The 288,358-nt window shown below is 41.0% G+C and overlaps 1 long non-coding RNA gene and 1 pseudogene across 2 annotated transcripts; one reads left to right on the top strand and one right to left on the bottom strand.

Annotated features, from left to right (window-relative positions):
- Positions 1-68,432: 68,432 nt before the first annotated feature.
- On the bottom strand, positions 68,433-244,449 carry LOC117361475. 2 transcript variants are annotated; one of them, XR_004539665.1, is made up of 4 exons: positions 244,332-244,449; positions 194,269-194,428; positions 154,396-154,475; positions 68,433-68,934 (listed from the first exon to the last, which is right to left on the bottom strand). It is a non-coding gene; the product is annotated as an uncharacterized LOC117361475 (long non-coding RNA). The 2 variants fall into 2 exon arrangements; XR_004539666.1 differs by lacking the exon at positions 68,433-68,934 and adding an exon at positions 134,921-136,659.
- LOC117361474 lies at positions 243,212-243,388 on the top strand (annotated as a pseudogene).
- Positions 244,450-288,358: the final 43,909 nt, after the last annotated feature.

Genomic DNA, 288,358 nt, shown 5'->3' with positions numbered 1-288,358 from the left:
ACATTGCCTTTGAATCTACTATCCCTCAACCTCAAATTATGTCCTCTGGTTTTACCATTTTCCTTTCTCTGGAAAAGATTTTGTTCTATGCTAATACCCTTCAAGTATCTGAACGTCTGAATCATATCTCCCCTGTCTCTCCTTTCCTCTAGGTGCAGGCATTTAGTCCCTTAAAAAAACCTGGCATACATACAGTATGCCTAAAACTTAGGCTGCCTAGCAATGCCTAAGGCTGCTTAGGTGGCATCAAACGTAATTGTATACAGTGTGTCTAATTTTTATAGAAACAATCCAACAGTAAACCTGGCCATAGGTGGTTGCTCTTCTTCCTATAAATGCTTCCAGTCCACTGCAATCCCTCCGGGTTTAACTTCCAGCCTGTTTTTTTTTTTAAAGTGAGGAAGGTGTTAGGAGTTCTGGCCAAATCCAAATGGGGTTACAGGGCACCACCAGCTATACCCTAGAATAGTTACCCAGGAAGCCTAATCTTGTTCAACTGAAGTAGCATAGACAAACCAGGAGCTTAGAATATAAATCGATCCAAATATAAACCGTGATAACATTTTTTCCTTAAAAGTGTGTGTGTGTGTGTGTGTGTGGGGGGGGGGGGTGAATGTTAACTCAAATATAAACCAAGGGTTTATATTCAAATGCCGCCCAGCTGTGCACCTACAATTACCACACTGTTGATAATTAAATCAATTTACTTAGGTGCCGGTAAAATATCTTCCATCTAATATAGTACGGGCTGGATTAACTCTAATCCCCCTCTAATCGCAGCTTATCTTCAAGGACGCCTCAGCCCCACCACTCCACCACTGTAATGACTTGCAATCGCAGGAAGAATTATGTGGTGCTTCATCATTGGCTGCCCATTTAGATATTGTTATTTAATTTTACTACTATTATTTTAAGTGATACATTGATTCATTGATTCATACTGCCTTTATAGAACATCTAAAGCTAGAAACAGTTTATAGAAGAGCACGTACGCCCGGGAGGAATAACCATTTCCACCAAAGGAAACATGGGGAAAATTCTCATGGCTAAAGTTGGTGATACCCCTTATTCTATAATTATGGGGTCCTTTTACTAAAGTGCGTTAACCCAGTGCCGGTCCACAGAAATGTCCTGCCGGTCCACAGGGCCAGCACGTGCATCAGGCCCAAAACAGTGTTCTTTAACGGCCGGTCCACGGTGTGATCGATGCGGTGTTATCTTCAAGCCAGCTTCCTCTTCCTAACTGATTCAGTGCACAAAGCCACGGGCAGTGGCTCCTACGGGCATCCTGCGCCTGAACCGGAAGCCTTCCCTCTGACGTTGCAACGTCAGAGAGGCTTCCAGATGAGGCACAAGACGTGCAAGGTGCAATTAGTACTATTATGGGGCAGGGTCTGGGGTGGAGATTGGGTAGAGATGGGCGGGGTCTGGCCCACGACTTAGCCCAGTGTTCTTCAACCACCGGTCCACAGAATAATTATTTTATTTCTGCCGGTCCATAGGTGTAAAAAGATTGAAAAACACTGCGCTAACCGATTAGCATGAGCTAATAAATTAACACATGCTAAACGCTAATGTGTACATGTTATTCTATGGACGCGTTAGTGTTTAGTGCACGCTAATTCAATTAGCACACCTTAGTAAAAAAGGGGGTAAATATTAGTGCGCGCTAAACGCTAACGCATCCATAGGAAATAATGGACACAGTGTTTATCGTGTGCTAATATTTAGCATGCGCTAAAACGGCTAGCGCGTCTTAGTAAAAGGACCCCTATGAGCATAATGGTGAGGAACTCCACTGATCCTCCTATGACCCTCCCATTTCCATACCTTCTTTTAGGCACATGCATAAATTTAAATACAATTAACATTGATAATTGCTTGTTAAGAACGTCAATTATAAACACTTGTAGAGATATTCTATAAACAGTGCCAAAACGTAGGTGCCGATAGGTGCCCTATCAGTGCCTAAGTTAATTGAAAAAAATCTGCGAAAAATGGTAAAAATAAAGTGCCTACCAGTGCCTAAATAAAAGGTGTTGGAATTGCCCCTACATAGGTGCTTTATGGTGCTTAACACCATTATTGGCATGGCTAATGCCAGAAGTGACTCGCTGTCTTGCCACATGTATCTCTGAATGCAAAGAACTATACAATGATATGTGAATACTGGGGATGACTCAGAACGCTACTCTGAAAGTTATCAGCGTAGCAGCACTCTTCACTGAATTCACCCTGTGTATATCAAAGTTAGTTTTTTTCTTTTCTTTTTTCTTTATCTTTTAATTTAACCCTCGGCTTTTCATGAAAGCTTAATTCAATTTTATTTCTTCAATGATGTTGACAAATTTCATGTCCTTATTAAAACTTCTTATAAACCTTCATCTTATCTTTTGAATTTGCTCATATAGGCATTCCATTCTCTAGCAATCAAGAATGAATAATACACTTAACTTAGTGTTAAAGCTGTTCCCCACCAACGCGTTTCGCCTTCTTCGTCAGGACGGGGCTAGTGCTGCAACTCTTGGTTTACACCAGGGGTGCCCACACTTTTTTGACTCACGAGCTACTTTTAAAATGACCAAGTCAAAATGATCTACCAATAATAAAATTAAAAAAAAAAACCACAACGCACATTGTATGCATAGAATTGTTAATTATCATTCCTATTCCGGGGTTTTTTCAAAGAGGTCAAAGTAGATGACTCTATGCACTGTCACCTCAGTAACAACCATACAAAAATAGACAAATACCCACCCCCTCCCTTTTTACTAAACCACAATAGCATTTTTAAGCGCAGGGAGCTGCGCTGAATGCCCAGCGCTGCTCTCGACGCTCATAGGCTCCCTGTGCTAAAAACCACTATTGCGGTTTAGTAAAAGGGGACCATATTGTAAAATATAGACAGCAGATATAAATTCAGACACATTTTGATCACTAAATTTAAAATAAAATCATTTTTCCTACCTTGTCTGGTGATTTCATCAGTCTCTGGTTGCACTTTCTTCTTCTGACTTCTTTCTCCTCCACACCTCATTCCCTCCCCCAACTTTTTCTTCCTCTGTCCCTGACCTTTCTTTCTTTCTCTCTTCATGCTCCCTTTCTTTTTTTCTGTTTCTCTTTTTTCCTTCTGTCTCCCTGCCTGCCCCCTTTCTTTCTTTCTCCCTGCCCTTCCCCAAGCCACTGCCACTGCCGCTGCCATCGGGGAACAGGACCCAAAACGCCATCAATGGATAACAGGCCCCAAAGCCGCCGCCGCCGCCCCATGCTCTCCCTGCTTCGGGCCGACCAGCATTCCTCTCCCCGACGTCAACTCTGCCGTCGGAGAGGAAGTTCCACCCAGTCAGGCAGCGATTGGCTGGCCCGAACTTCCTCTCCGACGGCAGAGTTGACGTCGGGGAGAGGAAGACTGATCGGCCCGATAGATCGCCAAGGCAAAGTGAGTCCTGGGTGATCGACTCACTTTGCTTTGGCGAGCTACCGTTCGATCGTGATCGACCTATTGGGCACCCCTGGTTTACACCATACCATTTCATTCATCCCGCTACCATTTTTGACATTCAGAGATACATGTGGCAAGACAGCGAGTCTGTTTTGGAGTGTAATTGATTACTTGCCATACAGCCATTGTCTCACAGTAATGCCAGAAGTGGCAAGCACCATAAAACACCTATGTAGGTGTGATTCATGGCACAGATAGGTGCCAGAAATGTAGGCCTGGAAAACCCTAGCCTACATTTCCAGACACATTTTCCTTCATTATTTTGTAAGTCAAAAGTAATTTAACTTTGAAAGCTAAAGTCGATATTTGTCTGGTCTTTCTAGCTTTGCTGTCAACATCTTCTTCTCAAGCATGCTCTTTTAATAAACCCCCACTGGACAAGGTACCATTTCAGATAAGCACATTTATCATAAATGACCTATAATTAGAAGCAGAGGTTTAATGGATTAATTATTGAGTCAGTGACATTTACTTGAGTGGTGTTCATAAAATATTGCAATAAATTAATAATACTAAAAAATTAGATTTGTTCTAATAAATGTGGAATTTTCCATTACTTACACCTGTATTGTTTTTAGTTCTCATCAATTTGTTATGATAATATAGGAGCAGAAGATAGCTACTTTCTTTTGATGGTTTTCAGAACTGAATTGCCAATCATTTATAATGCATGGATTCCTGGTTATAATGTCAAGATTTGCTATGAATTGTCAAGAGAAATTTGCAGCAACTTTGCAATTCTAAGTACTCAGTATGCTAGAATAGCTATTTCTAGTATTTTAAAGCTAGAGACATAACTGGCTATGGTATGGAAAATTCTTAGAAAATTAGTCATCTTAGTTGGATTTTCAAAAGATATTTATTATAATCCTATGGAAAGATTAATGTATCTATCTGTTATTTAATCATAACGGATTTTGTACACATTGAAAAGTCAGCCATTTCCATGAGATTATAAAATATTATTTTTGGGAAATTCTATTAACTGGCCCACCTTTTTTTGTGCTTTATTCATGGTGAATCATAAGATCATTTCTTAAGAATGCATGTATCCTTAACTTCCCCTCAGCATTTTGATCTTTTCACTAATCAGATGATCATATACAAGAATGCAACCAGGCCAAAGATGTTCCTGCTGCTCACCTATAATCATTTTTTCAGTTTTTTTCAACATTTAGCTGCATAAGTTAGAATAATTGCAAATGTTAATTGCATTTTAATAAAAGATCCCCCAAGTTAGCATACTTTTGGATTTGAGATCCCTGTTATACAGAAGATGACCTCTAGTGGTAGTATTGCAAAACTACCACTAGAGGTACAATTCTCTTTGAAAGAACAAGAAAGAAAAGGGGAGTCTGGGGATTGCTCCTACCAGGGGATCCACTGTACCAGCAGAGACTGTCTGATAAGACACAGGGGTCAGATGGAGTTCTTTTGGGAGGTGGGGATTGGATGATTGGAGGGGTAGAGATAATGATCAAGATTGGAGGGGTTGAGATAATGATCAAGAGCATGGCTTTTTAGATCAGGGGAATTTGGATGATGATTGGGTAGTGGGATGAACAGCAGCACCATGGCTCCTTTAAGATGCAGCTGAGGCAGTCAGACCATGGCTTTGAGGGTTGATGCTCCTGAGTTGCTAGAATAAAGCTGCTTATGAGGTGGTTTGAAGGAGCCAGCAATTTGTTGTATTGAGATACTTTAGGCTGTTGACTACTGTGGAAAATCAAAGTGTGGTAAAAGCTCACCTTTTACCACATCTTGATAAATTCCCCCTTCTCCACTTAGTTCACAAATTAAATAAAAGCAATGATATGAATGGCTGACTTTTATTGTTTTTAGATTTTAATCACCCTTTTCCCTTTAGTTTTCAATTAAACTTAACTTCACTACTTCAAATAGTAAGGCATTTTAGGTCTTGCTTGACTGTATCACACAATAAAATTATATAGTGCTTTTCTCCACACCCCACACATTCTAAACTCAAATTATTTTATAATCTGTACTTTGTATTCATAAATCTTTCTGATTGTCAGAAAAACAATCAACATTTTGGCGAGTGTCCCTTAATCAAGATTACAGATGTGTTTATACTAGTGAAAATGTAGATGGTTTTAATAAAAACTCCCATGCATTTATGACAGGAAAACAAAGATAATAAAGGGGCTTGAGTTTATTATCATGAGTTTCAAATGCATAGGGCCACTATAAAAATTTTGATTCCCGATATTCATAGCATAACAGACATCCATTGCCAGTAACTTTTATTTTCTAAATCTCAGTATTTTAGTATATTAATATTTACTGTTTAATGGTATTTAACATGCATATAACTTTCAGGAAAGGAAAGGTACATTGGCAAATCCTCTTAGTGCCATAGCATGGCAGCTGATGCTAGCATCTACAAAACAGTGAACGTGTTGAAAGAGTGGGTGGAAAAGAGAACATAAAGGAGACCTTAGAGATTTTCTATTTGATGATTTCAAGGTAGGAAGACAGTATGCCAAGGCAAGGCCAAAGCCATAGGGTGCTGGGGTTTATAGGATTACTACTACTATTGATCACTTACAATAAAGTATAGAAATTGAAGGTTCATTCCCCCCAAAAAATACTTGTTAGATTTTTTTTTGCATAAAATGTATTTTTATTAATAATAATTAAAAGTTATAGCTATAATAGCAAGAAAATTGTTCAATTAAGCAAAAATAATAGTACATTTTAAGAAAAATGGAGCTCTATGTAATCAGTGGCTTTGAGCAACCCCAGGATTGGCTTTAAATTATTTTCTTTTTACTTATTTTCTGATCAAGCACAATCAAATCCATGGGATAAAAACTTCAATTTGCATAGTTTTTCCAACTTTAGGTTTTTCTGGACAACCCTACTGTGAGGGGCTAAGAGAACTATAATATGAGCATAATGTTATGGAACCAGCAGAATCATTTCATTACATATTACCTATCTCACATAAAAGCTAAATAAGCCAAGGCAGTGCCTTTAAGTTTGCTTTCTGCTATTCCAGATGGCTCTGCTAATATCTAGTGAGTACCCATCTGCTCAGCCTCCTGTTTTGCTATGTTTACTCTAGTATTGGAATTCTGAGACACAACAGAAAATAAGTTTAAGGCACTGTCGGAACCTAAGAAAATAAGAATTGACAAATCAAGTTAATTGACAAATCAAGAATTGACAAATGAAGTTGGATCAGACCAATATTCTTTCTAATCCTGTATCCTTGTCCCTGACAGTGGCAACGAATGTCTATAAAAATAGGTCATGTGCAGACATGTTCATTCACCGTCATACCCTTTTTGTGTCTAGGAGTTATGGTTTAGTGATTCTCAGAGCCGGGGATGATCTCTGAATGTTGTGTTAAATTATTTTTGACAGATCTTTCATGTCTAACTCTTTTTAAAGTCCAGTTAAATTACTGTATATGCCTATACAATCTTTCAAAGACAAGTTTCGGAAGTTAATTGTGGATTGTGAATTAAAAAATTGTGTTTGGTGGAACGCTGTTTGCTTGGTAAGGAAATATGAAGAGGTGGCTTCTGTTAAAATGTGCATGTTACCATGTTTTAAAAAGGTTTGGACAGTTTTAGATGATTATTGTCAAACATCAGTCTAATTTAGAGGTACCTTTGCCATTGTAGTAAATATTATATTATGTGTTGTTAATTTGGTTCACATCTGTTTATATCAATTCAATAAAAAAAATAAAACACAAAAAATTACAGTTTATTTTAAATCTTTCACCTCATAGTTTAATTAGACGACCCTTAGTTCATTTTTTATAAAACACATAGACTAACACTATTTTCTCCACATCTTTCATACATTTACGTTACTCTCTATCTCTCTTTAATCATCTTTCTATTTCAACGCTCAACATATGTTGAGTTCTCCTTAAAAATATAAACCTGCTACCTTTTGTTTTTACTATCCTTTTTGTAGGCATACAATTACAGATCCAGGTATTATGTTCAGCTATGCTGTCAACAGCTGTGACAACAAGCCATGGCATCATCCCGCTGGCTAGCAGTCAGTACCCTGCTACTGCCCATGTCCTGCACAGATCCTGCCCCTACTCATGCCAAGAAGATAGCACAGGATTTTTACAGCGTTGAGTTGTTTTCATTTGTGTTAATGATCCCCATGCATTCGGCAGCTATGTTGATTCAGCACCGTTCTTACACACACAGTATTTTGCTTATTTCATAGCATACTTAATTTTGTGGACTATAACATATCGGACCCCAGAGGAAGGCCTTCTGTGACTGAAACATGGACCGTGTCAAGTCCACACCACGGAAACTTTTACTGTATATTATTACTTTGGATGACTGAACTGTAACTTTTATGTGAAGAACTTTGAATAACACTTTGTATCAAGATCATTGATTCCACAGTTTCCGTCCTTTGCCATGGCTTGTTGTCACAGCTTTTGACAGCACAGCTACTTCAAGGCTCATCCTGCCATTTAAGGAGTGATTGTCCTAATATGACTGATTAACTCCCTAGAATTAGTACTGCAGGACTATTGCCAGGGGTCATAGGCCTAGATGCACCAAATGCTCCGATCGTGTGCCGATGGTCGCTAAACCAGTTTGACTGGTTTAGCAATTGACCAAATTTGCTGATCCGATGTTCAAACAGCTCACTGCAAGGGTTTCCATGTGTTTATATATTTTCTGAGTCTGGCATGTAAACAACCTCATTATTATTAAAATGAGGTCATTAATATTAAAACAAACCATCCGATCAATGGCCTAAAATTTCAAATTAATAGAAAAAGAGGCACTGGAAATGTCAAATCCAACCTGTAGTGACAGATGCTTTATTGACAGTTTCTACCATGGTTAGTCCATTTAAATGATAAAACATACAAAGTCCCGGTTTGCCACCTTCTTCCCTTTCCCTAAAATTTCAAAGACATAAGTGGACTGCTAATACTGACCTGAAAAAAACAACAGGTCTACTAGACCTGTCGATAACTAAGTCTGCCTTCCTTTCCCTTCCCCACGCCCCATACTTTACAAAAAAATAAGCAGGAGAGATGTCTACTCCCTCCTGCCACCGAATGCCCCTGACCCTCCCCCCAACTACCCCTGTACCTCTGCATGAAGAAGACAGCAGGTGGGCATTCCCCTTCTGAGTGCATCCTGGGATAGATGAAGAGGAGCCTAAGGCCCTGCTAGGCTCAGATGCCTAAGGCCTCTCCAGGGGATGAACTTTAGGCATCTGAGCCCACCTAAAGCCCCTTCCAGGGGAAGGCACTTAGGCATCCAAGCCAATCAGGGCCTTAGGCTCCTACCTGTGCATCTTCTGCATTATTATTGATTGAATTTCAGTGCTTATTTTGTTGATTAATGTCTGTTTAATTCCTGGCCCTTTGTATTAGTTTTGAAAATTAATAAAGATTAAAAAAAAAAAGAGAGAAAGAAAAGAAATCCTATGAGCATTGGAGTTTTTACCACCGTGATTGGTGATAAAAACGCTAGTGTGGCTTTATAAAGGAGGGCCTATATGAATCTATAAATGTTTACAGTGAACCGTTGATTCCTGAGGCAGGTGTTTATCTAGCCAAACTAGATTCGTGTCAGGAATTTTTTAAATATAATCCTTGTGCTGGAATTTGTCTGGTACGCCTGTTTTTCTGTGGTTATCATACATAGAGAATTGTCTTCTTTTTCTCCTACTTTAAAAAAAAAAAAAATCTACAGCTCTCTATGGAGGCAAATTTATTGCTGATGTAATATTTATCACCCACAAGATAAAGACTGATTTATGTGTCCCATAGCTTAGTACTGCCATCCTGTCCACTTCCTACCCTACCCCCAAGTTATTTTAGTCTTGCAGTTGCTAAAAATTATAGATGTAAATTAAACTTTAAAAAAAGGACAATATATATTGTATGGAACACAATCATATGTGAGAAGTGATATACTAGAATAGCCTTTTCAATTACTGTACATCACAGTGTTATCCTAGATGAGTACTTTTTCTCTTCATGAAACTTTTTTTTTTCATAGAAATTACAAAGTGATTTATAGATATGTAATTAAAAACATGGAGGATCATATTATTGCTTGGAGTACTCTGTGATTTACTTTACACTAGTCCTTCCTCACATATAAGCATTATAATATAATTTACATTTTTATTGTTCAACAATGACTGAGCTGAAAGAAAAAAAAATACTAATCTCGTAATTGTGCGTATCTTCTTCATTGCTTTTCTTTGGCTGACATTGTCTAAAAATCAGTAGGCCTGGCAAAGCATGCACTTACAGAATCAAAAGGGATCATGGAGAGAAGATATGATTAATTCGCTGGTAAATGTAAGGTTTTATGAAATATATTGCTTCACATTTTTAACTAATCCTTCATCTTTAAATTATTATACTATACTGCCTTATCTTTACATTTTTATACTATACCCAACATAACATTATGCTGAATAACATTTCAGGAAAAGAGGAAAAAAGAGAGAGAGGGAGAGAGAAAAAGAGAACGAACGAGAGAAATGACTCTAATGGGGGTATTCCTTCCTAACATCAGACACCACATCAATCAACATAAACATGGCACTACAATCCATTTGCTGATTTTAACTATTAGATTGTTATAGCTGCCTTGGAAAATTCTCAGGCCACCACTTTTTGAACAGAACAGCACAAATTATCATGATAAATATTTTTAAGGCAATGCTGCAAGGGTCCATGCTATACACTGCCACAAAATGTGGTGCTAGAAACAACACTTGTGAATAGTGTGAAGCACGTTTCAAAAGCAATTCATTTTGCAATCCACTTGAATGCTTGCTTAATAAGGATCAGGAGGGCTTGCATAGAAACATACTTTAGTAAAAATGAGTATCCGATTTTAATAAAATATGAACATATTCAGGTTCTCCTGCAAAGGTGATCTGCCCTCAGAAAAGTGGATGATATGTATAAAAAATATTTCAAATAAATAAATCCTTTCTGTCAGGTTACAGTTAGATTTATAAATAGGGCCAGATTCTTCAAAAAGTCACTGAAAGATAGGCACGGGCAGACGCCTAGATGATGCCTAACTTAAGTGTTTTAATTGGTTTTAAGTGGAGTGATAATTGGTTGCACCATTACAAATCAATTAAAATGGTTTTAAAACAAATTAGGCACTGCTAGGTACCCTCTGGGACTGGCACCTGGATCCACGGTGCCTAGCGGTGCCTAGTGATGCCAAAGCCCGGATGTGGGCATGTGTAGGGGTGCAGTGCCAGTCTTCGGCACCGCTGACTACAATTCTGCAAGGACCCTAGGCACCAGAAATGTAGATCTGTAAAACCCTGGCTGACATTTCTGGTGCCTAGGATCTTTCCTAGCCGTGATTCTGTAAGTGGTGCCTGTCTGTGATTGACACGTGACAGGCACCCGTTTCCACAGCAGGCGCGGCTTAGTAGTCAAATCATCTATTTTCCTTTGGTTTTGCCTTCCTTTTTGGACTTTCTTTATTTTCTTCCCAGGCAGATTGCAATAAAACAAACAAAAACATTCATAAAAACAGCCATACCTTAAAAGTGCAGCAAACACACTTGAAAAAGACAAAGACCCTCTTTTACAAAGGCGTTCTAAGTGTTTTAGCGTGGATGTAGCGTGCGCTGAATCAACGTGTGCGCTAACCACTAATGTATCCATAGGATAGCATGCACCCGTTAGCGTTTAGCGCACAATAATATTTAGCACACGCTAAAAAGCTTAGCGCACCTTTGTAAAAGAGGGGAAACTGTGCTAATGTAGTTGAGTCACTGCCCAAACAATCTGCTTCATGCAAGAAGATATGCCAAAAAAACAAACAAACAAGGTGGTCTTTAGAAAATTGCTAAATTGTACTGGGTTTATACACAGAGGTAAATGTGAATTATTTTTGGCTTCCAGAAGATACATTTTTGGCAATAAACTAACATTTGTAACCTTGTATTAAATAGAACGTAAAACTCAGACTTGATACATCCAAGTAGAGACATATCCCATTCAGTAGTACAGTGGTGCCTCACACAACGAACTTAATTCGTTCCAGGAGCAAGTTTGTTATGCGAAAAGTTCGTTATGTGAAACGCGTTTTCCCATAACAATACATGTAAAAAAAAATAATTCGTTCTGTAGCATAAAATATGCTAAGATGACATAAAAAAAGATAAATTTATCTTGTTAGAGCTGTTAGCATGATATAGAGGGGATATATGTGAAGGGGAGGGGAGACAGGGGTTTTGTTGATCCTTGCTGTGTATTATAATCACCCCCCACATACTCCCCAGTACCTTTTTTAATTCCTCCCATCTTTCCCAGCCAGTGGCGTACAGGCCAGAAGCGCAGAGATCAGGAGCAATTCCTCTGCACGCCTGTGTGGGCCCATGCCGATCTCCGAATGGCTGCAGTTAGTTCTTGTGAGTCCCGCGAGAGCTGGCTGCAGTTAGTTCTTGTGAGTCCCGCGAGAGCTGACTGCAGCCATTCAGAGATCAGCGCAGGCCCAGGCAGTAGCACAGAAGGCTTGCTCTTGATCTCTGCACTTCTGGCTGGGAAATTTGCTAGACCCCCACGAGTGAGCGGGTGAGATTAAAATTGCAGCAGTGGTGGCTTTTTAAAAAAAATATGTGGCGGCGGGGGGAGGTTTAAAAATATGCGGTGGCGGCGGGGGGAGGTTTAAAAATATGCGGTGGCGGCAGGGGGAGGTTTAAAAATATGCAGTGGCGGCGGGGGGAGGTTTAAAAATATGCGGTGGCGGCGGCAGGGGGGTTTAAAATATGTAGCGCCGAGAGAGGGCAGTTAAGGATGCAGCTCGGGCGACTTCGTTGTGTGAAACGAAGTTCGTTGTGGGAAGCAAGACCTGAAGTTCGTTGTGCGCAGCGTTCGCTGTGCGAGGCGTCCGTTATGCGAGGCACCACTGTACTTTAAAAAGGACCTGCTGTCTTTAGAGCATAGGTGGCTGCTACAGTTCTAAATGTGGAAAATAAAAGGATGCAACTTAGTAATTACAAGTGCCATTGACAACATGCGTAACACATATTTCAGAATATACAGTACATACTTTCACATATATATCTACCATTTTAGAAACCAACACAGGTAGAGGCTCTTAAATAAGTACAGAGACCACAATCTTTCTGCACTTTATGAAGGGAAAGAACAAGGAGGGGTTAAGAAGGATATGTACCTCTTTTAAACCCTCCTGTAAAGGGATGCTCAAATTCACACTTTTAGAAAGCCTACCCATGCCCAGGAGGAGCTATAAATCCTGATTATGTGCATTGCTCAAGCCCCGCCCCTTTGATGCCTGTATTGCAGATTTATATGTGTAAACAGACTAAGGGCTCCTTTTACTAAGGTGCGCTAGTGGTTTTAGCGCACGCACAAGATTAGCATGCGTTATAGCGCGTGCTAGCTGACAAATTACCGCCTGCTTAAAAGGAGGCGGTAGCGGCTAGTGCACGCGGCAATTTTGTGCGCGCTATTCCGTGCATTAAGGCCCTAACGCACCTTTGTAAAAGGAGCCCTAAGGCATGTGAATAAACAATAAATCCCACATGTTTCCCTTATGTATCTGAGATACAGTTCATGTGTAAATATTGGTATAAAATAAGGCTTTTAAAATAACCGCAGTTTGCCTGTCACTGAGCTTTCATGTCTTTTGTTTTGTTTTTTCCTCTCTGAAATTCCTTTTTAATTTTTCTATGCATATTTCAATTCTGGTACTGTGCCGGGTGGTATAGAGGGGCAATTTTATTAGGACATTTAAATCTGAGTTTAGATGTTTTACGGAACACGCACACAATTTAATACCAAACATACCCATTTTCAAATCTACAAAAAGTCTATCTTGCTTTTTTTTTTTTTTTTTTTTTAATGGATGTGTTTAGTGCATCTATCTTTTTGAACCATTTTCAAAAAACAAAATGTCCAAAAAATGCACAGCACAAACCATTGGGATGTGGGAGGGGGTCAACATATTTAGTAGACTGGTCATACAGACATCCCAATAGAGTAGTGTAATACTCTAGGGGGCACTGCAGTGAACCTCATCCCACCATAGCCATAGCCATGGTGAGCCCTCCAAATCCTACCCAAAACCCACTGTACCCAACTGTGGACCACACCAATAGCCCTTATGCCTCCAGGTGTCACCTATATGTGGGTACAGTTGGATTAAAATGAAGTTTGGAATATATCTTTCAATTCCTCTGCATTTTCATCCTTAAAAACCATTTCCAATTCCGGAAGTGAAGCAGCCCCTAAAGTCAAGGTGATTTGGCTTTTGGATGCTTCTTATAGCAATTCTGGATTCTGGTTTCTCCAGTTTCTGCTTTAAACATTGCAGCACCATGGGTTATTGTGTGTGGTCATCCATCCTTTGGCACTGGCCAAGTCACATCCTAGAACTGCTCCTGGCATGCCTCTTTTGGGACATCCATTCAGCGACATTGATGTCACAAACATGTTTACTGCTGCCCTTTCCTAAAATAAGTTTGAACATTTGGATGGGCATATAGAAAATTTGGTTTCTAAAATGAGGGCCATAGTGTGCTATTTCCAATATCAAACCAAAACAAAAAATGCCAGCATGGTTTCAAAAATTCCATATAAAAAAACAAACAACAAAACATTAATATAAATTATTCATTGCTATTTCCCTGAACATTTATGAATGCAACTATAACTACGAATGAGAGAGTGGCATCAGGAGCCAAAAAAATGAAAGTCAGCTGTAAAAGGTCACATGTTTTCATACAGGGAAACATTTTTCCCTTTCACTGTGTCCAGACCAAACATTAATGTGCCAACATCATATGCCAGTCCCTCCAAGGCATAATACTTTGTTGTGAATTTTAAACATTAAAGTTAAAATATCAAAATCCCAATGCATTAAAAAGTAAAAATAAAACTGAGCAAAGATAACTTATCTAAATTGGGCCAGGATTCACTAACCTGCCCAATCAGGCCCGATCGGGGCCCAATTTGGGCAGGTCCGACGAATTCAGGAAACAAAAATATGCAGATGGGGGTGATCGGAGGAATGCCCCCATCTGCCTGCACGGCTCATGCATGCGTGATCGGTGCACAAGCGCAGACCGCGCAGACCCGTCCCAGTCGCAACTTTTTTTTTTTAACTTTAAACTTTTGCAGCACGCTTCGGGTTAAATCCATGGGCTTGCACAGGCAGTCGGGGCAGACGTGTTCAGGGCAGGCAGGCATGTTTGGGCCCGACTCTCCTGCTTCCATGTGGCAGGGGCAGCCTCTTTCCTCCTTCCCTTCAGTGTGAGCCTGTGGGTTTAAAGTGGGGCTGCACTGCAGCATGCAGCCCTGCTTTAAACCCGCGGGCTCGCACTGGAGGGAATGCGGCAGAGCCAGGGGGAGCAGAGAGGACATGTCAGGCAGGCATTCGGGGCAGGCAAGCCCAGGGGTGCAGGACAGTGAGAGCCAGGGCAGGCAGATCGGGGCAGGCAGATTGAAACAGGCAGATCAGGGCTGCAGGAGGCGTTCGGGGCTGCAGGAGATTGGGGCTGACAGAGCAGAGAGCAGGGCTTCAATAGAACAGCAGAGTCAGAAGGACGTTTTTGACTGCTCCCCAGCAATCGCTTCTTCCGTTGATCGGCCAGCCCTGTCAGATGTGAAATTTTGTGTAGTGAATTGCGTTGCTGTCCAATTTGCATGCATTTCTCCTCATTTGCACGCACGGATTCGAAGCGTATCGCAGGAGAGGTAAGTGAATCAGGCCGGAGGGAAATATGCTCGTTAAGGGGTTGCAAACCGATCGGTACACGATTGGTTTGCTTTGTGAATCTAGCCCTTGGTCCTAAAGTCCAAATGTAGAGCAAGGAGACATACCAGACAAATCTGGTGTGTTAATAACATTAGCTGAGCAGACACCTGCAGTTGAGATTTTTGTAAATGGGTTGAGGGTGGGGGAGGGATAAAGGGAAATAACTCAGGCAGGGAAGGCTATGTAGGACAATGCATATGGAATAGATAGCAAGGGGGGTGGAAGTATAAAAGTTGGCCAGTGCTAAAATACATGAATTGCTTGCAGCCAATAACAAAAATTATCATGTGCAGTAAGTTCTTACAAAATGCATATTCTCCACCATCTGACATTCCCCCTTCACAGAAAAAAAAAAAGTTTGAGCATGATTTGTGCACAAAAATGTCAAACAAACCGCAAGATACTTGAGTGCATCCCATGGTAAGCCCTGTTTAGCTGCGTTAGGTACAAGTTATTGCCCAGCACAGCTTAGTAAAAGAGCCCCCCAGCAGTCAGAATCTCTGTTAATCACTGACCTTCATGGGATCAATATTGGCACAAATTTTAATAGAATTTTTACAATAATATATTAAATTAAATAATTAATTTGGTGTCTCATTGCTATCCCCCCCCCCCCGCATTTTACTAATGCGTAGTGCAGGTTTTAGTATCGGAGTTAATGCCGGTAGCTGATCTGACGCTCATATAATTCCTATGAGCGTTGGAGCGGTTACCGCCACTTGCTGGTGCTAAAACCCGCGCTATGCGTTAGTAAAGGAGGGGGTATATTTTTAATGCAAATGAGTGCTTAAAATGATAAACAATTGCAAAATGCAGTATTAGTTGAATTAACAACATGTCAAGATACTGTTTATATTCTGAAGTCAGTATATTATGGAATGATTGCTTCTCTTGCTGTATGACAGATTTAGTTTCTTCTAGTTTTACTGCTGTCATGGCTGTCACTTTACAACATTTCCCCTTTTTTGTTCTAACATACTTACTTATATATTGCTATTGTTTATGACAGTGCAGGAAAATATCCTTTCTGTGGTAATGAATTTGATGACCTTTATAGCTCAGCACCCAGCCTTTCTTTCCTCTTTTACATCACAAACAACAATAAAAACACTTGGAACAGTTCATCCAGTAAAGTAAAACGAGCCTTGCCATAAGAAAAATTTGCCTTACTGCAATGCTATTCATTTCATTAATTAAGAACACAAGAACATAAGAAATGCCTGCACCGGATCAGATCTGGGGTCCATCCAGTCCCCACGCGGAGACTCAGCCAGGCGTATCCTGACGAATACCTTAGTCACTCATATCCCTCAATATGTCCTAAAAGAAGATGTGCGTCCAATTTTCCCTTAAATCCTAGAATGGTGGTATCCATGTCACCCAAAACACAGACATCAGCATTGATGAAAGAGTTAAAAACATATTAGCACACGCCAAAAAGGAAAAAATAATAATGCTAAATAGCATGGATTATCACAGGTGCATATTTTATTCTGTATTATTTGGTGCTTCAGTGAGAGATATGCGCAATTTTATTAAAATTTGTAAACCTATTTGCAAACTGTATACAGAATTATTAATGAGCTGAAAAATCATGCAAATCATATAATTTATAATTTAGCATAAATAAAAAATTTGGCCCTCTTTTACTAAGCCACGGTAGAGGTTTCTACTGTGGCCCGGGGCGCTAAATGCTCTGATGCTGCTCCGGCTTTGGACAGCATTAGATGGGCAGTATTGTAAGCAGAGGATCATGTTTGATGCGATAATGGTGACAACATCAAAATTCTACTGCGTACAGGAAAGGCCAAGCAATCTACTTCTGTATTCTGCCACAAAAACTTGATGATGTTCATCAAGTTGCTAGGACTCGAACACAAGTCAGTGGCACCTAACAAGTACAGCTTAGTGCTTACTGCTGCTTAGTAAGAGCCCTTTACAATATATTTATTTATTTGTTCATTTTTATAGCCCGTGCTCCCCAGGAGCCCAGAATGGGTTGCAAGGATATATACAGAAAACTTTCAGATACATACAATATAAATAATAATATCAAGAGCACACCCCCAAAAAAACAAAACAAAACAAAAAACCCCGAAGAAAGCAGGTGGAGGGGCATAATCAAAAAAAAAGTCTAAGTCCCCTTTTGGCCTTAAATGTTGAAAGTAGAAGCAGTGAAAATGTCCATTATAAAAAAAAAAAAAAACACCCAAAAGGAGTTTTTTTTTTATAATGGCCTGCCTCTACGTTCAGCTGTTTAAATGCCCAGACCACCACTACGTCTGCACTAACACCATATAATCAACCTAAAAAAAGCCTAACTCCCAAACGCCAAAAACAAGAGCTTTTAGGCGAAGGAGGAGCCAATGCTTAGCCTAAAAGCTGGATTCTGTAACCAGTGTCTGTCAAAAACAACACCGGTTACAGAATCCCCCCCACACACACACACAATGATCCGGGCAGGAAGGAGCCCAAGCCCTCCTGTCCCGCGGCACCCCCAAATCCCCCAACATGATCAGGGCAGGAGGGAGCCCAAGCCCTCCTGCACTGACAAACCGCAACCCCCCTCTCCCTGCTGACATCGGGGAAGGAGGGAGCCCAAGCACTCCTGGCCCGGCGGCAGTGCGACCCCCCAACCGCCCAACACGATCGGGGCCAGGAGGGAGCCCAAGCCCTCCTGGCCTGGCAATCCCCAACCCCCTTCACCCCCATTTCCGATAGGGCCAGGAGGGAGGGGCAATCCCCAACGCCCCTCCCCCCACAGATTCCAATGGGGCCAGGAGGGAGTCCAAACCCTCCTGGCCTGGTGACACCCCCTCCCCCCCACCCCCACTAAAATACAAACCCCACTGCCGATCCCACAACCCCCCCAATCCTCCCTACCTTTAAATCATTGGTCGGATGGACGGGTGCGAAGCCCGTCCGTCCAACAGGCCAGCCATCCGTTGAATGGCTGGCCTTAGGGCCTGATTGGCCCAGGAGGCTCAAATCCTGGCCTCAGGCGGGCCCTGCCCTGATGCTCACCCCGAAGTGCCACGGTTCGGAGGGGGGTGGGCGATCATCTTTGCGGCAGGAGAGTTGAGCCATCTCTCCTGCAGCAAAAGGCATGTTACTGGGGCCGCTGAGCTGCAGCGATCAGCTCAGCGGCCCCTTTTTCGGCACTTATACCTGTTTTGACTAGGCAACCTGTCAAAATCTTTGGTTATACCTGTTGTACGCCTAGGTCTAGGTCGGCGCACCTCCCGCCCACCCCCCGCCTCTAAAAACGCCTCTTTTCTCTCTGTGCGTTTAAAGGCAGGGGAAAGGTCTAAGCTGGTTTTAGATATGTTTAAAACCAGCTTTGATTATGGGTACTTGGACGATCAGGCTTTTTGATCATCCAAGTACCCATTTAGGCCACTTTTTAGACGTTTTTATTATTATTATTATTATGAGCCCCTTAGTGTTCAAAACAAATGTAAGAAGAAGAAAAAATAAATAAACGGAGAAAAATTAAATGAGTCATTAAGGAAGTTCAGCCATCCCAGCAGGACAACCTCTGCAGACAGGATGGCAGATCTCTGCAAGGAAGATCATTGAAGGAAAAGTTGGCTCCATCGGCAATATCAAAAGTTCATAGAGGCAGAAGGAGGTGGGACAGCTGAGGAAGGTTCAGCCATATACAAGGGATGAGGCCAATCTCTGGGACCCATGGCATCCGAAGGCAGGCACCTCCCAAAGCTGAAAGAGTGCAAGTCCACTGAGGAGAGAGGAGGGAAGGCAGGTCACAGGAGATCCTCCCAGATGCTGGCATCAGTCCATCAGCTACCATCATCCCAGCTCAGTGTTCACCCTCACCACCCAGCTGAGCTGCAGTGAAGGAGCCGCTCCGCAGCCTCCCACCAGGCACTGACATCCCCGACACAGGACCACAAGGATCACACATTAGGCTTCGCCAACCGAACTGCGTCACTGGGGAGATGAAGGAGGCAACCGAGGGCACATCTAGCCAACAGCATCCGGCCGCACAATACCCAATTAAACACATGCCATCAAAAAGTAGTAGAGTACTTTCCTCAATTGAATTTTTTTTATTTGTGTATGTTTAAGATCAATAAGCTGTCAGATCAAAGATCAAGAGAAACATTAAAAGAGTAATTAAAAACACATTATTTCATGTGATCAAAAAAAAAAAGTGTAGAAAAGAGTATCTTTTTTTAAAATTAATATATCAATCTTTTTTACTGTCTGTCAATTTTAGAGCAAAACAGGGAAGAAATAAGAGACTGAAGAAAATGAATCTATATTTCTTTGTACTCTGGGCTATAACTTTTCATATATGGTACGTTCATTTATTGAATTTGTACAGACTTCAATCTGGTCTTATCTTCTGACAGTTCCTCAGATTGGAATGCTCAAGTTCAGCATGGTTTTATTTTTCCCCCCCAGCTCTTTAGACACTATTAGTAAGTTATTTTCTTGTAATCACTGGATCTAATTTGCTTTCTTTCTGGGAGCTCAGAAGAAGAAAGAGAAATGGAAAATGGTGTAACATTGATATCAGCATTGTTTTTCTCTGATATACCAACACACACATACACACAAAATTGTATTCCTTTTAAAATATGATACCATCTTGTATTGTGTTTCTTTTCACATGTGATAAGCATAAATAATCATGTTCCCCTTCTACTTCTACACTAGAAAGTAGAGGCTCCCACTGTACCATAAGAAATACAAAGCTTAGCAGTACAAATTATGCTATTCAAAAATAACCTATATTGGAGGTGAAGAGTCAATTTCTGTTGCTATGTAATGGAGATATCATGACTGAACAATTCAGCACTTTTTTAAATAAAATACAGTACAGAATGCCACAGGAAACCAGTTAATTACTATGATAAAACTGGTGAAATATGAAAACATAGAGGACCAGAATGGAAAAAAAAGAATCATGAAATTTTGCACATGAGTACATGACTCCTTTTAGGTGCCTTGATACAGTATTGGAAAAACTTATTCTATATCAGCACCTGTGTATCCAGATGCATTTATACGAGTATAATACTACGGTAAACAATCAGGGCACCTAAACTCTAGGTACATACAACTATATTAGCCATAGGCTTGGTGTAACTACAGGCACCTAACTGTGGCAAAGGCACACATAACTTACAGTATTCTGCAAATGATGTATGTAAGTGGAAGCACTGCCTATGCACTTCCCATTTTCTGCCCATCTGAATGCCCCCTGTGTTATTAGGGCCTGATTCTCTTTAGGACACCAATCTCAGAGGACGTCTAAGAGGTGTCCACTGATAACATGTCAATCACATATCGGCATCCTAAAGAGAACTGTGTCTACATCACTGAACAGACTATTACTCCTGTAACTATTTATTATTTCTATAGCACTGAAAGGTATATGCAGCGCTGTACATTTTAACATACAATAGACAGTCCCTGCTCAGAAGAGCTTACAATCTAATTTAGACAGGACATTTGAGGGTTAGGGAGGTTATAGTGGGTATAGGCCTCTGAGAGCAGCAGGGTTTGGGAGATTATAACGGGTATAGGTATCTGACAGCAGCGAGGGGGAGTTAAGAGTTGAAAGCAGTTTCAAAAAAGTGGGCCTTTAGCTTGGATTTGAACACTGCCAGGGACGGAGCATGATGTATTGATTCAGGCATACGGCATCGCAAGAAAGAAGGGACAGAGTCTGGAGTTGGCTGTGGAAGAGAAGGTTATAGATAAAAGGGGCTTACCCGATGAGCGGAGATCATTGGGGGGGGGGAGCATAGAGGGAGATAAGTAAGGAGAGATATCTGAGGGCTTTAGAGCGAATGCACTTGTAGGTTAGCAAGAGGAGTTTAAACTGTATTCAGAAATAGATGGGGAGCCAATGAAGTGACTTGATGAGAGGGGTAATGTAAGAATAGCGGCTTTCACGGAATATGAGTCGTGCAGCAGCATTTTGAATGGATTGAAGAGGTGAGAGACAGGTGCGTGGCCTTAAATGTAGGCCAGCATTTTGCATACCTATATTTAAGGTATCTTTCTCGTGCCTACAAATATGTATAAGGATGCTTAAGCACATCCAAGGCTACTTCCAGACAAAGCCACGCCTACATCCTACCTTGGGCATGCTTAAGCATCCCTATGCATCCCTCTAGATATGCTACAGATGCCTACAATGTAGGCGTCCTTCCTCGAAACATTTTTTTTTAATGCGTGTCCCGATTGGTTGCCAGATGGCAGTTGGATGCCTACCACTTCCTGCAATCGGGACGCATGTTTCAAGACTCAGGACCTTACTCTTTAGACCACTTATGTGCATCCTTACAGAATGAAGGAATGGAGGCCGATGACATACAGGCCTGCACGGTGTGTGTCCCACTCATGGACAAATCCAGCATGGGGAAACAGAGGCTAGACAGATGCTAGACAGACTTGTATGATCTGTGTCCTGCACGTGGAAAGAAGCAGGTGAAGGTTCGACAACACCAGTATTTCGATCATTTTATTGTCACATATTGTGAGTGGGAGGGGATTGGCAAGGCATCTTGATTGATAAGTTGAATATTGTCAGCACTATACCATGTATCATCCCCATCATGTTTGGCTTCCTATATGGTTGGCATGGTGACTTCACAACCAGCATTTAAACATAGGAGGCCTGGGCATCTACGGAGTGGAGGGTGGGACTCTGGTCACCTTGTTGGTTTTTATCTGTAATAATTTACTGAGTTACTGTGTTCAGAATAGTGTTTAACTGTTCTGTTGCCACTTATACATATAAGTGTACACTTATCTCTGATCTTGCAGGTATTCTGTACATTGATTCATGTACCATACAAATGGAACTGAAATGTAAGTGTTCAGTTATAGAATTGTCTCATCTATTTCCACATCTACAAATATGGACACATAGCTTTTATTGCTAACATAGGTTACCGTCAGGGCCGGATTAATGAATATGCCCAGTAGGCACTTGCCTAGGGCCAGAAGTTGTCAAGGGGGCCCGATGAAACAGAGGACTTAGGTGTTTGGGGTTTTTTTCCTTGCAATATGGGCCCCCGGGAAAGATCGGCAGCACTGGCTCTCCCCCCCCCGGGATAGATCAGTAGCGCCCCCCCCCACCCCGGGAGATGGACAATGCCACCCTCCCCCGGCATCAACATCAACAAACCAGAATAAGTGAATTTGGAGGGGGTGGACTGGCAAATACAAGAAGTTGCTGCAAGGTCCTGTGATGACTGTGTCTGCCGGTCCAACCCCTCTGATGCCACTTCTTCCCTGAGCAGAGCCGGCAGACGCAGTCATCGCAGGACCTTACAGCAACTCCTTGTATCTGCCGGACCACCCCATCCGATGTCACTTATTATGGTTCATTGATGTCAATGCCGAGGGAGGGTGGTGTTGTCGATCTCCCAGGGGGGGGGCCCAGTGCTGCCAATCTTTCATAGGGTGCCCGCATTGCCAAAGAAAAAAACAAACACCTGAGTCCTCTGTTTCTTCAGTGGGCTCCCTCTGACCTAGAAGGGTGGTGGAAGGAGAGAAAGGGACAGATGCTGATGGAATTGGTGTGCAGGGAAAGGGGAGAGATTCAAGGGGTAGGATACTGGATGGAATTGGGTTGAAGGGAAAGAAAGGGGGAAGATGATGGAGTTCGGGTGCAGGGAAAGGGGAGAGAGAGATAAGGGGGAAGGATACTGAATGGAATTGGGTTGAAGGGAAAGAAAGGGGGCAGATGTTGATAGAATTGGGGTGCAGGGAAAGGGTAGAGAGATATAAGGGGGAAGGATACTGGATGGAATTGGGTTGGAGGGAAAGAAAGGGGGCAGATGCTGATGGAAGTGGGGGAAGGGAGAGAGTGAAATGCCAGACCATGGGGGTGTGGTAGAGGGAAGGGAAGGAGAGGAGAATGATGCCTGACTATTGGAGAAAGGAAGGGAAGAAGATGGATGCCACACCAATGGGGGGGAGGAAGAGATGGGAGAGGCATACAGTTTCTGGAAGAGACATAGAAAGAGAGCAGATGCCATATGGAAGAAGCAGAGAGAGAGGGCAGACAGTGGATGGAAGTAAGAGAATGATGAGAAGATGAGGAAAGCAGAAACCAGATAACAAAGGTAGAAAAAAAATTATATTTGTTTTATTTCTTTTTGCTTTAGGATAAAGTATTATTGTAGATGTGTTGATAATCATTTATTAATAGAAAATGGAAAAAAAGGTGATCCTGTTTATTGGACTAATTTTAATATATTTTTTTTACTAATTCAGAGACCATAACTCCTTTCCTCAAGTCAGGACAGGGATACTATAACAGCAGTATAGTTTTCTGACCTGAAGAAAGAGGTTTTAACCTCTGAAAGCTAAGTGAGAAATATATTAGTCCAATAAAATGACAGGCACTAAATTTTATTTCCCCATGCCTCCTACACATATGCAAAATATAAATTGGTGGACTTCCCAAAGCCCTGCTAGCTGAAGATCTCTTCCTCTAGGAGATTGTTCAGAGATGCTTGGAGTTTGCATAGAAGAAAAACTGTACACTGGCATTAGTATGGTAATCTTTGTTTTGAATTAAAATAAATAAATAATGTGGTAATAAAGAAGTAAATAAGAAAATGGGTAAATAAATGGGGGTGGGGCATGGTGGGGTAGGGCGGGGCAGATTGAGGCAAGGGGGCCCAGTGTTACCATTCTTCTCTTTTGGTTGTGTCATTACAATATAGCATGTCTTTCATCTTGGTCTCACAGACATTAATTATAGCCAATTCCATCTTCTCTGTTCTCTTGTCTCACTCTTTGTAATTGGTCACATGTTTATATTCACTGGTATTTCTCTACATCAGATCTGTTTCACTATTGATTGCATATTTCCTTTCATTATCACTTGGGACACATGCTTGATTTTTATTTCATTTTTCATGTCTCATATATGTTCAATTTTTATGTCTCATATCAGTTTATAAACACCATTGTCTGTAGGACCCCTGAGGAAGGAGTGGGTCCGGTCCACAGGAACATTGGGACCAGCTATTTTCGATATACATTTTTATGCAATTTGTTTTTAGATTTTTAAATTCTGTTATTTTAATAAATTCCTGTACCCTGTACATTTTCTTGCAGTTTTGTTCTTGTTTGCTCCGTCGTTGTTTTACTGCAAGTCCTGTTGGTTTTTTGTTTGTTTTGCAGCATGGTTCTCTCTTCCAAGCCCACACAATCATAAGCTAAGCAGTTAAGATTAAGGACATGAGAAGTTGTCTGGTGGTTCTGGGGAACAGTTCATCATCCCAAATCCATAGTAGGCACATCAAAGATATAAACTCCACACAGACACCAAGCAAATGCTCTAATTTTGCTACAATGCACCCTTAAGAATTTAGCCATAAAACAGCATGTCTACCACATGTGGAAAACGTCACCCCTCTTACCACAGTTCTGCTAGCTAGATTGGGTCAAACATTGAAAAAAAAAAAAAAAAAGGTGCATCTATGGTGCAGTGCAGCATTTCAATTCACATCTCAATTCTTTTACAGCAAATAAAGATAAGTTTGAGACCAGATAACATGACAATTGGCTTCAGAACCCAATGCAGACTGTCATTCCACTGCTCTTTGAGATGGTAGATGTGGTACACGGTCCTTCCCATTCAACATACATTGATCTAGGAAGGTCAGGAGCTTCTGGACCCATTTATGATCTGTTAACATGAATTCTGTTTGCTGGCCTTACAAAATTCTGCAATTAGAATTCTGACTAAAACATAACAATATGGATAAGTTATACCTCTGTTCTTACAATTTCACTGGTTACCTATAGAATACAGAATTTGGTTTCAAATCCTTCCGACTCATAAAATATTAACTACAGGCAGTCTTGTTTATTTGACCTCCTTGATCATTAACAATGCACCTTTTTGAGCTCTATAGCTACAAGATTGGGCAAGAGGGAGCCTAACCCCTCCTGCCCAGGTAAACCCCCTACCCCCACCACCATTAAAATACGGGCAGGAGGGATCCCAGGCCCTCCTACCCTCAACGCACCACCCCCTCACACTCACCCCTGAACCCCCGATCAGTCCCCCACCAACCTACGAGACCCCCTCTGCTGACCCTTTGATTCCCCCCCCAAATTCCCCCATACCTTGAAATCATTGACCTGATGGATGGGTGCCAAGCCCGCCCGTCCAGCAGGCCAGCCATCCCAGGAATGGGGCCGGATTGGCCTAGGCGGCTCAAACCCCGCCCACAGGTGGGGCCTGAGGCACCTGGGTGAACCGGAATAGGCCCAGGAGCTTTAGGCCCCTCCTGTGAGCGGGGCCTTAGGCACATAGGCCGGGTTGGGTCCATGTACCTAAAGCCCTGTCCACAAGAGGGGCCCCACCTGTTTTGGCTTGGTCTAAGTCAAAACATATAAGTGTCGACTAGGCAACCTGCCAAAACATTTGGTTATACCTGTTGTACGCCTAGGACTAGGTTGGCCCACCACCCGCCCACTCCTTTTCCCTGCCTCTAAAAATGCCTCTTTTCTCTCTGTGCATTTAGAAGCAGGGGAAAACCCTAAGCTGGTTTTAGATACGTCTAAAACCAGCTTTGATTATGGGTACTTGGATGATCAGGCTTTTTGATCGTCCAAGTACCCATTTAGGCCATTTTTTAGATATTTATTTGTTTTTTTAATTATGAGCCCCTTAGTGCATTGGCTGGCACTAAAAACCTCCTGCTTTCCCTTTCTTTCTAATTGTTTTCAAAGTATATTTTTTTAATGCATGTATATTTTAAATGTGATTTAAAAAAACCTTAAGTCAAAGAGAATTTAGATCAATACCATCCTCTGTGATTATTAATGAGGTAAATATTGCACTGCAAACTGATGTGAAATGTTTGGGGCACTTTGGATGCTATGTTATCTTTCTGTACATACATTAAGGTGGTGGTTCTTAAGAAGAACAGAACTTGGGTAGGAGTCATTGTATATGATGATCTTAAGGTGGCCAAACAGGTTGAAAAGGTGACGGTGAAAGCTAGAAGGATGCTAGGGTATATAGGAAAAGGTAAGGCTAGTAGGATGCCCCTGTATAAGACTCTGGTGAGACCTCATTTAGAATATTGTATACAATTCTGGAGACCACACCTTCAAAAAGATATAAAATGGATGGAGTTGTTCCAAAGGAAGGCTACTAAAATGGTGTGTGGTTTTCGTCATAAGGCGTATGGAGACAGACTTAAAGATCTCAATATGTATACTTTGGAGGAAAGGCAGAAAAGGGGAGATATGATAGATATGTTTAAATACTGTACCTACGTGTCATAAATGCACATGAGTCGAGGCTTTTTCATTTAAAAGGAAGCTCTGGAATGAGAAGGCATAGGATGAAATTAAGAGGTGATAGGTTCAGGGGTAATATAAGGAAATAATTTTTTACAGAAAGGGTGGTAGATGCATGGAACAGTCTTCTGGAAGAAGTGGTGGAGACAGAGACTCTGGAGGTTTTGGCCTCCAAGGTCAGGTATGCTCTTACATGAGTACAGCACTTAAGTGATGAGGATTTAGCAATGTTACCTGATGCTCAGTCTTATCATCTGGTTCATACATTAAAGCATGCCTTTTCATTTGTGGATTCTATGCTATATAATTATCTTCAGATATTCCCCACATACACTCATGAGTCTACCTTAGTCAAAATTCCTGGTCTAGTGGTACAGATTAGAATGATCTGCAATGGCACCAGCAACAGCTAGTGGTAGTCTTGCAGTACTATCACTAGGTGTTATGTTTCTATATAAAGGATCATTCCTGCTCGCACCATCAGAAACCAGGGATTTTGTTTAATGAAGGATCATGGGTAGGGCACTATGAGTGAATGAGAAGGTCCTGAAGGAAGGTTATTGCCTTGGGAGGGGGGGGGTCTTCAGTTGGCAGTTGAGTAACTTCTAGGGAGTGGAGTTGGACACTAGGAGGTACTTCAAGTTGGAGGATCTGGTTAGGGAATAACTAGGGGGGGGGGGGCTTGATTTGAAGGAGCTAGCGAAGAGATTTTGGCCATTATATGCAACTTTCTTTCATGCATATTCATTGTGGATATCTTGAACACCTGACTGGCAAGGGGGTACTCCAGGACCGAGTTGAGAAATACTGCTCCACATCCCCAAAACCCTCCATTCTAAATTGACAAAGGGCTCCTATTTGGCTTAAAGGGAGTTAGTGATTCTCTTTTCAGACATTTTCCTCTAAATGTGAACACTTTTATTCATATTATATCAGCAATCCTTAGCAAGAAGAAAGGATAGGTTATTTATTTCTCCCAAAAGAATATTCCCTCCTTTTTGAAAGTTAGTTTTCTACATTACTTTTTTTTTTCCACAAGCATACTGAACTGCAGTATTCTGATTTTCTTCACTCAACACCGACCCATAGATTTTCATCCTTTTAACATCTTTATCTTGTCAAGAAAAGTGCTTTGCCCTTAAAGACCAAAATGTTTTTAGCACTAGCAATGTTTCCAGGTAATTTCTATCTAATGTTGGTATCCGTGTTAACCCAGAGACTGTGGCAACCACTTTGAGATTTTCTTCAGTGTAAAAAATAATGTTAGCTGTTTCTGTATTTCTGATTAATGTCTTCTACTTCCATTATTCTTTAGCAGGAGAACTACTACATTTTGAACTTTCTCCATTTCATAAAATTGAATGCTTTTAGATTTCACTGAGAGAATTTCAAACAGCTCATCTTTTCAGGCATGCTTCATCCTTTTTTTTTTTTGCATCCTACCATGTTCAGATAATTCAGATTTCAAATTATGTTGTTTTCCAGAGAAAGAGACTGAAATATCAGGTCAAAGCATCACCAGTCATTAAGTTTTCAACCCTATCTATTGTCTACTTTTCATAAACATTCATCTTACAATTGTTTTAAGAAGCATAAAAAATTCTGTCAAAAAGAAAAGAAAAATAAGTGGGTATGCCAAAAGGGTGCTGTCTTTTCTTCTGTTGTTTTTACTTTGCTGGGAAAAAGGAAGTCCAAAATCAGGCAGTATGGGGTTCAGAGGATGATCAACTTGTGATGATGCTATGCTGGAGGATATTTCCCCTGGGGAGAAAATGAATATTTTCTTGAGCTCTAGTGGTCGATCATGTTTCCATCATACAATGATAAGAAATGAAAGAAATGCAGTATTCCATCTGTATCCAGAAAATCTTGATGAAACCTTTTGCTACCATTACCCAACTTGTGGGAAAATAATCAAACTTTACAGTAGCCCACATTGATAACTTCCCCCTTTATGCAATGAGATCCTATGCTGAAATAATCCAATTTATGGTTAATAACACTGGCATTCACACTGCCACACTTCCTCATTCTCTATTCCTTATTCCCCAGTAGATAACACCAAACACTTTTATCTTAAATGTGGAAATACATCGGCCGCAGTTTTATTAACTCAGAAACCAAATTCACACTGATGTCAAATTATCATAACATATTTGCTTAGAATGTAACACACATCAAATTGCCCAGAATGATCCTCTTCTCTCCAAAAACTAGCTTCTAACATAGGGCCAAATAATTAAGTAAAACATTAGGTATAGCATGACCCACCAACTCTTTGCCTGACTCATAGTGTCGCCGAGCTACCCCGTCCTTTGTGGCGATGTTGCCCATGAGCGTTTCAACCCCCATTTACAATATTCTTTGAACATTAATTTTGATCTTCAATAATGCCTCTGGGCCGCCAAATAACTATTCCTACTGTTCCACAAAGCAGAAACAGAACAGTCTCAATCCACAAAGCTGAAGCAGAACAACCTCAATCCACAAACAACCCTCGCACTAAACCCCACCTCCACAAAACAGACCCTATTCCCAAAATGGAGGGTGATTTAAACATTTTTAGAACCCATTCCCCACCTAACCAAGCTCCCACTCTACTCCCCACATACCCTCAATCCTGACTGCCTGCCAAGTTCCTCACAAAACTGCTTGATCTCACACACTTAAACCTCCTTATCAAATCCAGCAATCCCTGAGCTTCTCTTATTGTATCCATCCACCCATCCCCCTGTTGGTAATCCATTCTCCCCATCTCACAATTCTTCTACTCTCTTACTATTTATTTAAATATGTTCTGTACTATCCCATCCAAGAAACCCCCATCCTACTTCCCATACACACCTACTATATTGTCATGTACAGTCTCAACTGATGTTATCAAACTTATAGCTTTACTGCAAGCTTCTATAACCTTTCTTAACAATAACTCACATTCATAACTTCACCCCAAAATAATTCCTTTTTTTTTGGTGAGAGAGTGTCCCTATTCCTAGATATAAACAAACACATAAAGTTTCAAAAGGAGCTATTACTTTTGCTTAAATATGGTGTGGTAAGGGCAAGATGCATGGGTTTTTTCTTTATGTCTTGTTTGCCATTCTGGGAATAGATTCACTCTCTATTATCCAAATTTGTTGGAACTGTAGCTTCATTATAAGAATATGTATTGATTCGGATCATTCTTCAGTTGAATAGCACAGTCTCAGACCAGTTTTCCTTCTGATTCAGGTTCTAAGGACCTACACATTATGGATAAAGGCCTTAATTCTATTTTAAAATATGCCTAAGTTTAGGCATTAAGATTGACTTGCCTAGCTGATCTAGGTGCCTACGTTAATTATTTAAAAAGCATAATTGATACCAATAACAAGCCCTAGAAGTGGAAGACATGAAAGCATCCCAAGGAGAAGGACCATAGCTTGAAATCCCCAAATTAGCTGGGTCGGTGACCACTAAGAGGTGAAAGGTAGTAGTGGTTGGGGTACAGAGGTGTCCATCTGTAGACTAGACATGATGTGGTAAAATCCCATCAAATTATAGAATCTCTGTTTCTTAGTGTGTTCTAATCTTGCATTCTACACATGATGAGAAGTTATGTATCAGTAGGTCTGTATTGCCTAGAGCACAGGTGTCAAAGTCGGTCCTCGAGGGCCAGAATCCAGTCGGGTTTTCAGGATTTCCCCAATGAATCTGCATGAGATCTATGTGCATGCACTGCTTTCAATGCATATTCATTGGGGAAATCCAGAAAACCCGATTGGATTCCGGCCCTCGAGGAGGGACTTTGACACCCCTGGCCTAGAGGGATCCAACAAGAAAGCTGTTTCACAACTATGTTGTATTAGCAAAATATTGTATAATATGTAATTTCCGTGTAAATTTAAATAAGTCAACTCTAGTTTGAAAGGAGTTGTATCTGGCTATTGGGGGGCAAAAGACCTTTCTTTAAAACTTCTGTTTTGACAGGTGTCAAAATATGTTTGGAAATATTAATAATCAATCTATCTGATATAGATGTATAATCATGAGGTGAGGATCTAAAGTCATCTAGCATTTGAATGGATCATAAACAAATGACTTTTAATCAAATGCCATTACCCTTACTCTTTATATGAAATAGCTTTGATCTAATCCAAAAGCTAATTTTAATTAGAGAGTAATTTATAACAACATGTGTAGACTGTGTAGTCACAAAGACATATCTATTGGGCCTGTTTTATAAAAATAAATATCATATGTCCAAAAAAAAAAATAATAAAAAAAATTAAACCATGAATAATTAATCACCATACAATTTTACTTCCATTGCAACCCCCTTCTATAATTCTTTATATACCGCCTTAATCTTAACAACCCAAGAAATGTCAAAAGATCTACTTTTACTACTCTAGTAAATCAATTGTTCTCCCATTGTAACCCCATTTTATAAATCTATTGTAAGCCGCCTTGAACCACAAGGTAATGGCGGAATAGAAATCCCTAATGTAATGTAATACATTTTTATATACAACATATCCAACTATCACAACTAAAATGGATATGAAGAGGCATCAACAAATGTACATGTTGCCAGTATATACTTCACTGGCAAACCAGATAGAGTTCTTATCATCATTTGCTTATATGAAATAAACCTCACAACCATTTTGCAACTCTAGAAAAAAAGGTCAAACTCTCACTGGTTAAAGCACAAACTTCTTAAAATTTGCCTTATTGCTGATGATTCCAAAATTTGCAATAGAGACCTAACCTGGATGGTTTCAATTATATGAAGAGTATCTAGTAAAGAATGGTCTAGAACAGTGGTTCCCAACCCTGTCCTGGAGGAACACCAGGCCAATTGGGTTTTCAGGCTAGCCCTAATGAATATGCATGAAGAAAATTTGCATGCCTATCACTTCCATCATATGCAAATCTCTCTCATGCATATTCATTAGGGCTAGCCTGAAAACCCGATTGGCCTGGTGTTCCTCCAGGACAGGGTTGGGAATCACTGGTCTAGAATTTGGCAGCTGAAATTTAAGGGAGGGTGGAGTTATAAAAACATGGATTATTATTAAATTGAGGTAAGAAGTTAACTTTTAAGATGAAATATCATCACTTACAAATTGCCTTTCTTGACTTCATTATCAAAAAAGATATGCATCAGTTCACGACTTCTCTCTATAGCAGGGGATGTCAAAGTCCCTCCTCGAGGGCCAGAATCCAGTCGGGTTTTCCCCAATGAATATGCATGAGATCTATTTGTTTGCACTGTTTTCATTGTATGCTAATAGATCTCATGCATATTCATTGTGGAAATCCTGAAAACCCAACTGGATTGCGGCCCTCGAGGAGGGACTTTGATACCCATGCTCTATAGGAAACCAACTAATAAAAACACTTTAGTTTCCATAATCATTCACTTGAGAGAAATGTGCTTAATGCCAATTTTCAAAGGGGGAGTAGGGAAGGAATGGCCTAGTCAGTGGTTCGAGCTGCTGCGAGTTCAATCCCAGCCTGCTCTCTGTGACTCTGGACAAGTCATTTAACCCTCCATTGCCCCAGGTACCACAGTTAGATTGTGAGTCTGCTGGGGAAATACTTGAATACCTTTAGATCAGTGGTCTCAAACTCAAACCCTTTGCAGAGCTACATTTTGGATTTGTAGGTACTTGGAGGGCTGCAGAAAAAAATACTTAATGTCTTATTAAAGAAATTACAATTTTGCATGAGGTAAAACTCTTTATAGTTTATAAATATTCCCCTCCCTGAAGGCCTGCATGTTCCCCCCTTCTTTGTAGCATCCTCTAGCTTCCCCCCTGTCCTCCTATTCTTAGTTTCAGCTAATTACCGCAGCCTGCAGAGAGGATCACCAGTGCTGTAGCATTCCTTGCAGGCTTCCATCGGCTTCTGCAGCACGTTCCCTCTGCCACAGTCCCACCCTTCCTCTGACATCAGGGACAGGATTGTGGCAGAGGGAACGTGCTGCTGAGGACGATGGCAGCCCGAAAGGATCGCTATAGCACCGACAATCCTCTCTTCAGGCTGCAGTAATTATCTGAACGAAAGAGCAGGAGGCTAGGGGGGAAGCCAGAGGACAGTGCAAAGAGCAGGCAGCACTAGTACAGACAGCACTAGTATAGACCGCGGGCCGCAAAATAGTACCTGGCGGGCCACCAGTTTGAGACCATTGCTTTAGATGAATCGCTTCATGAAAAATCAGTTAAAAAATAAAGTAGAGGAAGATTTGTTCTAATGAGACCAAGATGAGTCCTTAGTGATGTCTAAAAGATTTAGTAACAGATGTACATCACAGAGGGTTGTACAAAAGCACTTCCTAAACTCAAAAGCAAATTGCTAGTACAGCAGAAGGCAAAGGATCCACCTAATATTGTATGCAGTTTGAAGTACCTTCACCTGGCAGGCAATATTCAGAAATTTATTAGAAAACACTGGCATGTACTAGAAGGCCACTGATGTTTTAAGAATAAAAAATTTAATAGTTGCTTATTCTAGAATGCCTTCGTCTTTACTAGTTTTTTTTAAACAGTACATCATTTTTGGAGGGACACAAAAAAATGTGATGTGTTCAGTCTGTGCACACTGTCTTGAAATTGCTGAGTTTGTTCATCCCAAAACAAATAAAATATTCCAACTGAGACTTACCTCTGATTGTAACACTGTACAGGTCATATATGTCATACAATGTCCCTGTTATCTTTTCTATGTAGGTATAATAAAATGCTTGATAAAACCCCCGCATAATAAAGCACCGCAGCAGAATGAGATGTAACATTTTATCGGCTCCATTGGTCAAACATTGGGACCATGCTAGCCACTGCATTAATGATATAACAATTTTGTCCTTGAAGAAGAACAAAAATTTATGTTTCAACTCAACACAGTAACCCCCCATGGTTTGAATTAAGAATTGGATTTCAAACCATTTTTAAGAGTAATCAGTTCCATTCTCTAAAGTTTTTATTTGTAGCATACCTACATTTTCAAGTATGTTGTCTACATATATCACATACTACCCCTTTCCTTTATTTTTTCTTTCTTTTTGTACTCCCCCTCTCCTCTCCCTGTGTCCTTTTTCTTTTCCTTCTTCCTTCCTCCTCTCCCCATTTTTCCATTATTTCTATTTCTTCCCCTTCACTCTTCTTCTCTTTCCCTCCTCCTTTCCCACATTTCCCCTTTCCCTATCCCTTCTTACCCTTTCCCTTTCTCCTTCCCCCCTCTTCTTTCATCTTTCCCCTTCCTCTTCCCCTCCCTTTCACCCTCTCTCCTTTCTCCTTTCTCCCTTTTCCTTCTTTCCATTCATTTCTTCTCTCCTCGCCCTCTACTTCCCCTCTCCTTGCCACTTCTCTCTCCCTCTTATTTTTCCTTCCTCTCCCTTTTTACTTTTCCTTTCCCTTATCTTCTATCCCATAGAAACATAGAAACATAGAAATAGACGGCAGATAAGGGCCCACAGCCCATCTAGTCTGCCCACCTTAATGTCCCTCCCCTACCTTTGCCCTGTGAATAGATCCCATGTGCCGATCCCATTTGGCCTTAAAATCAGGCACGCTGCTGGCCTCAATCACCTGTAGTGGAAGACTATTCCAGCGATCAACCACTCTTTCAGTGAAAAAGAATTTCCTGGTGTCACCTCGTAGTTTCCCGCCCCTGATTTTCAACGGATGCCCTCTTGTTGTCGTGGGACCCTTAAAAAAGAAGATATCTTCCTCCACCTCGATGCGGCCCGTAAGATACTTGAACGTCTCGATCATGTCCCCCCTCTCTCTGCGCTCCTCGAGCAAGTATAGCTGTAATTTGTCAAGCCGTTTTTCGTATGGTAGATCCTTGAGTCCCGAGACCATCCGGGTGGCCATTCTTTGCACCGACTCCAGTCTCAGCACATCCTTGCGATAATGCGGCCTCCAGAATTGCACACAGTATTCCAGGTGGGGCCTCACCATGGATCTATACAATGGCATAATGACTTCCGCCTTACGACTGACGAAACCCCTTCGTATTCAGCCCATGATTTGTCTTGCCTTGGACGAAGCCTGCTCCACTTGATTGGCAGACTTCATGTCCTCACTGACGATTACCCCCAAGTCTCGTTCTGCTACCGTTTTTGCTAGGATCCCTTTCCTCATTTCCTGTTCTTCCCCCCTTCCTTTTACTTTTCACCTTTACCACTCTCCCTTCCCTTCTCCATCTCCACTCCCTTTCTCTTTTTTCTTCCCCTCCCTTTTTTAAATCCTTCCCCTCTCCCCTATTCCCATTCCCTGCCACCTCCTCTCTTCCTGTTTCCCCTTTTCTTTTCTCCTCTTTCCTCCTCTTGTGACATTTTGATATATTCCACATATATTTTACATCCATCCCCTTATTTTTATTTTTGTTGTCATTTCTCACATATATACATATTTACAGCACATGAATTTTGCCCCGTGTATGTGCCTTTTTCTTTATCTATCCATGGCATGTTCATTGTTTACAATATAATATGTTCTATTTGATATTTTATTCTTTATCTGAAGATCAATTACTCATTTTCCAGTGATAATTTCATATGGGCTACCCTCATAACAAATTTCTTGTAAAAAAACCCAGCAGCCCTCTGTTTCTCTATAAACAGAACATTTATGTAAGCATTCTATTTTTCTCTACTGATTAGCTTTATGGCTAGTACTCTGAAGGTCAGTGCCCATATCTGTCCCTGCATTTATTAGTTCAGCAACCTCATGTTTTAGGATTATAAATTTATTCTTTTACAAGTCATATTTTTTCTATGTAATTTTGTGAAGTAGTAATGCTCTTTTGCTTTTTTTTAATTTCATTATTTCCTTTTTTTTAACTGCGGAAGTTAACTTTTATTTGTGCATCATTTACATAAATAGGGTAGTTGACATTGCACATTCCCCTCGGAAGTTTTTTGCAAATGATGTGGGTGGAGGAGGTTGAAGCATCTTCATGCTCTGCCATAATATTACCTGAGGCTTTTCCTGCCGTTGGGGATAGTGCTTCTACATTGTATAAGCGGAATAGCTTTATTTATTGATATTCATTTGTCAGTGTTTGCATTTTACATATTTTTCAATAAATGGTGCATTCTTTATTCATACCTTTGAAATAAGTAGGCACATAAGTAGTTTCTGATGTTTTTCATTATTAAACTTTTTTTTTTAACTGGATTTCTGCTAGCACTCATCTCATCTGTGTTTAGTACTTTGGAATTCAACATACTGATTTAATGATGTTTGTTCTATTGAGTCCCTTGTACAATAGAAATGTCCCTGTCCCCTTTACAAAACCATAATAGCAGCTGCCACGTGACAACTCTGAAGCGCTTTAAATCCCTATGGGCTTCAGAGCATTTACCACAAGAAAGGGGGCAGATGCTGATGGAAGTGGGGGAAGGGAGAGAGTGAAATGGCCCACGCTAAATGGATTTGTAAAAGAGGTCCTTTGCTAAAATAGCTCAATGTATTGCCTAACCTAATTGATTTAATTGTTTTTAAAGCGGTGTGATAATTGACCACATCGTTTAAAAACATTCAAAAAGTAATTATCCCAAAAATTATAGGCACCTCCAAAAATGGAACCTAAGGGCACCTACGATCAAAGAAGGCATGGTTAAATAACCTTAGGTGCTTTTAGGCATCTCCGTGGTTGTGATTTGCATCAAACATAGATGCTTGAAATGTAGGCCTTCAAAACCCTGCCTACGTTTGAGGGTGGCCATGATTTTACAAATGGTGCCGCTGCACGACCGATATGTGACAAGCGCTGTTTTGGGAGGTGCTGGCTGATAATGGCACTTTTTGTAGAATCCAGCCCTGAATGGTCTTTGGCGCATTTACTGCAGCACCATTCCTCTTGCAGTTTTTGTCAAAGGGGCCCTTAGAATGTGAAAACCAATCATTCTTTGCTTCCCCAACAAAAAGGAACACTCTCAAATTTTCCTCCAAAGAAAACTAGCATCTACATATTTTTGTATATGTATGTGTGCAATATGGAGTATATAAGTCAAAGCTCATATATTAATTGCATATGCCCTTCAGCAAAAACAATATTTTTAGATTTATATAATAGGGAAGCTTACTAAATCTTAACAGCAACTTTTTATTATAGACAGAACATTGTCCATAAAAAATTATCACATTGCTTTGCTGTGAGATTAACACTTGGAGCAATGAAGAGAGGCAATTTAATTATCTAGACTTGAAGATTAATAAAAGTTTGTGCAAAACTGGCAGCATTCCATCAGAACATTAAAAGTTATTAATCCAGATCGGATCTCAGTATGCATGACAATGTAATACTTTAGAAACACACATGCAGACCTTTCTGTGACAGATGTCCATGAATCAGATTTCTATTTACTTGGGTCAAATTAATACTTCTATATATTCAGGTCAGAATGAAAACTACTGATAAAATAAGCAGAGCTAGGAGAAGCTCAATGTCTAACCTGAAGGAACCTAAGAGGTTCAATATATGTGTAGGTGTAATTTATAAGCTGCCATTGTAAACAAACCCTCCCCTTTACTAAACCGCGGTAGATGTGTTTACCAAGGCTCTGACGCTGCTCCAATGCTCATAGGAATTATATGAGTGTCAGAGCAGCGGCAACCAGCAGGAATGTGCTTTGGCGCTGCCCGCTCAGCACTCAGCAGCTTCTTTGACTGACTCCGGCGAATTCTCGCATCACAAGAATTTGGGGGAGCCAGTCAAAGAAGCTGCTGAGCACTGAGCAGGCAGTGCCAAAGCACACTCCTGCTGGTTGCCGCTCAGCAGCAGAAGAAATCAGCTGCCACCAACCAGGTTAGCAGTGGGCAGGAGCGCGGAAAGCTCGCTCCTGCCCACTGCTCCCCTGGAACACCAGGGATCAAATTTTTGGGGAGGCCACAGCCCCTGTAGGCCCCTCCCCTCGCACCTATATAGCCATATACTTTATTTAATATCTATCTCAGGCTAAACTGATTTGTTGTTGGATACTCAATTTACTACTACTTATAACCATCAAACCAGACTTACCTACAGCACTTAAAGGGTAAGGGCCGTGGATTTTCTATACTGCCTTTCTGCAGTACAATCAAAGCGGCTTACATCTGTTATATGCAGATACTTTCTCTGTATCTAATTGACTTACAATCTAAGTTTTTGTACTTGGGCCAATTAAGTGACTTACCTAGGGTCACAAGAATCCACAGTGAGAACTGAACCCAGTTCCCCAGGTTCTCAGCTGACTGTGTTAGTTATTTTTCTCCTCTACTACCTGTTTACCAACATTTCAAGAATGAACTAAAAAAAAAAAAAAAAAAAGGAAAGTTTGCCTGAATCACATACAACTCATCTCCTGTGGGACCCTAAGGTAAGATTCTTTGCTACGGTCTTTATGGAAGAAGATGTAAGAAATCTACCTGAATTGGAAATGTTTTTCATGGGTGATTATGCGGAGGAGCTGAAATAAATCTTGATGAACCTGGAAGTTGAAATTTAATGTGCTATTTAATTTATTTATAAATGATCTGGAAATTGGAACTACGTGTGAGGTGATTAAATTTGCAGATGACACTAAACTGTTCAAAGTTGTTAAAATGCATGCAGGCTATGAAAAACTGCAGGAAGACCTTAGGAAATTGGAAGATTGAGAAGGGCATAATCAAAAACAACATCTAAGTCCCCTTTTAGCCTAAGTCCCTATATGCATAAAGTAGGGCAGCAGGGAAATGTCCATTCTCGAAAAAAACGTCCAAAATGTGTTTGTTTGGTTTTCGAGAATGGCTTACCTGTTGGCTCAGCAGTTTAATTGCACAGATCACCACTGCGTTTATGTTTAGAACACATTCCCAACCAAAAAAATCACCCATGTCCCAAATGCCCAAAACAAGACCTTTTAGCAAAGGAGAGGCCAGTCCTTCACCTAAAAGCATGATTCCTTAACTGGTGCCTGTCATAAGCAATGCCAGTTAGAGAATCCTGGAACCCCCCCTCACCCACCAGCAACAATTGCAGCAGGAGGGAAGCCCAGTCCCTCCTGCCAAAAGCTACTGTGACTCCCTCCCAAATGTTCCCCAGAAGGAGAGATACCCAATCTCTCCTGCTGCGATCCCCGGACCCTGGAGTGGGATTAGGGGGATCCTGGTGGGGGTTCAGGTGGGGGTGGAGGGGGGCCTGGGGAGTGGACTGGGTGGTCCAGCAGGGGTTTTTTGGGGGGTTGTCAAGTAGGAGGATTTGGGCATCCTTCCTGCCGATGAAGAGGGTAGTCAATCATGCGGGGGATTCGGGGGGTGTCCAGCAGGAGAGATTGGCATCTCTCCTACCGGGGAACATTCAGAGAGGGTTTGGGGGATCACAGCAGGACAGATTGGGCATATCTCATGCTGTGATTGTCATGGGTGTGGGGGGATAGGTTGCCTGGGCTGCTGAGCTGATCGCTGCACCGTGATTAACTGAACAGCTTGATTTGGAACTGATACCTGTTTGACTCGGTCTAAGTCAAAACGTATAAGTTCCATCTGGCAACCTATCAAACTTTTTTGATTATGGCTGCCAGATAACTAAGTCTAGGTCAGCCCACCTCTTGCCCTATCCACTCCTCCAAAAATGCTCCTTTTCACTCTGCATATACAGAAGCAGTGAAAAAGCCTAAGCTGGTTTTAGATATGTCTAAAACCAGTTTTGATTATTGGTACTTGGACAACCTTTTTTGATCATTCAAGTACTGACTTAGGCTGGTTTTGGGACTTAAAAAAAAATTATTATTATGAGCCCCTGAGCGCCCAAATGGCAGATTAAATTTAATATGGATAAATGCAAAGTGATGCACATTGGGAAGAATAATCCAAAACATAGTTACTGGCTGTTAAGGTCCACCTTAGGGGTAAGCACTCAAGAAAAAGATATGGGTGTCATCTTAGACAATATGCTGAAACCTTCTGCCCAATGTGTGGTAGCGGCCAAAAAACTAGTTATATGTGTTTTTTGGCTTGTTTGTGTTTTTTTTTAATAGGATGATATTCTGAAATTTGGAATGAGGCTTTTGATATTTCAAATACTAGGGGCCCAATGTGTGGTGGTGGACAAAAAAGCAAGATGATACAAACTTTTAGAAAAGGGATGGTAAACAAGAATGTTATAATGCCTCTGTATTGCTCAATGGTGTGACCTCACCTTGAGTATTGCATTCAGTTCTGGTATCCTATCTTTTTAGTCCACATTATTGAGGGTGTCTTGTTTCTAAATGGGCTAAAGAAATTTTTTTTCTAGAAACCTGTTAATCTAATGCTCAGATTTTTTAACAGGTGGACTACAGAGTTCTAGATAAGTTGTAGTCTCTTAATGGTCTTCATTGGCAGCCCTGTGAACTGGGCATTGCAATAGTCCCTTCAAAGTTAGGCCTCCTGAATTATTCTCCTTTCAAAGCCCCACCCCTTAATTGGCTCCTCCACCTACCCTCCATGACTTAACTTACAGATTCCCTAGGGTGTAGTACTGGTGATCCATAGCAGTAATCTTGTAGTACTAATAATAGGGTTAGGTTTCCAGAGAGAGAAGAACCATCAGCTCAGTTGTGATGTGTGTATACTATATGTACTTGTATTGCAAGACATTGCTTGTATATCAAATTAAAATTTAATAAAATGTTTTGCTTGTCTTGCAAAACACTTGCAAACCAAGTTACTTACAATCCAAGGTTTTACTGTATATTTGTAATGATTGTGAAATAAAAAGTTTTACACCTAAAAAAAAAAAGAACCTTACCATGGGCAAGTATATACTTTCCCCTCTACCCCCTCTACAAATTACCCCAATCCCAAAATAATGACTGTGTGGCATAAACTTGCTTCAGTCATATATATTAAGCAATGGTCAGTAATAAAAACGGTCATCTCCATATTGATCAACATAACACACATGTTTCCATAACCTTCAGCTATAGTATAGTTGGTATAAATCTAGCCGAAGTTGAAAAAAGAAATAAAAAATTTAAAATATAAACTCCCCTTATACAAAGCCGTGTTAGGCTTTTTTATCGCCAGCCATAGTGGTAAAAGTTCTGATGTTCTCAGATTTCCTATGAGCATCGGAGCTAATACTGCGACAGCCAGAGATTTAAAAAAGCCTAACGCAGCTTCATAAAAAGGAGGGATAAATATTTGAGCAAGATGGGATTTGTGGTAACACCAAACCAAGCCTACTGTTACCCAACGCCCATATAGGTGATACTCATGGGCCCACATTTTCCCATCATACTGTGTTACTCTTTTTAACCTTTGTCATCTTTACGAATCACAATATGGAAATGGCTACTCCCATCTCCTCCACCCCTAAAAAATCTTTACCTAACAAACCATCAGCCACCAACATGGAGAAAGGGCAGAGTTGCATTGTAACATAACTCAGGCTTCCACAGAAAATTTGATGCATGGAACAGTCTCCTGGAAGAAGTGGTGGAGAGAGAGAGTGTGGGTGTCTGAATTCAAGAAGGCATGGGATAGGTACATAGTATCTCTTAGAGAGAGGAAGAGATAATGGTTTCTGGGGATGGGCAGACTAGATGGACCATTTGGCCTTTATCTGCCATCATGTTTCTATGTTTCTTCCAATCAGCTCCAAGACCTCTCAACCCAATCTGATTGGATGGCCAGCAATTGTGGGTTGTCAAAAAGATTAATTTCAATTAATTCCACAAACCCTGTTGCTGCACCACCCACCATTCCAAACCCTTCCTCTCCCCGGTCCCCAAGTTATAATTAAAACAGGGTCAGTAATGGGGTGAGAATAACTAACTGCTTGTAGGGTAGATCATAAGCAATGCTTTTCATTCAACATGGTAGTCAGTAAACTACAATACTGAACTAAGGGCTCATTTTACGAAGCCGCGTTAGCGGCTTTATCGCACGCACATTTTTAGCACGCGCTAATCCCCCGCTAGCTGAAAAACTACCGCCTGCTCGAGGAGGTGGTAGCGGCTAGCACAGCCAGCAAATTAGCGCACGCTATTACACGCGTTAAACCGCTAACATGGCTTCATGAAAGGAGCCCTAAGACTGGTTTGCCGACTCCTACCGTAAATCAAGGTGTGGAAAAATCCCAACTTTTACTGCACCTTAATAACAACCCCCTGCCCCTAAAAATGGTTAATACAAAAGTTACATGTTTCATTGGCCAGATGTGAATTGTTTGTATTAGTTCATAATTCATCCAGATAGCTGGTACAATAGAACATACATGCTATTTGTGTGCTTCTTTGACAAAATATTAAACATAATTTTAGGTGAAAGACTAAATTCAGTTTATCCCAGTTGCTCCAATTTGTCACTCCATTGTTTAGTTGCCTTTCGTCCACATCAAGGATACATTCACTGCATCCATCTTTCGAAACAGCCTCCTGACGCCTGTATTTATTACCTTCATTATTAAGTCAAGGGAAAGTTTCTAACTTGCTATCTTCTAAATCACTATGAAAAGAAGATACAGTACCACAAAGCTTGCCAAGCAGGTTTCAGATTTGTGCTGGAATTTCTATCGGGATCCTTTAAAATCAATTTTTGTTGGTATATTTGACAACCAATAAAGTAATCTATTTTTAAGCAGATTTAGTTATAAGCTACTCAGTATAAAAAAAACTGAACTTTTATAGCATGACCGTTATTATCTGCTCAATTTCTTTTAAGTAGTGACTCGTTTCATTCAAAGTATTGTATCTGTTCATCATTCTGTACCATCTTGAACCCAGCTTTGTCCCTTTTAATTGCTCTGCCCTTTTCTTTAGTCTACTGATAGCTTTTCTGCTGTCTATGCTATTCTCTACCTTTGTGCATGTAATTGTTCTGTTTGATTTAGACTTTAGATGACCTCTCTTTCTCTCTTTTAATTTGCTTTTTTGTTGTTGCTTCTGCTCTCTGCAATTTTATTGACTCTTTTCACTTTTACTTGTTAATGTTTCATGTCAGGTTAATGTCATCTTGTTCTTAAAGTGCTGTGACCTTTACGTTGCTATTGCAATCTGTAACTTTGTATGAGTTATTTTTTTCCCCCATTTGTCTTTCTCAGTTGGTCAGCGCTGGCTCAGTTCACATGCATCAAAAACTTTCCATCAGAATGATATTCATTGATGTTGGCGAGCAACAATAAAGAATGGAATACAATAAAACCCTTTTTACATGAGATTCCATCTCTGAATTGTATAGTGCATCACTATCTTTTTTACAATATTCTTAAATCTCATTCTCCCTTTTCAGATATGCAGGCTCATTCTCCTGACAATAGTAACATCTGGAATGGTGCAGAGGAAATGTCGCAAACATGCCTATACTATAATACCAGCTTAAACTATGGGCACAACGTTAAAGCAACAATATCAACAACACTTTTCTAGTTAAAAAGAGAATAGGTCATAGATGCTGAATTTAGAGAAGAACATTTCCTCAGCAGAGGAAAGGCTAAAATGAATTTCACACAATGAATGTGGTTTTCTGAAGGCTAAACAAATGCTCTCAGCCTTACTGATGGGCATTGATGAACTAGTAGACAAGGGCAGGAGAAAAGTTTGCATTATGGACAGTGAAATATATCCATTATCATCTGCAAGCATGCCGAGTCCCCTGTCTGCTAATGATTTATGTGCTGTTGAGCTTTATCTTTCAGGAATTGCATTGCATAAAATTTTCTGAAGATAACCTAATATTTATGTTTAGAATACTTGTATACATTTGCCAATATTCAACTTAAACACCATTCTGTAACTGCATACCTATCCTATATCACATGTATTTAGAAGGAGAATATACATATGGGGTGAGCATTGAGGGGAAACTGGCAGGCACCAACTTATGTGTATGATATGCCACTGCCACATTTAGACATTGACACATACCAGCTCTTTGACAGGCATAAGTGAAGGTGGCCGGATACCAGGCTTTCTGATATTGGATCACGCAATCACAGGTGCCTATTCATATAATTTATACATAGATTAGGAGTAGTTGGGTGGGCCACAAAAGTGGTAAATTTTAGTCACTCTTTATATACCGTAGCTTGCATGCATAAGTTAAGCTAAATAAGTATGCCTAAAATATGCATATGAATGGTGATACATTGATAGTTTATGTGTAGTGGGGCACTTTAAACAGCCAGCAGCACTCAATATAAACAAAATTAAACACTAGTGTTGATGAAAAGCTACAATGAATATCAACCCTGATGCCTCCATTTAAAGAGTCTTTTGTTAAAGATTAGCATATGAGGTCTGTCTGCCACAGAACCTATTGTGTTCCTATGGACAATAACATGCACCAATATGTTTAGTCATGCAAAGTATACAACAATTTTAACATTGGCATTCACACTGATACTCAAATATCTACAACAAATCTGACAAATGATTTTCAATACACTTTAATACGTGTATAATATTTGGCCACAGCTTTATTTGTATATATAACCCACAATCATCATAATAATAACAATCATATTTTAAAATCCAGGTAGTAAATGTTGAACCCATCTCCAGCAATCATCACCCCACCCGAGCTACTCGGCGTCAAACTAGCTTGTAACATCATATCTTAAAATTTTAATTCAGTTAACCCTCCAGCATGGGCCGCAGTGTCGCAGGGCCACGCCTTGACTCAGAGCAGTGGTGCACTTGAGTCCTGAAATCTTTTTAGTATCAATCTCTTAGTCCTTACAGCAGTTCTCCATTGGGTCCAACAATGCCTCTTCCAGCACCCCAAACCAAAACTGTGACCGTCCCTCCCCAACCCCCTTTGCAATCCCTAAACCCCAAGAAACAGGAATATAAAAAAAAGAACAAAACCAACAGCAAAGCACAAACCAAACAACCAACAACCCTTTCAAATACTAGAGGGAAGAGGGGGAGGGATTTTTTCTTCTGTTCCTACCCGACTGCACCCGACTGCTGCAGAAATTCCATACGCCCTGCCCCCCCCTCCCCCCGATTCAATCCCTAACACTGACTTTGACCAATCCCAAACACTCTCCTGATAATTAAGCAATCCCCATTAGAATCCATACAGTTTTCTTTGCTCTGTCGCACCAATAGATCTTTGTGCTATCTCCACCTGACCATTTACTTCTCCTACCTATTCCCATCCCCTTCTTCCCATCTGTCCAAATTAACCCTTTCCCAGACTGTCAGTCTCAACCTCTGTTAACAGCCCTTCCGCTGAATCTGAGGGCTTCCTAATACCAATTGGACATGGGAGGGGCTTGTATTGTAATGGACTGGCTACACAGACATATCAACAGAACAGTGGGGCAGCTTAGTGGGCACTGCTATGAACTTCACATAAAGGGAGCCAGAAGTACATCTCACCATAACCTCCTTATAATGTATGGTGAGCCCTCCAAAACCTACTATACCAACCTGTCTACCACCCCAATAGCCCTTATGGCTGCAGGTGCTATCTAAATGGCAGTATAGTAGGATTTGGTGGGCTCACAGTTTCCACAATAAATGTAGTAGTTAAGAGTAGCTTATGGGCCTGGGTCCTCCTCTCTTTGGCTCACTAGCCCACCCACCAGGCTACTTAAGACACCTGTGTGATGGTCAACTAGGATTTTTCATACTAGGTGTTGCTTTTCTAAAGACAGGTATACACTGTTTCATTCAGATTTTTGTGGGTCAGTGACTACTGGGGGAATATGCAGGGGTGGGGAGGGTCATAACTTAATCCCTCCACTAGTCATCTTGTCAGTTTGGGTACTTTTTTGGCACTTAGACATTTTAAACAGGTCTAGCTTAGTGGGACAGGTTTGATTATTACCTAAAGCCTGCCCAGAACATGTCTCCAACATACACCCCCCATCCTCCTCTTTAGTTTTGTATGCACAGTGGCTGGGATACCTTACAAGACGTCCAGAAAAACGTTTTTGAAAATTGGCACTGGGACGTACTAGCAATTATGATTTATGGTTTTTATTTATATCCTGCTTTATACAAAATGGGTTCCAAAAACACATAAATAGTTAAAAAAAAAACCAACACATTACAAAAACACATACATGCAAGCATAGATTTGTCTTAACTGCCTAGTCCTACATAAAATACACATCAAAAACAAACCACCCCACCCTCACATACAATACTCACTCACATACAACACATACATGCCACATACTCACTCACATACAATACTCACTCACATACACCCTCACATACAGTACTCACTCACATACAACACATACATGCCACATACTCACTCACATACAATATTCACTCACATACACCCTCACATACAATACTCACTTACATACAACACATACATGCCACATACTCACATACAATACTCACTCACATACACCCTCACATACAGTACTCACTCACATACAACACATACATGCCAAACTCACTCACATACAATACTCACTCACATACACCCTCACATACAATACTCACTCACATACAACACATACATGCCACATACTCACTCACATATACCCTCACATACAGTACTCACTCACATACAACACATACATGCCACATACTCACTCACATACAATATTCACTCACATACACCCTCACATACAATACTCACTCACATACAACACATACATGCCACATACTCACATACAATACTCACTCACATACACCCTCACATACAGTACTCACTCACATACAACACATACATGCCAAACACTCACTCACATACAATACTCACTCAAATACACCCTCACATACAATACTCACTCACATACAACACATACATGCCACATACTCACTCACATACAATACTCACTCACATACTCACTCACATACAGTACTCACTCACATACAACACATACATGCCATATACTCACATACAATACTCACTCACATACACCCTCACAGTACTCACTCACATACAACACATACATGCCATATACTCACATACAATACTCACTCACATACACCCTCACATACAGTACTCACTCACATACAACACATACATGCCACATACTCACATACAATACTCACTCACATACACCCTCATATACAGTACTCACTCACATACAACACATACATACCACACACTCACTCACATACAATACTCACTCACATACACCCTCACATACAACACAAACATGTCACATACTCACTCACATACAATACTCACTCACATACACCCTCACATACAATACTCACTCACATATAACACATACATGCCACATACTCACTCACATACACCCTCACATACAATACTCACTCACATATAACACATACTCACTCACATACTCACTCACATACAACACATACATGCCACAAATACCCACCCCTGTCTCTTTGTATCATTTATCCATTCAAGTTGTAAAACTACATTGGCAATTAAGATGTCCAACTGCCGATTTTGCGTTGTCGTCGTTTTATTGTTTTGTCTCAATGTTTTGAAAATGTCCCTAATAGCTTTTAATATACTTTCCATTGTCTAACTTAATTCAAAATGTATGGATTGCCTTTATAGCACCTCTGACCAATGTGATGTTTAATTTATTAATCTGTACTGTATCACTGTTTATTCCTGTTTTATTTCTGTAAAGTCATTTTGTATTAGTGCCTTATCGCTTTAAGAAACAGACATTTCTTATTCATTATGATGTTCTAATAACATAGGGCGCAGTAAATATGTTCCTTGTTTAGAAAAAGAAAATATATTTTAAGAGTCAGCCTTTGAATATGAATGTCCCAGACTCAATCTCTACAATTTTAGCAAAGCATGACTATACATATAACATATGATGAAAACCTTGTATCATGGATAGATTTCTGATAAGACCTGGAAGAAAACTAAAATCAAAGCTGACCTACCTGGAAAAGCAATTTCATTTTATGTGAAACACAATGGCTTAGATTATAACCTTTAGTATGACTTAGGAAAAGTAATGCATGCATATAAACTACATCATTTTCTTAGCATATTTTCGCAATCAATACAACTGTATGCTTTAAGTAGGAACCTTGGGTCAATCTTCTATGCCGTGAATGGGTAGCATAATTTTATCAGAAGAAAACGACATTATGCAAACAGTATCTGACATGAATATTTAACAGACAACACAGTGGAAATGAGGACACTAGTTAAGTAAGACCTAACACATGAAAGAATAACCAATATTAATGTATAGATGTATTAATAAAAAAAACAAAAAAAACCCCACTTGAATTAAGAATATTTGAGAGAAGGGCAGATATTCATATAACATATACAAGCAATAAAAAGACTATATTTCATGAAGTGCAGGCCTCTGGAATTAAACACAAGATGAGCAGGTTGATTGCCTCCATATACAAGCCTGGCAGTATGTATAATAGACCAAAAGCTCTACAGAACACGTCTTGATTGTTCCACCCAAGCAGTTAAGCAAGCAAGATTAAATTCAAATAAATAGCCTCAACAGTCCAAAGGACCAATAAACGTCCCCAGGGGCAGCAGCTCCTATAATGGGAACTATGTTTAATCATAGGCCAGATCCGAATAACTAGCCCATGGAAAAAAAACTCCCCTCAAAAAAGGGGGAGAATAACCCTGGGTTTAATCCGGGCTACAAAAGCTTCAAACATTTAACTGCTTGGAATGGACAAGTATGAAACACTTGTGAGAATATTAGAGCTTTTGGTGTATACATTTCACGTCTTACCCCTATATCATTTTCAATAGTATATATAATAGTATAAGCAGTATACAGTATATGATAAGTACATTGTAGTATAAACATATGGGGAGTATATACTTAGGGCTCCTTTTACTAAGCTGCGATAGTGTTTTTAGTGCATGCAGAATTTTAGCGTGCGCTACACCTGCGCTATGCGGTTAGAACTAATGCCAGCTCAATGCTGGCACTAGGGTCTAGCGCACACAGCAATTCAGCGCGCGCTAAGCACAGATATTGTAACTCCTTTCAGAAGCTCATGTATTGCACCATCATTACAGAAGCTCCTGTAAACTGCTCTGAATTGACTCCCCAGTCATTAGCAGTGGTATAGAAGTTTTCAATATACAATACAAGCAATTAAGAACACAATAGATATTCTTACTCGACAACTGGTAAGTCGTTGGGTACTTCCATTTTCGCAAATAGTAGTGCAGTACTAAATAACAACAAACTTATACATTCAGGTCATTCAGGTATTACATTACCATGGGTAGTAAGCCTATTATTTAAGAACACTTATGCTCTTGTAAAATACTAGTGTAAACCCATTATGCGTGAGTGTGGTTACACCCTGAAGTGGCCTTAGGTAAGCTTTGATGGCCCTAGGTGGCTCCCTAGGGCCGCGATAGGTGCCTGAAATATAGGTCAGCAAAATGCTGGCCTACATTTCAAATAGACGTGGCTGCTGAACTGATCGCAGCAAGGGAATCTCCCTGCAGCGTTCAGTTTAGCAGCCGCTGCAGGGAACCTGTCACCCCAGCGAACTTGGCCTTAAACCCCTCCCTAGTGCATCCGAGGATGCACCGGAAAGGGGAAGGCCCACAGTTCTATGGAGGTGGGCCTGCCAGTTGGAGGGAGTAAGCATCCCTCCAGACGGCCTACAAGAAAAAGGTATGGGGGGATGCGGGTGGACTTGGGGGGTATCGGGGTGAGGGCGTTTTCAGGGAGGTTCCAGCAGGAGGGAGTATCCATCCACCCCTGATGGTGATCTTCAGGTGGAGGGGGCCCGGCAGGAGGGACTTGGCATCCCTCCTGCTGTTGATCTTTGGGAGGGAGGTTCTGGCAGGAGAGATGGGGCATCCCTCCTATCATTGATCTTCGGGTGGGGTAGGGTTTCCAGAAGGAGGGACTGGGCATCCCTCCTGCTGTTTATCTTTGGGAGAGATTCTGGCAGGAGGGATTGGGCATCTCTCCTGCCGGTGATCTTCAGGGATGACGGCAGGAGGCACTGGGCACTCTTCCTGCCGCAGACATTCAGGGGGGGCTTTGCGGGTTCAGACAGGATGGACTGTGTATCCTTTCTGCCGGCTGACTTCCCTTGCAACGATCAGCTCAGCAAAAACATGATTCTCTAACCGGCATCTGTGACATGGACACTGGTTAGAGAATTGAGGTGGTTAAGCAAGGTTAGACATCTGTCTGTCAGGATAGATGTGATTCTATATAGGACACCCATGTGTAATTCTCATACGCTGCTTAGGCATCCTATTCAGAATCTGGCCCATACTGTCTCCAGTCATGGTACATGGGCTTTTCATGCCACTGGAGCTTGCATGCATCTGATAAGCTGAAAGCTATGCTGTTGGTAGTTTCACTACCAGCAGGGCCTTCCAAGGTGGACAGGATTCAGCGGAGATGTCAGACTAAGCATGTACCATTCACATGGGTAGCAACAGATAGGCAGTGTTGAAGGTGAAGGATCATATTTGGTGTACAATGGTGACTACATCAAATTTATACTGTGCAGAAGAAAAGCCCAGCAATCTACTCCTGTATTTTGCCATGAAAACTTAATGATGTTAATCAAGTCACTAGGACTCAAACAAGAATGACTCTCTCTGTCCCTAGTGGGCTCACAATTTAAGATGATTTTTATACCTCTAGCAATGGAGGGTGAGTCGTGGCGCATGGCGCGTGGCGCGTGGCTCGTGGTGGCTAGCGTGCTGTTTATGGTACGATGCAATGGATGTCAGAAGCATGATAGTGCAGTATTTTTGTAGCGCCAGTTTTTCATATGGTTCTGGGTAATTCTAGTTAGACAAACATCTGTGTTAGTTAAGGACTACGCCCAAATAGAAGCGTACGAAAAACAGGTGAATAAAACATTTAAATATAATGTAGCTAAGGCCAGAAGAAAAAACACACTAAAGATTAATATAAGGAAAAGAATGGTGTTTTTTTTGTGTATTTTGCTGTTGAGCTAAATCATAGTGGAAATCATGACTACATGAGACATGGAGTCCAGTTTAGGTTCTTTACTATAACTGTCCTGTCTTAGGCCAGCATCTTGTGCCAGTGAATAGTTTCTGTTCTTTGTTCAGCTTCCCGCCTTTAGCCTCGTGGTTCTAATTGAAAACAGATGTGCTCAGGCTAGTTAGGAAAACTCCATATTCCAAACTGAGATATAAAATGTATGAAGTATGAATGGCCAAGATATGAATGAAATTATGAATGTTTGGGGCCCCTGAATGTGATATGTGGTGACATGAATGTAAAATATAAATGGTTTATATAAATGGTTTTTATAAGCAGAAACATTAAGAAAAACTCTTGAGTACAACATCTGGAAGTGATTAGAGTCAGTCTCAAGAATAGGGAAAAGGGGGGCATTGAAAGCCCACGCTTCAGGGAGAGGAGAGGGGGATTTAACCCCCCCTTTTTTCTCCTGAGTAAGATTTCTGTGTAAGGCCATGCAATTTGAATCTGTCAGCTTAGGAGTTTTTTTCTTTAAGGCTCAGAACTTGTCAGCATGGAAGGACTGAGAATTTACCATGTTAATAATTGTGAATTCTTTTGAATGTTAATGTTAATTCAGAAATCATCTGAAACTTTGACTAACTTTTAAACATGGAGAAATGTTTCTTTGTCTAAACTTTGAGACCACCCATAGAAATGTTATTGGTCGTCAAACTTGATGATGTCACTAAACCAAAAGTTATATAATAGACTGTAATGAGATAGAAAAACGAGACCATTGTGAGAAGGCCAGTCTTTGGCCACGATGATGATCTCCCATGAGCGCAACGTAAGCAATTATGCTATTCTTTTGATCTAATAATGGGAAAATAGAACCAATAATTCAATAAATCCTGGTTATAATTTTAAAACCTTGCGCTGGTGTCATTTTGCATGTAGAATTATTTTCAAACCTGAAGCTTTCACAAATGGCGTCAATGCCCCATGCTCAAGGGTTAAGAGACTTGCCAACAGTTACAGGGAGCTGCAATGGGAACTGAACCCAGTTCCCCTGGATCTTAATGCATTGCACTTAGCATTAGACTATTCCTTCACTCCTACAAAGACTCACACATTTACCCTTGAATTCTTCGAGGGAGTAAACAGGCAGATAGATAAAGGTGACCCAGTCGACATTGTATATCTGGACTTTCAGAAGGCGTTCGACAAGGTTCCGCATGAACAATTACTTCAGAAAATTGCGAGCCATGAAATCGAGGGTGAAGTACTCAAGTGGATTAAAAACTGGCTGGAGCATAGGAAACAGAGAGTGGGGATAAATGGACAATACTCGGACTGGAAGAGCGTCACCAGTGGGGTGCTGCAGGGCTCGGTGCTTGGACCCGTGTTCTTCAACATTTTTATAAACGATCTGGACATAGGTAAGAAAAGTGAGGTGATTAAATTTGCGGACAATACGAAGTTATTCAGAGTAGTGAAGATGCAGGGGGATTGCGAAGATCTGCAACGTGACATAATCAGGCTCAAGGAATGGGCATCAACATGGCAGATGAGGTTCAACGTGGATAAGTGTAACGTGATGCATGTCAGCAACAAAAATCTCATGCTTGAATACAGGATATCCGGGGCAGTACTTGGAGAGACCTCTCAAGAAAGGGACTTGGGAGTTCTGATCGACAAGTCAATGAAGCCTACCACACAATGTGCAGTGGCGGCGAAAAGGGCGAACAGAATGCTAGGAATGATAAAGAAGGGGATCACGAACAGATCAGAGAAGGTTATCATGCCGCTGTACTGGGCCATGGTGCGCCCGCACATGGAGTACTGCATCCAGCACTGGTTGCCATACATGAAGAAGGACATGGTACTACTCAAACGGGACAGAGAAGAGCGATTAAGATGGTTAAGGGGATGGAGGAGCTGCCGTACAGCGTAAGATTAGAGAAACTGGGCCTCTTCTCCCTCAAACAGAGGAGATTGAGAGGGGACATGATCGAAACATTCAAGGTACTGAAAGGGGATAGACTTAGTAGATAAAGACAGGTTGTTCACCCTCTCCAAGGTAGGGAGAATGAGAGGACACTCTCTAAAGTTCAAAGGGGATAGATTCCGCACAAACGTAAGGAAGTTCTTCTTCACCCAGAGAGTGATAGAAAACTGGGACGCTTTTCCGGAATCTGTCATAGGGGAAAGGATTCAAGACAAAGTTAGACAAGTTCCTGCTGGTATGGCTGGTCTCAGTTAGGGCGCTGGCCTTTGATCAGAGGGCTGCCGCGTGAGCAGACTGCTGGGCATGATGGACCACTGGACTGACCCAGCAGTGGCAATTCTTATGTTCTCATGGTAAAAAATCCACATGCAAATTTGGGAATGCAACAATTTGCATGCGCAATTTAATTAACTAACAAGCCAATTCACACCAATAATTGAGCTCTTAATGAGCAATTATTGGTGTTAATTGGTATTAATTAAGATTTACATGCATACATTTAAGTATAGGCTCCTCAACTAAATTTTAAATGTGAATTTAAAAAGGGGGCACAGAAATTGGAGGGTCATGGGCAGATTATGGGTGTTGCTCCAAGTTATGTGCATAATTATAGAATAAGGAAGGATACAAGTCTAATTTAGGCACAAATATTTATACCATGTTTCCATCGATGTAAAGTTAGGAAAAGTACTGTGCGCTAAGTGCTATTATATAAATAGAATAATATCTAAATGGTGTAGATTAAATCACCATCCCTAAGGACCCAATCTCTAATGTTAGGTACCGGATCCTCAGAGACAACACACTAGGGTCAAATCAATCATCTACCTAGGGCTCCTTTTACTAAGGTGCGCTAGTGTTTTTAGCACATGCAGGATATTACCGCACACTACCCTGTGCACTACACAGCTAGAACTAACGCCAGCTCAATGCTGGCGTTAAGGTCTAGCACGAGCAACAATTCAGCGCTATTCCGTGTGTTAATGCCCTAACGCAGCTTAGTAAAAGGAGACCCTAGTGATTGACATGTCGCTTCATCACAAGATCCTATATTATATTTTAAATAATTTAAATTAATTCTTTCACATGGGTTCAGTACCCTTAAATTCTAATTGTTTCACAATTAGTTAATATAATATTTTATAAAGTAATACTTGTACTTAGCTTTTGTGGTCAGTTATGGGATAAGCACTATGTCAACATGTTTCACTGTTACGTTTTTTTCAAGATAGCAATTCCCCTTTGTTTAATGACGATCAAGCACTCTGTTCGATTATATAAATAGAAACACAACTACAGATAAAAGCCAAACAGTCCATCCAGTCCCAATCAAGATCATCCACTATCTCCTCCTCTCTCTAAGAGATCCCATGTGCCTGTCCCACACTTTCTTAAATTCAGACACAGTGTTTGTCTCCAACACCTTTACCAGGAGACTATTCCAATCATCTAGCACCCTATCTGTAATACAAAATAATTTCCTTAGATTACTCCTAAGCCTATCACCTCTTAATTTCATCCTATGCCCTCTCATTCTGGAGTTTTCCTTCACTCGAACAAGCCTAACTTCTTGTACATTGATACCACAGAGATATTTAAATGTATCTATCATCCCCCTCTCTCCCACCTTTCGTCCAGAATATCCATATTGAGGTCTACAGTATAACATACACTTTCCCCCTCTTTTACTAAGGCGTGCGAGCCGATTTAGCGTACGCTAATTGATTTAGCACATGCTAACGATTAGTGTATGCTAAATGCTAATGCACCCATTATATTCTATGGACACGTTAGCATTTAGCACATGCTAAATCGATTAGCACGCACTAAATCGGTTAGCGTGCCTTAGTAAATGGACCCCTTTATGACAAAGACCACTAACCAATTTTGTAGCAGCCCTCTAGACTGAATCCATCCTATTTATATTTTTTTTAAGGTGCATTCTCTAGAATTGTACACAGTATTCTAAAAGAAGATTCACCAAAGGCTTATACAATGGCACTAACACCTCCTTTTTCCTACTGGCCATTCCTCTCCCTATACCCACGTGCATCTTCCTGGCTTTGACCAACACCTTTTTTTTTTTACCTGTTTTGCCACCTTAAGATCATCAGACACAATCACCCCCAAGTCCTGCTGGGTTTTTTTTTTTTTTGTTATCACAGAAGTACTTTGCCCCCCATACTATACTGTTCTCATGGATTTTTGCAGTCCAAGTTCATGACCCTGCATTTTTAGCAGTAAGTCTTAGTTGCCAATTACTGGACCATTCTTCAAGCTTTGCAAGATCCAGCCTCATGCAATCCATTGCTTGGGGTATCTACCCTATTACAGAGTTTGGCATCAACCACAAAAAAGACAAACATTACCACAATATCACTCACAAAGATGTTAAAAATAGCCAGCCCAAGGACAGATTCCTGTGGCACTCCACTAACAATATCCTTTTCCTCTGAGCAAACTCAATTTACCATTACCTTTTGTCTTCTTCCACTTAACTAGTTTTTAATACAGTCCATCACTTTAGGGCACTCGGTTTATTTATCAACGGCCTATCTCAAGTTTCAAGTTTATTTAAAATGTTTGATTTGATCGCAAAATCCAAATCCAATGTGATTTACATTTAGTTAAAAATTAGGTTAAGATAAAAATAAAAAAAACAAGACAATTAGTACTAATTGTAATAAAATAATACATTTGAAAAAGGGAAGAGAAAAAAAGTGGCTTAAATACAATTCAAAAACAAATAAAAAGGGATGGGTAATGAAACAAGAGGTTAGGGAATGTTACCCACTTAATTTTCACTTGGCGGTGTTCCTAGTCCAATGTAAAATCTTAAAACTTAAATGAATCTGTTAAAAGCATCCTTAAAAAGCCAACTTTTTAGGAGACTTTTAAACTTGCTGAGTAATTTTTCTTCTCTTATATTGATTGGGAGCGAATTCCAAATTTGAGGGGCTGTAACAGAAAAAAAATCACATCCCTCTTTGAATAAATAAATTTTAACGAGTGGACTACTAGCAAGGATTTATCTTCAGATCTTAAAGATTTAGTGGGGATATATGGTATTAGAAATCTTTCTAAGAATGCAGGAGCTTTGTTTACTAATATTTTATGTGTGAGTAATGCTATTTTATATGTGATTCTCTGATTTACAGATAACCAATGCTTTTCCTTTAAAAGGGGAGTTACATAATCAACTTTTTTTTTTTTCATAATTATTTTTATTGCGGTACTTTGGAGAATTTGCAGTTTACGCATTTCTTTTAAGGTAGATCCCTTGTACAGGGCATTGCAATAGTCAATTTTTAATATGACTAGTGAATGTATTAAAAAATATTCAGCAATGATTCATCAAGAAAAGCGGCTCGTGATCTAATCAACCTTAATTTATAGAAGCAGGTTCTTACAAGTGAATTTATTTGATCGTGGTAACTAAGCTTTTGGTCCTATGTTTCATCATGTCAGAGGCTTTGCTAAAAATCCAAGTACACCATATCTAGCACCCCTCCCATATCCAACCCAGGGTGTCAGGTCAAAAGCACACCGGGACAAAGGCGCGTGCAGACAATTGAGCGCAGTGCGGAGGCGCGCGCCGCAGAAAATTACTGTTTTTAGGGCTCCGATGGGGGGTGTGTGTATTGACGCCTTTAATAACTGATCTTTCTTTTTTTCTCTCCGCATCCATAATTCAAAAGGTCAATTGTCTTTGTCCCCCTTCCTATTGTTTTTCCCCTGAATTTAATTAAATATTTTAAATTTGAATTAGTGATTGTATTATCGAATGTAACCATTAAATATTTTTCCTTTTGTTTCACTATAACCTATTTAAATTACCTTTAAATGTAACGTTATTTGTGTTATGTGTATTTTAGATAATTGTATGTTTAATTTAATAATTGCAAGTGTGTCACCAACGATTTTATTTGTACATCGCCTTGAATTTTGAATTGGCGATAAATCAAAAATACCTAATAAACTTGGATAAAACTTGGGGGAGAACCCCCCCTTTACTTAATAGAGATCACGCCGCGTTGTGGGGGCGTTGAGGGGGGTTTGGGTGATGGTAACCCCCCACATTTTACTGAAAACTTCACTTTTTCCCTGTTTTTAGGAAAAAAGTGAAGTTTACAGTAAAATGTGGAGGGTTACAACCCCCCAAACCCCCCATAACACTGGCGCAATCTCTATTAAGTAAACTGGGGGGGCTCCCTAACAAAAAACCCTGTCGGAGCCCCTAAAAACAGTAATTTTCTTTGGCGCGCGCCTCCGTCTTGCGCTCAGTTGTCGACGCGCACCTTTGTCTTTCATGGGGTTATCTATGAGCCCCAACTCAGTCACTCAGTCAGTGAAATCAATCAGATTGGTCTGACAAGACCTGCTTCTGGTAAAACCATGCTACCTCAGGTCCTGCAGTTCTTTTGATTCTAGAAATCTCATTATCCTATATTTAAGAAGTGCCTTCATTAGTTTTCTCACTACCAAGCTCAAACCAACTGGCCTGTAATTCCCAACTAACTCTTAGAGCCATTTATAGACTAGCACTCATCAGTTTCTTTCTGCACCTGTTTTTCTAGGCAGCGGCGTAATGGGGGTGAGCAGCACCCGGGGCGGTGGCGCTCTTTTCCTGCCCTCTTCCCCACCCCTCCTGTCGTGCGCACACTCCCTTTCCTGTACCTTTTGATCTTCAGCGTGAGCAACCACGAACTTGCTGCTCACGTCGGCTTTGGTCCTTTCTCTGATGTCATTTCCTAGGTGCGGGTCCCGGAAGTAAGAGAAAACACCAAAGCTGATGCAAGCAACAAGTTTGTGGCTGTTCACGCTGAAGATAAAAAGGTACGGGAAAGGGAGCATGTGCACGGTAGGAGGGGTGGGGAAGAGGGCAGAAGATATTGATATGATTGATGTGTTGGTGATGGGTGAGTAGTTTTACAATATAATAATAATAATAATAACTTTATTTTTTCTATACTGTCACAATCTTACGACTTCTAGGCAGTTCACAGTGAAGAGAGCTGTACAATCAGCGAATTACAATGTACAAATAGGGAAGATGTCATTGAGCAGTCAGTGATTGTAGAGTACAGAATAGTAAGAATTATAATATTAATATGTTACAATATAATATTAACATGTTACAGTGAAGGGGGCTGGATAGCCAGCAAATTTCAGGATACAGATTATATTTACTTTACTGTCCACCTGGTGTTTTATTAGGAGATTGTTCTATGCTTTTAATTTTTTTTTAATTTCTCTTCAATTAGACAATTGGTTGAGAGTCCTATACATCAGGCTGGTCATATCCTTGATTTGGTCTTCGTTCCAGTTAACTTTACTGTTATAAGTTAAAAATCGTTCTGCAGGTATGGACTGATTACTCGTTGGTTATTGTTGTTGGTATGAAAGTGAATAATGTTGTGGAGAAGAACAGTATTGGCAAAGAAATAAAAAAATTAAAATCTTCCATTACTGCATCTTCCATTAAAGCAATGAATAAGGTAGCCCTGTTATAAGAGAAATTTGTGAGAACAGTAAATGATGATAGACAGTGGTTTGGGGAGAGTTTAGTAAAACTACAACAAGAGTTCAGACGCTGTAAACAGTTTTGGCGTAAAAAGCAAGATTTGGATTTGAAAGAATCCTTTTTGATAAAGCTGAATGAGTATAGAATTATGATAGAGAAAGATCTGAATAGTATTAAAAGAAATTGAAAAATTCATTAAATCAGCCTTGAGAATTGTTTACAATTATGAAAAATTTGACAAGTAATAAGAGCAAATCGTCACTTTTCATTCCAATTTCTGCTGAAGAATTTGGTTTATTTTTTGAGCCTAAAGTGAATAATATTCTTGATATTATTCCAGTGGTTGTAAAAGAGAAAAGTCTGTTATTTGAAAATGTCATTCAATGGGGGGAAGAGTTTGATGAGGTAGGGCAAAATGAAATATAAATGTTATTGCAATCATGCCATCCGACAATTTCCTCTGGTGATTTATGCAGCCCTGATTTATTAAGAGGTATGGGGAAGGAAATAGTTTCAATGATGCCACAGAGAGCAAACTTGATTTTGAAAGAGGGTGTGTTCCCCAAAAAGTTAAAAATTGCAACAGTTCAATCAGTACTGTATTTTCACTCATATACCGCGCACCCGTGTAAAACGCGCACACGGGTATAGCACGCGGGAAACTGTAATTTATGTAAAGAAATTTTTATATACCGCACACACCCGTATACCCCGCATGCCGCCCCGACTCTTCCGTCACCGCCCGACTCTCCTTTCGCCCGCCCCGACTCTCCTCTCCCCCTTGAAGTCCTGTCCCCACCCTGAAAGCCTGATGCCCCCCCCGACATCCGATTCACCCCGCAGGACCGCTCTCAACCCCCCCCCCGACGTCCGATTCACCCCGCAGGACCGCTCGCACCTCCCCCCCGATGTCCGATTCACCCCGCAGGACCGCTCGCACCCCCCTGACATCCAATTCACCCCCCCCCCCGCAGGACCGCTCGCACCCCCACAGCCTCCCCACCCCCCCATCATGGAGAAGCTCCTACCGTTCTCCTGCTGCTTCCTCTGCCGGCGGTCCCGGGCCTTCTGTGAGCCCTGCTCTGAAATGCTTCCTCTTCCAGCGGTCCCGGCCCTTCTGTGAGCCCTGTGTCTGCGCTGCTTCCTCTTCCGGCGGTCCCGCCCTTTCCCTGACATCAGAGAAAGGGCGGGACCGCCAGAAGAGGAAGCAGCACAGACACAGGGCTCACAGAAGGGCCGGGACCGCCGGAAGAGGAAGCATTTCAGAGCAGGGCTCACAGAAGGCCCGGGACCGCTGGCAGAGGAAGCAGCAGGAGAACGGTAGGAGCTTCTCCATGATGGGGTGGGGTGGGGTGGGGTGGGGAGGCTGTGGGGGTGCGAGCGGTCCTGCGGGGGGGGGGGTGAATCAGACGTCGGGGGGTGGTGTGAGCGGTCCTGCGGGGTGAATTGGACGTCGGGGGGGGAGAGAACTATGTAAAAAAAAAAACATTGTAAAACGCGCTCACGCCTATAACGCACAAGGTTATGCACGGTTTGTAAAAATCGTGTATAACGCACGTGTTATATGCGTGAAAATACGGTAATTAAGAATTATAAATAGGGGGTTGCTCAGATTGCCAATTTTAGTCCTTTATCAACTTTGCCGACTTTATTGAAGATAGTGGAAAAGGCTGTTTATTCTCAATTGGAAAATCATTTACAACAGAATGATATTTTAGATATGCATCAGTATGCTTTTCGAAGGGATCATAGTACTGAGACATTATTAGTGACAACACTGGATGAGTTGTGCTGTGGTTTTGATTGAGGAAAGACATTTTTGATGGTATTTGTTGACATCACAGCTGCTTTTGATACATTAGATCAGTGGTTCCCAACTCTGTCCTGGAGGACCCCCAGGCCAATCTGGTTTTCAGGCTAGCCCTAATGAATTAGCATTAGAGAGATTTGCATATAATGGAAGTGATAGGCATACAAATTTGCTCCATGCATATTCATTAGGGTTAGCCTGAAAACCAGATTGGCCTGGGGGTCCTCCAGGACAGGGTTGTGAACTACTGCATTAGATCATATTGCTGGATCAGCTTTTTGATTATGGACTTTGTGGGAATATCTTTCACTGGTTTTGACATATAGAAAACAGGAGGTCTGTGTAAGACAGGGGTGTCCAATGTCGGTCCTCGAGGGCCGCAGTCCAGTCGGGTTTTCAGGATTTCCCCAATGAATATACATGAGGTCTATTTGCATGCACTGCTTTCATTGTATGCTAATAGATCTCATGCATATTAATTGGGGAAATCCTGAAAACCCGACTGGATTGCGGCCCTCGAGGACCGACATTGGACACCCCTGGTGTAAGCGGTAGTGTCTCAAAATGTAGGAATGTTAAGATGGGGGAGCCACAGGGCTCTGCTCTTTCGACAGTCTTGTTTACATACAGTAGTTGAGGTATGTGGATATTTCTGTCATAGCCCCTGTCCTTTTCTCTGCTATAGTCTCAACTCAGTCTTTGAACTCACCCAGCCTGGTAAGTTTTCAGAATATCCACAAAGAATATGTACAGTATACCTGAAAACCAGCCTGTCTGGATGTGTCACGAGGATTTGATTGAGAATCATTAATCTACCATATACATATTTTGGTCCTCTCGGCTTTTTCAAGATACCTTTCTAAGAAACAGTTACAAACCTGTACAGATATGCATCTGGGTGTGTATTGCTTGGATCTGTGCTGTCATCGTGCAATTTGTTTCTGCTATGTCGCCATGCAATGCAGTTGCGTCACAGCTATGATCTTAAGTTATAGGTCTAGCAATATGTGGAACCACAAACAGTGTTGGAAAGCATTGTTGAATGCATTTTCAGAGAAAGCTGTATTTTTAGAATGCTGAACATGTGCAATTTTGAATCTATTGCCTGCCACCAAAATCCCTCAGATTAGATAAATTATATTCCACAGTTGGGTAGTGCAAAGGTAATTTGGTTGCCATATGCTATGCCAAGGAGCTCATGCTGTGACAGGAAACATTACTAGTGATACTTGTCTATATGATGCCCATTTCCTCCTCATTTAGAACCTTATCATAGGAACTGTGCCCCTATAAAGCACATATCGAAGATACAATAAAATGAAATAAAAGAGTTTCTTTCTAAATTGGAAAAGATTTTTAAATGTACTTTAATGTGTTCAGCTTGAAGGTATGCATAGAAGACTATCCAATAAAGGTTTTTCAGAAATCAAAATATGTTTATTAGGTGATCAAATACAATCTGTGCATGTGCTAGACAGAAAACAATTTCAGCTTTGGTTTTGTTTAGCATTGTTTTACCATAATAACAGCACTGGAGAATCCCATTTGAAAGAAGTCTTCTTGTCTTTGCAACAAATAGACTTGTGAGACAGTGTCTTAGCCGAAAGGAAAATTATCATCTTACCTGTATATACTATGATATGTAAACCTCTTTAGTTGTAATACAGAAATGCAGTATCTCAAATGCATTACTTTTAACCTATATCATTTTGTTTATGTTTATTTAAGATTTGATATACCGCTCCTGCATTTTACTGACCTAAGCAGTTTACAAGGTACTTGAGAAAAACTACTCTATCTGTCCCGAAGGCTCATAATTTAGTTAATCTTATCCAAGGCATCTATAAAGAACACATGGAGGACCATTTTCAAAAAGGATGTCTAAGTCCGATTTGGACGTTTTTCGCTAAACATCCAAAGTCAGAAGCAGAGAAAGATGCATTTTTGAAAGCTGTACCACTAGATTTGTATATATATATCTATATAAATCTAGTGGTACAGCTTTCAAAAATATATATATATTTAATCATCTACTTGGACATTTAGGCCAATAGAACGTTCAACTCTTAGGACACTAAATTTTATATCCCATTTTCAATGAAAGAAATGTTCAAGTTGAAAATGTCCAAATCCAGACCATTTGGATGCGAGAGGGGCAAGCATTGTAATGGACTGGCTACATAGATATGCCAACAGAGCAGTGAGACACCTTAAAGGGCATTGCTGTGAAGTTCACATAAAAGAGTGTCAGAAATACATCTCATCTTATACCCCGTATAATTTATGTTGAGCCCTCCCAAACTCCTCCCAAACCTATTAGAACCACCTACCTTCCACCCCAATAGCCCTCATGGCTATGGATGGCACCTATATGGCAGTAGAGGAGGGTTTTGGTGAGTTTTAATGGGCTCATACTTTCTACCATAAGTGTAGAGGTTAGAGTAGCTTATGGGCCTGTGTTCTCCTCTCTATGGTTCACTAACCCATCCACCAGGTTACTTAAGACACCTGTGTGGTAAGGCTTTCCCATACCAAGTACTGCTGTTCTAGTTACATGTATATATTCTTTCATTCAGAATTTTGGGGGTGGGAGGGGGTTAGTAAACAGTGGGGGAGAGTGTAGGGTCATGCTTTAATATATCTAGTGGTCATCTCATCAGTTTGGGTCGCTTTGTGGCACTTAGATGCTTATAAAACAGGTCTAGCACCAAACATTTAAGCTCTGTCCAGGTCATCTTGGAAAAGGTTGAATTATTGCTGTAAGGCATTCAAGTTAAGCATACCCAAAGTCCACCCAAAAAACACCCATAACATGCCCCCCAGCTCGTCCCCTGGAACTCTGCATGTACAGCAGAAGAAACTTTACACTAGACATCCAGTAAGAGGGTTTTGATTAGCGGCACTTGGACTTCTTGGCAATTAGGACATCCAAGTGCCGACTTAAACATTTTAGTTTTTTTATTATGAACCCATAATTTTTCAATAATGCATGCATTTGTAGTTGTTCAAAAAAAAGCTGTTTCAGGTGGTTGTTTCAATTGAGGGAATGATGCAACATTGCACTTAGCATGTTTGAAACTACACATCATATTTTGATTATACTTTCATTGCATATTCTGTTCAAGTAGTAGATGTGAATTAGACTGGAACTAATTATCTGTATGGAAAGAAGACTGCCAAGGTAGTAGAGAAATTTGCTTAATATTTTTAAAGCATATAAATTTGGGTATGTGTCCACAAGGGACCTGAGATGGCATTAGTTGCCACAGTATTTGGGCTTGGCTAGGACCCTGCCCTATGAGGAGTATTGACTGGCACTACAGTATATTGAGGGAGTGAGAGAGATAAAAAAACATTTTGACTCTACTTAGAAAGACTAACGGCCTCTTTAACAAAGCCGCGCAGCAACAGCCCCGAAGCCCTTTAAATCTCTATGGGCTTCAGGGCCGTTAGCGCAACGCAGCCGCTAGCGCGGCTTTGTAAAAGAGGCCGCAAGCCTCTGAAGGAAGAGATAACTTCAACCTCTTCTGTGTACATAAAGTACTTTAGACTTTTAACTGCAAATTGTGTGAGGTTCTGGAGCCAGCCATGAGTCACACTGTCACACACTAGTACCTGAGTAACAGCAATTGTGCAAGTAAATTTAACTGGTCGGTACTAAAAATCTGAGTCAAATGTCTTCATTCTTAAGTCATTTCAGAATACCTCCCAAGCCACTGCTGTTCTAACCAGTTAAATTACGAGGGTGATCAATAATTTATCTACCTCAGTAGGAAAGAAAAGAGTTTTCAAAAAATTATTTTATTTTTCAACATAGTTCCCTGATAGTTATATACAGTATACTTCATCTATTCTTCCTGCAATGACTTTAATCACTTTGAAAAGAATTATTGTTTGACCTTCAAATAGGATGTCACAGCATCCTTGACATCTTCATCACTTGAAAACCACTGTCTAAGGAGAAATTTATACAAAACTGGAAACAGGAAATAATCTGAGGGAGACAGGTCAATTCTCTAGGGTGGATGGCTTAGCTGCTGAAACCCACATTCTCAGATGGGGATCTATGATTGTCAAGATATGTGCACCAGCACATTGTCGTGAAGAGCAGAACATCTGCTGTGAGTTTTCCTCATCTTTTCTCCCTGATTGACTCCTGCAAAGTCATCATTGTGTTGGTTAAACTCTCCCCAGTCTTGAGTGACATGAACTCCAGAAGCAAAGTCCTTCATCATTCCAGAAGACAGTTGCTATGACTTTGCCTGCAGATTTTTCTGTCTTAAACGTTTTTGGGGTAAAGGATAATTTGTGTTTTTACTGCATTGACTCCATTTTGGACTCAGAATCTCTTTGATAGACATAAATTTCATATCCAGTCACCAAATGATGAGAAAAATTCACATGGAGGGGCAATAATGGTGGATATTAAATTTTTCTATATTTTTTACCAGTTCGTCATTCACTAAACCTTCCATAATTTTTGTAAACAACGGAATACTAGCTACTGGTCTGTAGTTTGATTCACATGTAATAGGTTCTTTGAGTTTTTTTTATAATAGCAGTGATTACCTATCTCTGTCTCAAACAGTCCCTCTTTCAGTAAAAAAAAAGTAATCCATTTAAATAGGTGCTCTGAAAGAAAAAGAAGCATTACATAGTACGTTAAAAGGACAATTGTCCAAATGACAATTAGCCTTCGTGTATTTGGAAAATAATCTACCAAAAAATTGCCAGTCTGGGATAGCAAATTGATTCCAAATCATATCCACCCTTGCATTATCCATCATTTAAATTATCTCTAACTTTTGATCTTCATTAGTCTGTACTCCAAAATTGGCCCTCAAATTATTAACCTTATTAAAAAAAAAAAAAAAAAAAAAACTCAGCTAGAGCATCAGGCGTTTTTTTAGATTCTACTTCAAATAAACTATTAACCAACTTAAACAACCCTCTACTGTTAACTTTTGTTGTTCCAATTTTATGTGCATAATATTTACTTCATTTACCAATAATCATTGCTTTATATTCTTTCAGATTTCCTCTCCAGCTAACCTTGTCCTCAATTTTGCCTAACCAATTTTTTTCCTATTTTCATAAACTCATTTTAAATTCTAATAAAGCTTCATCATTCCATACATTAGAAAACCTTTCTTTCTTTAAATAAGACTTTAAAGATACAATATTCTATAAAATTTGATTACTAAGATTTTTCCAATCAGTTAAAAAATTATCTTCCGATTTAGCTTTTAATTTGAATGATGAAGAGAAGGGGGTGCTACATATTTAACCAGAAACATTTATTGAGAAAGTTCCAAAATTAATCAGATGAACCTTATAAAAATCTACTCGTACCATCTAAAGACTTAGGGATCAATATTCAAAGTGATTTAATTGGGCTGACTGGGCCCTGACAGGATATTCAGTGACACAATCACAGCACTATCGAAAAGTGCTGTCTACAGAGAGAATTGGGATGGAACAGCAAATTAACCAGGAAGAATTAATATTCAGTGGCAGGAACCAGAAAGCTATCTGGTTAATTTAGGATGGCAAAAAAGGCTATGGGGCTCATAATAATAATAATAATAAAAAAAACAACGTCTAAAAAGTGGCCTAAATGGGTACTTGAACGATCATAAAGCCTGAACGTCCAAGTACCCATAACAAAAGCTGGTTGTAGACATATCTAAAACCAGCTTAGGCCTTTCCCCTGCCTCTAAATGCATACAGTGAAAAGAGGTGTTTTTAGAGGAGGGGAAAGGGCGGGAGGTGGACCGACCTAGACATAGGCGTACAGCAGGTATAACCAAAAGTTTAGGCAGGTTGCCTAGTTGGCACTTATACATAGTGACTTAGACCAAGTCAAAACAGGTATAAGTGCCGAAAAAGGGGACCCTGAGCTGATTGCGGCTGCCACAATGAGCTCAGCAACCCCGGCAACCTGCCCACCCCCTACCACAACCATTGCAGCAGGAGAGATGGCTGAACTCTCCTTCCGCAATGGTGATCGCCCACCCTCCGAACCGTGGCACTTCAGGGTGAGGATCGCGGCAGGGCATCTCCCATGCCACGATCCTCACCCCGAACTGCTGTGATTCGGGGGGGTGGGCGATCATTATCATGGAAGGAGAGATGAGCCATCTCTCCTGCCACAATCCACCCCTCTCCCGATCGGATCAGGTAGGAAGTAGCCCAAGCCCTCCTGCCCCAGCGACCCCACGATCGGATTGGGCAGCAGGGAGCCCAGCCCTCCTTCCCTGCCAAAACCCCACCCCCACTAAGATACGGGTAGGAAGGATCCCAGACCCTCCTGCCCTCGATGCACCCCCCACAATTGCCCCTCCAGAACCCTGATCAGCCCATTGAACGCCCCCCCTCCGATCCCATGACACCTCCCACTGATCCCGCAACTCCACCCCCTCTGACACTCCTCCTTTACCTTAAAAACAATTGGATGGACAGATGGGTCACAAGCCTGTCCATCTGATGGGCCCGCAATCCTCAGAATGGCAGGCCTTAGGGTCTGATTGGCCCAGGCACCTCAAGCCCTGCCCACAGGTGGGGGCCATAGGCGCTTGGACCATCCAAAATTGGCCCAGTTGCCTTATGCTCCTTTTGTGGGCGGGGTTGGGTTGGGGCGGGGCTGGGTTGGGCCCATGTGCCTAAGGCTCCACCCACAGGAGGGGCCTAAGGCAACTGGGCCAATTCCGGTTGTAGTAGCTAAGGCCCCACCTGTGGGCACAGCTTTGAGGTGCCTGGGCCAATCAAGCCCTAAGGCCCACCATTATGAAGATGGCGGGCTCGCCGGATGGATGGACTTGAGACTGTCCGTCCATCCAACTGTTTTTAAGGCTAAGGGGGGGTGTCGGGGGTGGGGGGTAAAGTTGCGGGGTCGTTGGGGCTTATCGTGGGGTTCGCAGGTGAGGGGAGTTCGGCTGGCCGATCGGGGGTTTGGGGGGGGACGATCCTGTTGGGCAGGTGGGGTTTGGCGAGGCAGGAAGGCTTGGGCTCCCTCTTGCCCGACCCGATGCTATGGCCTGGCTTTGGGCGTTTGGGACTTGGGCTTTTTTTTGTTTTTTATATGTCTTAAGTGTAGACGTAGTGGTGGTCTGGGCATTTAAACAGCTGAACATAGAGGCAGGCCATTATTTTTTTTTTAAAAACTCCTTTTGGACTTTTTTTTTTTTTTTAGAATGGACATTTTTCCTGCTTCTATTTTCAACGTTTAGGGCCTTAGGCCAAAAGGGGACTTAGGCATTTTTTTTTATTATGCCCCTCCACCTGTATATTGCCTTTAAATATTGGCAATATTAGCATAACTGTTGGCAAGCCACCAAGTACCTAGTTATTCAGAACTGATAATCAGGTATGGTTCAGCACTGGATACTGATGCATAATTTAGGACAGATATTTAAATTTGGGGCTATCTAGGGCTGACACCAAAGTAGGGGAGGACAAAACAGTTTGCAAGTCCTCTCCATGCCCCTTCCCCTATCCTCTAATACCTGAGCTGGCAGGGATCCCCATGCCCCTTCAGCAAAGGAAGTCCTCTTTGAGTGGCAGGCCAGAAAGACTCCAAAGCTGACAGTTGGTGGCACTGTCTATAGGAAACTACCACACACACACACCCCACCCCACACATGTATGACAATTGAGTATTTGTTCATGTGTGGTTGGGTGTGTGTGTGGGGTGGGGGTTGACTGATTTTCAGTGTTGGAGAGGACCTCTTCTGCTAACAGGATTTTAGCATCCCCGCCACCCACAGTAATGAATGATACCACAATTTTGGGAAGACTGTGCCCAAAGTAAAGGGAGGTCTTGTCCCCCCTGTGGTTATGTCACTCTGTGTAAATGCCAAAATACTACCTTACATGTGTCAGTGTCGACAGATAAGTGTGTAAGTTATTGAGTTTCCTCTGTTGATTCTTCCCATGCGTAGATTTGTAAAATAGATGCTCCCAGTGCACGTACTGACATTCCTGCACGTACTGATATTCCTGAATATATTTAGAAAAAGGCTCTACATCGGTAGGTTTTTTTCTAAACTAGCACCAGAACTGAGGTAGGTCCCAGCCTGGACGTCCAAATTCTGATCTCTATGTTCTATGTAAAATGGAGTTCCACAGGTATTCAGTGAGTGTAAATGCACTAACCTCCTCCTAGGAGCACATTAAATCATGTGAATTTTGTGTACAATGTCAAGCCAGCTCAGCAATGATTAATGCACTTCTGAGCTAACAGTGTATGCATTAATTTAGCTAACTGCTTAGTTAAATGGCTCTTTAGTTATGATTATCTATTGTAGAATAAGTTAAAGTATTTGTATACAGTTTTGAATGTATTTCTATTGTAAACCTTATAACCTATCTGGTGACATTATAAAATATCGCACAAGTTGTTAACTAATGATGCAGCTTCATTTGTAAGTCTGTACGCAGAAGCAGAGACACACATGTGCCTCTCCTGTATCCCAAATATTATTACAAGTTTTACAACAATGATGCAGTCATACTTTCTTGGCCTTAATATCTTATTAATTTCCTCATCTATAAATCCATTCCTATGCTCTATGAAGTAGACAAGACACCCTGTTAAATTTCCAATTTAATGACCTTAGCAGAAACTCTTAAAATTACAGCTCAGCTATGCCAAACTCATTCCAATCAGACTGCAGTGCAATCTAGAAAATGATCATCGCGTACTCCATAAGCAATCAAAACTGAGTTGCTCCAGTGAAGAAAGAAAAGAGCAGTACATTTCCAGTGAAAAGAGAACATGCTAGATAAGGCCATGCTAGATAAGGAGTAGTTTCTCATTTGCCCAGCAGCTGCATGCTAAATAGTGTCATTACCATTGAAGGTTTAGTATGAAAGTTAAACTTTAGTATATGTGCACACATCAATGGACAAAATGATATGCAAATGAATGCATAATTAACTTGCTAGAAGCTATCACCATACTCATTAAATTCATTGCTATTTATCAATTATGTGTTAATATTAAGAATGTATCACCTTTTCGAACTCAGATGTTAACAACTGTTTACACATGTTATAAAAGGGATCAGCTGCCAGGAAACAGGATGGAAGTAACTGAAACAGCTGTATTCTGCAACAGGAAATGATGAATCAAGGATGGAGAAGTAAAGAGCAAACCTGTAAAGGAAAGAAGAAAGAGGAGGGTAAGGCCCTGATGCTCAAAAGCTTCCCGTGTCTATTTTGTTAAATATAATCCTGCTTAGCGCCGTACTAGTTGACACTGATATTTTAGGCAACATATATAGAATTTGGGCCTTTGTGTTTAAAGGATGTTAAACCCTAATGCTGCTTGATGAATCTCCCCTCAGGTGCCAGTTATGTAATGGTAATTGTGCATGAAATTGCCATGATAGAATAGAGATTAAATTGGCATGCATGCACTTTTTTTTTTTTTTATTCTTTATTTATCATTTTAAAAATTTAACAAAATCAAAACATTTTGTACAGAAAGATTGTCAGATCGAACACAAAATAATAAGTAGATCATTAACATATTAAGAACAAAATTCTAATCGGACAATCTCAAGTCCTCAATAATTATGTGATCCAAGATATATATAAGAGTGAACTTTTAAGGAAATCAATTATAAATTCTATATAATAAAGAACAGTATCATGTGTCTGACTTGAGGAATTATTCTATTACCAAGTCCAACAATTACTTAGTTGTTATTGTGGTAGTTGTTGTTATACCCTCTTTTTCCAAACGTTTCAGTGTCAGAAAAGCTGTAAGTTGAGATGGCTCAAAAAACACATACTTATTATCTCGATATCTTACTATACATTTACATGGGAAACGTAAAAAGAAAATGCCACCCAGCTGTGTAACTCCTGCCTTCAACAAAAGAAACTGACGTCTACGATTCTGAGTTTCTCTACTAACATCTGGAAACATTTGAATTTTCAAACCCAGGAACTCCTTACTCTTGTTCCTAAAAAACAATTTCAAAATCCAATCTTTATCCGGCAACAAAGCCACAGATAGTACAAGAGTTGCTGGTTTAACCAAATCTTTATCTGATGTTTCCAAAATTGCTGTCAAATTTTGTTGAAGGTCTTGTATGTCTTGTATTTCCTGTCTCTTATCCTCCAAATGTTGGCCCCTTACGTTCATAGGCAAATAATATACTCGAGTGAGAGGAGGCAATGATTCCTCAGGAATATTAAATATCTCCATAAAGTACCTTTTTATCATCTCTCTCGGGGCATGCATGCACTTTATGCACAACTTTATGCACAAGCACCACCTTTAGGCTGGTGTGAATGTTACACTAAACTAAACTAAAACTTAAGGCCCTCTTTTACAAAGGCACACTAAGCGTTTTAGCGCGGATTTAGTGCGCGCTAAATCAACGCGTGCGCTAACTGCTAATGCATCCATTGGATAACATGCCCGCATTAGCGTTTAGCACGTGGTTAGCGCGCACTAAAAAGCTTAGCGCACTTTTGTAAAAGAGGGAGTTAATTTTATAGACCGGGTCATCAACCACAAGGAGCTCGTCTCGGTTAACAATAATGTAATGCATAATACATAATGTTCATGCCTAACTTTGGCATCTGAATGTGTAAGTCAAAGTATTCTATCATTTATATGCAATGCCTGTAAGCACACCCCTGACCTGCCTGTTGTGCATACACCCTTAGCTGTAGTTGTGCGTGATAGCATTTAGGTGCTAAGGTGAAAATTCTATAGTTGATGCTTAAACTTAGGCGCTTTCAGGCACCCTACCAGCGCTTAAGTTAATTGAAGAATGCCATTAGACATGGCAAAAAAAAAAAAAAAAAAATTGACAGGGTTTAAGAGCCTATCAGCGCCTAAGTAAAAGGCACAGGAATTGTGCCTATGCAGGCATTTTAGGCTGCCGAATACCAAAGTAGACATGGCCAATGTCGGAAATGGCATTAGGTGGCCCAAAGCGCCTACACCTAGGTGCGATTTATGCAAAGATAGGTGCCAGAAATTTAGGTCCAGAAAACACAGGCCTACATTTCTGGTGTCTATCTTTGCCAGGGCATCCCAACTATACTCTGCAGCCTGCCATCAGGTGATCTCAGCAGAAGAATCCCCGATCGGCTGAGCCAGCGGGACTCACCAAAACCAGAGCTTCAGGGAGTCCTGCCTGATCAGCTGATTGAGGATTCCCCTGCCATGATTAGCTGAACTGGTAGGGAGATCCCCATTCCTCTCTCTGTCCCTCCTTCTCACCTACCAACCAATTTCCCCAGGAGAGACACCACCCCCCTATGCCCAGAATCCCCACACACCCCTTTTGTACCTTTGATAGACAATCAGCAGGAGAAATGCCCACTACCTCCTGCTGGCAGGCTCACCTGGTGAAAATTGCAGGCCTTCCCCTTCCCGGTGCACCCTGGGATTCACTGAGAAGGGACCTAAGGCCATGATTGACACTAGCATTTAAGGCTCCTAATTGGATGTCCACTCCTTCCTGCTGGCAGGCCCACCTACTGAAAATGGCAGGCTTTCCCCTTCTTGATGCACCCAGGGATGCTCTGAGAGGCACCTAAGACCCTGATTGGCCTAGGTATCTAAGGCTTTTGATTGGTCCAGGTGCCTAAGGCCCATAGGGAGGGCTTTAGGCACCTGGAACAATCAGGTCCTTAGGTTCCTCCCAGTGCATCCCAGGGTGCACCAAGAATGGGAAGACCTGCCATTTTGATCAGGTAGGTCTACCGGCAGGAGGGAGTGCCAGTTGTCTATCAAAGGTACAAAGAGGGTGTGGGGATGTCAGGCATGGGGGAGGGATTGCTCCTTAGAAGGGTACTGTAGGGGATGAGTCAGTGGGTAGGTGGGATGGAGGGAGGGAGAGAGGGAGAGAGGAATGGGGAATCTCCCTGCTGGTTCAGCTAATTGCAGCAGGAGAATCTCTGATCAGTTGAACCAGCAGGACTCTCCGAAGCCGCGGTGTTGGGGAGTCCTGCTGGCTCAGCTGATCAAGGATTCCTCTGCCACAATCATCTGATGCCAGGCTGTGGAGGGGATAAACTAAACCTAAACTAAACTAAACCTTAAGTTTGTATACCGCATCATCTCCACAAAAATAGAGCTCGACACGGTTTACAGGAATTGATATAGAAAGAAACTCCAATGAAGAGGGGAAGGACTTAGTAAAGAGGAAGATAGAGGGATCTCCTAGCAAAGATAGGTGCCAGAAATGTAGGCCAAGATTTTCCTGGCCTACATTTCTAGCACCTGTCTTTGCAAGAATCATGCCTACTTAGGCACTTGAGGCACAATTCTCTAACCAGCGCTGTTGCATGATTGACATGTGATCAGTGGCTGCTTTTAAGGCAGCCACTGACATGGGCGCCAGTTAGAGAATCCGGGGGCAAGTTTATAGAATATTGTCTTAGGGCTAGATTAGTGGTCTCAAACTAAAACCCTTTGCAGGGCCACATTTTGGATTTGTAGGTACTTGGAGGGCCTCAGAAAAAATAGTTAATGTCTTATTAAAGAAATGACAATTTTGCATGAGGTCAAACTCTATAATTTATAAATCTTTCCTTTTGGCTAAGTCTTAATAATAATATTGTAATTTATAGCTAAAGAGACATATGATCAAGAAACTGTTTTATTTTACTTTTGTGATTATGATAAACATACCGAGGGTCTCAAAATAGTACCTGGTGGGCCGCGGGTTTGAGACCATTGGGCTAGATTCACTAAAGATAGTAACTCAATCGCTGTTGGCCAATTCCCTGGCCAATTTTCCAACAGCGATTGATTCACTATCAAATTTGCATGCAAATGATTTGCATGGAGGTGTAAATCATTTGCATGCAAATCCACCGACTCAATCGCTCAGTGAGCAATTGACACATGGCAGAGGCCTAACAGTAGTGACAGGGGAAGCAGCCTCCTGTCATTGCTGTCAGGGCTTTTGCTTTTTTTAATGGAACAGATGTTCTGCTTGACTTAAACACGCACATATATCCCATTAAAAAAGCCCCCTCCCCGCACTAGCACCCCCGAGCCACTGTCCCACCCCCTACTCCCTCCTGCCAGGAAAGACTTCCCCCTACCCTTCCTCCTGAACAAAAAGGCATGCTCATTCCCTCCTGACACAAAAGCGCCCGCCTGCTCACTCCCCCCTCCCTGAAAAAAAATGGCATGAAAGATGCCGATTCCTTCCTGCATGGAAAGACTTCCCCCTCCCCTGTTCATGCTCCTCCTCCTCTGCACAGGGAAGAGCCTAAGGCCCTGGTTTGCTCAGATGCCTCAGATCTCATTTGATTTGGCCAATCAAGGACTTCCTTAGGTTCCTTCCTAAGGAAGTCCCTGATTGGCTCAGATGCCTCAGGCCCCTCCTAAGAGAGGATCCTGAGGTGTTTGTGCCAATCAGGGCCTTAGGCCCCTCCCCATGCATTATATGATGCACCGTGGAAGGGCCTAAGGCTCAGTGTTATCGCAAAGAGGAGGAGCAGGAGGTGTTTTTAGTACCTCCTGCTCCCAAATTTAAGGTACGGGCCTGGGGCCTGGAAGGGGAGGAGGCCTCTAGTGGCAGGAGGGAGAGGGCATCCTTCCTGCCTTTTTCTTCAGGGAGAGGGGGTAGGTCTTTCCGGGCAGGAGGGAGTGGGCATCCCTCCTGTCATTTGATTTAAGGTTGCCGCATTTTTTAGGGGGTGCACAATTGTTGGGGGTCATTGGGAGAGGGCCGTTGGCAGCAGTGGGGGATTTTTTTCTTTTTTTATGGGCAAATATTTTGTTTGTGTAATACAAGCAAAATATACAGTATGTGCCATTGAAAAAAAAAACAACCCCCCCCCCCCATAAAACAGGCAGACCTGTCGGTACCACAGTTACCTCACCAAAAAAGGTATTTTTTTGGGGGGATAGTAAATAAATTATTCAAGCCACTCTTTTTGCATGTCTACAGTAATCGGGTTTTAGGATCGGTAAAACCTGATGCTAAATAGCCAAGCAATGTAAGTGAATCAATTGCTTGGCTATGTTGCATGGACTTTTACTAATTTGCATGGCCAGATCTGAAAATGGCAAATCGAGGGGAAAAACACGCGGAGTATCGTTTAGTGAACTGGGTCGCTTAGTAGCAATCGTCGCTAAATCTGTAAAAACAGGTTTAGCGACAATCGCTAACTTTAGTGAATCTAGCCTCTTCGGGCTCCTTTTAGTACGCGACGATAGCAGTTTTAGCGCACGCTGAATTGCCGCACACGCTAGACCTTAACGCCAGCCTTGAGCTGGCATTAGTTCTAGCCACGTAGCATGGGTTTAGCGTGCACCAAAATCCTGTGTGCGCTAAAAACGCTATTGCATCTTAGTAAAAGGAGCCCTTAGTGTTGTTACATGCTTAACTTCATATTAGTACCACTTAAGGTCCACTGTTGGTACTTAAAGCCAATTGGCACTGAATTAAACAATTAAGTGAGGCACGCAACTGGCTAGTCAGAAATTCAGGCGCACAACTTTAGAATCCAGGGGATAGTGGCTACCACCATATGAATATCAGCCACTATTATCCATATTTTGAATTATATGCAGAACAAACAAAACTGCATCATATACTGTACCGTGCAGAAGTGAATTGTACTGTGACCTTTTCAAGTTATTGCATTTTTAAACCGACTTTGAGCTCCTTCATTTGCTATCCCTTCCCTAAAGGTTAGTAGAGCACTTATCTAGGGAGGAGTAAAATGACCAAATACAGAATACTAAAAAGGTCAAAACTGCAATATATTTAGGAAACATTATAACCCTGACATCCCATTCACATGGCAGAGATTATAACAAGCACACGAGAGGTGAAAAACTTTAGTTTAGGCTTCTGATGGGAGAATGACAAATGACAGGCATTTAAAATTTAACTCCTTGTGTTCTCAAACTGGATACGCTTTCCTCCATGGACACTGTATTGTCAGGTTTGATTTTGTTATTCCGCACTACGAGTAGTTATAATATTGTACCACTTCCTGAAGTTGAAAAATAAGATAGAATTCACAAGACAAGATTATATTTATTTGACAGGCTGTCATGTACTGGATGCACTGGAGACCTCAGGGAGTTTTGAAAGATAATTTTAATTCCAGGTCAGCAGGTAGAGTTGAAGACACTTATAGCTTGCCTATATTTTTTTTCCTAAACAGTGCAAATATGATTCCTCATGGCATGGAGGTAACATTAAAAATTCAAGTTGAATGTCTAAGATTTTAAATTACATGTAAATTGCAAATCTCTCCTGATATTTCATCACTGACATGTTTTCCAAGTTTGGCTTAATTGGCCCTTCTTTGAATGTCTAGCTTGCTTTGGGAGCACAAATGCCCTAAATCAGTGGCTCTTAAACCTGTCCTGGGGGACCCCCAGCCAGTTGGATTTTCAAGATATCCCAAATGAATATGCATGAGAAAACATTGCATACTCACTACCTACCTTATAGGCAAATCTCACTCATGCATATTCATTTGGGATATCTTGAAAACCCAACGGGCTGGGGTTCCCCTAGGACAGGTTTAAGAACTACTGGCCTATATTCAAAGCAGTCATTTAATAGATCACAATTTTTTTTCTAAATTCATGTCATCTTGAGTTTTTTTGCACCACGTTTATCATATTTTAATTTTCTTTATTTTTTTTCCAGCATTAGACAGTTATTGAATTTCTGTGCATACATTTTAGTATACAGTATTTTTTTTTTTTTTTTTACTGTCTTTGACTTGCCATCAAACTTATATAAAAGTTAGTAGTTTAATATTTTCTCTATGAAATGTTCAGAAACATTGTGTTCCCTGTGGAATCCTCCTGGCTCGAGTTGGAAAACACGATGAAAAGGGCGATAAGGGCTGAATTGCATAATAGTACTCTAGTGCAATATTAAAAAAGGCGATGATCCCTAGAGGATTATGTATACTTAAGGAACCTAAAATGATTTCTTCGGATAAATCATTTGGTGAAAGATGGACTGCAATTCTTAATAGATGTTCGAGGGACCTGATGATTCTCCTGGTGGAGACAACTGAAGGAACGGAAAGAGAACTTTGTGTAAGGGCGAGCACGCTAGAAAGTGAATTACAACAACGTCAGGACACTAATGAGTTTGATAGGAAATTGCAAGAATTGAGTTCCATCAAACAATTTAGGGAAGATATAAAACAAACTAAAATTAAGAAATGGACGAGAGATGAGAGGGATTACCAGAATGATCGAGTATACTCATGGCAACGTAGAAATTTGATTACACCACAACACAAGAAAGTGGCGTTTGATAGCACATCTGGTGATTCGGATGTTACCAGTGAGGGATCTATTGAGGGTACCAGTGAAAAATCGGGGGAGTCCACCAACAAAGATGGACGAGGGCGAGGACAAACTCGACAACAATGTGGAAGGGGCGCAATACAACAACTAACATCCAAGACCCGGACAGGGACGAATCAACAGTGATAAATCTTTCTTCTTCTCCATTGACTCCCCACCAGACAGCGATTTTGGAACTGGGTCTGGGGTTTGTTGCCACCAACTCCCCGGACTTTTTTAAACTTATTGTGGCCTTGCAGACATTTATTAGGAAAATGCAATTGAAGTTTTTTTCCACAAAGAGGAGGATCCAACTATTATACAGCTAATAGACGATACTCTAGATGAACAGGAGATAGACATTAGGAAGTCCATCGAAATTTGTAAGACAAAATCAAACTGGGTCCCTCCAGGTCCTATGGACCCCTTAATCTTTACCTTTCGAGAAATAATGAGTAAAGAATTGAGAGGACTTCAAGAACAGTGGGAAAATACAGGACCTTACAATATTACCAGATTACAACTAAAGGGTTTGCATAAGCTATTGAATAATGACAGCATTATTATAACAAAGGCTGACAAGGGAGGAGCCACGGTTGTAATGAATAGACAGGAGTATGATATGGAGGCCAAACGGCATCTTGACAATACACAGGCATATTTACAACTGGTTGGGGAACGCCTTGCGGGGGAGATATTGGACTTTTTGAATAAACATTTGGTGGGAGGTATGATTACACAAAAAGAGTACACGTTTTTGTTTGAGAGAGACCCGAAGATCCCGAGGATTTCATTTGTTCCTAAGATACATAAAACATTAAAAAGCCCACCGGGTCGCCCTATAGTTAACACTCGCCATTCTATCCTGGAACCCTTTTCAAAAGTTGTTGATTATTTCTTAAGGGATGACATCCCCAAGATCAGATCATCAGGAATTCTTCGCATTTTTTAAGGAAATTAACACAATTAGAGATGGGACATGAATGATAAATGGATGATGACCTTAGACGTCACTTCTTTATATATGCAGATTCCCCAGTGCGAAGCATTTCAGATAATATGTGAGACACTTCAAGGGAGAATACCCCCCCCCCCCCCCAGGGTATTTCCACGGAGTTTTTGATGCAACTGACCCATTGGGTTATTGAGAACAATTATTTTCAGTACCATCAACAATTTTTTCAACAAATTCAAGGGGTTGCAATGAGAGCCACATTGGCCCCCCTCGGTTGCTTCCCTATACATGGCAAAATTTGAGGATAGACTAGTATATGATACTTTGTGGCAATCTCAAATTGTGTTTTTGGGGCCGGTTCTTAGACAATATTTTTTTTAATCTGGCAGGATACTAGGGAACTGCTAGACCAATTTTTTCAATATTTGAATTCTGTGGATCCAAATATAAAATTTACCATGACATGCCACCAGACATTGATTGAATTTTTGGATATTACGATTCAAATACAGGAAGGTAAAATCCATACTTCACTTTATAGGAAGCCAGTTATATGTAACACAATACTCCATTTTGATAGTTTCCATCCTTTTAAGTTACGGTTTAATCTACCCATAGGACAATTTTTGCGTATCCTTAGGATTTGTTCTTCCTTGGAGGAATATAAGACTCAGGCTACCCTTCTGGCAGATAGACTAAGGAGGAGAGGTTACCCGGAGAGATCTATTAAGCAGGCCTATCTGAGGGCAAGATTTGCCCAAAGGGAACTTCTTCTGAAGGAGTCAGGGAAATCCCAAAAGACAGAAAAGGACTGTTTGACATGCATTTTACTGTTTTCTAGGGCAACAAAGCTGATGGTGGGACTTTTGAGAAAATATTGGTATATTGTTCAGATACATAAACCCCTACAAAATTTCCCGAGGATAGCGTACTCAAGGGGCGTGACACTGGGCCAAAAATGTAACTTTCAGAAATATGGAGTAAGATCAAGGGAGAGGGGGGCTACAATGAAGAATGTGGCAAGTGCCAATGGTGTTCCTCCACCATTCAAGGTAATTCATGGAGGGTTCCGGGTAGAGAGATAGTTCTACAGTCCAGAATAATCACGGACTGCAATTTGCAGGATGTCATTTATGCGATTGCCCCTGTGATTTAGTGTACATAGGGCGGACAAACAGGAAGATACATGTTAGATTAACAGAACACAAATCACGCATTGTTAACAAGGTAGTTCAAGCCCCCCTAGTACAGCACTGGCTTACACATAATCATACAGTGCGAAACATGTCAGGTCAGACTCCAAGGTTTTGGCTGAGACTAAGCTAAGTACTTTTGCACTTTATATTTATATTTACAATATTTAAAATAATTATGAAATGGAAATTCATTTATAAATAAGAGAGACTTAAAAAATGAGTGAAACTGAAAGATATCACAATGGACAGCCAATGATGAAGCACCACGTAATTCTTCCTGCGGTTGTGAGATAATACAGCGGTGGAGTGGTGGGGCTGAGGCTTCCTTTGAGGATAACAAAAAGCAGGGAAGAACTATAGTGAATCCTGATCCTATTTTATCTTAACAGTGTGTCCTGGAATAATAGCAGCTCTCTGTTGAATTCCTAGACCTTGAAACATCTGAAAGTTTCAATGAACACATGAATCTTCACATACATGTATAAATGCCTTCTACAAGTATGATCATTGTCCTACCTGTTTTGTGGTTTTATTAGTGAAGGATTATGTTACTCTTTTGGATAAACAAGAATATGCCCTATGACTTTCTACTACTTGTGTGATAAAACCTATGTTGAGCAAACAATTAGAACCTTCTGCTCTTATACTGTAGAACATAAGAGTTGCCTCAATAAACTGTGAATGGAGGTTCCCTTCCACTTTTAGAATATCAACAATATTTTGCAGTACATTGGAAACTGACTACCACATGCTTTAAAATGTGTTTTAAAAGTGTACTATCTGTTAAACCTATTAAACAAAACCCTTCAAAGGTAGCTAAAGAATACCAATAAATAAGCAAAGGAAAAAAACCCTTTATAGAACAACAAACAAACCGACATGTAACTTAAATCAAAATCTTGATCAAGAAAACTTGCTGAAAATACTCAACTAAGGCTCTGCATGCTCAGATGACGTATTTTGTAGGAAACATGCTTGCATTAAGAAACCCAGTCCTAGGAGGCAAGATAATAGGTTTATAATGACCTAATTAATTTTGCACTGCATGCCTTTTTACAAACATACTAAATTAGACATTAAATTGCTATCTCTACACATTTGTAAGAAACAGTTGTCTCCAAACAAATCTTTGAAGCCAGTGGATAGTAATTCATACTGACAGTTCAGTCTAATTACAGTTGAAGACAAACACTTCACCTGAGGTTCTGTAAGAGTAACTAGCTTCTCCTAAGTAAAAAAAGAGCCACCATTCACAATTACTTTGTTAAATATGACATTTCCTGCACTGACTACCAGTTTTGTATCTATTGAAAGTCACATTTCCAATGGATTAACTTGCCCCCCTCTTTTACTAAGGAGCGGTAGCCAATTTATCGCACGCTAACTGATTTAGCGTGTGATAAAGATTGTGCTAGTGTATTTGGCGCACGCATAAAATTACCGCGTGCTAAACTGCACGGTACACTTCTAGAATAATGCCAGCTCAATGCTGGCGTTAAGGTCTAGCGTGCGGCAATTTAGCGTGCGCTATTCCGCACATTAAGGCCCTAAAGCACCTTAGTAAAAGGAGCCCTTAGCGTGTGCTAAATGCTAACGCTTCCATAGTCTATAATGGGTGTGTTAGCATTTAGCGCGTGCTAAATCAATTAGTGCAAACTAAATCAGTTAGCGCATTCTAAATTGGCTAGCGCGCCTTAGTAAAAGAGGGGGTTGGTTAGGTGGGACTATTTTAAAACTGTCTACCTCAATATGGGTAAAACATGTGATTCATTTAGGCCCACTTTTATCAAACCGCAGTAGGATTTTCTATTGCCCGCAGCTGCGGTAAAAGCTCCAACGCTCATAGAATTCCTATGAGCGCTGGAGCTTTTACTTCTGTGGGCGACGATATAAAACCCTAACATGGCTTGATAAAAAGCGGGGGGGGGGGGGGGGGGGGAGGGGAGGGGGCTTAATCTACGCATATTTGCCCATCAGTGAAATGGATAGGACAAGGTCAGGGTAAAATCAGCCTCACAGAGAGATACAGTTGATAAAAATTCTGTACAATTAACCCTTTAATTAGCAGATGGTGAAACGGCTGCTTCACGTAACTTGATGCTGAACGAGAACGACAATGCCAAGTGCAGGCATTTGGAGATGCAGATCTCCCATAAGAGCCATAGAAGACACATGTTGCTTCTGAGCAACAATGTCAAATAAAGGATTAAATAAAAGAGCAATGTCTTATCCAAACTGCTGCAAATTTTGTCAACTTTTTCTCAAATATGTTTTTTTAAAGTGATACTGAAAAGATCGGGTTTCTATTAACTAATGACCGACGCATCCCACAGTGACAAGAGGACATCTGCTAAAACTTAGGGGAGGAAGATTTCATGGGGACACGAGGAAATACTTCTTTACTGAGAGGCTGATTGGTAGATGGAATGGTCTTCCACGTCAGGTAGTCGAGGCTAGTAGCACGCTCGACTTCAAGAGACGATGGGACAAACGTGGGGTCGCTACAGAGGTATGATAGAGGATAGTTTCTCGAGGGTGGAAGGGATCATGATTGGGCAGACTTGTTGGGCCGTCGGCCCTTTTCTGCCATCATATTCTATGTTTCTATGTTTCTATAACACCTCTTGTGACAACTGCTTTAAACTAGTTAGCACAGAATCCAATCAGGCTCTTGCATATGCTAGAAGTTTTTATTTACCCTTTTAACAAACTACATCCTGCCCTATTGGCTTTCACATTATTATTTTTTTTTTTTTCTATGTACTGTATGTAGATAGAGAAGGATGAAACTCATTCACCATCTTTATTTTCCAAGGTCCTCTTTTACTAAGTCGTGGTAGAGGTTTCTACCATGGTGCAGAGTGATAATTTCTCTGATGCTCATAGGAATTTGATGAGCATCAGAGCATTTAGCGCTCTAGGCTATAGTAGAAACCCCTACTACCATGTCTATGTTTAAGGAGGGGGTGGCTAAGTTAAAAAGCCGATATGATATTTTCATTATTAATTTATGTTATCAATAAGATAGGAGAGAGTTACTTATTATATATTTAAACAATTACGTATAAAGCAGATTTTCTTTTTAGTTGTGGTTATTCTTTTTTTGTTTTTTTTTTAACTTCATTTTGTATTTTGTTTAAATCTAGGTACCCAGCATCTAGCATTTACTCCTCATCCAACTATCTGGTCAAACAGTCAAATAAATTGATCAGATTCATCTGATGACCTAACTCTGGTAAAACCATGCACTCTTGGATCCTTAGTCCAGTGAATATCAGAAGCAGCACTATCATCTATTTTAGCAACAATTCCATTAAATTACTCACCTCTGAGGTTAGACTAAACTGGTCTTTAGTTCAAAGCAGGGGCAGACAGAGCATTGAAGCAATATAGTAACATAGAAACATAGCAGATAACAGCAGATATGAGGGCCGTTCAATCATTTATCTACCTCAGTAGGAAAGAAGAGGTTACAAAATATTTTTCTTTAATTTTTCAATATAGTCCCTTGATAGCTCCATTCACTTCATCCACGTTTCCTGCAATGACTTTGACCCCTTAGAAAATAATTATTCTGTTTGACCTTCAAACCAGGACGTCACAGCTTCCTTGATGTTTTCATCACTTGAAAACTGCTATCCACTGAGATATTTCTTTAAAACTCAGAACAGGAAATAATCCAAGAGAGCCAGGTCAGGATTGTAGGGTGGATGGCTCAGCTGTTGAAACCCACATTCTCAGATGGCAGCCTGTGATTGTCATGACATGTGCACCAATGCATTGTCATGAAAAAGCAGCATGCCTGCTGTGAGTTTTTCTTATCTTTTCTTTTTGATTGACTCCTGCAAAAAGCGATCATTGTGTTGGTGTAACTCTCCCCAATTATGGTTGTCTTGTGTGGCATGAACTCTAGAAGCAAAAGTCCTTCATCATCCAAAGAGACAGTTGCCATGGCTTTGCCTGCATATTTTTCTGTCTTGAACTTTTTTTGGGGTGGGGGATGATTTGTGCTTCTACTGCATTGACTCCATTTTGGACTCAGGATCTCTGTCATAGGTAAAAACACCCTCCAGGAATTCAAGGCAAAGTTAGACAAGTTCCTGCTGAACCAGAACGTACACAGGTAGGGCTAGTCTCAGTTAGGGCGCTGGTCTTTGATCAGAGGGCCGCCGCGTGAGCGGACTGCTGGGCATGATGGATCACTACTCTGACTCAGCAGCGGCAATTCTTATGTTCTTAAGTCTCATCTCCAGTCACCAATTGATAAAAAAGATTACTTGGTCTTCACAGAGCATCTCCAAGTTCTCCTGAAAGCACTGGAGCCTCTGGCCTTCTGACATGGCATCAGTATTCTTGGAACCCATCTTGCACTAACCATGGACATGCCCAACTTTTCATGAATTATTTTCCAAACTATATCTGCTGAGATGCCCATTTCTTCAGTTATTTGGGAAAACTTAATTCATCTGTCTGACAAAACTAAATCCCTGACTTTCTTGCACATTTCTATGGAAGTTGCTTCCACAGACCATCCAGTGTGAGGGTCATCTTAAAAGGACTCTCTACCCTACTTAAACTGCTTGCTCCAAAATCTTACTTTGTAGGATAATGGAGCAGACTCACCATAAACTGGAGTCATGCATTCATGTATCTCCTTTGGCTTTTTCACTTCTTTCCTGAGAAATTTTAACACTGAATGGTGCTCCATATCTAGCAGAGTCTTTCTTGATTTGCATGAGGACTTTCCTGACACCCTGTCTCTTGGAATGTTAGACTCGCACTGAGCTGCAACTGTGCATGAGTAACCTTGAGACATGTCACAACATGCACAGACTTGTTTCAACATACTATTTTCTTTTATATACAGGTAGATAAATTATTGAACACCCCTCGTAAAGACCAGTACAGTCCATTCAGTCTGCCAAACAAGATAAAGTTGCAGCATAAGGTATGTTGTATCATTATATATACATACTTAATCTTTATTTGTCCAAGACAATTTTGGAACACAGACTGTGGAAGTCTGCTCAGCATTGGCCTTGTTCACCAAACTACTGAAGCTATATTGAAGTCCCCTTCTAAGCCATCCAAATCTGTACAGCTGTGATCATGGCCCAGACTATAGAAGTCTGCCTGCCACTGGCTTTGCTTCCCAATTATTGGAGTTTCTATCTAAGCATGACTAAGTTTGCTTAGTTCCATTCCCTTTCCATAGACAATTCATCTATGTGTATCCCATGCATTTTAAAATGTCATTACCCTTTTCTTTCCACAACCTCCCAGGGGAGGAATTTCCAGGTATCTACTACTCTCTCTGTGAAAAAGTTCTTCCTGATGTTATTTTTGAATCACCTCCCTGAAACCTGAATTAATGCGTTCTAGTTCTATTACCTTCTAGTCTTCACACCAGTCTTGTTCGATATTTTGTTTGTTCTATTTAATCTGGTTTCTTGACACTCTATAGGGCTCATAATAATAATTTTTTAAAAGTCTAAAAAGTGGCCTAAAAGGGTACTTGGAGGATCAAAAAGCCTGTTCGTCCAAGTACTTATAACCAAAGTTGGTTTTAGACATATCTAAAACCAGCTTAAACCCTTCCCCTGCCTCTAAATGCATAGAGCAAAAAGAGGCATTTTTAGAAGCAGGGAAAGGGTGGGAGGTAGGCCGACCTAGACATAGTTGTACAGCAGGTATAACTAAAAGTTTAGAAAGGTTGCCTAGTCAGCATTTATACGTTTTGACTTAGACCAAGTCAAAACAGGTATAAGTGCTGAAAAAGGGGCCGCTGAGCTGATCGCGGCTGCCGCGATGAGCTCAGCGGCCCCGGCAACCTGCCTACCCACCACCGCAAAGATCGCGGCAGGAGAGATTGGCTATCTCTCCTGCCGCGATAGCCGATCACTCCTCTACCCGAACTGCCACTACCCGAGGCAGGAGAGATGCCCAATCTCTCCTGCCGCGTTTTGTGGCAGTTCAGGTACAGGGGTGATCGGCTATCACGGCAGGAGAGATAGACAATCTCTCCTGTCATGATCCATCCTCCACCCCCACCCCAATCGGATCGGGCAGGAGGGATCACAACCCCTCCTGCCTGAAGACCCCCCCACCATCCCCCCCTGACACGATCCAGGCAGGAGGGAGCCCAACCCCTCCTGCCCGAAGACCCCCCACCCCCCACTAAGATACATAGAGGTCCTTTTACTAAGGCGCGCTAGCCGTTTTAGCTCATGCTAAATATTAGTATGCGTTAAATGCTAATGCGTCCATTATAATCTATGGATGTGTTAGCGTTTAGCTTGCGCTAAAACGGCTAGCGCGTGCTATAATGGCTAGCACACCTTAGTAAAAGGTTTTCAGTTTCATTATTATTGAGAAGCAGCTACCTATGGGTAAAAGTGGCAAGACATGTTTCCCATTTTTTGCCTTTGGGAAAAATGATTAGTAATTTCACCGTATATATTTTCTGATCCTTTAATCCAAATAGCTCACTGAAAATGAAAAGGAAGAGATCAATTGAATATTTTGCGACATTAGTCAAATTGCACATTGCAATTTTAATAGGTGTCTGATCTATTTTGCATATTCAATTTAACAAGTTTGAAGGTCTTCAGTCAAAAAATGGCAAATTCTCTGACATACCCAAAATCAATTACTTTGCCTTGCTTTGTAAATATTAAATTAATTTTTGATATCCTGTGCATAGAATTTTAAAAAAGAAAGTCTTCATTAATATTATCAAACTTTATCTTGCAGACTTTTTAAAATGTATCACTCTTCATCGGCTCCTGTCTATTAACATGATTTAAATGTTGTTAATATATTTTTAATGACTACTATACCTACATCATATCATAATATAACAGACCTCAATAACCTTCTGAATTTCTTGCTGCTGCCACCAATTCAATTACTCTCGGTGTAGCAAAAAAAAAAAAAAAGGAAAATAAAAATACAACCCAAACAATACCACCTGAAATGAAGATGAACACATTTGAGGCAGCAATAGGTTTAAGCACTCCCCCACCCCCTTCTGCTGTTTCTGGTGGAAACTCCTATCAGCATGCAAACCAATAATAATGTTGAAGGGTCTCTATTCCCCAGCGTTTTAGATAAAAATGACATAGAAGCCAGGGAAATACCCAGCACATTAAATGGCATCTTCCACAATTTAGCATGTACAATAAACTAAAACATCTGTTTTTGAGCAATAGAATTCCCTGACCTAAAGTAGCCCTTGCTAAATGTGCTCAGTGTGTTTCTATGTGCTGGCTAATGAAGATCTTCTCATCAGCCCTTCAAGTTCTCTGGCAACAAGATGTATATTTATTTATAGACCACTTATAGCCTAAGTGGTTTACATTCAGGTACTCAAGCATTTCTCCCTATCTGTCCCAGTAGGCTCCCAATCTGACTAATGTACCTGGGGCAGTGGAATGCTAAGTGAATTGCCCAGGGTCACAAGGAGAAGTGCTGAACTTGAACCTGAAACCTTAGAGTGTAGAGGCTGCAGCCCTAACCACTAGGTCACTCCACTCTACGCTATACTTGCTCTGGCACCGGTGCTGAAATCTCTTGTGAATATAGCACCAAGTCTTTAAATCAGACCCCCTAGAATTGAGACAGAGAATCAGCATATTCTTTTCTAACTCTTGTTATATTATCAGAACACAAAGAGCTCCTTTTACAAAGGTGCGCTAGCGTTTTAAGAGCGCGCTAGCCCCCAAATTATCGCTTGCTTAAAAGGAAGCGGTAGTGGCTAGCGCGCATGGCATTTTAGCACACGTTAAGCGCGCGCTAAAAACGCTAGTGCACCATTGTAAAAGGAGCCCAGAATCACTATTCAATGCTCATTTATTTATTTTCTATTTTTTTAAATTTATTTATATATCGCCTATCGATGGAGGTTGTCTAAGTGGTTTATATTCATGTAATCAAACATTTTTCCCTATCTGGCCCAGCGGGCAATGTATCTAATAGGTCACAGGCATATAAAATAATTCTAGGAATGCAATGCTCCTGTACCAACCCAATTCTTTTAACTTTGCAGGTCATATTTCAACACACCAGGCTCCTTTAAAATGGATTCCGTACCTGCAATCTCCTGAAGCGCCTGCAAACAATTCCATATCCTGATTCGATAACACATTCAGCATGATTCCATCTGCATAGAGTCCTACTCAGTTCCTAAAAATGTCAGTCATACAAGAACCTTCACTTTTTTCCTTTGCCAGTGGAAAACTGAAAAATTGTAACCAACTGCTCACGTATGCTTAATCTTATCAGACCAACTGAAAGAAAATTATGTATCACCCAATAAAAAAATGTTTCTAATGCATCAAAATGGGCATTAATATTGGCATTCACACTACTTTTACGCTCAAACCAACACAACTTAGAAATTAATACTCCACAGACTTCTTAGTTTTGGATAAATAAATTCTGTCCACAGTTTTATTTATCAAACAATGCAATAACATTAACCATGAATATACATCAATGAAATGTTCCAAAGCGGTCTTCCCAAGACCCCAACCCATGTCAGCTAGTCAGTAACGACCTAGCTGATAGCCCCCCCACACACAAATTCAAACTGTGTTCCCTCTTAACATTGATCCAACCCTTGCTCCTCCCCACCCCATGAGACCTGCGGTGCCGCCTGGCCTCACCAATACCTGTGGCAGTGTCACACACAAGTATCAGCCCTTCCATCTATCCCTTGTATCAATCCCATAACAAATCATTGACCGCCTAAAAACCATTTTTCTGCCAAAAACTGCGGCATACCTCACCCCCCAAAATCTATACCCACATCACACTGGACACAAATGCACAAAAATGACTATACCGTCTCATGCAAGCACTCATCCCTTTTCGGGACAAGGTGGGTGGGCAAATTCCTCAATTTTCTTCACTCCCGTTCACCAACACCCAACCACCCTCTCCTCCCTTCAATCCCTAAATACTAAATTCCATTCCCTCACAGCCTCAAATTCCCGCCCAATCCCAGACAATCCCGATTCACCAACATTCCACCAATAATCCACTACTTTTCCTTAGCAACCATCCATTCCCTCACAATCCAACCATAACACCTCTCCACCCGCCCTTCTCTTCTTCAAACCCCCCCCTTCAAACCCCCCCTGTCCATATGGACAGACAGCCTTCAACCAAGCTTCGCTCTTCAGCAGTGCAGCCAATGTTACTGGCCCACTGCTCAATCCGTGGGCTCTTAAACTATTCAATGGATAACATAGGGGTCCTTTTACTAAGGCGCGCTAACTGATTTAGCGTGCGCTAATTGATTTAGCCTATGCTAAAGATTAGCATGCGCTAAATGCTAAGGCATCCATTATACTCTATGGGGGCCTTAGCATTTAACGTGTGCTAATCTTTAGCACATGCTAAATGGGTTAGCGTGCTTTAGTAAAAGGATCCCATAGTTAACATCTCTGGAAAGTTTAAGAATCTTTCTCATAACATTCTCCTTCTGTTCATGCTTCCAGTGCAATGACACACAGTCATAGATAATCTTATTTTGTATCTCTTCTACATCTTTCAAACTTTTCTCAACATCCAATCTCTGCATCCAGTCTCAATTACTTCAGTTACTGTGACACTATCATAGGTACAACACACATGCAATTCACACCAAAGGAAGTAGTTTCCTATTCCTGTTCCTCCAGCATACCAAAAATTGTCCCTCACCAGTATGCTGGCTAACCTCATATGTGACAAAAAGTCACCACAACAGTTGCTTCAGTATCCTTTTTTTATGGCATACCATTAGTCATGGACATTATAGATGGTCCCTAGATTCTACCAAACAGACCCTAACCATTGCAGTAGCTGCACTGGTATGCAGGCCAGGTTGCAACTAGCAGCCCTGTAGTGTTGATGTAGTGTTGATGCGCCTGAACCGGAAGCCTTCTCTCTGACGTTGCAACATCAGAGGGAAGGCTTCCAGATGAGGCATGGGACGTGCAAGGTGCAATTAGTACTATTATGGGGGCGGGGTCTGGGGTGGAGATTGGGTAGGGATGGGCAGGGTCTGGCCCATGACTTAGCCCAGTGTTCTTCAACTGCCAGTCCACGGACCGATGCCGGTCCACAGAATAATTATTTTATTTCTGCCGGTCCACAGGTGTAAAAAGGTTGAAAAACACTGATGTAAAGTATGAATGTAAATCATGCTTCCACATACACTCTGACTTATAACCTAAAAAAAATGAGTGGAGTGGAATCACTTCTTTCTAAAAAATACTAGGACTAGGGGACATGCAATGAAGCTACGAAGTAGCAGATTTAAAACAGACCAGAAAAAATATTTCTTCACACAACATGTAATTAAACTCTGGAATTCATTGTCAGAAAATGTGGTGAAATCAGTTAGCTTTGCAGGATTTAAAAAATGTTTACATAATTTCCTAAAAGAGTAGTCCATAGACCATTATTAAGATGGCTAGGGAAAATATACTGCTTATTCCTAGGATAAGCAGCATAAAATCTGTTTACTACTTGGGATCTAGCTAGGTAATTGGGACCTGGGTTGGCCTCTGTTGGAAACAGGATACCTGAATAAGGCTTAAAACCACAAATACCTTCTTTCTTACCATCCTCTCCTTAACCCCTGATCTTACCTGACCCACTCTTGGAAATGATCTTTGATCTAACTTTGTAACCATCCTTCTATAACTCTTTTTGTAATCCGCATTGAACCGCAAGGTAATGGCGGAATAGAAATCTGTAATGTAATGTAATGTACCTTCAGTCTGTCCCAGTATAGCAGCTCTTATGTTCTTATGTGAGCCAAATAGAGGATAATCAAACAATTGTGACATCACTGATGAGGTTGGCTCTTAGGCATTGGTGGAATGAGGCATTATGACATCACAATTTCAGCTCTGGAATGTTGCTACTATTTGAGTTTCTGCCAGGTACTTGGGACCTGGATTGGCCACTATTGGAAACAGGATACTGGGCTTGATGGTACCTTCAGACTGTTCCAGTATGTCAAATTTTATGTTCTTATGTATCTAAAGATGGGCACGTAAACATACATACCTTATTGGTACTATGAGTACTTTTATTGGAAAACTCTCTGGTGTAATTTTTATAAAAGCCCTTATAAGTCCAAAGCACAGCATTTTACAAGCAATGTTTGTAAAATTACTTCTTAAATATGCAAAAGCTGAATTTATTGTTTCACTAGACATACAACTGGGGAAATGCCATGACCTAATTTATTATGTTTCTGGGTCTCATCTCATCCCACTCTGCCCTCCATACACGCACACAAGAAAAAGCACTATTCTCTAGAAAGATTAATTTCAAATATTCAGGTTTTCTAAATGGAAGCTTTCATGAAAAATATATTTGGGAGATCTTCTGGATGGTTAGAAAGATGTTATCGGTAAGCAGGAAGTAGATAAAACATAGATGATTATTCAACAAAGGATTGTTTACATATATACTGTGTCCATGAAATTGATTTGCCTCCCTGATCTTTCTGAATCAGCAGTATTTCTTACAGTTAAGGGCTAGGATGTGTCTGGAAAAGCTCTTGTCTCTGCTAGAGTGCATATATTATTCCACTATTTTCTTCTGATTTTATCTTATGACAAGCATGAGAAACTTAACAAGTCATGTCAAGTTACATTATTAGTATTATACAATCCGTATCATGAGACAAATTCACTAACTGCAATTTTATTTCAAAAGAAAAATAGGATGTCAATATTATACACATATCTGTCTCTCACACTTCTGTTTTAATCCATATACAATTATCATATATCCATATTTTCCACTTATGCACTATCATCTCTAACACAATTTTATTAATTTGGCTTAATAGAAAACTGGATTTAGTATCAAATTTAATATTAAAAAAAAAATGACTAGCCTAATTTTTAAATCTATATATGCAGTTGAATCTGATGCAGATACCTTTATTTTTTTAAAAAATTCCCTAGTTATACACATAAAAATTATGCAATAACTAGGAGGTGGGGTTAGGAGTAAACCAAAGGCCTATTGAAAAGTTAAATGAAAAACAGCAACATTCAGATTTTTTCCGTATAACTTCAATAGTACAATGATTTAGCCAGATCTCAAATTTTGATCACAGAGACAGAGGTAAAGAAACTCTGGGCTCCTTTAATAAAGCCGAGGTAGCAAGTATCCTATGGCAAATTCATCGAAGCTCATATAAATTGAATGGGCTTCGGTGAATTCTCCATGGGAGAATCACTACTAGAGCTTTGCCAAATGGGCTCTGAGCTTGTTTGTTGTACTTATTGACTGCATTCAATATTCTAATTCAATGGTTCTTAAACCTGTCCTGGGGGACCCCCAACCAGTCAGGTTTTTGAGATATCCCTAATGAATATGCCAATCACTAATCCCAGATTAGTGATTGGCACTTATCTGAGTGGAAGTCACTCCTACTCAGATAAATGCCAGTGACTATCAACCTCCAAATAAACTGCTAAGATGTGGACCGTTTCTTAAGATAGGAAACAGTATACAAAATTGGCAGCAATACTGTGATGGTTCTTTATTTCCTACCTAACAAAAATAACTATGGCATTGGGTTTTAAATTTGGCATGTGGGACCTGAGCCAATTGACAGGAAGACAGGATATCAACAAAATGACTATTGTATTCTCACCATCATCCATATGGACAGACAGCCGAATGTCATCTGCAAACCGATGATATTCTACATTATGGCAGTAGATGTTATCAATCATGTATACATTAAAGAGTACCAGGGGCTATATCAGCTCCTGAGGTATTCAGTATGAAAAAGGTCTGAGTGTTGAACAGGTGTTACTTCATCTAATACAGTAAAACAAGTTTGTAAGAAAGGATTCATCACTCAATACAACTTTCTCAGTGTCAATAGATTTGAAATGCTGGAATTGCAAACTATCATTTAGAACAGTTGTTCTTAAACCTGTCCTGGGGGGGACCCACAATCAGTCAGGTTTTCAAGATATCCCTAATGAATATGCATGAGGCAGATTTGCATGCCTGTCACCTCTATTATATGGTAGGGTTTATTATGATCTCGTCTAGGAGGGTTGGTGAGTTGTTGAAGGAGGCTCTAATATTGGCGATCTTGTTCTTGAAATGGTCCGCTAGTTGGGTGGCTGTTGGAGGGTGGATTCCTTGAGTGGTTAGGAATGGTTAAGTGTCGGTGAGGTTCTTCACAAGTTGGAAGAGTTTCTTTGTGTCTAAGGATTCTGTGCCTATTAGTTTGGAGTAATAAGCTCTTCGTTTTTCCTTAAGTTTGATCTTGTATTGTTTTATTAGGTTTCTCCAAGCTACTTTGGTTGGTTCTTGGTTCTTTTTTTGCCATGCTCTTTCGAGTTGTCTGCAGTGTCTTTTTAGTTGAAGAAGTTCTGTGTCGAACCATTTGTCTGAAGATCTGCAGAGTTTGTGTTTTGTCTTTTCTGGGGCTAGTCCGTTCAAGGTTGTTTCGCTCAGGGAGCGCCACTGGTGAATGAATACATTGTGGTCTATGGAGGCGATTGAGGGGTCTACTGTGGTCCAGAATGTAGAAGGGTCGATTTTTGGTCGGGTTTTGAATGAGGTTTTGTGGGTTTCGTGCTTGTTTGTGCTTTGAGTCCAGTTGATGTTGAAGGTGAATTTGAAGTGGTCTGACCAGAGGGAGGGGTGCCAGGCCCCATTGGAGATATGAATGTTTGGTGCGTGGGGGTGTTGGGACATGTAAGCTGCAATATCAAGTTGGTGGCCTTTTTCATGAGTGGGTTGAGGATACAGAATTTGGTAGGAGAGTGCATTGAGGTATGAGATTATGCCAGCAGCTTGTTTGGAGGAGGTGTCTTCTAGGTGGAGATTTATGTCTCCGAGGAGCAGGTTGAGGTTAATGAATTCCGGAAGATGAAATCTTCAAGATCGTGTTTTGTGGTGTTCCATTTTCCTGGAGCTATGTAGCAGAGGATGCAGGTTAGGGTGTCTTTGAGTGAGTTACTGGAAAGTTGGACGGCAAGCAGGTCTGATTGTGGGGTGGAGTGTTTGTCTAGGACAGTGATGGTAAGGTTGTTTTTTACTAGGATGGCCAGACCGCCCCCTCGCTTTTTTTCTCGGCAGACTAATTCAAGTTTGTATCCCTTGGGGCAAAATTCTGTAATGCTTGGGTCCGAGTAGGAGGATAGCCAGGTAGTCAGTAATTTTGGTGCCCTTTAATTAAGGTGCGCTAACTAATTTAGCGCACTCTAAATGCTAAGACATTTATATTCCTATGGGCATCCATTATATTCCTATGGGCATCTTAGAATTTAATGTGCACTAATCTTTAGTGCATGCTAAATTGGTTAGCATACTTTAGTAAAAGAACCACTTTGTTATTTATCATAGTTTCGACCATTTTGCTCAGACTTATTGATCTATAATTTCCTGGATCATCCCGAAACCCTTTTTAAAAATTAAGTTAGTTTGGTTACAATTCGAACTAGATGATTTTAATGACAGTTATTTCAGTAATCTGAGGTATAAAACATCCAGCCCAGGTGAATTGATGTTCCTTAACTTGTTATGGCTTATTACATCTTCCAGGTTTACTGAAATTTGTTTTTATTTCCTCTATAATGCCACCTTTGAATACCATTTCTGACCTAGGTTGCTCCCATACATCCTCCTCAGCAAAGAGCAAAGCAAAAAGTTCATTTAGAGGGGAATTCTAAAACTGGTGCCCAAGTTAATTGAAGAATGATGTTAGAAATGGCAAAAAACAGTGAGGTTGAAGTGCCTACCAGTATCTAAATAAAAGGCATCAGCATTGCGCCTACGTAGGGATGGCCAATTCTGGAAGTGGCGTTTGGTATCCTAAAGCATCAATGTAGGCACTATTCATGCAAAGATAGGTACTGGAAACATAGGCCTGGAAAACCCTGGCCTACATTTCTGGTGCTTATCTTTCCCATAGGTGCAATTCTGAAACTGGCGCCGATGCGTGATAGACATGTGATTTGGCGATCGCTTTTAAGAGGAAGAGATGAGATGCTGGATGAAAGGAGAGCAAAAAAAAAAAAAAAAAAGGAGGTGCTGAATGGAAAAGGAGTGGATATAATTAATGAGAGACTAGACAATTAGAATAAGGGGAATATGATGATCAAGATGAGGGAGATAGAAGAAGATGCAGATAAAAAGAGGAACACTGAAGACTATGCACTAAGAATGAATGAAATATGAGTGGCTAGAGAGGCAGAATAATAAATAGAATAAGTATTAGACTAATTAGAGTATATATAGTAGAGGAAGTAAAAGACAGGAGGAGAGAAAAAAAATGACAAATAGGAAATCCTGACAAGAGAAATAAGAGAAAACAGAAACCAGAGTGGACCAACATGAATAGGAAACTTTTTAATGGTCAGTCAACAAAAAAAAAAATTCTTATTTTTCATTTAGGATAAAATAGTGAGGTAGCCAGGTTAATATATTGAAAAAAGTAGCTCCCAACATTGTTATCAAAATAATAGGTTGATGTAGCAAGATCATAGAACCATTAAACAAAATTCATTTCTGTATATCCAGCTCATAATTTCACTTAACCCCTCATTAAAGGGCTCTTTTCTAAGGAGTGACTAGTTTTTCTATTTATTTATTTAAATATTTATATACTGCATATAGCCTAAGCGGTTTCCATTCAGGTACACAATAATTTCTCCCTATCTGTCCTAGTAGATTTACAATCTGACTAACATACCTGGGGCAATGGAGTGTTAAGTGACTTGCCCAGGGCCACAAGGAGCAGTATTGGGCTTGAACATGCAAACTCAGGGAGGCTGCAGCCCTAACCAGTAGGCCACTCCTCAACTCCACAGGCACAAATTAACATGTGGTAAATGTAAAGGTGCTATACTAACTGTTAAGGCCTAGGCACTAGCATGCTGCCTGGAGTTTCCACACAGAAAAGTAATTTACTGCATGTTATATTTAGGTGAAATTAGTGAAGATGTAGTTATAACTCCTATTGTCTAACCCCCTGTTTTACTAAGGTGTGCTATGGGGCTCATATTTAAAAAAAAAAGTCTAAAAAGTGGCCTAAATGGCTACTTGGACGATCAAAAAAGCCTGATCGTCCAAGTACCCATAATCAAAGCTGGTTTTAGATGTTTTAAAAACCCTAACCTGGCTTGATAAGAGGGCAAAAATTATATACATTTTTACATGAACCACTTGTAGTCATACTCAAGGGCATAGTTTTATGTGCAAGAAATTATAGTGAAGCTCATATTTAGAGGTAAAAAAAAGCCACCAAAAAACAAAAACAAGTGCTGATGTGTGCTGGCATTCTTTCCCCTCCCTATTTGCTACAAGTTTCCTGTGCATATAATTTGAATATATTTAATTTGAATATGTGATGAAATGAAATGTCTGCAGTGATGATGTGTTCTGTGATGAAGTGAGTCAGTGATGAACTATTAGTGACATGTTGTCACATGATGAAATGTCATCAAACCTCATCATGTAGCGTAATAAAATAATTTTTGTTATCTCAACCAATATAATAGATTTGCGATCCTCAAAAGAAAGAAGATGAAGGAATACCACAGAAAGAACCCTTGGACGTTTCCACTTTGTTAGAGCAATCAGATAGAGAACTGGCTACTCCAGCCACTCTCTTATTGACTGTGGCTTTGGCCCCAGACAAGGATTGGATTCTTAAACTTTTCTTTAAAAATAGGGCCAAGGACTTTCTGGGTTTCCATATCCAGATATTTCCTGATGTCTCGAGAGAGACTCAGAAGAGAAGAAGGGAATTCTTAATGTTAAAACCAGGAGTGACTCAAATAGGGGGTTTATTCTTTCTTAGGTACCCTTGTAAATGTGTCATAAGATATTGTTCCTTGAAATATGTATTTTTAGAACCAGCTCACTTGACTGCTTTCCTTTCTGCGAAACGTCTTGAGTCTGTAGAACCATCTGTACCATTGTAATAATAATTAGCTCACTTCTCAGTAGTAGTTTAAGCAATTTTCCTTGTTAAAAAATGTTTTTCTTTAATTTAATTTCTACTCTTATCGTTAATCTTGGATCCTAATTTGAGGACTAGTGTGTGATTAAGTTATGATGTATATTTTCTTTTATTATTTTGAATTACTTTCAGGTTTGAGAGTAAATAATACTATTATGTTTTCTTGATTTCACTTTCTGTACAAGATGATATGCTTGATAATAAATGTGTAAATTTCATAAATAAATAAATAAAAATATATATATATAATAGATTTGCTTTTCTCTTAGGCAGGAGAAGATGGCACATTGATTTGCTATATAATATTATCATATAAATCTTGAATCTGTACAAGAAAGACACAACTATTCCTATAGATAGATAGTTGAGACAGATAGATAGATAGACATTTGCATAAAGTTAAGATATTCCTTGAATCAATTTTTAATGTTTTATCAGATGTGAGAGAAAAAAAGTTGTTAAAGCATAGGTAACACTTTGCTGCTCTGGTGATTTTTTTTTTTTTTTTTCTTTTTTTTGCCAAAGCCTCGTTTGTCACTGTGTCCAATACAACTCTAATTTAAAAAACTGTTCTGGAAACAAAAACAATTATAAATGAAATCTACCACCTGCTTCAGCTATATACAATTTAATCGCCTTGCAATACAAAGTTTCAAAAGAAACAAGATTTCTTGATTTAATGTTCATTTATAAAACAAAGGGAAAAATCAATTCAAGACCTCTAAAAGAAGGACCTGAATGGAGTCTTAAGGATTTTTAAGAAATTAAAACTAACATATGTACTGTATAGTGTAAGTCGGTCAATAATTTTTTATATATTTACAAAACCTCTCCTATATAAAGCCGCGCTAGTGTTTTTAGCGCTAGTCACGGTGGTGACAGCTCAGACACTCATAGGAATTCTATGAGCATCAGAGCTATTACCGCAGTGGCCGGCGCTAAAAATGCTAGCGTGGCTTTGTAAAGGAGGGGGGAAATGAACTGGGCAAAATTTTCAGTTAGAGTCCATTTTACAAAGCCATGGTCGCACCGAAGCCCAAAGCAACTGAATAGGTTTTAGTGCATTTGTGGTGGGAGAAGCACTACCGTGGCATTGTAAAAGGGATCCTTCATTTAACTCTTTACTCCAATTTTTGGAGATTTTCAATACATTTTACCCATTAATTTTAATGGTTTTTTTGTTTTTTTTTTAAACCAAGTTAAAACTCTTAAACTACGCAAATCAATAGAATGTTTTAATTTGTAGTTTAATATGCCTTAAGGGACTCATTTTCAAAACAGAAATTTTTTAAGTACCTTCTTACTTCTCATTTATAATCTTAATGTATATTTTCTACAAACCGCTTAGAACCTAACGGATGTAGCGGTATATAAGAAATAAATTACATTACATTACATTACATTACAAATAGATAATTTTCTTGCTGAACCTTTCTGTTTCGTTATTTTTTAAATCCTGTTTCCTAGATGGATTCCTTTGCTGTTCATCTGCAGTATGTCTAAATCTCAAGGGAACATATTAGAGGCATGATTTGGGCAAAACAAGGATGGGCTTATGATCTGGACAGTTTTCTGCAATAATCAAACATTTTAGAATATGTCCAGTGCACAGTTTGGGGCTAAACCAGATTTAACAACAAATACGTGCCAAAAAAGTTCCCAAACTAACCAATAACCACTTCCATTGGAGGGATGCAAGCATGACCCCACATACTCCCTTAGTAGCCAGTGATCTTCCCCCCCCTCCCCAAAGATGAGAATGAAACACTACATGCCTGCCTGTATGACAGCTTCAGATGTTATGGACAGTCTTATTGGAGTAGCAAGCAGGTTCATAGAGTAGCCTAGTTTGAGATGTAGTAAATAATTGAGATGGGGTCTCAGCCTCATACACCACTTTAACTACTACACTTATGGTGGAATATGTGAACCTTTCAAACCCCACCCTAATCCTACTATACCTACATATACTGTAAGTGACACCTGTAGGCGTAAGAGCTATTGCTGTGATGTACAGTTGGGTCCAGTATATTTCTAGTGGGTTTTGGACCATTTCTCCAAGTGTGAGAGGAGAAAAATTAAGCAGAAGGTTAATGGAGTTAGAGGTGTGGGTGGAGGGGAGGGAAATGGAACAGAAGATGGATGGCGCTAGAGGATGTGGGTGGAAGGGAGGGGAATGGAGCAGAAAATGGAGGGTTGGGAATGGAACAAAAAGTTGATGGGGCTAGGAGTGTGTATGGGTGGGTGAAGGATCAGAAGATGTATGGAGCTAGGACAGGGGTGGGCAACTCAGGTTTGCAAGGGCCGGAATCCAGTCGGGTTTTCAGGATTTCCCTAATGAACATGCATTGAAAGCAGTGCATGCAAATAGATCTCATGTGTATTCATTGGAGAAATCCTGAAAACCCGACTGGATTCCGGCCCTCAAGGACTGGAGTTGCCTACCCCTAGGGCTAGTTGAGGGAAAGAACAAAAGATGGAGGTGGGGTAGGGGTAATAATAATAACTTTATTTTCATATACCGCCATACCACAAACAGTTCAAAGCTGTTTACAGGGGAAGAGACTGTATACAAACAGCAACATAACAGAGAACTTTCAAAATTACATTGGCGTGTTAAGGTTAGTCAATTTTATCTATAAGTGTTTTTGAAGTACATCAAGATTGAAGTGGGGTCAGAGAAATTTGTCAAAGAGATAAGTTTTGAATGACTTTCTAAAAGTTTGGTACAGAAGTATGTTTGAGATGTAGTTGGTTAAACATTTGTCCCATTTGCCTACTTGGAATGATAATGTTCTGTCGAGGTACCTCTTGTAGGTTTAGCCCTTTAGGGGTGGAAAAGTGAACAAGTAGGCACTGCGTATATTAGTCGTGCCTGGGAATTCAAATTGATGAGACAGGTTGGGGATGAACCTGTCATGGTTTTGAAGCAAAGGCAAGCAAACTTAAAGTTAGTCAGGTGAAGCAGGCAAAACTCGATGGGATTAGAGATGAGGGGGAAAAGTGGAATACAGCAGCTTACTAAGAGGGGTTTCAGAAGATGGATATGACTGGAGTATAGGGTAGGGTGGGGTGGATGAAAAGGGAAATAGAGCAGATGATTGGGCTTGGTGATTGTTTGTGGTTCAATAATATCCAGCCTAAAGGTGAAATGCTGACTATTGTTAAGAAAGGACCACATAGAGTTATTTCAGTGCAACAATAATGATAAGTTTGCCTGTCTCAACACTTTCAATATTATTTAGAAGATCAATAGTAAAAAAAAAATCAATAACTAAGAGTTTGAGAATTCACAGTTTACTGACTGGCATAGTAATATTGATGTTAAAGTTTCGGAAAAACAATTAGCACAACTAGAGGGGTTTCTTCCCAATGGGGTTCTGAGGCCTTTTTTCTCCATTTTCTCCAATATCTTCAGATATCCAGCTTTAATTTGGATAAATCAAACCCAGTGACAGCCTGTATTAATCATTGCCAGTGGCGTAGTAAGTGGGGGCAGTCCACCCCTGGCGCGGTCTTCCACGGGGTGCTGCACCCCCTCCTTCTCTCTGCTCCCCTTCCCACTCCTCCTCCTGTCACATGTGTGCCCCTTTCCCCATACCTTTTAAACTTCAGCGTGAGCAGCCACAAACTGGCTGCTCCCGTTAACTTCGGCACTCTCTCTGACATCACTTCCGGCACCTGTGCCTAGAAAGTGATGTCAGAGAGAGCGGTGAAGCCAACGCGAGCAGCTAGTTCGTGGATGACTGCCCCAGGCACCGCTAGCCGCCCCCCCCCCCACCCCTCCCCGATCATTGCCCACCACAGCCACAGCATCTGAGCTACAACATTGGCACTGCTGCCTAGCTGACACCAACTGGTGCCTATTTTACAAACGTCTCCTCCCCCCTGACATCCAAACCTGGATATGCCCCTGGACTGAAGTCTTTTCAAAAGAGAAGAATTAGGGCTATCATAACTAATGTTGCAATAATTCATCAACTAGAACTATCCTTATGGAACTCTTGCTTTACGTAACTTCATTTAGTCCTGCAGTGCAACGTTGAGTGGGACTACAAAACGTTGCTTCTCGGCAACCAGACCCTGCTGGAAGAGCAAGGCCTCACTGTACCTCAGCAGCGCTTCATCTACTTGGACTTTCTTGACGGTTTAACGCACAAATCTTCCAATATTGGACTCAGGAAGGGTCTATTCCCTTGGACAGTTGGATCACTCAGATGATTGAGCTGCACGTTTCGATCTCTGCTATCATAAACGCTCCACCAACCCTGAGGTGTTGGCCTACTTGGTCCTCTGGAGGGTGTTTCTGCAGCTACCTCTGTTCTCCTGGCTTGGAGGGGTAGGGAGGGGGGAAATTGACTGGGGAGTATGAGTGGGGTATGTCTGATTGTTTGGCTGATTTGTGTTGCCTGGTTTGCATGCTATCCCTTGCGAGGGGATTCTTGGGGATGGGCGTACCATATTGCAAAATTTATGGAGCCAATGAGGGCAACGGGCTGTTTTTGCTCTTGGACAGACCTGTGTCTTCCTGGCATACTATGTATTCTTGTTGATGGCTATTGTGTTCTTGTACTGGATGCCTTTGTTTGCATATATCCTATTTCATCATTGTACCCTGCTTGTTTCTCTTGTTGAGTCTTTAATAAAAATGATATTAAAAAAAAAGAAACTAGAGCATAAAGATACACAAGAAGTGTGATTAATAGCATAGGCGTCAGAACGGTGGAGGCCACAGGGGCCATGGCCTCCCCCCAAATTGGCAGTTGACGGTTGGTGCCTACCCTGCCACTCGTTTCCCAATGTTGTACTTTATATCTTCAGGGCGGCCGCCACACAGCGTCAATGAGCAGGCCTGCCCCGGAACCCTTCATTCTACTTCCGGGGTCAGGCCTGCCCATTGATGCTGCTTGGCGGCTGCCTGAAGATATAAAGTACAACACCAGGAGGAGGTAGGAGCTGGTGATAGGCTGTGCCGCATGATCCTGCTGGGGCTAGGGCGGAGCTCCTGTGTCCCCGAAACCAAATAGCATTTCACTGCTTATGATTAATGCAACATAATAGCGTGAATCTTGTGCAAAGAGAAGAATCAAGATTTCACCACAGCTGAAATGTGACATTGAATGTAAATTGATAACTTAAGTGGAGTTGTTGTAAGTGTGCACACCTAAGTATGGCAGGAATGCATGAAACTTGTAGTTTTCTATAAGCTATCTTAGTAAATGGAAGCCTTCTCTATGTCCTTCCCATGTTCTACTCCTGTTTATATTCTTTTTGTAAATACACACTACGTAAGTTTATCAGCTATAGCACTCACAACCAGTGTTCCCGCTAAGCTGCGCTGGGGTGCCCTGGCGCACAAAATATTACCTCGCAGCGCACATGTTTCTCGTCACAGCGCACACAGTGTAGAGCACAGTTCTTCAACCGCCGGTCCGCAAACAAAATCTTGCCGGTCCGCGAAGGATTCGGTCCCCGCCGCAACGAAAGGCCGGCGTCAGCTGACTTGCAACTTCCTGTTGCAGTCGCTGTGCCGGGACTCCTGCCTTCGCCGGGACTCCTGCCTTCCACCGCGTTTGCCTCCTGCCTTGTCTCCGCACCTCCAGACCAGCAGCGGCAGCTCTGTATGCTTTTAACTTCGGCACAGAGCTGCCCCTAATCAATAGTTTAGCGCGGTTTCATAAGGCAGCCTCGGGGCCTTTGCTAGGCCGGCCCACATCGCATCATCGAAGCGGGCCGGCTATCAAAGGCCCCGAGGCTGCCTCATGAAACCGCGCTAAACTATTGATTAGGGGCAGCTCTGTGCCGAAGTTAAAAGCATACAGAGCTGCCGCTGCTGGTCTGAACTCTTGGGCCGCTGAAGGAGGGCAAAAAGCAGCTGTCCTGGAGGTTTCCCTTCCTCTCGCCTTTACAGGTTCCTTTTTTCCACCTTTTTTTTTTTCCTTCAAACGGCAACGGGCCCCAGCATCGACATCAATCAAGTAAGTTCCACTGTCAATCAAGCGGTTCTGCTCGGCCAAAGCTTCCCCTGTGACATGAGCCACCCTCAGGGGAAAGAAAGTGACCCACAAAGGTGAGGGGAAGGGGGGCAGATGATGGAAGTTGGGGGGGGGGAGAGAGAGAGAGAGAAGGGGCAGATGATGGAATGGAGGAGGTGAGAGAGAGAGAGAAGGGGACAGATGATGGAAGTGAGAAGAAGGGAGAGAGAGCAGAAGGCAGATGGATGTCAGTTGAGAAGGGAGAGCAGATGCTGAATGGAAGTGGGGAAAGAACACATACTGGATGGAAGGAGGAGATAAATAAAGGGGGAAGAAAATAGTAAGATAATGGAGGGGTGAGGGAAAGGGGTGACAAGCTGTGTGTAGACACAGTGAAAAGAGGGAAACGGGACTAAATAGTAAGAAAGAATTTAATTTAGATGGAGGCAGAAAATAGAGAAGGAAGACCAGAGAAGAAAAGGGAAGAGAGAGCAGAGAATGATCAGATCTGAGTGGAGGAAATGAGAAGAGAGATATGCTAAAAACCACAGGGGGGAGGGAAGGATAGAGATGCCAGACCATGAGGGGAACAGAAGGAAGATGATGGATGCTAGACCAAATTGGGGGGTGGGGGGGGGCAGGAGGAGAGATGGCAGGGAAAGACAGACAGTGAATGGAAGGGGCAGATGCTGGACTGAAGAGACAGAGAAGGTTATCATGCTGCTGTACCGGGCCATGGTACGCCCTCACCTGGAGTACTGCGTCCAGCACTGGTACTTTAAGAAGGACACGGTACTACTCGAAAGGATCCAGAGAAGAGCAACTAAAATGGTTAAGGGGCTGGAGGAGTTGCCGTACAGCGAAAGATTAGAGAAACTGGGCCTCTTCTCCCTTGAGCAGAGGAGATTGAGAGGGGACATGATAGAAACATTCAAGGTACTGAAGGGAATAGACTTAGTAGCTAAGGCAGGGAGAACGAGAGGGCACTCTCTAAAGTTGAAAGGGGATAGATTCCATACAAACGTAAGGAAGTTCTGTGGTAGAAAGCAACATATTTATTTGGCTCATAACTTGCTGGCGCCCGATATTTTTAGCTCACAGTGAAAAAAGTTTGCTCACAACACCCGCCCGCTTAGAGGGAACACTGCTCACAACCCATACTATCATGTGTGAGCACATACACACATGCATGCAAGTCATCTTTATGCACATAATACAGACATAAAAGTGATTGTTTAGTTTATAGAACTGCCCTTTTAATGTTCTACTCTTTTGTTTTATACTTCTTGCACTGATCAAATATACATTTCCAAAATAAGCCATCATTTCATGCTGTAAAAATGAGAAGAAAAGTAGAAAATGCTACAGTTGTCAACTTTAGAGTTAGTTGAGGAGGAGAAGCTGACCTTCACAGCCATTCATTAGAAGTCAAGGTAAAAGAGGAAATTGCAGCATCATTAGTGATAGAATTGAGAGGATGTAATTTGGCACATCTTTCAGAAACACTTTGCAATAGTACATTAACTACGCTGAAGTTGCAGTGTTATTACGTACATTATAAATGTCCTATTGAGCACTTAACTACACTATAATTTATAATTTCACTCTATAGCAGTAAACTATGGTGGAATAAATACAATTAGAGATACAAACTGCATACTTTATCATGGTACTATATTTACTATATGCAATCACACGTATATATAATATCTGATGCTTAAGACAGAAATTGAGGGACAAAAAAAAAAAGTTAAAAGTTACAGAGATGTGTGAGCAATGGAATTGCTTTAGTATCTCTACAAAAACTAATTGCGGAGGGTGGGGTAAATTTTCCCAACTTTTATAGGTATCATCAAGCCTATATAATGCGTCAAGGTATATATTGGATCCTCCCTGAGCTTTTGGAACATCAACCAGATTGGTTATATCTGGAGTGGAAAATCATGTCCCTGATGCGACTTTCTCATATATTAAATATCAGAATACCTAGTTATGCTAAGGAAAATGTGATTTTATTGGACACCGTGGAAAACAATCAAATTTATTGATAAATTAACAGATGTTCCTATAATGAAATCTACTTTGTAGTCCTTATGGTTAAACTCCAAGATTCAAATAGGCGGTGCTGGGATCACTTGGAAGAACTGGATGCAGGCGGGTATTCGGACATTATATGATGTTATATCTAATGGAAAAATGCTTGATTTTTCACAGCTGCAACAATCATTTGGTATTTTAAAGTCTCAACAATACAGATGGTTGCAGTTGAAGCAGGCTATTCAGAGTGGGTTCCCTGAATGGAAACATTTAAAAACTTATTTTAGCTTGCAGATCCTTTGCTACCAAACTGATCTAGTAGGACATCAGGCTGCCCAGTGGTACAAATTGATTTCTGGATTTTTGAATAAAAAGCCTAAAAACAGTCTTAGAGACATCTGGAGCATCGAGCTAAAACGGTATATTTCTGTGTCTCGTTGGCCACAAATTTGGAGATTGAAGTGGACAGCGTCAGCATCTATGAGACAAACATGGTTATTTTTGTTACATAGGATTTTCTGGACCCCAGTTCGATTAAATAAAATAGATAGTTCTAAGTCTAATAGATGCTAGCATTGTCATATTGATATAGGGACTTTGGATCATCTGCTATATTTTTGTCTGTTTATAAATATATTTTGGAAATCAATTTGGGGACAAATAAATCTAGTTTTGGATTCAAATGTTCCATTATCATATGAGGCTATAATTTGTGGAACGATTTTACATGTGAAACCCACTCTAGATAAATATAAGAGTTGTCTATTTATGATCCTAACAGGAATAGCCATTCAATTGATTACCAGTAATTGGAAAACCCATGATAGAATAAATTATACTTTTTGGTGGATGAATGTGTACACTATGTACAGATATGAATGAATTAACGCAGAGTGTAAGGGATTTAGTGAGGTTTTTAATAAAGTTTGGAGCCCATTGACTAAATTTGTAAAAATATTATAATATATATTTATCATATCTTTCCTTTGGTTCATTTATTTTTACACATTCAGGGTGGGGTGGGGGGTTGGAAGGGAGGGAGTAAATATTGATAGCGACATTTGGGTAATTTTATTTTTCATTTGTATAATATACTAGCGGATGCCCCGGCGTTGCACGGGTATTTAATTATAGCAATAACACTGTAAATGGATTCAAATAAAGATACTTTATAGTGGTGAATGAAATTATTTTTTCACAGCTTAATAAAAAGTACAATATTCAAATTATAATGTGAAATATTTGACAAAATGAATACAATACAACTAACGCAAAACGTGATTGTAAACAACATTTTTAGTTTCACCTCCTGGAGCAAGAACATATAAATTCTTGGGTTAACCCACCCTTGAGCAAGCAACATAGAGTTGTGGGCCGCGAGACCCCAGAACATATCACCCCAGGTAGTGAGGGATCTGCATACTAAGTTTCGGTCAAATCGGTCAAGCCGTTTTTGAATTACTGTGAGAATGGCAGCTCTTTACATTTTTTCCATTGACATGAATGGGTGAAATCTGATTTTCTGTTTGTAGCTCCGCCCATGTGTGCAGGTGGGCCGCGAGACCCCCAGAACATATCACCCCAGGTAGTGAGGGATCTGCATATCAAGTTTCGTTCAAATCGGTCCCACAGCTTTTTACATTTTTCCCATTGACTTGAATGGGTGAAATCAGATTTTCTGTTTGTAGCTCCACCCATGTGTGCAGGTGGGCCGCGAGACCCCCAGAACATATCACCCCAGGTAGTGAGGGATCTGCATACCAAGTTTCGTTCAAATCGGTCCCACAGCTTTTTACATTTTTTCCATTGACTTGAATGGGTGAAATCAGATTTTCTGTTTGTAGCTCCGCCCATGTGTGCAGGTGGGCCGCGAGACCCCCAGAACATATCACCCCAGGTAGTATGGGATCTGCATATCAAGTTTCGTTCAAATCGGTCTCACAGCTTTTTACATTTTTTCCATTGACTTGAATGGGTGAAATCAGATTTTCTGTTTGTAGCTCCGCCCACATGTGCAGGTGGGCCGCAAGACCCACAGAACATATCACCCCAGGTAGTGAGGGATCAGCATAGCAAGTTTCGTTCAAATCGGGCAAGCCGTTTTTGCGTTGGCAGCTTTTTACATTTTTTCCATTGACATGAATGGGTGAAATCTGATTTTCTGTTTGTAGCTCCGCCCACGTGTGCAGGTGGGCCGTGAGACCCCCAGAACATATCACCCCAGGTAGTGAGGTATCAGCATAGCAAGTTTCGTTCAAATCGGGCAAGCCGTTTTTGCGTTGGCAGCTTTTTACATTTTTTCCATTGACATGAATGGGTGAAATCTGATTTTCTGTTTGTAGCTCCGCCCATGTGTGCAGGTGGGCCGCGAGACCCCCAGAACATATCATCCCAGGTAGTGAGGGATCTGCATACCAAGTTTCGTTCAAATCGGTCAAGCTGTTTTTGCGTGATCGCGGCACATACACACATACACACATACATACCTCCGATTTTATATATATAGATAAAGAGTTTTACTTCATGCAAAATTGTCATTTCTTTAATAAGACATTAACTATTTTTTCTGAGGCCCTCCAACTACCTACAAATCCAAAATGTGGCCCTGAAAATGGTTTGATTTTGAGACCACTGATATAAACCATCTCCCTCCCCTTCAATCTGTTCAAAATTCTGCGGCATGATTTACTCTATATTCTGCTAGTGTCACTATGCTCATGTCACCCTTCTCCTCAAGTCACTTCATTAGCTCCCTATCCATTTCTGCATATAGTACAAATTCCTCTTATCGACTTACAAGTGCATTCACTCTGCAGCCCCTCAGTATCTCTCCTCTTTTATCCCTCCTGGTAACTCTATTCATCGGGCAAGTCTCTCTTACCTGTACCCTTCTCTTCTACTTGCCAACTCCAGTCTCCGTCCCTTCTATCTTGCAGCATCGTATGCCTGGAAAAGATTGCCTGAGTCAGTATCCCAAGCCCTGTCTTTGACTGTATTCTAATCAAGGCTGCCTTCAACTCCTAACTGCTACTCAGTTGTAAAGTTCCCATGTCTGTTTTATCATTCCCTCTGTGAGAAATTCCCTAAATCCTGTTTCTTTGTTTTAATTAGATTGTAGGTTCTTTTGAGTACATGTTAATGTACAATGCTGTTTATGTCTAGCAATACTATACTGTAGAAATGATAAGTAGTAGCATTAGTAGTAGTAAAAGACACCCATTATAGAATCATGCTTAGAACCGCCTAGGCATGTTTAGGTAGCGCTAAGCATTCTAGCATTTATGTGCACCCTATTTTTATGCCAGGGTTTTTCTTGGTCTAAAAGCCTGCTTCTAAGTTAGATGCCCAATGGCTCATAACTCATAAACACGTCCACAATCTGACCCAAAACACAACCACGTTTAAGTTAGGCTGATGTAGGTGCCTAACTTTAGGTGCACTTTATAGAAATCGGGGTGCTTATCATGCACTGCAAATTGAGACATGATTTGGCTTTTATAGAATGCAGTAGTGGAATGTTTCAAGTTCAGGATTCTGAATAGCAAATATCTTTATGCTATTGCTACGTGAATAATTCAATTTGTTTATAATGTTCTTATTTTAAACATTAAAACTTAATTTTCTATAAAATAGTTAGAATGCATTTAATTAACATAGTGCTGAACAGACAGAGAGAACAGATATCTTTAGGAATCCAGCATGACAGCAAGCTGATCTTGCAAGTTACATGTTTTTTAGTCCACCGTTTACTGTCTATATTATAGTGGAAGGAGAATCATAGCACAAATGTTAAGAGAGCACACAAAAAGGAATTCAACAGCTCTCCGTTAGATAAAGTAGATTTGACTTTGATAAAAACTTGCAGCATGTCTAAATTCGAAAACTTTGTTGTTGTTCTTCTTTTTACTAAACTGCATTAGTTAATAATGTGGAAGTTAACACACAGAGACAATTAGGACTCCTTTTACAAAGGTGGAATAGCGCGTACTAAAATGCTGTGTGCATTAGCCGCTACCGCCTCCTCTTGAGCTGGTGGTAGTTTTTCAGCTAGCGCGCGCTAATCCGGTGCTTGCACTAAAAACACTAGTGCACCTTCGTAAAAGGAGCCCTTAATATGGAACCTTAACAATGCAGTGATAATTTTCCATATCAAAGGGTAATTCTATAAAGAGCTTTCTACAGTAGTTTAAGATAGCAGGTACACATGTACTGTACATGGCAATATTCTAGTCAGTTATGTGAATAAGTGGCCATTTACCCAAGTAAATGGCCTCTTACAAAATATTGACTATCGATTCCAGTAATTAAGTCAATATAGGGATATTAGCTATTGGGTGATAACTTGTGAAGAGGCCTGAGTTGGTGCATACTACGCAGAAGCGTTAACAGGGCGTGACAGAGACCTTCCTAGTCCTGATCAGAGGGTCTTATATACATGCAAACACATTTAAAACTTTGAAAAAGTCAGGATGATAAACAAAAGACCAGGAAATCGATATAAAGCATAGGAAAAGGGGAATTCACTATTTGTGTAAGGTGTTAGGTGGGCAAGAATCATAGAGGAAATCAGGTAATGGGTAACATACTTCTAGAGGGATTAAGAACTCCATCTTGTATTAATAACTCCATTTTGGGTTCTGTCTTTCTGTCTTCTTTGTTCTCTCTGCTTTTCTTTGTGCAGGTTTCCCGCTTCTAGCATCGTGGTTCTAATTGATACCAGATGTGCCTTAGGCTGGTTAAGAAGAGCATATTAGATTACGTATCCCAAACGGAGATATAACATGTATTAAATATGAATGACATATAATGTGTGCAGCTATGAATGTTTGGGGCCCCTGAATGAGTGATTATGTGTATGGATGTGTATTGAAAAAATAATTGGTTTTGAATAAACATATTATATATATTTGTGACCTAAAGAAATTTAAAGGCAGCCTGAACACAACATCTGGAAATAATTAGTCAGAGGCTGCTGTTCTAGCCTCAAACATAGGAGAAGCCCACACTCAGGACTGTGTAGGTGTAACATGAAGCTGTTAGGTTTCAGGGAGGGAGGAAACAGCCCCTCCTTCTCCTTCACTGCCTTTTTCTCTGAGGGCTGAGAATATCTCAGCACCCTTTTAACAAATGCAGATTCTCTTAATATACCTTTGTGAAAAGGATAAAAGGAATATTGGATATATTATAAAATGTTAATGTATATTCAGAAATGAATGTAAACAAAACAAATATGATTTCTGAAACTTTTAAACATGTAGAGGAATTTTCATTGTCTAACTTTCAAGACCACCTCTGTTTTTGATTGGCTGACAAGCCAATGATGTCAAACTGAACTGAAGGTATATATTGGGGAGCTTCGAAGTATTGAGTTGAGTTAGTTATCAGAAGGCCAGCATTTTGGCAACTATAACGACCTCCTGCTAATGCAACTAGCCTTTTGATGTCCATGATAGAAAAAAATGGAAATAATAAAATTGAATATTTTGGTGAACCTTGCATTATGTGTCATTTCCATGTTTTTGTTATTTTTCACACCTTGAGTGAAAGCTAGCAGCGTAATTGGCAATTGCAGCTTTATGAGTGCGCTGGCGTCCAATACCCATGCTCACTTGCTGGTACTAAAGTATCCGATGTAGTAGATTTAATTAATGTACTGAGCACAGTCTGACCCATAAAGAAGAAAAAAAATCCAATATCAAAAACTGATTCATTAAATATGTTAATCAATGTGCAGCTTTTATAGGTAAATTCTGAAAACAGTGGCAGGATATGGTTCAAAGAACAAGAAGAATGGTTCAATCTATTTGTAATATTAAAACAATTTGATCTTCGGTAACATGAGAAAAAAAGTCCAATATCTATCTACTGAAACAAAATCTTTATTGACTAAAGACCAAATAGGATTAATTTTTTCCAAAATGTAATTGGCTAGATTATCGGTAATAGGGGCTTGAGAATGTTGTTCATTTTTTTAAAGGGGCTGATAAAGCTTTCTAAATTTTGAACAAAGTGCCACAATTATCCTTAGTTCTGCTAGTTATTATCATAAAACTGCTTGATTATATAATTTCAGATTTGTATGACATAATTTTAATTCTCCAAGATGATTGTCTTGTACAGATTTATCCCCCTACCCCCCGCCACTTGAAAATGGCTTCAAAGTCCTTTAAATCCATATTTGCTTTGGGGCCACTATCACAGCAGCCCACACTAAACAGCTTCATAAAAGAGGCCCTTAGTTTTCTTCCATCTTTGCTCCAGTTTTCTACACTCTTGTTTTAAAATGTGATGACATTCAGTGAACCAATGAGCTTTACGAGAATAGGAGCTAGGTTATCTAAGACATTCACTGATTGAACCTTCTAAACATTAAATAAATCATTAGGAACTGAAGATTATGTAATATTAGGTAACCATGATAAAGCAGTAGTCCTAAAAGATTTTATATCAACTTTTGATCTAGTAAGTAAAGTTTTCCCTTTAACAGAATGCTGTACTTCAGACATAAAAAATGAAATTACATTAAAAAAATGATCAGACCACAGAATAGATTCCCAGATGCAGTCAGAAACTTGGAAACAAATATTTACTGAATCCAGGTAGCTAATCAAGTCTACAAATGCCCCTTTTCATGAGTCAGCTAAATAGGAATCGATTTAAATTGTAGCAATTGCATACAAGATTTTAAAGCTGAAACATTGCTATCTGAGTCATCTTCTAAATCAGGAGTATCAAAGTCCCTCTTCGAGGGCCGCAATCCAGTCAGGTTTTCAGGATTTCCCCAATGAATATGCATGAGATCTATTAGCATACACTAAAAGAAAGCATTGCATGCAAATAGATCTCATGCATTGAGGAAATCCTGAAAACCCGACTGGATTGCGGCCCTCGAGGAGGGACTTTGACACCCCTGTTCTAAATGCAAGTTTAGGTCCCTAATAATTAGTAGTCTAGAGTGATGCTTCTCAGCTCGGTCCTGGAGTACCCTCTTGCCAGTCAGGGTTTCAGGATATCCACAATATCCACAATATCCACAATATTGTCACCCGCACTCTCAGGGCAATGTGTCCAGGACTACAGGGACAAGGTTTGTACCCTTGTGAGCCGCGGAAGGCTCCACAAGGAATGGAAAAGACACCGGTTTAGAGCAAGGATTTTGCCAAAAAGCCAGGTAAGTTTTCTTGAAAATCAGGACTGGATTTTATTTTTGCTGCATATCATTAAACAAAAATAAAAACCAACTTTTTGTCAGGATTTCAAACAAATAATGCAGACTTCAAAAACAAACTCAACTTCAATATCATATGCTTTAAAGTTCAAAATTCACACAGCAAAAAAAGGAAGAAGGGCTCTGTATTTATGAGCCTCAGCTTTATAGTTCTTTCAAAAAAAGAAAAAAAAACTAATCAAGACAAACAGTCTCTTTACTTTGATAGAAACTTGTACCAAGATCAGTGACACCGCACTGCACTTCTTCAGCAAATGGAAATGCTGGCCAGGTGGGTGCTCCACGTGTTGTAATTTTGCTACACAATTGAGCCCTCTATCCCACCTCAAAACGTGGGGCTAAATCCCCCACCACACTGGCTGGAAAAAAAGGATTATTTTCTCCAGAACAGGAACAAGCTCAGAAACAAATGCACATAGGTTCTTTCAGTCCTAAGACCCTGTGCTTCCCTGCACCAACTTAATAGGGTGGATTAAAGCACAGCTTCACAAAAAAGAAAAACAAAACAGTTCAGCTAACTCCTTAGTTTTGGAAATCTCCATTAGGCAGTTTCCTTACTTAGCTTGAAGCAACATATTTCCATGGGTTGACTTTCTAGCGGTACCTCTGCACACGGTTCCAGCCCCAACTCCATGGCTTGTGGAATTTCAGAGTTATCAGGAGTCTGGTCAGTATCAGCTTCAGTAATCTCCATACATTCTGGGCTTTGTAGGTCCTGCAGAGCTCTTAGTCCTGAGCTAGGCTGCCAGTACTGTTCCTGTGACCGTTCTCCTTCTCTCCAGTTCTCCCTCTCTCTTTCCAACTGTCCAGACCTGAGGTTAAGGGACTTACAGCCCCGCCCAACCTTCCCAGGTGCAAAGCATTTCCGGTCACAAACCTTGGGAAGGTGAGGGGGAGGGGAAGTCTGTAGCTCAACCCCTAAGCTCCCTCTGCTGGTTTTAGTGGGAATATCAGGCAAGAAGGATAATTGTTCTTTATCTTGGGCAGAATGGGAATTCACTGCTCCAGACATGGGCCTTATACTAGGGCCAATCCTAGCAGGCCTACCTCGCATACCACAATATGCATTAACTTGATATCCACAATGAATATGCATTAACTTGATTTGCATACACTGCCTCCATTATATGCACATTTCTTTCATGCATATTCATTGTGGATATCCTGAACACCTGACTGGCAAGGGGGTATTTCCAGGAGATGAGAAACACTGTCTAGAGAACTGGGTTATCATATAGGCAATGGTTTCTAATAAAATTGGAGATGATTTAGACCAGTTCATAGGAGGCCTACACAACAGAAGAACACCCAATGAATTATATTTTAACTCATCAGATAAGCTCAGAATTATAAACTCAATATGTCTGAATCATCAGTTAGGTCCTTAACAATATGTAGCTTATTGCATAATAAATGAGCATTAAAATATACACTAGGCACCGGAGTAAGAGAATTTTATAATGAGTCCAAGGTAAAAGCTGCAGGTGGAAAAGATTTTAAAACTTTCAGGATTATGTTGGGCAACATATATTTTTCTGATTTAACTATCTATTACTAATAATAACTAGAATATTGTAACTGGAGTACTATAAAGTCCAGCTGCTTCTACCAACAATGAGCCTGTTTCAGAGCAAGCTTTGTTAAAAAGAGAAGATAAATAATTAATAGAAATAAGATGTTACTCACAAATCTCAAAGAGTCATCCAGAAAGCTGCCTCCAAAGGGGCTCACTAAGGGGCATGTAACACCCCTTATACGCGCCCCTTCAGCATCATGCCTAAGGCAGCATGCCTCAGACCTTGGTGCACTTTTCACTGTGCCTAGGATGACGTAGCACTGGTAGGTGGTGGAGCTTTAGAGCAAATCGCCAAACTGCTTGTGCTAAACAGATGATGAAATGTCCTCACAGAAAAACAGCAGCCGAGAGAGGTTAAAATGTTACAGTTCTTAGGAAAGCAGTGATTGGGAGAAGTAGCTGATGTCTCAATGTTCCTCAGATCTTGGCACGCTTTTCACTGTGCCTGGATGATGTAGCCAAAATTCAACGAGAGATAAATCACCTAGAGTCACTTAACCACTGATATTTAGTGGCTCTTAACCAGTTAGCACAGCTGAATATGTGTAGTCTGTGGCTGAGCCGAAACCAACTAACTTGAGGACACTCCAGAGGCAGAGTTGATACTTATGCTGTTAAGTGCTGATATTCAGTCCTTGAACGTGCAAGACAACTGCTTAAATTGGGCTGCAAAAATAGCAGTCCTATTTTTAAGCAGTTCTGCTTAAATGCAATAAGCAGCCCTTAACCACATAACTGCATAAGCTTTAGTAGCCAGATAATCAGTGCCAGTGCCTGGATACGGCTCGGCATTGAATATATAAGAATACAGCCGATGATGGACATAAAAACACTGACCACCACCAGCTGAATATCAGGCCCATTGGAAGCGAGTACATCCTGACCTAGACGTCTGAATTCTGATTTCAGCATTCTATGTAAAATGGACCTTCTTATGTGTTATTATAATACATCTTGGTGTGTGGTAATGAGGGAATATCTTTTAATAAATCTGCTACATAATTTTTAAAGGAAAAACATTTTCCCTTTAAAAACTGATGTTAAATCTACAGATAAAAAGTGTCTGCTCATTTTATACACATGCATGTTTTCATAAATGAGAAACACATATTCTCTACCTCAGATAGAACAAATGAATGCGTTCAGAAGAAAAGTACAGTACCGAATATGAAAGAGAAAATACTAGATTGTTTCATTGTAACTCTCAGCACGTAACAGACTCATTCCTGTAACATGTGACATGAAGAAATACATTTTTATAATACAGAGACACAAAGGAACCCTTTAACTAAGCTGCATTAAGCAGTTAATGCAGGTTTTACTTTACAGTAGATAATAGCATGTAACTAAGTTAATATCTTCCGTAGTAAAAAAAAAAAAAAAAAAGCAACAGCAACAGTCATGGTAAAAATCTCTTAACTGCTTAACGCTGGAGTGAGCAAGAGGTTGTGATGACATGGGTGGAGTGGATGGATGTGACAGCTAGCTCACGGGTCAGTACTATGGGGTAGATGCACTAAAGTCAGTCGGTAATACCGACTGGATCACTGATGGCCAATTCTCTGGCCGATTGTGAACCAGCGATCGATGTGCTACCAAGATTGCAAACAAATGATTTGTACAGAGATGTAAATCATTTGCATGCAAACCCAACAGATAAAGTGCTCAGTGAATGATTGACACATGGATAGATCCCAAACAGCAGTGACAGGGGAAGCAGCCTCCTCTCACTGCTGTCAGGGCTTCTTTTTTTACACACGCGCACTCTGCCCCATTTAAAAAAAAAAAAAGAAAAAAGCCCCTTCATGCTGATGGCCCTCCCCAACAACCTCCCATGGTGGCAAAAATGTCAGAAGGGATGTCTACTCCCTCCTGCCTGGCCACATACCCACATGTCATGCCCCCACCCGGACCTGGATCCCCCGTACCACCGACCCCCCCACCCATCTTCTATTCCCTTCCTCCCAGAAAAAAAGGTAAGAAAGATGTCCATTCCCTCCTGCTAATGGAGGCCCCTCTAGACTATCCCCTACCCTCCCCCTTCCTCCCACAAAAAAGGCAGGAGTGATGCTCACTCCTTCCTACCAATGGAGAACCCCAAACTATGCCCTACTCTCACCTCTTCTGAAAAAAATAAAGGAGAGATGATCACTCCATCCTGCCACCAGATGCTCCCCCAAACTGCACCCCCACATACCCCCCCCCCACACACACACACATCTTGGCAGATGTTGGGAGCTACAGGAGAGCATGGTCCCTCCAGCACCGAGGCCCATCCGTGGAATATGATGTATCTTCCCCTCTCCAGTGCACCATGTGATGCACATGGAGGAGCCATGATGCACATGGCAGGGCGTAAGGTCTGATGTATGATTTACGCAGACATCAGACCTTAGGCCCCTCCCTGTACATCACATGGGAAACAGAGAGAGGAGCCTAAGGCCCTTATTGGCTCAGATGCCTAATGCCCCACCTCTTGGGTGGGGCCTCAGGCATCTGAGGCAATCAGGAACTTAGGCTCCTTCCCATGTATCACATGGTACACCAGAAAGGGGAAGACCTGTCATTTTACATAGGCAGGCCCTCAAATCTAGAGGGATCATACTTCCCTCCAGCTCCCAACATCTACCAAGGTATAAGGGGTTTCAAAGATTGGGGGTGGGGTTCAGGGGAGCATCCATTAGCATGAGGAAGTGGGCATCTCTCTTGCCAATTTTCTCTTGGGGGGGAGGGGATTCCCAGTGCTGAGTTCTTCAGGGGTCGTTAGAGAGGTCCGTCATTGGTGGTGGGAGGCTTTTTTTTCATTTTTTTATGAGAAAGATATTTTGCTTGTGTAGCACATGTAAAATATCTGTGCCATTGGAAAAAAATGAAAACTGTTGTTTTTTTCCGATAGCTAAAACCCCTGTTTTTTTGCATAGCCAAGCGATGTTAATGCATCAAATGCTTGGCTACTTTGCATGGAGTTTTAGCTAATTTGCATGACTGGATCGGAAAATGGGTGATCGAGGGGAAAATCACACGGTGAACCATTTTGTGCATCGGGTCGTTAAAAGTGATCATCACCAAATCTCTGCAAACAGGTTTAGCGATGATTGCTGACTTAAGTGCATCTAGCCCGATATGACAGCTTTCATGACTGCCAATACCATAGCTGCAATAATGGTCAAATGAAGAGGAGGTGCTAATTGCAGCTCGTGTAACCATAGGTGCTGCAGTAGTAGTCACCCTCATGCTTTCAATACTCCCATCCCCCTCCCAACACATCTGGCACCTCCAATCCCCCCTTCACACACACACATAAAGCCCAACAACTCTAATCTCTGCACCACGCTAGCTCCTCACACTTCTGATCACCTCCACAATCCAGAAACCTACACACCCCATGATCTTCACCTTCCTTGTGACCAAGATCAGCCCCACATACCCTTGATAAATTCCAATCACAAAAATGAAGCCCTATCTGCCAGTACCAAACCCTCCCCCACCTCCTGACCCCTCCTGGCACCTACATGAGAGTTGGCAATGACAGTCCATTTTTCCCAGGCAGGAGCAATACCCCTCTGCTTCTTCCCGAAACTGCTATATGAAAGTATGCTCACTAATGGTAGTATCACACAAGTACTGCTAGGTGACATTGGTACCATTTTGGATCACAGCACAGTCCCAGGTAGAAGCACATGGAAAATACTTCTCCTATGGGCCACAGGACCATCACTGCCACTCCAGATAAGTAGTGCGGGGGAATATTTGACGCTTTGGAGTAAGAATTCTTTTAAGAAGGGCCGTTTTTTCACAAAGGTGGAATGCAAATTTTGGGGCTTGGGTGTATCAGAAATATGAGGGGCTGTGAACAAGAAGGGCACAGAGTACAAGAGAGGTTTTATACAAACACATGTATCACACTGTGTAGTGTTCAGAACAAAAATAATTATTTATTAAACATCAGAGAAGAGCCTGTTTCTTCACAAGTCCCCCTTAACGGTTTGTTTTCCAAAGAAACAGTTATGCTTTTCAAGTTTCCCACTACTTTCAGTTTATATCACCAGTAGGGATTGCTATGCCCCAAACAGTTTTTATCATAGTTTCAAGAAACAGTTTTATGCAGCATTCAATCATAGCTCTTGTCAGGCATTAGAATAAAGACAGAGTTTTCCATATAGGAGAATCTTACCTCCAGCAGATTCTATCAGCAAAACAGATCAGCCCTTCCATTCAGCTTCCCAAGCTCTTATGTTCCCTCTGCTCCTATGTTCCACATGCAGCAAAAGTTGGTCCACACTTACAGCCCAGATACCCTTAGCCAAGCTATCAGTAACTGTTTCACCTTGAACAGTCTTTCTTTCTCAGTTCAAGTGCAGTTAGCTTATCCAGGGCTTCTGCCTCAGCCATGTATAGGGGAGAGCTAGGGAGTTTCTTTCTCTTCCAGGGACCTCCCTGAATGACTCTCAGACTGGAACAGATATACTCATGTCTGCCTGAGTCCAACCCCTGTGACGCTCCTCCACCTCTTCTAAGGCAGCTCAGCCCTAAGCTGCTGAGCCCAGTGCATCCTGGGGGTTATAGTTCCTTCTCTCTCTGATTAGCACCCCCTGCTGCCTGGTGGTATAATATCATCATTATTAAGGAAAATTCCTGACTCTCTCACAGAGGTATTGGTCTGTTTCTGTGGGGGTTGATTAGAAGTGTTGGGCTGTGTTGGGTGATCTGATGTGTTGGGTGGGGTGGGGTGGAGGATCAGATAGGGTATTTCATCAGAATGAGTTGGGAGAATCAGATTGGGACATGCATTCGGAGGGGGAGTAGTATTAAATCAGGCGGAGACTTGGAGTACATGATCGGGCTTGGTCAGGAGGGAAATGGCAATAAGTAGTGATTTCTCAGTTAGTGTAGGGCTGTATTACATGCATGGATTGATAGCACAGAGGGCCTTTCAACCTAGGTATGTAATGTGATGCCTGAGTGCTAACTGTGTGCCCTGAATGGTAAATGGAAGACAGATGCAAAGCATGCCCCTATATTTACCACACAGGCTTTGCACTTACTACATATTAATCTTTGCTGTAAAAGACTACCAAAGAAACACAGTCTCCCTCTATCTCTCGGAGAAAACAAATGTTTTGAAATTACCACATTTTACAGTACATGCAGGTTTATAACTATTTCTTGCATGGAATGGCACAGAAACTTCAAGATCAGAACTAAATTTCCCTAGGCCGATCAGAATTGGACTTGAAAAAGTTAGGGTGCTGTATGTTTACTTACTTAAGCCACTTTTATCAAGTCATGTTAGGGATTTTTAATTGCTGGCCACTTTGGTAAAAACTCTGATGCTCATAGGTAATTATATAAGCCTTGGAACTTTTTACTGCAGCGGCCGGTGATTAAAAAAACCCTAACATAGCTTGATAAAAAGGGGACTTAGTATATTATGTTATCAATATGTTAACATTATACCTTGTTCTGAACATGTCAAACATAAAATAATTTGAGTCCATAAATCAAGAAAGGGTATTTTTTTTGTTAATCTTTTTGTCTAGCATCTGTTACTACATACATCATAAAGTCAGAAGGATCCCTCTGAGGAGAATGCTTTAAAATTTCACATTTGTTACCATCTGGTTGAATGCTACCCACCAAGATATTCTTGATTATGCAAAGCTCCTGATCAGTAATCTATGATTATTTTTTTTTTAATTTGCTGAGATGTCAATTTATTGATTTACAAATCATGTTTTATGAATCAGAATTTCAAAGTCTCTAAAAATTGTGATATCTGATAAATTTAGAACCATTTTTTGGGAGGTAGGTGTTGCACAGTGCACTCCAGCCTGACAATTTATGCCAGTCATTGAACAGCTTACATCCATTTAAAGCTCATGTCCCTTCAGCTGAACCCCAGTTCTCAGCTCAGCCTAATAATCATTTCCTTCTTCCTTCATCCCTTAAAATTAGCAGGAGGGGAGCATCAGTAAGATTACTGTCTCCTCCACAAGCTAGTTTTAAGATAGCAGTTAAAATGGATACTGCTCTGTGGCATCACAAAAAAATGCCGGTATGTGCATTGAAACTTACAGAATGAAGTTGGCTGACAGGAGGCCACACTACCGAAAAGATGTGCTGAGAGTAGAGTCGGTGCAACGGATGGCCACCAGGATGGTCTCGGGGCTCAAGGATCTATCGTACGAGGAAAGGCTGAAAAATTTGCGTCTGTACTCACTCGATGAACGTAGGGAGAGAGGAGACATGATCGAGACGTTTAGGTATATTACCGGCCGTATCGAGATGGAAGAAGAGATTCTCTTTCTCAAAGGACCCTCAGCCACAAGAGGGAATCCGCTCAAACTCAAGGGCGGGAAATTTTCTTCACCGAGAGAGTGGTTGATTCTTGGAACGAGCTCCCAGTGCAGGTGATCGAGGCAAACAGCGTGCAAGAATTTAAGAGCAAATGGGATGCTCATGTGGGATCCCTTAGAGGGTTAAGCCAAGGGAACCTGTCACCAGGAGTGGGATCCCTAGGACAGTAGACTTGGGGGGTGGGTCAGTAGAGTGGGCAGACCTGATGGGCTATGGCCCTTATCTGCCATCATCTTCTATGTTTCTATGTTTCTAAGAGATAGAAGGGGTATAAAATGCCAACATCCTACTGCCAGCCAAAGGGGTAGGGGGAGATGATTTCATAGGCAGAGTAGAGAAATGAAAGACTCATGCATGGGATGGAAGGACTCTCTAAAATAGCTGAATGCCTTTTCAAAAGACTTCACACTGCAGAAAGGCTTGGAATAGTTTTCTAGATAGAACCTTTTTTTTTTTCTTCTTTTTTTTAAGCATGTGGATTCTTACTGACTGGCATGTTTTCGGTGGACTACAAGCTGAATATTGTTATCTGCAAATAATGAACTATAAACCTTCCAACAAATGGAACAGTGCATGATTCAGTTTAACTTAAGGATTCTATACAGAGTGTGGAATCACATTTACAAATCCATGCTAATGTGTGTTAGATATAGGGAGTTCTGACCTCTCTCTAATTGATAACATTCATAATCGGCTTTGTCATCTTTCATTCCAACACAAGAACATCATCATCAACATATTATAAAAGGTTAATACCAGTTAATTTGTATGGCTTTCAGTGATTCTAATGAGAACACTGATTAAAACATATTTTGATAAAGTTAATAAGCGTTTGGGATTTAACTCATGCATTTTTTTCTAATGTAGCTCAAGGCAAGTTACAATTAGGTAAAGTGGCTACTTTCCTCTCCATAAAGGACTCGGGACAAGTCTATAATTGGTGCCAAGATGTAGGCACCACGATGAAGGTCACATACAACAGTTCAATGACTGGCATAAATTGGCAGGCTGGAGTGCACCGTGCAACACACACTACTGATAGCATTATTTAAGAGTGCATGTGTCACATGGTGACATGCTAAAATACCACCTATACTCTTTCCAAGTGTATGGCCCTCAGATGTATAGGCTAAGCAGCTCATAATCGAAAGAGAAAAACGTCCAAAAACTGGCCTAAGTTGGCACTTGGATGAACATTCCCAAATACGTCCAAGTGCAGATAATAAAAATGGGTTTTGGACGTATTTCTAAATGACCTAGGCCTACATAGTGCCGCTGAACGACCAACCAAAGCTAAACGGGGCATTTTGGGAGGAGTGTCGAGGGCGGGAGTTGGGCGGGACGTGGTCCAGCTTAGACTTAGTCATACAGCATGTATAACCGAAAGTTATACAGCCCACGATTGACGGAACTTGGATGTTGTGACTTAGACCATGTAAAACATGGTCTAAGTCACAAAAAAAAACACCTAAACTCAGATAAACACTGCAAACACATAACACAGACCCCCGCACACTACCCCAGTGATCACCAACTCCCCCCCACCCTCATAAAAATATTAATCACACCTTTAAAATTCAGCCTCCAGACCATCATCACCTGGCCGCCTGGCATAGGAAAGCCTAGTCGTCCAGCACAGAGGCAGCTTAAGTCGTCTTGGGGGTGGGTTAGGGACCCATAGAGAGGAGGTCCCATGCCCATAAGCCCCTGTAATCACTGCATTGATAATGAAACATGTACACTGCCCTATACAGTACACCCCCAAAACCCATTTTAACTGGCATATAAGTGGCTCCTGCAGCCATAAGGGCTATTGGGGTGGTAGATAAGTAGGTCTAGGGGATTCTGGAGGTGGTTGGGGGAGGGCTCATCATGACCTATAAGGGAGCTGTAGTGAGGAAAAGACATGGCACCATTTTTGTGAAGTTCACAGCAGTGCCCTGTAAGGTACCCCACTATTTAGGTGGCATGTCTGGGTGTTCAGTCCATCACTTTGCAGACCCCTCCCATGTCCAACGGGGCTTGTTCTAGGCGTTTTTGACTTGGACGAAAAGTTGGATGGAAATGTGGTATAAAGATGGACAATTTAGTGGCTTGGATGATCAGATCGGCAGGACGATTTTCAAAAGAAAAAAAATTTTGGACGTATTTTTCGAAAATGTGTCCTAGGCTGGTTTTTTTTACTTTGGACGACTTGCGAGTTGGACGCAAATGGATTTAGACGTTCCTTTCGATTATGCCTCTCCACGTGACATTGAATAGCACCTAAGTGCTTACATTAGAGCCTCTGATACAAGTAAATGTTGTTATTCTATAACATGCAGTACATATGCATTTGGTACCTAATATTAGGTACCAAGTTGTAAAATTAGGGGGTTGCAGACAAGGGGATTTTCATCCTAGGCAAAGGATGGTTAAATGATTTTCTGCAGCAGGATTTGAGCCAGGCATCTCAGGATCTCATTCTATTGTTATATTAGGCCACTCCTTTTGTCAAATAATGCATTTAAGGCATGACAGTGGAACTCTGTCCTGTTTGGGGGGATCCGGGAACTCTGCCCTGGCCCTAGCGGAATGCTGTGGCACCTCTCACGAACTTTTGACTAAACCACCCACCTCCTCCCAGTGCTGTAGTTTTAAATCTTCAGGCAGCCGCTGTGCAACGTCAAAGAGCAGGCCTACCCCCGGAAGTAGAATGAAAGGTTCTGGGGCAGGCCTACTCATTGACGCTGTGTGTTGGCTGCCCAAAGATTTAAGATAGAACACCAGGAGGTGGGTGGGCAGGAACCAATTTTTGGGGAGGCCATGGAACAGGAAGTTGCAGGAGAGGAGAAGATTGAACAACTGGAGCATCCGCGCTTGCGCAGCTTTTTGAAAGCATGTGGCTGGGTGAAAAATAAAGTCGGCAAACTCGGCATCTAAGGTGAGGTGGAGGGAGGGAGATTGCGGAAAGCTGCGATTGGGCGGAAGGGGGCTGTTGGACCACGCGATCGCTTGTGTTCCTGGTTCACACTAGGAAGGAGGGAGTGAAAGGGAAAGAGATTCTGGGCCATGGGGATGAAGAGGGAGAAAAAGAAACCCACAGCAGGAATGAAAGGGGAGGGCAGGCAGGTGAGCCAGATGCTGGAAGCAGGGGGGAGGGGAAAGAAGTGAGACACATTGGTGAGGAAGAGAGGGGAAATCTGGACACAGGAAGGTAATAGAAACAGAGGGGAAATTATGTGCATGGGGGCATAGGGACAGAGACATAAAGGTGACATACATGGGGGGAAATTATATGCATGGGGCATAGGGATAGAGACATAAAGGGGACATACATGCCATAGGGATGGTATATGGACATGGGGGGGCAATGCCAGATTCATAAGGGAGACGTTGAAGGAGGGTGGAGAGGAACAGACACTGAAGGGAAATGTGGAAGACAGAGTGGGGAGAAGATGCTGGAAGGGAAGAAGACAGATGCCAGACTATGGGGGAGCAGAGAGAAGAAGATGGGTGCCAGAGGGGGGGGGGGTGAAGGGAGAGGCACAGTAACAGAGCAAATGGAAGATGCAGAGAGAAGACACACAGTGGATGGAAGGAATTGAATAAGATGAGGAAAGCAGAAACCAGACAACAAAGGTAGAAAAAAAATTTCTATTTCTATTTCTTTCCTTTTCTTTTTTTGCTTTAGGATAAAGTAGTATATTAGTTGTGTTGATAAAAATTTATAAACAAAGCCCTGCCAGCTGAACATCTCTTTCTCTAGTTCAGCAGCCAGGACTTTGATTTATAAGGAAGAAATAAGCTAAATAAGATCATGAGGGGCATAGAGAGAGTAGAGAGGGACAGATTATTCAAACTTTCAAAATATATAAGAACAAGAGGGCATTCAGAAAAACTGAAAGGGGACAGATTCAAAACAAATGCTAGGAAGTTCTTCTTTACCCAACGTGTGGTGGACTCCTGGAATGCACTTCCAGAGGACGTAATAGGGAAGAGTATGGTATTGGGGTTTAAGAAAGGATTGGACAATTTCCTGCTGGAAAGGGGGATAGAAGGGTATAAATAGAGGATCACTGCACAGATCCTGGACCTGTTGGGACGCTGTGTGAGCAGGCTGCTGTGCATGATGAACCTCAGGTCTGATCCAGCAGAGGCGTTGCTTATGTTCTTATGTTCATATATTGCAGTACTGAGGCTTGTATGGATGCTGCGGGGACAGGGCGGTGAATGGGATGGCAATGATGGTGACAGGGCGGTGAAGGGGATGGTGGTAACGGTGACAGGGTGTTGAAGGGAATGGCGGTGACAGGGCGGTGAAGGGGACGGTGGGCTGGGGACGGGGCAGTGACGGGGACAGATTTTTTCCCCGTGTCATTCTCTAGGTTCATTAGCCCATCCATCAGGTTACTTAAGTTTTCTCAACTTCTTCAAGCCAAGTAACCCCTAAATCTAACAAATATCAAGCGAGTATCCCGGCCCAGGCTCCACCCCTGACCCCACCCCCATAATAATAGTACTAATTGTAATGCAATTTCTTCCATCCATTTTTCATATACACACAATATAATCTTATTAATACACTAGTGTTAAAGCCCGTTACATTAATGGGTGCTAGAAAGCAGCCCCCTTTCCCTCTCCCCCTCCAGTTCCTCCCTGACTGTCTCTCTGTGGCCCCCTTCTGTCTCCCCTCCCCCAAGCAAAGCTGTCTGCCTCCCAGCACACCCCTCCCCAAAGCAGCCCCCTTTCCCTCTCCCCCTCCAGTTCCTCCCTGACTGTCTTTCCGTGGCCCCCTTCTGACTTCTACCTCCCCCCAAGCAAAGCTGTCTGCCTCCCAGCACACCCCTCCCCAAAGCAGCCCCCTTTCCCTCCCATCCGACCCTCCCTTCCTGCGGTGTGGCCGGCTCCCTTAGTCCCTTGCCGCCCCCTTCCCTTCCCACGGTCCCGACAAACGTCCTGACTCTGCTGGAATCAGGACGTTTGTCAAGACCGCGGGAAGAGAAGAGGAGCGGCGGCAAGGGACTAAGGGAGGGTCGGATGGGAGGCTGAACGGGGGTTCGGGTGTGCCGGAAAGGTTTTATTATAAGAGATGGCCATTATGTGACTAATTGCCAATATAGAATTCATGTTTAGTGTTACAGACCACTTAAAGTTTGGTTTCCATTTTAGATTTGGCACTGAAACTGACCTTAAATCACTAAAACAAAAACTCTCCACCCCCTCATCACTCTCTTCCACCGTTACCAACCCCCTCTGCTGGGAGAGGGTGGGTCCTCCCAGACTGGCTGGCCTTCTGATCCCAACTCCTCTTCCCTTCCACCACCTAAAGACCCTACCTGAGCCTACCTTTATATGGCTTGGTAGTCTAGGAGCTTCTGGGAAAGAGTGATCCCCAGTCACTCTTGCCCCGAGTGTGGGGCCCAATTTATCTTCAGAGCGGCAGGGGGAGGCAACCTTTTATTCAATGTCTGTGCCTTTGCCAGCAAAGGGAAAGACGCCAGGCAAACAGCTGACTTCTTCGGCTTCCCCTATCTGGGGAAACCGCCGTGCCGAAAATGCCATTGCAGAAGAGCAGGGAGTGCCGCGTTGTAAAATTTCTCTGCTGCGCGTGGGGCCATAGTAAGCGCAGCACATGCTGCACTCTTGCCGGCCACGGGCCTACGGATCATGGAAGCATGCCGATAAGAGTGTGCATGCGCTGCTTAGGGTTTTATTATAAGAGATAATATAATGGTAACTACAAAATTTTTTAAAAACCCACAAAGCACATTGTTCAGTACACCTGAAAAGCAGAGATGATACATACTTTATATTGGCAGGCATTTGGGAATGTGCTAATGGAAAAAAAGTTCATTTTCAAATCTTTTCCTGAATGTGAACTTTTTGTTTAAAATTCTTTCATTAATTAAAAAATAAATAATTCACGCTATAACTTTTTACTGCATGGGAACTGATTGTGTGTGCATTGATTGGGTTTCCAGAGAGTCTAAGAATAATAAGCCACCTTTCATCTGCTTTACCTCATGCATTCAGGTTTAACTCGGTTTTGAATACCCTTTTCTCAGGTCATTCCGTACCAGGCTTTCCCTTCCACTCAGAGTTCTAAGCCCAAGGGGAGAGTGTGGGGCAGTGGTTAAAGCTACAGCCTCAGGAACCTGTGGGTTGAAACCCATACTACTCCTTGTGACCCTGGGCAAGTTACTTAATCCCCCCCCCCCAGGTATATTAGATAGATTGTGAGCCTGCCAGGACAGACAAGGAAAAATGCTTGAGTACCTGAATAAATTCATATAAACCATTCTGAGCTCCCTTGGGAGAACAGTATAGAAAATTGAATAGAATATATATATCCTAGAGTTTCTCCAACTCTAGGGGAGCAGCTAGTATAACTTGGTCACATTAATAATTAAAAAATGAAGTTTCACTCTAAATTTAATTTTATACTGTTCTAAAATGAACTATAATTTTTATATAGTAATTTTAATAAAACAAAATGTAATAACATTTTATATAGCAATTTTCCTAAAATTGTATCTTAGAAAGCTTTACAGTTGTGAGACATGCAATCAATGAAATCTCAAATGTCAGGGAGAAACTTGAAAGCATGAGTAGAGGAACAATTTAGTTGACTAAGAACTTGAATGATATACTGAAGAGCTTATGTGAATAATTGTAATAAATCAAAGGGAAGGTTGCAAATCACTAGTTTTCAACTCTTACTGGCAAAGAAAAATAAATTTCCTAAAAGAATGGATGGCCTGAAACCTTTTCCACCAACAATGACAGGATAGGGATAAAGAAGACAGAAGGTAAAGAATAATGCATAGAATCATCTCCATGGAAGAATCCAAACATGTGTATGATTATTTGTGTTTAATCCAGAGATTGCAGACAGTGAAATTTTTAGCATAAAGCAGACATAATATTTTTATATTTCAGTAAATAACTGAATAGGATCCCTTTGGGCATATTGAAGTACAATATATAAAGCTATGACTTGAGGATAGCAGTGAATAAGGAGTTGCAAAATTTGTGAGAACAAGTATGACCTCAAAGTATATGTGTTTCATGTTTTCTCTTCTAACTGTGATTTCTTGACCTAATGATTTGGCTACTTTGAGATTCAGGATCTGACAACTGGGCAAGAGACAAAGGTGAAACTATAGGCTCCTTTTACTAAGATGCACTAGTGATTTTAGTGCACGCTTAACGCGTGCTGCATTGCTGCGTGTGCTAGACGCTAACGCCAGCATTGAGCTGGTGTTAGTTCTTAGCACGTCGCGCGGGGTTATCACACACGGCAATGCAGTGCATGCTAAAAACGCTATGTTTACAGCTCCACATGTCTTTGGTTGTGAAGGAGAAGACTGTATAATGTACATTCCAGATTCTTGAACTGCAAAAGCCTCCTAAATTCGCTGGTGTGTCTAGATAGAAGGAGTAGAAGATCAGTTCAAATAGAAAATAAGACATTTGAATTGCAGAGATGTTTTCTTGCATCTTCCAGAAGCTTTAAAGCCCATTTGTTCAAGTCTTCAGATTTACTTTTCCAAACTCAGACTTGAAGTCAGTGAAATAGAGGACTGGCTGCAGATGAATTACCATATGCAGCAATAACTTATCTTGGCACATTTCCATATCCCCTTGTTTGTTTTTACTTATCACTCTCCTTTTGTTTCATTTTTCTTTTACTCCTGAGATGGAGAAAAAAAAAGTATTGATAGCAGTGTGATGATCATGTGTTTGAATCCTCTCATAGTTGTAGAGGAGGTGGTGATGATGAAAAAGAAAATGAACATTAGAGAATTTGCCTATGTGGGATCTGGACTTGAGAACCACTGAGTAGGCGGAGACAACATGAAAGCATCAATGTGTTCAAAACATACAATATAGCCAAACACAAATTGGCTACACCTTGTTCATACAGCAATGACAATGCTACTCGACAAACTGCTGTGATTCATATAATAAAGTACTTCCTCTGGGAATTTTATATTTTAATTTCAAATTTGTATCTTTATAGAATGGAGAGAAAATCGGACAGCCGGCAAGCTTTTCCAAAATGGCTGCAGCATCCTCCCACAGCAAATTTCATACACTCAACCCTGACCTCACCCACTATCCCATTGGCTGAAGGCGCACTCTCAACCAGGAAACCACACCCATGAAAACCTCACCATCCGCCAATCTGTCACTGTCATCCATTCAGCAATATCATTGGGAGACACTACTGTTTGCTGTGGGATGACGGTGTGGCCATTTTGAAAAGTTTGTCAGCTGTCCAATTTTCTCTCCATTCTATAATGTGATTTAGCTAGGTAAGATATTTACTTAGTATGCTATAAAAATTGGTTTTACCCTTGGGAATGTTCTGATAGTTTTGTCATTATGATTCTGATGCAGTGGAACCTCATCCCTGAAGAAAGTATTAGAAACGTGTTGGAAGGGGTGGCTGCAATAACAACAGCAGCAACAGAAAAGATAAGTGAAAATCTATCAATATAACAGTAATGTTTTTCTAAAACTATAAAATTATAAAATACGAGTCTTTAAGCCCGTTACATTAACGGATGCTAGAATAGATATGTGTGTGTGTCTTTCTTTCTTTCTATTTCTCTTTCTCCTTGGCCGCTGTCTGTCTGTCTTTCTTTCTGTCTCTCTCTTTCCTCGGCTGTCCTCCACCACCCCTTGCATGCTCCCCCTGTCCAGCAGTAGCCCTTCTCCCTTCCTTTTACCTCCCCCATGTCCAGAAGCACCCCTTCCCTGCTCCCCCTGTCCAGCAGCAGCCCTTCTTCCTTCCTTTAACCTCCCCCTTACCTGATCCCCCTGTCCAGTAGTACCCCTTCTCCTTTCCCTGCTCCCCCTGTCCAGCATCTGCTAGCCCAGGCAGCCTTTGGGCTTTTGCTAGGCCAGCCCACCTCGCATTATCGAAGTGGGCCGGCCTAACAAATACCCCACGCCTGCTGTGTTTGCTGGTCTGGGGGGAAGAAGAGGCGTCCCGGTAGTGGCTGCTAAAATTGCTGCACGCACTGCAAGCCGGCGTAAGCCGGTGCACGCGCCACAAGCCACCGCACACACCGCAAATACAATACAGCCATGGAAGCAGACACCACGCTCTCAGGGATCACAGCCTCCTAAGTGCATATGCACGCGTGTGTTTTATTATAGAGGATTGACAAAATTGTAAGCATTGCCAAAATAATATAAAAGAAGGCACATGAACCTATGAAGATACTGTCGGTGCGTGCCAAATTATCACACGGCTTTCTGAGGTTTGAAGAAAATTACATATAAAGATACAGATTTGATATTAAGATACAAAGTTCCCAGAGGAAGTAATTTATTATAGGAATCACAGCAGTTTGTTGAGTAGCATTGTCAAAACATATAGCAGCATAGTATCAGGCAGAGTTGGTGGAAGATGACCCATTTAAATCAGCTTCCTATGCAGAGCTCAGCAATTTGTAGATCTTAATGAGACAGTGCTGACAATTAAAGGGGATCTTTAGAATATGAGCATGGTCTTACACATGGATCGCATAGAGACTGTCCATAGAATGGCAGATGTTGACACTAACACCCCCCTCCCTCTTTTTTTTTTTACAAAACTATAATAGCGGTTTTTAGTATAGGCCAGCATGCTATAGGAACTCTATGAGTGTCGGGAGCAGCATAGAACATTCAGCACACCAGCATGCACTAAGAACTGCTATTGCGGTTTTGTAAAAAGGGGATTAAGGTAGAAACAGATGAGTCCAATATCAGTTGCTTGCAGCAATGGATAAGTAAGTTTGAGAATGAATATACTGAATATGAAAAAAAGCTCAAGGATCTAAAGAATGATAATGAACATTGCAAATTATACTTTGTCGGGACCGGTTGGGGCTTCCCAAGAAAGTAGAGAACAAAGATATGATTTTGACAATTCAGAAAATATGTGCAAACATTCTAGGTTTTGAACAAGATGCCAAAAGCTCAGCTGGTATCAAAATCAAAATGTCCCCCTGGGTGTTAGGCAAACCGTGGCAAAAACTAGCCAAGAGACTTGGTAACTTGCATTTTAGAGTGTGCTATTTAAAATGAATTTACCAAGCAGCACAGAGAAGTGGATGACCTACAATAGCCAACAAATACAGGTGTATGTGAAAAAAAAGTAGTGAGTTCATGGAGCTTACTGATAAACTGACAAAAGAAAAACAAATTACAGTACCAGGACTGGACAACATTCATTCCAGGCTCCCAAAATATCTCAAATATAGAAATACTAATCTGTTACTAGTAATCTGTAATTTATCATAAAAAATGGCCATTGTGTCTAAAGGTTAACAAGACAGAAAAGAGGGGCCCCTTTTAACAAAAAAACAGTAAACAGCTAACATGGATGTTACCAGAAAAAGATTTCTGAAACGCAATACACGCACATACTCAAATTGATACAGACTTGTCTTAAGCAGCCGAAAATATCTTATTTCACATACTTTTGTACTGACATGCCAATGATTCACTGTAAATTAAAAAGTACTTTATTGATTCTATCATCTATTTTTAGAGGCAGATTCAGTGTTGCAGCTTCCAAAATGCCAACTTTTTATTTTACATGTGCCTATATAATACAACAAATGTTCTGCTACTTGATTTGTATAATTCAGTCTTAAAACCTGAGCAGTTATAAAACTGAATATTTTATTTTATTTCTTATTAAAATGGATTTGAATAGCTGATATGAAAGGATCTGTTATACAGTGAATACGTTTTATTTAAAATAAATGTTATGAATGAACTGCAACATTAAGGTTCAATAATTTTTTTTAAAAAGAAAGAAACATTTGCTTGGCAATCATTCCTTTTTAATTCTTTAGCTGTTTCTCTACTGAAAAAAATATTATATGTCCATATTATAACAGTGAACGATATACACTAACCACTAGAGTTACTAATTCAAGCCATGATAGAGGTTTCTACCTTGGGCCAGTGAAATAAATGCACTAACACGCATCGGAGCATTTCCCTCACTGGCCCATGATAGAAACCTCTATCATGGCTTTGTAAAAGCCAATATCGGTTATTAATGCATATTTATGGAATTAGAGCTCATGTTAGCAACTCTAGCTTTAAGGGAATATTTACAAAATTTCAGTGTAATGACATATTCTGTGCTATTTTACAATGTAAAATTCTTGTGGGATTCAATGGACCATTGACTTTTGCTCTAGTTTGAGAGTTTCCAACCAGTCAGATATTCAAACTATTTAAAGTGATATGTGTAAGATAGATTTGCATACATGGATAGATTTATACATGGAAATCTATTATATAATCATGACACTGAAGCAGTTAGTAAAATAGAAATCATTCAGGAGGGCAAATGATCTTAAGAGGGAGAATCAGACTGGTGCAGAACCACCTTATAGGAGGCAAAACTTCAATCCTCACGAGGATATAGAAGGAAAGTAAGAGAGAAGAGCTTAAAAGAGTTTGGGGAGAAAGTAGCAGTAATGGTTAAATAGAGGAGGATCAGTTACTCCTTAGAGCCAAAGAAAGGAACACAGGAATTCCATGTTGGAGGAAAAAAAATAAGGGTGAGTTTGCAGCTGCTTGGTTCTCATTTGGAATACTTGGAAATGGAGTACATTGAGGAGGGTAGAATATAATGTGAATTCACTGTCTACCTTTCAGTGCATGAATAGTAGTATTTCATTGTGCTGCTGGGGATGGAACAGAGCGGATGCAAGAGTAGTGGGGCACCCTAAGTGAATGTTCTCTTAGGCTTCCATGGCTGGAGTCATTTTTGTTGCTGTTGGATGGGTTTTGCCACATCTGGGTAGGTAGAACTGACGTTTCAGCCATCATGCTGTGGCTTTCTTCAGGGTATGCTGTGAGGTCTGCAGACTTCATCCCTTCTACGGCGGCGGACGTGATGGTAACAGCTCCAGCACTCAAGCTGCTTGAATCCCTACAGCTGGCTCTGTCTCTGGCAGTGTTCAAGGCCCAGTTAAAAGCCCACTTCTTTGAGACTGCTTTCAACTCCTAACTCCTCTCACCATGGGTTCTGCATCCTTAACCCTATATGTCATGTCTGTCTGTCCAAGTTAGATTGTAAGTGGGGCCGTATATTAAATGTCAAAATGTACAGCACTATATAAGTGATAAATAATAGTAGTAGCAGTAATAGTTATATGCATAAATGTTCTTATAGAATATTTGTGTAAACTGTCATTGGCACTCCTAAATGTAAGCATGCACATCTATGCCAAGTTTAAAAATACATGCTTAAATGTGGCACTTGTATGTATAACTTACAGTATTCTGCAAGTAGCCAATGTAAATGTCAGACATTCTATGACATGCTTATGCTATTCCACTGTGAACGTCACCCATATATTTATGCGATAAACCATTTTAGCAAATAAATTCAGGATAGCTATTGTGCATGCTATTGCCATTTATAAGTGTACATGTACCTACATGAATGGCGGTATTCTATAAATTTAAGCATGTAAGTGGCTTTATGCTGCTCTGTTTGGCTGCTTGTTTCCTTCTAATCACAGTTCTTAATCTGTGGAATATGTTCTAATTTTTTTCCAATGGGTTACCATTAACAATGTTTCAGCTCAGAGCAATTTTGGCGGTGGGTTGCTTCTTTTACAGAAAGAAAACTTTTTTTTTTTTTTTTTTTTGCATGAGCAATTTAGTGGTTGAGGCATCAGCAATAAGCAAACTTTAAAGAGTTTTTTTGTGCAAAACCCCAATTTTTGGTTTAGATGTTTATTCAGTCCCCCCCCCTTTACAAAACTATGGAATATTTTTTAGCGGCAGATGTGATGGCAACAGCTCCAGCACTCATAGAATTCCTATGAGCGTTGGAGTTGTTACCGCCTCAGCTGGCGCTATAAACTGTGCTATGGTTTTTTAAATGGGGGGGGGGGTTATTTATTTAAAATATTTAATCTCACATTATCGTAACCTTTTAAGTGGAGTACAATGCCACATTCATAAAAAAAATTATAGCATACCATATAAAGATGTTATAGTATCTAAAACAACAACAAACATAGTAACATAGTAGATGACGGCAGATAAAGACCCGAATGGTCCATCCAGTCTGCCCAACCTGATTCAATTTAAAAATTTTTTTTTTTTTTTTTTTTTTTTTTTCTTCTTAGCTATTTCTGGGCGAGAATCCAAAGCTTTACCCGGTACTGTGCTTGGGTTCCAACTGCCGAAATCTCTGTTAAGACTTACTCCAGCCCATCTACACCCTCCCAGCCATTGAAGCCCTCCCCTGCCCATCCTCCTCCAAACGGCCATGCACAGACACAGACCGTACAAGTCTGCCCAGTAACTGGCCTAGTTCAATCTTTAATATTATTTTCTGATTCTAAATCTTCTGTGTTCATCCCACGCTTCTTTGAACTCAGTCACAGTTTTACTCTCCACCACCTCTCTCGGGAGCGCATTCCAGGCATCCACCACCCTCTCCGTAAAGTAGAATTTCCTAACATTGCCCCTGAATCTACCACCCCTCAACCTCAAATTATGTCCTCTGGTTTTACCATTTTCCTTTCTCTGGAAAAGATTTTGTTCTACGTTAATACCCTTCAAGTATTTTTACGTCTGAATCATATCTCCCCTGTCCCTCCTTTCCTCTAGGGCATACATGTTCAGGGCTTCCAGTCTCTCCTCACATACGTCTTCTGGCGCAAGCCTCCTATCATTTTCGTCACCCTCCTCTGGACCGCCTCAAGTCTTCTTACAAAAAAAAGATTGCAAAAACAGTCAGCCAGCATGTAACTTCACTCCTCCCCATAATACTTAGGTTTTTTAGCTCTTCTTAAAATCAGCAGCTGTTTGCATTTTCTGCAGATCTGCCGGCAAAGAATTACAAAGTTTAGGTCCAGTTGCACACAAATCATTGCTCAATATTTTTCCAGTCTAGCGTTCTGATATGAAGGTACATCCAGTAGCTGGTTCTGGGTGGATCTCAAACAAATTATATGCTATCATTTGTTTACATTTATAGCTCAGAAAAGAGTGATCAAATCTAGATGGGGAATGTATTTGTGATTAGATGCTGTGGAAGTCTGACTGCAGTTGCCTAGACTCCATAAATGTGCTGGTCTCAACGATTGCCTCTGTTACTACTACTACTATTGAACATTTCTATAGCACAGATAGGCAGAGTATTCATTGACACCTGACTTTACACTTCCTCCGTATTCGCGGTTTCTGCACTTGCAGTTTTGCTTATTTGCAATTATTCGGGTGCTGACTCCGCCTCCAAAAATTACATCATGAGTAAAGTTCCTTAAAATCTTTCACCCTCAAAATTGCTGCTTCCCAGCAACTTCAACACAGGCAGACACCCAGGTCAGTCATGTGGACAGCAGGTGCAAGTGGTGGGACCCTGCCATCCCCTCCCCCCTTAGCACATAAGGACCTGCCTCGCGCGTTCTGCGACACATTCTAAGACCTGCTAAAAATGACAAGCAAAAGGCTCAGGAAGCAGTACGGTGAACCCCCCTCTCTGCAGAGAGCAACGTGGAAGCAGAAATATCCCAACCATGTCCTCCACTCCCACCTGCCCATGCAATACCTAAGGATCGATGTCTCCCACCAGGTAAAATTTCACATCTTTGAACATTTCTTCTGGAACTTTTATTGCTTCCTGATCATCCCTCATCCTTTCAGACTTGGGGTTAGGGGGTAGTTATGTTTTTTTGCTGCACTAACAAACCTTGCTCCCCTTTCCTTTTTTGATCCAAGTAATTCTGTTTTGGGGAGTGGGAAGAGATCGAAGCGTCCTCCCATAATAAAAGAAATCAGGTGTAGGGAAAAGGCACCTTTGGCACATAGGGGTAGAAGTGAAAACGGCAGAGTGTTTTAGGCGTGTGAAACAAGGGGTTTCATGCTATGGCCTGTAGGATAATCTTGAGAGTAGCTGGTAGAAGAAAATTATTTCCTGCACAGCTGTATGCCTACTTTGGAATTCTGTAATAACAAGATCGTTCATGCTTACTTTTAACACATTGGTTAACCTAACTAACCCATTGAAAGATAACTTCCCGTATAGTTCTGGTTTAATTTTCAAGTTGCCTTGTACATTTAAGGGGAAAGGATATATGAAAATCGGGCTTGGGAATGGGTGCATCATCATTTTCCTCGGCCTTGCAAGCTTTTCTCCCCCTCCCACCACCACAAATAGTAATAATAGTGGCTTTTTTTTAAAAAAAAGCGCAAATAACAGTTGAAAAGTTATTCATGGTTTCAATAGTAAAAACGAGGGCGTTTACACAAAACTGCGAATAACATCTCAAAAGTTATTTGCGGTTTATCCATATTCGCAGCAAAGTTCCACCCGCATCCACCGCAAATACGGAGGGAGAAGTGTATACTGATTCAATTAGATGGGAGTGGTCTGTTCTATGTGAAGGGAATGCATTTGATGTTGTTCACTGTTAATTTCATGATTCTGTGATTATCTGGTCTCAGATATTACTGGGCATTTATAGGGAGATGCTTTGGAACCTAAACAATAGGTAATATTAGTAAGACAGTCAATACTGAAGTGACTCAATTCATATTTATTTTAAGAGGGGCTTGTTATAGCTCGAATTGATTTCTAGAGATTGTGCTAGTTTGTATCAGCCTGACAGTATGGCACAGTGGTTAAAGCTACAGCCTTGGCACCCTGAGGTTGTGGGCTCAAACCTATGCTGTTCCTTGTGACCCTGGGCAAGTTACATAATCCCTTTATTGCCCCAGGTACATTAGATAGATTGTGAGCACACCAGGACAGACAGGGAAAAATGCTCAAGTACCTGAATAAATTCATGTAAACCATTCTGAGCTCCCTTGGGAGAATGGTATAGAAAATGGAATAAATAAATAAATATAGGTCAGAATATATAGTCCTTAATATGATTCAGGATGTCTGAGAAAAAAGTAGCATAGCTTTCTAGACCTAGCAGGGTTATGGGGAGTATGGAAGAGTGAGGGATTTTCCCTCTCTAGGATTGCTGTTATGCTACTGGGCAGCAGAGGACATTATTTATTTGAGAAGGACTACACGTCCCAGAGTGCCCTTCACTGCTTGGCTCAGTGCTGAGTCAGAGGGGCGAGTCTCAGGGAGGAGTATTTCTGCCCAGACTTGACTCAGTTAGAGAGAAGTCCAAGGAGAAATGAGAGATCTGAAGTTGACACAGCATTTGGCTGAGTATGAATTAAGTGTGAGGCAAATTTGTACAGAAATAAAAGTATTTTGTTCTTACGCCACTGTGAAGTGTGGTTTCTGTTTCTTGATCCTCCTAAAAATATAGGCCAGCCTGCCACTCAGGAGTCTATTACAAGGAGTTGGAGACATGCTAGGTACAGGTCCTGCTTTATCTAGCATGTTGGCTGTAGATGGGAGGTTTATAATATTAATTAAATCAGCATGTAGCTCCCAGATTAATGGGAAGAACTGTAGTTTCAAGTTTATCCAATTTTATTTTTATTTTGATATACCATCTGTCTACTAGTCTAGGCGGTGTACATACATATTTAAAAGCAAAACATGGTTATCGAGGGGTAGAAAAAATACAGACTTTGGACAGAAACTTGGTGCAAGAGGTGGGGGAGGAGATACTTGTTACAACAGTTGCCTAATAAAACAAAACAAAACAAAAAAGTAGTAGGGTTACAATAGGATGGGAGAATGTGAAAATGTGAAAGGAGGAATTAAGTAGCGAAAGCATCTCTAAATAGAAAAGCCTTAAGATTGAATTTAAAGTTGCACAGGTAATCTTCTTTCCTAAAGTACTGGGAAAGGATGTTCCATAAGTTTGGGGCTGTAACAGAAAAGACTGTTTTCTGAGAAGTATCATAGAAGATGTGACAAATCGAGGGGACCGAGAGAAGATTTTGTTCAGATGAGCGAAGTGATCTGGATGGGGAATATGGTATTAACAAGTGGTCGATGAATGCAGGTGTATGTTCAGATCTCATTTTAAATGTAAGCAGAAACATTTTGTATGATATCCGATGAGTGTACAAGGCATGTACAGGTGAAATCGCTGTGAAACCACTAGGAATACATATTGGTAATATGCCAATTGACACATGGATATGTGATCTAATCTAATCTGGTATTTGTGTGCTGCACTGTACCTGTAAAGGGTCAAGGCGACTTACAGCAAGAAATGAAGAATATATTGGATCAGAACAGAAAGATGTTAGACACTACATATAGAAGTTTTGAAATTTAAGGAGGCATTATTGTGGAAGAAGATGTTAGAAGTCAATTAAATTTTTAGGATTACTTAAGTACTGTAAATTGAACTTAGTTGCTGGAAGAGCTTAAAGTGTCAAACAGGAGGCTCTTTAGTTTCTTCCAAAATGCGGTATGATTAGGTTCTGTCCTGATAGTTTCGGTCAGGTTGTTCCAGGTTTTCACTCCCAAGAATGTGAGCATAGAGTGGAATGTTCGTTTGTACTTGAGATTTTCAGTTGTGGGGAGATTCAGTTGTATCCTGTTAAGATTTCTGCATGATGCAGATCATGCTGAGAATAGGTGAATAATTGACGCAGCTGAATTTCTGTAGAGTATGTGATGTATAGTGCAAGATGTTTGGAATTTTATTTGGGATGAAATGGGTAGCTAGTGAAGTTGTTTGAGGTAACTGGAGATCATCTTGCAACACTGCAGGTTGGTTGTTTTAAGAAACAAGGCTAGAATGACACCATCTAATCTTGAATTGAAGCTAACTGAGAATTGGAATGATGTTTGGAAGTTGTATTGCTGTTATTTTTAGCCAATAAAACTATGGTCTGTTTAGCCACTGCCTATTGTATGTGATATTATTTTTGTAGGAGAATGGATGAATGTATGTAAGGGAAAGGAAGTGAACATGCAAATGCCTATGTTAAAAGAAAACACGATAAAATTGGAAAATAAATAATACCATTAAAAAATAAAAGAAAACTTCAAATGTAACTCATAGAAAATCAAGACAGTCAAACATAGCAGTTCTTCCCACATAATCCACAAAACTGTAGTTAATACTGTAGGCTTTAGTCAGTTATAAAATTTAAGGAGCAAATTGGAACAATGATTTTTTAAAGAGATGGAATTCCAAACAGGAGCAGAAAACATGAAAGATATTTGCATGTTGTCTCAACTTTTCACCTCTTGAAGAGAATAAATGCACAACAGCTGTTGTTCAGTACATCTGAGAAGCAGAGATGACACATACTTTATATTGGCAAGCATTTGGGAATGTGCTAATGGAAAAAAAAAAGAAGAAATTAATTTTCAAATCTTTTCCCAATTGTGAACTTTTTACTGCATGAGAACTGATTTTGTGTGCATTGATTCAGAGGTTAAAAATGTGCACAATTTTGAGACTAAGAATATAAGAGAGCCATGTTGGGTCAGACCAATGGTCCATCTAGCCCAATGTCCTGTTTCTAACTGTGGCCAATCCAGGACACAAGTAACTGGTCTCAACTCAAGTAGTAGAAATATTCCATGCCGAATGCAGTACCCTCAATCAAGGACCTATACTATACTAGAAATTCAATTTTTTCTGTAGTCGCACTCTCGCTCTGGAATGCAATGCCACTTTATCTCCGCAATGAAAATTCCCTAAATAAATTTAAAACAAATCTTAAAACATTTCTTTTTAAAGATGCCTATCAATAATGGGAGGGGGGGAGGGAAACAACTTTTAAGAAACAACATCCTATCCCTCTACCCCTCCTTTTCATTTTTATTTACACATTGTAATTAAAACTTCCCTATCCCCTAGCACCTTTCATCTCTAATAAGTTTTAATCTTTCTTAGTTCTAGATTTACCCCGCTTTTATTTTATTTCAACTAAATCTTAAATTTTATTAGATTTTTCTAATTTTTAATATTGTAAACCGTCCAGATACATGTAATGGTCGGTATATCAAGCCATAAATAAACTTGAAACTTAAATGGACAATTCTAGTGAGCAGAAAAAAGAAAAAAAAAAGATGGACTATCCTGTAAAAATATGATTACAATTTCAGTTGTAGGGTTACCAGATGGTTCCAGAGAAAGGAGGATGGATTGACACATCCGGGATTTACTTTCAACCTTTTTCTGGAGTAGAGTTACTATATGGCTCCAGAAAAAGGAAGACAGATTGAGACATCTGGGATTTACTTCCACTGAAAGCATCCTTCTTTTTTTGGAGCCATATGGTAACCCTATTCTATGGTAACCCCCAGAATGCAAAATCAGTCTAATCTTTCCAAAAATAGAGAAAAACGATCCCAGTTAGAGCCACCCACAAATATAGAAGTGATTGCACTCTGTGGGGTCTTGTGGCTTTAACTAATAATGTATATTGTACTAGTAAGTTACACCGTGCAAGACAAATCATAGAGTACTAACTAATAAATAAGAGTCTATTGCTGTTTAATGAACTTGCAATAGCTCAGATTTATTGACTCTCACAAGCATTTAATTGACATTTTAGAAGTTATTGCAGATTATTTAAATAGCAGTAGAGTGTTAATTGTGCTGATTATTTCGCTACAATTAACTTGCCATAACTAACTTGCTAAATGCCAATTAAATGTTTATTAGAAACAATTAACTGAAATGTTTCTAAGGAAAACAAAGCATGCATTCTAATTTGGATAGGAAAAATAAGATAAACATATGTACTCCATGATGATATTTTTTTTAATATGTCACCTGTGTGTAAATGTTGAGTTAGTATCTATTTTACGCCTGTTTTATAAAGACACATTTTACAAGTGTTTATGGGGCTCATTTTTTAAAGAGGCAGACACGTTTTTCTTGCCAAACCCTTCTAATTCACTATTTTGAAACCCATGATCTAAGGGGCTTCTATGGTGATTTTCTGCAGTGCGTCTAAATCTCAAGGGGGCATGTTAGAGGAATAGTTTGGACAAGCTTCTGATTTGTATGTTTTTCTACAATAACCAAACATTTTAGAAACTGTCCAGGGCATAATTTGGGCGTTTGAGGCTAGACCTGTTTTAAGAATGAATAAGTGCTACAAAGGTCCCCAAACTGAATAGATACCTTTGGAGGAATGTTAGCATGACTCTCCCACACTCTACCAGTGGTCACTGAACCCCTCCAACCCCACAAAGATGTGAATGTAACAGTGAATACCTGCCTATATGACAGCTTTAGATTTTATGGCCAGTCCTAATAGAGCAGCAAGTAGGTATCTGGAATAGCCTAGTAGTTAGTGTAGTCAACCATAGAGATGGGAACTCAGACCCATATCCCATTCTAATTATTACATTTAAGGTGCAATATCTGATCCTTCCAAAATCAACCCAAATCCTACTGCTACTACATGTAGGTGACACCTGCAGGCATAAGGGCTATTGGGGTAGTAAACATTTGGGTCCTGCAGGTTTGGGGTGGATATTGGAGGGCTAATAATCCTATATAATAAAACACTAGCCGCGCATGCGCACTCAGACCTGCGTGATCTGTAGGTCCATGGCCAGAGTGCGTATGCGGCGGCTAGACAAAGCGGGAGAAACAGACTCCACTCAGAGACGACATTGACACAGACAAAGTGCTGCACAGGTACTGGAGGGGGAGAGCTTCTGCACATACCCTCCCGGCGAGATAACTTAAATAACAAACCTCCCTCCAGCGTTGGCAGCCGCAGCATGTTAAACAGGCTGCTTCGCGACTTTCTCCTGCAGTTGAGTCCCTCTGCCGCGTCACTAATGATGTCATCAATGACGTGACACAAAGACTCAACGGCAGAAGAAAGCCGCGAACCAGCCTGTTTAACGTGCTGCAGCTGCCAACGCTGGAGGGAGGTTTGTTATTTAAGTCATCTCGCCGGGAGGGTCCCAGAGTCAGCGGGGGTTGGGCTGGGAGGGGTGAGAAGCATTTGCCTCGGGTGCTTCAGGCAGCAGCAGCGTTTACAATTCGCTGCTGTTGCGGCTTCAGGCCTTCCTCTCTTGCCGGTCCTGCCTACTTCCTGTTTTCATGAACACAGGACCTGCCAGAGAGGAATACCTGAAGCCAGCAACAGCAATGAATAATGAATGCTGCTGTTGCCCGATGAAGTAGTTGAAGGAGGAAAGTGAGCAGAGGGGGAGAGAATGGCTTGGAGGGAAGAACAGATGGCAGGGCATGGAGGGAAGGAGGAAGGTATGCCAGACCAAGGGAAAAGGAAAGAGGAGATGGAGAGAGGCCATATGGGACAGAGAGAGAGAGGGCAGTTAATGGAAGGGGCAACATAGAGGGTGAACAGTATTCTAGCACCCGTTAATGTAACGGGCTTAATGACTAGTATAATATAAGAGGGTTTGGTGAGATATGTACCTGGGCTTTTTTATACTGGCCCCTCCTAGATCTCAATGGCTTATTCTCTGTGTTTTTGTTTTGGTTAATTTTTTATATTTAATTTATTATTATTTTAATTTCTATACCATCTAGGCGGTTTACATAAGATCAAAGATACATAGAGGGGCATAATAAAAAACAACATCTAAGTCCATTTTTGGCCTAAGGCGATAGGCACCCAAAGTTGGCAGTAGGGAAATGTTCAATCTTGAAAAAAAATATCCAAAAGGTGTTTTTTTTGTTTAGAATGGCCTATCTGTACGTTCAGGTGTTTAATTGCCCAAAGTGCTACTACGTCTATCTTCTGACCAAAAATTTGCCAAGGCCCAAACCAAGATCTTTTAGGCATAGGAGAAGCCAATTCTTTGCTTAAAAGCATAATTCTCCAACCGGCGTATGTCATAAGCACCGATTAGAGAATTAGGGAACCTGTTCCCCACCCGCAAAGACTACATCAGAAGAGATGCCGGACACCCCCTTATCCCCCAAATGATCACCAGCAGGAGAGATGCTCAGTCCCTCCTGCTGGACACCCCCCCAAAAAAAAAAAGTTTGACGGCAGAAGGAATGCCTAGTCCCTCCTGCTGGATACTCCCCCACCCCCACAAAGGGTCCTTCTTGCATCTGGCTGGCAGGCCCATCTTCACTTATTGGCTCAGGTGCTTAAGGCCCTCCTGTAGAAGGGGCCTTAGGCACCTGGGCCAACTGGAATCTTAGGTCCATCTACCAGTGCATTCTGGGATGCGCTGGAAGTGGCCTAAGAATCCAATTGGCCCAAGTGCTTAGGGACCCTCCTATGGGAGGGGCCTTAAGCACCTAGGCCAATAAGGGCCTTAGCCTCTCCCTGGTGCATCCCAAGATGCACCAGGAAGGGGCAGGCCTGCCATTCAAGTGAAGGCGGGCTGGCCACATGCAAGAAACACCTGGCCAGCCAGCCATAAAAAAGGTTAGGAGGGTCAGGGGTCTTGGGGGGTCTGGGTGGGGTGGACTTGGGGGGTCTGGGTGGGCTTCCTTTGGGGGTGGGGGTGTTTGGCAGGAGGGACTGGACATCCATTCTGCCAGAGATCATTTGGGGGTTTAGGGGGTGTCTGGCAAGAGATATTGGGCATCTCTCCTGCCAGCAATCATTGCAGGGGGATGTGAGCAGTCCAGCAGGAGAGATTGGGCATCTCTCATGCCAGCGATCATTTGGGGGTCTGGTTGGGGGTAGGGGGGTCCAGATGGGGTAGGCTTGGCATATCCGGGTAGGCTACCTTTGGGGGGTGGGGGGTGTCTGGCATGAGGGATTGGGCATCCCTTCTGCTGGCAAACTTTCAGGGGGGTGTCTAGCAGGAGGGACTAGGCATCTCTCCTGCCGGAGATCATTTGGGGCTTTGGGGGTGTCTGGCAGGATAGATTGGTCATTTCTCCTGCCAGCGATCATTTGGGGGTTCGGGAGGGTGTCTGGCAGGAGGGACTGGGCATCCCTCCTGGTGGTAGAGAGGGGAGATGTGTTGCCTGGGCCACTAAATTGATCACGGCAGCCATGAACAGCTCATTGGCAACCTGATCGTAACTTGACTATGCTGTAGGATGCCTATTTAGTTACCCATATCCTGTTCACCTCCCGCCCTAACCGCTCCTTGAAAAATGCCGCTTTGTTGGTTAGTTGGCTGTAGCTTTTATGGTGGTGGGTGTAGGGGGGGGCTAAGTAGTGACAAGAGCGACTCTGTCACTGCTTGTGACCTAGATAAGAGCATTTTCTATCAGAAGTGGATTGAAGTTCAAGACCTAGGATATTTGAATAATTGGAAATATGGGTTCATGTTAAGGTATGAATTGATGTCACCCTAAGTCACAAAAGGCCAGGAGAAAAGTATTACCCTATATACTCAAATATAATAATAATAATTTTATTTTCTTATATACCGCCCCACCAGCAGATCTAGGTGGTTCATAACAGAAGAACTAAAACATTTCAGTTACAAAATATATACTGATCTGAATATAAACCAAGGTAACCTTTTTTTCCAAATAAAGGAAGACTCAAATATAAACTGGGGGGTTAATATTCAAGTGGAGTGCCTTGCCCTGCCCTGCCTGGCTCTGCATCCTGTTCCCCCTCCCTCGCTGTTTTGCCAGGATCTGTATCCAGCACACTCACTCACTCCCTGCCCTGCCAGTCTCTGCACCCAGCCCCACTCAATCCCTGCTAGGTTCTGTACCCTCTCCTCTCTCCCTCCTGATGAGTTGCAGGTTTCTACCAGGCCTGCTGTGAGACCTAGTGGTCTAGCGGGGGCCAGGATAGGAGGGATCCTTCCCATCTCCTCTCCCAGCCAATTCTAAGAATTTTTACCTCCTTCCCACCTCCCCCGCATACCTTTAGTATCCCTAGTGGACCAGAGGTGAATTGCAGCAAGAGCGACCTTCGCTCCTGACTGTGCAGAGCTGCTAGCTACAGCCAATCAGGTTTGGGAGAAGGTGGGTCAACGCTGACCCGAATATAAACCAAGAACCCCATTTTTGGGTCCATAAATTTTGGTTTATATTCAAATATATACAGTATGTTGATATTAGAGCTAGTTTTGCCACCAAATCGCTCCGCTGAGTTGATTTGCCAAAATAAAAAATTTGGGGGTTGTTGTATATTCACAAGTTGTTATTCATTTATTGCAATTTGATATGCTAGTTAATGTGGTTACATGAATAAAGTTGCAATCAGTTTTATGCCACTAATAATGGTGTGGGGGATTTATTTGTGAGAATGAGATGGGAAATGTATGTAGTGAGACTGACGCACGATACCACTGAGGCAGAAGATTGGAAACCTAGTACATAGCTGAATTGTATAGGTGGTTGCATTTTCAATTAGAGGGTCCTGTAAACTTGGATCAGTACAGTAGAAGTCCAAAAATCTGGATCCAGACTTAGAAGTATTTTGTGGATGGAAATTTGTGCACCATATATAGAATCTGGCCTATAATTTCAACATCTTCAATCTAGATAGGATTTCAGCAGGACACGTGGTTGCATTGTACATAGTTGCCTTCCTTCTCTGTTAACCTAGGTACCCTGTTATAAAATTATCCTTTTATTAAGCCGCGCTAGTCGTTTTAGCGCACGCTAAATGCTAACACGTCCATCTAATATAATAAAATGGTAAGCCGCGCATGCGCAGTTCCTAAGGGGGGAGGTGTTGCTGGACAGGGAGGAGGTAAAAATAAGGGAGAAGGGCTGCTAGCACCCGTTAATGTAATGGGCTAAACAACTAGTAGACTATAATGGACATGTTAGCATTAAGCGTGCAATAATATTTAGTGCACACTAAAATGGCCAGTGCAACTTAGTAAAAGGACCCCTTAGTTAGGGTACCTTTTACTAAGCTGTGGTTGTGATTTCCCTATTCAGTTCCTATTGGCTTCAGTTCATTTGCTTAGGGCAAATCGCTATTGCGGATTTGTAAAAGGAACCCTTAGAATGCAAAACAATTGCTTAGCTTTTTTTCTTTTGATAGAAATATAGCTCAACAAATTTATCTGAATTGGAGATCCTTACTGAACAATCTACGTATTTAGTCAAATATGTTATATGCCAATGCTTTCCTGATAGATGTATGTATAGAAATGAAGACATTTAAGTGCTGTCTAAATAGCAGTGGAAAACATAACAGGAATGGAAAATAGATGTCAAGTGCTGCTGGATACAGCATCTTTGATACGTTTGATTTGCACATAGATAATATTTTCTTTGACATGGGGTGGAGGAGGACAGTTTCAGCAGTTCTACTGGATCATGGCTAATGGATGTCAAAGCAGCTGCAATATCACACATGAGAGGAAATGCTGAAGAAGGAAATGTATTTTTCTTGCCTCAGTGGAGCGCAGGAAGGGCAGTATTTCAAGGCAATCTGGTGACATTAAAATGGATTAACATGTCTAGATTGTCCTACCCTCCTAGATTTGGTTTATGGTACTCATGGGCTTCCACAGCATGAATACTTAGCAAAATGCAAGGGAAATGTTGCATGGGAGGCATGTGAGCCGAGGGAGAAAAAGAAACAAAAATATTCATAAACAAATAGAGGGTTCAAAGACCATATGCATTTATAGCACGCATAACTTGCTCTAATTTAAAAAGGGAAATAAGCTGGGCAGGAGAAGAAAATTTTTAAACAAAGCACTTTAGATACATTAAAACATTTTGATTCTGTTAGATTGCCCTGAAATAATTTTCCTTCTATTTAGGCTTATTAGATTACATTTTGTGATATAGTTAAATGTATAGATCACAAAAATCTTTCGGTGACATTCAGTGATGACAGGTACCAGCTAAAGTGAAGTACAAACAGTGATGCTTTGCCTTATTTGTATATTCATTAGTATTTAAGGGGGAAATTATCAAGGTGGGCTTTTATCACACCTTGATTTACCACAGGAGGCAGTATATAGCAGTCCTGCAGGTTGCTGACTCATGTGATAAATGAATAATATTGATTACAAGCTACTTCACAAGCAATATTTAATCAAATGGCCCAGGAACATCAGACTACCAAGTCATGGCCCGCTGCTTTTGGACCACAAGTTAAAGTTGCTGGTATTCTAGCATTTACCCCCAAGATAAAAGTCCCTATTGGGCTCTCCTCATATTCAAGGCCCTCATTGTGCTGCCCCAACAAGATCCCCCAATCTAAAAGGTACCCTAGTGGCCACACCCACAAGTATCTCCTCCCCTGGCCAAAGACACCCCCCTCAACCAACACAGTAGTAACTTGGTCTCCCTAATCCTCCACCCTCACAAAATTTATCCTGGGTTTACTGTCATAAAATCCCTCATTTTCAGTGGTCCAGACAGGAACTATTCCCAGTTGCCCCATTCAAAATGGTGCCAGCAACCCCTAGTAGTACCTTTCTTGTACTACCATTAGAGGTCATGTTTATGTACGAAGTCTGTACCTCTTTTCATTTGGTATGTTCTTTAAATAGTTCTATATACACTTGTGTGCATTGTTTCCAATGAGAGGAATGAGACAGGGATGTCCGCTTTCACCATTGTTTAATATTGCTTTAGAATCATTAGATATTAGAACCATTGTTTTAGAATCCAGATATTAAAGCAGTAATTTGTGGATTGTTTGAGGTTTTAAACATTCGACTTATGCAGATCTTATACTACTGTATACTACACCAGAATCGATAGAGCATATTATATATACTATTGGGTTATATTTGATTGTATCTGGGTACAAACTGCATACAACTAAAACTGAGATTATGCCGATAAATTGTCATGAGATTGGAATGGACATCAAAGAGGAAGGATTTCAATGGTCATCTTATAAAATTATATATTTGGGCATTTATTTTGGACCTACGATAGAGGAAACTGTTGCTCATAATATAAAACATCTTTTTGAATGTATAAACAAGATGATGACATTTTGGTCACCACTCAAAATGTTGTGGTGGGTTCATTTGGATACTAGCCAAGAGTTTTACAAGGAACATTAGAGTATGACTTAAATCTAAAAATAGATGATACACAGTGGAATTGGATTTGGTATAAGTCTCTTCATGCGGCATCTATGATGTAATCTCATTTTTCTTAATGCATAAAGCATTATGGATGCCTTTAAAAATGTTAAAAAAAAAAAGATAATCTGCAGAACTATTGTTGGACTTGTAAGTCCGAGATTGGAACTTTAGAACATATCTAAAAATGCCAATTTATACAATCTTTGGGAAAGTAAGATTTGAATAACTATATCTGAACTTCTTGATATAATGGAACACTTATCTTTATAATTATTATAGGTGAGATGGGATTAAAAATGGAGTTAGACATTTATAAAGCGCAGTTGTTAAAAACTAATAATGATTGCTATTAAAATAATACTTTCAAATTTGAAAGATTTTTCTAAATTTGATTATAATAATTGGTGGAATATGTTATACTTACATGCTAAGTATGAGAAAATGTTAGCTGTAAGATCCGTCAATGTAAGCAAGTTTGAAAAAAATTAGGAACTTTTATGTAATTTTGTGAACTTAAACTAAGGGCTTCTTTTGCTAAGGTGCGCTAGTGGTTTTAGCACGCACTAACCCCGTGCTACACGAAAAATACTAATGCAAGCTTTATGGAGGCATTAACGTATAGCATGTGCGGCAATGTAGCACATACTAAGCGTGCACTAAAATCGCTAGCGCACCTTCATAAAAGGAGCCCTAAGTGTAAACTAATGTAGGATGAATATCGGTGATGATTGTTCATGATTTATAGTTAATAGTGTAATATAGAGTAGAGATGATTGCAATTCCTAGGATCAAGTTAAGTTTTTGTTTTAATATAGGATAAGTATGATCTGTATAATTTGCATTGTATTGGTTTTTTAAATCCTTTTTGTTATATGACAAAATTCAATAAACTATATTAAACACTTGTATGTATTGTCCTACTGTACAGATATTATGGCATGTTTAGTGTTTATAATGATATCATTTCCACAATTTTTTTACAATGTATATTTTCAATAATGTATATGTACTCATTCCTCTTTTTCATGTTTTATTAGAAATTATAGTATTGATTTTAATTATCTTTGTTTCTGAGCTCTGATTTTACTTTTGCATATTTTTGTCTGTGCTAATTTGTATACATGTTTAATTATGTGTTTTAGACCTAGGCATGTGGTATTTACCCCTGATGCAGCCTGATGGTGAAATATGTTGGGTATGGTGTAACTTCTGGAGATCATTAAATCATCTTTTAAACACAGATCTGGCTATGTTGTCCTATTATGGTTAATTCTCTATAGATTGTCCATAGTAAGGAGTAGGATGATGTGTGTTAATCACAGATTCTATATCAGCAATTGTGTGCACAATTGCTATTATAGAATACCAGCATAAGTCTGCAGTTAAGTGCCCAAATTTAGGCATCATCATAAGTGTCTATACCAGGGTTGTCTAATGTTGGTCCTCAAGGGCCACAGTTCGGTAGGGTTTTCAGGATTTTCCCAATGAATTTGCATGAGATTTATGTGCATGCACTGCTTCCATTGTTTGTATATAGATCTCGTGCATAATCATTTTTGAAATTCTGAAAACCTAACCTGGCAAGGCCCTTGGTTGGACACCCCTGGTCTATACCTAATTGTAGGCAGTTAGGCACATAGTTGCCAGTATTCTAACACCAATCAACTTAAGTGCTAGGCACACCCTTGACCCACCTTTGCTTCTTCCACCCATTTGCAGATGTACGCCATGGAGCTTTCATGTGCAATTTATAAAATACCAACTAGTGGCAGTCATTCACATAACTGCTAATTAGTGCCAGTTATGACCTATTATACCCAATAATTGTTCATTGCTATTGAGAAGATAATTAACATATTACATTATGCACACAGGTGACTCTATTCTATACCTTGCATGCTCAGTTATACAAATGTAAAATTGGGTGCACACATTTATGAAATAAGGGAAATTGTGAGTCCTTTTTTTTTTTTTGCTTAACTATATGGATACATTATCCACATGGTGGACTCCATATTGCCACTATCTGGTTAGTTTTGGAACTAGTGCAGCTCTGCACTGGCACTATCTGCATTTTACAGAAGTGGTTTGTAAGGACATTCAGAGGTACACTCTGGATTGCGGTTTATCAGGCATTTTATTCTTAGCTGGCACAGAACCCAGTCTTAACTCTGACTCAGGGAAGAAGTTCAATTCCAACACAGGGGCTTCAGTGCTACACTGATCAGCTCTTGTGGTCTTTAAGTGTGTGTGTTTAGGTGTTTTGACTATTATGTGAGAACTGTTACCAACTCAAAAACAGTATCTCCAAAGTTCCTCATTAAACCTTTCAACATATTATTACTTTGGTTCTCAGTGACACCACGAGGGACTCAATAAACGTTCATAGTCCAAGGATTTATGTGTCAACTCTTCATTGAACCCTATGCAAAAAGTATTTAAATTTTTAGTTTATTATTTATATATGCTTTAAAAGTACTTAGCTTTGTGATCGAGATGTAGGGATGTTTTAAGCCAATATGTTTCACCTGAAACGGTTTTTCAAGGCGATAATTCATTATGGCAGTGGTCTAAGTTTAGTGCTAAAAGCAATAAGAGATTATTGCCCTGAATAAACTGTTTCAGGTGAAACATGTTGGCTTAAAACATCCCTACATCTCGACCACAAAGCTAAGTACTTTTAAAGTATATATAAACTAGTCTTTAAGCCCATTACATTAACGGGTGCTAGAATAGATGTGTCTGTCTGTCTTTCTTTCTGTCTCTCTCTCTCCTTGGCCGCTGTCTGTCTTTCTTTCTTTCTGTGTCTCTCCTTGACCACTGTCTGTATGTCTGTGTGTCTTTCTGTCTCTCTCTCTCCATGGCCGCTGTCTCTCTCTCTCTCCTTAGCCACTGTCTGTGTGTCTTTCTGTCTCTTTCTCTCTCTTTCATTGGCCGCTGTCTATCTGTCTGTCTTTCTGTCTCTCTCTCTTCCTCTCTCTCCTTGGGCTCTGTCTGTGTATCTGTCTGTCTTTCTGTCTCTCTCTCTCTCTCTCTTTGGCCACTGCCTGAGTGTCTGTCTTTCTGTCTCTTTCTCTCTCTCTCTCTCTCCTTGGCCGCCGTCTGTGTATCTGTCTTTCTGTGTCTTTCTCTCTCTCTCTCCTTGGCCGCTGCCTGTGTATCAGTCTTTCTGTCTCTTTCTCGCTCTCTTTCTCTCTCCTTGGGCGCCGTCTGTGTGTCTGTCTGTCTTTCTGTCTCTTTCTCTCCCTCCCGTTCCCCACCTGCACCCCGCCCCCCCTTCCTTTGGCCGACCCCCTAGCCCACTCCACCCCCTCTGCGGCAGCGCCACCAGCCTCCAACAAATCTTCATCCTCGACCTGCCTAACGAACTGAAATTCAACCAGAGGGGAGAGTGGAGGCAGAGGAGAGGCTGTGCGACCAGGGAGCAGCAGTGGTTGTGGCCTTCCCTCCTCTAGCTTTGTAGCTCGGTCGCCGCCGCCTTCTTCTCTCCCCGATGTCAGCTGAGAACATGCGCACACGCCTTACACATTCCCAATGTGCTCATGCGCTGAACGCGCATGCACCACACTCTCCAACATTTCTCTGCCGGCCATGGAGCGGCGGATGCACGGAGCCATGAAGATTGAAGTGCGCAGGTGCGCTAAGGGTATTATTATATAGGATAATAAACTAAAAATTTAAATACTTTTTGAATAGGGCTCAAAGAAGAGGTGACACATAAAGCCTTGGACTATGAAAGTTTATTGAGTCCCTGATGGTGTCACTGAGAACTAAAGTAATGATATGTTGAGAGGTTTAATGAGGAACTTTGGAGATACCGTTTTTGAGTTGGTAACAGTTCTCACATGATTGTTGATTAGTGGGTTTCTCAACAAGTGGATTATTGAAGATATATGTGCCTTGGAGGAATTAGGTATTTTGATTGGCACAAGGTTAGTATTAGTGCTGGACTTGTGACAATGTCCATCCAGTTGCCCAACCAGTTAAACTGATAGTATAAGGGATGATGCAATACTACATATGCATACTTAAAGATCAAGTATGCATCGTCTTTGCCATTTTCAGGGCATAGACCATAGATAGAAGTCTGTTCAACTTTAGTCTGACCAACTACTGAAGCTGAAGATAAACATACTGTATATAGTACAGTATGGGGCTCATAATCAAAGAATAAAAAATGTCTAAAAATTGGCCTAAATGGATACTTGGATAATCAAAAAACCTGATCATCCAAGCACCCATAACCAAAGCTAGTTTTAGATGTATCTATAACCAGCTTAGGCCTTTCCCCTGCCTCTAAACGCATAGAGTGAAAAGAGGCGTTTTCAGAGGAGGGGAAAGGGCGGGAGGTGGGCCGACCTAGATATAGGCGTTCAGCAATATAACCAAAAGTTTAGGCAGGTTGCCTAGTCGGCAATTATACGTTTTGACTTAGACCAAGTCAAAACAGGTATAAGTGCCGAAAAAGAGCCAATTCTGTTTGGCCCAGGTGCCTAAGGCCCTTCCTGTGAGCGGGCCTTGAGGTACCTGAGCCAATTAGGCCCTAAGGCCCGTCATTCTGAGGATGGCGGGCCTGTGGGCGGACGGGCTTGGGACCCATTCGTCCATCCAACTTGTTTTAAGGTAAGGAGAGGTGTTGGGGTGGGGGGTGGTGTCGTGGGGTTGTTGTGGGGGTCTTACGTGTCAGCGGGGGGGGGGTATTAGGCGGGCCGAGTTGGGGCCAGATAAGATGGGTGTCGAAACTTTAGCCCTCACTTTTCTCTTCCCCATTGGAAAAAAAAAGAAAAATAATAAGTTCTCACTTACCTTAAATTCAAAGACTCCCCATATTTCCCGTGTCTCCTGAGTCTCCTAAGGGGCCTGGCATGCCCATCAGGGCAAGCCCCTCCAGCCGTGCTCCTCCGGCCGTGTACCTGTGGCTATGCCCTAGAGTGGCAGCTCACTTTTCACCCGCAAGTGAAATGCCCCGATGACGTAGGGGCATCTGTCTCTGCGGGTGCCCGCAGGGAAACAGTATCCAAAATCACTTTCTCTAATTATGTTAAACAGAGCACTGAATTTTAAAGCAAGTAGGAAACAGCCCCTCTTTACATCACCTCTCACAAGCAAACTCTCCCGCCAAGAAAGTTTTTCACAACAAGAACAAATGTAGACCAGGCACACAATTCCATTTCATTCTTTGATGCTATGAAATATAGGTTATTTATAAATTGTCTGATCTGTGGACCATCAAAAATTCCTGTCTTCAATTTTTCCATGGTAAACCCAAGTAACATATGTGCTATATATTCAATGCACAAACTATCTTTATTCAAAGCCTTTACAAATTTTTTCATCAGGCCTAGTTTTATATGTAGTAGTGGCAGTATGATTCTATCTCATGCTACCAAAGGTTCATTGATTACATTTTGTCCTCCACCTACCATATATTCTCTCAGAGCCAATCTTTTTTTGCCCAATGTTCATGTTGACTCTATAATCCCAAAAGCATAAAAAGCAAGGACATCAATTATATCTATGAAACTAGAGCTGATCAGTCTATCCAATTCAGTTTTCTGAATTGTCACCCCAAATAACCCCAGGATCAGGTAAAAAGAAAAAAAAACAAGAAAATTGTTTTGTTATTGGCCTGTGGGGTTTTTTTTTAAAGAAATATCATTTTTTGTTCTATGCCCTTCTAACTCTCCTCCTTTTACATAGTCACATTAGGCTTCTTTTTATCACCAGCCATGGTGGTATTGGCTCAGATGCTCATGGAATTCCTATGTGCTTCAGAGCTAATACCGCCATGCCCGGCGATACAAAAGCATAATGCAGCTTTGTAAAATAATTAACATTATAGCAATTTTGGCACTAAATTTCAATGCCTGGACTTAAACCTGCTGAAACCAGGTATAATTCCTGGTGTCTAGTTTTGGTAAGCATCACTGATATTCTATAGTACTGTACACTATGCAAATTTTAGTGATGGCCCCAACCTGCCCATTCATCTCCTATTACTATACCATATTTTGGGTTGGGTGCTATAGGATTTGGGTGCACAATGTGTAGCAAAATATGTAACAAAGCTTCCAAAAATTATAACTGAGTGGTATTAGTAGTCAGTATACAATAAGAATCAATACTCCACTCATATGAAATGATCTATGTTCTGTCACTCATTCTTATACTCGTCTTAAACCAGTTGATTAGTCATGTTGTTGAGCATTTTATAAGCATTTTTTTTAAGCACACTGTGCAGGAAAAGGCCTCAGAGTTAAGGAGTAATACGCTTATAGTCTCATCGACATTCACTGTCAGCGTAGATGTAGTCCGAATGTATACTCCATACAATTTTAGGGCACAACAATATTGCAATATTGTTGTGCCCTAAAATTGGCCCTGAAGCAGTGGACAAACTAGTGGTCCATGAAACACCGGCTGCGTCGGCTCCAGTTCCAGCTCCGAGAGCAGGGAACAGCTCCGGTCCTGGTCCCTGTAGTTTGTGGTGGCACACAGTAAATGAAATCTATGATTGAAAACTGAATAACTACAAACACTAAAGATAAGTAAACCTCTGTTAGTTTTTTCAAACTGTGAAGTAGTCTGTAATCAGAGCTCCAGTGTGGAATCTATTAATCACAAGCTACAAATAAGAAAAAAAAGATAAAATAGGTTAAAAATAGTTATAAGTTAAAGACTAATAGTAAAAATGCACTAAGCAGGTTTTTGGCCAGTGATATGGAGTATACATTCAGACTACATCTACGCTGGCAGTGAATGTCGATGAGACTATAAGCTTAGTTCTCCTTAACTCTGAGGCTTTTTCCTGCACAAATAGTGTGCTTAAAAAAATGCTTATAAAATGGTCAACACATGACTAATCAACTGGCTTAAGACGAGTATAAGAATGAGTGACAGAATATAGATCATTTCATGAGTGGAGTATTGATTCTTATTGTATACTAGCAAAATAAGTACCCAGTTCTAAACTGGTGCTAATTAGCCACCAATTATTGTAACTAATTGACTCTTTAGGCAATTGGGCATAGAATCTGAATTGGTGCCCAAATATTGACGCCCAATTTTGAGCACCATTATATAAGATTTCTTCAAAAAGTTTCCACACTTTCATATTTTTGTGGGAAATGGATAGGGTGGGAGAAATGGTAAAAGGGCATTTTAGTAGGATGCTGGGAAAAATGTATCACAACGGGTGATTACGTGGAAAAGTGATGTAATTTGCTTTTAAGATTAAAAAAAAAATAAAAGTGTGGAAACTTTTTGAAAACCCCTCGTATAAAGTCTGGAGGTTAATGATTATCTTGAAGATTGCTTCATGATTGGAAGGTAAATTAAAAAGTAATCCTCAGAAGTCTAGAAATATTTGGTTTATATACTTCATGTCAGTCCCTTCAATGGCTCCATAGTTATTTGGACATCTTTAAAAAATTTTGGAGTCACTCTAGATTCTCGGTTATTTTTTTATACACATATTTCAACAGTGACTCACAATCAGATCTGTTAGATCTTATGTAGACAAATCTTTGCTTCATAAATGTGCATGCTTTGGTGTTAAGTGGGCTAGATTATATAAATTCCTGATTTATGACTTCCTTTCTGATACTATTAATAGAATTCTGTAAATTCAGGATATGGCTATAAGGATTACTACTGGAACCGAAAGATATGATACGATTATACCGCTTTTGAGAGAAGTACATTGACTCCCTTGCTCATTTTGCATGAAGTGCAGGATTATGGTGATTGCCTTTTCATTCAGGCCAATCAGACATTTGGCCAATTTACTCACCTCTTATTGTCCAAGAATATTATGATCATTAAATCAAAATCAACTGGTTCTTCCATCCCTTGCACTTGAATCTACTCAGGTTGCTGCATTTTATTATTTAGACCCAGCTTTGTGAAATTCTTTGCCAATTTATCTTCAGTTAATATGGGTGAGGTTGTCATTGCCTTAAGTGTTGTGTATTATTGTGTTTGTCACCAATAACTGAGAACAAACTTAACAGTTCTAATTATGCTCAAAAGACCTCAAACACCCAAGACACTACTTTTGTTATTTTCCGTGTCCTTACTGGGGTGAAGTGTTCTTCATCGGCCTTGTACTGGATTTTTTAGTTAACAAACTAATTATTTTTATGTCTTTAATTGTGGTGGACAATTATTATAAAGAAGAGCACTTGAGCAGAATTAGAACTCTTGTTTGTCCTCAGTTAGTTGGTGATTAATCTATTGAGCAAACAGTTTTTCCATAGACAGTGTGGATTATTGTGTTTGGTGCCATATTGTTTTATTAAGTGCCATTTTTTTATCTTTTTTCATGTCACCACTTTTATGATATTATACTTTAAAATGAGATATTTATCTTTCTGATTTGTCGTTTCATATAAGATGGTATATAAAATCTAATTAAAAAAATAAGCACTGCATATATGTTTATGTGCCTTGCTTAGACTAGGCACCCTGTTATAAAATCCACCTCCCCATGCCTATGTTGCTGTTTAATATGCATTCTATAAGCAACCATTAGTAATTGACCCTAGTAGTTCTTAGTATGTATATAAACAGATGTTTCTCATTCTGTGCCTATGATTAAATATTTTGATAACAGTACCTGTTGTATCCATAATATTTAATTGCATCTTTTCAAGTTGTAGTCCTGAATGCCCCAGGATAAAGTATTTTTCAGGAAATATTAACTTATTTTAAATCAAGCATTAGAAAAAGGTTAATAGCATCAGGAGTTATGGCAGAAAAGAATATACCCATTTCTGTCTAGTGTAAGTCTTAAGGGGTTATACTTGAAATGTAGGGGAAATGCATAAGTTTGAAACTGGAACCTCTCTATCCGTCAGTGGTTGGTCCAAATCTATTACTACGCATGGATGGTGATTGAATGCTGTACTTTTGAAACTGGAATAACCATAATTTTGCAGCATTCCGGTATCAAATTTTATTTGGATGATTGGATACATTTCTACTGAATTTATTACTGAATCTTTAGTGTTCTTTTTCTCTTTGAACTGTAGCCAAAGTTAATGTCTTAGATAAGAGACTGAAAGAGATAAATCAAGAATGAAAGAAAAATGATGACAAAAATCATTAACTGTTAAAATATGACTTACCCTAATGAAAATCAGAGAGCTGTGACTCTTGCGTCTATAAAACCACAATATCTTCCGAAATGTTGAGCCTTCGTATAATCCTATAGTAAAAATTTGAATGTCTTGAATGAATAATCAATATTTGGCAGTTTCTTCAAGCATTTTCTCTTGTTCCGTCCAGGTCTTATCTTTCAACTATGGGACTCTACTACAACAAAGTAAAGTTTTGTTTTGAAAAATATCTGACTTCTAGAGGCATAAGTAGTACCTGGGTACCTTTTCCCAAGGTACTGAAACCTGGAGGGGGAGGAATTTAATTAGGGAAGGGGGAGAGGTAGGGCCTGATTCTGTATAGGATGCCCATTCTCAGCAACTACCTAAGCAGCTTTTGAAAATGGCACATGGGTGTCCTATACAGAATCGCCACCCAGATTCTCTAACCGGCATCCATGTCACAGATGCCATTTTGGAATTGCATTGCTGCTGAGCTAATTGCAGAAAGGGAATCTTCTCCCCCCATGAAGTCGGGCAGCAGGAGGGATGACCACTCTTTCCTGTCACCCCAACTCACAAAGCATCCCCCCTGAATCATCCCCCGGGATGAGGAGTGCCCAGTTCCTGCTGCTGGAACCCCCCCGAGCAATCCCCGGTAGGAGGAGTGCCCAATTCCTCCCACTGGAATCACCCCGAAACCCCCACCCACCCAATCGTGATAGTGGGCATCCCTCCTGCCTATTGCGATTAGGTGTGGGGTGTTTTGGGGGTATTCTGGCAAGAGGGAGTATGCATCCCTCCTGCCTATCGCAGTTGGGTGTGGGGTGTTTTGGGGGAGTTCCGGCGGGAGGAATTGTGCACTCCTCCTGCCGGGGGATGCTTCAGAGGGTGGTGGCAGGAGGGAGGGGGCATCCCTCCTGCCTCCTGACTTCACGGGGCGAAGGGGGGTGAGTTCCCTGCCACAACTGCTCAGCTAATCGTGGCAGTGATATTTCTTTACTATATACTAGGGAGATTTAAATTACCCAATACTCTATCACTGATCACCTTAAATAGGTTGTGGGTCTGAGCGTTCACTTAATAGCACTTTTTGAAGCCAGTTTGATAGTGTAATTTTATTATATATGTTATATTTATTATTATCTATTTAAGGTGATCAGTGATAGAGTGATATTTCTTTGCCACAATCAGCATAGATTGAAATGTAGACCAGCTTTTTGTTGGCCTACATTTCAGGTGCCTTTTTCAGCCCTAGGGAGATACACAGGGCCACCTAAGTTCGCCCAAAGCCACTTCTGTTTGAAATCATGCCCACACCTAGCCTTGGGAGAGCTTAAGCATCCTTAAGTATCTCTCTGAACCGCAACAGATGCCTACGGTGATTTAAAAAAAAAAGAAAAGTGTGTACTACTTGACAGTTTAGACAGTGGTAGAACACCTACCGCCACCTACAATTGGGAAACCATTTATAGAATATACCCTGTAGAGTCTGAGATAGTTACACTTAAGAATTTTCATGTACATCCAGGGTCTGTAATAAAGGTAGTCATAGCTATTGAAGGGTGACAGACTAGTTCCAAGCAAATAAAACAGGGAATAAAAGCAACAGCAGCAATAAATAATTCAATAATTAGTACATTATCAATATATAAAATGGGTAGATTCAAGAAAGGATGCTGAAAGTTAGGCATAAAAAAAATGAATACTAAGTAAATATTCTATCATGGCAAAATTGGGTGCTGAAGTCATTACAGAATACTAGCCTAGGTCAATATTTTATTTCAATATGTTTTATTATTTTAAAATTTTAAAAAAATATAGATTCAAAAAAATAAATTCTAGGAAACAGAATAATAGTTTGTTTATTTATTTATTTAAATTTCTAGCCCGTCCTCCCTGAAGCTCATAATGGGTTACATAAGAACATTCACAATGCAGACATTTTACAATGCAGACATTTTACGGAAATTAGGGTCATGACTAGTCAAAGGGAAGTGGGTACATAGGGGAAAAGTGTTGAAAATTCAATGAGACTAAGGAGCTCAGAGGAGGGAAGAGAAAGGGAGAGGTAGTCTGTCGGAGTCTGTTTAGCTGAAAGGAGGAATGTAACATAAACTTATTCCAGAACTTAAGAGATGTGACTCTCTCTTTCTCCAAAGGACCTTTTAGACAGAGACTCAGAGGATGAGGAGTCTATATGCATATCTTTACTTCTCAGAGTAAGCCTTCCCTGCTGGGAGTCACTTGGTCATAGGGTCATTCAGGAGGCTGACCCCATGGGGCACTGGATATTCAAATCTTCAGCTCTGTTAGCACTCATTCCTGACTCCCTGGAGGAGTCACAGCTAGACTCCCAGCAGGCCCCATCTATTCTGTGGTCTATCCTGAATGAAGTGAGATCCCAGTCAACATCTTTTCCCTTGTATCCTGATATGAGTATTTTATTCATGGAGCATTGAGTTGCTCCTGAAGGCTCATTAGAGGTAGCCAAGACAAAGGCTTAGCTGTACCCGAAGACACAGGAGTGTCAGCAGATGTTCACTCAGCCTAAGGTGGGTTTCAAAGTAGCACAAGTAACCAAACACATGTCCTGAAAAGATAGTTTGAAGCACTGGCCTTAAGAATCAAGCAGCTGTAACCTCCTCTTTTGTGGCATGTGCTTCTCATAACAGGTTGCATGAGCTTACACTGGCAGAGAGCTTATATTCATAGGAGTGGATTATGTGGTTGATGCCCTTTATGACATCAGAGTCATGAGCAAAGTCATGAGCTTATTCTTTCTCAGCCTGAGGAATGCTCTGGATCAGGCAAAGGGTGGGAGATTCCACCTCCAAGACTGCACTCAGAAGACTTCCTTTCAATGGACAGATGTTCAAAAATGGACTGGATAATCTTATGGCCAGCATGGCAGATAATCAGCCAAAGTCTACCTAACAGCAAAGGAACTCCAAAGGCTCTGGTCAGTCTAATTTCCATGGCTCCAGAACTTTTGTCAATACTCAGGAGAAGCCTCAATATCAGAGATCCTATCAGGGATCAAGACAGAGATTTTCAGGACCTAGGCAGAATCAAGCCTCCAGTTCTTATCCTGCTTTAGCCTCCAATAAAGCACAATGATGTCAGGACTGGAGCTATTCCTCTGAAGATAGAGGATCAGTTCACAAAGTATGCAGAGTCCTGGGTACAGATCTCATCAGATCCTTAGATGCTGGAGATCATTTGGAGCAGTTAAAAGCTTGAGTTCGCTCATCCCTTAATGGCCTGGTTTGTGGACTCCCTGCTGGGGTGAAGAGAGAAGGCAAGGAAAGTCTTAGCAACAGTGTAGAGTCTGCTAGAACTTCAGGCCATAGAGCCTGTGCCACTGGAAGAATCAAGCTTGGACAGGTGCTCCATATACTTTACAGTGCCCAAGAAAGGCTCAGAAGTTTGACAATTCATATAGGCTCTCAACACATGTCAACGCAGCTCTGATTGTTCCATGTTTCACATGAAAACAGTGCAGTCAGTCATCATGGCAGAAGCGCCGGGAAAATTTTTTGTTTCCCTAGACTTGATGGAAGTCTACCTTGCTAGTCCCATATTTCTGGAAAACAAGAAGTTCCTGACATTCTATGTCCTGGAGAAACAGCAGAAGGTTGTGTCGGCTTTTCATATCAATCAAGGAGTAAGATTACCAGCATTCCAGACCACAGGGTCAAAGAAGAAGGACTGTATTCTGAGAAATCTGGGTGTGAGTAGAATCCTCCTACACTGTCTTAGACTGGCATCCAAGGCTATCTTCTCAAAATGGATGCAGATGGCCATCTCATCAGCATATATTGCCTGTGGCAAGCAATCATTGATCTCCTTGATAGCACATTCAACAAGCAGCATAGCCTCTTCATGGATGAAAACTCAGGCAATTTCACATGGGGATATTTGTAGGGCAGAGACCTGGTCCACTCTGAACATGCTCTCCAGGCTCTACAGAGTGGACATGGCAGCATGGGAGGACACCATCTTTGGATCCTCAGTGTTATAAGCATGCAGAGATGTCCCTCCCTAGATTTCTAGGATTGCTTTTATATGTCCCTACAGTCTAGAATGGCACACCTGTTGCACTAGAAAAAGAGATTAGGTTTTACCTTGCTAATATCTTTTCTAGTAGATAGGTATATCATTCTGGAGACCTGCCCTGTCAGCTATTTAGTCTGCCTGCCTACTGTCTCAGTCACAAGTTTTGAATAAAAACTGATATATTGATTTTAGTCAAACCATAAGGGTATGAAGAATAATCTATTGCTATAACACATTGAGGAATGTTTGAACTCTATAAAGATTTTGATTCTTCTGATGTTTGGATTGTTTAACTATGATGTTTAACATGTTTGTTATGCATCTTTCAGAGTAGACAGAAGTATATTTTGTGGAGTATCCCTGTACCCCTCCTTCTTATGTGTTTCTATGTCACCATAGAAAATAATTCTCTTGCACCAATTACAATTACTAAAATATTAGGTATCTTATTAGATAATAAATTAACATTTCGTCCTCAAATTAGTGCCTTAGTTAAAAATTGTTTTTATAAACTAAGAATGATTCGATCAGTGGCACCACTTCTTGATGTTAGTTCCCTAAATACTTTGATTCACTCTCTTGTAATTTCAAAAATGGATTACTGCAATTCACTATTAAAAGGGATCTATCATAAAGACATAAAACGATTGCAGCTTATCCAAAACACAGCTATCAAGATAATCTTCAGCGCAAAGAAATTTGACCACGTTACCCCTTTACTTAAAAATGCCCACTGGCTGCCTGTCTCATACAGGATAATTTATAAAATCGCCCTATTAACATTTAAAACCTTACAGTTCAATACACCAGCTTTCATAGACAGACTTTTGATCCCTGATGATCCGCCAAGAGCATTAAGATCTGTATCTCAAAACAATCTTAATATTCCATCTTTAAAAATAATAGGCACTCGTCGTACATCCATTTTCTCTGTAACAGCCCCAACGATCTGGAATTCCCTTCCTTTAGAATTAAAACTGGAAAAAAATCTAAAAAATTTTAAAAGTAAATTGAAGTGCTTTCTTTTTAAAGATGCCTTTAATTGAATTTCTTAAATTCTGAGATATACCAGCTTTTATTATTTAATTTAATTTCCCAGTCCCTTTCGTGTTTTCCTTGAATGTTTCTCACTTTATCTATATCAGATGTATTTCTCCCCCTTTCCTAATTGGCCCATAATTACCCCTTTCCTGTTGGCCCATAATTACCCTGTAAGTAATTTGTTGTCAATACTGTAAAATTTTATATATATATATGTCTTAACTGTTTATTTTGTTTTAATGTTATATTAAACTTTGTACAACGCTTTATAGTATCGATAAAGCGTTTAATCAAAAATCTGAATAAACAATAAACAATAGGGCTATCACCTGCTTTGGTACAAACTGAAGAGTGCAGTAGAGCCCTCTGGAGAAGGAGGAAGACTTGAAAGCCTGGAATGGTTTCCTTATTTATAGCTCATGAGCATAGGGAGAATACCCTACAGTTCAGAATGACATACCTAGCTACTAGAAAATATATTAGCATGGTAAGAACCTAATTTCTTTATAGGTTAGCTATTTGATAATTGGTTGACTGGGATTAAGTTTGGTTAGGCCTTTGCCTAATTATGTTATCCTTTGATCTCCTTTATCTTTGTTTCCACCCTTCCCTTTTTTAGTGGTCTAGTTTGATATCCTTATGTATTTTTGCCCCTTTTTTTCTTTTGAATAAGAGATGTTACTAATTTTGTAAGAAACCTTCTCTGTGTTTCTTCAAGTGTTTGGACATGACGTATCATTCAAAATTATAAATAAAATAATTAAAAAAATACTTGTACATACTTCTAACCTTGTTTACCATTCCACTTATTTTGAGTATTCCCTAAAAACAGAAAGAAAAATCCTATCCCTTAAGCCAAGGAGCAACTGAACCTGCCCAAGTAGGGTACCAAGGATTGCTCCTGATCCAGGAAAATCTCCAAAAGGCAATTGGGCATGGAAGTGTTATATATCATGTTGTTACATACTTTGTACTATTGAAGATATGTGAACACAATGGGCATGCCCAGCTGTTAGTAATAATTAAAACTGGAAAATAAAAGCATATAAAGTGATACAAGATTAACTTTGAAATTATTTGGGGTAAATGAGACAGGTGAATTGTGGAACTGTATGTAAGAGGTTATTTTAAATTGGTTATGATAGAATCAAACTGAATAAAAATATTAAAGTTTTTAGAAGCTTAAGTTCTCAGCCTAGAGTTAGAGAGGAAAAACATGCTGATATGCACAAAGTTAAAATAAAGGAAAAGCTTATGTTAAGAACTGTCAGGGATTAATTTGTGTTTGGTATATTGGGAGACTGAAATAATAAGATCCCATTGTAAGGTAGGCAGCTACATGGAAATGGAAAAGACTAGGTATAGTTTCCCAGAAAAACGGGAAACTTAGGTCTTAAAAGGAAGTCTGTGCCTCATAGATTGATACATACAAGCTAATTAGGAAAGTTTATACAGAAGTTATAAGGATAGTAAAAGTAAAATACTGCTACCTACTGGGTGTAAAACTGGGCTTAACATTGGCAAATTTAGGATTTAAATATACACTTACGTAATATATTACTATGAAGGAAGTCATGCGATCAACTGTACAATTGAATTCTAATATATGGCAATTATAACAATGATGTCAGATTAGGCATAAAAGTTATTTGTCTTGGATTTCTCCTTTGGAGAGGAACAAAAATGGGTAACATGCTTAGCCTCTCCCCAGACATGAAATGCATTAATAAACACGAATCAGATTGTTACACGGCTTCTTCCATGTCTGTTTATTTGAATTTACAGAACAGAATTCCTTGCCCAATCATATTGTGAGAGGTAGCCCATTCTGGTAATTCTTTTGACCCCTCTGTTCAAGTCTCCTAGCCTGGCTTGAACAGCATCAAAATTGATAGTCTCCACCAAGCTCTCTTATCCAGTCTCCTACCAGTTAACCATGAGAACAGAAATTTGCTCTCTCCTTATTCAGACATATGGGACTCTTTTGAAGAGATTCTGAAGATCCAGAGACAACACATAAACAAGAAACAAGATAAAATAAGCAACTCTCACCATTTATTTAAAATTGTAAATGACTTGGCAAATGTCTCCAAAAATATCTGTTTACGATGAATGTAGATCTAACAGCCACAGACTGTTCATACCACTTTGAGAACAAAACCACCCACCCATTAAGTCACCTAAATCTGCAGCCAAATTCAACCTAAAGGAACTGTAAAAGATTGGTCAAGATCATGACCAGCCTCTTAACAGCCATCCAAGGAGGGAGCAAATCAAAACTGTATCAACATCTGAGGTTGAGCAGATAATTCTATCAATTCCACTGCCTTCAAAATCCTCCATACCTGAGAATAGAGAGCCCCTGTTATTACCCATATTGTCAATCTATTCCTAATCTCAGGAAAAGTCCCAGACAGCAATGAAAGAGGCCATTGCCATACCTATCATCAAAAAGACAAAAACGGTCAATGACAATTATGCCAGTTACAGACCCATTTCAAATCTGCACATCTTGGCAAAAAAAAAAAAACTTAGAGGAGGTTGTCCTGGGCTAGCTCAATGACTTTATTCAAGAAAACAAGAAACTTCACTGCCAGCAACTGGGGTACAGAAGTCACCACAATGTACGTATTGTTACTACTATTAGATTTAACAGACAAAATACTATGAAAAGCTGAGTCTGGCCTAAATACCTTATGGATCCAACTAGACTTAAAATCAGCCTTCAACACTGTCTTGCATTGGAAGCTGTTAAAGCAACTCAAGGAAATAGGTTTAAACTCAGCTGTACTGAGATGATTTACCTCCTACTTCCTGAATCGATCGTAATCTGTTTACTGGAAAAAAAACAAAATGTCCCAAAAAGGGTCTATCATGGCAGGGGTTCTCCAAGGATCTCTACTATCACCAACTGTCTTCAATATTTAATCTTGCTCCCCTGACAAAAATACTAGAATCCTGGGACATAAAATTCCATATCTTCACTGACAAGTTTCAAATACTAGCTTTTGTCGGGGGAAAACTATGAGGAAGCAATATCCAGCCTTAACGCAAAAATGAAAAAAGCTGTTTGATTGGTTGACTATGAACAACTTAATGCTAAGCATCGAAAAATCTGTAGTCATGTGGGCATCTCACAGCAATTCTATCTTAAGAATACTCCCAGAAATCGATGTTAGGCCACTCAAACTTAAATCCAAAGTCACCACACTAGGGGTAAGTTTTAATTCCAAATCCAGCTTTAAACCACAAATAAATCAAATAGTAAAATCATATTTTTTCCACATAAGACTGCTACAATAGTTTAAACCAGTCTTGACTATTGCAAACCTCACCAAGCTAATACATGCCTTCATTACTAGTCGCTTGGATTACTGCAATACTTTATTTATCTAATCTAATCTAGCATTTCTGAGTCACACCATGCCTAAATAGGTTTAAGGTAACTTACAATATAAGGAACTGCAGATGTATATGCTATATTATATTATAGCAGTTTGAGGAGGATCATGTTATCAATGGAGTAAAGGGGAAAGGGAGAGAATGAGGTTCCATAACTGTACTGGCATAAAACCTTGGTTGAGTATGAGATTTAGTGTTATTGCATATTTAAATTAGTTGTCTATAGTATGTATGCTTTCAAAGAAGACAGTTTTTAATTTTTTTCTGACCTTGAGATCTCAAGGATGCTGTCACCACAATTAGGTACTTCTTGAAGACTCTGGGAGAAGAAGCCAGGCCGAATGGCAGGACTTTGTGCTGGTAGTGGTGAAAAGCCACTTGAAACCTGAGATATTTTCGGGAAGCCTGGTGAATTGGAATACAAGTGTAGGCTTCCTTCAGATCTAGAGAACATAACCCAGTGGTTCCCAAACCTGTCCTGGAGGACCCCCAGGCCAGTCGGGTTTTCAAGATAGCCCTAATGAATATGCATGGAGCAGATCTGCATTCCTGGCATCTCCATTATATGCAAATCTCTGTCATGCATATTCATTAGGGCTATCTTGAAAACCTGACTGGCCTGGGGGTCCTCCAGGACAGGTTTGGGAACCACTGACATAGCCAATCGTTGTGAGCCAGGAGAGGATACAGAGTGGCTAGAGATAGCATTCATAATTTTTCTCTGACTAGGAACTTGTTGAGAGCTCTGAGATCTAAGATTGGTCGCAGACCTCCCATCTTTTTCGGCACTAGAAAATCACGGGAGTAAAACCCTTGATGTTGTTTATTCTAAGGCAGCTGTTGATATTAGCACCAATTATAGAATCCAGCCCATAATGGCTTTAAAAAAAGATTTAAAAAAACCAAACCAAACCATACAGTACAAGGCAGGAAAGGGGCTACAATTCTCATCATAAAATGATATTTTTGTTCCTGCATTCTTTTCTAAAGGCTCCTTTTATCAAGCAGTGGTAAAGCTTTTTTAGCATGGGCCAGAGAGGTAAATGCCCTGATGCTCATAGAAATTAATTGAGTTTCGGAGCATTCACCTTGCTGGCCCACGGTAAAAAGTTATGCTGTTGCTTGATAAAAGAAGCCCTAAGTTACAACAGCATCTTCTACATTCATTTTTAGAAATATCTTTGTTTAATAATTTGACATCTTTAATTTAGTTTAGTTGGATAAAAATCTTCTTGGTGGAAAATTTAAATTGATATTCCTTTTTTTTTCAACTTGTGTCTGCTTTGTTCAGTTTTCTCAGCTCTGGAAGCATTCAATTCAATTTATGAAATGGGACTTTTATCAACCAGAAAATGTTTCTTCACTACTTCAAAAATACTTTTAGAACTGAGTTTGATGTAGATAGTCAGTGCAGATTAAAAAAAAAAACTATGTGAAAATGTGCGCTTTTGCTCTTTTAAAGATAATTGTAACTTTGAAATAGAAGAAATGGGACAGGGTTTATTTTCAACATACTGAAAGGAGAAAAGATGATGATGGATATGGTCAGTATTACAAACATTTTTGTAACATATATGCATGTTTACTTTTATCTCTTTTGGTCAACAGAAAAAGAACATTTTCTTTAGTACCTGATGATGTAGATAACAGGTGGAAGGACCTAACAAAGCTTGACAAATGGTCAAGAACAGGGCTGCCCAAGTCCAGTCCTCGAGAGCTACTGGTAGGCCAGGTTTTCAGGATATCCACAATGAATATGCATGAGAAAGAGATTTGCATACCAAAAAGGCAGTGCAGGCAAATCTCTCTCGTGGATATCCTGAAAACCTGGCCTGCCAGTAGATCTCGAGGACCGGACTTAGGCAGCCCTGGTCTAGAATATGGCAGCTAAGATTTAATGTAAAAATAAAATAAAATGCAGGTCATGCATTTTGGCTGCAAAAACCAAAGCAGGTGAAGAACTTTAGTTCATGAAAGAGAAGCGAGAGTTGGGTGTGATGATATGTGATGATCTTATAGTAGCCAAACAAATAGAAAACTACTACTACTTATCATTTCTATAGTGCTTCCAGATGCATGCAGCACTGTACATTAACATGGAAGAAATAGCCCCTGCTTAAAAGAGTTTACAATCTAATTATGACAGACAAACAGGATTAAAGGTGAATTACAGAGGGAATGATAAGGCAGATAGGGTAAGGGGGCTATAAAAGGAATAACAAATAGATAAGGGTGCTTTCAAGTGGGATGGAGCTAGGCTTTAAAAGTAGATTCAAAAAAGTGGGCTTTTAATGTTGATTTGAATACTGCCAGAGATGGAACCTGACATACCGAGGCATATGGTGCAGCAAAGTAGAAGGGACGGAGTTGGCAGTTGGCAGTAAAGGAGAAAGGTACAGCCACGAGAAACTTACCTCATAAACGGAGTTCCCAGGGAAGAATATAGGGAGAGACAAGAGAGGAGAGATACACTTCCCCCTCCCTATTCACGGTTTTGGGGTTCGTGGTTTCGATTATCTGTGATTTTTTTTTTTTTGGGGGGGAAAAAGCATAGTTTAGGACCTTCCCGCCTTCAGCATTTCACATATTACTCCTTAACTGGTGGTCTAGCGGGCTTTCGGAGCAGGAGCGATCTTCCTACGCTCCTGCCCCATGTAGATCACCAATAGGAAATGGCTGCCGTGAGCTCCCATCATAGTCTCGAGAGACTACAGGAACTCACTGCAGTCATTTCCTATTGGCGATCTGCACAGAGCAGGAGCGTAGGAAGTTCGTTCCTGCCCTGAAAGCCCGCTAGACTACCGGGTAAGTCCGGGATGCTGGGGGGAAGGCAGGAGGGAGGCGAAGGTGGGTCAGAGCCGGATGAGAAGTTATTTGCAGTTTTTCACACTTTGCGGTCCGTCTCTGCCCCTATCCCCCGCGAATACCGAGGGAGAAGTGTATTGAGGAGCTGCAGAGTGAATACACTTGTAGGTCAATAAGAGGAGCTTGAACTGTATGAGGAAGCAGACAGGGAGCCAATGAAATGAGGAGAGGAGAAATGTGAGCATAATAACAAGAAAATGTGATGGTGAAAGCTTATAAGGATGTGTGGGTACATAGGAAGAAGAATGACCAATAGGAAAAAGGAGGTGTAGAAGCCCCTGTTTAAGCCCCTGGTGAGACCTCATTTGGAATATTGTGTTTAGTTATGGAGACTGAAACTTCAAAAAAGGATAAATAAGAAGGGGTCAGTCCATAGGGCAGCTGCTAAAACAGTCCATGGTTTCTGTCCTAAAGCAAATGGGGACAGACTTAAAGTTCTCATTATATGTACTATGGAAGAAATGAAGGAGAAGGGAGATATGGCAAAGACATTTACCCCCTCTTTTATAAGTGTGCTATGCTTTTTAGCACGTGGTAATATTAGTGCACACTAAACACATGCTAAATGTTAACACGTGCATGTTATCCTATGGATGCATTAGCAGTTAGTGCATGCATTGATTTAGTGCTCGCTAAACACACGCTAATACGCTTAGCGCACCTTAGTAAAAGAGAGCCTTAAATACCTATATGGCATAAATGCACAGGAGGCAAGTCTCTCTCAATTGGAATGAAGTTCTGCAATGAGGGAACATAGGATGAAGATGAAAGAGGATAGACTCAGAAGTAACCCAAGAAAATACTTCTTCATAGAAAGGGTAGTAAATTCATGGAACAACCTCCCGGAGGTGTTGGGGATAAAAACAGTATCTGAATTCAGGAAAGCTTGGGATAAGTACACAGAATATTTTAAGAGAGTGAAAAGTAAAGTAGGTGGTATGAATAGGCAGCCTAGATAGGCCATATGGTCTTTATCTGCCTTCAAACTGGGCCTCTTCTCTCTCAAACAGAGGAGATTGAGAGGGGACATGATCGAAACATTCAAGGTACTGAAGGGGATAGACTTAGTAGATAAGGACAGGTTGTTCACCCTCTCCAAGGTAGGGAGAACAAGAGGGCACTCTCTAAAGTTGAAAGGGGATAGATTCCATACAAATGTAAGTAAGTTCTTCACCCAGAGAGTGGTAGAAAGCTGGAACGCTCTTCCAGAGACTGTTATAGGGAAAAACACCCTCCAAGGATTCAAGACAAAGTTAGACAAGTTTCTGTTGAACAAGAACGTGCGCTGGTAGAGCTAGTCTCAGTTAGGGTGCTGGTCTTAGACCAGAGGTCCGCTGCGTGAGCGGACTGCTGGGCATGATGGACCACTGGTCTGACTCAGCAGTGGCAATTCTTATGTTCTTATATTTGTTTTACTTTAACTAAATGGTCATAGTTAGGACATTATGCACTTAGTTCTGCAAATGGTACCCAAATTTGGCCACTAAAAAAAATGCACACTAAGAACTATTCTATAAATTTGAGTGCTCTTTATAGAATACAGTGGTACCTCGGAATCCAAAGTTAATCCATTCCAGAACCCCGTTCAAGTTCCAAAATATTTGAGTTCCAAGACAATTTTTCCCATTGAAAATAATAGAAACTGTATTAATCCATTTCTTGGTCCCACAAACTCAGATTGGGCCCCCCAACTGGCATAGACAGCAAGATTGCCCCCCCCCCTCCAACAGCATAGACAGCAAGATCGGGCCCCCTTAAGGCATAGGCAGCAAGATCAGCCCCCCCTGCCGGCATAGGCAGCAAGATCAGCAACAGCCCAAAGCTTCCCTCTGACATGAACCACCCAGGCGGAAATAGGAAGCTGAGTCAGAGGGGAAGCTTTGGGCTGAGCAATACTTGCAGTTCCCATACGTTTGGCTTCCAAAGCAGTGTTTGGATTCTGGGGCAAAATTTAATTAAAAAAAAAGTTTGGATTCCAAGATGTTCGAGTTCTGGGGCATTCAGATTCCGAGGTACCACTGTGCCAGGATCCATATCCAATTTTGGCTGTGAAGATTTATAACAACTGAACCATATGTAAATAACTATGTCTAAATTAGACATGGAAATCCCACATCTAAAACATTGCATACAAATCCTAGAAATGCCCCCGACCCACCCATGTCCCTCCCATGGCTACACCCCCTTTTCAGATCTGCAAAGAAAAAATTATGTGCACATCTTTGTAGAGCAGTGACTAAAAGGATGCACTCACAAATTCTGATTGTTACCAATTAGCACCAATAATTGATTGCATTAGTGCTAATTAGCTTATTAAGCAATCAAGATGTTAGCATAATTTTGTCACACACCCAAATTTGTGTGTGCAATTTTCAGCACTATGTATAAAATTATTGGGTGTATGCAGTTATCTAGAAGCTAACACTGTTCAAAGGCCCAAATTCTCTAAGCTTCGCTCATATCGGCACACAACTAAATGTGACTGCCAATCACATGTCCATCATGTGATGGCACTGTTTTAGAGAAGCACAACTCTGGAAGAGATAGGCACCAGAAACGTAGGCCAGAGTTTTCAAGGCCTACATTTCCAGCACCTATCTTGGCCGAGAATTGCATCTACATAGGTGATTTATAGTACATAATGTCACTTCCAGCATTAGCCACTCCTATACTCCAGGTACGTTAGATAGATTGTGAGCCCACTGGGTCAGATAGGGAAAATGCTTGAGTACCTGATTGTAAAACTGCTTAGATAACCTTGATAGGTGGTATATAAAACTTGATTAAACTCTATAGTGGCGTTAGGTGCCAGTTGGTGCCTCCAGAGATACAATTCCGGTACCTTTTTCTTTAGGTGCCTGTAGGTGCTTTAAATTTAACATTACACGACCTTAGAATTACAGGGTTCTAACTGTACCGAAAGTCATTCTCAGGAATTTGAAGTGGAGGTTTGTGGGGCAATTTGGTGTTCAATTACATGTGCGGATTTACCATATAATTTCTTATGAAATGAAGGAACAGTTAAGTTGCAATAAATCCTCTGAGTGTTGTAACATTTACAAGTCAGATAGAACCCGGAAGTTATCGGAGTTAAAAATACTGAAAATTGTCACTTAGAACCCTGTAATTCTAAGGTCACGATTAATTGTCATTTCAAACAGCATTTTCAGATTAACTTAGGGCTCCTTTTACAAAATTGTGCTAAGCGTTTTAGCGTGTTTAGCGCGTGCTAAATCAATGTGTGTGCTAACCGTTAATGTGTCCATAGGATAAAATGCACATATTAGCGTTTAGTGCATGTTTAGCGTGCCATAATATTTATCGCGTGCTAAAAAGCATAGCGCACCTTAGTAAAATCTACAAGAAGTGCCTAACTTACATTTTTCAAATCTGACTCTGCCACCATCCACTATTTTAGGTGCCATATAAGAATAGATGTAATGTAATGTAATGTAATTTATTTCTTATATACCGCTACATCCGTTAGGTTCTAAGCGGTTTACAGAAAATATACATTAAGATTAGAAATAAGAAAGGTACTTGAAAAATTCCCTTACTGTCCCGAAGGCTCACAATCTAACTAAAGTACCTGGAGGGTAATAGAGAAATGAAAAGTAGAGTTAGAGGAAAAATAAAAATAAAATAAACATTTTAACAAGACAGCATTGATCTAAATACTTTGGAAGGTAGAAGAGAGGAGAGAAAGGAATAGAAGCAGAAGGGGGAGCCGTTGAACAGTAGAATTCTGGAGAAATTTAAATGATAGAAATAGAACAAAACAAAGACAAAAGGCAAAACAATAGATAAGATTAAAGATAAATCATAAGCTGGAAAGAAAAATAAAATAAAACTTTGTCTTCAATCCACGGTTTCAGCATCAGTGATGAAGTGGAGCAAGTAAGTTTAGGAGGAGCGATTGACGTTTCCAGAAATATATATATATATATAGAAATATATTTTAAGAGCTGAACTGTGGAATATTTTCCTGTAGGAAGATCTAGAATAGTCTAAGTACTAGCCCACATTTATCTCTTTTTCCATTCCTTCTTTCCCTTTATCTACCTTTCTGTGGCTCTTTATCTTGTTCATTTCTCCTCTTACTAATTAATATTTTTTGGCCCAGAAGCTTATATTGTAAAGCAGAAAGATATGAAACCCGCACTGCTTAGCATAATTTTAACGTAATATCATAGAAACTGTTTTCTGATGTAATGTCAGTGCAAAAGTCTGTTCAGCAAAGGATACAAGGTCAACCATAATTTCTGGAGTTTCGTAGCCTTTTGGGATTTTTTTGTTAGATACATAATGTTACTCTAGTAAAGTTTTGCAAATGAATAATGATTCTAATTTTACAAGCTGCCATTGTATCCTGATGGATAATGAGAATTGGTCTTTTTAGAAACATAATGGCCATGACACTTTTAAAATAAGGAATATTTCAGTTTCATTATAAATGTATATCTTACTACTATGACTCAGTCTTCAAGTATGCTAATGGATTCATCTAATTATTTTCAGAAAACATGAAGACATATACTTAGACTCTGTTTTACAAAGCTGCATTAGCTGTTTTAGCATGCGCTAAATCTACATGCGCACTAAACGCTAATGCATGCATAGACTAACATGCACGCATTAGCGTTTAACGTGCACGCAGATTTATTGGTCCTTTTGCTAAGATGTGCTAACTGATTTAGCACAAGCAAACTGATTTAGCATGCACTTATCAAATTAGCGAGCATTAAATGCTAACGTGTGCATGTTAGTCTACGGACGCGTTAGCATTTAGTGCACACTAATTTGATTAGTGCATGCTAAAACAGTTTGCGCGTACTAAATCGGTTAGCGCACCTTAGTAAAAGATGGGGTTAGTGCGTGCTAAAACGCTTAGTGCGCCTTTGTACAAGGAGCCCTAAATGTAGCATGTTCTTATGTTCTTAGATGTTGCACTTCAGTTTTCTAAGTAGTTGCCAATACCATAATTGACTGAAAATAATTTAAATAAATTTTTTGTACATTTTCCTTTCCTTAAAATGTAGCAGAGTACCAAAAATTTTCCTTAAACTTACCCCCTCTTTTATTAAGGTGCGCTAATCGAATTAACGAGCAGTAAATACTAATGCATCCATAGACTAGAATGCACGCATTAGCGTTTAGTGTGCGCTAAATCGATTAGCGTGCGCTAATCGGTTAGCGCACCTTAGTAAAAGAGAGCTTTAATACTATAATAGGGATAAAAGGGCCTCCACATGTGATAACTAGAAAACAATGGGGGTCATTTTCAGTGCTGACAGTCATACTTCTAATTTAAACATATTGGGCCCAATATTGAAACCACAGGAAGCAGACCACAGTGAACTCAAATATTCAATGCTGGGGCCATATCTAACCACCAGAATTGATTATCATAAGAACATAAGAATTGCCATACTTGGACAGACCAAAGGCCTAACAAGCCCAGTATCCTGTTTCCAACAGTAGCCAACCCAGGTCCCAAGTACCCAGCTAGATCCCAAGTAGTAAAACAGATTTTATGCCGCTTATCCTAGGAATAAGCAGTAGATTTCCCCAAACCATCTCAATAATGGCCCATGGACTTCTCTTTTAGGAAATTATCCAAACCTTTTTTAAACCCTGCTAAGCTAACTGATTTCACTACATTCTCTGGCAATGAATTCCAGAGATTAATTATATGTTGTGTGAGGAAATATTTTCTCTGTTTTTTTTTTTTTTGTTTTGTTTTTAAATCTACTACTTAGTAGTTTCATCACATGTCCCCTAGTCCTAGTAATTTTTGGAAAGGGGGAACAAACAATTTGCATCTACCCTTTCCACTCCACTCATTATTTTATAGACCTCCATCATATCACCCCTGAGCCATCTCTTCTCCAAGCTGAAGAGCCCTAGCCTCTTTAAGCCTTTCTCTCATAGGAAAGTCATCCCATCCCTTTTATCATTTTTTTTGCCCTTCTCTGTATCTTTTCTAATTTTGCTATATCTTTTTTGAGATACGGTGACCAGAACTGCATACAGTATTTGAGGTGTGGCTGCACCATACAGCGATACAAGGGCATTATAAGATTTTCATCTTTGTTTTCCATTCCTTTCCTGATAATTCCTAACATTCTATTTGCTTTCTTAGCAGCCGCCGCACATTTTGCCGAGGATTTAAATGTTTCCTTAACAATGACACCTAGACCCTTTTCCTGGGCAGTGACTCCTAACTTGGAACCCAGCATCACATAGCTATAGTTTGGGTTCTTCATTCCCAAATGCCCATGGCTGTGTACTGCACTAAATCAGGTAAGACAGGCTTTTGATATTCTTTAGGCTTGATGCCCTGTGCCAGTGCTCACCTGGTCCATGCCTTGAGTACAAAATGAGTAGTTGCTGAACAAAGAGGGTCTCTTCTTGGAGATCCTATGCCCCACTGCATGACTTTTCACAAAGATAACCCCCAAGTCAGATGGTTATATAGACCACTGGTGCTCCTGCACAGGAAAGCAACCTATACTGTATATACCATTGACAATCACAGGCACTCAGCAGGAAGCAAGAACCATCAGGCGATAACCTATGCAGAGGTCTTCTGGTAGTTTATGAATCACACTGTGCTATAATCCCTCCCCCTTCTTTTCTTAAGGGCTTAACCTGACTGGCAGATCACTTGTCTTTATGTAGAATATGCACATTAACACTGTAAAAGTCTCTTCCCCCATGCTAGATTGGTGAATCTTCTTTAGTCTTTTGCCATTTGTAAGACATAGGCAGTAGATGTCTGTTCAGCTTTGGCGTCCCATAAAAAGAATATTAGGCCCTCTTTTACTAAGGTGCGCTAACTGATTAGCGCACGCTAATCGATTTAGCACATGCTAAATGCTGACACGTACATGTTAGTCTATGGACGCGTTAGCATTTAGCATGCGCAAATTCGATTAGCGCATGCTAATCGGTTAGCGCACCTTAGTAAAAGAGTGGGTAATTGATTACAGCTCATTCAGAATACAACAGTTGTATTGATTTGTAATTTGAAAAAAAATCTGTTCATTTGACAAAGTATTATCGGATGCTGCATTGACTTTCAATTGGAGCAAGGATGCTTTTTTAAAATGGGCTGTTTCTGTTATAAAATATTGTATGGTCTTGTGCCTATTTATCTCGTAGACCATTTCAAATTTACAGATAGAAAACCATCATTGTGTAAGCTTGCCACATTTACATTTACCAAAGTAAAAGGTTGTATCTATAAACAATTTTTCCAGAGAATCTTGGCTTATCATGTAGCTTCTTGGGACAAGAGTTTTAGTAAGTTAATATCAGGTTCCAGTCTTAGCAGGTTTTTAGAAAGATAAGAACATAAGAAGTTGCCTCTGCTGGGTCAGACCAGGGGGGTCCATCGCGCCCAGCAGTCCGCTCCCGCGGTAGCCCATCAGGTCCGTGACCTGTAACTGATCCTTTGGCTAAAACCTTACAATCCTCATTATTCTTCTATCTATACCCTTTTATGAACCAATCTCTACCTTTATCTATATCCCTCAATCGCCATATCCTTCAGGAACTTGTCCAATCCCTCTTTGAATCCCCTTAACATACTCTGTCCTATCACAGTTTCCAGAAGCGCATTCCAGGTGTCCACCACCCTCTGAGTGAAGAAAAATTTCCTAGCATTGGTTCTAAACCTTTCAATTTTTCCAAGTGCCCCCTTGTTCTTGTAGTTCCCAATAGGCTGAAGAATCTGTCCCTTTCCACCTTCTCTATGCCCTTCATGATCTTGTAAGTCTCTATGATGTCTCCTCTGAGTCTCCGCTTTACCAGGGTGAAGAGCCCCAGCCTCTCAGCCCCAGCCTCTCAGCGTATGAAAGGTTTTCCATACCTTTTATCATTCTTGTCTCTCTTCTCTGAACCCTCTCAAGTATCTCCATGTCCTTCTTTAGGTACAGCGACCAATATTGGACACAGTATTCCAGATGCAGTCGCACCATCGCGCGATACAGCGGCATGATGACTTCCTTCGTTCTGGTTGTAATACCCTTCTTAATAATACCTAACATTCTGTTTGCTTTCTTTGAGGCTGCTGCGCATTGTGCCGTTGACTTCATTGTTGTGTCCACCAGCACACCCAAGTCTTTTTCAAGGTTACTTCCCTCTAATACTAATCCCCCCATTTGGTAGCTGAACATCAGGTTCTTTTTCCCTATATGCATGACCTTGCATTTCCCTACATTGATGCTCATCTGCCATTTATTCGCCTACTCCTCCAGTTTGTTCAGGTCCCTTTTGTAGGTCCTCACATTCTTCCACAGTTCTAACCCTGCTACAGAGTTTAGTGTCATCCGCAAATTTTATAACTTCACATTTTGTCTCCGTTTCTAGGTCATTAATAAATACATTGAACAGCAGTGGTCCGAGTACCGACCCCTGCGGAACTCCGCTCGTGACCCTCCTCCAGTCCGAGTAGTGGCCCTTCACTCCAACCCTTTGCTTTCTGCCTGTCAACCAGTGTTTAACCCATCTGTGTACGTCCCCTTCCACCCCATGGTTCCACAGCTTCCTAAGTAGCCGCTCATGGGGTACCTTGTCAAAGGCCTTTTGGAAGTCGAGATAAATGATGTCTATAGGTTCCCCTTTGTCCATCTGGCTGTTTACCCCCTCAAAGAAGTGCAGTAAGTTTGTTAGGCACAATCTTCCTTTGCAGAAGCCATGTTGGCTCTCTTTCATTAGTCCATTTCTTTCAATGTGCTCACAGATGCTGTCCTTTATCAGTGCTTCTAGCATCTTGCCCGGAACCGATGTCAAACTTACCGGCTTGTAGTTTCCCGGGTCACTTCTCGATCCCTTTTTAAAGATAGGTGTAACATTTGCTATCTTCCAGTCCTCCCAGACCTCGCCAGCTTACAAGGATAGGTTGCAAACTCATTGGAGTATTTCCGCTATTTCATTTCTTAGTTCTTTTAGTACCCTTGGGTGGATTCCGTCCGGGCCTGGTGATTTGTCGCTTTTCAATCTATCTATCTGTTGGAGGACATCCTCATGGCTCACCTCTATTGTCGACAGTTTTTCTTCCTAGTCTCCACTGAAGATCTCTTCGGGTTCTGGTACACTGGATGTGTCCTCATTTGTGAAGACTGACGAGAAGAACTTGTTTAGCCTATAAGCTACCTCTTTTTCCTCCTTTATCACTCCCTTTCTGTCTCCATCATCCAAAGGTCCTACTTCCGGTTGCTTTCCTTTAACATATTTGAAAAACGATTTGAAATTTTTTGCCTCCTTGGCAAGTCTTTCTTCGTATTCCCTTTTCGCTCTCCTAACCACTCGATGACATTCTTTTTGGCATTTCCTGTGTTCCTTCCAGTTTTCTCTGGTTTGGTCCTTTTTCCATTTCTGGAATGATTTTTTTTTTCTCCTATCGCTTTCTTCACTTCATTTGTTATCCATACTGGGTCTTTTGTTCGTTTTTGTTATTTTTTTTGCACCCTTTTCTAAATCTGGGGATGTACATAAGTTGTGCTTCTTGCACCACGCCCTTGAATAGAGACCAGGCTTGCTCCATGGTTTCTATTTTCCTTGAGCTGTTTCTGAGTTTTTTTTCTCACCATTACTCTCATAGCATCAAAGTTCCCTTTCTTGAAGTTGAGCGTTGTCACTGTGGTTCTCTTCCCTCTTAATGTTCCTACTTCTAATTTGTACTGGATCATGTTGATATTGAAGACTCACTTATTTGATACATTTTAGAAATGAGCTTATAATCTACTGTGTATGTACAGTTGACTTTATTCCTTTGTAAACCACTTAGAACTAAAAACATAAGAATAGCCTTATTGGGTCCATCAAGCCCAGTAGCCCGTTCTCACGGTGGCCAATCCAGGTCACTAGTACCTGGCCAAAATCCAAGGAGTAGCAATATTCCATGCTACCAATTCATGGCAAGCAATGGCTCCCCCCCCCCCCCTTGTCGTTGTCAATAACCTATGGACTTTTCCTCCAGGAACTTGTCCAAACCAGTATTAGTTCCTGCTACTCTTCTCCAACAGTCTCAACTGCCATGCTGTGTTTCATCTTCTTTTTTTTTAGGCATTCACCCTATTTACAAGCATAGCAAAGCTAAGAACTAAGGTCCCTCAGCCCACCTACCACCACCACATCCTCTCCCATACAAAGTAGGGCAAATTGACATTAGAGCAAGAAAGTAGGTACCACTCTTGTGCCTGTGAAAATTCTGCTACTTTGGAATGAGCCAGGAAAAGAGAAGATAAAATGTCCTCAGAATAGTATACAGTGTTCTAGAAGGGGTCCTTGATGTAGGGAATTAGCTTAAGAGAGCATACCTGATGTTTAAAATTTAGCCTGGAGAGGATAACAGAATTAGGGGGGGGGGGGGGGGGGGTGATCCCTTTAAGAATCTGCTGTACTATGTGATTGTTGTAAAGCAAGGTCATTAGAAAAATAACTACAGCGTCTGCTAAGCCAGCTGATTTATTTCTCATTTGTGAGCTCATATTGCCCAAAGCATTCCATAAATTTTTTGAAGTCATTTTAGATTTTGGGCAAATCTCTTTTGCTATTTTATTGCCACATTTAATCAATTACATATCCTTTAAAGTGAAACTAATTAAATAGTGATCAGACCAAGTCACTGGATGAATACCAAAGTTTCTGAATTAATTCCACTGTTAAGATCAGGCCTAAAGTTTGCCATTCAGTTTTAAAGAGCTTTACCAGAAACCTGCCTTGTTGGTCTGTCCATCCTAGAGAAGACTTTAAAAATAAAAAATCTGTGGAGCCAAAATCTTTTATATCTCTATTAAAATCTCCCAAAATTACTACATCATGGAATTCTAAGGGGGGATGGGTGGATATCAAAGTGTGCTACTGTTAAAATGGGTTATTTTATCACAGGTTCTGTTATTTTAGCACAGGGGCCCAATTTATGCAATGAGGCCTTGAGGTAAAATAACCCATCTTAATAGTAGCACACATTGATAAATCCCCCTAATGTACTTCTGAGATCATTTTCATATGGGTGTGGTACAGTGGTTAGAGCTACAGCCACAGCAGCCTGAGGTTGTGGGTTCAAATCTCATGCTGCTCCTTGTGACCCTGGGCAAGTCATTTTATCCACAAAAATACCTCTCATATGTAATCTTCCATAATTTCAAAAAAATAAATGAATACAGTGACAAGTGTTCAGCTATTACACTTATCTCTGATGAACTAATGCTTACAAAATTAATTGTTTTAGTAAAGAGGAGAGGCCTCAGATCCCCGTGTGTTGTCAGTAAATTTACTCAACAACCACACTAGATAGGGAAAAACACCTCATCGGCACTCTCCCCCTCCTGCCTATTGGTACTACAAAAATGTTCCGAAATATTCTTATATGATTCATATAAAGAACTTTGCTCTATTAGGCAGGGAATTCTTGTTGTTCTGTTATTCACTTCCTACTTGTTTCGTCTTTGCCTGGTCCGTGCCCGCCAATGTAAAGCTAGCTGGCATTTCGCTGTGTAGCTGCATCAGGGCGGTGGACTGTCGGCGAAATTGTTAACGCTCAGGTCGGCAAAGACATGGCGGCGGGCACGGACCAGGCAAAGACGAAACAAGAAGGAAGTGAATAACAGAACAACAAGAATTCCCTGCCCCTCAAAGCATTTATGCACAGTGCCTTTATTTTTCTATTCTATTATGTTAGATATGTTTGTCTCCTTGTACAATATCAACAATTTCTTTCACACAGTTTTAGTATGCCATTAGTTCCATCATTCTACTATATGTACTGACTAAACGTATCTTTATTGTAAACCGTTTCTATCCCATGTACTGTCAAATGCATCTTTATTGTAAACCGCTTCGAACTTCACGGTATAGCGGTATATAAGAAATAAATTATTATTATTATTAAACACGACAGTGTTATCATTATTATGGGTTTCTTTTGAATATTTTATAAATGTCATGACTCTGCCTTTTTAATATATCAGTGCGTCATATTCACTTTTCTTGTAAATGTGGTTGCTCTATTTTTAGGTGTTATCTTTAGGCTATTACATTACAACTTTTTTTTAGCCTTACCAGATATGTTTTTGGTTTATTACTTATCACTTTAAAGCATTGATAATTTTTATATTCTGTTTTTTTTTAAATTCTGTTTCTTCTCTAGAAAGCTTCCTGCACATTTATTTCTTTATATAGTTTTTTTTTTTTCATATGTTTTACATTTATCGTGTGCATTTCTTAACATGTATATTAAAATGTCTTTAAGTTTGTTTATATTATCACCACATTATAGTGATATTATTTTAGGCACGTTTTTATGCTTCAATTTTAGTTTTCTCTTCTGAAGAAGGCAGTCTTCACTGCCGAACCCTGGATCATTGTTGCGACTATAGGCTATCATAATTACACAATAAGTGCGTTTCTTGATTTGTTTATATTTAAATTCATTGTATTGCACTATTTATATTTTTAAAATTAATAAAGATTTTTTTTTTTTTTTAAAGCTTGTTTTATTTGTATTGGACAACATACTTGCCTTTTTTTGTAATGTTCACTCCATATTTGCACCACTAAATGCTAAAGATGCCCATTATATTACTATGAGCATCTTTATTCTTTAGCATTTAGCATGCTAGTGTGAGTACTAGTGTGGTAGCACCTGGCTGATGAATTCCCCCCTAATCCCCTTGTTCAAATTTTCCAGCAATTATTCTATAATAGCATTTGTAACACTGATTCTTCCTCCATTAAGTAAATTCTTCTGAATTGCACACAGATGATGCATGCCACCAAGATCCCTATACAAGTGGGTACATGTAATAATAATAATAATAATAACAGTTTATATACCACAGGACCGTGAAGTTCTATGCAGTTTACAATGATTAAAAATGCTACAAATTGAATGAATCTAATAGAGTTACAATGATTAAAGATGCTACAAATGGAGTAGAACGAACAAAGTTAGAAGTTAGTGACTAACAGTTCTAGAGATAAGTTGTTATGGGAAAGGTTGCACAGATCAACTACCTAAGTACTTCAGGAATAGATATGTTTTGAGGTGTCACCTAAATTCCCCATAGTTATCAGCATGCATAAGCAATTGTTCTAGATCTTTGCCCCATAATGCTGCTTGATAAGAGAAAAGATGTTGATGATGTCTTAAATTTACATCCTCTAACCGGTGGAGAAACAAACTTCAAGTGTGAGCTTCTCTTGTGTCTATTGGTTGTATGCTTTTCAAAAATGAAACTTCAAAGCTTCAAAATACTTTCAAATTTGTTTGAATGACACTACAGACTGAATTTCTTATACATCCAGATGGTAAGCTTCTGCATCTGATCAAAATAGTTTAATCTTCAAACTTGAGTGCTAAAACCAACAAACATGTCATTAAATAACATTTTCTAGTTTGAATCCAAAATTATAGTGCAAATAACATTTTTGACAATATGGAGGATAGTCAGACAAAGGGAATACCTGAATTTGTTACCAAGACTTTCATTTCAAGCACATCAGAAAAACAGTGAATCCGAAATCTCAGGAGTATGAACAATGAAATAAAATCTAATTTGAGAGACTAATTAAATGATGGCAGTGTGTAATTATTTTAATAAAGCACTTATGTATGAAAACACTCTCTTACTGTTTATGTTAGTCCAGGTGGTGCATGCAAACATCCAAAGGCTGGTGTTCTAAATAGAGAGACATGTAGGGAATTATTAAAAACACGTCTGGAGTTGTACAGCTAAAAAAAAAGTGAAAACTGTGTTTTAAATTGCTCATATTAGGTTGCTTGAAGTTTAAGACTGTGAGCATATAACACTGGATGAGCCAGTGAAGATTGGTTGGGAAGGGGGTAAGGAAAGGGTTAATTAAAGCATTAGCGATTAGGGAGGTGGATTGAGCAGTAGTGTTATCAGCATCAATTAAGCCAATTATTAAAAATATATATATACTGTATGGTCTCCTATACATAATTGTTACTTGTGACATGCTATGCAATGCTTCGCATATGGCCTTAGACAAAAAGTGATAAGCTGTTTACTGGGAGCAGTAGGGGATGACATCTCATATTAGGAGGTAATTGGTGTTATGCTGGTCCCCAGCCAGCTCCTGAGGCCCTAAGGAGCACAGGCTACCTATGTCTAGGGCTTAGATAGTGGGGTCCACTGGCTGACACTCACCTCTGGAGGGTGCTCCTGATTAAGTGCCAGGTCCTCAAGGAGACACTACAGGAGACATCAGTGTCTCATGGAATGCAAACAGATGCCTCCTGTAACAGAGGCATAGCGCTATAATATCTTCTGTCTCCCATGGGGAATAATTCAGGTCTGGCCTTTCGTGCATCACACCCTCACTCAAGTTTCAAGTTTATTAGGATTTTATATACCGCCTATCAAGGTTATCTAAGCGGTTTTTACAATCAGGTACTCAAGCATTTTCCCTCTCTGTCCCGGTGGGCTCACAATCTATCTAATGTACTTGGGGCTATGGAGGATTAAGTGACTTGCCCAGGGTCACAAGGAGCAGCGCGGGGTTTGAACCCACAACCCCAGGGTGCTGAGGCTGTAGATCCAACCACTGCGCCACACACATCATACACTCACTCACATCCTCTGAGGGTCATTTTATCTTTCTCTCTCTCAATCACACCCTTTTTCACTCTCTGCTCTCACTCTCTCACAGTCTCTCTAGCTGTCACTCTCACACTCTCTCTGTCTCTCTCAAACACACTAGCACTCTCTGACTGTCTTTCTCTCTTACTCTTTCAGTATCTAAATCACTTTTCTAACACCTCTCCTCTCTCTACCACTAAACTCCTCACTACATCCTCACTACATCCATATGCAGGGCTATATATAGATGTGTAAGACATTGGGAATGTTCTGCTACTACCGCGGTAACATTCTGACATCATCAGAGACATTTTTGACTTTCGATGTCCTGCAGGCCATATAATCGGAACGTGGGACATCCACCTTAGACTTCTTAGGGGCCATATAATCAAATTTCTTGGATGTCCAGTAGAACAGGTTTTAGACAGTGATGTTTCAGACATCAGCTACTTCATTTTTGAAATGTTCTTCTGTTCCTGAACATATTTTTAATTATGGACCCGATTTTTGGACGTCCAACTCTGGACATCATGATTCGGATTTAGACATCCTATTGAAAATACGTCTGTGTCTAAAGAGAAATATTCCAATGGGGTGAAAGTAATAGTGAATGAAGAAAAACTGAATGAAGAACTTACCCCCTCTTCTATTAAACTGCGCTAGCAGTTTTTAGCGCAGAGAGCCGCGCTGAATGGCCCGAGCTGCTCCCAACACTCATAGGAATTCTATGAGCATCGGGAGCAGCGGGGGCCATTCAGCGGGGCTAGCGCAGTTTAATAGAAGAGGCCCTTAGGGTTCCTTTTACTAAGCTCTTTTTACTAAGCTCCGTTAGAGCTTTAACGCACGGAATAGCACGTGCTAAATTGCTGCACGGGCTAGACCTTAATACCAGCATGGTGTTACTTCTAGCCACGTAGCATGGGTTTAACGCGCGCTAAAATGCTGCATGCACTAAAAATGCTAACGCAGCTTAGTAAAAGGAGCCCTTGGTTTATAACTTCAACTAGTCTTATAGCCCGTTACATTAACGGGTGCTAGAATATATGTGTGTGTGTCTGTCTTTATTTCTTTCTCTCTCTCTCCTTAGCCGCTTTCTGTATTTCTGTCTTTATTTCTGTCTTTCTTTTTCCTTGGCTGTCCACTACCATCCCGCACCCCTCCTGACCCGACTCCCGCTGTCTTTCTTTCTGTCTGTCTCTGTCCCTGGCCCCCTTTGTCTGTTTGTCTTTCTGTATATGTCCCTGGCCCTGTGTCTTTCTTCTTTTCTTTCTGTCTCCCTTCCTCCCTCTGTCTGTCAAAAGCAGCATTCCCTCCCCCTCTATTTCCCTCCCCCCACACCAGTTCCCTGTGCACCTGCCCCTGTGTCTTTATTCTTGTCTTTCTGTCTCCCTTCCTCCCTCTGTCTGTGCAAAGCAGCATTCCCTCCCCCTTCCATTTCCTTCCCCCCACACCAGTTCCCTGTACAGCAGCATTAGCATTTCCTCTACCCTCTTTCCCTTCCCATAGTGGCGACTACAAACGCGGGCCCGAGTCATTTGCCGCCGCCCCCCCCTTCCGTTCCCGCGGGCCCGACTGTCGATTTAAGCAGCGTGTGCATCAGTGTTCACACGCTGCTTCGGGTCCTTCTACTGCCCTGATTTACTCAGGCACGTCCGGAGCAAATCAGGGCATTAGAAGGGCCCGAAGCAGCGTGTGAAGACTGATGCATATGCTGATTAAATCGCCAGTCGTGCCCGCGGGAACGGAAGGGGGGGGCAGCTGCAAATGACTCGGGTCCCGGGCAGCGGAAAGTTGCTGGGTTCTGCAGGCCTCTCCACCCCACCATCCTAACGTCAAACTGATACCTGAGGCCGGCCACCACCACCACCACTTCCGCAGCTCTCTCGCGCTTCGGCCGGTAGGTGGAGAGCAGGGAAGCTTTTGTGATGCGCGAACATGCAGCAGCAGGACGGACCAGAAGCCGCGCATGTGCACTTCCTATGTGTCGCTACAGCTCACGGAAAAGCAGCACACACTTAGGAACTGCGCATGCGCGGCCTAGCATTTTATTATATTAGATGTATAAAAGTATTCTAAGACTCCAGCTAATCCAGAATACTGCAGCCAAACTGATCTTCTCAAAACGCAATTCTGACCATGCCTCCCCACTCCTTGCCAAACTTCATTGGCTCCCAATAATCTCCAGAATCCATTTCAAATGTTCCTGCCTGGCTTTCAAGATCATTCACGGAATCCTGCCTCCTCTTATCCCACTGTCTTTCAACTCCTCCAGTCCCGACTCCTCCAGAACTGCCCAAAGGCTTAAACTAGCCTTCCCCTCTCCACGTGGCATTCACTATTCAGGCAAACTGGGAAAATCCCTTCTCTTCAAAATCACAGGTCTTTGGAACGACCTCACCACCCCGCTGCGGAACCTGAGCTCCCTTCAGTTATTCCGCAAACAACTGAAAACCTGGCTTTTCAGCAAATTGTTGCTCTATCCTTCCCCCCTTTCTCTTCCCCCTTCTACACATAAGTTCATGTAATCCTTTTTCTTCTTCTCTACCCACTATTTAAATTCTTGTAAACCGTGTCGAGCTCCATTCTCATGGAGATGATGCGGTATATAAACTTAAGGTTTAGATTAGATTAGATTATATGTACTATTTTAAAAAGTAGCAAAATTAACGATTAACAATTGCTTATGAGCATGGGCTATTAATTATATTTAATTCTTGCCACATTATGAAAAATGGTAGAATATAAAGACATGTTCAAAATTGCAAATAATTTAATATTAGTTATCTGAACTCTCAATATGAAAGTATTGTTCAAGGAAATTAAAGTATACTGTATTTAAAAAAAAAAGAATCAGAAATTGCATAGCTAAAAATTCATTTTGCAAATATTGATGCAAAACGATCATTATTTTAATTTATAACTTACTATCATTTTGTCAGTTGTAGTCAAAATGCCATGAATTATTTTTAAATTGAGATCTTAACAGTAATCAAAGGGTTATACATCAAATGATTATATCTATATATACTTAAAGGATGAAGTTAGAATACACGTTGTCTTGAACTCCTTTGGGATGAATCTCTAATTAACACGGAAACACGTTTTGCCTATAAAAAATGCTTGTTGATTGCCAAGAGGTAATAGGATCTCATTCTGTTAGATTATGTTATCTTTAATGGGATGAGATGGAGAGTTACAGTAGTCACAGCTCTGTATTCCATCCTCTAGGCATTCTATACCACACTACAGATCGCATTAATAATCTTGACATTCACATCTGATGCAGGGAAATGGAACAGGAGAAGAAATGTTTCATTACCCCTGAGGTGTAACTGTAAAAGTAAAGAAAAAAAAGAATATTAAAGCTTTTGGATGTAATTTAAGCAGGCATGCTTGTATTAAGTGTTACTGCCTGGCAAAATGTATGGAAATGGATTGACATTAAAATATGAACTGAGTAGTGACAACACATTTTGTTCAGGGGCCAATAAAAAATGCTGAAGCATTCCCTAGAACCCAGTCCTCAGGGCACAGCCAGCTAGTCAGGTCTTCAAGACAGCCACAAAGGACATGCACGAGATAGGTTTGCATAATAAGAGAGCAGTGTATCAAAATCTATCTTAGGCACAATCATTTTAGATATCCTAAAAACCTGACTGGATGGATATGCCCCAAGGAATGGATTGAGAAGCACTTATTTGGACTTATAAAGACATTTGGCGTGGCGTTTCAGAAATGATGCACGAAACAGATGTTCAGGTTGGGAGTCTCAGGTTCCTCCATTATAGAACCTGTTCTAAAGCACATCCAACAATTTTTTATTTATAATTTATTAAAATTTGATATACCACATATACCAGACTGGTGGATCTAAGCCTTAATAGAATAGTGTTAACGTTCAATTTTTTTTAGCACCATTTATTTAATTCCTTCCTATACATGCAAATATATGCAAGATTAAGTTAGACCAAGTTGAGAATAATTAGGAAGTGTGGCCAAGTAGGGTGGGGGCAGGAAAGCCTGTAACCCAGCAGGAAACTCTGCCTATGTTAAGAAAGACTGAGGAAGAAAAAGCAAGTACTGTATCCTAATTGGGGAAGTAATGAGTCAAAGTCAAAAGTAGGGAGGAGTTAATATCCTGAGTGCCCTTGAAAATATCTCCCAAGGGGCAGAGGATGCTAGAAGGAGGAGGAAGGGAGGAAGTGTCCACAGTCACCCCTAAACACACTCACTTCTGGGCTTTGATGTCAGTAGGCGATGCTAGGTGCCATGGGCCTAGGCACTGGTTCTGGAAGCCACCTAGTATCACCTAATTTTTTGAATTTCATGAGGTTTCAATTGATTTTTAACGTTGCAACCAATTATCACGCCTAGATTGCACCTACCAGCGACTAACTTAAAGGTTTTAATTGGTTCTAACTTTCAGCACCTTTTCAACATACCAGATATTTGGGGCTCATTTTCAAAAAAGAAGAATGTTCAAAAGATGGCATAAACCATCACTTGGACATTTTAATCACCAAAACATCCAAGTGCTGATTTTTGAAACTGATTTTTAAATGTCATTTCCTCTCTAATACATCTAAATCGTAAGGGTGCATATTAGGGGTGTGTTTTGGGTGTGATTAGGGTGGTATTTGGACTTTGGACTTGAATGTCCTTTTTGAAGACGTTAAGGGTGTCACTTAGATGTTCGGAGCTAGATCTGTTTTAAAAATGAATAAAAGCCAAAAAGGTACCCAAACTGACCAGATAACCACTGGATGCATGAACCCCCACAAGTATTTCCCCAGTGGTCATTGACCCACTCCAACCACCCAAAGATGTGAAAAAAGCAGTATATACCAGCCTCTATGACATCTGCAAATATTAAGGGAAATCCTAGTACAGGGGTAGGGAACTCCGATCCTTGAGAGCCGTTTTCCAGTCGGGTTTTTAGGATTTCCTCAATGAATATGCATTGAAAGCAGTGCATGGAAATAGATCTCATGCATATTCATTGGGGAAATCCTGAAAACCTGATTGGAATACGGTTCTCGAGGACCAGAGTTCCCTACCCCTGTCCTAGTAGAACAACAAGCAGGTGTCCGGAGTAGCCTGTTGGGTGGTATAGTGAACCATAGAGAGCAAGATCCAGGTCTATATCCCATCCTACCCACTACATTTATGGTGGAAAGGATGAGCCCTGCAAAACCCACCCAGTACCTACTGTACTGCCATATAGGTGGCACTTGCAGTCAAGATAAGGGGGTTATGATGTATTGTATACCTGATACCCTTTATGTGAAGTTCACAGCAGTGCTACCTAAGGTGCTCCACTGCTCAGTTGGCATATCTTTCTGGCCAATCCAATATAATGCTGGCCCCTCCAACATCCAAATGGACTTGTTCTGAACATTTTGCATTTAGATATTTTGATTTTTGAAAATGGTCCTTTCTCTGAGGGGAGAGAAAGTGTCGCCAGTGAAGAAAGGCCAAGGTGGCCAGTAACGAGCAGAACTATTAAAAACATTGCAAAAATTCATTGACTTGTGCGTCAAAATAATTGGCTGACTGTGAGATGCATAGCAGACCAAGTAAACATCGATAGAGAAACAGGAAAATCTTAACTGAAAATCTTGGCATGAGAAAGGTGTGAGCAAAAATGGTCCTGAAGGAGCTCATCGATGAACAAAAGCAAAGGAAAGTTGAAGTTTGCCAAGACCTTTTAAAGGCAAGACAATGTTTTGGGCCATGTTGTCACCAGTGATGAAACATGGGTGTACAGTACCAATATAACCCTGAAACAAAATGTCAAAGTTCACAATGGAAGAAAGCCAATTCTCCATGACCAAAAAAGTTCTGTCAGTCTAAATCAAGAATTAAAACAATGTTGTTAACCTTTTTTGATATTAGAGGGATTATTCATTATGAATTTGTACCAATTGGACAAACAGTTAACCAAGTTTACTATTTGGAAGTGCTGAAAAGGCTGCATGAAAAAGGCTGCATGAAAATAACCTGAACTTTTTGTCAACATCTCATGGCTCTTGCATCATGACAATGCACCAGCTCTCACAACACTGTGAGGGAGTTATTAGCCAGAAAACAAATAACTGTATTGGAGCACCCTCCATACTCATCTGATCTGGCCCCCAATGTCTTTTTATCTTTACTCGAAGATAAAGGAAATATTGAAAGGAAGACATTTTGATGACATTCAGAACATCAAGGATAATACGATGATAGCTTTAATGGCCATTCCAGAAACAGAGTTCCAAAATTGCTTTGAAGGGTAGACTAGGCGCTGGCATCAGTGCATAGATTCCCAAGGAGAGTACTTTGAAGGTGACTGTAGTGATATTCAGTAATGAGATATGTAGCACTTTTTGTAGGATGAATTCATAAACTTAATTGTCAGACCTCGTACACTTAGGTAAGAACACTTATACCAGCATAGAACTAGTAAAAGTGCTTTCATCTACAGTAAATGCTGGAAACACAAGTAACGTGTTCATAATTGAATACTATAAGTGTGAGTCTTGCCATACATAACCCAGGTTCCAGTTATTTTTAGGTCTAACTGTGAAATATGCGCTAGGTAAGACATGCATAAATTTAGCAGTTACATGTATGTATATGACATTATTCTAATAGTTTCAATGTGTAACTAGCATGTAAATGTTAACATATTATTCATAGGATTAATTCCATTTTTCTTTTTACTCTTTGTTAATGATTATTCACAGCAGAGAAGACAGAAATACTGATTAATTTAGAGCCAGCATTCAGTCTTCACCTTCACTTTGCTTGAGAGGTTATATATTTCCCAGATTCACCTGAAACTCATTCCTTAAATCAGATTTATTAGTTTTTAAATTGGTACTATTAAGTTTTAATACACCTTTGAAGGACACATTCATAGATTACAAGTGATAACACCTAATGAAATATTTAAACCAATTATGTAGCTTGTATTTCTTTGATTTACAAGATACTTTGACATTTACTTCTGTCTCTTTTTTTCAAAATATTCTTGTATAACTTTACATTTATCAACTCAGGATATTACACAACATTTGAAGGTTTCAGTTATGGAATGAGACCCGTTTTTGAACATTTTTGTTTATTCGTATGCTAGGCAACACATTTTGAGAAGATAGACAAGAGGATTTAAGGATACTTCTTTTTTTTATGGGGGGGTGATATGTTTCATGTGTAGCTGTACAAGCAACACAGGATGCATTTCATTTATCAATCAACAGCGTATTCCCACTTGTCATGGCTGCCATGCCAGTATTAACCTTGAGGAAGAAAATCAAAACATCCAAGAAACATGTTTATCAGTAAGACAGCTGTGAGGATAGCAGTTGCCATTTCAATTAGTTGAAACACCAGTGACTTCAATGAAGCTACAGCCTATTATCAAAGTAATCCATTCTAAGTTGGCAAAATACTGACACTAAGGCCTGGATTCTATAAACGGTGCCAGTATCGGTGGCCACATAAGAAACAGCCATCAATCACATGTCAATCACACACTGGTGCTGATTGTAGGATTGCGGCTATTTTTTTGTGTTATTTTTTTAAACATAAGCACCTTAAATGTAGGCCAGCATTTTAAAGGCCTACATTTAAGGCACTGGTCTTACGCCTACAGAGGCGCATAGGGACACCTACAGATGCCTAAGGCCACTTCTGGTGCAAACCATGCCCCTGCCAGCCTTAAGCGACTCTATGCACCTCCGCAGGTGTAAGACTGACGCCTTAGAAAGGCACCTTCAATTTATTTTTAGAAATGTACTCCCTGATTGGTCAGTTAGGCGGTGGTAGGGCACCTACCGTCATCTAAGTGTGGCACGTCCTGTACGGAATTTCAGTCTAAGGGTCCCTTTTACAAAGCTGCAGTAGTAATGCTGTCATGGTAAATGCACTGGTGCCCATAGGAATGGACTTTGGTACATTTACCATGGCAGCATTACTACCAAGCCTTTGTAAAAGGGGCCCTAAATGTTAACATTTTATATATGTAATGTAATGTAATTTATTTCTTATATACCGCTACATCCGTTAGGTTCTAAGCGGTTTGAAGAAAGTATACATTAAGATTATAAATGAGAAGTAAGAAGGTACTTAAAAAATTCCCTTACTGTCCCGATGGCTCACAATCTAACTAAAGTACCTGGAAATTAATAAAGAAGAAAAAATAAAGATGGTTGAAAAAAGAAAAATTCTATGTGAACTTATAGGATGGAAATTAAACTGACAGTGAAGAACTGTATGAAAAATACATATGGAATTCAGTTAGAGAGGGTAGGTTACAATCTATTTATGGTATTTGTTTAATTGGAAGGTGTTAAGGTGGGTAATTTGGGGGAAGGTTATCTGAAGGTAGGTGAATCTTCTGGAGGTAAAAGAGGAGGGGTTAAGATATTTGGATGAATTTTTTGAAAAGCAGGGTTTTGATTTCTTTTCTGAATGTTTTGAAGTTGTCTGATATTGTCATAAGATTGGAGATGGAATGGTTGATTAATGGTTACATAACCTGTCTTAAAGGACAGCCTTGATCTGTTTTAAAAGTGTGCTTATTAGGGATTCATTTTGAAAGATTAAAATGTGTATACAATACATTTTAGTGAATGGGACGGGATAAGGATAGGGCTGGTTAGACACCTTTACTAAAGTTTGCTGTGTGCTAAATGCTATTAGTATAAACCTATTAGCCAAAAGACTCAGGGCATGGTAATGTCCTTTAGTGTGTGTTAAGCTTTAGTAAAAAGGATCCCTTAATTTAAAAGCAATTAAATCAGAATGAAATTCTTTAAACTAGGGTACCCAAATAGCACAGTTTTATAAATCTCTTTCTAATTGTGTCTATATTGCCATGACCAGAAAAAACTATACGTTCCTGCCAGTGATAATGTACGTCTGCCATCATTTAGGGTCAGCCATTTTGAAAAAGAGCTACAAGAGGAAAAAAAAAAGTAAGAAAAGTAATAATGACAAGCAAACCTCTCGGATTCCTGTTGAACATGTCCATGGTCCTGATCTGCCCCCATCTTGACCTATCCTTCCAAGAGTCATAAAGTCTATAGAAATATGTTCTATGAAGTACCACTTCATGGTCTTGCAGGTCCACTCATTTACCAGTCACCCCTTGGGGGCAGCCTCTCTATCCCTATTGACCCTTTCTGGAGTTGAGGGGTATCTAGTTGAAGTAGAGGCAATTCTATTTACTGCTGCCTCACTAACATCATCTTTTAAAAGGTATCAGTTGAACACAGATGTTTCATCATACTCTCTGGCATATCAATGAGTTCATTTGCACACACTTGTTTGTAACAGATTCTGTGTCTGGGTAGTTAGAACCAACATCAAGCCACAGCATGATGTCTCAAACATTGGTTCTATCTACCCAGACGCGGCGAGACCCAGACAACTGCAACAACCATGGACTACCTCTTTAGCACATATTAATATATATCAGTAACTTGGTTCCATTGCATAAAAAAGACCCCTGTGATAAAATGCCATCTATTAATGGAATTAGTGCACACTAATGCTTTGGCACATATTAATAGCTTTAGCAGTAAATTATTTTTGTACATATTACAAATTTTAGGGTGCATTAGAGAATCAAATGCAGCTAATGAATCCACATACCTAGAAGGTGGAAGAATAATGCCATACATTATTTAACCTTTCCTACAATGAAAGTTTTTCATGCATAAAAAATATTGCAGAGGCATGAATAGGGACCATTATATTTTAGGCTACATTCTGATTAAGGCTGTAAGTTCATCACAGTTAACTCAGCAAAAAAAAAAAAAAAATTTTTAATAAAAACTGCAGAAATGATGTAGTCTTTAATCACTAAACAGTTTGTATCCAAAACATATGGTCCAATTGGGTTATAAACTGGGACATGACATGGTCTGTATTTTGAAAAACACTTCTTCCTCAGGGGTCCTAAGGGTATTAAAACCACATTCTGGGGAACCATATAGTATACAACTAGATGAAAAAAAGGCAATTTGGTAGACTGAAAAATGAGTCAAGGTAGCTCCTTTGCAGTGTGATATAGAAAGCTTTATGCCTATACACTGGTCAGTTGATGGGAGGTAGACCAAAGGACAAATTTACCATCCAAGAACAGGTCTTAAATCTCTTTTAGTGTGAGGTAATTTTCCTAAGATTAACTTCCATGCAGTCCAGGAGCTGTCTTGGTCTCTTATGCTGCTGCGCTTCCAGAAACTCTCAATCACCCTTGAACAGGAAAGCTTGCAGTTTCACAGGAGTCATCCTATCTGCACTCACTAATCCGTTTCCTTGACAACCTCTTCCTTCCAGTGCATACATTTCAAACTCAAACTGCCACACATTCAGCAGTCCTAATACTTGAGGCTGCAATCCACAGTGATGATTTTAAACCCCTATATCTTTATGTTAATACACTGAGTAGCAGAACAGAAAATATATGCACATACCCTTTACTCCCATGGTGCATGATACTTCTATCCTGCTACACATAATTGCAAATTAGAGTCAATTATCAACAATTAGTTATGTCAATTTATACCAAATTAGGCAATTTGGCTCTGATTCTATAAACGGTGCCCAAAGTTAGGCAACAGTAAGTTCCATACCACCGTATAACTTAATTGATTTAATTGGTACACTAATTGGCTCCTGGTGGTGAGGAAATTGCAATTAAAAAAAAAACCAGAAGTACCTAAGAGCTCCTCCAAAAAGGCCGCTGTTATCACACCTACAGAAGCACCTTAGGATGCTAATGCCACTGTAGGCATGGGTAACGCTGGAAGTAGCATTAAGCATTGTAAGTTGCCTCCATAGGTATTATTCTTGTGAAAGGTAGGTGCTGGAAATATAGACATTTAAAACCCTGGGCTACATTTCTGGTGCCTACCTTTCCCGTAACATAGTAACATAGTAAATGGGGGCAGATAAAGACCTTAACAGTCTATCCAGTCTGCCCATAAGTTATAATCATTAAAAAATACATTATTAGATTAACTTGTCTCTTCTTTGATATTTCTTGGCCGTAGACTATGAAGTTTGGCATTGACCTAGCTTGCCATCCAAGGTCACTCCAGCCTATCCAACCATCCCGTTGTTTGCAGGAAAACTACCGTAAAGTCTGGCCAGTAATATCCTCATGATCCATATTAGTGGAGCTCACATTGATGCCCACCCTAGCCCACCCCAGCCCATTCTACACCAAATCGCCATATATGGGACACAGACTGTGCAGATTTGTCCAATACTGGCCTTAGTTCTTTAATTTACATCCTTCATTTTCTAATTAGAGATCCTCTATTTTTATCTCACGCTTTTTTTTTAAATTCCATCACCATTTTCCTCTCCACCACTTCCCTCAGGAGGGCATCTACCACCCTCTCCATGAAGAAGAATTTCCTAGCATTGCTCCTAAGTCTTCCTTCCTGTAACCTCAAATTATGCCCTCTAGTTTTACCATTTTTTTCTTCTCTGGCAAATATTTGGTTCTATATTAATGCCTTTCAAGTATTTCCCTGTCCCTCCTCTCCTCCAGAGTGTATATATTTAGGTCTTCCAGTCTCTTCTCATACTTTTTTTGTTCAAACCTCTTACCATTTTCATCGCCTTTCTCTAGACCGCTTCATGTCTTTTTATATCCTTCACCAGATACAGCCTCCAAAACTGAACACAATACTCCAAGTGTGGCCTCACCAATGACCTGTATAGGGGCATCAATACCTCCCTTCTTCTGCTGGTTACTCCTCTTTCTATACAGCCTAGCATCCTTCTGGCTACAACCACCACCTTATCACACTATTTAGATGCCTTTAGATCCTCAGACACAATTACCCCAAGGTCCTTCTCTCCATCTGTGCTTATCAGCTTCTCACCTCCCAGCACATACAGTTCCCTCAGATTTCTACCCCTAAATGCATCACTATGCACGTCTTCGCACTAAATATCACTTGCCAAATGCTAGACCATTCTTCTAACTTTTGCAGATCCTTTATCATATTTTCCACTTCCTTTGGGGTGTCCACTGTGTTACAAATCTTGGTATCATTTACAAAAAGGCTAACCTTACCTTCTAGCATAGCCGTGATTATGTACCCAGTGCCATTGTGTGATTGGCATGCGATTGGTGGCCATTTTTTAGGCATCTGCTGATAATGACATTGTTTATAGAATTCTGGCCAATGTGAAAAAAATGGCATTATTCTATAACTGAACATAAGAATAGCCTTACAGGGTCAGACCAATGGTCCATCTAGCCCAGTATCTTGTCTTCATGGAGGCTAAGCCAAGTCACAAGTACCTGGCAAAAACCCAAATGGTAACGGCATTCCATGCCACTGATCCAGGCTAAGCAGTGGCTTCTCCCATGTCTGACTCAACAACAGACTATGGACTTTTCTTCCAGGAACTTGTCAAAAAGTTGTTTTGTTTTGTTTTTTAACCAGCTGCATTAACCACTCCTACCACATCCTTTGGCAGCACATTCCAGAGCTTTAACTATTCTGAGTGAAAAAAAATATTTTCTCCTATTTGTTTTAAAGGTATTACTCTGTAACTTTATCAACTGTCCCTTAGTCTTTATAAATCTTGGTGCAGAAAAAAATCAATCCACTTGAATACATTCTACACTACTCAGGATTTTTCAGACTTCTATCATGTCTCCCCTCAGCAGTCTCTTTTCCCAGCTGAAAAGCCCTAACCTCTTTAGTCTTTCCTCATAAGAGAGGAGTTCCATTCCGTTTATCATCTTGGTTGCTCTTCTTTGAACCTTTTCTAGTGAAATAAGGACACTAGATCTGAATGCAATACTCAAGGTGAGTTCACACCATTGACCGACATAGAGGCATTATAACATTCTTCATCTTCTTTACTATCCCTTTTCTAATAATTTCTAACATCTTTTTTGTTTTCTTGACCGCTGGCACACGTTGGGTGGAAGGTTTCAGCGTATTGTTCATGATGACACCCAGATCTTTTTCTTGAGCGATGACCCCCGAGGTGGACCCTAGCATCCAGGTAACTATGATTTGGATTATTCTTCCCAATGTGCGTCACTTTGCATTTGTCCACATTAAATTTCATCTGCCATTTGGACGCCCAGTCTTCCAATTTCAAAAAGTCTTCCTGCAGTTTTTCACAGTCTGCATGTGTTTTAACAACTTTGAACAGTTTACTGGCATGCATAATTTTGCATTCTAAGTGTGAAAATGTGCATGCGAGATTACAGAGTGAGGATTTTAGTGTACTTTAAATTGCTTTTTCATGTGATAACCTATGAATTACCCAGTGCTATGATTATCATTGTAAATGAAAAAGCTCTAAAATGTGGCAATTTTTTAATTAATTAATGAAATAAACTGAATGAAGTTCAAAAGTGAGGAAAAGAAGTTCAAACAAACTAAAAATAGCAGAATTTTTTGTCTTGTACACATTCCTCTATTTCAGTGTGTTTTAATTTGACTGTAAGTGCCTTGACCTATCTTCAATAGGTATAAAAAGGGTTTACTCTGCAATTTCAACACATATAACATGAAGGAATGGCCTTTTGTAGTACTGAATTTCAGAGACCTGTGTTTATTAATAACCCCCCTCCCTTTTACCAGCCGTGGCGATATTAGCTCTGAAACTCATTGGAATTCTATGAGCATCAGATCTAATACCACCACGGCCGGTGATAAAAAAAAGTCTAACTCAGCTTCATAAAAAGAGGAGGGGGGAGGGGTTAAAACAAAACAAATGAGGTTCATGTAAATCTAAAACTGTACACAATATTCAGATAAAAATAGATTACAGCAGCTTAGCCTGGACTTTTGTCCATTTTTTCCCGAGTTGGTTCTGTCTTAGTTAGAACTGAAACATAGATTTTGTTGTGACATTTAAACATAAATTCAGCCCTTTTCTCATTACTCACTTTTATCCAGTAATGTCAGATCAAAACCAGACTTCAAATGTGGGTCACTCAGATAAGCAGAACTTGATTCATCTTGTATATTGCATATGAACCGCACATATCTTATTTCATTCCCATCAAATATTTGATCGTGAGTCTTGGAACATATCCATTTCTACTCCTGATGTTAGAGTAATGTAAAAATAAAATTGTAATTATTATTATTCTTTGTAAAGCATGCATCATATGCACACAGCTATTCAGAGACTGTGGAATAGCAATAATGAAAGCCATTAGCCGTTTCACCAATAGATATGAGCTCTTTGATTATTGCTCATCCTCTGTGGGTAAACTAAATTTGCATTTTTGACATGTCCATTAATTATTTTTACCCACAAGGTTTAGAAGTCATTTCCAGAATGAGGCTAGGTCAGAGGAGACAAGTATACGAGAAGTTTTGATAATCAAACTATTACTTTTTTTTTTTTTTTGGGGGGGGGGGGGCAACAATCAAAGAAAAACTGCCCAACTAGTTGTACTCTAGTTATAAAGGTAAACCCTTTATCGTTGGGAAGTCTATTACTTAGGGCTCCTTTTACTAAGGTGCGCTAGCGGTTTTAGCACGCGCTTAACACGTGCTATATTGCCATGCGCGCTACACACTAATGCCTCCATAAAGCTGGCATTAGTATTTTCGTGTAGCACGGTGCTTAGCACACGCTAATATTTAGCATGCGCTAAAAACACTAGCGCACTTTAGTAAAAGGAGCCCTTAATTTTAGTCAACAATCCCTACTCATTGGAGTTTACTATCTAGTCAATAAGACAGGCCAGAAAAACAAAGAGAAAAAATAAATTAAAAAACAAATAAGAACGTTTAGTCTAAAAGAACAAGGTGATGGATGAGAACACTATGTAACAATTTTTTGTTGTTGATGTTTTTTCTTAATTGCCTTTGCTACAAAAATATAGAAAATAGCTATCATTCCTCTCAAACTTTGCATTTGTGACCATGACACTGATATGTTGAAAATTATCTTTTTTTGCAGAATATTCCAGATTGATTCCAAGCTGAGTAAACTTAGAGGCGTGGTAGGGTATTGCCGCACGACAAACAACTGCGGGTGCACTGTGGTGGTTGCCGTGGTAAAAAGATTTACTGCACAGCAATTGAAGCTGTAAGGCTTACAGCAGCTGTGGGTGGAGGAAGGGGTGTGTTTAGGGCACATATACCCGCATTGCACTGGCACACTGTGGTAAAAGCGCACAGCACTTACTGCCTGGTCAGTGCAAGACCTTTACCAACTGCAAAAAAGGCAGGTGGTAAGGGCTTTTCGAATGCTCTGTTACTGCAGCATTTGTGGACAGAAAGCTGCTTCTCGGCAGACTTGCCTATGAGTCACACTCTTTTGATCCATGGTAATTTCTGAATTGCCACAAGCCAAAATTGGTGGTAGGCTCCTGCTGCACTAATTTTGACCATAAGCCTTAGTAAAAGGGCCCCTTAAAGTAACCTCAAGAACTTTCTAGAATTTTCCACTGGATGGCTTTTCAAAACCCAACACTTTGTCCTAAAATCGCGTCGAGCAGGGAGGAAGTCTGCGCATACACGGATGTCACGTGATGATGTCACGCACACATATGTGTGAAATCATCGTGTGGCATATGCGCACTTCCTACCTGCCTGACATGACCAGGCAGCATGGGCGGGGCTAGGGCTGGACTGGGGACAGGATTAGTACATTACGGGAGGTGGGGGAGTATGGGTAGGCCTGAGGGCAGGGCTTGTGGTCCATATCTTCTGATTGGACAATCTGGCAACCCTAAGCATGTCAAATATTAAAGGAGAGCCGGGAAGAGCAGAGAAAGACCCGGAGAGAGCCGCAGTGGCATTAGGCAGCTGAGCAGAACACAGTCTGGTGGATTGCTGGGATTTGGAGGACTGTCAGGACACAGCTGGAGCCCGTCTTGCTCAAAGATCAGAACAGCAAACAAATCTTACATAAAACAATATGAACTTGGTTAATAAATAAGATAGACCTTAAAATGCCTTTAGATTTTAAAAAATGCAGAAAAATGATCCTTGGGATCCTGAAAATATCATTAAAAATCATGATAAAAACAAGCTCAAAAACAAATAAAAACTATATCATCTGATAGAGAATGTTCTGGGGACTCAGAATATCTAATCTATAGCTCACAAATGGCCCAGCAACATTGAAACAAATATGTTTAACATCATGATAAAAAATGTGGCATCATCACCTAATTTGCATATAATAAGACCTCATACAATCTCAAAAGCTAAAAAATAAGCTATTAAAAGCAGCAATTATGTAGAGACAAAAAAGCTAGACTTCCCAGAACATTATCAGACGATATGTTTCTTTTATCCGCGTGCGGGTGGAACGGCACGAAGCGGACGGGAAGGCACGATGCGCCCAGGGCGGTGGCCCACCGCTGGGGGGGAGGGGGCAGGCCACCCCCTCCCCTCCCCCAGCGGCAGTCGGACAGAGTGACTCGAGCGCGGCCGGCCCTGCTCGCTGAGGATGCGGGGTCAAGCCTCGGGTGGGGGTGCACGATGGTGCCGTCTGAGTCAGCGCACGTGGCCGGCCGCCGCATGGACCTGGATGGGCGCACAAGGCAGCGTGGAGTGGCCGGAGGCGGCCAGGGCTGCAGACCACCATCGGGCCTGAATCGGCACCCATGGCCGGTCGCAGCATGGACCCCAGCAGTGGAATGGGGCCGCCGCACTGTAGCGCGGCCGCTGTAGGTGCTCTCACCTGGCGAATTTGTTGATTCTTTATTTATTTGTTTTTTTGAAGAAGCTTCAATAATCAGGATTGCAAATGAAGCCGGAGGGTGGCGGTGGAGCTCTCTGGAGGTGGGTATGCCGCTTCCGTCTCCAGGTCTTGCCTTCGCCGAAAAGGGGCGACCTCCCTCCCACTCCTCGCTTATCTACCCCCCTCCCCCCGTGGTTGCCCCCCCCCTACCTTATATGGCAACGGCTTTCGGCTGATTTGCCTTCGCTCCTCCCTATGGGATTGGAGCTGATTCTTATTGCCAGTTTTCACAATAATTTTGGGTTCCCATGGGTCATTTTTTTTGCACTCTGGCATCTAAAGGCATTTTAAGGTCTATCTTATTTATAAACCAAGATTCTTATTGGTGTTTTTTTGCACATTTTTAATAGGTCTTAGTTTAGTTTTTGCTGTTCTGACCTCTGACCTCTGTTAATCATTTCAAAAGATCTTGCATCTGTAGTCAAGCATTAATGCTGCTGGTTGCTGCAAAAACATGTGCTGCCATATTTTGATCTTATGCTGGTAAAGAGGACTTTTGCTTTATTCATCTTCTATTCATACTGTTTTCTATTAGCTTTATTTTTAACATTCAGTTGTTTTCTTTTAGCTTTTAACTTGCTTGGTGAAGCAGTTATATATACCCCCTGGGTTATGTGCCCTCTTTTTATCTTTTTTTTTCATTCCAGATAGAAAGGTTCTTAACCAGGCTATCACAGCTAACTTTTTAGTATGACTAGGGGCTCCTTTTACAAAGGTGCGTTAGGGCCTTAACACGTGGAATAGCGTGCGCTAAAATGCCATCTGCGCTAGCCGCTACCGCCTCCTCTTGAGCAGGCAGTAGTTTTTCGGCTATGCTATAGCGCACACTAATCCAGTGCGTGCACTAGAAACGCTAGTGCACCTTTGTAAAAGGAGCCCTAGATGCTCGCTCCTCTATTTTTGATGACATCAGAATTAGCTGGTGAAATTTAACATTAGCTGAGCAGTCACCAGTGTTAGGGAATTACTGAGGTGACGGGTCAAAAGCGCGCAAGGACAAAGGCGCACCGACAACCCAGCGCAGACAACTGAGTGCAGGGCTTAATCATGCCGAAGAAAACCCATATTTTAAAGGGTTCTGACGGGGGGTGTGGTGGGGGAACTCCCCCACTCTACTTAATAGGGATCGGGCTGCCTCACGCTGCCATGTTGGGGGTGTGTGGGGGGTGTAACCACCCACATTATACTGAAAACTTAACTTTTTCCCTAAAAAACAGGGAAAAAGTTAAGTTTCCAGTATAATGAGGAGGGTTACAACCCCCCAAGCCCCCCAAAACACCAGCACAATCTCTATTAAGTAAAGTGTGTGGGGGGGTTCCCCACCAACACTCCCTGTCAGATCCCTTTAAAATACGGGTATTCTTTGGCGCGATTAAGTCCTGCGCTCAGTTGTCTGCGCTCGGTTGTCGGCGCGTGCTTTTGACTATGAACCATTACTGATGTAGATGGGAAGGGGGAGGGGAAAGGTTAAGGGAAAAGTTAGTGGAGAGAAAATAGGGGTTAGAGTGTATGATGTGGTAGGGTAGGTAAGGAAGTTTGTCAGGGGGAGTTGATTGGTGGAGATGGGGGGAAAATTATAATGAGGGAAGCTGGGTGGGGGATTGGTTGGAAGTTTTTGGCGGTTTTTAAAGATTTGTGGTGAAAGAGAAGGGTAGGATAGGATGGGGGTTTAGGAAATTTTCCCTCCCTCCATCCCTTGGTGTGTTTTGTGTTATTGTGTTTGTTTAAAGGGAATATTGTGGGGTTAGTGATTAGGGTGAGGATTGGGGGTTGGGGATGTCGCAGCTTATTATAACAATTAAAGAATAAGGGGGTGAGCGTAAAGTGTGCTTTGGCACAGTTGGAGCATATATAGTAAATATAAAATGATAAATGATGAAATGTGAACCTAGTAGGCGGCACTGCTGCGAGGAAAGCATGGACTGGCATTACCGTATGCCATGTTTTGGGGGTTGTGGAGAGATACATGTTAATGGGGAGCTAGGTTCGGCACCGAATAGCTACCGGTGGGGGTGAAATATTATTGGGGGTTTGTTGAGATTGAATATGAAAGTGTTCAATGTTTGGAAGGTTTTGGGGGACAGAAATAAAGCTGCTGCCAAACTAATTGATCCACAAATATCTCGATGGTGTTTTTGTTGGTATGATTGAGGATGTAAAGGTGACCAAATGTGCGAATGTTAATGTTATGAATATGCTCTAATTGTGGTTTTTATGTGCATTCTTTTTTGTGCGTATTTTACAAATTATGTAATCTGCATTTTATTTGTAGTCCCTATATTTAATTTATGCGAGTATATATGACCTGTATTGTATTTAATTTTAATTTGGTTTAAATTATGCTTTTTATTATGATGATTTTTGCATGTTTGGTTTAAACTATGGGCCCCTTCTATCAAGCTGCATTAGCTTTTATCGAGACTTATATGATAGAGACTTATAAGATCATGAAGGGCATAGAGAAAGTGGAGAGGGACAGAAAGAGAGAGAGAAAGGGAGAAAGACAGAAATAGAGAGAGAGAGAAAGAGAGAGATAGTGGAAGATTGGAGAAGCTGGGGCTCTTTTCCCTGGAGAAGCGGAAGCTTAGAGGGGACATGATAGAGACTTACAAGTTCATGAAGGGCATAGAGAGAGTAGAGAGGGACAGATTCTTCAAACTTTCAAATAATAAAAGAACAAGAGGGCATTCGGAAAAGTAGAAAGGGGACAGATTCAAAACGAATGCTAGGAAGTTCTTCTTTACCCAACGTGTGGTGGACACCTGGAATGCGCTTCCAGAGAGCGTAATAGGGCAGAGTACGGTACTGGGGTTCAAGAAGGGATTGGACAATTTCCTGCTGGAAAAGGGGATAGAGCAGGAATCTCGGGGTCCCTCCTTGGGGGCCGCGGTCCAGTCGGGTTTTCAAGATTTCCCCAATAAATATGGAGGTCCTGGAAGCCCGACTGGATTGCGGCCCTCAGGGAGGGACTTTGAGACCCCTGAGATAGAGGATTACTGCACAGGTCCTGGACCTGTTGGGCCGCCGCGTGAGCGGACTGCTGGGCACGATGGACCTCGGGTCTGACCCAGCGGAGGCACTTCTTATGTTCTTATGTTCTTAACTAGTGTGGTAAATGCCCCAGTGCTCAAAGAATCCCTATGATCATTGGAGCACTTACTTCACCAGCTTGTGCTACAAACCTCTAGTGATGCTTGATAAAAGGGGGGTATGTTTTTCTATTATGATAATTTAAATATGTTTATTCTGTTAAGGCTTCTTTTGCAAAGCCATAGTAGAGGTTTCTAGGGGGCTGGTGAGGCAAATGCTCTGATGCTTCTAGGGATTCTAGGAGTGTTGGAACATTTACCTCACCAGCCTAGAAATCTCTACCACAGGTTTGTAAAAGCCAGAGTTATGTTTTATAATTCTACTAATCCCTGATGCAGCTCTGTGTCAGGTTTTTATGTGTCTTTTATGTTTTCACCTTCAAAAGCTAATCATAAACTTCATTAAGTTAGCCCAATTAAAACATTTTTTTGTTTTATTTCTACATACTAACATGTCTGCAAAATAAATTGGTTTCTATAGTTTGGCTGAGTGGCTATTTTTGACCACCATTTTGGATTTTACAGCCCACCTGTTGTTTTCTATTGATCCACTTGTTACACCCATGGAAATATGCATGGAAAATTGCAAAATATTACTAAATGTTTCCTAAATAATAAAAAAACATTTCAACCAGTAATATTCAAGTGTGAATTCTAATATGTGAAGAATTTCAATTTTTATGAGGACAAATGTTATAAATCTTCCATCAGCTGATGTTTACATTACATATTGATTGACTTAAAGAGTTTTTGTTTTATCTTATTATCATTGACTGTCAAAGTTATTAACAGCATACCTCATATTAATAGAATAATTTTTTGGTGACTTAGACTAACATATAAAGAATTATTAAGAACTAGTTTCTTCTATTTCCAACAATTTGGATCAAGATAATTTTATTTACATTATACTAACCTTTATCTTCTCCTGACAAAACTACATATCTAAAGAAATAAAAATCAAAACATTTACTACAAAGCTTTGGACTGACAAGCCTCTGTTAGCCCGTTCAGAAAATCTAATGACTCAAACCCTGCATGACACTATGGCACACAGCGATAACACCATTATGTTTTATCCTATCATTTCCCAAATTATTCTTCATTCCAATTTCCCTCAGGGGGTAATGAGTCTTGCCTGAAAAATACTGGGAAAAAACCCCAGCAGTAGCAAATAGACTAGTCTGAAGCAGTTTGGAATTTTATCCATCACAAATAGATGCACCATGGTGAAAAATAAACGCCTTGAAGTACAGAGATTATTGTGTCACGTTAACATTTAATACCATAATTCACCATGCAGCACACAAATAACACACTCCAGGACTTTGCATAGGATTAACATTGTGGCACAAAATGATAACGGTTGACACTTTTTTTAAAAAAATTCTCATATTTGTCATTTTTAAATAGAATGTCAAAGTTAAAGCAAGTTACTAAAATGGCATCAAGAGCAAAGATTACATCCAGCAAACTGCTGAAAAATTGGTTCATTTCTATTATCACCAAGAAACCAGTTGAGAACATGATAATCACTTGCATGATTTGCTGGTCTATTAAAATGATAGGCAGAACCCCCGAGGATGAAGGAGATAAAGAGACAAAGATTAATGACAAAGAAGAGAATTAACGTTCTGTCTTGATACAGGTCTACTGTGTACAGTATCACAAATGAAATGAATTCCTTTATTCAATAACATTTCCCAATGTCATGGGATATTTAATATTTAGTTATATTTGTATTTTATCAACTGTAGCTTATATAGAACAAATATGCTAAATGTATTTTCTAATGGACACAAATGTGATAATTTTTTTAAAAATAGCCATGTAAATAATATACATGAGAGGGAGCCAGCAAGTTTTCATTCAAAAGTATGCATGTAAAGTATTTTTTCTGCTTTGAAATTACCCCAATTTCTGCGCTGACACCTATATAGTCCCATCTGACACGATCTTCCACCTCCAACGCTGCCCATCTGCTACTGCCCTGATGGGTGGTACACATTAGTCTGACATCGTCACTCAAACCTATCCACCATGGGAGGCCAGCTGGTAGTGAAACTATTGATGACATAACTATTTTACCAGCTTTGTCGACAGTTGTATTGTAGCCAATGTACCAATATCCTTTGTAATAAAATCCTAATTTGCTTTGTTTCAACTTACATTATTTGACAGTTTTAATAACCTGTACTATCCCAAAGCACTGAAATCTTTTAGCCTTTAACATGAGCAACACAATTGATTGATTCAGGGTTCCCATCTGAACAGCTCCACTGAAAGATAATTCATACCAGTAATACAAGCTTAGTGATATGAATGGGGAGGCTAATGAGCTGCAAATTATATAAGCCTTGTAAAGATAGTGGGCTCTTTTATCTGTGTGAGTACATATTGCACTGGGCCTTGTGCTATTCCTTCTGTTCATGATTTTGGCACCACAGTAGGTCAATGTGCTAGCTTTCCAGATTTGGTTTCTGGGATTCAAATTTTCATTCCCAAACTGAAAAAAAAAATAATATGTTTTTTTTTTCCTTGATTCCTATCAAATTCTGGGCATAATTTGCTAATGAGCTTCTATAATTCTGTTTGTGTGGGATCCTCCTAGTTTAATAGGACACAATAAGGAGGCTAAACCCTTCTTTCCATGTTAGGCTCACACTGCTCAGTACTGCCTTACTATAAGTCTGATTCTTGTGCTAGTGAAGAGTGAAGAGAGAAAAAACAAGGTTGGCCAATATTAGCTAACATAGGAATGAGTTTCATGTCAGTTTGGAAAACAGAGGCTAGTCATCTAAAGAGAATTATTATTTTCAATTCATTAGTGGTATTTTCACATTCTTTCCTAGTAGAGAATGACATGGGAACAAATTTTTCCCCGTACCCGTGGGAACTCATTTTCCCGTCCCGTCCCGGCTAGTTCTTTTCCTATCCCTGCCCTATTCCTGCAAGCTCTGTCCACATCTGCACAAGCCTCAAACACTTTAAAATCTTAAGTAACAACATTCTAGAGCTCAGATTGTGATGTCATAATGCCTCATTCCACCAATGCCTAAGCTCTGTCCTCATCTGCACAAGCCTCAAGCACTTTAAAATCATAAGTAGCAAAATTCTAGAGCTCAGATTGTGATGTCATAATGCCTCATTCCACCAATGCCTAAGCTCCGTCCTCATCTGCACAAGCTTCAAACACTTTAAAATCACAAGTAGCAATATTCTAGAGCTCAGATTGTGATGTCATAGTGCCTCATTCCGTCCTCATCTGCATAAGCCTCAAACACTTTAAAATCATAAGTGTTCAAGGCTTATGCAGTTAAAGCAGAGCTTACAGGAATGGGGCAGGGAAAAGGACAGTGACAAAACTCGCGGGAATGGGATGGGGAAATTGAGTTGCTGTGGAGACAAGGAAAATTTTGACCCTGTGTCATTCTCTATTTCCTAGTTGTGAATTTTGGGGTAGGGTATAAATTGAATTGTTGATGGGATAGATTGTGAGGTTGGGTCCTCAACACAATTTAAGGAATTTGTGAAATCCCAGCTCCCCAGGATTCAGCCTAAATATAGTCACATGTTATTTCAAAGAAGATTTTGAGAGACCCATCATTCTATGGTCATTCTACAAATGGTATCATTGATCATTTGGTACCTGGACAGCCTGGTTGACAGTGTGGATTAGGGATACAGACCATAAATGTATTACTACAGCTTTAATTTAGGTCTCGTAGACCTCATTTCTGCTAATTGCTAATTTGTAGGTTAACATATTTAGTTGATTTAGCACACAGTAAAAGTTTTAAGATGTAGAAATACACATTAACATATCCACATCCCTCTGATAAATAAAATAAACTATAACATGTTTGTTGATCCTGAAATCTACATAGTCAAGTGGTAATCCCAAGATTTTGCTCAAAGTTGTTCATTAATGCATGACAAAAAACAGCTTTTTTAAAATATGATACCTGGCGTAGCAACCTGTTAATGTATGCTGTTTATCCAAATCATCTGAAAGCAATGAAAGCAAATGAAAGCAATTAATTCTCCTCTTGAGCTATTTATTTATTTATATACTGTTCATATATATCCTAAGGGGATCCTAATCAGTTTACATTGAACAGTTGGTTGTTTATAGGGTTACATAGCACATGAGATGTCAAAATATTTTTTATTACTCTCTGGGTGAAAAATATATTGATATTTCTCTAGTGCACATTGTAGCTGCAAGTTATTACTTAACCTCTTAGACTGTTTTATCAACAGCTGTTCTTATAATTCTTCATGTAATGACTTTGGCTACTTCAGCTTTTTCAGAATATGGCTAAGGTCAAATTTAATATTTCCTTCCGATATCTGTTAATATATGTCATAGGCGAAGGAATAGGGGAGGCCACAGGGCCATTGCCTCCCCAAAAATTAGCAACCGGAAGTATGGCTCTCCCGACTCCTCCAACTACCACCTCCTGACCACTGCAATTTAACATCTTTGGGCAGCCGGCGGCACTATGAAGCGAGCCTCCCGCTGTTGGCCAGCCTTGGAAGTGTTCTTTCTGCAGCATCCTGCCTACGCGGGAAGAGGAAGTGCTGCAGAAAGAATACTTCTGGGGCAGGTTGACAGCCATTGAAATATGCCAGTTTTGAGAATTTACATCTGCTGTCTATCCCCCCCACCTCCCTTTTACAAAGCTGTGATAGCAGTTTGTAGCACAGGCTGGCATGCTGAATGTTTTATGTTGCTTCCAACACTCATAGAGTTCCATGAAGAAAAGCATTTGTTTCTATTTCTCTGGGGTTGTACTGCATGCAGAGTATTACATCTTAGGGTTTTGTTTGTATATATTAGAACTTTTAGTCAATGTGAAAAATTGACAATAAACCCCCTCCTCAAAATCTTCTATGCTGCCCCTGACCAGGCAAAAAGTTTTCAACATTATAGACCTACATTTCCTTCCATACATTATAGTGTTTCCATCTATGCATTGTGAAGGAATAGTTCTGGTCTCATTAATATCTATTTTAATACATTTCAGTATAATTTGCCGTCTGTACCATACTTGTTAATACCTGTCCTGGAGGCCTCTGAGCATTTGGAGCACAATGGCTTGTTTGTACATGTGGTCAAGCAAACCAGGAGAAGGATCTGCACATTCCAAATAGAAATGAACAAACCACAGTGGAGATACGTAGTGATGTTGGTGTGCAATTTATTCATGATTTATTATAATAAATCAATTGTTCATTTGTTTGTACATGTGCCATGAACCGCACACTTACTCTTGAAGTAGCTTTGTCCCTCTTTTACTAAGTTGTGGTAGAGGTTTTTGCCACGGCCTGAGGCATTAAATGCTCTGAAGCTTCTCTAATGTTCATAGGAATTCTATGAGCTTTGGAGCAGTGGCGGAGCATTTAGTGCTCCGGGCCTCAGTAGAAACCTCTATTGTGGCTTAGCAAAAGAGGAGGTTGGTGTCTTAGAGGATCTCTGTCTGAAAAGGCTTGCATCTTTTTCAGATAATATGTATGCATTGTAAAAATACACTGTCTTTCTTCCAATATCTACACTTTTCCCTCCGTATTCACGTTTCAGCATTTGTGGTTTTGATTATTCACGTTTTTTAGCTTGCTGGGTCCTCCCCCCCCCCCCAATTATGTCAGCTTGTGTAGAGAACTCTCCTTCAGGAACCGAACAGGCCAGATCTCCCACCATGTTATTTGCGGTTTCACGATATTCAAGATGGTTTTTAATAGAAAACAGCGAATAACATATGAAAAAGTTACTCGCGGGTCTGTTAATCCCCTATCACAGTGAATATGGAGGGAAAAGTGTACATATTTCTAGAGCTCATTTGGCAATAAAATTATTGTTCATACCCATCAGATCAAGTTAAACATACAAGTAATATAGGCATTCAGTGGAATTAGCCAAAATTAAACTACTGGACAAAAAAAGGCAACACAAAATTTGGAGTATGATTTTAATACCTTTGCAAATTTCAGTATTTCAAAGTTAGATGAATAAAAATCAGTTAAGCTCTATTATATTTGCTATCTACCCACAGAGAGAGACACACACAGAAATATTGGTACATTACCTTTTGCACTTGTGATCCAGTACCAATTTTAGCTAAAGCAACGATCGCTTGCAGCTTTATAACTTCAATATCAATACCGAGATTTGTTTTGTAATCTAGTAAACTGCTGCTGAAATATATTTCTAGCTAAAGAATAGAAGCTTTTTTTTTTTTTTTTTTTTACATTTTTGACTGGATATAAGTTTATTTTAAAATATTGGTTTCTATTCTAATCCAGGTCTGAATGAGGATATTAAAAAAAATAGATTTCTCTGGGTTTTGAAGCTCAAATACATGATTTGTTTTCAGATTTACATGATGCTACCTGAAGCCTTAGAATATTAATAAGGGTAGGGGATGTTTTAATGAGAACATAATTTATAAAAATTCTTGTGATAGAACTTGGATACTATAAACCCAAATAGATTTCAACAAGTGGGGTGAGCATGGAGAGACATGGATTCATGGTTGCTACATTGAGGCCCTCTTCTATCAAACTACAATAGATGTTTTTAGCTTGGGGAGCCACGCTGAATGGCCTGCGCTGCTCCCGACATTCAAAGGAACTCAATAAGTGTCGGGAACAGCACGGGCTATTCAACGGGGCTCCAGTGCTAAAAACTGCTATCGCAGTTTGATAGAAGCGGGCCTAAGAGTTTTAGAAATGTGTTAAGATGGTTTCTTATTTTATTTATAGAGGACTGCACCTTACTCAAAAAAACTGTACCTGGATATCAGAATAGATATGCTATTTGTGTGGTCTGATTCTTTGTTGGACAGTACTACACACAAATTTCACATAAGTCCTAGTCATATAAATCCTAGGACTATCTCCAGTGTGTGTGTATGTATGTATGAAAGCAAAATTAGCTAGGACTGTGGTCATTATGGGAGGCATTGGGAATTAACATGTGTAGAAGAAAAGTTAGATATCAGAATTTAGATCTGCTCCTAGACAAGACTGACACCCCACCCCCCTTTACTAAGCTTGGAGCGCTAAATGCTTGAAGCATTTAGTAATATGGGCTGCAGAAGAAACCTCTACCGTGGCTTATTAAAGGGGGAAAAGATAAATAACTACATTAGGTGCAACCATAAATTCAGAGGTCTGGAGTCCTGGGATTCCCATTGTTATTTCTGCTCACCATATACTAAAACCTTCCCTGCCAGTTAGACCCCCCTCTCATACAAAGCCCAACTTTCTGCACACAGCCTGACCCCCTCCCCCTCCAACCCCCCCCCCAAAAAAAAAACAAAAAACAAAACAGGCCAACCTCAACCAAAGATGCCAGCTCTGTGGGCACTGTGGGTGATAGTCCTTGTTGTGAATGACAGGAGATTTATTGAGCAGGAAGAGAAGACTGTAATATGAAATGTTTGTATAGGTGATTGAAATATGAACCTTTTGTGCAAATGTGGAGTTTTTTCAGACCTATGAGGTCTTTTTCTCCACTTTTTTGTTTTTATGTTTTCTCTTTTGATATTGGTCTGGCTCATTTTTATGGGATTAGGGTACTAGCTCTTTCCAAGTAGAGCCTGAACATATTTTGTTTTTGTTATTCCGGTGCTAGAACACCCCCAGTATTTTGTTATAATATATTTTATTGAATATGGAGCTGAAATTCCAATGCTGCAAGACAGCAAATGAAGGTGGGAAGGAAAGGTTTCTGTATCTGTTATTGCTCCCACCTCATGCTGTTGCTATTGGTTAGAATATTGGGGCACGAGGCGGACTGCGGCGGCGTCTCTTTTTTGCAGGTTTCTTCTTTCTTTTTGCAGGTTTAGTCAGAGGAGAGGGAGGAAGCCGGATCAGCAGAGGGGAGGAGGACAAAGCAGGCAGGCAGATCGGGGTCACGGCGAGAGTTAGCTCCGCCCACCCCCACGCGTCACAGGTCGCATCGGCCCGGGCTCCCCTTTAAGAGAAAGGGAGCCAACGGCGCCCAGCCGTTCGGCGCGCGGCGAAGGCGAGCGGCAAAGGCGCTTGCCTTAGCGAGAGCGCCTTCGCGAAGGAGCCTTGAGAAGGAGCCCAGGCAGCCCAGCAGCAAACCTAACTTTAACCTAATTAAAAAAAAAAAAAATTTCCTTCTCTCCACATTCTTCTCTCTCTACCCTTTCAGCTTCTCATTCTTCTCTCTCTCTCTCAACCCTTTCAGCTTCTCATTCTTCTCTCTCTCTCTCTACTCTTTCAGCTAGCTGCACGCCGGAAACCACTCTCAACCACCGAGGGACCATAGGAGCAAGGAGAAAGAAATGGAGGCTACAGGAACCCAGTGGAGCTACCCAGTTTACTGCGTCGAGTGTCATATGTATGACTACCTCCCATCCGGGAGGCGGGCATACATATGCAGTCGGTGTCAGGAACTGGAAAGCCTGAGGATGGAGGTCGGCAGATTGAGGATCAAGGTCCAGGAACTGGAGGGACTGGAGGGACTGCGTAACACAGAGGAGACGAGCTGGTCAACCAAGGACACAGACGAAGCAGGCCTCATTGTGGACCAGGTGAGGGACCTCGAGAGATTCATCGAGGAGGCCTATATGAAGGTGGAGGGACAGGACCAGCAGCTGCACAGATGGATGTCGGCAGACGAGACCCAGGATCCACAAGGCGACATCGGGGAAGGACCTAGCGGAGGAACCACGCAAGAGGAGGAGACCGTGACTCACCAAGACCCCGAGGGAGAGACACCGCACTACACCGAGGACACGGACCTGAGAGAGAGGAGGTTGCTGAGGACAGGGAAGTCTGCTATTGTGGTGGGAGACTCGATCTTGAGAGAGGTAGATAGTCACGTAGCTGGAGGAAGGGAGGACCGGCTAGTGACTTGTCTCCCAGGGGCCAAGACACGAGACGTCACTGATAGGATCGAGAGGATCCTGGACGGAGCAGAGACAGAGGAGACTGCGGTGATAATCCACGTCGGAACGAATGATGTGAGCCGGAGGAACTTCAGCATGGCCACACTGACTGACCAGTTCAGGGTCCTGGGACGAAAACTGAAGCGGAGTACCCGGAGGATAGCATTCTCAGAGATCCTGCCTGTACCGAGAGCAGATGCAAAGAGGCAGGCAGACCTCCAGGCTGTGAATGCATGGTTGAGGAGATGGTGCCAGGAGGAGGGCTTCCACTTTCTGAGGAACTGGACGTCTTTCTGGGGAAAGAGTAAGCTCTACCGGCGGGACGGCCTGCACCTGAGCACAGCGGGAACTAGATTACTGGCAGCCAATGTGAGGAAGGAGATCGAGAGGGCTTTAAACTGAGGAGAGGGGGAAAGCCGACAGCTGATCTGATGTTGACGCTTCGTACAACAGTATCCAGAACAGATGCTGAACGGGCTGACTGCAAGGAGGAAGTAGAGAGACCGGTGGATCTTATGATCAGACAGCGAGGGAAACAACAGGTAAAGGGAGCTTGCTGGGAGGAGACTAAGGGGCATGGAGACACAGGGGGACTGGGTGGCACGAGGGCGAAAGCTGAGGGCAATATAGGGGTGACACAAGGCGAGGGGGATCGAACAGAGGCCAGGGCCCAGGAGGGGGCTAGAAAACCCAGAGGAAAAGCGGGGAAGTGGGGTGGCGGGAATGTGGGGAAGCTGAAAGCTACGAGGGTAAAGGCTGAGGGCAAAGCAGAAGAACAGGGAACAGGAGAGGCGGCCCAGGTAAATGCAGAGGTGGAGGAAAAACGACGGGACCTGCGGTGCTTATACGCAAATGCAAGAAGCCTCATGGCCAAGATGGGTGAACTAGAGGTCGTGGCCAAGGGGGAAGACCTGGATATAATTGGAATTACAGAAACATGGTGGACAGAGGAGAATCAATGGGATGTGGCGCTGCCGGGGTACAAGCTCTACAGGAGGGACAGGACCCACAAGAAGGGGGGAGGCATAGCACTATATATAAAGGACTCTATCTACTCGGTCGGGATGGATGTGGCAACGAAGGCAGAGGGGCTGGAATCGCTATGGGTCAAATTGCCGGGAAACAAGGGTGCAGGCATAAAACTGGGGCTGTACTATCGCCCACCTGGTACGCCGGAAGGAGTCGGACAAGACTTGGAAGCTGAACTGAGACAGGAGTGCAGGACTGGAAGTGTAACAGTGATGGGGGACTTCAACTACCCGGGGATAGACTGGAGTACGGGTCACTCCAACTGCACAAGGGAAACAGGATTTGTAGAAGCTGTGAGGGACTGCTTCATGGAGCAACTGGTCAGGGAACCGACGCGAGGGAGTGCTACTCTTGACCTCATCCTGAACGGATTAGGGGGCCTGCAAGAGGGGTAGAAGTGGGAGGACCACTAGGCAACAGTGACTACAATGCGATAAGATTCACATTAGAAAGGGGGACACCCATAGTAAGGAGGACCGCAACAACTGCACTCAACTTCAGGAAAGGGAACTATGTTGCCATGAGGGAAATGGTAGGGAGGAGGCTCAGAAACATCTTTAGGATGGAGACTGTAGGAAGCGCCTGGACCCTATTCAGGGACACCCTGCAGGAAGCACAGAGAATGTACGTCCCCAGTTTCAGGAAAGGCTGCAAGAACAAGCGGTCAAAGGACCCGGTTTGGATCTCAACAGAAGTAAAGAGGGCAATAAACGACAAAAAAGTATCCTTCTGGAGATGGAAAAAGGACCCAACGGAGGAAAATCACCAGGCGCACAGGAAATGCCAAAAGGAATGCCACCGAGAGGTTAGAAAAGCAAAAGGGAAATACGAAGAGGGGCTGGCCAGGGAGGCGAAAAACTTCAAGGCATTCTTCAGTTACGTAAAGGGGAAGCGACCAGCGAGAGAGGAGGTGGGGCCGTTGGACGATGGGGATAGGAAGGGAGTGATTAAGGAGGATAAAGGGGTAGCTGAGAGGTTGAACACGTTCTTCTCGTCGGTCTTCACGAGAGAAGACACATCTAATATACCGGACTCAGAGGAGCTCATGAGTAGGGAACAGGCTGAAAAGTTGGAGCACATAGAGGTAAGTAAGGAGGATGCCCTCTTGTTCTTTTATGTTTTGAAAGTTTGAAAGTGGAGAGAGACAGATTCTTCAAACTTTCAAAACATAAAAGAACAAGAGGGCATTCGGAAAAATTAGAAGGGGATAGATTCAAAACAAATGCTAGGAAGTTTTTCTTTACTCAGCGGGTGGTGGACACCTGGAATGCGCTTCCAGAAGATGTAATAGGGCAGAGTACGGTACTGGGGTTTAAGAAAGGATTGGACAATTTCCTGTTGGAAAAGGGGATAGAGGGGTATAGATAGAGGATTATTACGCAGGTTCTGGACCTGTTGGGCCGCCGCGTGAGCGGACTGCTGGGCACGATGGACCTCAGGTCTGACCCGGCAGAGGCATTGCTTATGTGCTTATGTCCTCAAACAGATAGACAGGTTAAAATGCGGCAAATCACCGGGTCCGGACGGGATCCACCCAAGGGTTCTGAAGGAACTAAGACAAGAAATAGCGGGCACAATCCAGCATGTTTGCAACCTATCCTTGAAAACTGGAGAGGTACCAGAGGACTGGAAATTGGCGAATGTCACACCTATCTTCAAGAAGGGATTGAGGGGTGACCCCGGGAACTACAGGCCGGTGAGCCTGACTTCAATTATAGGGAAGATGGTGGAAGCTATGATCAAGGACGGCATTTGCGAGCACATCGAGAGAAATGGCCTACTGAGAACAAGCCAGCACGGATTCTGTAAGGGAAGGTCGTGCTTAACGAACCTTCTGTACTTCTTTGAGGGAATAAGCAGTCGGGTGGACAATGGGGAACCCATCGACATCATTTACTTCGATTTTTAAAAGGCTTTCGACAAGGTGCCACATGAAAGGCTGCTTAGGAAGCTGTGGAACCACGGGGTGGGAGGGGATGTGCACAGATGGATCGAGCACTGGTTGTCGGGTAGACTGCAGAGGGTCGGAGTAAAGGGCCAATATTCTGACTGGCGGGGAGTCACGAGCGGTGTGCCACAAGGATCGGTGCTGGGGCCGTTACTCTTCAACATATTTATCAATGACCTGGAAAAGGAGGCAAAGTGCGAGGTTATAAAATTTGCAGATGATACCAAACTGTGCGGCAGAGTTAGCTCCAGGGAAGAGTGTGAGGACCTGCAAAAGGACCTAGACAAGCTGGAAGACTGGGCAAACAAATGGCAAATGCGCTTTAACGTGGAAAAATGCAAGGTCATGCATATAGGGAAAAAGAACCCGTTGTTCAACTACAAATTGGGGGGGGTATTGTTGGGAGACAGCAGTCTTGAGAGAGACTTGGGTGTGCTGGTGGATGCATCACTGAAGCCATCTGCACAGTGTGCAGCAGCCTCGAAAAAAGCCAACAGGATGCTGGGCATCATAAAGAGGGGCATAACAACCAGGACGCGGGAAGTCATCATGCCATTGTATCGAGCGATGGTGCGCCCACATCTGGAATACTGCGTTCAATATTGGTCGCCGTACCTCAAGAAGGACATGGCGGTACTTGAGAGAGTCCAAAGGAGAGCAACGAAACTGGTAAGAGGGCTGGAACACTGCCCATACGCCGAGAGGTTGGATAAGCTGGGGCTCTTCTCTCTGGAAAAAAGGAGGCTCAGGGGTGATATGATAGAGACCTTCAAGATCATGAGGGGCATAGAGAGGGTGGATAGGGACAGATTCTTCAGACTGAAGGGGACAACAGGTACGAGGGGGCATTCGGAGAAACTGAAGGGAGATAGGTTCAAAACAAATGCAAGGAAGTTTTTTTTCACTCAAAGGGTCGTGGACACTTGGAATGCGCTACCGGAGGAAGTGATCAGGCAGAGTACGGTACAAGGATTCAAACAGGGACTGGACGGATTCCTGAGGGATAAAGGGATCGTGGGATACTGAGAAAACTAACCAGAAAATAAGTATAGAAACCCAACCAGGTCATGCATGTGCAAGACCGGAGGGTTAGGACTTCGATGGGAAGATAGGACTCAATAGGAAACCAAGGTGGCAAGGGGGCCCCTTCTGGTGATTTAGACAGGTCGTGACCTGTTTGGGCCGCCGCGGGAGCGGACTGCTGGGCAGGATGGACCTATGGTCTTACCTGGCGGAGGCACTGCTTATGTTCTTATGGCATGATCTCAAAAAAGTTTTGTAATGGATAGGACCTACATTATAGTCCAGTCTCTAACTGAAAGAAAAATAAAGAGGATCATTATGTTCCTTTTTTCATAAAAATAAAACAATCATCCTGCTGGATTGTAGGTGGTATGGATAGGCCAGGTGGACTGAGAAGGATATAACTATGGTCCAGATAGGCCACAGATGGGAGAGAATAGAAGTAAAGTGGGGTAGAGTAAATTAGTGGGAATGTTATAAGATTGAGAAGGAAGAGAGACTGGTGGAACATTCAGTTAGAGTTACCATATGTCTGGATTTACCCGGATATGTCCTCTTTTTAGAGAATTGTCTGGGTGTCGAGACAATTTTCTAAAACCTGGCAGTTTGCCCAGGTTTTGGATTCTTTGAGTCCAGCTTAATTTTTTTTCTTACATTCGGACAAGCAGCAGGGGTCACCCATGGGTGGAAACCACATCAATAGATCCCTGAAATGTAACATAATCTTATTTGTACTCTAACTGTAATCTATTTGTTATATCACTAACGTGCAGTCAATTTAATATCCAATTTGCAAGTTCTTCCGGAATTAATCCAGGTACCAAAAAAACAAACAAACCTCAAAACTGTTGTAACTTCACTGGAAATGTCCAGTTAGCTCTTTTGTAATCCACCTTGAACTGCAAGGTATAGGAGGAATAGAAGTCCCTAATGTAATGTAATGTAATGTAATGTAATAGTGGAACCAGCCGTTCACAGGTAGGTTGTGAGCTGATGGAGGCTCGTTTGGAGCTGGCTAAAGGTAGCAGGAATGGTCCTTTCTCTGCCTGAGCTCAGGACTGTATCTGTAGGCCAGTCATGCATGCACATGATGTCATTGCAAAGGTCAAAGCTGGTTCTTCATTGGACCTCAGATAAAGAAGATCCTGGAGTACAAGATATTTCCCACAAAGCAAACTAGGAAGGAGAAAGCGGCTTGGAACAGCTTTGTCACAGTGGTTCAGGGCTTCCTAGGCAATCACAAGGCCAGAAACTATGAGAGTTGGTTGAGACTCTGGTGAAGAATTACAGTAAAATGGATGTAGGATGTCTCTCAAAGTCTATGTCCTTGTTGCTCATCTTGAGGCATTCATAGAGAACATACTCAGAGCAGCAAGGTGAGTACTTTCACCAGGATATACTGGACTTCAAACACTGCTACCAAGGACAATATAATGAAAACATGATGGGAAAATACATCTGGGGGCTGATTGTGGAAGTGACTTACAATATATATTTGCAAATCTCAAAAAACTAATCACCTCTAAGACATGGGGAAGCTACTGCTTACCCTGGACCAGTAGCATGGATTGTTGTTATTGTTTGGGTTTTTGTCAGGAATTAGTGAGCTGGATTTACTACCATGAGGATGGGCTACTGGACTTCATTGACCATTGGTCTGACCCAAGAGGGTATTCTTATGTTCTGTGTATTGTGTGTGTGTGTGTACCCATGCAAGTGTTTGCATATTTGTATATATATATGTGTGTGTGTGTGTGGGGGGGGGGGTGTCTCTATTTTTTGTGAAGACTTCAAGATATGCCAGTATTGCAATTCTGTTGTAATGAGCCATTTTGTGACTTTCCAATCTTTCTTTGAAGAGCGATGTTGCAAAGCAATACCACCTTCAAATTGCTAGCTTACCATTATTTCTGTTTAGCAAAGTCAATTATTAAGGCAACACAACCACTTTTCTGTCATAAGAACATAAGAATTGCCGCTGCTGGGTCAGACCAGTGGTCCATCATGCCCAGCAGTCCGCTCTCGCGGTGGCCCCTAGGTCAAAGACCAGTGCCCTAACTGAGACCAGCCCTACCTGCATACGTTCCGGTTCATCAGGAACTTGTCTAACTTTGTCTTGAATCCCTGCAGGATTCAGCCTCCGGAAGAACATTCCAGTTTCCCACCACTCTCTGGGTGAAAAAGAACTTCCTTAAGTTTGTACAGAATCTATCCTCTTTTAACTTTAGAGAGTGCCCTCTCGTTCTCCCTAGGTGAACAACCTGTCTTTATCTGCTAAGTTGTTCCCTTCATTATCTTGAATATTTCGATCATGTCCCCTCTCAGTCTCCTCTTTTCAAGGGAGAAGAGGACTAGTTTCTCTAACCTCTCACAGTATGGCAATTTCTCCAGCCATTTTAGTCACTCTTCTCTGGATACTTTCGAGTAGTACCGTGTCCTTCTTCATGTACGACGACCAGTGCTGGACATAGTATTCCAGGTGGGGGGTGTACCATGGCCCGTTACAGCGGCATGATAACCTTCTCCGATCTGTTCGTGATCCCCTTCTTAATTATTCCTAGCATTCTGTTCGCCCATTTTGCCGCCGCCACGCATTGTACGGACGGCTTCATCGACTTGTCAACCAGTACTCCCAAGTCTCTTTTCTGGGGGGTCTCTTCGAGTACCGCACCAGCCATCCTGTATTCGTGTATAAGATTTCTGTTATCAATATGCATCACCTTGCACTTATCCTTGTTAAACCTCATTTGCCATGTCGCGACCCATTTCTCGAGCGTGTTTATGTCTCATTGCAGGTCTTCGCAATCCTTCTGCATCTTCACTACTCTGAATAGCTTCGTATTGTCCACAAATGTAATCACCTCGCTTGTCGTACTAATTTCCAGGTCATTTATAAATATGTTGAAGAGCACAGGTCCAAGCACCGAACCCTGTGGCACTCCATTCGTGATGCTTTTCTAGTCCGAGTATTGTCCATTTACCCCCACTCTCTACTTCCTATCCGCCAACCAGTCGTTCATGCGGGACCTTGTTGAATGCCTTCTGAAAATCCAGATATACATTGTCGACCGGCTAGCCCTTGTCTATCTGCCTGTTTACTCCCTTGAAAAAGTGCAGCAAGTTCATCAAGCAAGATCTTCCCTTGCTGAAGCCGTACTGGCTGGTCCTCATCAGATTGTGTCCGTCAAGGTGATCAATGATGTGGTCCTTTATCAGTGCCTCTACCATTTTTCCCGGTACCGAATATTTGTCCTTAGCCTGAGAGTATGCATTCTGTCTTGTGCAGTCAATTTGCATTTGTTGCTACCATTATTCCCCTCTATTACATACTTTGTAAAAGAAATTATGGACAAAAAGCTCATTTAATATATTACAAAGGAATCTTTCCAACTGGGGAAACCAATACACATATGTAAAATTAGCATATGAATACAATCTGTAGGCACAGAAACTCATATAACATGTCAACAATATAAAATTAATCAGATTACTCTATATTTTATTCTATTAACACAGTCTTGGAACACTGTATTTATCAGAACTTATGGACATAAACATTATTTTACTTAACCCTCTGTTTGCAGTTTAACAGTATAGATATTTCATTTAATGCATCAAACATAGTTACTGGACTAAAAGTGCATAACAGAGAACACAGTAAACAGCGATTTATGGTTCCAAGGTTGTACTATGCTATATGTCAACTTTAATTTTTTTACTAGAAAATAGAAAAAAAAAGATAGTATAGGAGACACTTAAAACCTTTATTGCATTGTTTATTTTCTATAGAAACAGAAACACAGGGGATTTATATTAAAAACTATTTAACTGAGCAGGTTACTTAGTCGGCACTTATATATGTTTTGACTTAGACCAAGTTAAAAGAAGTATAAATTCCGAAAAGGGGCCGCTGAGCTGATCGCGGCTGCTGCGATCAGCTTAGCGGCCCTGGCAACCTGCCCACCCTCAACCACAATGATCGTGGCAGGAGAGATGGCTCATCTCCCCTGCCATGATGGTGATCCCCCATCCCCCCGAACCACAGCACTTCGGGGTACAGATCGCGGTAGAGTGCCACTGTTGGTGGCAGTTCAGGCGATCGCTATCGCAGCAGGGGAGATGAGTCATCTCTCCTGCTGCGATTGTTGATGGGTGCATGTGTATGGATTCTGTAACCGGTGTTCTTTTTGACAGACACCGGTTACAGAATCCAGCTTTTAGGCGAAGGACTGGCCCCTCCATCATCTAAAAGGTCTGGTTTTGGGCATTTGGAACTTAGGCTGTTTTTTTGGTTAGTAATGTGTTGTTAAGTGTTATGCCCCTCCACTTGTTTATTTCCTCCTGCTCTCGGGTGCAATGGAGGTGTAGCTATTTTATTGTCCAAGCATTTACAGTATACTATTATTTCCTCCTCTCATAACAAAGGAAAGGGTGGGTTATGCTTAATTACAAATTGCTTCTCAAAGTTATACTTTACTTACCCCCCCCCTCTTTTTACAAAAGTGTAGCGTGGTTTTTAACACCAGCCACGGCGGTAACAGCTCCTACGCTCATAGGAATTCTATGAATGTCGGAGCTGTTACCGCCACTAAAAACCACACTACGCATTTATAAAAGGGGGGAGGGTTAATGTTTATGGCCCAAATATTGATGATTCTTTTTACTCTGATTTTCTTCATGCCTTATCTGAGTAGAAGTCAGATTATGTTGTTCTCGGGGGAGATTTTAATATGACCTATGATTGTGTCTTAGAAAGGAAGTTCTCAGCTCTTTATAGATCTTCCAAAGCTCATCATAAGCGGAAACATTTTGTTCAAGAGTTATATCTCTCAGTCGCTTGTGATATCTCTCAGACCATATTGACCTTGATTTTACCTTTCACTCTATCCCACATAACATATTCAAGCTTGGATAACTTCTTTATTTCCCATAATCTACTCCCTTATTACTTTTTCTTACCTCCCATTCTGGGATTCAGGGACTTAATTTTGGTAAAAAGATGGTGAAGGTATCTGCTTTTGCAGATGATGTTCTCCTCTATCTCATTTATCCTCAGGTTTCCCTGCCTACCATTTTCTCTGCATTAAATACCTTTGGTAAAATATCTGGCTATACTGTTAATTGGGACAAAGCAGAAGTGATTCCTCTTAATATGTATTGTACTCCAGACATGCTCACTACCTTCCCAATGAAATAGTGTGCCAAGACAATTAAATATTTAGGTGTTACCTTTAACTCCACCTGGGAAGATACTATACAACTTAATATCCAAACCTTACTCTCTAAGATACAAGACCTATGCAATTCTTGGTTGCCATTATAGCTTACGTGGTGAGGACATTTATAAGCTATTCATATGACCATTGCTCCCCAAATTTTATATATTCTCTAGATGTTGCCCTTTTCTTTTCCTATATCACTTTTTAAGCAGCTGGATTCTTTGTTGAGTAAATTTCTATGGGGTTCCCGGGTACCTAGAATTAATTTTAAAATGTTAAAGCATCATAGAAGTGAAGGGGGGTTGGGGTTTCCTGATTTTAGAAATATGCTCAAGCTATTAGTCTCTGTAATGTGTGTTGGTGGTTTTCTAATTCTTCAAAAATACCATCCCCTGTATGGCTAGAGATTGAGACTGCACTAATTTCTCCATATCCTCGCTCCTCTTTGATTGGTTCTTCTCAGCTTCCCCTGTTTGCTTGAAGCCCTATTATTACTGACACTTTTACAGTTCTTCATGCCTTTGATATATTGTTAGACCACTCTATGTCTACTACTTTATATATTCCTCTTTAGGGGAATCCTTGTTTTCGCATAGCTCATTGCCCAATTTATTGGAAAACATGGGTCTCCTGTGGTATTATATCTTTACAAGATGCTTTGGACACTTTTTTTGATACTTGTCAAGCTACTGGTACTGCACCTGTGGTGTTTTCTTTTGATACACTGCAAACTAAACATGATTTACCTGAAAGTTATTTTTATCACTATCTCCAACTTAAAAATTGTATCTTGTACTTTGTGTACAATTAATCTTCCATTTCTTGGAATAAGACAGACCTTACAGCTGGGCCTTTCAACTCCTCATACAGCCTCTAAATTTTATAAATTCTTGATTACTCATCCAAAGGGTCTGCCTTAGTTATCCAATCCATTTGGGAGATGGAGCTCAATTTTAAACTATCTGCTGCACAATGGGAACATTTTTGGTGCCAAGTCAATAGACCAGTAAAGTCAGTGCCTATGCTTCAATCATTGTACTATTTGGCCCATAAAGCTATTTGGACATCACTGAAGAGTATGAAAGTTCATCAACCTCTGCACAGCTTGGTCCTGCCACTCAGCTCTTGGAACTCTTCAACATTTATTATACGACTGTTCTGCAGTTTGTCAGTTTTAGCTATCTATTTGGAACATTATTTCACAGGTTTTTCAATTTTGTATACCATTAACATTTCCCTTGCTTAATTTTTGATCCATAGTTCTTTCGGATTCATTACCCTTGGACAATTCTAAGTTGTTTAACATTTTTATTGCATTGGCCATCAAAATTGTTTTTCTTCACTGGAAATCCACAGCTGATTACCCCAGCACAATGGTGGTCCCATTGCTACTTATGAATATCAGATAGCAGAGCATAATGGAACTGTATCTGCTTATAATGCCTCATGGAAGCCTTTTCATCAATACTACCATACTTCTGCTTTCATTGATATGACAAACTAATTTAATATATTTATATATTTTTTTACTGTTCAGGATATTTTACTTGCTGATGCAATTTGTTTTGGGGTATAGATTCCGTAGTTGTTATATTTCCTATGCATTTATACGTTATGATATGCATGTTCTTGCTACCCTACTTTGTATTTTGTACACTGTTTACATCTCATAACTTCTTGTACTAGCATACTTGTTCTTGATATATTTATTTGTACTTGTATGAATTCTTTAAAATTCTTAATAAAAATAATGAACTAAAAAAAAAAAAATCCTTCCCGCCCAAACTCCCACAGCTTCATTCCTGTTATTCCCGCCCCTTCTTTCCCAATTCACCAATCCTCTCCTTCCCTTTCATTCTTCACATTCCTCTTCTCCCACTGCTTTCTTTTTTAACCCTTAATTAATCCAATATTCTCACACTTCACTATTTCTTCTCTTTTATTCTTCCCCCATCCATCCTGCCTTACTCACAGTTTACCTCTCCCAATAGCGTATAGAATGCTCTCTCAATGTTATCAGCCCTCTGCCCAAAAACAGAGGCTTCCTTAATGTAAATATACTTGCAAATGGTTTGTGCATGAAAATCTCTAACTTAACCATAGTAAATCCTTTAAAGTGCAACCTAGTAAAAGGATCCCATAGCAATTTGCTATGTAAGAAGAGACTCTAAAATTTATGAACTGGAGAAGTACTAGGGGGTCACTGAAAAGTTCTTAGCCCAACCAACAAAGTTGGGGTAGTCTCTATCGAGGGCTATATACTTAGGGTCAGATTCTGTATAGGATGCCCGGTCTCAGAAGCCGCCTAAGTGGCTTTTGAGAATCGCACATGGGCATCCTATATAGAATCATGTCTGTCCTCATGGACAGATGCCTAAGCTCACCTAACACCATGATTCCCTAACTGGCATTCATGTCACAAATGCCAATTAGAGAATTGAATTGTCGCTGAGCTGATCGCAGCAAAGGGGGTTTGTAGCAGGAGGAACTGGACAGGGGGATGGAAGGTTTCAATGTCTCAGGGGGTGGGGGTTCCAGCAGGAGGGTATGAACATCACTCCTGCCAGGGGATGTTTTGAGGGGTGGATTCCAGCAGGAGGTACTGAGCGTCCTTTCTGCTGGGGGATATCTTGGGGGGGGGCTTACGGCAGGAGATACTGGGCATCCCTCTTGCTGGGGGATGTCTCGGGGGTGGGGGATTTCCAGCAGGAGGGACTGGGCATCCCACTTGTCAGGGGATGTGTTGGGGGGGTCAATATCTCAAGGGGTGGTGGGGTTCCGGCAGGAGAGACCGGGCATCCCTCATGCCGGGGGATGTCTCGGGGGTGGGGGATTTCCAGCAGGAGGGACTGGGCATCCCACTTGTCAGGGGATGTGTTGGGGGGGTCAATATCTCAAGGGGTGGTGGGGTTCCGGCAGGAGAGACCGGGCATCCCTCATGCCGGGGGATGTCTCGGGGGTGGGGGATTTCCAGCAGGAGGGACTGGGCATCCCACTTGTCAGGGGATGTGTTGGGGGGGGTCAATATCTCAAGGGGTGGTGGGGTTCCGGCAGGAGAGACCGGGCATCCCTCATGCCGGGGGATGTCTCGGGGGTGGGGGATCTCCAGCAGGAGGGACTGGGCATCCCACTTGTCAGGGGATGTGTTGGGGGGGTCAATATCTCAAGGGGTTCCGGCAGGAGAGACCGGGCATCCCTCATGCCGTGGGATGTCTCGGGGGTGGGGGATTTCCATTTCAGGTGCCTATCATAGCTCTAGGGAGATGCTTAGGGCCACCTAAGATCACCTAAGGCCACGTCTGAGTGAAACTATGCCTGTGCCTAGCCTTAGTCAAGCTTAGGTGGCCCTATATGCCTCCCTAGGCTCGCAAAAACGTCTAAAATGTTGACGACCCTCCTTGGAGCCTTTTTTTAAAAAAAACATGCATCCCAATTGGCCTACCACCGCCTAAAATTGGGATGCCATTTATAGACTTTGCTCCTTAGTCTAGTGATTTTCCACCTTTTTTTCATTCCATTGGAAAAAATATGAAATGAAAAAAAAAATAGTGGAAAATCACTGGACTAAGGCCTTCTTTTACTAAGGCACGCTAACCGATATAGCGCGCGCTAAACGCTAACGCGTGCATGTTAGTCTATGGATGCATTTGCACACCTTAGTAAAAGAGGGGGGTAAGTGTATAGCCCTTGATGGACACTGCCCCAACTTGGTTGGGCTGAGAACTTTCTAGTAGCCTCTTGTATGCAGTAGGGATGCACACATAGTAACATAGTAACATAGTAGATGACGGCAGATAAAGACCCGAATGGTCCATCCAGTCTGCCCAACCTGATTCAATTTAAATTTTTTTTTTTTTTTTTTTTTTTTCTTCTTAGCTATTTCTGGGCAAGAATCCAAAGCTTTACCCAGTACTATGCTTGGGTTCCACTTGCCGAAATCTCTGTTAAGACTTACTCCAGCCCATCTACACCCTCCCAGCCATTGAAGCCCTCCCCTGCCCATCCTCCACCAAACGGCCATACACAGACACAGACCGTGCAAGTCTGCCCAGTAACTGGCCTTAGTTCAATATTTAATATTATTTTCTGATTCTAAATCTTCTGTGTTCATCCCACGCTTCTTTGAACTCAGTCACAGTTTTACTCTCCACCACCTCTCTCGGGAGCGCATTCCAGGCATCCACCACCCTCTCCGTAAAGTAGAATTTCCTAACATTGCCCCTGAATCTACCACCCCTCAACCTCAAATTATGTCCTCTGGTTTTACCATTTTCCTTTCTCTGGAAAAGATTTTGTTCTATGTTAATACCCTTTAAGTATTTGAACGTCTGAATCATATCTCCCCTGTCTCTCCTTTCCTCTAGGGTATACATATTCAGGGCTTCCAGTCTCTCCTCATACGTCTTCTGGCGCAAGCCTCCTATCATTTTCGTCGCCCTCCTCTGGACCGCCTCAAGTCTTCTTACGTCTTTCGCCAGATACGGTCTCCAAAACTGAACACAATACTCCAAGTGGGGCCTCACCAATGACCTGTACAGGGGCATCAACACCTTCTTTCTTCTACTGACTACGCCTCTCTTTATACAGCCCAGAATCCTTCTGGCAGCAGCCACTGCCTTGTCACACTGTTTTTTCGCCTTTAGATCTTCGGACACTATCACACATAAAAAAATAGCTATTTTTTCTTATTATTAGTGTGGGGGAGGGTTTGATCAGTTTTTAGATATCTTTTGCTTTATTTTAAAATTCATTATATTTTGATTAGCGTTTATAAAATTGTTTAATGCTCAAAAAACAACTTTATGCTTGTGAAGTCAATTTAGCATGCATTCTTTATATGTGTAATATTTCCTGAACTGAAAATGCAAACTGAATGCACATCCCTAGGAGGCAACTAATACATATTATGATTCACAGCAGGATGGGCTCCAATTCTTCCATTTAAACATTTATACTCATTTTCACATAACTCACCCTTATTTAGTGTCTTACAGAGCTTCTGCTCCACCTTTGAATAATGTTCTGTTTTAACTGACCTTCCTGAACAGCTAAACAACTCAGCCTCCCATGCAATCTCAAATTAAATGACTTTTAGGGCCTATTGCTAAAGTGAGGTAAATTTTTGCATTTGCAATGCCTGTGCACTAACCACTGAAGCCATACCCAGCAAGTTCCCATACATTTACCACACATAAATTTTCTTTAAACAGTGACAGTGTATGGTAAAGCATAGTTGCTTACCTATAACGGGGGGTTCTCCATGAATAGATGAATAATGCAGACACACGTGGTTATTTGTCTTCTCTAGCCTTTAGTGCAGAACGGCCCTCTTTAGCAGTAAAAATGTTTGCAATCCAATTACAGTATGTGCTGCTCTTGGAGTACAACCCAAACGACGAGGTCAAGGATCTAGAAATGTTCATAGAGGAAGCCCATCAGCACCACGTAGAGATCCCAGGGCTGGAAAACTGTACTCAGGAAACCCATGTGAATAGAGAAGACACCCATGCAAACACAGAAGAAAACGAAGACGAGGTAGGAGACAACCGCACACCAGGAGGAAAAATGAGAGCACAGGAAGATGTCCCCCCGCTCAAAGAACAGGAAACAATTTCAAGAGTAGCATTGGAGGAAGATGACTGGCCCTACTCCAAGGACGTGGACCTACGCCCCCCAAGGAACTCCCGAATAAAGAAGATGGGGATCATCGTAGGCGACTCCATCATACGACACGTGGACAGCCACACCGCAGGAGGAAGAGAGGACAGAGTTGTCACCTGTCTGCCTGGAGCAAGAGTAAAGGATGTGACCAACAGGATCTCCAGGATCATAGATGGCGCAAGGGGAGTGGACACCGCTGTGCTTATCCACGTGGGAACAAATGATGTGAGCGGGCGGAAGTATGACAGGGAAGAGATGAAGGGCCAGCTCCGCTCACTCGGAAGACAACTGAAGATCAGGGAGGTGAAGGTGGCCTTCTCTGAAATCCTCCCTGTACCAAGAGCAGATGGAAAGAGACAAGGGGAATTGCAAGTGATCAACGCCTGGATGAGACGATGGTGCGAAGACGAGGGCTTCGACTTCGTGCGAAACTGGACGGCGTTCTGGGGAAAAAGCAAGTACTACAGAAGGGATGGACTACACCTCAACAAGGAAGGAGCAAGAGTTTTGGCAGGCAACATGAAGAAAGCAATAGAGAAGGCTTTAAACTGAAGGACAGGGGAAAGCCGACAGTCGACGACCGGTCGATGGTACGGACAACAGGATGCCCTGACGTAGGAACAAAGGACTACTACTCATACACAAGAGAGGTCAACCTCACAGCCAACAAAGGAGAACAAGCAGGAAAGGACAACCCAGACACAGGAGGGGATGACCACACAACAAACATGGGAGATAACACAGGAGCAGTAAAGGATACCGTAAAGGAAACTGTAAGGACAACCAAGAGTAGAAAGTCCAAAAAGGTAACACGAAGGGAACTTAAATGCATGTATACAAATGCTAGAAGTCTAGGAAACAAAATGGGAGAACTAGAGACGATAGCAAGACATGAGAACATGGATATCATTGGCATAACAGAAACATGGTGGAATGAAGAAAACAAATGGGACACTGTACTGCAGGGATACAAACTATATAGAAGAGATCGAGTAGGGCAGAAGGGTGGAGGTATTGCCCTATATGTTCAGGAAGGAATAAAATCTGTTGAAGTGGCTACAACGGAAACAAAAGAGAAGCTAGAGTCCCTCTGGGTCAAGATTCCTGGCCAAAACAGCGCAGACACGAAAATTGGCCTTTATTATCGTCCCCCAGGACAGGCGGAGGAAACTGACTCAGAAATGATAGAGGAAATCAAACAAGAAAGCAAAACGGGCAATATAATAATATTGGGAGACTTCAATTTCCCGAGGATAGACTGGAAACTAGGAACCTCCAACTGCGGCAAGGAGGCCAAGTTCTTGGAGGTGCTAGGGGATTGCTTCCTGGAACAATTGGTAAAGGAGCCGACAAGAGACAACGCCACCCTGGACTTGGTACTAAATGGCCTCACGGGACCGACAAAAGAAGTAGAAGTTACGGTACCGCTGGGGACGAGCGATCACAATGTGATCAACTTTAAGCTTGACATCGGGAATAGAAAACGTGCCAAAACCTTAACCAAAACCTTTAATTTTAAAAAGGGCAAATACGATCGCATGAGAGCCATGGTGAAACAACGACTCAAGAAAAAGGTGGACAAACTTGAAACGGTAGACCAGGCATGGTCCCTACTGAAAAATACTATCTCAGAAGCACAAAATCTCCACATTCCAAGGATCTCCAAAGAGGGGAGAACAAAAGGTAAGGGAGAACCGGCATGGCTTACCAGACAGGTGAGGGTAGCCATAAAAGAAAAGAAGGACTCTTTCAAAAAATGGAAACACATGAAAACAACCGAAGCATGGAAAATACATAAAGATGATCAAAAGAAATGTCACAAGGCGGTGAGGGATGCCAAAAAGGACTATGAGGAAAAAATAGCGCAAGAAGCCAAAAACTTCAAACCCTTCTTTAGATACGTGAAAGGGAAAAAACCCGCAAAAGAGGCGGTGGGACCCCTGGACGACCAGGGAAGGAAAGGGTACATCAAGGAAGATAAACAAATTGCTGACAAACTAAATTCCTTCTTTGCATCCGTCTTTACGGAGGAGGATACCGCTAAAATACCAGAAGCAGTGAAAGTGTTTAGTGGAGTAATAGAAGACAGCCTCACCACAGTTGAAGTGGAGTTGGACCAGATATACTACCAGATCGACAAACTTAAAAGTGACAAATCCCCTGGACCGGATGGAATTCACCCGAGAGTTTTAAAGGAATTGAAGGTTGAAATCGGAGAGCTATTGCAGAAACTTGCCAATCTGACAATCAGAACTGGACAGATACCAGAAGACTGGAAGATAGCGAATGTCACGCCAATTTTCAAAAAAGGATCGAGAGGGGAACCGGGCAACTACAGACCTGTGAGTCTTACGTCCGTCCCTGGAAAGATGGTTGAAGCACTGATCAAGGATAGCATAGTCCGGCACCTAGATACACACGACTTGATGAAACCCAGTCAACATGGGTTCAGGAAAGGGAAATCATGTTTGACGAATTTACTTCAATTTTTCGAGACCGTGAACAAGCAAATTGATAGTGGAATGCCGGTGGACATAATATATTTGGACTTCCAGAAAGCATTCGACAAAGTTCCACATGAAAGGCTTCTCAGGAAACTACAAAGCCATGGAATAGAGGGAGATATACAAAGGTGGATAGGCAAATGGTTGGAAAACAGAAAGCAGAGAGTAGGCATAAATGGAAAGTTCTCAGACTGGGAGAAAGTGACTAGTGGTGTCCCCCAGGGCTCCGTGCTTGGGCCGATCCTATTTAATATTTATATCAATGACCTGGAAGACGGAATATCCAGTGAGATCATTAAGTTTGCAGACGACACAAAGCTATGCCGGGCAATCAGATCGCAGGAGGATAGCGAGGAACTCCAGAGCGACTTGTATCAGTTAGAGAAATGGGCAGATCAATGGCAGATGAAGTTCAACGTGGAGAAATGCAAAGTAATGCATTTAGGTAGTAAGAATAAGGAATACGAGTATAGAATGTCAGGCGCAACTCTGGGTAAGAGCGAACAAGAAAAGGACCTGGGTGTACTGATAGATAGGACCCTGAAGCCGTCGGCACAATGTGCGGCAGCGGCAAAGAAAGCAAACAGAATGTTAGGCATGATAAAGAAAGGAATCACGAGTAGATCGGAGAAAGTCATAATACCGCTTTATAGAGCAATGGTCAGACCACACTTGGAATACTGTGTCCAACATTGGTCTCCCAACCTAAAGAAGGATATAAAACTGTTAGAGAGGGTGCAGAGACGAGCAACGAAGTTAATAAGAGGTATGGAGAACTTGGAATATGAGGAACGACTCAAGAAACTAGGACTGTTCTCCCTTGAGAAGAGAAGGCTGCGAGGGGACATGATCGAGACGTTCAAAATGCTGAAAGGCATCGATAAAATAGAGCAGGAAAATAAATTATTTACATTGTCCAACACGACACGGACAAGAGGACATGGTTTGAAGCTAAGGGGGGACAAGTCCAGGACAAATGTCAGGAAGTTCTGTTTTACGCAGCGAGTGGTAGACGCCTGGAATGCTCTCCCAAAGGAGGTTATCAAGGAATCCACTGTGCTGGGATTCAAAGGCAAATTAGATGCACATCTCCTTATGAGAGGCATAGAGGGATATGGGTGACTAAAACTACATCAGGTGTATACCTGACTGGGCCTCCGCGTGTGCGGATCGCCGGACTTGATGGACCATGGGTCTGATCCGGAGATGGCAGTTCTTATGTTCTTATGTTCTTATGCCTTGGTGACATCATTGCCACAGAGAAATTAGTCTATCAGAAGCTAGCATAGTTAGTAGTAAAAATAATAAGTCCATGGAAGTAAACTTTATATTTTATTATTTGTTGTTGAGGGGATAGAGGGAGTGAGGTATGTCTGCATTATCCATCTATCCATCGATAACTCCCATGGCAGGTAAGCAACTGTGCTTTTTCCTTGGATAAACTGGATAATGCAGCCACCTTCCAAACTCAGGGTTGCCAATTTAACTGTCCTGGGGTAGACAAACTGGTGTCCAAAAAGGGTGAAGGAAAAGTTAAGTAAAAAGAATTTGTAGCACAGCATGTCCAAATCCACTGTCAGATTATAAAGCATTATCTAAGCAGTAATGTTTAGTAAATGTGAGCAGTGTTGACCAAGTGGCTGCTTTGCAGATGTCAATGAGCAAAATTCCTCTTAAATGAGCCATGGAAGTAGACATGGATTGAAGACAATGGGCAGTAATATGAAGATGTGGTTGAAGGTTTGCTTGTTGGTAACAAAGGTCTATACAGTTTGAAATCCAGTTCTCTTACAGACTGATTGACCTAAAGTTTGCTTGTGAAAGGAAACAAATAGCTGAGAGCTCTGTCTGAAAGCTTTAGGGTAATCCAAATAGTAGAAGAGATCTCTTTTACAGTCTAAAGTATGTAAAGACTGCTCTGTTGGAAGAGTATGATGGTTTGGAAAAAAAAAATCCCCAAAACAAACGGGTAGAACAATATCTTGATTAAGATGGACTGAGGTAACAACTTTTGGTAAAAATTTAGGATGTGTTTGGAGGACTACTTTGGTGGAAAGAACATAAAAATGGATGGTAGTGGTCTAAGGGCTAGATTCACTAAGCAAGCCGATCGTGTTCCAATCAGTTTACGACCCCTTTATGACCCGATTGCCTTCCAACCCAATTCACTAACCTCTGTCCCGATCATCCTCTGATCCGCACATTCAAATGAGAAGTAATGGCATTCAAATGTAGGCAGGCAGCGATTCACTAACCAAAAACTGCAACACTGACTGGGCTGGCCGATCAGCAAACAAGCGACTGCTGGGGACCAGTCATTCGCTGCTTTCCGACTGCATCTCCTGCTTTCTGCCCCAACTTTCCAGCTCTCTTCTCCTGCTCTCTCTGCCCTGAGTTCCACCCTGCTTCTATCCCGACTCTCTTGCTCTTTCTGCCCTGAGTGCCACCCTGTTTCTGCCCCAACTCTCCTGTTTTCTCTGCCTCAAGCGCTGCCCTGCTTCTGCCGCAACTCTCCTGTGCTCTCTGCCCCCGACTCTCCTGCTCTCTCTGCCCCGAGCACTGCTCTGCTTCTGCCCCGGCCTTTCCCTGCAGTGCAAGCCTGTGGTTTTAACCCACAGGTTTAAAGCAGGTTAATACCATGGGCTCGCTGAGCTCGCCAAAGTTTCAAAAGTTAAAAGTAAAAAAAAGAGTAAAAAAAGGCCACTGCTCTTTAAGCTATAGAGCAATCTGGGCGATAGGTTGGGGGCATGATTCTGATTGCCCTCATTTACATGAGGGCGATTCGTGGATCAGCCTCACGGATCGGATCCGATCCGTGCCCTTAGTGAATCTGGGCCTAAGTCTTCACTTCAAGCACTCTAATGCCAGTTGCAAACTGGAGTTTCTAGAGATAAGGATGGTTTTGTTTTGTGGCTGTTTTCTGAGCGTTGGTGAGGGAATAGGAAATGACCTCATTAGCATCCATTATACTACATTTACACACACACCCCAGCCCCTTTTACAAAACTGCCAAACGGGTTTTTTAGTGCAGGCCAGCACGCTGAATGCTCTGCGCTGCTTCTGACGCTCATAGGAACTCTATGAGCATCAGGAGCAATGCAGAGCATTCAACGAGCCAGCCGGCACTAAAAACTGCATTCACAGTTTTGTAAAAGGGGGGGGGGGGGAGAGTTAAATACTATTTGTGTGGCGTGCACTCAGCTTTGGGTGGGTACACAAAACATTGGCAGCACTGATGGAGTGGCCCTTATTTAAAATGGTTTCACAAAGGGGGGGTCTTGGAGTGGTGGTAGTTAAGGAGTAGAGAGTATGAGGGAATTATAATTAGATGGTTGGTTTAAGACAGGTTAAGGGTGGGAGAAAGTGTATAGTGGCAACAGGAACTGATTGGTGGCTGGGTCAGGTGAGGGGGTTAGAAGAGTGGTGATTGGTGGGTTAGTGATGTCAGAAGAGAGGTTTGTGAAGATTTTGGCAGGCTTGGGACATTGGTGAGAGGGAGGGAGTTTGTGGCAATCATCCCACTCTGCTGTCCCGTGTTTATTGAGATTATGGTGATATTGGGTGTGGAGGCTGGCATGCTGGGAAGGGGGGGGGGGGTTTGATTTGCTCAGAAGGAGGAATGGCATTTGAGGCAAGGGAGAAAGTGATGTATTAATTTTAAAAGCGATAAAATAAAAAGCCATCTTTTGCCTTTGGCAAAAATGACCTAAATGTGGCCTTACATAAGCTTTCTCCATGTGCTAAGGCCATTTTTGCTGCAGTATATAAAAAAAACCAAAAAAAACACCTTGATTACTTGGGCTCTTTCCAATTATTTCGAAAACATCTGAAAATGTGGCTATTTTCTAAATTGTAAATTCCGCTGCTCTCTGTACAATCACTAATTCCTATTATATTTTTCTCTCTTCCAAAACTCTTGTAAACCGTGCCGAGCTCTATCCTGATAGAGAAGATGCTGAATATATAAGCTTAAGGTTTAGTTTAGTTTGTATTCATTCTCTTTAACAGAAAACTATAGGTATAAGAAAGCTAAACAAAAAGTCTAACCCCCCCCACCCTTTTACTAAACCATGTTAGAGGTTTCTCCCATAGCCCAGAGTGCTGCCTGGATTATCTATAGGGCACTAATATCAGTGGCCACCGATTGTGTTTCAGTCATGCAGCGGTGCCCTATAAAGAATTGTGCCTCTGTGAAAGATAGATACTAGAAATGTCTGGTGCCTATCTTTGCTGTGAATCGCACCTATGTAGGCTTTTTAGGCTGCCTAATACCATTTCTGGTGTTAGCCACATCCATAGTGGCATTAGGCAGACTAATGTACCTAAGTACGTGCAATTCTGTCGCCAATTTTTTTAGGTGCCAGTAGGTGCCTTGAAACTGAGTTTAAAAAGTTGTTTGAATGGTGTTTTTAACCGAGGGCTCCTTTAACAAATGTGCGTTAGGGCCTTAACGCGCAGAATAGCACGCACTAGCCACTACCGCCTCCTCTTGAGCAGTCGGTAGTTTTTCGGGTAGCACGTGCTAATCCGATGCATGCGATAAAAACGCTAGCGCACCTTTATAAAAGGAGCCCTGAGTTTTGGCACCTAAAAAATTGGTGCCGGTTAGAGAATCTAGGCCTAAATGCTCCGACGCTGATCCAACGCTCATAGAATTCCTATGAGCATCATAGCAGCGTTGGAGCATTTAGCGCTCCGGGCCATGGTAGAAAATTCTACCACGGCTTAGTAAAAAAAAAAGAAAGAGGGTTTAGTGATTCACCACATAGAAAGTAAGAAAGCCTGTTTCAGTTCATATGACGGATATTGTCTGTAATTATTTACTCCTTATGGAATTTAAATTCTTTCTCAAAACGACTCGGTGATTTGTCATTTATTTTAAATTGCAGTGCTAGAAATCATACCAAAGGTTTAGGTCTTTACCATTTATTCCACATGGTGCTGCTTGGGTGATTTATTATGAGTTTTGATTAATGAGGCATGCTCAGCTCGTTACAAAAGAATCATTCAAATGTCAGAAAATGCTAACACAAGACCAATGAGATGACTTCTTTTTCTAATTGGTTGATTCACTCCAGAGAAAAATAGATTTTGACTGTATTAAAACTATGATATTAAGCACACACAATACAATGTCATTTTATTATACTGTGTATGTCAGTATTAGGCTACCCATTGAGAATGTGCTGGAGGACAACGTATAACTCATAGTGCTACATGCTGTTTTCCTGCCTCATTGAATGACACAGTGAAGAAGGTCAGGACTGGTCAGCTAAAGACAAGATTTTGGTGAGCAATGGAACCAAAAATAAGGAGGGTTGTGCGATTCATTTGCCTCTCTTATTGGTGAACATGGGCACTGCTAGTCAGCAAAATGGTATAGGCAGGAAGAAAGAAGGGAGCAAAGTGAAGGAAAGTAGAGGGGAAAATGACAAAAACAGTAGGATATTCAGAAGGGAATGAGGAATGAGTGGAGATGAACCTCCTCATAGATACCTTCTACCCATTCATACACAAACACATAACTTACGTACTCATTGTAAATCCCATCTACTCAATCATTCTCCCATGTACTCCTAACTCTCCACAACTAATCCCAACACACTCTCCAGCATATATACAGAGATCATGCACAATACAACACTGTTTGGCAGGAACCCTGCACTGCAGCCCTCTAACTCAGAGTCACATGACAATCAGTTTACCGGTCCTACCCCTGAGCCCTGTAGTAAGGTTTGGCCATTTCAGAAAGGCAGAAGAAAACAGCTCAGCACTAAAAGTTGTAATACTATCTTTAGGAAGCCTCAACAGAGAACCCCCAGCTAAGAGGCAAAGGCTCCTTTTAAGAATCTGCCAGTTGCTTTCAAAGTGGGGGAGCAAGGTAGTATAGAGCCATTTTCCCCAGCTGAGAGGGATGAGGAACAGGGTAGAGCAGAATAGAAGCCTGCATCCAGTGACTGGGAAATGTCTGAGGCAGATATTCCTGAAGAAGTTTTGAAGAAAAAAAAAAGCCAGGAGCAGGACCCAGAAATGGAGTAGGAATCTGTCTTTTCTCCAAAGCTTTACACCAGGGGTGCCCAACACGTCGATCGCGATCGACCGGTCGATCGGGAAGGCAACACCAGTCGATCTCGTGTTGCCGTTCCAATCGGCCGGCCGATCAGCCTTCCTCTCCCCAAGGTTCCCCACCGGAATCTCCCCAAGGTTCCCCACGCACACTCATTCTTGCTGCGCCCTTCCTGCCCGACTGCGTCTTCCGACTGGGGGATGAAGTCACTTCCTTCGGGCGAAGGCGGGAGGGAGGTCTAGGGAAGTCACAACCCTTGAGAGCTGAGCGCCGGCTGCCCCTGGTGGAATTGACAAGCCAGACTGGAGAAAGGCGGTCGGAAGCAGGAGGTGCTCTGCCCAAAAATGCCGGAGCTGCTGCTGCTGCTGCTCTGACGTCTTGAGCCTGAAAATGTGAAGTTGAGTGTTCTGCTAAAAAGAGACTGGAACGGCTCTCATGGAAGACTGGCTTTTTTTCTTTTCTTTTCCTCGGCCCTGGGGATCCAGAGATTTGGGCCTGCAGAAGCCTAACGCTGACCAGCATTCCTCTCCCCGACATCAATTCTTACATTGGAGAGGAATTTCTGGGCCAGCCAATCGCTGCCTGGCTGGCCCGGAACTTCCTCTCCGACATCAGAATTGAAGGGGAGCAGAATGCTGGTCAGTGCAAGGCTTCTGCATGCAGAGCTTGGGGGGCGGTGGCTTGGAGGCCTGTTCCCCGGTGGCGACGGCAAACCTATTGGCTTGGGGGAGGGCAGGGAGAAAGAAACAAAGGGGGCAAGCAGGGAGACAGAAATAAAGTGGGCATGGAGAGAGAGAGAGAAAGAAAGAACAGGAGGCAGGGAGAAAGAAAGAAAAAGTTGGGGGAGAGAATGAGGTATGGAAGAGAGAAAGCATATAGGAGGCTGAAAGAAGGAGTGGGCTGAAATCAGAAGATGTCAGAAGAAGTGCAGCCAGAGTGAAGTGAGAAGAAGTCAGAAGAAGAAAGTGCAACCAGAGACTCATGAAATCATCAAACTAAAGTAGGAAAAATGATTTTATTTTCAATTTAGTGATCAAAATGTGTATGTTTTGAGAATTTATATCTGCTGTCTATATTTTGCACTATGGCTCCCTTTTACTAAACCACAATAGCGGTTTTTAGCGCAGGGAGCCTATGAGCGTCGAGAGCAGCGTGGGGCATTCAGCGCAACTCCCTGCGCTAAAAACTGCTATGTGGTTTAGTAAAAAGGGAGGGGCTATATTTGTCTATTTTTGTATGGTTGTTATTGAGATGACATTGCATAGAGTCATCTGCCTTGACCTCTTTGAAAAAAACCCGGAATATGAATGATAATTAACATTTTCTCTGCCTTTCAGTGTGCTTTGTGGGGGTTTTAAAATTTTTTTATTGTTGGTAGATCATTTTGACTTGGTCATTTTAAAAGTAGCTCGCAAGCCCAAAAAGTGTGGGCACCCCTGCTTTACACAGAAGAGGAGAGCATGGACTTATGAATTGCCTAGTTTCAGATCAGACTGTTTGAACTTTCATTTTTGCTACTGCAGAGGATTTTTTTCCTACTTTCCCTGCTACACAGGGGAAAGTTTGTTGAACTCCTGTTTGAATTACATGGGTGGAGCACCTGGGATTGAATGTTTAGAGCTGAGGTGGTAATATTCTGTCTAGGCCAGAAGCCAGTGTGTTTATTTATTTTTTAGAAACCCTTTTTTTGGGGGGCTAAGCTGTTCCTGGACAATTAGAATTGCTAAGAAATGTGAATGTACCACAGTCTGGTGGATTTGGGGATGTAGCTTTACTGTTGGCACCGCTGTTGTATTGCAGTATTTGGGAGTGAGGAAATCACCACAGGGACAAGCTCCCTCCCCCCCCCCCCAACTGCCTGGTAATAGAGGCTCTTTACCAGCCCAGTTAAACCAGAACCTGAAAAACCAAGGAAGAGTGTTGGAAAGAGAAGTGTGTTTCTGAGGCCGGATTGAAAGGTACCTATCCTAAAAAAGATTTTTTTTCTTTTTTTCTATGAGCAAGTGTCTCAGGTGGGCTATTAACTATTGAACTGCTGGAATTTTTGTGAACCTTTTGTTTTCTTGTGCCCATGTTTTAATTAACCCCAGGGCTGTTCTATTTTGCCACAGCCTTGTGGTTTATCAAAGGAGGAATTTATGTTTGAAAGTTTACTTTTGCATATGTTGGCCATCTGACATGGATTTACTATTAGAACTGCTTCAATTATTAAAGGGAAACTACTTTACCTGAGAGTGAAGACTGGTGATCTGTGCACAGATAGAAAAATTGCTGACAGTACAGCCTCTGAAGTATTACATAAAAGTGTGCCATGTAGTCACTGTCCCTTAGGGCTAAGGTCACACATCTGTCCAACTAGATAGGGCACCCTGGCAGGTTACCTCATGACCGACTAAGTGTCTCCTGTCATAACTTACCCATTAAGTTGTAACTGGTGTTATATTAGGGGTTCAGAATCCTAGAAGGAAAGGATTTGAATAAATGGAAGTTTAGTGAACTGGGAGGGAAATAAAAAGAAGCAAAGTTTACATCCTACAGTCTAGATTTCAGGTCAATCAATGACGGGCTTTTCAACTGCAATTCTCTTGAAACTGAGTAAATTTAGGGGTCCTTTGCTAAACTGTGTTAGGTGCTAGCACGCAGCTAATGCAGCATAATATGGATTACTGTTGGAAGAACTACAGCATTATGTGGTAATTTTAGCACTAACCACATGCTAAATATCTTTCTTTTTATTATTTTTGAGGGGTGTGTCTTGGGCACTAACCAGTATGCAAAGCTACAATGTCACTCACTAACTGGTATACCCTTGCCAGTCAGGTTTTCAGGATATCCACAATGAATATTCATGAAATAAATTAGCATATAAAGGAGGCAGTGTATGCAAATCAAGTTTATGCAAATTCATTATGGATATCCTGAAAACCTAACTGGCAAGGAGGTACTCCGGGACCGAGTTGAGAAACACTGCTGTACGTGACAGTAGTAATTTTTTTAAAAAATTGCCTAAACACTAACAGCAAATATACAAAATAGAAAAAAGAAAAAAATGGCAAGTATTCTGTAAGTCTTTTCAATAAAATGCTTTTATCCACCGAAGCTCAGCCTCTCCACTTCACAGGTCAATCATTTTATTGCTGTGAGCTTTACGTGTTAGTTCGTCGTTGATTTGCTTCCTACTACCCTTCTTGATAACTATTTTTCTATATTTTAAATATTTAAATATTTCTAATTTTTCTATTAAATACTTTTAAATCTTAAGCTTAAACAAATTTTAAATGCACTTATCTCAGTGGACTCTTAACAGGGAGTCATGGCCGACATGTTTCACAATCGCTTTCTCAAGACCATTCTCCCATAAGAACATAAGAATTGCCGCTGCTGGGTCAGACAGCTACCGGAAGAGCGTTCCAATTTTCTACCATTCTCTGGGTGAAGAAAAAATTCCTTACATTTGTACGGAATCTATTCCCTTTCAACTTTAGAGAGTGCCCTCTCATTCTCTCTACCTTGGAGAGGGTAAACAACCTGTCCTTATCTACTAAGTCTATTCCCTTCATTATCTTGAATGTTTCAATCATGTCCCCCTCTCAGCCTCCTCTTGTCAAGGGAGAAGAGGCCCAGTTTCTCTAATCTCTCACTGTACAGCAACTTCTCCAGCCCCTTAACCATTTTAGTTGTTCTTCTCTGGACCCTTTCGAGTAATACTATGTCCTTCTTCATGTACGACGACCAGTGCTGGATGCTGGTGGGGGTGTACCATGGTCCGGTATAGCGGTATGATAACCTTCTCCGATCTGTTTGCGATCCCCTACTTTATCATTCCTAGCATTCTGTTCGCCCTTTTCGCCAGACGGCTTCATTGACTTGTCGACAAGTACTTCCAAGCCTCTTTCCTGGGGGGTCATTAAGGTCACCATCATCCCTCTCAACCACTTTATCATTTTATTGAAAAGACTATGGCCCTCTTTTACTAAGGTGCGCTAACCAATTAGCGTGTGCTAATCAATTTAGTGTGCACTAAACGCTAACGCATACATGTTAGTCTATGGTCGCATTAGTGTTTAGCGCACGCTAATTCGATTAGTGCGCGCTAATCGGTTAGCGCACCTTAGTAAAAGAGGGGATATATTATATAGATGATTCTCTTGAAGCTATTTGGCCAGAGTATTGGATAACTCCAGTAAATTCTGTAAGTTGCTTGCATAAGTGGTAGCGCCATCCATTCCCCTTCAATTCTCCATCCATATGAACACTGCCTTCCAGTTACATGCTATGTCGCTTACATGCACCCTTACAAAATAGTACTTAATATATCTTTGGTATTGCCTACATAAACAAGTGTATACTTAACTTTGAAATGGCAGTATTCTGTACATTTATGCACGGAAGTGAGATGTAAATATAGGTGTCCAATTATGGAATTGCCCTTCATGTGCCATGTTCCCTTATGGATTTCCGGATTCAAGAGCTAAAGGTTATGTAGTGTGAGAAATAACAGTTTACTTAAAGTTCATTTTCAATAAACTATGCTATTTTAATTTAAATGATGCATCATACTTTTTACTCTGTTTTCCTCAGACTACACTATGTATTTCTGCTATTATAAAATAAATCAGGTTTGTGACATACTTGCTCATATTTCCAGTGAAATAGCTCATCTGAGTGTTTTAAACTTGCCCTCACATTGTAATATACTGAGTCCATAGCAATTTCCCATAAGTTAAATAAAAGAGAAAGTGATGTGAATGACAAGAATCATAATATATATAACGTATGAGGACCTCATTGCTACTCCGGTGAAAAAATGATATACAGTATACTGTATACTAGAGAGTTGCAGGGACAGAAATTCTGCCCATCCCCACCAGAATTCTCCCCATCCCTGCCCGTCCCCATGAGGAATCCTCCCTCCCCTCCATATTGTAATGTGCACACCATATAAACAATTTTGTAATAAAAATTTTCTCTAGCAGCTACATGCAATTTCTACCACACACTTATAATCTGGCATCTCTCATATGAATATATAAAGCAAAATAAAAAATAATGCTCTTAATGATGTACTTTAACCACAAAGTAAACTAGTATATCAATATTACTAATCCTGCTTGTTCTTGTCTCAGGTCCTGTCCCTGCACCGTAGGAAATGCCTGCACCAAGAACACAGAGCCAAGTGCCATCACCATTGCTTGCTTTCCCTCCTCAATGCCACGTGTCTCTAATCTTTACGCTTGCTTTTTGGCCTTCTTTAAGTTCCATCCTCCTAACTCCCCCCAAGCCACAGCTCCACATTCAGGGCCTCTCCCTTCAGTCTTCTTTCTTGCATGGAAGGATCCAGCGCTGCAATGATAAATCTCATCCCTACAGCTCCGCTCCACTATGTCCGAGTCGTTGGTGGTGGCTGCTGAATTTCACACTGTGAAATTCAGCGGCCACCACCAAGGATGCAGACATAGTCGAGTGGAGCGGAGCTGCAGGGATGAGATTTATCATGAAGCGCTGCACTACCCAGCACACACTGACACTCTCTCCCTGCAAGAGGATTTAATTCCTGCTTATGTTGGCCTTGTTATTCTAATAGCTCCAATGGCTCCTCCAACAGCGGCTACTCCTCGACCTCAAGCCAAAAGGAATCCACTGAGAGCAAGAAGATGCCTCAGGAGGAGGCGTGGCTAGAAGTCAGCTCACCAATCACCAGTTACCATGCACACGTGCCTGATATTTAGTGAGTGCGACCTCTCAATCCCGCCCCTTGATCAGTGAGATTTCATTGGATGAGTCACGGAAGGCACAAGAGGAACTTTCAGGGCAGAAGAATCCATCAAACAAAAGTAGATTCAACCAGTGTCCATCCCCATGGGATCCCCGTGGACCTGGGGGGAGGGGATCCCAGCAGGACCCATGGGATTCCTGTTATCCCCATTTCCGTGTAGGCCTCTAGTATATACTTCAACAGTTGGAGGAAAGTTTGGTGTAGTGGTTGGAGCTGTATAGCCTCGGTACCCTGAGACTCTGGGTTCAAACCCCACACTGTTCCTTGTGACCCTGGGCAAGTCACTTTATCCTCCTCTACCCCAGATATGTTAGATTGGGAGCACACTAGCCCAAATAGGTAAAATGTTTGAAGTACCTGTCTGCAAATCTCGTTGGGCTCCTTTTATAAAGCCGCGCTAGCGGTTTTATCGCATGCACTGGATTAGTGCATGCTAGCTGGAAATCTACCTCCTGCTCAAAAGGAGGTGGTAGCGGCTAGCACAAGCGGCAATCTAGTGCGCACTATTCCACGCGTTAAGGCCCTAGTGCGGCTTTGTAAAAGGAGCCCTTTAAGTACAGTTGTAAAACTACAAAAAAGGCAATATACAAGACCCAATCTGTAAGAGGAAAGAAAAGAATACCAAGCAAAAATCAGATTGGGTTATCCATTAAATTCATTTGATTGTTATCTTAGTACTTGTGAGAATATGCTTTATGTTATTGTCTATTTTTATTGATTTCTTATATACTGCTCCCTCATAAAAAAACATTGAATCAATTCACAATAATGTTGAAAAGAAAATAAAAGAACTATTGTATAATCCTGAAAGGAAAGGGGACACACACCCAGCAACAAAACAAAAAGGTCGGGAGCCTGCACTCCAGTCAGCAAACCTATACCCCTGAACTGAAAGCTTGGGTAAAAAGATGAGATTTTAGAAGAGAGCAAAATTTCAAGTAAGAGGGTTCAGAATGGAGGTTACCCGGGAGTGAGGCGGAATGATGAGTAGTGACAAGCCTAGTCATAAAGACAGAAGGGGTGGTAAGTTGATGAGAGGAAGGAAACAGGGCTATAAATCGCAAGTTGGTCTGTGCGGAATAATGAAAAATGCCAGCTAGGATGGGAAACCAGAATGCATTTAATTTTATTATTGAAACCTTATTAAAGAAAAATAGAACAGATTTCAACAAAGAGAAACATACAAGTAAGGGGGGAAAAAATCAACATTCTATTTACTTCAGACAAAAAAAATATTTAATAGCAGGGCAAAATAGAAAAATAAGGAAAGATTAATACAGACAGACAGAGAAAAACTAAAGAAGGGCTTAGGGCCCATTTTTACAAGGGGCTGCTGAAAACTTCTCAGCCCAACCAACAAAGTCGGGGCATTCCCCTTCAAAGGCTACACAGTTACAGCCTGTTTTACAAAGCCACGCAGCAACAGCCCCGAAGCCCTTTAAATCTCTATGGGCTTCGGAGCCATTACCACGCAGCAACCGCTAGCGTGGCTTTGTAAAACAGGCCCATAGGCCCTCTTTTACTAAGGTGCGCTAACCGATTAGTGTGCGCTAATCGATTTAACACGCGCTAAACACTTAACGCATGCATGTTAGTCTATGGACGCGTTAGCGTTTAGCATGTGCTAATTTGATTAGCGCGCACTAATCGGTTAGCGCACCGTAGGGCTCCTTTTACAAAGGTGCGCTAGGGCCTTAATGCGCACAATAGCACACATTAAATTCCTGAGCGCACTAGCCACTACCGCCTCCTTTTTAGGAAGTGGTAGATTTTTGGCTACTGTGTGGTAAATTTGTGCGTGTGCTAAAAACCTTAGCGCAACCTTCGTAAAAGCAGCCCTTAGTAAAAAAAAGGGGGTTAGTCCTGTGATTTTTCCACTTTTTTCATTCCATCGGAAAAATATGAAAAAGTAGGAAAACACTTCCTATTCTTTCCCCTGCTGCATCATTACAGTCTCTCTGACTCTGGTGATCTCTTTGCTCCATCTGAATTACCAGCTTTCCTTCAAGTAAGTCAGTATGTTGCACTACAAAGTGAGAGTTTTGTTCATCTGTAAGTCACAGAGGGTATTTAGATTTATTTTTTTTTAAAAGGGGGGAGGGGAGAATACTCTGCATAAAACATATCAAAAACTAAATGAAAAAGGACTAGTGCAAATTATAAATTAAATATACAAGTCAATTAATTGTAAATATTGATAAAACAATATGGAAAAGACCTCAGACATTTATGGTGAGTTACAATGAATTTTAATATCATTCATTAGTCAAAAACATTTTCTAATCTTTAATCTTACAAAATATCATTTATTTCTCAATTTTAATTTGTCATCTTTATCTTAAATGAGGGCATCAATGTCAGAAGCTGCAGACATTGAAACTTGGACAGAACAGGATGCTTTTTTCCCACGTTCTTTTTTTTTTTTTTTTTAATTGCTGTTCCCACTTGATTTGTCTGCAAATACATATGCTCTATTGCGCATCATTATAGTATTTTACAAAAACCTCTATACTTCCCCCCCCCGAAAAGCTACCGCCTGCTCAAGAATAGGCGGTAGCGGCTAGCACGTGCAGCATTTTAGCGCACGCTATTCCGCGCGTTAAGGCCCTAATGCACCTTCGCAAAAGGAGTCCTATATTTGGCAAAGCCTTTTGTAAAATATTGGAGTAATTGTGAATGTTCTGACCTGGGTATCTTCATTCCCATTTCAATTCTATTTGAATTTGGCCTTCACATTACTCACATCTGCTATTCTGTACTTATAGCAGGGACATAGATCACAAGCATTTTTTTTTTTTACCATTCTGGGTTTAATTTAGTTTCTGCTGTAGTAAAATCATTTATTCACACTTATCACCAAGCTAATAGAGGTCCTTCTTTTAGTTATAATAATACATGAGAAAACTCCTGTAGGTTAAGACAGGAAACAGAAGGCAAATTATATTGCAAATTAGTTGGCAGGGCTTCTGTGGTTGTGGATTGTCTCTGAGAACATCATGAGTTATGGTAGCTAAGGGTATTTTAGAAGCTTAATTGGATAACTCACATCCTGCAATTCATGAATTTATCATTTTCATATTCAAAACACTGTTTTCAATTGATATCTAGAAATTGGGCTTAACGCCATAAAAACCCAGGCAACCATTTAATAGTACTACTGTATTTTTATTCTTTCTGTTAGTTTGTATTCTATAACCAAAATAATTTCCCAGCATCTGTCAAGTTAGCTTGATATGCTTGTTCTAAAAAAAACGGATTTGTTAAAAGAGTCATTCTGGAAATGAGTACACTTCTTGACATAAATTTAAATCAGACTTGAAACCTGTAGCTCAGAGAAAAAGGATCCTTATATGTAACTGGGAGAGTGTGGTGCAGTGGTTAGCACCCTGGGGTTGTGGACTCAAACCCATGCTTCTCCTTGTGATCTTGAGCAAGTCACTTAATCCCTCCATTATCCCAGGTACATTATTGTGAGCCTGCTGGGACAGACAAAGAAAAATGTTTGAGTACCTGTATAAATTCATGTAAACCACTCTGAGCTCCCCTTTGAGAATGGTATAGAAAATTGAATAAATAAAATTAATAAGCAATGCTGTATGCACTAAAAGTACACATTTGTTTGCCAAGGAACTATGGATTTTAGATCTGATCAAAGGAATAGTTTTGCCACACTTGCACCATTTAAAAAGAAAAATTGATGGAAAAATATTTTTTTATTTTTACATTAAAATGTTCATCTGCATCGGTGGCATTGAATGTTGCTACTATTTGGGCTTTTGCCTGGTACTTGTGACTTGGATTGGCCTCTGTGAAGATGGGGTACTGGGCTAGACAGACCATTGGTCCGATCCAGTAAGGCTATTCTTATGTTCTTAATTGCATTACTGACAGTGGAGGGGGAGGGTAGTGGGGATCTGGAAGTTTTGCTCCGAGTATGTTTGCCCCTGGAATGCTTGCTCCCAAGATGTTTGCCCCTCCACATTTCACCCCTGTATACTTTTTGTTGCCCTCATACCTTTTACTCCCTTGATGTTTCACCCTTCTGTATTCCATCCCTGGGCACTTTTTCAGGATGTCTCAAAGTTTAGGGGGGTCCCTGTCAATTGTGCTCACAATTCAGGAAGCTAGGATTGCCAACTGTCTGAATTTTTTTCAGGATTCTAAAAAGTTGTTATTCATTTGATATTTTTTAGAGTTTAGCCCACTACAGCTCTCCAGGACCCCCCCCCCTCCCTTTCTAGTACTGAGACTCTGAGACTTGAAGGGGAAAGGCCCTTTTGGGACCCAACAAGGGGGCCTAGGAGGGAAGTGGACCAAGACCTCCACCAGACCTTGGGTGGGGTTTGGAACCTCTGTACAAATTGAGGACTCATTGGTTGGTGAGCCCTGGGAGGATAGAGTTATTAGTCTCTGAGATTTTTTCTTCTTTGAGACAGATTCTCACCCTTGGAGGAGAAATGCTACTTTGGCCTAATCCTCAGTAAACCTGTGAAGGAGGAGGAAAAGAAACCCACCAAATTGTGGTCGGGTAGAGGATGAGAGGAGAGAGCAGAGGATGGACCCGTTCACAAGGAAGAATCTGTGAGATCATGGCCAGACAGAAGTGCAGAGGAATTACCCATTCTGACTGGGTAGGCTCCAGTCAAAAGGAAGGCTGCTATGCCATTCTCTGAAAACCTATATAAAGAGGTTCAGCATCACAGCAAATCAGTCAACATTCATAGCAGTTAGCTTAGTTTAACTACCTCAAAACATGAGAACATGAGGGGAAATGGCAGACTTGTGAGAGGATAGCGATATAGAGCTGAGAATCAAACGCCAGCAGCAGATCCATGAAAGGGTGCCAGAGCCGGCCTGAGATGGTACCTGGTCCAGTACACCATGGTGAATATAATCGGTGTGGTACATGAGCATTTGACAAATGTGTTGGTCCCACTTGGATTTGTAATAGGTTGATACTGGGACAAAAAGAACAATGAAAAGCTGACTGCATTTAGAAACAAAAGCTTGTTATTCAAGAGGGATTTGAAACCAGGTGAAGAATTGACATGGAAATAAAGCTCTCAAGTGCAATGGAACATGTTCTTTTGAATTAAACCTTCTAATTTAATACATCTGAAAAACAACAACAACCCAACATCATGAGAATATAAGAACATTAGAATTGCCATACTTGGATAGACCAAAGGTTCATCAAACCCAGTATCCTGTCTAAAACAGTGGTCAACCCAGGTCCCAAGTATCTAGCCATATCCCAAGCAATAAAACAGATTTTGTGATGCTTATCTGAAGAATAAGCTGTGGATTTCCCCAAGCCATCTCAATAATGGACTTTGGACTTCTCTTTTAGGAATTTATCCAAATCTTTTTTTAAACCCTGCTATGCTGACTGATTTCACCACATTCTCCAACAACAAATTTCAGAGTTTAATTACACATTGTGTGAAAAAATATTTTCTCTGTTTTGTTTTAAATCTACTACTTAGTAGCTTCATCGCATGCCTCCTAGTCCTAGTATTTTTGGAAAGAGTAAACAAGCGATTCACATCTACCTTTTCCAGTCTACTCAGTATTTTATAGACCTTTATCATATTGCCTCTGTGCTGTCTCCTCTCTAAGCTGAAGAGTTCTAGTTGCTTTAGCCTTTCCTCAAAAGGAAGTCACAACCACCTCATTTTTTTCCCCCTAAAGGTGGTTTAAATCTTCACTTGGAAAGTCCAAAGCTGTCTCTAGCTTATTGCAGGCCTAGGCGGTCACCTAGGCTACCTCTAGGCTAGACTGACCCCTTTGTAGCTGAAATACTAGGGAGCAAAACACTGTCTACAATGTTCTTCAGGGCCATTCAAAATCTCTGGCCTCTAATCTAGTCAGAACCTTTCATCAGGACTATACCCAGTTCTCAGCCCCTAATCCACTCAGTATTTTTTTATCCCAGATATTCAGGGTACAACATACATTCTTCAAGCAAAACTCAGTTAAAAATAACAAAAAAAAAACATACCTCACAGCCTCTTATCTGCATAGGGACTCACTCTGGCTTCTTCATGTGTCTGCCAATTCTGTTTCCCTAGGCTCCTTCCATCCCTTCCTCTTTACTCTCCAAACAACACAGGGATTTTTTTTCCACTTAGACTCTGCTATGTTGTCTGCACCCTATAAAAAAAAAAAAAAAAATTGTACCTGGGTACTGAGGAGATATCCTCTCCATTCCAGGGCTTTTAGTTCCAGTCCAATTCTTGGGGTTATCTTGGGCTGGAACTGCTAGCTACGATCAATCTCTACAATCTAGAAAGTAAGGCTGCTCAGTTGGCCTGCCTACTGGGGGAGGAGGGATTTGAGAGCTCAGCTTCCCTAGGCTGGAAGGTCTCCTTAAAGCACATGGCCTGTGGGTCGAATTCAGCCCGCCTGGCTTTTTTATGTGGCCCGCAGCAATGCTCCCAAACTTCCCTTTCTCAGAGCCCAGTGTGTCCTCCCACCCGCGCCGGTCTGACATCTCCATCATGTCGGAAAGTCTGCCGGCATCGGCAGCGATTTGGTGGTTTTGTCCGTGGCTCCCCCTCCTGCCTTCCGTCCGCCGTGGTTCACCCGGGCGGAAACAAGAAGTTGTGTGTCATTGGAGACAAATCGCGGCAGGCGAAAAGCAGGAGGTGGAGCCACTGAGGTCGGCAGACTCCTCAGCTTGATGGCAACATCATACCAGCGCCAGAAGGAAAAGCATGCCAGGAGGAGAGAGGGACTGGTGCTGGAGGGAAAGGCAAGCTGGACTGTGAGGAGAGTGAGATGAAGGGAGAGAGGTTGGAACTGGGGTAGTGTGGAGAAAGAGGGAAAAAGATACTTGAAGGGAGAAATGGTGGACCTGGGGGGGAGGGAGGGAGGGAGACAGGCAGATAGGGGGAGAGATGGGATGGGGCGCAGTTGGGAAGAGAAAGAGAGAGTAGTTAGATCTGGAGATGGAAAATTGATAGGTAGCTGAAAATTTAAAAAGGAGCAGGATGAGAAAGAGGGCGAGATTTGAGTGGACAGAGGCAAAAAAGAAAAAAGGTGAAAAGTTGAAAGGGAAAAATCAATATGTTGGAGACAGGGACTGGAGCAAGAAAGAAGAGGAGAAAAAAATGGACAGCAGACACTGGAAAGAGAATTAGAAGACAGCCAAAATCAGAAAGAGAAACTGGGACTAAAAGCAAAATGACCAGACAACAAAAGGTAGAAAAAATAATTTTATTTTCTATTTTGTGATTACAATATGTCAGATTTGAAATGGGTATCTTGCCAGAGCTGGTTTTAGACAGCAAACGTGAACTAGGACCTAAAAGAGAGGGAAAGTCTTTTTTATTTATTTTGTAGCTGGCATGGGGTTGGAGAGGTTGTATTCCTCTACTTCTACTAAGACAAACCCCCTCCTTTTCTGGTGCGCAGCGTGGGTTTTGGCAGTGGCGGCAATTGATCTGATGCTCACAGAAGTCTTGTGAGCGTCAGAGCAGCCGCCGGCGCTGGGGCCTACGCTGAGCGTCAGCAAAAGAGGGGGTAAGTATCTTAATAAAAAATCTGGCCTGTGTTTTAGATTTTGGCCCCTTATGTGATTTGAGTTTGACACCCCTACGTTAAAGGGACAGAGGCCCATTTGTGGCTCTGCCTTTGGGTATTTCTGTCAAAGCTGGCCCTGGAGGCAATCAGGTTTCCAGAATATCCACACTTTATTTATTTAATTATTCATGAGAGAGATCTGGTTATATTTTTTAATATTTGCAATAATACTGTTTTACATTAGTAATTAATGTATAGCATACTGACATTCTATAAGTATTTCTTATTCAGGAAACTATTTTTTTTTTTTATTTCCACATAACTAGGTATACCTTTTATCCATTTCAGAATGGAATGCTTGTGAAGACAAAAAGAGACTTAAGCTTAGAATAATAGTCGTCTTCATTTCATCTTAAAGAACAAATAAAAAAATCACTGACATGGTAAAAAGAAATGTTACTGTAGTTCAGTAGAATCTAAGATGACTTGAACAGAATAATTCAGATGCTGGCACAAGGTTGCCATCCAAACAACTTAAAACTGTATAGTCCAAGTACATAAGACGTCCATCCATAAATAATATGAACAATGCATTGTGTTCTTTATAGTTGTATCAAAACACGATAATGATAATTTCATAATATTGAGCCTTAAAAGGAAAATACTGTATAATTGTATTGTAAATTCAGTTGAAAAACTTTGAAGAGTGTGGCATACTGATGAATTGCTTTTCTTTTGTAAATACGATTAACATGCAGCAATTCTGTATGAAAATTGCAGAGAACGTGCTGAGAAGTACCAGAAGAAATGATTGCTGTGAAGTGGATTAGAAAGACGGTGATTGCCAGAGAGTCTTCTGGACCAGTAGTACAACAATGAATTGCAACAATAGGGCAAATAATTAAATCAGTTGATTAATCAAGCAAAGTTACAAATGTCTTCTAAAATGTAGATTCAAAACTAATCAAGAAATTCAATCTCCATGCGTATTTCTGTAATGAAATTGCACACATTATAAGTGATCATTTTTATTATTCAGATTCCACTCCAAGTACAGCATACATTTCGGTTTTGATTTGAAGGTCATCAAGCAAACGGGAGGTAATCATTTATTGCTATGCCTTTACCTATTTGTGATTAATTTTAAAGAGTTATATTTCCCATCACTAGGACACAGAAAAATAAGCAAACGCCGATTTGCTTGAATACACCGTGTTAGATAGGTTAGATCAGTGGTTCCTAATCCTAATCTAATCTAATCTTTGGTCTTGTATACCGGGTCATTCCCGGGAGGGACTTGAACCGGTTAACAAAAGTTGACTCAGAAAAACATTTGGGATAAGTAGTTGGATAGCAGAATCTCTCTACTAAACTCTTTATTTATCATCCAGAAATTTGTTATACAAATGTGTCTTCAGGGTTTTTCTAAAGCAAATCAAAGAAGACAAAGATCTAATTTCTGAAGGGAGATCATTCCAAATTTTCATCGTCATGAATGCCAAAGAGGGAGAAAGTTTACCTAAAGCTTGAATCCCTTTACTAGAAGGGAATATTAATGTGTACTTATGTATATCTCTAGAAGAAGATAGTCATTGAGAGTTGAAAGGAAGGGAGAATAGTGGAGAAAAGATTCCATAGAGCAGGGGTGTCCAATGTCGGTCCTTGAGGGCCGCAATCCAGTCGGGTTTTCAGGATTTCCCCAATGAATACGCATAAAATCTATTAGCATACAATGAAAGCAGTGCATGCAAATAGACCTCATGTATATTCATTGGGGAAATCCTGAAAATCCGACTGGACTGCGGCCCTCGAGGACCGACATTGGACACCCCTGCCATAGAGACATTTAAATACAACATTAGCACACTTAAACTGAATCCTCCAGTAAACCGGGATCCAATGCAGCGTCCTCAACAGCAGAGTAACATGATCAAATTTATTCTTACAAAAAAATCAGTTTGGCAGTCGTATTCTGAATCAATTGGAGGCTTCCCAGCCAGTCAACTTTTTAGGATATGTACAGTGAAAATTGTTGAGAGATTTGCATGTAGTGGAGGCAGTGCATGTAAATCTCTTTCATAAATATCAGATGGAGATATCCTGAAACCTGACTGGCCAGGGACAATTTTGGAAACCACTGGATTAGATCAGTTGTAATTAGATAAGGGAAAGGGGACTTGTGTACTGCCTTTTTGTTGCTCTGGCATTTCATAGCTGACCTTCAAAACAGAGGGTACTAGGGGGTTAAGTGACTTGCCCAGGGTCACAAGGAGCAGTACTGGGATTTAATTTCACAACCTCTGGGTGCACAGGTAGCAGCTCAGCCAGTGAGCCACAGCCCTCCAGTATGAGAAGACACTGGAATGTAGGAGTGGGCTCAAAACATGGCTGCCCCACCTTCCACTTTCCATTGCACTAGTACAGAGGTGGACAACCCCAGTTCCTGAGGCCACAATCCAGTTGAGTTTTAAGGATTTTTCCAAATATATATATTTATATAGATCAGTTCTATCTGGAGGCAGTGCAAACAAAGAGAACTCGTGCATATTAATTGGAGAAAAACTGACTGAGTTGCAGCCTTCAAGGATAGAGGTTCAGGGAGTAAGACCAACCAGAGCAGCAGCCAGCAAACATGGCAATTTATCCTACTACACTCACTCAAGGGGAGATGAAGGGGTAGAGCAATAAAAGAGTTAAGAGCAAGATTTATAGTGTTGCCTTGCTCACCACTATCTTTCATCATACCTTCCCCTGCTGTTTATAATACACTAGCTGATGCCCCGGCGTTGCACGGGTATTTAATTATAGCAATAACACTGTAAATGGATTCAAATAAAGATACTTTATAGTGGTGAATGAAATTATTTTTTTACAGCTTTATAAAAAGTACAATATTCAAATTATAATGTGAAATATTTGACAAAATGAATACAATACAACTAACAGAAAACTTGATTATAAACAACATTTTTAGTTTCACCTCCAGGAGCAAGAACATATAAATTCTTGGGTGAAGAGACCCCCAGAACATATCACCCCAGGTAGTGAGGGATCTGCATACCAAGTTTCGTTCAAATCGGTCAAACCGTTTTTGATTTACTGTGAGAATGGCAGCTGTTTACATTTTTTCCATTGACATGAATGGGTGAAATCTTATTTTCTGTTTGTAGCTCCGCCCACGTGTGCAGGTGGGCCGCGAGACCCCCAGAACATATCACCCCAGGTAGTGAGGGATCTGCATACCAAGGTTCGTTCAAATCGGTCAAGCCGTTTTTGAATTACTGTGAGAATGGCAGCTTTTTAATTTTTTTCCATTGACATGAATGGGAGAAATCTGATGATCTGTTTATAGCTCCGCCCATGTGTGCAGGAGGGCCGCGAGACCCCCAGAACATATCACCCCAGGTAGTTGGAATTACTGTGAGAAAGGCAGCTTTTTACATTTTTTCCATTGACATGAATGGGTGAAATCTGATTTTATGTTTGTAGCTCCGCCCACGTGTGCAGGTGGGCCGCGAGACCCCCAGAACATATCACCCCAGGTAGTGAGGGATCTGCATACCAAGGTTCGTTCAAATCGGTCAAGCCGTTTTTGAATTACTGTGAGAATGGCAGCTTTTTACATTTTTTCCATTGACATGAATGGGTGAAATCTGATTTTATGTTTGTAGCTCCGCCCACGTGTGCAGGTGGGCCACTAGACCCCCAGAACATATCATCCCAGGTAGTGAGGGATCTGCATACCAAGTTTGGTTCAAATCGGTCAAGCCGTTTTTGCGTGATCGCGGCACATACACACACACATACACACATACATACCTCCGATTTTATATATATAGATTGTTCAAAAGGATAGGTTATATTTTGTAGTTATGGGGAAAAAAAATCCAGTTATGGGGTATTCTGTATCGCTTGATAGACTGGTATAGTTCCTTATGGATGGATTATATACCTCACTGCTACCAGCAGGTGGAGACTGAGATTAAACTTGTATATCAGTATAGCATCCCCTATACCAGGGGTTGGCAATTCTGGTCCTCGAGAGCCAGAGCCAGGTCAGGTTTTCAGTATATAACCAATAAATATGCATGAGATAGATTTGCATCTCAAGGAGGAAGTGCATGCAAATCCATCTTATATATATTCATTGTGGATATCCTGAAAACCTGACCTGGCTCCGGTTCTCGAGGATTGGAATTGCCTACCCTTGCCCTATACTAATCCAGTCTTCCTCAGTCTCCTGTAGCAAAGTGTTAGGCTAATTTCAGCTCCCCTCTTAGCCCTGTTGGATTTTTGTTTTTGGACTCCTGGTTCCCCTTTTGTGCAGGATAGAGCTTGGGCGGATCCTGTTTGGGGATCCGTCCGACCTTTAGGGTGTTAAACCCGGTGGGTCTCATGTTGGGCCCCTCCCCCCACCTTCCTACACCTCCCCATATTTTTCTAGGGGCCTCAGCTGTTGGCCTGGCCCCCTGGTTGGTCAGCCCTCCAGCTTGAGAGCCGTGGAGTCTTTAATGTAAAAAAAAATAAGAAAATAAACCCAAAATCCTGAGGTGTGCGGATCTGCAGGGCTAATTTCTCTTTATAACTGCCTTTTTCTGTGTTTTTCTCAACTAATCAACACTTTTCTTGCAGCTAGGATGCCTTTCCAGCACAATGAACACTTTTAAAGGGGAAAAGTGCTCATTGTGCTCCAGGCACGAGATACTCGCGGCCGGCCTGTGGAAGCGTTGTGCAGGCTGGAGCAGTGGGGAGGCCTTGTTGGCAGTGGATGCTAGTGGCCGGAGTACCCCGCCGAAGGTACCTTGCAAGTCGGCTTCGGAGCACGGGGAAGCCCGGGCTTCCCCTGACGCCCACACGGAGAGTTCCCCAGCCACTGACAGTCAGGGAAAAAAGAATTCCCTTGCTGCCATACCGGCTGGGGATTCCTTTTTCACGTCGGTCGGTTCCTCGGCCTCAGCATCAGGAAAGTACCAGGCTTTTCAGACTCGACAGGCCGCAAGAGCTCCATTTTTTGCGGGAACCTCCTCCTTCATCCCAGTAATCTCCGGTGACCTTCCCCCTGTTCTGGAAATACAAGGACAAGGTATGGAAGGGTCCCCTGTTGTGGCAGGGAGTCCCTTGGGGGCCACCGGGGGGTTCCCCCCTGATATTTTAATGGCACTTTGTAAGGCTTATGTGCTGGCGACATGAGGTTCTGTGTCCACTTTGGGGGTCTCAGGGGGTTTCCCTCGATGTCTTCCCCGGCACAGCCCCACACAGTGGCAGTTTTGCCACCCTCTACTCCTCCCTCATCCCAAAGCCCTAGAGTCTCTTGGGTTGAGGATTTTTTTTACCAGAGGAGCAGTATGTGATTAAGGAGGACCTGGACCCTTGGGGAGAATTCCAGGATCCTCTTGGGGGTCGGATTCTGCCAGCGAGGGGTTCAAGCTCCCCCTAGCTGGCAATGATGCATCTGTGGTATGCATTTTTCAGCGGGAAGAGCTTCAGGAGTTAATTATGCAGGTCTCCTCGGTTTTGCACTTTGAGGACCCAGTTTCGGAGCCTCCACGTATGGTGGACCCCTTGCTTTAGGGGATTCACTCTGCTTCCTGCTCTTTTCCTATGCATCAGGATATTCGGGATGTTATGCTTGCTCAGTGGCAGGTGCCGGAAGCCCCTTTTCAGTTTGTGCGCTCCATGGCCCACCTGTATCCTATTCCTGAGGGGGATAGGGACACTTTGAAGTCATCCGTGGAGACTTAATTTAAACAGAAATGTGCTGTATGATCATCCTTGAACTTTAGCAGCAAATTCTAGTGCTCCTCATAGAAGCATTGAGGGATGGGATTTTAGCAAGGAACTTAACAACAACAAATAAAACAAGTTCACTAATCCCAGAAAACTCTGGGGGTAATATTCAGCCAGTGGCAACAAGCATTTTTATTAATGCTGACTGTCAAAGCCCAGATATTCAGTGCCAGGCCATGTCCATGCACAAGCACTGAATATGAGGGCTAAATCTGGTGGAGCCAGAATATTACCAGGACCTACCTAACCCATGGCTTCTCCCCAATGCTACCCTCTGTAATGCCCTTGATGTGTCCACTTTTTTTTTTTTTTGGGGGGGGGAGGGTTCAGAGCTGATATTTAGTGTGGGATGTGTTTTGGGTTTTTTTAATGATAAAAATATTTGTGGGTCCTGGCCCAATATTCATCCGGGGCCTACTTTAGATAAGTGTGCAAATTTAGGACAGTCCCCTTCTAAATATTACCAGAGCACACATAAGCCGTTGTGATTGTAATCTTTTTGTTTCTTGGTGTTTTCTTTAAAAATCAATAAAAATTATTGAACTAAAAAAAAATATATGCCATCACAACTTACTAAACTAAACTAAACTAAGCCTTAAGTTTATATACCGCATCATCTCCACGGAAGTGGAGCTCGACACGGTTTACAAAGTATAAAAATAAGGAAGAGAGAGGGGGGGATTTACAAAAGCATGTAGAAAGGGGGGGTGTAAAACAGGAGAAGAGGTGTTATATGCTAGAGAAAAGCCAGGTTTTCAGTTGTTCTCGGAAAAGTTGGAGGGAGCCCAGGTTCCACAGCGGGGCAGTGAGATCGTTCCAAAGGCCCGTGATTTTGGAGAGGAGGGATCTTCCCAGTTTACCTGCGTGGAGGATGCCGTGTAGAGAGGGGAAGGAAAGTTTATGTCTGTGGGCTGATCTGGTGGTGGCAGGCATCAGGGCGAGGAAGGATAGAAGGATTAGGGGCGGAAGGATGCCGTGAATGATCTTGAAAGCCAGGCAGGAGCATTTGAAATGAATTCTGAGAAGTACTGGGAGCCAGTGAAGATTGGTAAGAAGTGGGGAGACGTGGTCAGATTTGCGTTTGGCAAAAATCAGCTTGGCCGCAGTATTCTGGATAAGCTGGAGTCTGCGAAGACTTCTTTTTGTTAGGCATAAGTAGATGGTATTACAATAATCGAGTTTATGGGTGTACCCATAGACCTCGAGGTATACCTTGTTCTTAACCCCACAGATATGTCAAGGGCCATCAGCTCAGCATTTGTCAGTACCTCCACCTGCTTGAGGTCAGATCTGACTGCACATTCTCCCAGAACATCTGCTTGGTATCTCTGTCCATTGGGCCCAAGCGTAGTCTTCTGGTGCTCCATTATTTCCCTGACTATGACATATACCGCGACTGTTGAAAATTGGTCTTTCTGGTGGAAAAATATTGTTTGGAAGCCTTGGCACAGGAATTTGAACAGCACAGACTTAGGGCTCCTTTTACTAAGCCGCAATAGCGATTTTAGCGCGTGCTTAGTGCGTGCTGAATTGCTGCACGTGCTAGACCTTAATGCCAGCATTGATCTGGCGTTATTTCTAGCCGCGTAGTGAAGGTTTAGCATGCGCTAAAAATGCTATCGCAGCTTAGTAAAAGGAGCCCTTAGGGTTTCTAAAATGGACTGCAGCACATGGTAAGTGACTTTTATATGCATGGATAGGGGACTTTTATATATACATGTATACAATTGCACTTAATTTTCTGGTTTTCCCCTGACACAGCTTGAAGATAAAATGTTGCAGCATCAGATTTTATGCTGGAAATAAATCTGTTTTTAAGTTACAACAATTTCAGTGTGATATGCATTTACTACTGTCCTTGAACTCTCTGTATCACCTGACCTCTGTGCTCTTCTTGATTGTGTTGTCATTGGTCAATAGCTACTGATGAACCATAGAACCACAGGTATGCAACCATGCCATGGTATGAGGAACTTACCAAGGATACCTTATAGCCCACAGTGAGGGATTAGTGGATTCCTTCTAGTCAGGTAGTATGAGGTCATATGCCTGATTAGTGGATTAAGGGGCTGGCTTACAGCATTCCTGGACATCAGGAAAAATGGTAGCTGCCAGGCACTGACTGATCATTTCTGAATACTAAAGATGTGATGTCAGTGAATCAGGGAGGAGGATGATAACCAATCTGCATTTTTGTCATCAGTCATGTTGCTGGACAGAATAGCTATATTTTGGCTCATATATTAGCTCATATTCATTATAACATGCATGGTCTGTATCAATGCTGTCAATCACTTATCATGAATTAGTTGTTTGTTTGTTTTTTTTCTTTTTAATTATCAGTCTTTGATGATACCTGATTAAGACAAGTAATCCTCGGAAAATTGACAACCATATCTTTTCTGGCAGCCATGATAGGTGTCGTGCCCTTTCTAGTTTACACTTTCTTTCAGAATTATGCAGAAGGAAGACGATTGGAAATGCCTTGAGGGAAAAAAAAAAGAAAAACATCTGCTGGTATTGATTCTGTGAATCTGAAACTTTATGAAATTGTGATGGGATAGCAGATGAAAAAATATTTGACAAGCATTTCTCTGGATCAGATTCAGATCTAAGCAAACATCATCTGTTAATATTGATTTTTGGAAGAATACAGTAGACTGAGTTTTAAAGGAGAATCATAGTCAGTAGGTGACTGCAAGCACTCTGTTTTTTTTATTATTATTATTTAACAGATTGACCCATAACAGTATCAGAAGACTACTGCTAGAGGTCACAGCTACCTTTTTGTACCAGGGAATCGGAGAGGGCAAAAGGGGGATTTTTCCTGCTCACACAGTAGACTACCAGGGATTGCTTTAGTAAGTGCAAGGAGGAAGAGTGTGAGAGGTAGAATATTGGTCTTTGGTAGATACTTTATTGGGGGAGAGACAGATCAGGAAAGCTGGATTGTGGATGCCAGTATACTTAGACTTATCAATGATTTGAGGAGTTTGGTGCCTGGGCTGCAATTTTATTTTTCTATGTAGATTTGTCTATGATACCTGTTTGTCAATGGTGTGGACTCCCTTAATAGCACCTCTAGAGGTGACATTAAGAGCACCCTTGCTATTGACAGGCCTGATAAATAAGCATGCAAAAATGTCCCATGTGCTAGTTGTTAATCTAATCTAATGCAAGATTTCTGAATCACTCTAATACCATTTAGGCAATTTTACAATTTATAGTTGAATATAAGTTCATCCGAGTATAAGACGAGGTACCCTGTTCCCCCCCCAAAAGGATGGAAAAAGGTTGACTTGAATATAATATTGGGGGATGGGTAATATTCATGTGCCCTGACAAAATCTGTGCCCTGCCCTCATCCATCACTCCCTCCCCTTCCAGGCTCTGCACCCAGCCTCCCTGCCCTGCCAGGCTCTCCATCTTGTCCTCCCTCCCTCCTTGCCAGGCTCTGTACCCAGCCCCCTCCCTACCTGCCCTGCCAGGCTCTCTACCTTGTCTCCCATCCCTCCCTAAGTAACCTGAAGAAATATTTCTTCATAGAGTGGTGTATTCATTGAATGGCATCCTAGTGGAGGTGGTGGAGATGAAACCAGTATCTGAATTTAAGAGAGATTGGGACAAATGCTTTGGATCTCTAAGAGAGTGATATAGAAAGTAGATGGCATGGTTGGACAGACTGGATAGGCCATATGGTCTATATCTGCCTACATGTTTCTATGTTTTGTTTTGTTTTAATAATTTGCCCCCTAATGAATTCATAGTATATTTAGAAGAAACAACCAGTGCCTAACCTGCAATAAAGAACGTAACAACTTATCCCAAAGTATGATTCCACAACCAATATAAGTAGAGTCCAGCTGCTCACTTCTTGTCCCAAAACAAATAGAAATGGTCAGTAATCCAAATAACAATCTCTTCCATCTGGTGAACTGGAAAAAAACAAACAAAACTATAAGAACAAAACACTCAGCAAACCAAAAACGATGTCATCTGCTAACACACATAAGATTTATAACATAGTACCACCTTCCTATTAAAAAAAAAAAAATAATAATTGCAGGAGATACATTGATCAGTTGCAAATGAAGCTGCCTCAATCATAAAGCAATGAATGCCAAAACAGGTGGATTTAAAAAACCCGCAGCCTCATGAAATCTCTGATACAGTTTCAAAGGAAGACTTATTAAAGTTTCCCAACCAGTGAACATTACATAACACTCTGCATTCTAAATATACCAGCTGTCCACATTGAACAAGTATCAAGTCATGGAACCTACTGCAACACCACCCATGATGCTTTTTTTAATTAAATTTTTTGAGACCACCAAAGCTGGTTCATAGACCTCATCTCATAAAGCCAAATGCCACTTACCAAAAGACCCCTTTGTTTAATACAGTTTTTTTTTTTAAAAAAAAGAGAACACCAACATGTAATGTATCAAAAGGGGAAACTAAAATGTCACGCAAAATAATGCAATCTTATACAAGTATCTACAAAGCACTGGCAACACATCAGATGCTGGCAATAAGGTCTTGTATTAAATTGGTTGATGCAAAAAGTGAATCACTTAGGAATGATATCAGGAAGAAAGCCTTGCAACATTCCCGTTACCTCCCTCCCCTCCAGAAAAAAAGATGCAATAGGGCCTTTGCAGTTTAAAATAAAAATAAATACTTGCCACAACTGCAGCCTTAGACTATTAATCCTAAATGCAGATACAATAAAATCTAGCACTAATACAGAAGAAATAGATCCATCAAACACCCACTGTAAGACATCCATTATCCACCAAAATTGTTTCCAACCTCCAACTGTAACATTACCGAGTGTTGCTGGATAATGAATAGGATAAGAGATGCTCCATTACAGCAGGATAATTCCAATATTCAACTGGCAGCTTTGTAGTAGCTTTGAGCTGTCAAATAACTGCTGTTTCTGCATGGTGGACCCTTCCAAATGTCAAACTGGCATGCATGCATCTGAAATCACATATCCGGACATCCCTTCATCCATCACCATGGTGCCACATTGCCTTGAGCTCCCCATACCTACTCCCCTAGAGAGAGAACAGCTGTCTTTAGAAGAAAGCAGCAGGTCAGAGAGTAAGGGAGACATTGTAGATCCAGTATATAATGTCAGTGGTACAGCTGATGAGAGAAACATATACTATCTAAACCCAAAAACCTCAAAGACTTGATCAGAGATCTTGATATTGAGTAGATTATTGTAACATTGTCCATCTAGGAGGTTCACACAAAAATCTTGATTGTCTACATTTAGTTCAAAATACCGCAGTTTGTCTGATCTTCAGATTAAATAAATCAGATCATATTATGCTTTATTACAGGATCTTGCATTGGCTTCCCATTGAGGCCAAAGTGTTTTTTAAGCTGGGCTGTTTATGTTTCAAAGTCTTGCATGGCATGGCTCCCAGTTATTTAGTGGAACATTTTATTTTTCCTATCTCAAGCCCAGATTTCAATCTTATTTGAATCTCCCTCTGTTAGAGGCTGTCACTATAAAATACATTATAATCGATTACTCGCTTATGAATCAGCCCTCTAGGATCTAATTTTTTGCAAACCTCGTCACTTCAGCATCTTATATAAATTTTAGGAAACCATTAAAGTCTTATTTATTTAGTAAATTTTTATAACATCTTGTATGAATGATTTTTGTAAAGATTACTACGTAAAGACTATTGGACAGGTGGACTCTTTGGTCAGAAAGGGTTTTTTCACTCTCTGGAAACTTCGGTCCATCAGAGCAAATTTTGATGCTTCATCATTCAGAATTATGGTACAATCCCTTATACTAAACCAACTTGACTATTGTAATATCGCCTATCTGGCAATTGCCCAGAAGAACTTGCAGTGATTACAAATGGTGCAAAATGCGGCGGTCAGGCTGATTTTTGGGCTGAAGAAGTTCAATCATCTAGCTCCTTCCTACCGACTCCTGCATTGGCTGCCGGTGGAGGCACACATGAAGTTTAAGTTTGGATGTTTCTGCTTTAAGATACTTTTTGGCCTAGCCCCCAGATATATAACTGACCTTTTCTCTTTCTCAACCAATCAACACATGAGAAGCTCAAACTTGAATTTTGTTTCCCCACCGGTCAGAGGCTGTAAATTTAAAAGACATCTTCAACATCTCTTCTCATATCAGGCAGCATTATGGGGTAAAGACCTGAAATTACTCATGCTTGCAAATACTTATGGGGAATTTAGGAAACATCTAAAAACATATCTGTACCTAAAGTACGTAGGCAGCTGCACTGCACAATCTCTCCCCACAATAACTGACCACTAAACTTTAATTCTGTTAGTACTACTCAATCTGTAACATTTCTTAATCATTGTAAACCACATAGAACTTCACGGTCCTGCAATATATAAACTGTTATTATTATTATTATTGTTGTTATTATTATTATTGGTATTTCGCTGATACTGTTCAGTTTTTCTTTAATTATCAACCGCATAGAACTGCAAGGTTTTGCAGGATATAAATGCCATGTTATGTCTCATCAATTCAGATGTTGAACTTGTGACATCTAGGCTCAAGCAGTTGAACTTATTGGATGAAAGTGTGCAAGTCATGGATCAGAGGAAGGGTCATCAAGCTTTCTCCACCTTCTTCACCCATCAAGATGGGCTCTGCTTCTGCCATTATGTGACCATTCTATTTGAGGCAATTGGAATTGCCTGTAACCCAAAAGAGTAGCATCTCTTCATTGACCTTTCATCCAGGAGAATCAAAGCCATGCTGCTTCATATTGGGAACAAGTACATGTCTCTTCCACTGGCTCACTCAGTGCACCTCAAACAGGATTACAATAGCATCAGGTGCCTTGAAGTATGATGAGTATGGCTGGGAGGTCATCAGAAACTTCAAAATGGGTCTCCAAAGCATTTTTACCAAGTTTCCCTGCTATATCTGCCTTTGTGACAACAGGGACACAAAGGAGCACTACCAAAGGTGGGACTGTAGGGAGAAACAACGTGAAATGTCAACCACTGGTGTACCCCTAGAAGGTGCTGATGCCACTACTGCACATCAAATTGGGCCTAATGAAACAATTTGGCAGAGCTCTATATAAGGAGCTGGCAGCCTTTAAGTACCTTCAAGACATATTCCCTAATCTGTGCGAGGCAAAGGTCAAAGATGATGTCTTTGCCAGATCACAGATAAAGACGACCCTGGAGTGCAAGGGATTTCCCAAGAAGCTAACTAGGAAGGAGAAAGCAGCTTGGAGCAGCTTTGTTGCAATCACAAGGTCAAAAACTACATATAGTTGGTTGAGAATCTGGTGAAGAATTACAGTAAAATGGGCTGTAGGATTTCTCTCAAAGTCCATGTCCATGAAGTTCATCTTGAGACATTTAAGGATAACATGGGAGCATACTCAGAGAAGCAAGGTGAGTGCTTCCACAAGGATTTATTGGACTTTGAATGCCGCTACCAAAGACAATATAATGAGATCATCATGGGAGACTACATCTGGGTTCTTATTTGTGAAAATGTCTTACAATATAATCACAAATCTCAAAAAAATGCTCACTACTAAATCTTATGTGGCCATCTTTGTATAACTTCAATATAAATATATGTTAGTTGTGATTAATATGTTGCTTTTTATGACTTCATAAGAATAAACAGATGAAAAAATTCAGCATTTTCAGGTTTTAAATAGTTAATTTGAAAATTTGACTATCCTGGTCACAAGTCAAGTTTAAGTTTATTAAGGTTTGATATACCGCTTATCAAGGTTATCTAAGCGGTTTTTACAATCAGGTACTCAAGCATTTTCCCTCTCTGTCCCGGTGGGCTCACAATCTATCTAATTTTATAGAAATAACAGACATTTTCTATACTTTTTAGGCATGAGCAATTAGGAAATTATACTTACTGCCCATGAATAAAAATCATGTTACATAGTGTGATCAAACAAGGATTTTTGAAATTAAAACAGTTGAGACATATTCATAATTACTTGGAATCTGACCAATTCAGAATTATAGTACAATCTTTTATTCTGTCTTAATTGGATTACTGTAATGCAATGTCAGCTATATAGAGAGCATTGGAAAATATCTGCAAACTCTGCAGAATACAGTAGCTAGACTGCTATTCATAGCAGAAAAGTGTGACAGAATGTTTCCTTTATTACAGAAGCTGCAATGTTCAAATCGGGGTAGTTGCATAGGGCCCCACAGGTGGTTTAATGGGTATTTTAAAGGATTATCGACCTCTTTTACAAAGCCGCGCTAGTGGCTGCGCTGCGCTAACAGCCCCGAAGCCCATAGAGATTTAAAGGGCTTCAGGGCTGTTGCTGTGCGGCTTTATAAAAGAGGCCGTATTTGCCTTAACTGCCTTATTTTTCATGGAATATATTTTACTGTATTTACCACCTCCCATTATTACCTCCTATTTTTGAGGGCTAGTTAGAGTAGAAACTATGTGCAAAATTGTATTCTTTCTAAAATAGACCCATTTTATCAAGCTGCGTTAGGGTTTTTTATTGCCAGCTGATGCAGTAAAAGCTCCAATGCTCATCAAAAAATCTATGAGCATTGGGGCTTTTACTGCAATGGCTGGCAATAAAAAAAATGCAGCTTGACAAAAGGGAGCCATACGTTTTTTTCTTCAATGATCTGATTTGGAGTATTTTCTCTATCAAATAATTGCTTGTTAAATTACCCCCCCCCCCTTTTTTTAAAAAACGCAGAAGCTGTTTATAACGCAGGCCGGCGTGCTGAATGCCCTGCTCCAGACGCTCATAGGAACTACAATGGATATCTTAGCATTTAGCGCGCACTAATCTTTAGCGTGCGCTAAATCGGTTAGTGCACCTTAATAAAAGGTCCTCATAGTGTTATTAGGTATTTGAGAAAAACCTACAAAATAATAAATAAATAAATAGCAGTGTGCATATAACTAATACCCCATAAGGGACTTTATTTTGCATAATCCTAATCCATTAGCATCTTAGGGGTCCTTTACCTCCACTGCTGCTTAGTAAAAGAGGACCAATATTTGATCAGTATTTTTTATAGGAAATATAGAACTGACATTTGACTTTCTATTCTGTGACATTCTAAACATTCCAATGTTTTTTTTAAATTCTATTTATGTCTGCTGTATTAGTTTACCTTATGTAAATAAAACCTTTATTATTTTCATCAATTTTCAGTTTAGTAACATAAACATGGATTAGAAGGAGTTAGAACTCAGAATTGCAAGTTAGGAGATGTGATCACTATTATATATTTGTTCGAGTGCATAATATCATTTCTAACTTGTACCATATACTGTATACTCAAATATAAACCTATCCACCACTGCAAGCCTCCCCCAAACCAGCAGACATTTACTGCTGCAATCAGGGCATGCCAGCACCCCACCCATATCCTAACCCCACCGGAATGTCAGCTAGTGCTCATTCTCTGCCTCCCATGCAAGAATAACCCCCAGCTCCCACCGAAACGTTAGTTAGTGCGTCCTCCTTCATTCCCAAGCCAGAGGAATACCTACACCCTCATCTGCATACCAGCGGAACATCAGCTAGTACTCCTTCCCTCCCTAGAGAGACTACGGGAGCTCACAGCAGCCATTTCCTATTGGCGATCTGCACGGGGCAGGAGCGTAGGAAGATCGCTCCTGCCCTGAAAGCCCGCTAGACCACCAGGTAAGGCCGGGATGCTGGGGGAAGGTGGTAGGGAGGTGGGGAAGATCCAAAATAAAGTTGGGTTTCCCCCCCTAAAAAAAATTGCGAATAACCGAATCTGCGGATGCTGAAACTGCAGATTTGAAGGGGGAAGTGTACAACTATCTAGACAGTGGCACTGAATATCCAGATATTTTTTTTTTTAGCATTGCAACTAGTGTTAAAAAAATGCTGATCACAGTGGCAGAATATTGGCCTCCTAATATTTAATATTTTTAGCTTGCAACATGAATTTATGATGAAAATCCCTAGTGTTTACTAAGGCCCTTTTTTAGTACTTCAGCCAGGAGTGCTAAATGCTCCAATGCTGCTCTGATGCTCATAGAAGTGTCTGAGCAACATCAGAGCATTTAGGCCTGGATTCTGTATAGGACACCCTAAGTGGCTTTTGAGAATTGCACATGGTGGGGGAAGCATTTCCTGGAGGGCGCAGTGACAGGAGACCAGGGAGTTGTTTGTGAGCTGTTTGCCTTCTGTTCCCCCGGAGTGTCTCTCCTGATACTGCAGTGCCTATTGCTAACAGGCACTGAAACTGGACACCCACAACATCGGGTCCTGCAGCCCGGGAGATAAGAAGTGCCTCCTCCTGTGGCATATCGGGGAAGCATTTCCTGGAGGGCGCAGTGATAGGAGACCAGGGAGTTGTTTGTGAGCTCTTTGCCTTCTGTTCCCCCGGAGTGTCTCTCCCGATACTGCAGTGCCTATTGCTAACAGGCACTGAAACTGGACACCCACAACATCGGGTCCTGCAGCCCGGGAGATAAGAAGTGCCTCCTCCTGTGGCATATCAGGGAAGCATTTCCTGGAGGGCGCAGTGATAGGAGACCAGGGAGTTGTTTGTGAGCTGTTTGCCTACTGTTCCCCCGGAGTGTCTCTCCCGATACTGCAATGCCTATTGCTAACAGGCACTGAAACTGGACACCCACAACATCGGGTCCTGCAGCCCGAGAGATAAGAAGTGCCTCCTCCTGTGGCGTGGCCACAGGGCATGGCCAGAGGGGCGTGCCCTGAGGGGCAGGTCATGCCCCTTACGAGCCCCTTGAGAGCCACTGGAGCTTCTGGAGTGTGAACAGCTTTAAGTTAAGTTGAATTTAATTACCTAATTGTGCTATATGTTTGTTTCCTGATTGTTATGGGGAAATGCAAGGGGAAACTTCGGGTCTCAACACGTTAATGTTGGACCTATGGATAAACATTTGTTGTTATCAGGTTCCATGAGATCAGTAGATAAACCTGACTCATTTTCAGGAGCTTCACTGAGTTCTCCAGAGCGTACCCCTCCCCTCCCTCCTGATCTTCCCAGGAACTTGGAACCTACAGGTTCACAAGGGGCTTCTTTTGAAGCCCCCGACCTCCAACAAACTGTGGAGATTGTTTTTTCGCAGATGCCTCAAGTTTTTCCTGGAATAATTAATCAGCCAGAGGGGTTGGAAGAAAACCCAGAGGAAGTTACCTTAAAAGACTTGTGGACTTTGAACACGAGGATGGAGGTGATGTTAAGGAAAGTTACTAATCATGTTCAAGTTTTCTCTAATGAAGTTGTTGATAAACTGGGAAATGTAGATGCTAACATCGGGAATTTAGATCAACGTACACTTTCTCTTGGAAAACAGATAAAGAACTTACAGCCATCTATGGTGGCAGTAACAAAAGATTCCTTGAATATTCACTAGAAGTTGGAAATGAGTGAGAATCAGGTTAGATCAAGGAATCTGAGATTAGTTAATTTCCCAGTGACTCACTTATTATCTCCCGAGATACTATTGAGAAAGTTTCTCAAGGAGATATTAGGGGGTCACTAATTCTGACACCATGATGTTCTCTAACTTCTTTTATAAACCTCAAAAGAAAAAATTTCCAGTAGAAGGGGAAATGGATCAATTGAGTACTGTAGAAGTAGATTTAACAAAATTTCTTGAAGATTCTCAAGATTTGATCCAAACCCGGGCTACTCTCTTAATTACCTGTGTTAATGAATTAGATAAAACTTTAATGTTGAAGCTATATTTCCAGAATAGAGAGGCAAAATTCTGTGGAGATAAGGTCTTAATGTTCCCTGATGTGGCAAGGGCTACTCAATATAGGAGGAAAGCTTTTTTGGCTTTACGTCCTAAAGTTCTTGAATTGGGTGCAACGTTTTTTCTTAAATTTCCCTGTAAATGTATTCTGCAACTTCAAGACAAAGATTATGTGTTTTGGGAACCTTCCCAATTAGAACTTTTTCTTAAAGGAAGGAAACAAGACTAATTACTAGCTTTCTTTAGTGGGGGGTTTATATAATAGCGTCCTAAGAGGTATATAGGTTACTGAAGGGGGGTAAGTCTGTCCTTTTTTCTTCCTCCCTCCATACCTATTTTGTATTTCCTGTTAAGTCTATATGAATAATGAGATGTCTTCCTTCATTAGTGGGCTAGATGGATATGTGTCTAAGGGCGAAAAATTTGGTTTTTGGATAGTGTATAATTTCTTTATAATCCATATCTTATTATGTTTGAATGAATGTAATAATGTTGAAAATACTCAATTAAAAAAAAAAAAGAGAATTACACATGGGTGTCCTATAGAGAATCACGCCTAAACACGATTCTCTAACCGAAGTCCATGTCACAGGCGCCGGTTAGAGAATCGTGATGCCGCTGAGTTTATCATAGCAATGGATCTCCCTGCCATGATAAGTTTAGCGGCAACTCGTCCCCACCCCTCGCAAAGACTTCCGGCAGGAGGAATCCCAATCCCTCCTGACGGAACCCCCCTCCCCCAAACATTGCCGGCAGGAGGGATGCCCAATCCCGCCTTCCAGAACCCTCCCACCCCTACTGAACATCACCGGCATGATGGATACCCAGTCCCTCCTGCCGGAACACCCTCCCTGTACATCGTCAGCAGGAGGGATGCCCAAGGAGATCCCTTGTGCCACAATCCCTTGTGCCACGTCTGCTTACAATGTAGGCCAGAATTTTGCTGGCCTACATTGTATGTGTCTACCACAGGCCTAGGGAGGCACGTACACCCCCCTAAGACTACTTCCAGGCCAAGCCATGCCTGCATCTAGCCTTAGGTGAGCTTATGCGAGCTTAAATGCCTCCCTGGGCTCCTGGAGGTGCCTCCAATGTAGATGGCTTGACTCAGGAGGTTGTTTTTTTTTTTTTAAATGTGCGTTCCCAATTGGTTGGTTAGGCAGCAGGTGGCTGCCTACAATTGAGACACCATTTATAGAATTTGTTCCTTACCCCTTCTTTTACTAAAGTGCGCTAACCAATTAGTGCGTGCTAATCGCTAATGTGTCCATAGACTAACATGCACGCATTAAAGATTAGCGCACCTTAGTAAAAGAGGGCCTTAGTGTCCAAGGCCATGGTATAAACCTCTACCACGGTTTAGTTAAAAAAGGGGGTAAATTTATTAGAACTCTTGTACAAAAAATAAAATGGGTTTTCTAATAAAACTATATATTTTTTTTGTTTTGACAGGATAATGTTGCAACTTGCTATTACATATCTTCAAGCTCTGAAGTGTTTTTGCTAACTGATAACATACTTCAAAATACCAGGCCTTCTGAGACCTTCTTAAAGCTAATTAATCAACTTTGCAAAATGCATATCCTTCCTTCAAGTAGAACCCACAATCCCTCTTACCTTGGGGAATAATTTTCTTGTTTTTCCAGCATTTTCCCAGTGTAATTATTGTACGTCTAAATAGAAGATTTGTTGCTACACAACTTGATTAATTAGATAAGTATTTCTGTATCAGGTAAGAAATCACCAAAGGACTGATGACAAGCATATGAAATCAAGTAAGACTACTCATACAAAAATGCAATTACTTAACAATTAAAAAACTCCTTTGACAGAGTAATGCAAAAATGAATGTTATTAACAAAAATAATTAGTTTCAAAATAGATGAATCAATGGTTCCTAGTAGAATTTAGTGAAGTCATAAGTTAGAAATAGGAATTAAAATACATTTAGAAAATAGTAAGTTTTAGAAGCAATTCTAATAACAAAGTTTTCAGATTAGGGTATAAATGACATGAGATTAGGGTACAAAAGCATGAGATTCTTATTGACAGAACAGCTCTGTTTGTTAGAACCAAGACAGAGTTGAGGGTTTTAAACCCATCAAAGCAGTACAGAATAGATTTGATTTTGGAGGTTATTATTACTCTACAATGATAATATAATTTGATTTTAAAAAGGACAGGATGAGCTTGTTCTTGTATTATCCCATAGCATTTATGGAGTCTTGCATAACATAAGAACATAAGAGTTGCTTATCCAGGGACAGACCAAAGATCCATCAAGCCCGATATCCTCTTTCCAACAGTAGTCAACCCAGGTCACAAGTACCCAGCAAGATCCCAAGGAGAAAATCAGATTTTATGCTATTTATTATAGGAATAAATGATCTATTATCTCACTGCTGAGATTAAAAAGAGTACTTATCATATATGTTTAAAGGCAATCATGATTGTTTTTGCTTGTTGCAGGTTTCCGTGTCTCGCTGCATCTTGTCAGGTAGAAACCAACGTTTCAGCCACTATGCTCAAATTTCTGACCAACTGATTATCCTGCCAAAATTCATATTGGTGGACTGCCATGTTCCCAATCAGGTCAGTGAACCCACTATTTACAAAGTCAAACTGCAATTTCAGAGCATACCCTGAAGAAAGCCACAGCATGGTGGCTAAATTGTCAGTTTCTACCTAACAAGATGCAGCGAGACCCGGAATCCTGAAACAAGCATAATGCCAGCTGCGGAAACCCTAAAAGAATCGTAACTCAGTTCCACAGGGAGAACATCTTTAAATCCACCAGAGACTTTTCCATTCTATGGAAAAAAAAAATCAACTGACTTTCCCGCCAAAATTCAAATTGGTGCACTGCCCTGTTTCCAATCAGGTCAGTGAACCCACTATTTACTGCAGACTTCAGAGCATACTCTGAAGAAAGCCACATCATGGTGGCTGAAATGTCAGTTTCCTGATTTATAATTTTTATTGATTTTATATAATACCTTATACAAAGTGCAAGAAAATATCATAATAAAATCAAACAAACAGCACTCTACCTGACAAGACGCAGCGAGACTCAGAAATCTGCAACAAGCACAATGCCACCTCATATATTCCCCTCACCCTCTGCCCCCTCCCCCCCCCTATTTCACCCATACCACCATCCAATAAATATTACCAGCAGGTGACATCAGCTGATGGTTTTCTTTAATGATGTATGAACCATTATGCCCATCCTTTGGGCACATCTCAAGTTTTTACCCAAGGATGAAAAAAAAATAATACATTCAACCTTCTTTAAGAAGTCTCATTCAAATGCTTGAAAGAAGGTCTTTAATAACCTAGATTGCAAACCTACACCAGCTTTCCTTGGAGCATATGCTTATCTTCCCCCATCCCAGTTCCGTTTCACTGTTTTCTTGATCATCTTCCTTCATACCAAGCCAGTTAGATCTCCCTTTTTATGACTTCAATTTAGAAACTTTATTCTTTATTTTTATTTTTTTCTCTATTTCCCTAGGCACTTTAACTTAGAATGTGAACCCATTTGGGACAGAGAGGGAAGTTTCTAAAAGTGCCTTAAGATCATGTAATTTGCGTAAATTGTAATCTGTTTAGGTTATAAGTGGGGGGGGGGGGGGAAAGAACCCTGTAAAAGTGGCTTGCCTCTTGTATACAATTCTGTAATGAATGAGCAGATAAAATTTCTCTGAGATCCAAAATCAAATCTCACCAGATCTGAGCTATTGCAATCACAGTATCTCTCTTGATTTTCCCTTACTAAAAATTCTCAGCAAGGCAGCTAACTACTTGTTTCTCTTCTGCCTTCACTATGCATTATTATTTGTATCAGACTTCAGCACAGCATAGTGCCCTAAGTCAAGTGGTGTCAACTAACATTTATTACATGTAACTGTGCAGGATGCTCCATGGACTAAGAAAATTCAATACAGAATAGCCCTAGGATTGAGAGGCAGCCACCAGTGTGCCTAACTCAGTCCTGCATGTTGATGGGGGGGGGGGGGGGGGGGGGGGGGAAAAGCAATACTGCTCATTTGTAAAAGGTGTGTTCAGTAAACTGCAGGATGGATAAGGAACACATTCCCTCCCGATTATCTAATATAATATTAAAAAAAACACAACATAAAATCAATTTCTAGACTGCATAGCCATTAAGTTCTATGCATTAACAAAAGATTAAATAATAAAGCTATAATTGAATGTGAAAACAACCTGAAAGTTAGCGGTTAGTTGCACAAAAATCTGGAAAACAAATACGTTTTTAGTTGTTTCCTAAAGTTTAAATAAGAAGCAGAGGTCCTCTTTTACAAAGGTGCACTAAGCGTTTTAGCGCACGTTTAGTGCGTGCTAAATCAACACATGCTCTAACTGCTAATGCGTCCAACGGATAACATGCATGCGTTAGCATTTAGTGCATGATTAGCGCATGCTAATATTTACCACGCGCTAAAAAGCATCGCGTACCTTAGTAAAAGAGGGGGAGAGTGGCTGCTTGATAAGAAAGTGGCTGCTTGTGATATTTTTAAAATTTACATCCCGAAACGGATGGAAATATGAAAAGAGCACGAGTTCTATGAGAAAACCTTTGATCAGCTAAGCAGATTGCTGCACTTTACAATGTTGAATGACTTTACCCATTTAATAATAATAAAATTTTATATATAACTCGCAATAACTTAACGGTTCAGAGTGGTTTACATCAAAAGAATCTGTCACACGCAGATGAAATACATATAGAATTATATTACTTGCATGACTGAAGTTTCTTAAACAAATTTATCATACAAATAGGATTTCACAGGTTTCCTAAACATTTGATAAGACAATGAATTCAGAAATAAACCACTTAAGATTTTGCTCCAAACACCAGCCTGGTAAGATAAAGTTTTATCCAGAAACCTTTTAAAAATACAGTACATCTTTTTAACGTAGGAAAAGAGAACAAAATAACATTGCTATATCCAAATCCCATACAGATCTGCAATCTGTAGACATCCTGACCAATGACATCCTCAAAAAACTGTAAGCTGTTTTCATTTCACTGTGATTTATATTGGTCAAGTCTCTAAACATGCCCAATTCTGCATTAGGAGTAACCACTCAGGAAAATGATCTTGGCATCATTATGGACAATGCAATGAACTTGTTAGCTCCATGTTCAACACAGAAACATAAAAAAATGAAATTAGATAAAAACCAGGGGCTCCTTTTATCAAAGCGCACTACGGGGGTTAGCGTGTTGGACATTTCATCACGCACTAACCCCTGTGACAAGCCAAAATACTAACGCCTCGTCAATGGAGGCATTAGCGGCTAGCGCGGCAGGCGGTTTAACATGCGGTATTCCGCGCGTTAAACCCCTACCATGCCTTGATAAAAGGACCCCCAGGTGGTCTATATAGTCTGCTCAACCATGGCATCCACTATCTCCTCCTCTCCCTTAGAGATCCAATGTACTAGTCCCAAGCTGTCTGAATTCAGATACGCTCTTAATCTCCACTTCCTCCACTGGGAGGTTGTTCCAAGCATTCACTACCCTTTCAATGAAAAAGTATTTCCTGAGGTTACTTCTGAATCTATCCATGCTCACCTTCATCCTATAACCCCATCATTCTAGAGCGTCCTCTCAATTACATAAGAGTTGCTATATCCTGTTTCCAACAGTGGCCAACCCATGTCATAAGTACCCAGCAAAATCTCAAGAAGAAAACATTTTATATTACTTGAAAGAGACTTTCCTCATGTGCACTTATACCATGTAGCTATTTAAATATATCTATCATATCTTCCATCGCCTGCCTTTCCTCTAAAGTATGCATATTAAGATAGAGTAGGCAGTATTTATTTTTGATATTCGGACTTGGACATTCATATTGTTAGTGCGTGTTAACCCCCGTGCTAGCTGAAAAACTATCGCCTGCTCAAGAGCAGACAGTAGTGGCTAGCGCAGCCAGAAAATTAGCACGCGCTATTACGTGCGTTAAACCGCTAACGCAGCTTCGTAAAAGGAGCCCTAAGTGTCTTGTGTAAGGTGCCGGTAAATTATGCCAGAAAATCCTTGGGCTAATATACTAGCACCTACCACTAGGCACCACTAGGTGTGATTCTATAAATGGCACCTAGTGGTTGATTGACAACCATACTAACCAGTGCCTATAAGCCAGGCATTGTTTATAGAATCATTCATTTATTTATTTAGTCATTCATTCGTTCATTCATTAAGGCCCTCTTTTACTAAGGTGCGCTAACCAATTAGCGTGCGCTAAATCGATTAGCACGCGCTAAACACTAACGCGTGCATGTTAGTCTATGGATGCATTAGTGTTTAGCATGTGCTAATTGGTTAGTGCACCTTGGTAAAAGAGGGGATAAGTTACCCCCCCCCCTTTTACTAAACCACAATAGCAATTATTAGTGCAGGGAGCTACGCTGAATGCTCTGCGCAGCTCCAGACGCTAATAGGAACTCTATGAGCATCGGGAGCCGTGGAGAGCATTCAGCGTGGCTCCCTGCGCTATAAACCGCTATTGTGGTCTAGTAAAAGGGGGGCGGGGGTTAACTAGTTAGTTAGTTTTATAGTTTGTCCTTCCAGAGGAGCTCAGATCAGTTACAGCATTACATACATAATACAAATTGGTATATCAAAGTACATACATTTACAAGATTGCATACATAGTAAAGGATGGGTTGTTTAGTTATACATTTAATACATTCAATAATGAGGGGATACAGTTACAGGAGATAATGCATGATGTAAGATAGAAGAGGGTCTGTTTGCAAAGGATAAGGGAAAAGAGTTAGAGAGGGAATGAGGGTAAGGGTAAGTGTTCCATTGTATATTATTTCAAAATTAAATTTCAGCTTCACATTTTGGATTGCATTTCATTTCGACCCAAAATGTATAGCCAGACTAGGAAAGACGCTTGTAATGACAAACAATGATTAAAGTGTATTAAATGTCCTCCTTTATTAAGAAAAGTTAGCCATTTATGATTTGAAGATTAGGGAGTAAGGGGCTCTGATAAATTATTCCAAACCACCCATGAATTTTAAAAATTAATAGGAAACATTTTTTTTTCCCATTCAGATAGTACTAAGACTATGGTGGCATACTATGAAATTAGCTCATAGACAATTTAAAATAAATTGTCTTTTTATTTTTCAATTGTTCACAATTAAGCAATGTAGGCCCCCTTTTATCAAGCTGCGTTAGGGTTTTTTATCGCTGCAGTAAAAGTTCAGATGTTCATAGGAATTCTATGAGCTTCAGAGCTTTTACCACAGTGGCATGCGATTTAAAAAAAAAAACACACCAAAAAATCCCCTAACGCTGCTTGATAAAAAGGGTCCAAAATTAGTTTCCAGAAGATGTGTTAAAGACTTACGGCCTCTTTTACAAAGCCGCGTGGCAACAGCCCTGAAGCCCTATAAATCTTTATGGGCTTCGGGGCCGTTAGCGCAGTGCAGCCGCTAGCGTGGCTTTGTAAAAGAGACTGTTACGCCCTTCTTTACTAACGCATAGTGCGGGTTTTAGTGCCGGCAGCGGCGGTAACTGCTCTGATGCTCATAGGAATTCTATGAGCGTCAGAGCAGTTAACGCCGCTGTCGGCGCTAAAACCCATGCTACACGTTGGTAAAGGAGGGGATTAGTACTGTGACGCTCTTTGGTTTAACCCCCCCCCCCCCCACAAAGGTTTGGAAAAAGTTGCTGGAGAAAATGTCTATTAAAAATTACTATATTAATCAAGTAAACGCAGGGATCACTTGGAAATGGACAACTCTGGTTTTGATTTCTTAAAGATCTAACAAAAACGATGGAACACTGGTGATGTATATAATGTGATTTAAATCAAGGGAAATTTAGAATGATAAAAAATCATATGGAATTGTAACATTAGTTGCTAGTCATTCAATGCTCATCTATAAAGAAGAAAATATTGATAGAAAATTTATCTAAATATTTATCACGAAAACAAATTTTAAAAAATTTAATTAAAAAATATTACATTCAAGGGTTTTTGACCTGTGATGAGACCCAACCCCAAAATAGTTGTGACTTCATTGATCACACTTTAGGGCACAGGTGTCAAAGTCGGTCCTCGAGGGCCGGAATCCAGTCGGGTTTTCAGGATTTCCCCAATGAATATGCATGAGATCTATGTGCATGCACTGCTTTCAATGCATATTCATTAGGGAAATCCAGAAAACTCGACTGGATTCCGACCCTCGAGGAGGGACTTTGACACCCCTGCTTTAGGGGTATTTTGAGGTCCTTTTTCCCTTGATTTAAATCACATTATATACATCACCAGTGTTCCATCGTTTTTGTTTGAATTTATGCAATTATTTGGACACTATATCTTGTTTTCCATTTCCATATTCAGTTTCTTAAAGATCTGCCATCATTCCAAGTGACCTAGATGGACCACAATTATAGACAGGATGCTAGGTTCAAAGGGCCTTTAACCTGACACAGTTTGCCACTTCTCAAATCTTATGTGATACAAAATTTAAAAATGTGTCCAGTTTCCTACACTTCAATTAAATTTACAGCACAGTAAAATGCTTTAACTTCATAAAGGCTTGGCTAGTTTGCAAACAGGGTTACCAAGGAAGTCAATTCTAAGCTTAGTTCAGGAAAAATAAACCAATTTTCATAAGTGAGTTGCTTTCGCGACTGAAATTGGCAATTACTATGCTGTACTTTTATTGAGAAAAAGGTCTATTAGTACTAAAAAAGCTGTTAATAGAATGTCTCAACTGCTACTGTATAAGTGACTGGGTCATAGTTTGTCTTTAAGATAGAGTCTTTAGCAGCATGACATCGTTTTATAATAGAATCTCCCTTCAAAAAATTCCGGCCTCATCTAATGATCTGCACAAAACAGCTTGCAAAATTACTACTAAAGTATATTCAGGGAACTTTTGCTTAGATTTTCCTTCCCATGTGCTGTTCCAAAATATGAGCATGCTCTTAAAAGTTTAGCAAAAATGGCCTAATGTGCTAGAATGTTCCATGTTAGTTTTGCCATGTGAGCATGCTAATTATTTTTTAACATCTATTTGGGACAGGGCGGGTCTGAGGTAAAGAATGGCTATGGATACAATAATCAACTAGAGTGCTGGCATTACTTCTGTGCTAATCAATTACCATGTCTATAATGTGAGAGCCTTTGGGGCCATATTCTATAAATGGCGTCCTGATTGTAGCTAGCAGTAGGCATCCTACCGCTGTCTAACTAGTCAATCGGGATGCACATTTTCTATAAATAAACAATCCAAGGCAGGCCGCCTACACTGTAGGCATCTGTCGCAGTTGAGGGAAATGCATAGGGATGCTTAAGCTAACCCAAGGCTGAGTGTGGTTTGTCAGGAAGTGGTCTTAGGCAAGCTTAAGCAGCCCTATGTGTCGCGATAGGCAACTAAAATTTAGGTCACTGAAATGCTGGCCTACATTTCAATTAGGTGAAGCGCCTAAACTGATCACAGCAAGGAAATCTCCCTGCCATGATCAGCTGAGCAGCCGTGGCAGGGAACCCCTGAGCACTACTTCAAGTCAGCTGGCAGGAGGGATACCCACTCCCACTCGCCTCCACTATAGAACCCCCCACACTGTCCGCAGCAGGTGGTATGCCCACTCCCTCCTGCCATAAACTATGAAACAATCCCTGGCAGGAAGGGTGCCTACTTCCTCCTGCTGGCACCCCCCTCCCCAACATCCCCAGCAGGAGGGATGCCCAATCCCTCCTGCTATAAACCCCTAAACAACTCCTGGCAGGAGGGATGCCCATTCCCTCCTGCCGGTACCCACCCAACTTCTTCAGCATGAGGGATGCCCACTCCATCCTGCTGGCACTCCCCAAACCTCCATGTAAGGTGATGTAATAAGTTTAATTTGTAGATACGGGACCCAAGATAGAAGTTATCTTTTTAACCCTAGTTTAATTTTTCTTGTTGTGTATACTCGTACATAGGATTGTTCTGTTGTTGGTTGATAGATAAAGCTATCATCAACTAGAAGGCTTGATTGATCTCGTTAGGTTTCTAGAAATTGTGCAAGTAGCTGAGTTATGAGAATTGCACAGATATGTCATCGTTCTGGTTCAGTTAATTTACTGCTGCTGAGTATGATATACAATATACTTACGATTAAGTATCCCTAGGTGTAATTAAACATTGAGCGTATGCTTGCAAGAATATATTTTTATGTACATACTAGCATGTGGACTGGAAGCCTTTAATGTACCCTCTAAGGTGTCTCTGCCTGTGCTCTTAGGAATACTTCTTCCAAGCAATGACAGTTTATTTTTATGAATATCTATACTAATGACATTTGTGTGGCTTTTATCTGCTATTTACTCTCAGATGAGTGGCCCCAGCCTTATGTTTAGTTTTCTTTTCCCTCTTATGTTTCTATAACATTGACTTTTACATAGGGAAATTTGTATTCTTTTCATTTCTAGATTTTAAGAAACAGAAAATATGAGAATCAAATGTAGTAAGATTATTTGGAAAATCTTTCTAGCCTAATCCATCCCCATTATAAACATGAGCTGTCTGAGCTAATGACTTATATTACTCTATTATGACAGCGCGAGGCATGACATAATAGAAGATATTCCAGTCTATGCAAGACAGGTGGCAACCTATGCATTCAATATTCATACATACACCACAGACCCTTCAATACACTTTTAGAGTTGTCACTGAGCCTGATGTACAATTAAAATATAGATTACTAATCATTTTCTTTTACTTTATCCTAGCCTTCAGGGACAGCTTTTGGATCATCACCATTTCTCGAGAACTGTGCCAGGAAAAGATATTCCAGCAACACATGTTCATGAAAATGTCAGACATGTTGAGCATAATGTATTACGGTATAATATTTCCCTACTGCTTTATTTATTCAAAGTTTTTGGCTGAAAAGACAAAGACAATTGTCTAAGGGTAAATGGCTATGGCTCCCCATGCTTATGTATGACAATGCAACAAATGAATTTTCAGGAAAGCCTGTACAAATTTTGCACTTTAGAGCAGGGGTGTCCAACCTTTTGGCTTCCCTGGGCCGCATTGGCTGAAAAAAATGTTTCTGGGGCTGCACAAACGCGCAAACGCTGCAGCAAGATGCAGCAAGGGAGATGGCAAGATGATAAACACCAGGGGGCAGCAGAGGAAAACACTGCATCGCCCTTGATCAGGGCCACACAAAATACTTCACGGAGCCACATGCGGCCCTTGGGCCGCAGGTTGGACACCCCTACTTTAGAGCATACCATAAGAACATATGATGATGGAACACAAATATTGAAGAAGTCAGGTTTGTTGTTACAGCTGATCTGCTTCTCTGCCACTCAAATACCCCTTTCATTATGATTATCTTTTTTCACATTCAGTACTTGCTACTTTTCAGGTATACATTGAGACCAATATGCAAATATTTATGCTCCTAACTTTGAGTTAGGCTCCTAAATTTGACATTTTGAAAATTTACTGGGGCTTCTAAAAGTGTGCTCAAAATTTCAGCATTTTTTTTTTTTTTTTAAAATTTAGAGCCTATTAATGGGTGGCCACAGGGCAGATATACATAAAGAAAAAAAAAATAGGAGCTTAGCATTGGCTGTTAGCACTAGAAAAGCAATTCTGCAATCCAGGAATACACATCTATGTACCCCTTGGGCATGTGCACATAACCACATTAGTACTAGCAGGATGGTTAAGCGAATATTTGCAGAATAGTGCTTAAATTATATAACATGCATTTGCAAGGAGGTGTTTGCATGGAAATTTACCTTTGGGGAGCTCACACTTACACATATAACTGTGGCATTTAAAAACCCTTTTACTAAAGCTTAGGGTGTTCTAAGGGATATTAACGTGCACTAAGGCCCCAGTTCTCTAAATCAGTGATTCCCAACCCTGTCCTGGAGGAATACCAGGCCAATCGGGTTTTCAGGCTAGCCCTAATGAATATGCATGAGAGAGATTTGCATATGATGGAAGTGATAGGCATGCAAATTTGCTTCATGCATATTCATTAGGGCTAGCCTGAAAACCCAATTGGCCTGGTGTTCCTCCAGGACAGGGTTGGGAACCACTGCTCTAAATGATGCCTAAAAATTAGGCATTAAGGAATGTGATACATAGTAGCTATCAATCTCCACTTAGGTGCCATTTATGGAATTGTGTCTGAAAGCACCCAAAAATGGACTTAAGCACCAGTAGGCATCAAAACATTAGGGGCAGTGCTCCCCAACACCCCTCCAAGATATGAAAAATAACATTTCATTGTGGCCTTATTATGAATGGGTCAAATATTCTGGGTCAAGTAAACAAAGATTACAAATGGCATGCTCAGATGAACAAACATTCGTAAAATGACAAGTCAGTGCTGGGTCAGTCATGAGTCAGTAATTATTATGAGAAACCTAAGATAAGTCCGAAAATTCTTCGAAAGAACACAATTCCAGCTCATAGTACAATCCTTAATCCTAGGTCTACTAGATTATTGCAACATCCTCTATCTCCCCTGCAACAATGACTAAACAATTACAAACAATTCAAAATACAGCTCTGAGACTTGTTTACTCACTGAGGAAACACAACCACATTACAGAGGCATACCTCAACTCCCACTGGCTTCCAATTCAGGAAAGAATACTGTTTAAGTTCTACTGCAAACTATTTAAAACTATAAACGGAAACAGCCCAACCTACCTGAACAACCGCCTCATCCAATCTACCTCAACCAGACATAGAAAAACACACACCCCATTCACTCAACCTCCAATCAAAGAAGTTAAACAGAAAAAAAGCTATAGAATAGCCTCCTGGCCACTCAAGCAGCAAAACTAGATAACCAAATCTCCAATCTACTGATAACAACCCCAGACTACAAGATGTTCAGAAAAGAAATAAAGACTATACTCTTCAAGAAATCCCTTAAAAAGTCTTAACACCCCAAATACCTTCCCATCTTCATCCCGACTCACCGATACTACCTGATCTACTCTTTACTTTTACTAGAAATGACCAATGATCTTCATTTGTAACCCACCTTTTATAACTCTTTTGTAGTCCACTTTGAACCGCAAGGTAATGGTGGAATAGAAATCTCTAATGTAATGTAATATTGCAATTTAGTACAGCAGTGGATTTGGGGGGGCAAAACATCAGGGGATGAGGTGAAGTATATGGGGGTGAAAGATCCCAGGAGCGAAATGTGTCTGGGTGAAAATTCTGGGGGTGAAATGTGGGGGGCAAATTTTGTGTGTGGGGGGAGGGGGGGGGTTGAAACTTCCAGCCAGAATTTTTATCTGATCACTTTAGGGTGAATATCAGGGTGACTGTTTTTGTTGTTAGCCACATGGATGTTGCTACTCAAATTGTAGAAAAAAGTGAAATATATATAGATTGTAAGATCGGATAATTTCAGTCAGATTGTTTGTGGAGGGAGACCAAACTAATGCACACTAATTCTTTCAATAAATCATGACTCTTATCCTTGCAATTTTATTTACTGTATATAACTGCATCTGCATAATAATAGGAACACTTTGTTTTGATATATTGAATCATGTTCATCAATCACTAATTTTAATATCAATTGCATAATGTTTTAGTTGGTACTTGGAAAATCTTATTACACTTGAGGTATGAGGTGCCCAAGCTATTAAGCTATCGGTGTTTAAGAAACATCAGATTGATTCTGATGTTCTTTAGAATGTCCTCCTAAGTGAAAAACAAATGTGCTTACTCTCGTTTTCAAGACTTTCTAAAGTAATTTATTTGGTTTACGCATTTAAACTAGGCTTTTTATGTGATGGATGAATTCATAGTCTCAACTTGAACATGACCCTTAGTGTTTCCCTACAGGCAGAAGTCATCCATTATCAGCCAGGACCTAAAACATTAGACATTTATCAAGAGAAGTGACATATTAAAAACAAGGGATTCCCTGGGCAAAAGTTTCAGAGATTGATATGTATGCCTACAATAGGTGCAAGCCTGAGAAATGTTTGTGAATTAAAGTGCAAATGTATTATCCAACTGCTCAGGTTTTAAACGCCAAAATGATATGAAATGGGCAAAACTGACAATTTCTTTACAAGTTCCTTAAGAGAAAACTATACCATGTATATCACCTAATAAAGATAATTGAAAGTTGGGTAATAAGAGCTCTGCAATGCATGTTTTCTTACTCCCAATCCACATAAGTGGAGCATTCTTTACAACCAGTTAATTTAACATGGAGAATTTTCACTGTGTTTGACCTGGTTTCATCTAGTTGGCAGATTTAGATGCAATTTGGCTCCTTTTATTTCCTACAGAGGAAATCTGAACAACCCTTATATTTTCTAGGTAGCTGCAGACTAGAATTTAAAGCAGTAGGCAACAGCAGGGAACTCTGATTGTCTCATACTGTGACATCAATTTTGGGCATAATGATTTTTAGAATTTCTCTACTGTGTTATTCTAAGCAATACTTTTACAAGTGTTTTTTTTTGTTTTGTTTTTTTTTCTTTCTTTGTTTCTCTTATTTTCTATCCAAAGTACAAGGCCTTTAAAAAATAACTGGATAATCATTTTGATGCTTTTTCTAAAATACATGCAGGAGTATACATGAATTTAACAGCACACACAGCAGAAACATCAATTTTACAAATATACATGTAGAAAAAAATAAATGACATGGACCTGGAAGCTTCCATGAGGTTAAGTTGGCAATTAAATTTTGAAACTTCCACATGTAAATGCGGAGACATCCATGTGTAGTTGCCATATTTTACAAATATACATATGTAATTGCCACCGATTAACTGTTCTATTTTGGAGGTGGACTATAATTTCATAGGGTTAAGGATAATGATTCACTTAGGAGTCATTTTACTAAAGCTGTGGCAAAAGTGTGCTGCTTACGGGTGTCTTTCCCAAACACGGCTGGAAAATAATGTCAAAATTCAAAGTTGAAACCATTCAATCTCCGCATTCAAGCCAATCGGGCTCATCTGCCATTCAAAAATAAATTTTTGTTCTCTCACAAGCAGACTATGGGATATGTTTAGCGAGCACTAATATTTAGCATGTGCTAAAAAGCTTAGCGCACCTTTGTAAAAGAGGGGGTTGATTGTTATAATGCCTCTGTATCAATCAATGGTGCAACCCTCACCTGGAGGATTGCATTCATTTCTGGTCTCTTTATCTCAAAAAAGATACAGCAGCACTATAAAAAGTTCAAAGAAGAGTGGCCAAGATGATAAAGGGGATGGGACTCCTCTCGTATGAGGAAAGACTAAAAAGTTTAGGGCTCTTCAGTTTGGAAAAGAGAAGGCTGAGGGGAGATACGATTGAAATCTACAAAATCCTGAGTGATGCAGAATGGGTACAAGTGGATCAATTTTTTTACTGCATCAAGATTTACAAAGACTAGGAGACACTTGATAAAGTTACAGAGTAATACTTTTAAAACCAATAGGAGGAAATATTTTTTCACTTAGGGAATAGTTAAGCTCTGGAACACGTTAACAGAGGATGTGGTGAGAGCAGTTAATGTTGCTGGTTTTAAAAAAGGTTTGAACAAATTCCTAGTGGAAAAGTCCATAATCCTGCTGTTGAGACAAACATGGGACAGTAGCATGGAATGCTGCTACTATTTGGGTTTTTGCCAGGTACTTGTGACTCAGATTGGCCTCCATGAAAATGGGATACTGGGCTAGATGGACCATTGGCCTGACCTAGTTAGGTTATTCTTATGTTCTTATATGGAACTATATCCTGATTCTTAACAAACTCCCTAAATCGCCATCAGTCAGAGGAAGAAGAACTCGGGTATATCTATACAAGCAAAAGTGGTCAGGTGTCAGAGTGGTTCTTAAGTTATTGAGTAAATTTATTGGCATGCTACAGATGTTTGATTGCTGAGGCCTTGATAATGGAACAAAATTTAGAGACCTTTGGTTTATATTAAAGGACATAATGAGTGAATCATTTACAGAGCATAGAAAGGTCATACTTTGTAATCATGTTCTGTTTTCATCTTTACATTTGAAACATGCTTTCCATGTACATTTTTTTCATAATATTCACCAGGACAAAAGAGGATAAATGCTAATTGGTAATGCTGACTTTTTTTTACAAAGCTGCAGTCGAGGTTTCTACCATGGACCGGTGAGATAAATGTATTTATTTATTTCAAATTTTTACCCCGCCTAAACCTAGGTGGTTTTCAAAGAACACATAAAAATATAAAAACAATACATCTTACAACTAAAATGATCTGCTGTCTTAACATCTGCACTTCTGTCCAACTAACAATCCATTTACATAAATGCACCAACAAACAACTGCATTTTCAATAGCTTTTTAAAGCTATCACATTCGGCACATAGACATAGTTGGCCTGGCAAGGCATTCCAAAGTTTCACCCCAGCTGTTGATACCATAGAACAGGGGTCCCCAAAGTCTCTCCTTGAGGACTGAATCCAGTCAGGTTTTCAGGATTTCCCCAATGAATATGCAAGTGAAGAAAATTATTTATTTATTTTAAAAATAGATTTTATTAATATTAAGATATAAATTAACAAACTTACCATTTAACTATACAAATCATGGTAGTGTATTCATATGATTATGTAATAACATACTTGAAGTAATACATAGTGGGCCTGTTTTACAAAGCCGCGCTAGCGGCTGCCGTGTTGCAACAGCCCGGAAAACCCTTTAAATTTCTATGGGCTTTGAGGCCGTTACCGCGCTGCAGTCGCTAGTGCAGCTTTGTAAATCAGGCCCAGTGGAGGCAGTGCACGCATTATCCCCAGGAAAAATATTGTGAACATGAAGGAGTACACTTCCCTCTCCCCATTCGCAGTTCCTGCACTCGCGGTTTCATATAATCGCAATTTTTTTCTGGGGAGGGGGAAAATAAAAAAAACCAGTCTTAATGTAAAAAAAATCCATCTTTTTTTCCTCCCTGCCACCTTCCGGCCTTACCTGGTGGTCTAGAGGGCTTTCGGGGCAGGAGCGATCTTCCTACGCTCCTGCCCCGTGCAGATCGCCATGAGGAAATGGCTGCTGGGAGTTCCCGTAATCTGTCGAGACTACGTCGGGAACTCCCTACAGCCATTTCCTGATGGCGATCTGCACGGTGCAGGAGCGTAGGAAGATTGTTCCTGCCACGAAAGCCCTCTAGACCACCAGGTAAGGCCGGGAAGGCAGCAGGGAGGTGGGGGTGGGTCAGAGCCGGATAATCGCAGTTTTTCGGCATTCGCGGTCCAGCTCTGCCTGTATCCCCCGTGAATGATGAGGGAGAAGTGTACACTCAACGAGCATCATATTACCCCAACAAAAGTAATCATTATATGTCAGGGGTGTCCAATGTCGGTCCTCGAGGGCCGCAGTCCAGTCGGGTTCTCAGGATTTCCCCAATGAATATGCATTGAAAGCAGTGCATGCAAATAGACCTCATGTATATTCATTGGGGAAATCCTGAAAACCCGACTGGACTGCGGCCCTCGAGGACCGACATTGGACACCCCTGTTATATGTATTAAACAATGTTTTTAATTACTGTATGTCAATGGTCCAAAACGCAGTAATTTTGGACAGGGCTCCAGATTTTAAGAAATGCGCCAGTGGATTGGTGTTTCCTGCGATTGCCCCTTCAAACTTCCTAGTGATGCATACAGTGTTCCACCAGACCATGAGTTCTACTTTGGATAAATTCTTCCAGGAATGCAGTATGTTCTTAATAGCTAAAAATAATAATACATTGAGGAGGCGAGCATTTGGTTCCGAAAGAGGTAGTGTAAGGCTCTGTTAGAAAATGATTTTTAATGTAACTGACTCATCTGAATATTTCTTGGTGCCTTTTATTAATGGAATTGAAAAATAGCAGAAAAAAATGTGCATGGTAAATTGTTCCAGCTCTTTTCTTATTTTTGACAAAGATTCCTGTGTCATGTTTCTATATAAAAAAAACCTTTGATATGTTTTTGACTTTGAAAAGCATTATAGCAAATACATTAATACAATAGATTGGATTATATGCCATATACCATATGCCATAATATGCCATATTAAGCAGCAATTTTCAGACCAGCTGCAGGGCTCCCAGGCCCATGGGGATATTATCATCATCGGTTTGCAAGCCTATTTTCAAATGTAGGCATACTGTGAGTTAAATTACACATAGACACACACATTTTCAAAGTATGGATGTAGTTGTTTTCCCTCTGTTTGATTCCCTGTAAGAATTGTATATATATATATATATATATATATACACACACTAATGTTTTAGCCCGTTACATTTGTTACAGTAACGGGTGCTAGAATAGCCCCACCTATACCCTGACTCTGACCCCACCCATGCCCCGACTCTATCATGCCCGGACCCTGCCTCCCAATGATCCCAGTCCCACCACCTCACCTTTCACCATTTTCTTTGTACCCTTTTGGCCCTCCTGACAGGGTCTTTACTTACCCGAGGTGGCAACAGCAGTCCTGACGTAACAACCTTTTCTCCCTCAGTGCCCCAAAGCAGCAGTGGTCCTACCATTTCCATCTCTCCCTTTCCCCCTTTCACACCCTCTACCAACATTGCTTTCTGATTCTTCCTTTATCCAAGGCCCAGGTGCACTTCCACACACTTCCTAAAACTGCTCCTCATGGCCCTAAAACATGTTGGAAGGGAAGAGTAGATTCTCTTCCCTCACATAATCAAGCAGCACACATGCCTCCAGCCCCTTCATTTTCCCCTGAAACTGATTAAGTCACCTCTGCAACCTCAAGGATTCAGACAGGTGACGCCATCTTCCGCCGCGGCCTGCAGCTGCCGACAGCCACCTCGGGGGATTCTCGCACATGCGCACTCCTACCTGCGGTGCCCTACAGCGCACGGAAAACGGGAGCACGCAAGTGGGAGTGCGCATGCGCGCTTAGGGCTTCATTATATTAGATATATGTATATGTATTTTTTTTTTTTTTTAATCTTGCACCTCATGAAAAATGTATTCCTCAGTTGTTTTTCTTCTTTTTGATGGTGAGTTAGGGAATTTGTGAATAATCAGGATATATTTATGTAATTGTTTTGTTAATGGAATATTATTGTTGCTATTATTTATTTTTGATCAAATTCTGCAACCGTTTCCTATATCAGCCGGTGCCTCCAAAACCAGCGCTGGTCATGTGTCAATCATACACCGGCACCAGTTGCAGAATCGCGGCCACGTCTAACATAGGTGTCAGAAATGTAGGCCAGGGTTTTGAAGGCCTCCATGTACCATGGCTTTTTGCTGTGAATTGTGGCTACATGGTGCCTAAGGATGCTTAAGGTCATTTTTTTTTTTTGGCATTAGCCACATCTTCTTCAACCTTGGGCACCCTTAGGCACCTCTGTAGCCACGGTTAGAACACTTTTGAGGCAGGTGTGGTCACTTAAGTCAGGCGGCACTGTGGCGTTTACTGCCACCTAACTTGAAGTGACGTTTGTAGAATTAGACCCTTTGTAATTATTTCCTGGGAACTTTTAATCTGTCTCAAAACTGTATATTTCAACTCTTCTATTTTATGACCCCACTCCTTCCAATGGGAAACCTTCCAATGTTCCCTCCAAATGTTGCCAAGATGTTCTGCAATGCGTAACTTCATAGCCCTTTTAGTATGATCTATATAGTATTTGTTGCACGGGCACACTATACAGTAAACTACACCACTTGAACTGCTGTCCATATTAGCTCTTAAAATATATTTTCTTCCTTTATTGTGTGGGATTATTATGCTGTCCTGCAACAATACATAAGAACAATAAGTACAATGTCCACATGGCAGATATGGGGAAACTGGATTTTCCTCTGTCTGGCCGGGGTGCTTTTAACATTTCTCCTAAATTCTGTCCCCTTCTGAATACAAATTTTGCAAATTGTTGAAAAGGAGCATGTACACTCAGGATTGGCCACTATTTTTTTATGATGTTACACAATCTACAACTCTGTATGGAATATGACAATACACACACCAATGGACAAAACTTGACCCATTTCCAGGCCCTTCTCATTACCTTTCCAGGATAGCCATGCTGTACACTATACATTGATTAAGTGGCTTGCAGATTAATCTGTGGGCTTATAACGTTGGATGAGCCAGCGAAGATTGTTTTTTTGGGGAAAAGGTTAATTAAAAAGTCGTAGGTAGGTAAGAGGATAGGTAGTGGGTTGTTAGGCAAGTTAGGTAAGGGGAGGGGTGGATGTAAGAGGTATAGGGATAGGTGTAGGTGAGAGCGAGCGAGGATTGGCTGGGAAATGGAGCACTGGGATTGGAGGAGTTTTCTGAGGAGAATTGGCAGGCAGTGGAGAATTAGGGGTTTGGAGGGAGTGGGGAAGGTTAGGGTTGGTGGGGAAAATTGTCCTATCCTTCCCTTCCCTATTTTGGGGGTTCTCTCTTTGGAGGGTTTTTGTTTTGGGGGGATAGGGTTGGTCGCAGTTTTGTTGCAGAAAAAATTCTATGTTGGGGAAATAATTTTGGATCAGTGTGGCTATGCAACAGATTTGGTGACTAAATTTTGTAACTGCTCATGTGCAATACCGCCATGGGTTGCTGCTGGACTCTGCGGCACCGCGAGTCTTGCTGTAAGGGAATTGGGGAATGAGGGAGAATTTTGGAAGAGGAGCTAGTTCGACACCGAGTAGCTCCAGAATTTTGAGAATAAGCTACACTGTTTTTTGAAAATGTTGATAAGTTGATTTTATTAAGGTTTGTTCTTAATGAAAAAAAAGCTGTGGCCCATTTTTTGCCACTATATCTGAGTTGGTGTATTTTATTGTGAACAATCTGAGCATGGTGCGAATTCCAGTGTTATATAAATTGATTGGCCCGATATTGAAATTCCACATCATCACATTGGAGCATAATCGCCTGACCCTTAGAAATTGACCAGTGGGTATAGTCTCTTGCAGTTGGTTGGGGTGGTAACTTTGATACAATGAAGTGTAGTTTGTATGCTCTCACTGACTTTCTGTATCCCCACATCTAAAAATGAAATATTTTCCACATTGATGCTATATATAAATTTGATATTAACATCAAATCCATTTAGATCATGCATAAAGCATTAATAGGGAGTTTCAAATAACAGTCATTTTGGAACCACACTAAAAAGTGGCTTCAGCGTGTGGGTTGACCCATGCACTAAAAATAATGCAGGTCACTTTTTAGCGCAGTTTAGTAAAGAAAAGGCCTTGTCCCATCCCTGTCCTGCGAAAACCTCTTCATTTTGGGTTCCTTTTACTAAGGCACACTAACCGATTTAGCCCACGCTAATCGATTTAGCATGCGCTAAATGCTAAGGCACCCATAGAATATAATGGGCGCCTTAGCATTTAGCATGTGCTAATCTTTAGCGCGCACTAAATTGGTTAGCGCACCTTAGGGCTTCTTTTACAAAAGGTACGCGGGGGCAACAAAAACTAGAGGACACACAAAATAATTGAAGGGAGATAGGTTCAGAACAAATGCTAGGAAGTTCTTCTTCATCCAGAGGGTGGTGGACACCTGGAATGCGCTTCCAGAGGGGGTAGTTGAGCAGAGTATGGGTTTGGGTTTCAAAAAGGGATTGGACGGGTTCCTAAAGGGTAAGGGAATCCAGGGGTACAATTAGAGGGTTACTATACAAGACAAAATGCTCTTGAGTAATAGATCACTACAGGTCATTGACCTGGGGGGTCGCCGCGGGAGCGGACTGCTGGGCATGATGGATCTATGGTCTTACTCGGCAGAGACAATGCTTATGTGCTTATGCTTAGTGCGCACTTAGCGTGTGCTATCTGCTACCGCCTCCTTTTAAGCAGGTGGTAATTTTTCAGCTAGTGCGTGCTAATCTTGTGCGTGTGCTAAAAATGTTAGCGTACCTTTGGAAAAGGAACCCTTGGTAAAAGAACCCCTGTATGTATACTGGTTGCACATAGCTACATTTACCTGTATGTCAAGCAGGCAATTATTGTAATGTTCGACTTTAGTCACGGAAATATTTTTGAGCGTTATTTTCCATATTCTTTATTGTCCAATAAAGGAAACTGAATGCACTTGTTTTATAAAGAACTAGGTTGAAATAAGGGTCAACAGTTCTATATATCTTATGACAGCTATGATTCCTTTATCAGGTCAGTGTGATAGAAGGAGCTGATGAAAGGAACATAGTTCTCAAAAGCTAGTCACATATATAACAATGTATCACCAGCAGTTCAATGATCCTTATATTTATGCGTTAAGAGGACTATAATGCTTTGCAAAACTATAAAAAAATAAAATGTTATATAATATGAAGCTGGTGGTCAGTTTAAGAAATGTGAATCTTTTCTACAGAACTGATCCACTTCTTGAGCAGAGAGGTCTGAAACAACACACAGGATATGAGCTAGGGTTGTTTGTTGCCAATTGGCAATTTAACCTTAGATCTTGTAGCATTCACATATTTTTTAACCAAATAGCATACTGGCAGTGACTCCTGGAATGACAGGCCAAATACATCACCTCAGTGATGTCCTAGACCCAGGTCGTACACCTGAAACTCTCCACTGATTACCCATTGTTCATTGGAGTAATTTCCATTCGCCAGTCCCCCCTATTTCAAATCCATCTCACTATGTTCATGAGTGCTAATTGGTAATGCTGACTTTTTTTTTACAAAGCTGCAGTCGAGGTTTCTACCATGGACCGGTGAGATAAATGTATTTATTTATTTCAAATTTTTACACCGCCTAAACCTAGGTGGTTTCCAAAGAACACATAAAAATAGAAAAACAATACATCTTACAACTAAAATGATCTACTGTCTTAACATCTGCACTTCTGTCCAACTAACAATCCATTTACATAAATGCACCAACAAACAACTGCATTTTCAATAGCTTTTTAAAGCTATCACATTCGGCACATAGACATAGTTGGCCTGGCAAGGCATTCCAAAGTTTCACCCCAGCTGTTGAAACCATAGAACAGGGGTTCCCAAGTCCCTTCTTGAGGGCCGAATCCAGTCGGGTTTTCAGGATTTCCCCAATGAATATGCATTAGATCTATGTGCCTGCACTGATTTCAATGCATATTCATTGGAGAAATCCTGAAAACCCGACTGTATTCGGCCCTCAAGGAGGGACTTTGGGGACCCCTGCCATAGAAGCTCTTGTATCCGCATAGTGTATTTTTAACTTTCTGTCCACTACCAGCCTCATTCCATTTTCTGGCCTTAATGCTCTCCCTGGTCAGTATATCTCCAATAGGTTTTGAAAACATGCCGGGGCAGAACAATATAAAACCTGGTGAACCATTGACAGTACTTTTTACTGCACTTTTTTGAGTTATAAAAAGTCAGTGCAGTTGTTTCAAAATAGGTGTTTTATGTGCTATCCGAATTACTATGAGCATTTACCTCACTGGTGTCTTTGTAAAAGGAGCACTAACCCCCTCTTTTACTAAGGTGTGCTAACCGATTAGCGTGCGCTAAACGCTAACGCATCCATAGACTAACATACACGCATTAGCGTTTAGCGCGCGCTAAATTGATTAGTGTGTGCTAATCAGTTAGCGTACCTTAGTAAAAGAGGGCTTAAGTAAAGAAAGTAGTTACCATTGTAGACTGTAGGAGTGACCAATAATTCACCACCTAGTGGTTGGATAGAGACATGCATGTTGAAATTATATTATGCACACTGGAATAATAATAAAACACACACCTCCTTACTTAGATATTCTGAGCTCTAACGCCTTCAAATGTGTGTTATACTACTAGGTTCAAAACACATAATTGATAGAAATAACAATTTATATACATGAAGAAATGAATGAACTCAGAAATAACTATCATATGAAAGTAACCTATGAATGTTAGAATATCACATAATAAAAGTGAACTATCAAGTCTTTAAATGTTGATTTAAATACTATCCTCTTCCCCATTCCGTCTCTGGTACTGTTCCCAACTCTCTTTAAAAATGACTGGTCAGAGCCAATATATTCAGCATCACTGCCCAATTAAGTGCCACTGAATATCAGTGGTTGAGTGGACACAAGCAATTTAAGCCTTAGGCGCCTGAGCCAATCAGGCCCTAGGCCCACCATTCTGAGGATAGCGGACCTCCAGGCCAGCCAGACTTGAGACATATCTGGCCGGCCAACATTCAGGTAAGTTTAGGGGTGTCCGGGGTTAGGGGGTTGTCCGGGGTTAGGGGGGCTAGGCAGTGGGAGGGGGGACGTTTGGTGGGGTGATTGGCAAGGGTCATGGAGGGTGCAGCATGGGCAGGAGGGCCTGGGAACCCTCCTGCCCGTATTTGAAGGGGGGTCTTGGGGGGCTTCGCCTTCTGGAGGAGGGCTTGGGATCCCTTCTGCCATGGTTGTGACCATTCGGGGAGGTTGTCAGCAGGAGGGCTTGGGATCCCTCCTGCCGGTAGTCGCTGGGGGATGCGCTGCGCCGTGTCTTTGGCAGGAGATATTGGGCATCACTCCTACTGGTATTGGGTTTGTTGGGTGCGATGCCAGTTCATGGGGATCGATGTGGGAGATAGGCAAGTTGCTGGGGCTGCTGAGCTGATCAAGGCAGCCGTGAACAGCTCAGCGGCCCCTATTTAGAACGTATACCTCTTTTGAATTAGTCTAAGTCAAAACGTATAAGTTCCAACTGGGCCCTCTCCCTAAATTTTTGGTTATACTTGCAGTACGACTAAGTCTAGGTCGGCCCACCTCCTGCCCTTTCCCTTCCTCTTAAAATGCCTCTTTTTGCTCTAGGTGTTCAGAGGCAGGGTAAAGGTCTAAACTGGTTTTAGATACATCTAAAACCAGCTTTGATTATCGGTACTTGGATGTTCTGTTTTTTTGATCGTCCAAGTACTAAATTAGGCCACTTTTTGAATGTTTTATAAAATTATTATTATGAACTCCTTAGTGGGCTGATGTTAGGACTG

The sequence above is a fragment of the Geotrypetes seraphini genome, chromosome 5 (genome assembly GCF_902459505.1).
Source record: "Geotrypetes seraphini chromosome 5, aGeoSer1.1, whole genome shotgun sequence".
In the NCBI taxonomy this organism is placed as follows: Eukaryota; Metazoa; Chordata; class Amphibia; order Gymnophiona; family Dermophiidae; genus Geotrypetes; species Geotrypetes seraphini.
Note: the sequence above shows the minus strand (reverse complement) of the source record. Positions and strands in the feature narration are given on the sequence as shown.